Source organism: Manis javanica, chromosome 8, assembly GCF_040802235.1.
Source record: "Manis javanica isolate MJ-LG chromosome 8, MJ_LKY, whole genome shotgun sequence".
Classification (NCBI taxonomy): Eukaryota; Metazoa; Chordata; class Mammalia; order Pholidota; family Manidae; genus Manis; species Manis javanica.
The window spans coordinates 48,014,861-48,258,653 of record NC_133163.1 but is presented as its reverse complement, the minus strand read 5'-3'; the positions used below and the strand labels follow the sequence as shown (position 1 = coordinate 48,258,653).

The 243,793-nt window shown below is 38.6% G+C and overlaps 2 protein-coding genes, 1 long non-coding RNA gene, 1 other non-coding gene and 1 pseudogene across 13 annotated transcripts; 3 read left to right on the top strand and 2 right to left on the bottom strand.

Moving 5' to 3' along the window:
• Positions 1 to 1,799: 1,799 nt before the first annotated feature.
• Positions 1,800 to 118,343, bottom strand: TRIM9 (tripartite motif containing 9). 9 transcript variants are annotated; one of them, XM_017668975.3, is made up of 13 exons: positions 117,325 to 118,343; positions 56,682 to 56,777; positions 54,328 to 54,450; positions 34,898 to 35,008; positions 33,606 to 33,759; positions 25,916 to 26,061; positions 23,816 to 23,954; positions 11,998 to 12,186; positions 9,418 to 9,459; positions 8,973 to 8,996; positions 7,828 to 8,131; positions 5,895 to 6,057; positions 1,800 to 3,838 (listed from the first exon to the last, which is right to left on the bottom strand). In XM_017668975.3, exons 1-13 carry the CDS (start codon positions 118,144 to 118,146, stop codon positions 3,776 to 3,778), a joined length of 2,376 nt encoding a protein of 791 aa, XP_017524464.2. In that variant the 5' UTR covers positions 118,147 to 118,343; the 3' UTR covers positions 1,800 to 3,775. The 9 variants fall into 9 exon arrangements, with proteins under 9 accessions (XP_017524464.2, XP_017524472.2, XP_017524458.2 ...); XM_017668983.3 differs by having other exon boundaries at positions 7,882 to 8,131; positions 25,916 to 26,073; positions 117,325 to 118,341; XM_017668969.3 differs by having other exon boundaries at positions 25,916 to 26,073; positions 117,325 to 118,339.
• LOC108389205 (ribosome production factor 2 homolog) lies at positions 64,325 to 65,454 on the top strand (annotated as a pseudogene).
• Positions 118,344 to 194,906: 76,563 nt separating the features above from the next.
• LOC108395102 (uncharacterized) lies at positions 194,907 to 210,849 on the bottom strand. The gene is made up of 3 exons (XR_001852597.3): positions 210,611 to 210,849; positions 203,844 to 203,930; positions 194,907 to 199,118 (listed from the first exon to the last, which is right to left on the bottom strand). It is a non-coding gene; the product is annotated as an uncharacterized lncRNA (long non-coding RNA).
• A 53-nt stretch (positions 210,850 to 210,902) lies between these two features.
• TMX1 (thioredoxin related transmembrane protein 1) lies at positions 210,903 to 225,413 on the top strand. Of its 2 annotated transcripts, none has more exons than XM_017657101.3 (8): positions 210,903 to 211,150; positions 215,188 to 215,303; positions 216,609 to 216,654; positions 218,556 to 218,684; positions 220,653 to 220,698; positions 220,795 to 220,896; positions 221,010 to 221,076; positions 223,735 to 225,413. In XM_017657101.3, exons 1-8 carry the CDS (start codon positions 210,999 to 211,001, stop codon positions 223,770 to 223,772), a joined length of 696 nt encoding a protein of 231 aa, XP_017512590.1. In that variant the 5' UTR covers positions 210,903 to 210,998; the 3' UTR covers positions 223,773 to 225,413. The 2 variants fall into 2 exon arrangements, with proteins under 2 accessions (XP_017512590.1, XP_017512589.1); XM_017657100.3 differs by having other exon boundaries at positions 223,709 to 225,413.
• Positions 215,426 to 215,553, top strand: LOC118972085 (small nucleolar RNA SNORA70). Its single transcript, XR_005060894.1, has one exon. It is a non-coding gene; the product is annotated as a small nucleolar RNA SNORA70 (small nucleolar RNA).
• Positions 225,414 to 243,793: the final 18,380 nt, after the last annotated feature.

Sequence of the window (243,793 nt, the reverse complement as noted above, 5' to 3'; positions counted from 1 at the left end):
AATTTATTATCTTCATTAATTATTACAGAATTTTAGAAAAAATATTAGGAAAAAAAGGCAAGAACACCAACCAAAATATTAACCCTTTTAGATTTCATCATGAATATTCATTTCTACCTGGTGGGAGAAGAGAAAAAGGTATGAACAAGATTCATAACCACTGGGGGTATGAAAGAGCTGATCTGAATTGTTTCCTCAGTGGTGGTCGGGTCTTCTACTCTCTCTACGGCTATGGCCCTCGGGAAGGGGGCTGGTTAAAGTCCATGTCAGGAAGACTGAGTATAAAATGTAGAGGCAATCTTCACCAGAACGGAAGAGGAAGTAAATCGAAGCCTTTCCATTGACTAAAGGAATACAGGAAGGGAAAGGAAAGGTAGGGTCCTTGGAAGTCAGCTCCTAGGTCCTTGACCCCTCTCCCTCTGCCTTGGGCTTTATCTCGAGGACAGGGCAGGGGAGACAGGAACTGACTGTTTGGTGAAGGGGAGGCTGTAGGAGAGTCCTGGTCATATCCAACATGGCCCCTCACCCTTTTAACGTGTACATTTCAGTAATTTTTAGCATATTCACAAGGTTATGCAACCATCACCCCTATCTAATTCTGTATCTGCAGCTTTTCTTAGCACAGCCATGGCAGAAAAGAGCAGATAATAAATCCAAAGGACCGGATCGATGTTTCTGTGTATTTAATTAGGTGCTTCCAGTGTTCACTTGTATTCAGTATCCCAAATTCTGTGTGCATCCCAAAAGCTGGTTCTTCCGAAGAAGGCAAGGTTTAGATAGCCTCAGTTACGTATGATGTATTATGTTAGATCTAAGGTTCCTAATGTGCCAGGCTTGATGGAAATGGCTGCAACATAACATTTGAAGAATAGATGCAGGTGTTATAAGGTAGTGTGATCTGCGAATGTTTTTGTTTAGTTACTACAGTTCCCTTGATTCATAATCAGGAATTCTGATTCAATAGGAAGCCCTCTTTTCTTATCAGAGAGTCGAATAGATGGGCAAAAGATTAATGCACATATTAGAGGCAAAGAAAAAGGATCTCATTTCCAGAAAATAAGATGATTTCTTGCAAATTCCTTCATCACCCCTATGAAGAAATGCCAGGAATCAGAAGTTCCATTAACCTTAGTACCATGAGAAGAGTAAAAAATGGCTAGAGTGTTCCATTAAGTAGCAAACACAAGAGAAAGAAGTGAAAAGTGAGAAGAGAGAAGGGACCAGTGGAGGAAGAAGACAAACGTATGAGATAAGGGGTGAGGAAAGCAACACACGGAAACTGCTCCCAAATGGCTGAAGTTCTACCCTGAGATTAGGACCCACATCATATACTTTTAGGTGATGTTTTAATAAAAAAACAATGTTGATTTGAAAAGGCTTATGGCAATTAAGGGATATAGATATTGTAATTATTTAAACAATTATTTTAAAACAATTGTATTGTTTAGCCAATCAAAGAAATGCTGAAGGAACCAAGTTTGAAAAAGGGGCACCTCAGTCTACAGTGCAAGTTTGTGGCTTTGTTAGGAAGAGGTTTGTGAAAGTGAGTCTCCAGTGTTTGAAGGCAGACCCCAACAACATCTAAACTATAAGTTTTTCATACTAAGACTCAGGAGTTAAGTTCCAACAGGAGAGAGTGTCACTGCTCCCAAGGAAGTGAGGTGACGAGCAGGTGCTTTCTGGAGCTCTGGGGGGACTTTGCGATTACACTTTGTTGAAGGAGTATTGTCTGACAAAGGTGAACTCTCATCCCAAATAGGCAAAAACTAAGAATTCTGAGGAGACAGATGGTGTTCTCTCATAAAAATCATTTATTGGCAGATCAGAAATATCAATTTTTTTCTAGTACAGTAGCCATATGCATCTAGAATTTCAATTCCTGTAAACTACATGTTACACATCACTAGAACTCTAATCAGCAGGATGAATTTAATAAAGAACAAAAGTAACTATGAGTCTACAGCGGCCCAGCCATCGAGTCTCATTGGAGAGTAAATCAACTATCAAACTAGTGTTGCCCTGCAACAGTTTTTCTATAGCCAGGAAAAACCAGGAGGGACATTAACAGAATAGCACCCATTCATTAAATTAGGTATAGTTAACTAGAAAAGCACTGTAACTGATAGAAATAAATCTAAATAAAGTAAGCACAAAAGTAAATAATTAGCTATTTACATATATTTCTTTTTGCCAAAACTGTAATTTGTTAGTTTTCCCATCCTACCTTTTCCCTTTTATTGGTTATTCTTGTTTTTTTTCATGGTGATTTTCTTGATTCCCTGGTGAATAATTAGACAACGAATCAGAACTTCTTTTCAGGTCCTACACTTTCCAAAATGTCATGTCAGGCTAAGAATCTGAAGAGAAACTTGTATTGGTCTATTTTTCTATTGAAGTAATAAGCATCAGTCATAGCAGTTACATATGACTGCATTTCCTCCCAGACATTATTGGAACTACTCTAAACAGTTAGGTTTGAATGGCAGCAGAGTGGATGGATTTTTCATTTGTAACAGGCACAGACAGCGAACATGGAAAGAGGCCTGTTTATCCTGAGAACGTGAATGCCATGGACTGATTAAGTTCCCCATCACTGAGACTGGGCTCTCCTTCCTCTGGTCACTATTATTTCCACATTAATTTTTAAGGCTTAGCATTATTGCAGCATTAATAAATAAGCATGTGGACATCCTTTCTACCAAAGAAGAGCTCTGTGATGAATGGCAGCAGGTACCATTATTAGAATGGCATGCTTGGAAGGCGTTGAGTCGGTATGCCTCTGGTGCTATGAGCTAGAATGTGTGGGTTTTTAGCATCATTTTAGAGGATCTGAAAGGTCTTTCCACTGAACCTCTTTGTCCCATGTTTATTTCCTCTCTAGTACTTATAACAACTTGTAATTGTTTTATTTTTGGCTTGTTCTCCTGCAGGAATATAAGCTCCAGGAGGGCAGAGACCACACCTGTACATTCACTACTGTGTCTCCAGTGTCGAGAACAGTGCCTGATCCATAGTAGATTCTCAGTTAAAAACTTGTATTAAGTAAATGAGCCAAATCACTAAGTCCCCTGGTCTTCCTATGTCTACAGACTTTCCAGTTTCATTCTGTGATCGGGTTCCGTGCCTGTCCTAATGACCCAGGTAACCTAATGATCCTACCCTGTTATGAACTTTTGCACAGCCATGTAGCTGATGGATAGTAAAACTTCTCAGTGCTGTATTTACTCTGCCCATCTCCCAAAGTTTGGCTATGCAGAGCTAATGCTGCCCAAGGGGTAATAGGGCAAGAGTAAATTCTAGGAGGTAAATTTTCATCTCCAAATTCCACTGATTCTTCCCTACATCTCCCTACAACCTCTTTGACAGAAAGCTCAAGAAAAAAATTATCAGGACAATTTTGTTTTGACAGTGCCAGGTCAGTAAGTCACCAATACCATGATCAGAAAAGAAAAAAAATGTAACTCATCTACATAAAAAATTAAGTTAAATAAAATCAAAATCTGGGTGTGGAAACAAAGGGACATGGTGGGCTATGTAGGTCCTTGGTTGGTTACAGTTGCTGAAATGGAAGCGAACGCAGACATTATAGCAGTAGAGGTGGAAGGGATGGGGTGGGGCCGTGGGTGTGAAGAGTGGAGGACCAGCTTTTGTCTCCTTCTTCTTCCTGTCCTTCCAGCCCTCTGGCATCCCGCCGCGTGCTGGTTGGGCTCCTTGCTGTCGCTCTCTCAGGCAGAGGTAAGAACAGGCAGCTGGTGCCTCCATAGCACATCCTTTATTAGGCTACTGATGCCCTGCTGGAGTAGAAGTCAGGGACTGGGAGCCCGGTGTGAAGCGTGACCTGCGGGGCAAGACTGTGAGTCCTGGAAGTACTGCAGGAACCCCCCTGCCCCTCCTCCCTAGGACACAGTGGGTTTGTTCCTAATTTAAAAGGGGATCTGTTTACTTTTCATTATTATCTAGTCTAGAAGACATTAAACTGAACTGTAGTAGAATTCTGCCTCAGCCACCATGGTGGGCTCCCAAATCCTGAAGACACTTGACAATATGGTTCTCATCTACCTGCCTCTTTTAAGGATTCTGGGGAGATTGGGTCCTTTATGACTTAAGACACAGGCATTGATCTGCAGGTAGCAAGCCTGCTGGCCACAGTGGTCACTGCCAAATCCATGGGTAGAGAACAGTTGAGCAGACACCCTTTCCCTTATTAGTTGCCCACTAGGTATTCCAATTAGGATAAACCTTTCACTTTGGGGATGCACAGATGACCACGAGGCATGAAGAGACATGGGCACATGTTATTTCGCTGATTTCTGTTCAGACTTAACCTCAATGCACAGTTACACAGACAAGGCTAGACCATTTCACCCAGTACTGTTATCTCCCTCCTGCCTGTCCCTTTCTTCCCCAGTCCAAGGGTCTTTAACTGAAGACACTTAGAACATACTGGAAAACCCTGAAGAACATCCAGTACAATATTTTTGGGAAGGAAAACAGCTGAAAATATGGAAAACTTTGAGGTTTTTCTGACTCACTTCTAGGGCAATTTATGGTTTTCCTTCTTCCAGTGTAGAGGCTGAGTTCTGACGGATTAGATTTCAGCCTCCCAGAAAACCCCATCCAGTTGCAGGAAGAGAGAAGGGCAGAGGCCACACTGGGTTGCAGTCGCATTTTACTGTCCATATGGATAAACAACAATGGATTCTTTTTTATTGCTCCCACGGTGGTAGTTCTGAATAGAGCAGACCCACCTGCAGTGTTCAGTTTCTCAAGCCCTGTGTATCCGTAGGCAGCTATTTGCTGAATGAGCTTCACAGCAGATAATCTGAGCTCCAGATCAAGAGGGAAGTGGGAACTCAAGTCCTGCAGAGGCTGGCAGGACGCCCCCCTCCCTGCGTGGCTCGGATCCTCCCTGACATTCCCTCTCCGTCACTTGCCCCAGCCCATGGCCTCTTGACCCTTCCTTGCCCACGTGAGGCCCCACGCCTCAGCACCTTTGCCCTGCCTGTTCCCTCTGTGTGGAAAGCTCCACACAGCTCCTCCCCTTGTCCCCTTCAAGGCTCAGCTTACCCGTGACTGCAGGAAGGCCTACCTGCACTGACCCCGTTTAAGACAGCAACTGCCCTGCCAAACACTCTTGACCGCCTTCGACCCTTGATCTTTCCTCCGTTGCACTTACTGTCCCCTAACAGCCTATATAATTAACATAATAATTGTGCTTATAATTTATTCTCTGTCTCCTATAACGGGAATGTGAGCGCCATTGAGGGCAAGAGTTTTACGTGTTTCGTTTTCACAGATAAACAGCAATACTTAAAATGGTGCTTTTCATATTATAGACACTCAATAGATACTTGCTAAATGAATGAATTAGAAGAACCTGTTGTTTCCTACTTACAATAAATCATAAGCAACTAAGAGGAAGGCAGGGAGCGTGTTTGCGGTGCCCACAGCTCCTCACAGCCAAGTCAGAGCGCAGAGAGGGTGCGCCAGCCTTCTGGGAAGGCGCTAATGCTTTCGTCTGCCCCCTCACTGGGTGGGGCTCTGCACAGTCATTTCATTTGTTTCCAGCCAGCTGGTTCAAGAGTTTCATTTTCACTGGAGATGAAACTAGGGCTCAGAGGGACAATCAGTAACAAACCATGAGCAGAATTCCAGTTTCCCGCTTGCAGTTAACCGGATTGTATCCAAGTACAGGGAAGGGGCTGATGCTAATTTGGAATCAGAATCATCTCAGTTGCCAACTTGAACCCCTTTCCCTTCTCTTTCCTCTGTGTATAGGACTGGGCCTTAGGCTGTTGGTTTCCCTCCCTCAGGCACCGATATAAACGTCCACGGCAGCTTTTGAGGCAGAGCCGCAGAAGCCACCGCTTCCCAGACCCCCGGGCCGCGCTTACCTGCACATTCCTGTTGAGGCTGACTGCCGGGAAAAACAGGCCCTCCACGTTCTCAAACGCAATGGGACCCTGCTGCTCATCGTTGATAAAAAATGTCAAGGTCTTTCTATTTAGGTCCAGGAGGACCCCGATCGTAGCCCCCTTTGTGATTCCTCCCTCAGTTCTGTGGGAGAAGAAAACAACTGGGTTTCACTTGCCTGTCATCATTCTAGAAGCTGCCCTTTTTTTGTATGGTTAAAGCAGTATTTCTCAACCCGTTGAAAAGTGTGATGCCCCCCCTGTAATTTTTCCCCTTAATTGTCCCATCTCATATAAAAATTTAATACCACAGATATACTGTATTTCTGTTCATTTACTGTATGTACATCTGTGCTTTGTATGTAAAAAGAGTAAGACTTTTTGTTTGCCCCCCAAACCAACTTTCACTCCCTTGGGTTGGAGGTGGTATTGGCCCTGTTGAGAATATATGGGTGCGGCCAGCTGCGTGCTGTTGCTGTGAGTGAATTCATACAGGGTCTCTACCACTGAGCCACAGTGCTAAAAAACAACACATTAAAGATGAAGAAAAAAGTTAGCCTTTGAGCTATCAGAGCCCTGCCTAGAGCTATGTTACATGCCTTGCACGGTGTGAATTAAACATCCGTAAATCCTAGATTATTTAATTTGAAAGTCAAAATGAAGATGCACTTCAGCTGAATCTGAAACATGTGTGAAAAATTGGATTTGGGGCTGTATGCTACTCATTAAATAGAAAAACCCATTCCAGAAAGATGGTAATTTTTGGTATATTGAGTTTGAATTAAGAAGTTGGAGGCTCTCTATAAAGTAACAACACTGAAGAAGAGGATTCTATCCTGTAAAGTGAAGTAATTATACTGTAGGAGATGGAGTGATTTTAAAGAACCTGCACTCAAATTGTGTGTTGTGCTTCAAAAGTCACTAAGCATTGATGATCAGATTGTCATTTCCTCCTTCTTTGAAGTTCCAGCAATGCTGAGCTTCATCATCTCAGCAGAGCACAGAAACTTAAGCGTGTTGTTCTTTTCCCCTGGCATGCAGAATACAGACTGTACAATCATTAAAAGAAAGGTTTATAAATTGAGTATTATTAATTCACAGCTTCAACAATGATAGCACAAGTGACATGCAGTTTGCATGCAAGCAGGCATGTTCAGCTTTAAGAATGTGTTTCTCTGCATAGTGTGACAGTTCTGTTATTATTCACTCCTTCACTCCAAAATAAAGAAGCTATAAGGGAAAAGTTAGCATGGAAAGTTATATTTTGGTGGTAGAGGAAAACCTGAGGAGATTACTGTGTTCTTTTCCCCTGCAAACTGGGTGCTCTGTGTCCATACAATAAATAATAAGAAAGTTCTTCAAATACAAAGCTATCTAAACTGGCATCCAGAAAATTTAGTTTAATGAATGGCTTCTATTCTGAGCAGTGATATTGATAATAATTATAGTCATAAGAAGAACAATGATTTCTGTTTTCAGGTGCCTCTCATGTGAGGCATTTCTGCATATCTCACTTAATCTTGAGAATACTCCTTCATGGAAAAATATTATCCTAATTTGGTGGATTTGGAAACAGAGGTTCATAAAAACTAAATAACTTGTCCAAAACTGCTTTTCTGGTGAGAGTCCTGGAATGTTTTCCTATAGTGGACAGTTTCCTATCATGGATAGTTTCCAGCCATGTGAAGAATACAGCAGTCAAAGGCCTAGGAAAGTGCTCAATGACATTTAATAATAAAGTAAGCAAATCGCCATGATGCACTCAGCTAAGAGGAGTAGAACTCCTGTGCTACTTAATGAAGGCTGTCTGCCTGCCCTCCTCAGTGTTGTCCACTGAATGGGTCTTTGGATTTGGGCTCTCATTCCTGACCAGTAGCCAACGTGAAGAAGGCTCGGTTTGGAGGTTGCAGGGTACCTGTTGGTGTGCGAGTTGTTGTGCATGAACCAGCTCCGGTTATTGTCCACATACATTGCCCACGCTTTGTCGTCCTTCCCTAACATTATGTCCTTCATCACGTCCATGTGAGCCACGCCGAAGGCAGGGTCGGGGTGGTTGTCGTAGCGGTCCACAGTCAGCTCCCAGTAGTGGACGCCCTTGGAAAAGCCGGTTTTCCCCAGCACCACCCGGTCATCATAGCTGCTGCAGGTCACAGTCAGGTTGTCATTGGAGAAGATGATGTCAGAGTGCGCTGAGCCAGGGTCGAAAGCAAACCAGGCCACTGGGAACGACAGAGAGGGATGGAGTTACTAAACAGGATGGGGTGAGCTCTGCACCGTCACACACTCCTGGGCGGGAGAAGAGCATAGTGTCCCATTTTCATGCTGCCATGCAGGAAGGAAAGGGGGTGTCCAGGGCCAGAAGGGGCTGTGAGTGAGCAGAGAGGGGGCGCGTCCTGGGAGGTGGTACTCTCTATGTCCGGAAGCAGATGGAGGACACACGACCGGTTCAGCCGGGGTTACCTGACTTGGACTGCACTCCCAACCACGTGATCCAGGAGTGAAGTGGCATCAATTTTGGAAGGTGTAAGTCCCCTCACCCAGTGACTGACAGAACAGTATGCCAGAGACATAAAGGGAGAGGGATGCACTAAGATGCCAGTGTAACCCTGAGGTAGGGAGGCTAGGATCTAGAGCCCTAGATGGAGGAGGGATAAAACACTGAGTGAAATGAGGAAATATCCCCTCTGCAGAAGTGCTAAGATCTAGTTGTTTTGAAAATGTCTTCAGTGCTAGTGAGTTTGAAAGCTGGGAAGCTACCAGCAACATAGACTAGTTTCCATGAGTGATTGTGACTTGGATGTAAGACAGGTCCTTAAAAATACAGTTTGCCTGTTACTCTTAACACTAACATGTAAAATATTTTGCTGGAGTGGTAGGCATTTTGGACATTAAGCACAGATAGAATGACATCTTTGCATACATTGGAATGCCACGAGTTCTAAATGCCACCTCCCAATAACATGCTCCAGAGAGATGCCATTGCTGAATTAGTGAGCCTCTGAGCCACCTCACATGCACTTTGGCCTTTGCTATTTGTAATAGAATAAGGTTATTCCATACCTGCCAACAGCTTTTTAATGTCAACTGTTGTCATTCCAAGTGAAAGGCATGGGAGAGAGAAATAGGAAGCAAAATTGATATTGATAAAAAAAACATGTATACTTTGATAGACTAATACCAAAAAAGGGCTCAATTTAAAATAGTAAGAACACTATGGGAGTTGGTCTAATTTGTACCTTTACCCACATTTAGTGCTCATAAAGAGTGCTTTGCACTAATGTATAAGAAAAAACAGGGCCAATGTAATTTTCTTTGAGGTATAGAATTTTAAAATACAGGTATCTTTTCCATTTTTCTGAGTATTTGAGAAACTGTTATAATGGAATTTGAATGACAATTAGACAATTTTATTGACATAAAATAAGCTGCTGCTGTTTATTTGGTGAAGAAATTGAGCATGTAAGTCACATAAGTAAAAGGTAACAATTACAATAGGTATACTTGCCTAATTGAGAGTAAGGTGCAGACTGTGTCTCAAAATTGCATCCTATAAAGAGATACTACACATCAAAGCTATGAAACAACAACCAAGCTGACAGAAATTCTTTGTATACACTTAAAAAGCACCAGCTGAAAAGACTCACCAGAGGCCTGATTCATGAAAAACCAAAGCCCTTTCCATCTTAATTTTCTTATCTGGGTAAAAATAGCTCCTCTGCTCTTTCAAAATGTAAAGAACATCTTTTTTTTCAGCTAATAAATCCTCCTCCAATTGATCCTAAACTATACAGTTTATATCTTCATCATCGTCTAAATTCGGTCTCTTCCACTAAAGTTTTCATATTAAGAAGGGTTCCTATTTAAAAATGAGAAAGAAAATCACCCCAGTGGCATGGAGAAATTGGGTCTTGATAAAACCCCATTCTGTATCACTATTCCATGTACTTCTACAATTATACCAAAAAACCTTTGCTATGACTTGGGCCCAAGTTAAATGATAACTGAACATGTAACATAATCTAGTTATTAAATACACCAGATAGTTTTTAATAATGACATGAATTAAATGTAGTAAAAACAAAAATGACCTCATTTTCTTGGATTGTTGCACTACACCAATTCTTATTACCTAAGGGAGGGGAGGAGTATGGCAGGAACAGAAGCACTCTCCAAGAGATATCAGAATCACCTGTGGGGCTTTTGCAGCCACCCCCACTTCCTTAAGCTTTGGGTATCCCCACCTGCCCCTTGGGAAGCCACAGCTGGGCTGGAGGAAGCAGTCTGGTCTTAAAATGTTCAAAGGTGTGTGAACTAAAGTCAAGCATTGTCAGGGACTGATGTGGAAAATTTGCTTTGGCTGGGTGCTAGGGTATCCTCTACAAAGGGTCATTTAATTGTTTTTCCAACTCAGTAAGGCCTTGATATGCTAATTTCTAGAACAATGGAAGGGTAATACACTGGATTAAAAGAATTTGTAGAAGAATTAAGAAGCAATTTACTATAAAGAAAGGGCTAATGATTGAGTTAAAAGCAAAATTGAGAGATTATGACCTTACTTGGCCTACTTTGTTTTACTCTAGGATGAATTCACACACTAAGAATCATTTTCTCCCAACTGATTTTTATGTTTAGTTTCTATCACATCTCTTATCATTTCAATTCCTACTGACAATTTAGAGCTTTAGTACAGAACACAATGAGGTTTAAAGCTGAATCCCATATCCAGCTTTGAAAGTAGATTTGTAGAATGTGAATAGGGCTTTTAAAATTTTTACATGCATTATGCCTTGTGCAAGTCTTTTCCAAAACAAGTTTTCTGAAATCTTGTTATACTACTTTAAACATACTATCATACATTTAAGAGTCAACATACAACTAGGATGGTGCTATTAAACACAGCCATCAAATACCCACAGACCCACATCATTTTATTCGAGACAATATACATTACAAAGACCATAACAGTATTTCAGTACATTAGACAGAAGTGAAAAGAGTTTCATAACAAAGCATGTTTGAAAGCCAGTAGTGCACAGAAACACAATAAAAAACATAAAAGCACAAAGAAAAATATCATTTTAAAGACAGCTTGAAGTCCCTGCATCCTTTTTGCACTGTCATGCTGGGGCCTTCTTCATTCCGGAATGTGGGATGAGCAAAAGGAATAAAAGAAAAAACAAAGGAAACCGTTGGAGATGTGAAATGTGCATCACGTGTGCCCATGATTACATATAGTTCTGAAGAGATCAAATGGGTCTGCATCTTAGATACGTTAAGATTCTTTGCTAGACACAGTACACTGCTCAGTAACGCATGTCTAGCTTCCCTGAAATCAGCCTAAAGCCTTGTCACAATCTGCTTGGCTGCGGGAAACTTCGGGGATGCAGTTTTTCCAAGACTCGGCTCTTTGGGCCTTAGGCCAGTTAAGGGTTTCTAATACAGGTAGTTATGGTCCTTCCACCCCTGTGCTAGAAAAAGAATTAGCTGTGGGCCCAACTGTCCTACCAGTGAGCACAGGCTTTTGCAGAAAATTCTTTCACTTTCTGTTCTCTGCTTCACCTGCTTTATGATGCGTTCTGCTGTTGGCATGTTTTTACTTTTATTTAATTTTTTCAGTAAAGATCTCTTGAGTCTATGTTTAATCAGATCACTCCAGGCTGGATGCACCAATCCAGTCTCCCAGACACAGCTGGTTTTCTGGATACAGCAGGGTGGCAACCCTCCAAATTAAGGCCACAGGCACCCCCTCAGCCAGCACCCACGTCGTGCTATGCCGCGGCATGTGATGACAGGGCAGGTTATTATCCACAGTGGTATCAGCTTGTGCAAAAAGAACAACTTCACTTATCGCTTTCCAGTGCCATCACACACTGCCCACAGCAGGTGGTTGGTCCTCCCACCGCACAAACAAGGACACCACAAAGCTCCATCATCCAGACGCTCCTCATACCAGAAGCAGGCCACAGACGTAGAGACTAGCTCATCACCCTCTCCATGCACATGAATGGCAAGAACAAAACAAGTATTTCAGAGATGCCATCAAGGCACAGAGATCAAGGGGAAAGGTCAGACTTGCTCAGCTCACCGGGTGCATGGAGAGACTGTAAAGAGGAATGCAAGCTCAGCTGGTGGGGTGAGGATCGAAAATCAAAGTAGGATCTCCCGGGAAAGCTGGGTTGTAGATTAAGGGTGGAGGAGAAAGGACTCATTCTACGGAGCGGCAATCTTTCCGAAGGCACTGGAAAAGGGAGTGTCTGTTCTTCTGAATCTGTGTCTAAATGTAAGATCAATGCAAACTAGAGATCAGAAATCTGCTACCTGCCGGTGCACGGTTACTAATGCATTTGCACAAAGCGTCACCCATCCTATAGGTGTCACAAGGCTCAAAGTGGCTTGGGAGGGAATTCTCAGCAGGTCGGGACCCAAGACTAGAGGACATCTCCAATATCACAATTATTTTTATTTCCCCCAATGTTTTGTGGAAGAAAAAGAAAGTGTTTTGGAAGCTTTCCTTTTAATTAAATATTTTTAGAGTTGAATTAAGAAATTGTAGAGGTAGATTTTATCCACTCATGACTGAGAGGTGATTAATCCTTTACCCCCTTCAGCTACCTCAGAAATTACTACCTATACAATGGCCTCTTAAAGGGTTTTTATTTAGGAGAATATGATTTTTACCAACTCTTCACTGTTCCATATTTTTCTTTTTCTCTCTTAATATAGTTTTTCCATTTCTAAATGGACAAGATGATTTTTCTTATCCAGCACACAAGGTTTGCTCTTTGAATAGGAGAGGAAGGTAGGGCTGAACAAGAAATCAGGGAAGGAGCCTTACCTTTGTTTCTGAATTAAGACCAGACCCTAGGAATGCCACTTGAACATATCTGGTTCTCTACTAATAAACAGACTGTGGGCAGTGTTGAGGTGCATTGGTGCCAAAATATCTTTATTTTCAGATAGTCAGGTCTGGCATGAAGATCACTATTAGACCAGAGTTAAGGATTTACTAATTACTCGATTCTGATTTTAGAAGGGCATGTGAGGTAGTTTCTCTAAATTACTAAAATCACCCTTTTTTCTTTTGTTAAACAATAGCTGGTTCTATGCAGTAGGGTGGCCTGGTCAAAGATGGATGTTTTACCACTTGAGACCTTCTAAGAGCTCAGTTTGGCTTTAATAATTTAGGAAACACAGATGGTATGATGGTAATATCTTGCATCCAAATCCACCAAGGAACTTTCTTCTCATTGAAAAAAACCCAATTTTGTTTTGGGGGCCAGAGGGTGTTTCTGGGACTATTTTTATGGTTTGAGTCTGTTAGCATGCTTCTCTGTGTTAGAATAAGATCCTATCAAATCTTACTGTGGGCATGTTTCAATAAAAATAATGAATGTGCAGAACATGATCCTATTTGAAGAGCTCAGAACAAGGGCATCGGTGGGTTTTAATTTAGTACTGCCAAGAGTCAGCCTCATTTTCATTTATGAACTTATAATACTGAGGTTAGTTTTTCAGGCTTTAGACTTATCCTTGGGAGGAATTTTATTCTGAAGAAAAATATAAACCAGATCTTACAGAAAAGGAATTGCTATTTATGGAGTTTATTTAAGGAGTTGCATGAATATATAGTCCAATAATAATCATTCCAATTTTCTTCTACCAGAACTTTATATGGTTTGGATGACTTGACATATGTGGTCATTTCTTTGTTTAGAAATGGTAAATCAGAAATGATTCCTATTATAATTGTCTCAAGGGGGAATGAGTCTTTTAATTTAATGGAAAAATTTGAAATACAACACAGTATGACAAACTGGCATGGGTTTCTTTTAGGAACAGAAAGCTATATTTATGTCAGAAAATATTTTTTATTAACAAAAATTTGGTTGGAAATGTGTTTTTTACCAGTGTAAAATTTTTTACAATATAATAATCAATTTATTATATTGAAAATACTTGTTTCTTTAAAAATAAGGGAAAGAACACATATAGTAAAATGACTTCAAGAATATATTGAATCCCCTAGTAATCATTTGAATACCAATGAAGAGATGTGTACTGAATCCACACCTCGGGGAGCATATCCACACCCATCACCAATCATACTCACCTTTTCTAGTCTCAGTACCAGGAAGAAGAACTTAGGGTTTGGTGATGGCACCACTCTGTGATCAGGGGGCTAAGAGCTATGGTTATTCATGGGATTCATAACTTGACTCTAAAATAGGTATTTTTTTCTATCCTTTTATGTGGATCCCATGTTTATTGTGACTCATTTTTTCTTGGCTGCTCTCAGTCTTGAACAATGCCCTCTATTCAGATAAACTTACTTACTATCCATTATACAATGATTCCATCTCTGAGCTTTTCCCCATTATGGCCTCCTGTACCTTACCAGCTGGGCTCTTATCCCATTTTCTCTAAGCTGCTCCTAAAAATTATTTCCTACCTCATCAAGAAAACTTTTCAAATGAATTACGAGAGAAAGCACTTTGCACCAGCCCGTGGCCAGATCAAGTAAGCAGCGCCCCTTTATGCCCGTCCCCAGGGGCACGTGATGCAAACATTTGGCCAGTTGCCTGCAGGTCATTTTTGCTACTTGGTATTACCTTAGATTACTGGAGCCTTACAGGGGAGACACTTATCAGGATAGCATCTGAGGAGCAATCATCAAGCTGCCCCTTGAAATCCTCTGGATTGAGGAACACTTTGCCTCTTGTCAGCCCCCTCCTGTTTGTAGTATGCATTTACTGTAGTTATTATTTACCATAATAAGACAATATGGGAACCCTAGGATGAGGTTATTGAGTTTTTTTCAGAACACATGATACAAAGCTATGTTTCTGGTCATAGCTAATATCCAGGGTGATAATTATTAATTTTAATGTATAGCTCACTGGAGAAAGACAAGAAACTCCTTAAAGATTTTTAATTTTTTGTTATATTTCATCACATGCAGTGATCCTGTCTGCTGAAGAGCTTTGCTGAGTAAAAGCAGTTTTGCAGGAAAGAGCCTGGGAAAGGGCACCGGAATTCTGGTGTGGGGACTCTAGGCATATCTGTAACTCTGGAATGGGACTGTTTCATAAGAGGAATGTGTAGACATCCTTTCCATCAACTCTGTCAATAACCGCCGTTTTCCTCTTGCTCTTGCCTGGATTACTTTCCCTTCCCACCTGGGATTGGCTGGATTCCAGAGCTGGTGGGGGGTGCTGCTTGAAGGATGCAATCAAAAATTTTCAAAGCAAAGACCAGCTAGAGAACCACAATTATTATTATTTATTGACTTTTGGGTTTGAGGCAAAAAAAGAGTATCTAGGTGGGGGTACTCCTAGGCTTGCTGCACATACTTGTTTTATTTGTTTATATTTGCTAACATTCATCAAACCTACCATGTGCCAGACATTGTATTAGAACTGAGCATCTGGGAAACATGAAGTTGGCCGGAGAGCTGACCATAAGAAAAATAATAATTTAGAGAAAATATGTCTTGTATTGTTGACAGACTTTTACACTTCTGGAGATAGAATTTCTTGACTGATTCCAATGAACACGTACAGAGTACTAATGATTTCTATGGATGTTGCAGAATATTTTGGAAATGTAAAGTACAGTCTTTGAGGTGTTATTTTTAGAATTCAAAGAGGAAAAGCTAAGTGACAGGCTCCTTATGATAGTGTATGCTAGCCCAGCTTCCTTTGTGCCCTGGTAGAATTCTCAGTTATCTCCCAGTCTGGCAGTGAACAGCTTCATAACTCAAGCAGCCCTTGCATGCTGGTCCAACAAGATGGTTATATTTCAGAGCACAGGAAAGTAAGATATGTCAGTAAGAATTGCACAAGCAGTATTAAAGATGAGTTTTGACTCAATCATAAACCAGTTGAAAAATAACTTGCTTTTGATGGGAAGATTTTAAAAGAGACAAAGGAATGAAGGAGGCTGAGTTTCATTAGATGACCTAATAAGCATCCAAAGTCACAATTAGGTCCAACTGGTACATAATTTACAATGAAGGGTGGTAGTTTAAGCTCTCTGCAGTGTGACGTTAATTGTAGCTGAGAAGTAAGAAACAAAATCTGTTTTGAACACCTCTTTTTAAAAGAAGAAATGGAACAGTCTCTTCCACCTCTGGAAGAGTTGCACACTTTTTGTCACCAAGTCCTTCACTCCACTTGAGAATACTATGGCATTATTTATAAGAATTGGTCATCAGGAGAACCAAAAATTCCTACATTTCAAATAGATACAAAAGATTCTAAAGACTAAACTGCTCCCCAGAGGGTTAACTGCAAAGCACTTTTCCCCAGAACCAAAAATAGGGTCTTGTATCCAATTCAGTCCTATGGAAAAGTTCAGGAAATTCTGTGGGTTATCATCCATGTTGTGAAGATTAAAAAGAACAGAGTATCTCTCTTCTGGGCTCTGAAACCTATCACTATGCCTTTCACCTTGGATTTTATTAAATCTACCCAAATTTGTTCAGGTATGATTTACCTACATTGAGGGTTTTGTCCTGGAAATGCACATTCTTCTAACTAAATAATCTCTGGGGTTGGTGAGGGTCTGATGCTCTGAGTCAGGAAAAGTAAAGGAAAGGCACAGGAAAAAAATATCTCCAGTGGACCATATACTTTTCCTTCTATGGTCCTTCCTCAACTATTTCCTACTAGTGTAGAATTTTCAGTACACAGGCAGACCTTTAAGATCTATTAAGACCCTTGGAGGAGGTAGGAGGTGTCTATGCCTTTTCATAGCAGTTCCTGAAATAGTGAACAGCTTTCAGCAGAGACAGGCCAGAGAAGAGAACCAGGGGGTACAAATAGTAAAGAACTTAGAGGTCATCTGCTTTAAGCCTACAGTTTTAGAACCCAAAAACAAACCAACAAACAAACCTCAAGTCCAGAGGAGTTAAGGGACGCATCCAAATCACAATTCTAGCTGTGGTGGGACATGATAGGGCTCAATTCCTGGTGGATAAAATTTTGGGAGTTATAAGGCCATGGCTTCTCTTTCGTGCCTTGGAAGTGTATAAAAGGTACAGTTTATGCCACAGGCCACGGGGCACATGCCAGTCAGTGCTCTCAGGGGTGGCCAAGGTTTGTGTGGATGAAAGTATCATTCTCCAACCGTACCCTGTATTGAGGATGAATCTTTCTTCCCATATGCATCATCCTCCCCTTTGAGGTTCTGGCCACAGAGTGTGGTTGAGCTAAGCTCCCTGTTTTTCTTCTGACAGCAGATGAGTTTCTTTTCCCACCGACAAAGTTACAACTTTTCAGGAGTCTTAGTACATCAGAAAGTAAGAGTGTAGACTTATGTTAGTCCAAATTCACTGTGAAATATCTGTAAAGAGATTTTGGACAGATGCATCTGGGGCCATCTGGGACCATCTTCCACTGGCACTACCGAATATTCTCTGGGTTATTTCATTCAACATGTGGGAGAAGGAGCTGTCACTTTGGAAGGGCAGTGTAATGCTGACAGTCTCATGGGGGAAAAGGCATTCCAGTATTATGGTAACATCTTCTACACCCCCTTTCAGAAAACAATTTCCAAGCATATTTTCAAGAATCCTGACCCCTTTATGGTTGATGGATACAGCAATCCTGCAAAGTGTTGTGATGGCTCCTGTGTACATTCAATGAAGAGGATGCTTGGGAGCAAATATTTGCTGGGAGTGCTGGGACTTACAGCCTTATCTAAAGCCTGATTCTCTGATTAACCCTGATCACCTTCTCCCCACTTTTCCTCACAGTGAAGATCTAGAGGGCTGGGAGCTTGTGTGAATAAGCAGCTGTGTGGTATCAACACAAGTAGGGCTCTGAGTCCCCAACCTTATTTGGTAGGGCCTTTCGAGGACCCTGAAGATGTGGTTCTGACATTCCTTTTCCTTCCCAGGCAGCTACCCGTCGCTGCCAGCCAAAAGCACCCACCTCTGCCAACTGGAAGTCCTCTCTAGGTGAGCACTCAGCTGGGAGGGCGGGGGGTGGGGAGCCAGAGCACACACAGAGACGTGAAAGAAGCACAGGACCTGAGGAGCTTGGATATGATGCTGGAAATGACAGCCACTCACACTTCTTCCTTAAAACAGGAATGCTATTCTTTCTAATAAAAGTCTAACAAGATTCTTCAAAAATGTTAAAAGTCTTACTTCTGGCTGGGGTTTCTGGGTGATCATTGGGGGCAGCTACACAATGCTACTTGTTTTAATACCTAACAAACAAACATAGGATAGATTTCCCTCTCTTTCCATCCTCTTCATTGAATGCAGATAGCACTTTTAATATCAGCTTCAAAGGGCACTCCACTGGGTGTTCTGGAGGCTGAGAGGCCCAGGTCTCACATATTACTTAACCTCTCAAAGGCTCAAATTTTCCATATGTAGAGTGGGATAATAATAATGGTCACAATTCTTTCCTCCCAGAGTGTGGTAGGCAGAATAATGGCCTGCTAAAAAATGTCCACATCATAATCTCTGGAATCTGTGAATATGTTACCTTACATGGATGACAAAAGGAATTTTGCTGATGTGACTACATTAAGGATCTCAGGTTGGGGAGATTATCTAGTTGGTAATTAAAAGTGTCCTTATAAAGGGCAAATAGGAGGCTCAGAGTCAGAAAGAGATTGGAAGATGCTACACTGCTGGCTTTGAAGATGGAGGAAGGAGCCATGAGCCAAGGATTACAGATGGCTTCCATAAACTGGAAAAGGGGAGAGAGCAGCATGTTCCTTAGACTGTCTGCAGGAATGCAGCCCTGCTGATGCCTACTCACTGCTAGCCTAGTGAAGCCCACTTAGGATTCTGACCTCCCAGACTGTGAGGTAATATTTTGTGTTGTCTTAAGCTACTAAATTTGTGGTATTTTGTTAGAGCAGCAATAGCAAACTGATATCTTGGGTAAATCTGGAGTGTTGCAGCAACATGACAGGAGAGGGGCATACACATTAGCAATGGGTGCGGAGGTGCAGCCTAAAGTCTGTATGTCTGTCTTAGGATAGACAGAAAAGAATTCCCACTTTTCCTTAGGATCTTATAGCAAAATACAGAATGGACAGTTTTTATACAATTCCTCCACTGGATTTCAGTACCCTAAAATATTTGCAGGTCTCATGTTGCTGTCATTTTTCGTGGAAACATTCAATGGACAGTGAAGAAAGTTCTCAGAATCTTGACACAAATGAAGTCGAGTTTATCATCGTAGCTTCTTTGGTTTATTTTATATTGTGATTCCATAAAGCTTTCTGAGGTATACCTAGTACCCTATTACCAAGGGTTCCAGATGATATACTGACTTTCAAGTGTATTAGATGGAAATCTTTCTGAAATTCATTATATACTAATTTTCTTAATCAGAACATAAGCCACAAACTGCTCTCTTTTGATTTTTTTGGTCTGTTCTCATTTTTCCAGTTGCTGTCCCTGCTCACCAATTCTTCTTCTCTCTCTTCTCTCTTCTAATGTGAAGTGTCTAGTCCACTGTAGTGTTCCCACATGGGTCAATGAGCCCAGTGGAATTGTGCATAAAGTGAGAACTGAGGGAGACTAAGGGCTCTGCTGTGTGGCCAGCCCAGGAGCTTCTCTACCAGAACTTTGTGTTTTTGTTTTGTTTTGTTTTGGTCAATCAGAGGTCATTATCACTTACTTCTTGATTGTACGATTACTATCTAGATTTCAAGGTGGATATCTTAGTTCGAGAGAGGTGAGGTGGTACCAGTTTTTAGGTATCCTGAGTCACGTGCCATGGAGTTCAAGAAGGAGGAGGAGTAAGGCCCATGAGCTCCAGGGTAGGGCCATATTTATGCATCTTTGTAAACAGGGGGACCAGCCGAGTGCCTGAGAAAATCAAGGTGCTCAATTGAAGTGTTTGAATGAAGGCATTTTCCTTTTCAGAGTCAGCTCAATGCAGGTTTCGAAGTTTTTGCCTTGCACACAGGTTTTGCCTTGTGTACAGTTATTGCCTCTGTATGGATTTCTCTCTCTCTCTCTCTCTCCTCTGTCAAGTATTCCCTCCCCTTTAGATCAAGTTCATTTCCCTGAAATATATTATAACTTATTTCATGTAGCTATTAGATGTACAACAATCAGTATATTATACCTATGAAAATATAAATTTAACAAATCCTGTTTCAGAAACATTTCTTTTTAGAAGAGGTTGCTTGTTTGTTGAAATTAAACTCTAAATAATAGAGTTAAGGTGATTAAAAATGGAATGGCTCAGATTTTTCTGGTATAAAATCCATCTGGAAAGTAATTTGGAAATGCAAATCGAGAGCCTTAAAAATGTTTATACTCCTTGGCCCAATTATTCCACTCCTAAGAATTTGTCCAAGGAAAGAATCTTCTAACACAAAGAGATTGATGTTAAAGAGCATTTGTTGTGTAGAGGGTGCCTGTCTTTATGTTCTAACTCCCCTGAACGATTGGTGAGGTGAGCTCTACCTCTGCTGGGGAGGCAGCATGAAGCAATTCCCTGGCTCTGAGAGCTGAGAGGAGTCAGAGAGAGACCGTCTCTTTCCAGACAGCTAATAGTCACAATGAGTTATTTGAGCCCCAGGAATGTTACTTTGGTCTATTTCATTTTCTTTCCAGATTCATGAAAAAGAAAAAGGTAGAGTCTGTTTAGATATGCAGAGGGAAAACAGGGAAAAGCAAAGGGAAACATTTCCTCTTCTGTTCTCAGCCTTGTCTAACTTTTTTTTTCAGTAGTAGAGTCTCCCAGACACAGAATAAGCCCCAGAGCTATGTATGCAGAAGCCCTGTTACATATGTTTTTTTACTGACACACCTTTGCAGATAGTTCAAAGACTGTGACGTAGCCATGATGGCTAGTAAGTGAGTTACCTTGAAGATACATACAATGAGGGTTGTGCACCTTATTTTAAAATTTCATCAAAATTCTTAATGGCTTAGAGTCATATTTCTTGTTTAAGTCAGGGTAATTTGGTTTAGATCCCCAGTTGGCCTTTTTCACATGATTGCCTTAAGTATATCTCTGAAGACTTCGCTTATGTAAAACTAACCAAACTTGAACTCATATAATAATGTGTTCTTTTCCTTTTTTCTTTTAATAGCACATTCTTTAAATTTCCATGAATTAAATTATTTTTTGATGTTTTCCTGACCAATTTCCCAATACAAAATATCTCTTCCTCCTGGTCCCATCTCCTTCTTTCATTGTGTTTATCATAATTTGTGAGTATATAACTATGTGGGTCTATTTTTTTAAGGCCTGTCTCTTTTCCTGGACTATCAGTTCCTGGCAGCAGGGGTGATGTCTGTTCCACATTTTATACCCACAGCACGGCACACAGCAGGCACTTACCAGGCACTGCCCAATAAAGATGAAGAAGTAAACAAATTTGCCTTTGAAAAAAATGATCAGAATTCATAATAAGGTGGAAGACATTTCATGTCCCCTACATAATATTACCTTTAGGGCAGCAGAGGTTTTTCTCATAATTTCAATAGGATAAGTGATTTAAATGTCAGACCAAACACATGTAAATACTATCATATGCTATCACATATGAAATCAGACCTTTCTGTGAAATAGACCTTCTGTTCTGAACTCTGGAAAGTGATTAACTCCTGCTAAGAACCAAAAGATTTTGTTATAGCAGGAAGTCAAAATGAACCATATCACCCCCAGCAGCAGCACGGAAAAACATTTCCAAAGCAAACCTTTCCAGAAGCTGTAGGAAATAAGATTAATAGAACATAAGTTCAGTTAATGTATCAAAACTGTTGATGCCATTTCTTTCACTGATTTCTAAAAAAACAAAAAAAAAGACATAACTCTTTAATTCTATAGTCTTTCTCTATTGTTACATTTGATCAGGTCTTAAAAAGTTGCCTATTCATTGTATTTTTTTCTTGCATTCTAAATCTTGTCTCACTGTTGGAATGAATTAGAATGAGGGAGACACAAAGAGAACAAGCCAAAATTATGGAGAAAGTATGGGTGTGAACTTTATTTCATCATGAGAGTCACTTCTGTGCAGTAACAGAGATACTGGTATCTACATGGTGATAAGGTACTCTTTGTATTTAGATACATACCTTATATTTGTACACAATATATAAAATTCATGGAGGAAATTAATTTCTACAGTACAGTTTCTTTGTTGGAAGAGGACTTGTTCCATTAGTTTCTTTTAGAAAATGACCCCCAGTTCTGTGGCTGCGGTACCAAGGATAGCAGTTAACAATCCTGTAATTTATTGGACACCATAATCTTATGAACATTAAGAGAAACTGAGAAACTACATCCTCCTGCAGGATGAAAAGAGAGACATAAGTGTTTAGCTGCTATGCTAATAACTGATTTTAGCAGAATATGATTTCCATGATGGATTATGAACAGAAATATTTTTCCCGTAGGTCTGATGACACATATTAGCAACATTGCTGCAAATTGTCTCCCTGCTCTGATGGCATGCACTTCACTCCTCAATCAAACCGGCTTGTACACGCATGGGAATGAGGCCATTACCATGGAGAGCCTGCTGCATTGCGTCTAGGAAACTAGGGAAGGGCTTTGCCTTTAGGATGGTACTTTGGGAAAAGAGGCAATTGCTCTCAAGCTGATAGGTCATCCCAGACAGAAGTTGCTAAAATGATCATTCTGGGGGAGGCTCTAGATGCCACACCCGCTTTAACCCAAATGTAACAGGTCATGTGGGTGTTTTCCCTTCAACTTTGATTAGTATCATTCAGAGCCTTACAATTGCTCTGCAAGCATGGTGCTCACAACCAGGGGTCTCTCAGCTTTGCTGTGGGATTTGAAGTTGTGCTTGTTTTTAACCATGTGAACCATTTTAGGGGTAGCTGGCACGTGCCCAGATTTGTGGGAAGTGGGAAAAAACACCACCACAGTTCTTTAAGCTAACATATTGAATCTGAACAAAATCAACACAATTAGTGCTGCAGAGGGAAGTTATGGAGATTGCCAGTGGGGTAGGCGTGACTTAGATGATTAAAATGACACCCAGGTCTGAAAATGCTCTGGCAATGACCACAAACACCTCTTCAGAGGTTTAATTTCCTGTGTTTGCAGTTACTTTTAAAATGAAGATGTTAAAAGTCTCAGAGGTTATACCCAGCCATCAAACTCAAGCCCCTCCTCTGAGACAGATGGCTTGTTTTTGATGACTGGCCGAGTTACAGGATAGCCAGGATGTGACAGCTCTCTAGAGAGTGACCTTGCGCCGTGGCCTCAGGTGGCCTAACCCAGCCTAGTGGGACTGGCAAAGGTGAACATGGTGAGGGAAATGCGGCGTTGTTGGTTATTTCCTGCGTGGTGCCAACAGGAAGCCTCAGTCCTGGTGCCGCCAGCCTCAGCTGTGGGTGTGAAATGGAAGCGGTCCACGCTGGGTAAGCCAGGAGTGGCCCACAGGCCCTCTCTGAACAGCTCTAGCTCCCCACACCCACGGCAAACACGCTCAGTCAGACAAATCCACAGCTGAAAAGCACCTCAGCTCCACCCTCAGAAGCAAGCACTACAAAGCAATTTAGAATCATCTGGGCAAAGCTGGCAAAGGATGTGTATCATGGAGAATGGGAGCCTGCCCTAGAGCCCAGATATGTTTGTCTCACACACCGGGGGGACATTCAGGCCTTCATCTTTCAGCTTCTTCAACCGCAGCTTATTTAGAGGGTTATCAAAGGAAGCCGATGGCCCAAGCCATTTGAATTGCTGCTGTGGACTCTTTGGTTTGATCACATCCACAAACAACGGGCTCTCTAATGGCAGGAGAGGCACCGTGGCTCTGTGCCGGAATGCAGAGCAAGTCATGGAAACACTTCAGAATGTGGGCAGTGGTGGGGTTACCTCCGGGCTTGCCGGCCATTTAGATGCCTCGCAGTTCTCGCTCTGAGGGATACTGCTGAAGGGCCTTACCCTCAGACGTTTGGAGGACCAGCGTCTTGCTGTACTGGCTGACTCCTGTTTTGTTGAAGGCCTTGATGCGAGCGTTGTATGTGCTGTTGAAGTGAAGGCCATCCACAGTGCACATTGTCTCCTTTCCAACATATACTTCCTGAGGGTCAACAGATAAGAGGCCACCATTTAATGTGAATCCTTGTGAGTGGTAAGGGAGGCACTGTTTCCTAGTGGTTAGGGGCAAGTGCTTTTGCATCAGCCTGATCCAGGTTTGAATCCCGTGAGTACCATTTAATAGGCCTCTTTTAGCCTCAGTTTCCTTATCTGTAAAATGTGGACAATAATACCCTCCTTATGAGGTATGAGGATTATTTGAAGTCATATGTGTAAACTGATTAGCAGAGCATCTTGTATTTAGCGTGGGCCTGGTGACTTGACAAACTGTAGGTAGCAGCTAGGACTTAAAAAATTAAAACAGGGGGCTTATCATTAGCATTATGGTTATTATTAACTTGGCATTTATATACTACATTACAAATATTGAGCTCTTTATCCATCAGGATGATTTGTAAAAAACAGGTTTGAGAATATGAGGGTGATCTCTATGTCATGTTTATAACTCTATTGAAAGCCATAGGAGTTTAGGTTTTCATCACCATACAGAGGGAAGGGGGAGGAAACAGGGAAGAGAGGAAGAATGACATTTCAAAGGCTTAAAATAAATCCCAGCATAATGCATCTTTAGCATGGGTGAGGCATTTGCCTCCCTCTTTAGCCATATACTTTGTAACATTATGCTGATGTAATGAGTGAAAATAATTTTTATTCAAAGCACAACCTTAAAATGACACTCTCTGGTGGGATACACTGCAGCATGCTGAGAATTTTATATGTATCATCTAACTGATGTCTAACAACAATGCATAAGGTACATGTTATTATTATCATCCCCACCTTTTTTTTGTTGTTGGACAGCAGAGAATTTTATGTTAGTTTACAATACTAGCATGATCCTGAGACAAAAAGAGACATCACCCAAACAAGCAAGCAAAAAAACTGTAGACTAATTCAATGAATGAATGTGGGTACAAGAGTACTAGGTATTAAATCTAAATAAAATCTAAGAGTATATTTAAAGAATAAGTGCTGTGTTCAGGTCAGGTTTATTCCAGGAATGATGATATAGTCTACTAAAGAGGTCTGTTCGTATATATTATTTATTTCATAACATCCACAGGGTCAAGAAAGCAAAAATTTCATAGTTCAAATATAATCAAGTTGTGCTCATGTGTAAAACACAACCAGGGCATCCTATTGCTCTTTTTTTAAAATTTATTTATTTGTTTTTATTTTTATTTTTTTAAAAGTTAGCACATATACATATATATTTCAGATAGTTCTGTATAGCTTTTAGAAGTGGGGGATCTACAGCTTTTTTCAAATGTTCCAACTTGAAAAAAATTCATTGAAAGGTTTTTAAATTACCTGCTCCACCTTTAGCAATTTTAAAGTATAGTGTCATTTATGAAATCTGCTCTTTCCACCTCTCTTAGGAAAATAATTTTTTTTGGTATCATTAATCTACAATTACATGAGCAACATTATGTTTACTAGACTCCCCCCATCATCAAGTCCCCCCTACATACCCATTACAGTGACTGTCCATCAGCATAGTAAGATGCTGTAGAATTACTACTTGTAGTGCCCCTCCTACATTAGGTCTGCTAATAGTAATGCCCCTTTTAAAATTTATTTTTTATTGACGTATCATTGATACATAATCTTATCATCCCCATCTTACAAATGAAGACCTGAAGGTTCAGAGAGGCAAGAAATGGGCACAGTCAGGCAAGTGGCAGAGTCTAGATGCAGGCGTCTGGTGCCAGAGCTCGCGGTGCTGCACACACTTTCTCTTGAGGGTAGGGCAGTTCCTCTTCAGAACCTCCTTGTCCATTTTTGATGGTACAAGGAGAAAGCAAGGCTCAGCAGAAGGGCAGGTAGGCCTGGCAAGGAAGATGTGTCCTCAGGAGAGGTGGGAAAGCCAGGCCTGAGACTCCATGGCGGGCCCTCTGAGGTAGTTACTGGTTTTGGTTAACAAGTAGTAGGATCTCTACTTACCCGGAACTGACCACCACTGCCATCGTCCAGCTCCAGAATGTATCCTTCGGCGGGCACCACGGACAGAGGCGGTTGCTTCCAGGACAGCGTAGCACTGTTGTTGTGGGTGCAACACTCCTCCAGCTGTAGGATGGGGGTTGCTGGGACTGGAGAGGAAGCTAAACAGAAATTAGTGTAACCCTGGCTTCTGTTGAATTGCAAACATTTCAGCATCTTGGAATGATAAGCATCCTCCTGATAAACACATGGCTAGACTGAGTGGTTAGCCCAGGGTGCATGGGGGACCTGAATAGGGTCCTTCTTAGAGCCTCCAGGAGTGGGACTGGTTCCTGAGCTACTGTCCTGACTTTTTTCCAAGTCCATGGGGACATGGGGGCACTTCCTACCTTAGCTGGAAGTGAGACAACTGCTCTGTCCTCCCCCCCCTTGAGCACTGAAGACATCATTCCTAAGGGAAGTGTTTTACATGGGGGATGGATTTCCAGTCTAGCCCACTAAAGTCTGCTTAACCTATGTAACAGGGCTGATAAATTTACTGTAAAATTTATTCTGAGCCTTAAGCCCCAGTTTATAAACTTGGAACTGCCTGTTCTGAGTAATATCATTTTTAAAAAACCAGTGAAATCTACTCAAAGTCTTGTGCACATAAGTTGCCCTAACAGTGGAGTTTTGAAAAATTGGTACCAAGTGACACAGTGATTTCTCAGTTTTGATACTTCTGAGGAACTTGACCTCATTCATTCAAGGTAGTTATACCTTCAAAATAGCACTAGTTCAAGTTAACTTTCAGCAGGCCTCAACCACTCAACTGTGAGCTTGGAAGGTATGTGGGAGCAAATGGGCACAGCCCAGGAGGGTCAAGGTGTTTTCATGATTTGTGAGACTCTCATGGTGTTACTAGTCACCATGTCTGCCCCACTTTAGGCTGAGAGTCTTCTGTACTACTTAAAACTGCAGATTAGTTGGACCTTCAGACACACAAACATATTAATGTTAGGTAACAAATAATCCCAGTTCCTAATGTATGAACTCAATATATGTATCTGGGAACAAAGTTTTTATTAACTGCTTAAATTTTCTTTTTAGCACCAAAGCATTAATTTCTTTTTGTGATATTTAACAATAGGAGAGAACAGTTTGGACCACATCCAGGGACATTTAGATGAACAAATGTTAATTGTGGAACACCTGGTATGCTGTAGCAATATTGGACTCTTGTGTGTCATGCATTGAATTAATTCTGTTCCTTGCTGGTCACCCCAGTTAAACAGCAGTTTAGGAAACAGGGTCTATGGTGGATAACCTAGAAAACAAAGCTAGAGACTATAACATAAGAGATGTGAAGGTGAAGCAGGTCAATTATCTTATCCTTAAGAAAAGACTATGTACAAGAAAACCATGCCTGAGTTACTAGATAAAACATAATTAAATAAAAATAATGACCAGTTAATTGGAGGTTATCAGTAGAGGAAAGGAAATCATGTTTCAGATTTCAATGGCATAGAGTTCAGGTGGAATCTTTTCAGAAAACAATGGCTTCTGTAGCTTCAGAGGCCCCAGAACATCTGAATTTGGAGGGAAGGAAATAAATTCATTGCTTTGTTCAACAGATGGCAGGGCAGGATGGAAAAAAGAGGAGACAGAAGACTTAACTCCTAATGATTCTAATGATCATCTACACATAAGCTGTCCTCATCTAGAAGTTGTGATTGTAGAGTTAATTTACTTGTGATTTAGAATGTTTTCCTTATAAAAGAATACATTTTAACATATTAATTGTGGAATGGAATGTGACAAGCTTAAGCAAGCCATTCTTCAAAGGGCTTCTAGAGACATGGAATGATTCTCCCTGGGATATTTGCTCTTTGTTCTAACTTAGTTGGATGCTACCATAAAAGAACAATTACTTGGACTCTTATTTCATTAGCTCCTCTATCAGTCTTCATTTTCCCTTTTTTCATGTTTCAGGAAAAATCTACATTTCACCTTTAAAATCAAAGAATAAGATCACAAAATGGTTTCAACTTGAATCATACAAATGCTTGCAATATGTCTCTGGCAAGAAACTAAAATTTCCTTGTATAGACATAGGAGTAATTAAAAGATTAATTGAAGTACATGTATCATGTGTAATTAAAATGTGTGAATTTCATTTATAAGTTCTCAGTGGATACACTTTAAAAGAACAAAAGGATAGAAAAATGTCTAACCACTCACTAATCTTCAGATCTTAATACTGTCCCAGATTTAAACAAATATGCAAACAAAAAAGCAAAGTGGGGTTGGGGAATGAAAATGAAGGAAGGTCTAGAGATATTTGCATGTCTAAATCTATTTCTCAGTGTGTTCAGAATTATTTTTTCTTTTTACTTATTTATCCCAAAGTGATATTGTTTATAAAAAGCAAATGTGATGAAGTTATAGCCTCATTAGTAAAGACTAAAGCTGACATTTTAGAAAAACAGATTTTATGATGGGTATTAGGTCACCCTATTTTACTTTATTAAGTTTAAAGTAAATGGGCTACAAGAATCCAAAGTATTTTCAAATTAGTTTATCATTTGTGTTTTGGAAATGGAAGCATCACAGTTCCTGGGCCAAACTCTAAGAGAGAACATTTTATTTTATTGAACCTCCTGCCATTGGGGCTCCCATAGCTATCTTAATCTTGACACTTTCATGAACATTCTTGGATATCTTTGTTTTTCCTAAAGAACTAGTTTCTCCTGACCTGATCAGAATTCTACTACTTAGCACACTGTTAGCCTGTAAAATCAAGCTTCAGGCTAAGATTTCTCCTCTTAGATTCAAGGGGGGGAATTGTTCTTACTGACTTTCTTGTAGGGGGTTTGGTGGAGCCTCAGCTCAAAAGTAAATTCTGCAACAATGTGTTCTTATACCAAAATTTTCAAGTGTCTTACCTTTTTAAGGCTAATCTAGGTCACATTATATCTCACATTTTTCATATTTGTTTGATCTTTTTTCTCTACTCCTTCAGTCTGTGAACACTTAAAACAATTCAGAATTCTTCTGTGAAAGGTAACAGCCCTGTGGTGAGGGCATGTGAGAAAAAGAAGTTGGCCTCATGGTGGTATTTCTGAGCACTTACTGAATGCCTGACAGTGTGGTGAGAAGTTTTACATTTATTCCGTTGTTTAATTTTCACAACAACCCCACAATAACAGGTACTATTATTATCTCTATTTTGTAGATGAGGAAACTGAAACACAGAAAGGTTCCATGGCTACTAAGTGGCAGAACTCGGATATGAAGCCAAGGAGGCTGGCTCCAGTGGCTGCGTGCTTACATTACCTTATACTGCCTCTCCAGTTTGTTGTTTAGTAATAGTGTACTGGAGGGAAGACCCCATGCTTAATTCCAAAAGGCATGTTTCTCTTTGGTTCCTATAGTGTGGATGATGAAGCTTCCCAAGGATTGCTGGTATAGATGAATGAAGTATGTTGCCATAAGAGCTATGGTGGTTGGGAATTCAGTTCTACTGATCAACTTCTCAGAAGGTTCCTTTATGGACTGTCATTCCTTTTTTATGGTTGCTGAACCATACAAGGAGAATCTGAGGGAAGTTTAGACTTTAGAGGAACAAGCCATGTCTGGAAAATGATCAGTAGTACACTGTTAAAGATAAACACGAACACAGGTTTTGAGGCATGCATTTCAAGACCCCAAACCATGAATGGATTACTTGCCAGTCAGCGTGTGTTCACCCTCATCACTGCCAAGCCTCTGGGCGCTCTTTCTCCATGACATATAGAGGCTCAGTTTGGATCACACTGCCCTTGCCTGTGACCTTGGTACATACTCAGGGCTCTTACATTTAACATGAGTTAACTGTTTGATCCTGGTTCAGAATGAATACACTAGTGTTTTATTCAGGCACTGACTCATGAATCTTGGGACATATTATGTATTTAGGCAATTTCGGGGTAATATTTTTCTGGGAGGAGGTGGGTAGGTATCTGAAATCTATTCTAAGCAAAACAGCACAGTCCTTGATGGACTAGAAAAAGAATCTTAAAATTTCCTTCCCATGACTTGGGAAGAAGTTGACTCCCAAATTAGAATAAAGAGAAAAACATTTTAATTAGTCTCTAATAAAAATAGAAAACAAAGCTTAGTTTGTTGTTTTCTATAAAAGAAAAATCCAAGAAATCAAACATCATGCTCTAGCATCTGGGAAAAGGGTAAGATGATTTTCTAATCAAAACGCAACCAGAAAGCATATCATTACAATTTAGGGATATTTGGCCAAAGCTTAGATCACAATTGTTTGACGATGATGTAGAATCAGAAAGAGCAGATCAGTTAAATCCTTAGCTAATAAAAGAATATTTTAGAGCAGTATAGTCTTTCTGGATAGTAGCTGGGCTAAGTGGAAACATTTAAAAAACACAACAGACCAATCTTCTTTGATATCAAGGGAAAAAAAGGCATCTGAGATAAAATTTCAAAATCAAAGAGATGCTAAAATCTTGAGTCAAGAAGTAAACAGATTATTTTAGTTGTCAGTTTGAGTCAAAAATTTACATGCATATTTTAAGTAATTTTGAGAATATTTGTAATCGATTTAGCATAATTATAAAACATTGAACTACATGTATTGTTAGTTTCAGAGGTCAGATAGTTACTTTAACATCATTCTGAATGCTACTCAAATTTTGGCCATTTGTATATGGATTTTGGGGTGTAGTTTCTTGAACTATTTTTACTGACAGGCTGTGAAAACAGATTATTAAACTAAGAATATCCTAAAAAACCAGTCTCAGTGACTGCAATGGGGCATGGAGGGACTCGATAATATGGGTGAATGTAGTAACCACATTGCTTTTCATGTGAAACCTTTATAAGAGTGCATATCAATGATACCTTAAAAAAACCCTAAAAAACAACAGTCTAACATTACACCAGGCACAGTTGTGTGTGTTAACAGATATCAAAGGGGCCAGTAGGAGAAGTCTTAACTATAGCCAGTCAAGTTCTATTGCATCATGACCTTTTATCTTTTTCTTTCTATCAAAAGTATCTGACAGACAAAAATTATTCAGATTCTAAAGAGGACAGGACTCTCACTGAATTAATTAAATTTAATGAACACAAAGCAAGGCATATTAATTAACTGCATAGGGACACTAATCAGCAGTAAATTAAATTAAGATAGCGTTAAAAAGAAAAGGAAAATGGAATACTCCAGTCTCATACAAAATGACCTATTAAAATTAACTTCATAAATTACTGCTCTGGATAATTTTGTCTTCCAGGTGAATTTTTGCTGTGAGAACGTTCTGCATTTTGACCTTCAGTGTGGTTGGCATCCTCTGCTCGGTGTACAGACTTTAATGGCTTGTGCACACAGCCGTGTCCATGCTTATTTCTGCAGGCAGCCCTAAATGGCTTAGTGTCAATGCTTGAGGGATTCAGTCTGTGGTGCACAGCACATGTGAACTTGCAGTTCCCACACCAGAGGAGGTGCCTCTTCACTCCAACACAATTGTTACCATTCTGCCAACTGCCCTGGATGCCACAATGGGCAGATGAACATGACTCGGGAGGAGAGTGATATGCCAGCTGCTGAAAGGATTTCAAAGCCCTGAGGCTTTTTCTCCTCTACCTGCCTCTCCTCCTACCCCAACACCAAGACTAATTGGGTTGGCTCTTCTTTTTTCTCCTCCACTAAAAGCCCTTACATTGCCCTTGTATGACATATTTTGTCCTCTGAGCTAGTTGTGACATAACCTTTTATTGATTCTACCTCATTGAAAGAATTGGGTACAGAGAGAGGCTGACCAAGGAGGATTTACCTGGGTTCTATATACTTGGATGGCTCTATTTCACAGGTCACTATGTAGGTGTTAAAGAAACACTTTTAAATGGCAAGAGAGAATTGCTGCAACAAAAAAAGAAATTTCTTAAGTTTAAGGGAAGAATTCAGTTATTCCTTGAAGAAACCGCTTAAAGGCACTAACTTCGTAGCACAAACTGGAAGTTGCAGGTGTTGGTTCTGGACCCCCTTCTCCCTGGTTGGAAGCCCAGCCCTGTCATTCACTAGCTGCGTGAACTCAGGCAGCTGTGCCTCAGATTCCTCAATTGCTTACTAGGTGAGAATAAAATGAGTCAATCTATGCAAAGCACTCAGGAGAGTGTCTGGTTTGGTAAGCAGTCAATAAATAATAAACATTTTTGTTACTGCAGAAAAGCATTTTTATATACGATCTATATACTGCTTACTTCAAAAATTAATTAAGGCATTACCCCAAAGCAATACATACTAAACAAAACAAGAAAAATAAGAAAACTGAAAATAAAAGAGAGCAAAAATCCACTAAAAGGATGAGAGAAGTACATGTACCAGGTACAGGGATGAGTTTAACTGGGTGATGTAAGCCATAAGGATGTAGCCCTAAAACTTCCTGGGTTATAGTGTTCTGTCTGGTAAAAGGAAGCATGTGGATGTTTCTTAAGAAACAAAAAATTTAAAGCACTGAATACTGTGTCATTTATTACATGGATGCTTATACTGGGAGAAGCAAAGAGCAAATCAATTTCTTCAGTTTTAGAAAATATCAGAAAATGACAAAATTATAGAGATGAAGAACAGATTAGCAGTTGGTAGGGATTGGCAATGGTAGAGGGGTGAGGTGTGGGTGTGACTATAAAGGGGTAGCACAAGGGAGACCTTTGTGGTGATGTAATGGTTCTGTATCGTGATTGCAGTGGGGGCTCTATAAATGCACACAAGGGACAAAATGGCATAGAACTACACCCATACGCTATACTGATGTTGGCTTCCTCGTTTTGATATTATATGATAGTTATGCAAGCTGTAACCATTGATGAAAACTGGATGAAGGTACAAGGGATTTCTTCTTACTATTTTGCAACTTCCTTTGAATATATAATTACTTCAAAATAAAAAGTTTAAAAATCAGTAATACTTTTTAAATAGGTAATACTTATGCTGCCATAAAAATATCATTGCATGGTTGGCTTGAATTTTTATTTTTCTTTGAAAGAGTTATTTTCCTCCAGATAATATTAAATACTTGCCTTTGCTTAAGTCACCTAAAAATCTCAATGAAATCTTGCCATATCCCTTAGTCACATAAACCAAAACATTTAAAAATTTACAAGTTAAAGTTTATTTCCAATTTTCATTTTCCTTCTGTATCCAGGCTCAAATTTTCCTGACCAGTATTGGCAAGTCAACTCTGATCCTCTCAAACTCCCACTAATTCATACTCAACTATTTGCTCACTATTGAGGTGGAAGCAGTCAACTCCCTTAATTTATATCAATATTCCCAGATTACTTTCTGAATCAATAATTTATTTACATGCAGCGATGCTCTCTTCCCCTATCTCCTTTTATTTCAGCTATTCCCCAATGCTGGGTTTGTGAAATCTCTAATACTCTCAAACAGGCAAGCATTGAGTTTATCTGACTTTCTAAGATGTCGGTCACATGGCTACAAGGGTACTTTTCCATTATATGGTAAGAGCCACTCTAAACTCCAGATTTTTGTAACCTTATCCAGAAGTGTATTTACTTTTCCACATTTATCAACCTGGCAGCTGTCTTTTGTTTGCTGCAATGTGGCGTGCAGTCTCGATCTTGCTTCAAGCACCAGCGTCCACTTGGGATGTTGCTATATGACTGGGTGGACACAGGCACGTACCTTTCATCTGCACGAAGTCGAGCTGGTGAATGGATTGCAGCAGAGGGCTGTTGTCCAGACTCAAGTCGAAGTCTGTGGTCATCCTGGGAGTGAGTGTGCCTTTTCCCCACTGATCCTCAGTCAGGTGCACTCTCCTTATGAGGGCGTCAGAGATCTAATCATATCAAAGACCACAGCCTAAGAAATGCAACACTACACTGGACACAGAATACTATTCCTTGACTCACCTGGAGTGTTATCACCAATGGCTTTGGAACTCACACCCTTCCCTATCTCCATGTGAGGAGCTGGTTATGTCCAGGGTGACCGATAATTTTTATTGCAAATCTGGATGCTTTTATGAGTTAGAGAGGGGCATTAAAAATAACTAGCAGCTGTTAGTTGCTCTAATAGGCAAACCTGGATATACGACCATGCTATTTATGACTGATTAAAAGCCCCCAATTTAATATGTTGGAGATTGGGGTTAATCCTACTGGAACCAACAACCCTAAGTTCCTAATATAAGGTGTGGTGTCCTATCAACACTGGGGAATGACTTTTGCAAAATAGTTTAGAGAGGCTGCATATGGTAATCTGTAAAATAGAATTTTGTACACTTTAAGCACATTATCTTCATATTATCCCTTTATTCTTCAGTAGAAAACTCTTTCATTTCTTATATTTAGTCTCCCTCTTTCACTCAGCCAGTCTGGTAGAATGTGAGTTGGAAAGGATCAATATATTTCTTAATAAAACGTCCCTTAATCATGGGGATCAAAACTTAACTAAAATTCAGCTGACACCAGAGCATCTCACTAAAACAACACTGAAGAAATCATGAGACATCCAAGGAATGAAAAAATTTCACTTTGTTTAGGAAAGCACTGACTTATTGGCCATTTAGGAAATCACTGACTTACTGGCTACTTGGAGGTGTCAAGAAGGTAGAAACCTTGCATACTTAGACATTTCTAGCTGGCAAAACTGTCCAAGATATTAGTGGAAAAGGACGGAACTTAAGGCAAGCAATAACTTTGCTTTGCAGAAACTTATAGGAAATTATGTTTTCATGATTAAACATGAACAAAAGCAAATAAAAATAAGCCCATGTACTTCTCAATCTTGTAGCACATAGTGGCAGACTTCTGGGATGTCATTGGGGTTTTGAAGGCACCCATGTATACATCACAGTGTGGAAGTGGGTTTCATCATGGAGGGACCCAGCCGTGGCTGTTGGGAGTTGCCTTGGTGTCAGAGATTCAGTATCATGGGACATTGAGGGTCTGAAACAGAAGCTAGAGGACACCTACCTGCAAAAAGCCACTAGGATCATTTTCCTTAATCACCTCCAGGCAGTACTCCATGAGACCTGTGGTCTGCCGCAATTTCACTGTGCAGTGAGAGATCTGATCTCGAACCACCTAGAATTGATGAGAGAACAGGATGGTCCAAAGTGCCAGAGGGTAGAAAAGAAGAAAACTGGGACTTTGGAAAGCTTCTTCAAGCCACAAACCAAGACCACCATGGACTAAATTTATGAGAATATCTGTGGTAATGTCTGCTGTGGACATTGGCTCTGGAAGACAGATTGGATAAGGGCTCTTACAGGACTTGCAGCAGTAGGACCCATCAGAAAGGCAGGCAGATGTTAGAACCCTGGGAACTTGGTTTCCTGGGTGCCTTAAGGCGCATCTTTGACAGGTCCCCCTTGCTCCCCTTCTCTGGGAAGCTGACTACGGTGAGCTGCTATATATGGGAAGTTGTGGTGTGTTTGTAAAGGAGCTGAGAAACCTGAGGTGTGGCTACAGTTTCTGCTCTTTAACACAGTGGCCCACCTTCTCTTGCCCTCTGCCTGTCCTTTCTGAAGAGCAGATGTCACCATCTGAACCCAGTTCCTTCTTGCTCTATTTCTCTTTCTCTGTGGGGGTGCTGAGGTGGGGCTTAGAGGGGAAACTTGCTGGAAAACAATGAGCTAATGACAACAAGTAAGCCTGAGAAAGATGGATGAAGAATTAGTTTTAACAGTAATCCACTTAGAATCAATCACAGCCTCATTTTGGAAAGCACTTTTAAAGGCTCTACTTGCCAAGCTGTAAGTCTGCTTTAACCTAGATAAGGATCTCTCTGAACATGCAGTTTCTGCCTCTGGGAAGTTGCCTTTGCCCAGTGTCAAATACATGACAGTACTTGAAAAGTTTCTTTATTTGGAGATGTTCATCTTTTGTGTCTTCTGTTCAGTGCCAAATCTCGAAATGGCTTTTGAAGCATTGAGTTGAACAGGGTTTTCTATCTAGGAACCTCAATTACTCCCAACCTAGATATGTATACCACTTTGCAAAAACCTCAAAAATATCCAGCATTCCAGATTTCTCTGATAATAAATAAAAGGGGTTTTAATAATGATTATTTAAAAACTTTTATTTGTTTCATCTTTTTGGTTTGATTATAAATTTATTTCCCATTAAAGATTATTATATCCACTTTCAAAAATAATTGGAAAATAGACCAAATAAAAGCAGATCATCTCACCCTTCAATTCAAAATTTTAAAGCATTTTGATATTCCTTTTTAGATTTTCCCTTAAGCTAGATTTACTTATAGCTGCAGTCATCATATGTGACAGCTTTATCCCCTTCCCACTTAACACTGTATCATATTCCATGTTGCCACCATCAGTAAATGTTACTGGATACATAAATATCCTACTGAGTGGGTTATATAATTAAAAAAACCATTCCTGTTCCCCTATTTTTGGCCATTTGAGTTCTTCCTAATTTTGACATTTCATCCATTCATTATTGCTAATCTTCAATTCTAATTTTTTTTATTGTGGTAAAATGTGCCCAACATAAAATTTACCATTTTAACTATTTTTAGTTGGACAATTCTATGACATTAAATATATTCATATTGTTGTGCAACCTTAACCACCATCTATCTCCAGAACTTTTTCATCTTCCTAAATTAAACTTTGTACCCTTTAAACATTAACCCCTCCCTTCCAGCCCCTGGGAACCTTTCTGTCTCTATGGATTTGACTACTCTAGGACCCTTATATAAGGGGAATCATATATATTACTCCTTTTGTGACTGGCTTATTTCACTTAGCATAATGTCTTCAAGGTTTATCCATATTCTAGCTTGTGCCAAAATTTTCCTCTTTTTTAAAAAAATTTTGTTATCATTAATCTACAATTCATGAAGAACATTATGTTTACTAGGCTCCCCACTTCAACAAGTCCCCCCTACAAACCCCATTACAGTCACTGTCCATCAGCGTAGTAAGATGCTATAAAATCACTACTTGTCTTCTCTGTGTTGTACAGCCCTCCCTATGCCCCCCCCACCACATTATACATGCTAATCGTAAGGACCCCTTTCTTTTTCCCCGCCCTTATCCCTCCCTTCCCACCCATCCTCCCCAGTCCCTTTCCCTTTGGTAACTGTTAGTCCATTCTTGGGTTCTCTGATTCTGCTGCTGTTTTGTTCCTTCAGTTTTTCTTTGTTCTTATACTCCACAGATGAGTGAAATCATTTGGTACTTGTCTTTCTCCGCCTGGCTTATTTCACTGAGCATAATACCCTCTAGCTCCATCCATGTTGTTGCAAATGGGAGGATTTGTTTTCTTCTTATGGCTGAATAATATTCCATTGTGTATATGTACCACATCTTCTTTATGCATTCATCTACTGATGGACACTTAGGTTGCTTCCATTTCTTGGCTATTGTAAATAGTGCTGCAATAAACATAGGGGTGCATCTGTCTTTTTCAAACTGGGCTTCTGCACTCTTAGGGTAAATTCTTAGAAGTGGAATTCCTGGGTCAAATGGTACTTCTATTTTGAGCTTTTTGAGGAACCTCCATATTGCTTTCCATAATGGTTGAGTTAATTTACATTCCCACCAGCAGTGTAGGAGGGTTCCCCTTTCTCCACAACCTTGCTAACATTTGTTGTTGTTTGTCTTTTGGATGGTGGTGATCCTTACTGGTGTGAGGAGATATCTCATTGTGGTTTTAATTTGCATTTCTCTGATGACTAGCGATGTGGAGCATCTTTTCATGTGTCTGTTGGCCATCTGAATCTCTTCTTTGGAGAAGTGTCTGTTCAGCTCCTCTGCCCATTTTTTAAGTGGATTATTTGCTTTTTGTTTGTTGAGGTATGTGAGCTCTTTATATATTTTGGATGTCAACCCTTTATCGGATCTTTCATTTATGAATATATTCTCCCATACTGTAGTGTACCTTTTGTTCTATTGATGGTGTCCTTTGCTGTACAGAAACTTTTCAGCTTGATATAGTCCCACTTGTTCATTTTTGCTTTTGTTTCCCTTGTCCGGGGAGATATGCTCATTAAGAAGTCACTCATGCTTATGTCCAAGAGATTTCTGCCTATGTTTTTTTCTAAGAGTTTTACGGTTTCATGACTTACATTCAGGTCTTTGATCCATTTTGAATTTACTTTTTTGTATGTGGTTAGACAGTGATCCAGTTTCATTCGCCTACATGTAGCTGTCCCGTTTTGCCAGCACCATCTGGTGAAGAGACTGTCATTTCCCCATTGTATGTTCATGGCTCCTTTATCATGTATTAATTGACCATATATGTTTGGGTTAATGTCTGGAGTCTCTATTCTGTTCCACTGGTCTGTGGCTCTGCTCTTGTGCCAGTACCAAATTGTCTTGATTACTGTGGCTTTGTAGTAGAGCTTGAAGTTGGGGAGCGAGATCCCCCACCCACCCCACTTTATTCTTCTTAGGATTGTTTTAGCTATTCGGGGTCTTTGGTGTTTCCATATGAATTTTTGAACTATTTGTTCCAGTTTGTTGAAGAATGATGTTGGAAATTTGATAGGGATTGCATCAAATCTGTATATTGCTTTGGGCAGGATGGCCATTTTGATGATGTTAATTCTTCCTAGCCATGAGCATGGGATGAGTTTCCATTTGTTAGTGTCCTCTTTAATTTCTCTTAAGAGTGTCTTATAGTTTTCAGGGTATAGGTCTTTCACTTCCTTGGTTAGGTTTATTCCTAGGTATTTTATTCTTTTTGATTCTATTCTGAATGGAATTATTTTCCGGATTTCTCTTTCTATTGGCTCATTGTTAGTGTATAGGAAAGCCACAGATTTCTGTGTGTTAATTTTGTATCCTGTAACTTTGCTGAATTCCAATATCAGTTCTAGTAGTTTTGGAGTGAAGTCTTTAGGGTTTTTGATGTACAATATCATGTCATCTGCAAATAGTGACAGTTTGACTTCTTCTTTACCAATCTGGACTCCTTGTATTTCTTTGTTTTGTCTAATTGCCGTGGCTAGGACCTCCAGTACTATGTTATATAACCACGGGGAGAGTGGGCATCCCTGTCTTGTTCCTGATCTCAGAGGAAAAGCTTTCAGCTTCTCGCTGTTCAGTATGATGTTGGCTGTGGGTTTATCATATATGGCCTTTATTATGTTGAGGTACTTGCCCTCTATACCATTTTGTTGAGAGTTTTTATCATGAATGGATGTTGAATTTTGTCAAATGCTTTTTCAGCATCTATGGAGATGATCATGTGGTTTTTGTCCTTCTATTCATTTATGTGGTGGATGATGTTGATGGATTTTTGAATGTTGTACCATCCTTGCATCCCTGGGATGAACCCCACTTGGTCATGGTGTATGATCCTTTTGATATATTTTTGAATTCAGTTTGCTAATATTTCGTTGAGTATTTTTGCATCTACGTTGATCAGGGATGTTGGTCTGAAATTTTCTTTTTTGGTGGGGTCTTTGCTTGGTTTTGGTATTAGGGTGATGTGGGCTTCATAGAATGAGTTTGGCAGTATTCCCTCCTCTTCTATCTTTAGGAAAACTTTAAGGAGAATGGGTATCATATCTTCTCTGTATGTCTGATAAAATTCCGAGGTAAATCCATCTGGACTGGGGGTTTTGTTCTTGGGTAGTTTTTTGATTACCGATTCAATTTCTTTGCTGATAATTGGATGGTTTCTTCCTTGGTCAGTCTTGGAAGGTTGTATTTTTCTAAGAAGTTGTCCATTTCTTCTAGGTTTTCCAGCTTGTTAGCATATAGGTTTTCATAGTATTCTCTAATAATTCTTTGTATTTCTGTGGGGTCTGTCATGATTTTTCCTTTCTCATTTCTGATTCTGTTGATGTGTGTTGACTCTCTTGTTCTCTTAATAAGTCTGGCTAGAGGTTTACCTATTTTGTTTATTTTCTCAAAGAACCAGCTCTTGGTTTCATTGATTTTTTCTATTGTTTCATTCTTCTCAATTTTATTTATTTCTTCTCTGATCTTTAATATGTCCCTCCTTCTGCTGACTTTAGGCCTCATTTGTTCTTCTTTTTCCAATTTCAATAATTGTGATATTAGACTATTCATTTGGGATTGTTCTTCCTTCTTTAAATATGCCTGGATTGCTTTCCTCTTATGACTGCTTTTGCTGCGTCCCACAGAAATTGGGTCTTTGTGTTGTCATTTGTTTCCATATATTGCTGGATCTCTATTTTAATTTGGTTGTTGATCCATTGATTATTTAGGAGCATGTTGTTAAGTCTACATGTGTTTGTGAGCCTTTTTCTTTCTTTGTACAATTTATTTCTAGTTTTAAACCTTTGTGGTCTGAAAAGTTGGTTGGTAGAATTTCAATCTTTTTGAAATTACTGAGGCTTTTTTTGTGGCCTAGTATATGGTCTATTCTAGAGAATGTTCCATGTGCACATGAAAAGAATGTATATCCTGTTGCTTTTGGATGTAGAGGTCTATAGATGTCTATTAGGTCCATCTGTTCTAGTGTGTTATTCAGTGCCTCTGTGTCCTTACTTATTTTCTGTCTGGTGGATCTATCCTTTGGAGTGAGTGGTGTGTTGAAGTCTCCTAAAATGAATGCATTGCATTCTATTTCCTCCTTTAATTCTGTTAGTATTTGTTTCACATATGCTGGTGCTCCTGTGTTGGATGCATATATATTTGTAATGGTTATATCCTCTTGTTGGACTGACCACTTTATCATTATGTAATGTCCTTCTTTATCTCTTGTAAATTTTCCTCTTTTTAAGACTGAGTAATATTCCATTGTAAGTACAGTTGACCTTTTAACAACATGGTGTTGAACTGCAGGGGACCACGGATATGTGCATTTTTTTTCAATAAATATATTGCAATAATTTTTGTGATTTGTGCAATTTGAAGAAACATCTTCTTTTCTCTAGCTTACTTTATTGTAAGAATAGAGTATATAATACATATAACATACAATATATGTGCTAATTGACTGTCATTGGTAAGGCTTCAGTCAACAGTAGGATATGAATAGTTAGGTTTTTGGGGAATCAAGTGTTTACACGTGGATTTTCAACTGCCCGGGGGGTCAACATGCCTAACCTCTGTGTTGTTCAAGAGTCAACTGTATATACCACATTTTGTTTATCCATTCATCCATTGATGGACATTTGCTTCCACCTTTAGGCTATTGTGAATAAAGCTGCTATGATCATTGGTATACAAATATCTGTGTGAGTCCCTGCTTTGCTTCTTTGGGGTATATACCTGGAAGTGGAATTGCTGAATCATATCGCAAGTCTATTCTAATTTTTTACTGTTTTACATAGCAGCTGGACCATTTTAAATTCCTGACAGCAATGTGCAAGGATTCTAATTTCTCCACACTCTCACTGACACTTACTGTCTATTTTTAAAAAAATAATGGCCCTTCTAATAGGTGTGAAGTGTTATCTCACTGTGGTTTGATTTACATTTCCCTGATGACTAGTGATGTTGAGTATCTTTTCATGTTCTTATTGGCTATTTGTCTATTTTCTGAGAAGAAATGTCTGTCCAAGTCCTTTGCCCATGTTTTTTTAATTGGGCTGTTTGTTTTGTTGTCTTTTGATGTACAGAATTTATAAATTTTCCTGAAGTTCAATTGTCTACTTCTTTTGCTGCCTATGCCTTTGTTGTCATATCCAAGACATCACCACCAAATCCAGTGCCTGAAGCATTGGACAATGTTTTCATCTAAGAGTTTTACAGTTTTTGTTGTTACATTTAACTCTTTGATCCATTTTGAGTTAATTTGTGTATACAGTGTTAGGCAGTAGTCCAACTTCACTCTTTTGCATGTGGATAGTCATTTTTCCCAGCTTTATTTGTTGAAAAACTGCTCTTTTCCTAATGAATGGTCTTAGCACCCTTTTCAGAAATCATTGGACCACATATGCGAGAGTTTATCAGTGGTGTGTGTCTGTCTTTATGCCAGTACCAACTTTTTTTGATTATTGTAGCTTTGTAGTAAGTTTTGTAATCAGTAAGTGTAAGAATTCCAACTTCATCGTTTTTCAAGATGTTTTGGCTATTTGGAGTTTCCTAATTTTTTGACATGATTTGGCCTTGCTTTTTAATGTAAGTAAAACATTAAATAAAATGTAGGATTTAAAATCTCCTTATTGGAATTGGTATAAGAAGCTAACTTTGATGAGGATGATTTGTGATTTTGGTGGCATGGTAGTAGGGGGATCATATTTAAAATTCACTGGCAAATTAATTTTCTTCTAATATTGTGTACATTTCTACCAAACTACCACCACTGTCTGTCAGTCTGACTCAAGGAATGCAAAGTATTTTATTTTTTAATCAGGAAGTAAACAGGAAGGTTAAGTTACTGCTTCCAGGGAAAAAACACCCATAAGTAAAACATTTAAAAATGTAAGACAAGGGGACCTACAGTTAATATGTTGCTCTTTTCTGTTACATGAGGCTTACCTAATTGCTCTGAGAAAATACTTTTATATTTTGGTAGCTTGGTAGAAGAAAACACAACAGTCACCATTAGCTATCCAAATAGCATTTGCCCTAAGGACTATACGTAACTGACCGGTTCTCAAAGTCTTAATAACAAGCACAGACCAGATCTGAGCACTGTAACCCAGAAAGTGTTAGCTTTAAGGCAAAATAGACATAATTATTGTGCTTACTTTTCAAAGCGTTGAGCTCAGTGATAATTTTATTATCTAAATGTGCTGAAATAAATGTTTCTCAGGCCTTATAAAATTCTTTGTCTGCTTCTATAAATTCCTCTCTCAAGCAAGACTTATTTGGTGCCAAAGAAGCTTTCTGAGTGTTGAAGCTTCCTGGCAACTCTTAAGAAGCTTCAGGGTTACACTGCCAAAGAGCTGGTGAGTTTCAGTGGGGGGTTGCCATTGGCTCCCATATTCCATGGTTCAAACTTCTTGGAAGGACTCAATACTCCTGAGTTCCTGGCTCTCAGCTCCTGCTGTTGCTACAGTGGATTCTGGTTCATCTTTTTACATTTTAATTGACCATTTACGATGGTCACAGTAGCCTTTGATAAAAATCACTACTAAAAATTAAACTATGGGGTTCCCAGAAGCAGCGTTTTTAGCTGTGTTTTAATTAGTTTCTGAATTAATTTAGCAAGATTTCCCATCTTATGGATGTCAGCTGGATAATCAGATCTTTTAAAAGTATAAATATTTTTTTTTCTAAATGAGTATCTTTATCAGTTCTCTTACACTACTTTCTTCACTGTGCTATTTCTACCACTTCTTATAATTATTTATTTCTATATTATATTTTTTGTGGAAAACAATTCCTAGGAAGCCAGGTTATATTACTTTTCCTTTGAGTTCCACATTTCTGTGCAGTTACTCTACTGCTCCTGAGAAACCCTTGGCACCATGTTTGTAGCTGGCTGTACTTTAAGAGTTCCTTTTCTCAAGAAGGAAATGTGCAAGTTGCAGGAATGGCACATAGGGACTGGGAAACAATCTTCCTGCTTTCATCTGCATCAAAGCCTAAAAACAGCTCTCATGGGACAATGAATTAATCTGTAGTCCGTAGTTTCAGAGAAGGCTTTCACAACTTTTTCAGCAGTCACCCTCTGCTCTGGATGGCAGGTGCAATAGATCATTTGAACAGTTTTATTTTGTTAAGTGGTATATTTGTAAAGGTGATTTCTTGGGTCAGGGGATGACACTGACACTGATTTGGAAAAGGAGAAGTTGAGAATAGACTATTGTGTCCCGTTAAATGCTCAGACTTTTTCAGTAGCATAGAGCAATCCTTTATAGCTTAGATAACACAAATGAAAATTTTGTTTGGCCTTCCACAACTACATTTTCCCATTCCATCTTCTACCTCTATTCAGGCTCATGTAATACAACCAGCAGCAAGAACTGAGTTTAATTAAAGGAAATTTAAATATCTTAAACAATTTTGATCTTCACACCCTTCCTTCTCCTCTATCACCTCTCTCCATCTTACATGTGGCTCTTCAAAATTTTTTATTTCTTTATTTTAATAAATACTTTTTCCCATACTATTCTCTCTCATCATGGGTTCTGGAGGGAATATCACTAATGGATTTCTAGTTTAAGTAAATATTGACACATTTCTTTCCTACTTCAAGAAATTCTTTTTTTTAATTGTCATCTATATTGTCCCATTATAGTTAAAAATAATTTCTCCTAATTATAAGTAATAATTTCTTTTTTCTATTTAAGGTACATTCTTTAAAGATGCAAACTTGAAGAATTTATTCTTCAAAAGTATTGGATGGTGGGGGAGTTTCTATGTGTCTCATCATGTCTTGAAGCAGAATGACCAATTGATGCTTATTTGTGAGTAAAGTGAAATACTTTGGCCTTAGATTCACCCAGTAATTTTTTTCCTAGAGTAGAATATTATCTCCTGTATATCATTATATTCACTGAAACTTAGAGGCATTTAAATTAAGGAAGAGAATTTTAAATTTCTCACATACCACCATTCCTCTAACATTATTTTAGGCAACTATTTCCTCCATTCTCTTGATACCATACTTTGTACTAGTATTATTAATTTACCCACATTGGCAAGTGTGGGTAAGTATTTCATCCTTTGAGTTTTTAATCAAGAAATGGATCATTTAGGCCTATTAAATAAATAAAACATGCACCTGTTTTGAGGAAGGCTTGAGGTGTTGACAGCAAAACTATGAACAGAAGTGTGAATTTATTTATTAGTTCAAATAGTTTTTTGTGGAGTCTTGAGGGTTTTCTCTATATAGTATCATTCCACCTGCAAGTAGTGACAGATTTACTTCTTTCTTATTAATTTGGATGCCTTATTTCTTTTTATTTTCTGATTGCTGTGGCTAGGACTTCCAGTACTATGTTGAATAAAAGTGGTGAGAGTGGACATCCTTGTCTTGTTCCTGATCTTAGAGGAAAAGATTTTGGCTTTTCAGTGTATAAGTATGATGGTAGCTGTGGGTTTTTCATATATGGCCTTTATTATGTTGAGGTATATTCCTCTATAACCATTTTGTTGAGAATTTTGATCATGAATGGATGTTGAATTTTGTGAAATATTTTTATTGCATCTATTGAGATGATTATATGATTTTTATCCTTTATTTTGTTAATGTGGTATATCATGGTGATTGATTTGCAGATATTGAACCAACCTTTCATCCCTGGATTAAATCCCACTTGATAATGACCTTTTAATGTATTTTTGAATTTGTCTTGCTTAATATTTTGTTGATGATTTTTGCATCTATGTTCATCAGGGATATCAGTCTATAATTTTTCCTTTTTGTAGTATCTTTGTCTAGTTTTGGTATCACAGTAATGTTGGCCTTGTAGAATGAACTTGGAAGTATTCATTCCTCTTCAATTTTCTAGAATAGTTTGAGAAAGATAGGTATTGACTCTTTAAATGTTTAGTAGAATTTTTCTCTGAAGCCATCTGGTTCTGTCTTTTTGTTTGTTGGTAGTTTTTTGACTAGTGGTTCAATTTCATTACTAGTAATCAGTCTGTTCAGATTTTCTATTTCTTCCTGATTCAGTCTTAGAGGATTATTTCTAGGAATTTATCCATTTTTTTCTGTTGTCCAATTTGTTGGCATGTAATTGTTTATAGTAATCTCCTATAATCCTTCGTATTTCTATATTATCAGTCATAACTTCTTTCATTTCTGATTTTATTTATTTATTTGAGTCCTCTCTCTTTTTCTAGATGAGTCTGGCTAAAGGTTTACTGATTTTGTTTATCTTTTCAAAGAACCAGCTCTTATTGTCACTGAACGCTTTTACTTTTTGTCCCTTTCATTTATTTCTGCTCTGATATTTTCATCTTTTTATTTTGTGTATCCCTTAACTAATTATTGTAGATATAGTTGATTTTTACAAATTTTGTTTTTTAACTTTCACATTAGCTCTATATATGATTGATCTACTACCATGTTTACTTTAAGCAGTGAAATTTTTTCTTACATCTGTTATGCCATTTCCTTTTCCACTTAACGAATTCCCTTTGAAGTTTCTCGTAAATCTGGTCTAGTTGTGATGAATTTCTATAAGTTTTGTTTCTCTGGAAAACTCTTAATTCTGAATGAACCTTTCTGGATAGAGCATTTTAGGTTTTAGGTTTTTCCCTTAGAACTTTGCATATATTATGCCACTCCCTCTGGCCTGCAAAGTTTCTGCTGATAAATGAGCTGATAGTATTATGGGTGTTTTCTTGCATGGAATTAGTTCCTGTTTTCCTGCTGCTTTCAAGGTTCTCTCTGTGGCTTTAATTTTTGACATTTTAATTATTATGTGTCTTAGTGTGGATCTCTCAGTTTATCTTGATTGGGGCTCTCTGTGCTTCCTGGACCTGGATTCCTGTTTCCTTCCCCGGGTTAGGGAGGTTTTCAGCTATTATTTCTTCAGACAGGTTTTCTGCCCCTTTCTCTCTTTCTTCTTCTTCTGGGACCCCTATAATGCTAATGTTAGTAGGCTTGATGTTGTCCTAGAGGTCCCTTAACCTATCTTGTTTTCTGTTTTTTTTATTCTTCTTGCTCTTTAGCTTGGATGATTTCCACTACCGTGCTTTTGAGATAGTTGATTTGTTCTTCTGCATCTTGTAATATGCTGTTGAGTCCCTCTAATGTTATTTTCATTCCAGTTATTGTATTCTTAAGTTCTGACAAGTTCTTTTTATTTTTTCTATCTCTTTGTTGAAGTTCTCTCTGAATTCCTCCACTCTTCTCCTGAGTTTGATGACTATCTTTATGACCATTACTTTGAGTTCTTTATCTGGTGGATTACAGGATGCAGACCTATCCCATCTTGAAGGTAGTGGCCTTATGCAGAAGGTGTTCTGTGGGGCCCAGATGTGCAATCCCCTCTGGTCACCAGAACCAGGTATTCCAGGGGTATTCCCTGTGTAGGTTGCATGTGCCCTCCTGTGACTGGGTTGCAAGTGCTGAAGGCATGCTGGTGGGTAAAGTTAGCCATCAGTGTGTTTGGCTTGAGGTCTGGTCACAACTATTGTTGTGGACCTGCTGGTGTGTGGGGCTGTCCCTTCCCTCCCTGGGAGGGGCACTGTTTCTTATTGAGGCTGCCTACTGGTGTGGCAGGGCAGGAACCACTTTGGAGGCATGCTTGCCAGAGTGGGCAAGTTGGACAGGGAAGGTCCACAGGGGAATGCCAGGGTGGTACAAGTGCTTCCAGCAGGGTAGATGGAGAGTGTCAGACCTGGCATCCATGAGTATCAGGGCTGCTAGGTGAAGGAGGGTTAAAAAAAAAAAAGTGCCCACCAGTGCTTTCATTCCCAGAAAAAGTTCCTTCAGATCCATGCTCCTCTAGCATGTGTGTTAAAATTAGTCAGTATATCTTCATGTATGGTTCAGACACTCTTCAAACTGTTATCTCTGGGCTGGATTTCGCACTGGTTCTTTAAGAGCAGAGTCTCAAATACTGATGGCTAACAGGTACATGAAAAGATGCTCCACATTACTAATCATCAGGGAAATGCAAATCAAAACCACAGTGAGATATCACCTCATACCAGTCAGAATGGCCACTATCCAAAAAACAAGAAATAACAAGTGTTGGTAGCATGTAGAGTAAAGGAAACCCTCCTACAGTGTTGGTGGGAATGTAAACTGGTGCAGCCACATGGAAAACAGTATGGAGTTTCCTCAAAAGATGAAAAATAGAAATACCGTATGACCCAGTAACTCCACTTCTAGGAATTTACCCAAAGAAAACAAAATCTCTGACTCAAAAAGATATATGTGCCCCTATGCTTATTGCCACATTATTCACAATAGCCAAGATATGAAAGCAACCAAAATAGATGAATGGATAAAGAAGATGTGGTACATATACACAATGGAGTATTATTCAGCCATTAAAAAAAAGAAATCCTGCCATTTGTGACAACATGGATGGACCTAGAGGGTATTATGCTAAGTGAAATAAACCAGGTGGAGATAGATAAATACCATATGATTTCACTTACTTATGGAGTATAAAAATAAAACAAAACAAAATGAACAAAACAGCAGTAGACTCATAGACACTGAGAAGCGACTGGTGGTTACCATGGAAGGGTTGGGGTCAGTGGGTGAAATAGGTGAAGGGGAGAAAGAGGCACTTAATCTCAATCATAATATAAATTAGTCATGGGGATGCAAGTATAACATAGAGAATATAGTTAATGGTTCTGTAACATCTTTCTATGTTGACAGATAGTAACTGCACTAGTTAGGGTGAGGATTTAATAATGTGTGGACCTATTAAATCACTGTGTTGTACACTTGAAACCAATATAATATTGTATATCAACTATACTTCAATAAAGAAAAAAAAAAGAGCAAAGTCTCAGCTCCTGTAGCCCTCTGGTTCTCTTGGAATTAAGCCCCACTGTTTTTCAAAGTCAGATGTTATGGGGGCTCATCTTTCCAGTGCAGATCCCAAAGGCCGTGGGTACCCAATGTGAGGCTTGAACCCCTTGCTCCTCAGGGAGGACCTCCACACCTGTGATATATCTTCTGCTTGGGGTGCTGGGGATGGGGGTGGGGGGGTTGGTTCCTAACCTCATCTCTGCCCCTCCTCCCTTCTTGATGTGGCTTTTTCTTTATATCTTTAGCAGAGGAAGAGCTGTTCTGCTAGTCTTCGTCATTCTCAGTGAGAGTTGTTCTATATTCAGTTGCAGTCTGGGTGTATCCATGGGAAGAGGTGAGGTCAGGATCTTCCTCCTCCACCTCTTCCATCTTTTCCTCACTTTTCTGCCTGCCTTCCTTCCCTTCTTCCTTCCCTTTCCCTTCCCGCCCTCCTTCTCTCTCTCTACATCAAAGGACTACTTGCCTATTAGGAAGAAATGGCAAACAGCTTAAGTAAGCAATTTGACAAGCCAATAATATTCTTAGTGTAAATGTGTATTCTTAATGATAAAGCCACGTAATTAATTATTTGCAAATACAATGGGAACTAACAGGCAACACATGGTAAATAATAACAAAGATAATAATGCTAAGGAAACACAATAGTACAGTTGGATGCAAAATCAAGCCTTCTAAAGATAACTACAATTGGGAATGGAGGCCCTCTATAAAAATGAAAAGTTCTATAAAACAGGAAGTATTATCATTATCTTTCAGCATTCTTGATGAGTAATTTTGTTGGTGTGTTAATTTACCAATCACCCATGGAAATTGTAGAGTTTTTCAGAATATTCCTTTGGGCTTACCAAAGAATAAAATAATAACATTTGTAAAATTCTTGAGAAAAGTGTAGATCACTAAGAACACGTTTTAATTTAAGTGCTCTCACAGGTTGCCTGTGAGGATTACAGACAGTGAGGGTATTTTAAGGTCTAACTCAGCTAAGGAGGCCCTGGGAAGGATGTTAACAAAACATAGTTTGGACAAGAAACCTGGGGATCTGTTTTATTCTGCTGATTGTAGGGATATTGTCCAAGTAGCCCCAAATATGAGTTAATAATATTTCTTGAAAGCTCAAAAGCATTTTTCTCTCTAGCAGCTTTCTGATGTTTGATTAGTTAACTACATTCTGATAATAGATATTTAGCTCCCAGTGTTTTTTATACCACAGAATAGTACTAATTACAATTTACATTTCAGTGTTCCTAAAATATGGCCACATCTGCATGTGTCTCAAAGCCTTTGTTTTTAGCTTTTAAAAAAAGCTTGCCAAACTTTGTGAACTATTTTAGAGGATCATCAATTATGAACTCAAGTTGCTATAGAATTTCGTAGGTTCAGAGACAATCAGACCTATGTATAGGCTAACACTATACCATGAACTCTGGTATTATGGAACGTCCCTAGGAGCACTTCTTCAGTGTGCTGAATGAAACCTTATTTCCAGTCATTCCTTCTCTATGATAGACAATAATAATAGCTAATATTTATTAAGTACTATGTTAAGTGCTTTACAATGCTTTATGAGGTGAAAACTACTTCTAGCCTTATTTTCCACACACGTGAAATAAACTGAGCCTAGTCTTGCCCACAGTTAGAAACTATGTCAGTGATAAAGTGTGTCCTCACATCCTGTTCTCTGTGATACAGAATCTGGGCTCTTCACCACTCAGCCCCATCTTACTTCAGAACCAGAACTATTCAATCTGCTCAAGCAATCAGTGCTTTCAGAGAGGAGCATGAGTAAATTATAAAAACTGTCTTTATACACACTTGCTTTTCAGCATCCTTAGCCTTCTGGATTGCTCAAAAAAAAAGAAAGTTGCCAGAAAAACACACACACAACTCTCCTCTTTGTCAGCAAAAAGCAGGCCCCCAGAGACCTCTGCCAAAGGGGAGTGGAAGACCATGAGGTTATTCCCACTGGACTGGGAGTGATGGGTGAGCCAGCAGACACAGAAAGAAGTACTGTGCTTGGCAAGTGATGTCTATAAAGGGCCAGTCTTTTCTCACAAATATGAGTAGCTACAGAAGTAACAAGAAAGGAAAAAGGTGGGGGGAAAGCAGAGGGAGGGAGATGTGGAGGCTTTTATCAGTTAAGGTTTTGGCACTGCTGGCTGTTTTTAGAAGCAGTAACAGAAACAATCAGCTAAAAACATCAGAGAAACAAATTTCTTGAGACAGAAGACAGAACAGCTTTGCTGCCATAGGGGACGATGGGCCACCTGTCTCTTATTTCCATAGTTCTTTGGGATGTGGGGCAGGGAACTCCATCCTGGGCAGGGTGGAATGAGAGCAGGCAGCCGCATCTGCTCAGTGCTGCTACTGCCTGGGCAGGCCATCAGTCCAGTGGACCATCACCAGACATGGAGTCCCAATGACACGGTAAGGTTGTACCCACAACACAGCCCACAACTGATGCTCATACAGTCCCATCCTGCAGAGGCAACACTAAGGAGGGAGGCTTGGGGGCTTTCATGCCTCTCTGCCACTTTTTGACATGGTTAAGTGATGTTTTCTCAAGCTTTGACTCCTTCTTTCATGCAGATAGCTGCTCCTAGGTTTCTCCCATATAGGAAACCTACAGAGTTGCCACTGTAGCCACCCTATGCCTTTTAAGAAACTGTTCAGTGTATTCTGTTTAAAGATGCCAAGAAATGTTATAAAAAAGATTTTCATTGATAAAAAGTTAAAATTTTATGGCTATACACTAACAAGGATGATCCACTACTCAAAGGGAAACCCAGCTGTCCAGCTCTTTTACCAAAGACAACTGTGTTTTATTTTAAATAGCTCTGTGATTGAAATGGTATTTTGATTTCCTATATATATATAACTTAAAAGTTCTGGATTTCTGAAGGGTGCTAACATGAAGGGCTATAGTGACAATCTTTTAGTCATGTAATAGCAGGCAGTGGAGATAGAAAACATCCACAGGTCCTAATGACTGGATGCAGCAAGACCAGGGTGCACTGTACTGATCACCACCTTCTTCCCTCACAGCTTTGCTGATTCCTGCAGGCAAGACTGTCAGCTGCCCTCCACACACACCTCCCAAAGTTTGGGCTTACTCCAGTGCCAGCTCTTCCATGAGGTGAAAGGCGACCTTTCAGCTAGAAGTAATTTTTTCCTCCTCACAACTTTTATGGCATGGACTGCCTTCTCCTGGAAGCTCATTTCCTACCTGGGCTGGAGCCATTTGTGGGTATGACTTATCCACTGAACTAAAGCTCCATGATGGAGGACTACTCTTGAGTCACATTTGTGTCCCTCTGTTCCCCTGTACCCCAGCCCTCGGCTCCTAGCAGGTGTGCCTCAGGTGCTGATTGGCTGGTGGAAGGATGGGGATGGGGACATGCCTTCTCTCTGCTTTGTACTCTTACAGCCAGAGGCAGGACAGTGCGCGTTCCAGGTTCTGGGCTGTGAAGCCAGATTAGGAGGACTGGAAGTCTGGGTTCTTGGACTAGTTCTTAGTATCATGATGCCCTGCTTCCCTGACCTCTAGAATGGGGGCAATAGTAAGAATGATCCTGTAGAGCTGTTGGGAGGAATAAATGTGTTGATCCCTGCAAAACAATTTGTATAGTGTTCTTAAAGAACGTATCCCCACATGTTAGCTATTATGATGAAAGCCAGAGCTTGATCGCTAAGGGTACTTTGCTGCCTGGGCAACCTCAGAACCGCACCTCACAGCATTTCTAGATTTTAATTCAGATAAGAATGGTGACTCTGGAAGAATTTTTCAGACTTGATCTAACTATCTTGAATGAAAACGCTTAAGGAGTAGAACACCATTTCCCAGATTGTTGCAGCTAAATGTGTAAGATTGATACCCATGTGGTAAAACCTTCAGGGAAGTTTTTGGGTAAAAAACAGTATCTTCAATCCTGCCTCTACTTTCCTCCCTTGTATTCTAGGAATTGTTACATGTTACCATGAACACAGTCCAATGGTAAGTTAGGGAATTCAAAAGCAAATAACAGACATTAAGTGATGGAAGTCTGGAAATTGCTAAGCTAGAGAAAGCCACCTATGTAAATCTCACTGTCATCAACACTTCGTGAACTATGCATGACACTGGCCACAGCAGTGCCTCCCTAGGAAAGCCCAGTGCCTTCCTCATGACCTTTGGTTCTAGTGCAAAGGCTCCATGGAGCTGGGGTCATCGTGGTTCCCCTCAGGGGCTTGGGTTTATTCTAAGATGAACTGAGAGGGTCTTTTATTTAGACCCAGACACTGGGAAACAGAGATGGCATTGCTGGAAGGAGCGTTGCCATTGCCAGCATTGGTTTGCTGTCCCAACCAACAGGCTGAGCTCTCTGAACATTAGAGCCCTGGTACTTTTCTTCCAAATGCCTGGTTCAGAGTCAACTTCAAAACATGCAATTTTCTTTATTAAGAAATCTGCTGTGCCTCTTCTTGATAAAACTGTGCTGTTTCTGTGTCATCAGGAACAGTCAATGAGACTGGGCACCAATACGGCACCGGAGCTGGTCAGGCCAGTGCACTTCGCCATGGGGTGCAGCCCTCAAGAGCCCTTTCTGTCTTGAACCCTGTTGTTACAGCTCAGCCTCTTGCCTGCCTCAATTCCAAAGTCCCCTCAGAGTGACAGTTGGGTAAGTCACAAAGGCAGGGGAGGAAGGTTTATATTCCAACCACATTATTGCCCTGACTTTGGGGAAGGAAGAACCAGGTCTGTGGCTCTTAATGTGTATTTGAGGAGCAGCAGATGGGTAGTGGGGCTCTGGGCCCTGGTGTGTGTGGGTGGTACCCACAATAAGGATTGGCAGCTCTGCTGCTCAGGGCTCAGCACTGCCAGTCTTGCTGCAGGTCTTGCTCAGGTCTCATGCCCCAGTTAGCAACTGGTTTCTTGTCTTGCTTCCAGTAACCACCAATTGCTTACTGGCCCTGCTAGAGGCTTCCCTACCAGCAAGCTTTAGTCCCAAGTCTTATAACCTGTGTTCTCTTATTTCTTCATTTTGAAACTCTTCCTTGGTTCTCCTATTGGAATCCCCTTCTTTTAGAAATGGGGTTTTCTCTCGTTCTCGGGGACTAGAGCCTGTTTCAGACCTCCTGGAGACATGCGGCACTTAATGGGCCATTCCCCAGCCACCAGCTCCTTTGAGGTTAGGTCCCCTCACTGCTGCTGACTATTGAAGCTCCATGATGTCGACTGCCTGACCCCAACAGAGAACCTATGGTCAGACCTCACTGCTCCCTCCACCCCAATCCCAGGCCAGTGCTGCACACTACCCTCCCTCCACCCACTGGTAGCCACCCTGAGGCTTACTGGCCACATATGTGGACCCCTGCTGACTGCCTAATTCTAATCTCCCTTCTGCTGGGTCTTCTCATCTCTCCAGCCTGCTCTCAGATCTCATTGCCCTGCTCTAATGGGGCAATGAATGGGGCATCAGATCTCTCCTGGAGGACCAGTCCTTCTGCCAGTAGGGCCTCAGACTAATAATCAATTGATTCCGTTTTGTGATGGCAAAAGTCTGTATAACTGTCCAATTGCACAGCTTACTTCAGAAGTTAAGACAAATTTTGTTTGTTTTCTAGAAAGCATAGATTCCATTCCTGTTTCAAAAATACCTTTTGCTTGTGCATGGTCACTCTGGCCACCTTGTCTAAAGTATCAGTCCCCATTGCTAGCACTCCCTAGGCCCTTTTCCTATTTTTTTTTCTTAGCACTTTTTACTAAGTACTGCATAGTTTACTTACTTATCTTGCTTATTGTTTATCCCTTCTGGTAGTGTATAAACCCCATGTGGACAGGGATTCCAATTTATTTTATTATATCTGCACCCAGAGCAATTCTGGACTCAAGAGATGTCACTCAGTGAATACTGGTGACATAAATGGAGGAGTGAGTGATGAACAAAGGAATGCCTGTTCCTTGCTGGCCAGGCCACTGGCCACCCAAGGCTGTGGGCATCCTGCCCAGCTGGCTAGCCTGCACATCACGGCCCTGGGAGCCGAGTTCTTGGCTTTCTGCTCTCCCACAGTGCAGTGCTCACCTTCAGCTTGTGCTCATGCTCCTTGTTGACCCGTGCAAGCAGCTGGGCTTTTCTTCTGTTGAGGGCGTCAATGAGGGCATCACACTGGGCCACCAGGCAGGCCTCAAACTCCACACTGTTCTCCTGTATGAGAGAGCACATCCCTTAGCAACAAAGCCCTGGGCACTTGGGGCTGCCAGAAAAAATATTTGGGGAGTGGGACTCCCTACTGAAGGGAATGAAAAAGAACTCTGTCCACAATGCACATTAGGTATTTAAAAAATAATTGGGTAAATTTAGTTCTACAGTGGTAGTGTTCATTTTAAATTTAGATTGAAAAGGATAAATATTATGTAATAATTTTTTTTTATCAAAAGGAAATCATCTCCACAGTGTTAGTTTGTAAAGTTGAACATGACTCTTTTTGAAGGCTGGCATATGTCCAATTATGCATGGTAGAAAGTGGCATTCAGAAAGGCTGGTTGCCTCAACAAATGGTGTATTCTTGAGGCATGAGAGATAAAGAATCATTAAACTCAAGGGAAGAAAGAAGAAAGAGGATGGCAATGGTCTTCAATAAGCAACAATCCAATGACAGCAAGCTTATAAGAACAATCATGGGTAAAGGTAGTTACTCATTTCACTTAGAAAGCCAGTCATGAACGCACAGGCAGTTAAGAACAATTGGTGTGTGTAACAGGCAGCACCCTTGTAAAAGTCAGATATGAACCAACAGTTTGTGGGGGAAAGGCAACCATGTCCTAAATGAATTACACTTTCCCTTTGATTTTTAAGCTGAATGCTGGCTCTGAATTTCTTAAATTTGATTTAAATCTGTACATACCATAGACATTTCTTTTAAGTATTCTCTCATTAAATTATAAGCATTCATTAAAGGTAATTCTTTCCATAAGTTATACATAATTTTGATTCTCAAACCATAATCTGAGTAACAATTATAATTTATAGCAAATGAAAGCTGAATACTCACATATACACTAATAGCACTGAAAAAAACAGCACCCAACTAAGTAAACTATAAACATTTAGAGGTAGTCAAGGAAGGAAGAGCTTAGCTTATCAAATTTTAATTTGTTCTTAAAGTCATTAAGAACTATGTTTCTTAATATGAGGATCTACTGATAGGTTTTTGGTAACTTTTAAAATGTAAGGTCTTCTTCATATAAAGTGTGCACTAGGTAAGTGCTTGAGTAATGACTTCTTCAAATGTTAAGTTTTGACTTCCATGGCAATTGCTTTTGAGTTCTCAGAGAAATCCCCTGGAAAACAGCATTAAAGAGCTCGCATGTCCCATGATGGGTACTACAGGGAGGGAGGTGAACAGCCTTCTCCTGGTAGACTCCAGTTTAGAGCAGAAAGAAAGCATTGCTCTGATGAAGAGGTGAGGTGCAGAGGCAAGTGGGGCTGCCCACTTTATGCCAGCAAAAGTAAAGATGGCAATGATTGGTAAACTCTGTTGCTTTAGAAAACAGGAGGAAGGGTACAACCTTTAGGTTATTAGGGAATCAAAAGTGTTAACATGGGCATGTCTGCCAAAAACGCAAAGAAATCAGTGTGCAGTTTCTTGAAAGTCTGGCTTACATTTTAAAAGACATTTCTGTCTTGACATCAATTAAATATTGACTCAGAAAACCAATTTTCTGGAGGCCAAAACTAAGGTTATTTCTATGAGGCACATCTTAAAACATAAGAACAATAAGCAGTACAGATGGTCATTATTTCAGTACCTCATGCAGTTTATGGCTTCTCCCTTTTAGCTATAGTGGAGAACTCAGGCTTTCAAAGGCTGGCTGATTTTTGGGTCATTGTGCTCAAATAAAGCAACTTGAAATTACAGTCACTAGGGAATCATAGTTGAAAAATACTTAAGTATCTCAGTAGAAGAGAAGTGTTACTACGGGAAAGGAAGGAAGGAAAGAAAGAGGGAAGGAAGAAAGGAGGAAATGGAAAAATGTGACTTGCTGGTTGCCTCTAGATAAGATATAATCATTGCAAGGTGCTTTGGGAACCTATAGAGTTTAAAAAACTCAGCAATAATGACTTTGAATACAAAGTGGCCTCTTTCTACACACATGTTAGTAGAGAATTAGGACCTCGGTGTGGAAGTCAAGAGGCATTTGGAAAACCAGATTGTGCTGCAGGCTTCTTGGCAAAACCTAACTACTTCAAGAGGGGGTATGTTTGAACCTGGTCTGTTCTTTTGCTTGTATGTAGTAGAAGAGACAGAGAAGAAAAAAAAATTGGAGTTTCCCCACAACACATAAAAATAAAAGAGAAGAAACAGACAAACTCCCCCACTACACAGTTACATCTTAACCCACTGGTTGGTTTTCTACCTCAGGCGCTGCCAGTACCTGAATCTGCTGGACCATATTGCGCAGCTGCACCAGAAACTCCTTGGCCTCTTTGGCCCTGTCCGATAGCCCGTTCAGTGCCTGCGAGAGCTGGCTCTGCAAAGACAAAGCAGGAAACCACAGAGCTGTAATCACACAAAGTAGCAAAAAGGCCACACAGGGTTGTTTTGATCCAAGATACAAGAGTCCTCAGCCTCCTCAGGTTCCTCTTATCCAAGCCTGGGCTGCATAGCCAACATCTGTATATGAGGATTCTGGTAATAATGGCATCCAGATGCCTCCCACAGGCTTCTGAGTAGTTTCTCCTTGGAAGCAATGGAAACTTTTGGCCATTGCAGTCAAAGGCCCTCACCAGCTGATATCTGCCTGGAATTTCCTCAAGTCATTCATTGCTTAATTAATTCAGCAATAATTTATTTAATTTAAAGTTAAAAAAAAACTCCACAACAAACAGTGAGTCAGATGATCTGATAATTATCAACATTATTTAGCCCAAGTGCTATTGGTCTGGATTGGAGCAGAAAGAACAAAGAGAGTCAAGAATAGGATGATGAGGGAGGTGTTGGAGCACTGGTGTGATGCTCCGGGGCCACTGAAATGTAATGACAGATACAAAGGGCATGGTGACAGTCCTCCTCCTCAAGGTCATCTTCCTTCTCCCAAGTACTGTCCTGTTGCCCTAACTCCTCTCCACATTCACCTCCTAGCCAAGGTATTCTCTCTCCTGATTTCCCACACTGCCCCATCCATTTGGGGATGCAGTTCTGCTGGAGGGATCATGTGTCCAGGTAAGTACCTGCTTTCCCAGTCTCCCTGTCTGCTGGGATGGCCATGGACACATTGCTGGTCAATGAGACCTAAGTGAAAACTGGCTGGAGCCGGAGGGGTCTGAGAAAGCTCTTGCTTTTCTGCTTGCATGGGACCAGTGCAGCTGGTGCAGCCTCCTCCCTTTTGTTTGACTTCATGGAAGATATTTTGTGACTCTCAAGAAGAGCAGGCCGACATAAGAAAGGTAAGGGAGCAGGCCGACATAAGAGAGGTAAGGTAGAAGGAGAAAGAGCCTGGGTTCCACAGGCATCTTTGAACAGCTGAACTAATACTTGAAGTCTCCTACTGCTAGGTTTCTTGTCATGTGAGAAAAATTAACTCTAGTAAAGTCCCTGTACTGGAGTTCTCCATTACTTGCAGCCATTACTATTGTATTGGATACAAAATGTGTTCTCCTAGCAGCCTGGGCATATCCTTCCACCCCTCCTGTAAATTACAGAGACAAACTCCTTTTCTACAATGTCTTCTTTGAAACCTAAAGTCCATTCTCCTTCCAATGCCTCATCTACTCTTTCTTTGCAATAAAAGGACAGAATCTTAGAAATTTATTTCTTAGGCCTATGATTGTTTTTCTCATACATTTGTCCTATTAAACACAAAGGTGGGCAATGAATCTCTCTAAAAATATGCACACCAAATTCTTGGTAGAAGCAATGTACGGTGGCAGAAATAACATAGCCTTAGGAAGGCTTCAAATTCTAGCTCTGTCTCTTATTATGACTGGGAAAGTTACTTCTGCCTGAGTTGCTCCAGTGGAAAATATGGGAATAATAATAATACTTTGTATGTGGGTTGCTGTGAGGGTTTAATGCATTGATCAATGTGAAATCTCCTGGTAATTAAGGGTAGTGGTTAAGGGAACTATTCTGAATTCATAAATGCTGCCAGTTACTGGTTGTTCAAACTTGCACACATAGTTTGATTTCATCCATAAAATGATAAGGATACTACTTTTGGGAGTTATGGGCATTGCATGAGATGCTATATCTAAAGCCCAGAACCCTGCTGGTGCATGGTGCATGCTTAATATATGTTGGCTGTTGTTAACACTCATTCACCTTCATTCTTCCTGTTCATAAACACCTGCTGACAGACTGGAGGGATTTGCAGGGCAGATTCTGGAGGAGGATCTGTTGGAGAATATTCTCCATCACTTGTACTTTAATCTAGGTACTCAGATTCTGGGAGGCTAGACCAACACAGCTGAGTAAAAAAAAGTACAAAGTGAGTCTATAGTTGCTGAAAGGGCCACTTACTTATTTATGCTGCACCTAGAATTTGTGATAAACATTTTCTCTCCAAGAACTTGTTCCAAGAGTCCAGTGGGTGAAGGAGGGAAAGAAGTTCTCATTTGGAAGAGCAGGCAATAAAATGAGAGACACATTCTAGGGAAGATTTTTTTTTATTGTTATTTTAGAACACATATCCCTTCTTTTTCTGAGTGAGCAATAATTTTCTGGGCTATCACAGTTTTCTTGCCCTTTTTATTATAACCTATGTCTTAGTAACCACATTTGGAGGTCAGGGTACAGAAGCCAAATTCATTCAGCTACACAGAACCTGAAGCTACCTGATTTCTTATATTGCAGTCTTGTAATTACTTGACTGTGTAATTTAACTCAGACCTGACACCCATTAAGAATTATTGACAAGGCGCTGCTATGCACTTAAAAAAATTATTCTCTAGTAGACAAAGAGTGCTGGCCTCATCCATTCCCAGGATTTTATATGGCAAAGCTATATGCAGATTTCCTCTTTGTGTCTACGTTCAGTCCCAAGAATGCCTCCTACCTTCTAATGACTGTTCTGGTTTTGACAAATAACTGCATTATAAGATTAAGATCTAGAAATATTTCTCTTAAGTTATGTTAATGTGTAGAAATTGACCAAGAGACAATGAAAACTCCTGGACACTATTTATCACAGCATATGCTCTTACTATGAGGGTTTATGTGTGTGTTGCTTTTATAGGATAGTCTTTTTGATCACATTAATACACTACATCTGATGTAGAAGAACATTATTATTGATTGGTTTTGTTTTCCAGAAGCATCTAAATTCCTGCTCTGTACTAAGAGCGATGTTCTGTATTCAGGACCACAGTGAAGCCCTGTAAATTTATACCGGATCTACGATGATGCAAATATTTAGTGTGTGTTTTTGTTACAGCATCTTTGGCTGCACATGTAGCCATTAGAAGCTGTTTAAAATGCCCAAGAAATGGCATTCTGGTTTCTTGGATATTTGTTTTCCAGTTTACTGAAAATGTGTCATGATCAAAAAGTGAATGAGGGTGGGAAAATAATGTAGGCCAAGAAGCCCTGGCAAATTTCCAGGCAAGGGCCCAGAGCATGCTCTCAGTAACCAAGATCTCCCAGAAGGATGGCAAGTTGTTCAGAGCTTGAAGGAGAGAAACAAAGAACTCCATTCCCCCTTCCCTCCTCTCCTGCCTTACTCCTCCAACTTCCACCCAGACTCCAGTTCCCCTTACCTCTCAAGGGAGTGAGTGGTACCTGGGATCAGGAGCTTGGTTGGGAGAGCCCGAGGAGGATATTTCAGAACCCACTATTGTTTGCACTCAGCAAATGGGTAACAGACTTCAGTCCACCCTGAGTCAGGACCAACTCTGACGTGTCCACTGCGCCTGGCAGCCACCGAGCATGCACAGACAGAAGGCAGTGTCTCCTCTCCTTCCTGTCCCTGAACGTTATTCATGTGTCATTCCTCCCTCTATGTACTATAAATATTGGACAGAGACAAATCAGGAAAAATGAAAGGAAGCTTCCTGGCTGTCTAGAATCTGAAGTGACAGTCCCAGGATGGATGAAAAAGGGAGAACCAAAGAACTGGCACAAGATAGATGAGGCGACAGCCAAGAAATGGTACCTTGATGGCCCCCAGAGCAGCCTTACTGCCTTCTAGGCACTTGGGACTGCAGCCCATGCCCCCTCCTTCCCAGGTACCAAGGTTACCACAAATCACAGGAGCAAAGTTATGATTAATGTAATGTGATTCTGAAGGAAGGCCCCCCCCCAGGGGAATAACAATTTTTTCTTAAATACTGATGTTTGAGTTTTACCAGATTACTGACATTATGCAATTAAAAAGTAAAAGCAAGGAATTCTAATCGTTATATCAGCCATTTCTAATAGGGCAGGAACTCTGATGGGTGTTTCTAATGTGTACCTTATTTAATCCCAATAGCACCCTGATATTTTGCAGAGGCTCAGAGAAGATACACCTGAGCTAAGGTTTTACTAATCACATACTGGAAGAGCTGGAACACAAACCTTAGTGTGATTCCAAAATTGTGCTTTTTTTTTCAGCTTCCCAAAGAAGAGAATTCTTCTCTTAACCACACAGGAAGGATCAAAATCAACCCATGGTAGGAGCACATAAAACCAAAGAAAGTGAGTTGGCGAGGGGATTATGATTAATAATGAGGAATCTGATTATGTTTAACAATCAGATTATACGTATACTATAGCACGGCTAGTTAGGCTATGACATGTTCGACTTCTTTTTACCTGCATAAAGTTTTTTGGTGAATTTGAAAAAAATCCCTGTCAAACAGGGTTCTCATGGGAGAAGTTGGAAGCTTTGGATTGGGGTCCAGTGCTGGCTTTATCACCTAAGGACCTGAGACTTTGGACAGGGGCTGGGTTGAGTGTGGATTGAGGGAAAGGAATGAGAATTCACCAAGTGACCAGTAAGTGGGAAACGTTCAAGTGGAGCCTCCCAAGGGGCTTGTTGCTCCTTCTCACAAAAACTTCTATTCTGCCTGCCTGTACTTTTCCTGCCCCTGTGATGGGATCTCTCCTGGTTTCTCTGGTGGTGAAAAGTCCTGGTTCTTCCCCAACATCTTCTCACTGTCCTTGACTCAGTAGGAAGCCTCAGAGGCTGGCCTGCTGGGGATGCCACCCTGTTTCTAGGCCCAACAGCAGGGCTGGGGCAGTGCACAGGCTCTGATCTACAAACTGAGAGGCTGGGTCTGGGAGCTCAAACACACAGTCTAGGGAAAAGTGTGTGAGTGTGTGTATGTATGTGAGTGTGCATGTGGGTAGAGTGCATGAGAGTATGTGAATGTGTGTATATGAGGTACTCATCAGTGGAGTATGGGGAGACTCTTGGCTTTGGATAAGGCTGGTATCAGAGGTGCCTTATGGGTAGGGACTTGGCCCACTAAACCACTCTTTATTGCTAACTGGTTGTGACAAAGATTCTCTCCATGGCCAAATTCTAGCCAGGCTCTTCTCAACAAAGCCTCACCTTGGCTCTACAAAGACTTGAGCAAACACTGACCTAGTTTCTAACAGCTCAAGGCTGCATCCTGGGATGACCCTAGCCTCCCCTTAAAGTGTCTGTCTGAGAAAACTCAAGGCAGCCAGAAGCATTTGCTGTTTGTGCCAGCCATCACTCACAGAGAGGGCCTCTGCCAGTAGGTAGGAGCTTCATCTCCATAAATGCCAGTTAGTAAACTCAGACAAGTTTCACATGGGGTAATCCCTCCTTCCTTCCCACTTTTCATAATTTTTCACCACCTGGCTCTACTGAGCCCTGCTCACCCCCACCCTACTCCACCCTCCCTTTGAAATGCCTAGTCACATACGCACAAATTGAAGTTGAGTTCAGTTCACATTGGACTCTTTTTCCTATTGCAATAGTATATTACTGATTAAAACCTGTCCTTACATCTTTAACTAGTGTCCATCTCTGTTTATCTCTGACAGTGGCTGAAAGGAAAGGAGCGACACATAGCAGCAATTCACCGGAGAGTTCCGCTTTATTAGGGAAAGGTGCTGGGTTATATAGGAAGGGGCATGAATTGATTGAGGTGTCACTTCTACGGGGCTGGTGGCTGTTGGCTAGGTGCTGGGATTGGGAGGGGGGCGAGAGATGATTGGGCTTCAGGTGGTGCCGGCAGGAACTGAGGACCCCGAAGAGAAGCCAGAAGTTTGCCATCTTACTGGTGGGGACCCTTCAGTGGCCAATCCTAGCTCTGAGCTAGGGAGGTCTGGGGTAATCCCTGGGCAGTGAGCTGACCCTTCAACAGGCCCAGGTTAACTTTAAGGATAGGTAAGGAAGCACACCACTGGCAGTTCCATGTTCCCTGCCTCAGCTGGCACATGTCTCATACATTAAAACAAATCTCACCATTTTTCTTGTGAACCTGACCCTATAAACTGTGTGAAGGACAAAAAAGGGAAAACATGATGCAGTGTAATCTAGCATGACAGAGGGTTTTAATGAATTATGTACTTAGATTTTAACATAAATCTTATGCATACTTTAATACAAATCTAATATTTACTACTTATTAAGTGCTTATAATATTCCAGGCACTGTGTAGAACAACTTTATGTATGTGATTTCATATAATCCTCACCACAGTCTTGTGATGCAGGTACTGTTATTATTTTCATGTTACAGATAAGCCCCTTTCCCACTCTGCGGTGCTTGATGGGATTCACAAGCACACAAAAGTCCACCTGAAAGCTAACGCATCCTGCAACTTACCTCTGTTTTATAACAATTCAGATGCAAATATTTTGTTTCAATCACTCTTCAAACCATAAATATGTACCAGAAATGTGATTATTTAATCAAATAATAACAATTAAATGAGACAGAGTAGTGGGGACCAATATGGCATTGGGGTTAAGGGGTCAGACTAAAGTCAGATGGACTTGAGTTTAAATCCTAGCCTTTTACTATTTATGTGACCTGGACATACCTAACCATAGCAGATACTGTGGTCTGCCCAGATTCCCTTTTAAAGGCATCCCCAGCTGCTGAGAGTGTCACTGTTAATGATTAACTAGGAATTGCTCTTGCTAACAAAGAACCGCATTGCCCAAGGCTATGACCCCTTCCTGGGTATCCTCTGACTGACTGACTGGCTGGGGCTCCCTTGACTCAATTTGAGAACCCTGAGGGGCCAGTCCAGCTCCAGAACTCCCTGCAGGATTGGCTGAGGCCACTGCAGGTGAGCGTCTCCGTCTGCTCAATCCCAGCCTCCTCACTTCCTTACAGATGTATCTGCTGGGTGCACTCAACAACTACCATCCCTATGGAACTCTCTGAGTCTGTGTCCAGGGAACCCAACTTAAAACAGTAAACTTTCTAGGCTTCAGTTTCCTTATCTGCAACATGAAAATAATAACAGTACCTGCTTCACAGGACCGTGGTGAGGATTATATGAAATCACATACATAAAGTTGTTTTACACAGTGCCTGGAAAATTATAAGCACTTAATAAGTAGTAAATATTAGATTTGTATTAAAGTATGCATAAGATTTATGTTAAAATCTAAGTACATAATTCATTAAAACCCTCTGTCATGCTAGATTACGGTACATCATGTTTTCCTTTTTTTGTCCTCCACACAGTTTGTAGGGTCAGGTTCACAAGAAAAATGGTGAGATCTGTTTTAATGTATGAGAACTCAGAAAGAAGACATGAAGAACAGAACTTCAGATAACTTCCTATGAGATAATATGAGCAATAAGTAAACCTTAGTTTTATAAGCACCTGAGGTTTAGGAGTTGTTTATTACTGCAGCAAAACTGACTGATACAGAAAACAATTACAATATTCCCCTTTGTGATTTAAAAATTTACTTAATATTCATGGAATTTTACTATGGACCAGCAGAGTGATTCATGCTAGGAAAACAATGATAAAGGAAGTAAACACAGTCCCTTCTCTCAAGGAACCATCCTTGCTCTGAAACTACCACCATTCTGAGCTTAATAATGTCCATTTAAAAGTTCTCTCCCAGAGTCTAGCCGGCAGGCCTGCACGCAGCTGGATGCTCTGGAGCGAGTTGTAAAACCCAAAACGAAAAGAGCTAAGAGATATCTTGAGAAGAGAGAACCAAAACTCAGTGAAAGTATTAAAAATGCTATGCTGATTAAAGGAGGAAATGCAAATTCAACAGTAATGCAAGTACTTAGAGATGTGTATGCACTGAAAAAACCATATGGGGTTCTGTATAAAAAGAAAAATATTACAAGACCATTTGAGGATCAGACATCATTGGAATTCTTTTCAAAGAAGTCAGATTGTTCTTTATTCATGTTTGGCTCCCATAATAAGTGGCCAAATAATCTAGTAATAGGTCTTATGTATGACTACCATGTGCTGGATATGATTGAATTAGGTATGAAGAAGTTTGTCTCTCTAAAAGATATTAAGAATAGTTAGTGTCCTGAGGGAACAAAACCCATGTTAATATTTGCCTGTGATGATTTCACTGTAATGGAGGACAACTTTATTCATGTTTGGCTCCCATAATAAGTGGCCAAATAATCTAGTAATAGGTCTTATGTATGACTACCATGTGCTGGATATGATTGAATTAGGTATGAAGAAGTTTGTCTCTCTAAAAGATATTAAGAATAGTTAGTGTCCTGAGGGAACAAAACCCATGTTAATATTTGCCTGTGATGATTTCACTGTAATGGAGGACAACAGAAGGCTGCAGAGTCTCTTCACTGATTTCTTCCGAGGCCCCACAGTATCAAACATCCGCCTGACTGGTTTAGAGAGTGTCCTGCACTTCACTGCACTGAATGGGAAGATTTACTTTTGATGCTATAAGCTGCTACTGAAGAAGTCAGGCTGCAGAACACCATGGATTGAACTGGAAGAGATGTGGCCCTCACTGGATCTGGTCCTGACAATGACGCGTCTGGCTTCCGACGACCTTTATAGCTTGTCTATAAAGATGCCAAAAGCCCTCAAGCCAAAGAAGAAGAAAAATATCTCCCATGATAGTTTTAGTATAACTTACAGATGGATTCATATGCAGAAACAAGACCTAAGCAAACTACAAACCAGGAAAATGAAGGGGTTGAAGAAGCGACCTGCAGAAAGGAGAACAGAAGACCAGGAGAAAAAATCAAAGAGAATTAAAAGAAATTGATGAAACTCAGCCAATTAAAAAAATTTATTTTTCTCTCCCATAGACTTCTAATGAAGCAGAAGAAGAATAGAATATTCTATTAGCCAACAACAGAAATGTACCTTCTCCACCTCTTGGGGACAATAGGAAGTATCTGCTTTCCTAGCAAGACATAGCCAGTGTGGGCAGAGTTTGAATTGGAGTTACTCTGCTTGGCTTTTTATCTGTCAAACTTAGGATAGTTCTCTGCCTCAAAAGGAATCTCTTAGATTGGAGATGCAAGTCAGCATGGTAGGTTTTTTCAGCAATGAAACCGAAGAGCCACTTTTCACCTCAGGGCATGGCAAACAAACTGTTCTTACTCAGTGTATATAGCTTCTTGGGGAAAAATTGATTTGCCACGTCTCTATGGCTTTTGCTTGAGAGGGCTGGAAGCTGTAAAAGAATTTATGCAACAATTGTTGTGATTGAAAGCATGAAATTTTAATAAAGGCTTGTAAGGTCAACACCACTCTGCCCAAGGTTCTGTCAGACAGCATGCCTTTCTATGGATACTCAGAACCATGACATGTGTGTTGTTAGGCAGTTACTAAGTATTTACACCCTAGGATCAAAAATATGCCTTCCTTAGGCTAAGCCTTTATGTAAATATTGGATTTTACGTCTTAGAGATGGACTACAGGGTAGCTCTCCTTTGTGTGTATGCTGCCTTTTCTCTTTGGTGAATTCTAGGGCCCCACGCACAAGGCTCTGAGTCCTTTTCCAGAGAGCTGTTTTCTCTATGGATTCCTCTGGCTGCTTTCTGTCCACACCAGTCTGCCATGTTCTTCCAGGAGGTATAGCATTCCAATTTGTCTGCTACAACCAGCGAACAGTTTTACAATAAATGAAACAGATTTGAGATCTATAAATTTTCAGTTCTCTATAGTATTTTAGTGTTTCAGAAACTCTCTTTCTACAAATAAAGGCTTCCACTAAATCATTAAAATACATGTGATAAAGTAAAAAAATCACTGAACTATTTTTCTTACAGAAATGCTTTTTACTGTGTTCTTTCAGAGACTCAAGTGTTAAGTACTAAAGCAAAAATGACTACTATTCATCCCCTCAAGCTTCCAGTGATAAGAACTAAATAACTAGTGGGAGCAAGACTTTTTATTTGTTTTAAGAAATATCCCCCGGCACCCCATTTCAAAAGCAGAATGTGCTCAGAAAAAATCAGAAAATAAAAAGATTTAAAAGAAAAAAATAAAGCCTTCAATCTCATGAGAGACGCACTACTAATAGCCTTGATAATGAACCCTTGATGTTTATCCTTTAATCCATCATGACTAAATACACTGCCTCCCACTTTTTAATATAACATTATATAGCATTTACTATTGTGGCAAGCACTGCTTGCAATGCTTTATACACATTAACTCACCTTCCCCGCCTCACCCGCATGAAACAACCCAGCAAAGGTGGGGTTGCTTTTTTGTAGGTGATAGAATTAAGACAAGGGCGGTTAAATGGTCCAAAGTCATAAAACTGTTAAGAAGCAGTGCAGGGATTCAAACCAAGGAAGTCTGTTGCCAGAATTTATGCAAGTAACTGCCAAAAGATAGGGTAACCTACTGCGTAGGTGTTGCTGTACAGTGAGGTCTGGAGAGGCCTGCACACCAGGTGAAACCTCAACCTGGACGGGGGAGGGCTCTTGACTGAACAAGAAACAATTCTCAAGCAGATTGGACCAGTGTAGCTAAGGAAGGAATTCATTAAAGTGAGAGTAGCAGGGAATGGTAACTGCTTTGCAGGCAGCAAGAGAGTAAGGAAGTTGAAGTAGGACACAGAGAGAAGACTTGTGCTTAAGTCTAGAAAACTGAATGAAATAATGAAGTAACAAAGACGCTTACCACTGGAAGAGCACATAAACAAAACACAGTAAGTTGAGCAGTGAGAAAGCTTTACTTACAAGTCCTCACTTAGAGAAAGGAGAGTACAGGCGACCTCAGAGAGAAGGTGGGCTGGAAGGCTGGGGATTCTGTCTTTTAAGGATTTTCAGGAATGTGACAAAGGTCAGGGGGTATAGACTTGTAAAGCAGTCTCAAGATGCTTATCTCTGGTCAGAGACATTATGTCTCTTCTCCCCTATTATCAGTCCTCCAGGTAATTCTGCAAAATTAACACAAGAAATTGCTCAGTTCCTCTCCAGGATAGTGGCTTCCCTCTGGGAACGTATCAGTCCAAGACTCCTCACCCGGTCCCCAAGGTAGGTTGAGTTGTTGTCTGTTTATGAAAGACTATGTTAGGAATTTTATCTTCAAACTGCCTGGTTTTTAAAATAGAATCTTAGCCTTAAGATGGAATCCCTCCTGCTCTTACTATACTGCTTGTATCTCAGCTTTTTCATCATAGGCAGGAAAAGTAACCATGATGCTTGTCCCATGTCCCTGCTCTACATCACAGGTGCATCATAATTTATTTAATCTCCTATTTTAGGACATATAGTTTGTTTCCAGCTTTTACAAAGAGATGAAATGAATTTCATGTAGTAAATATTCCAACACATTCTTGATTATTTCCATTTCCAGAAGTGAAATTGCTTAACAAACTTTCATATTTAGAGGGTTTTAAAATTGTTATCAAAATGTCCCTGCAAATGGTCATTCCAATTTATATATATATATCCAAGGTGATGAGAGTAATACTTGCTTATATAACTCAGTCCAAATATTATTATTATTTGTATTTGTAACAGGACAGGCAAAGAACGGGATCTTATTTTTCAAATTTTTGTTTTAAAACTATGGGGTGGGGGCAGGTGAATTTCTTTCAAAAGATTCTTTCTGATCTTTTCCTAATTAAGATGTAAGTTCTCACTGGTATTATTTGTAAAGCATTTAGAAATCCTAGCCCATAGAATGCTACCTAAGTGTTTGTTAAGGAAATTAGTTTGCTCCTATTGTTGGGGACTATCTGCCGACAAGCCAGGACTCATCACACTTGTTTGCTTACCAAGAAAGCCTTAGAAGCTAAAACTGGAAGGCAATCTGGAAGATAAAGGTGGCCTGTTGGAGAGGAAGTGAAAAGCCATGGATGAATGGCAGATTATGGTCAGAATGTCTGGTTTAGAAAATCTCTACTCTTCAGAATTTATAATCATTATTTTGTGGACAGATGCATGTACGCAATAGTTCCTAGTAAACATTAAATGGTGTAAGAGAAGAATATATTCTCTTATAGGAGAAAATATATATAAATTATTTCCAGAATCTCTCTTCTGGCCTTAGTGTATCTCTGTATCAGTAGGTGTTTCCAAGGGGTGGAGAGAAATAGTTCATCTTTATATCAATAGGTAATTACAAGGGCAAGTGAGGGCATACCTGGACCAGAGAGGTTGGGTGGGGCCTCTTCTTCTGTAGCTGGGTCATGAGAGACATGGGAGAGCAGAAATGGATGACTGCTTGTAAGAAATAAATGGGTTTCTCCCACTTTATTTCTCCCTTTGACTGATTTTGGTTTCAAAGGTAATTTACTCTGGGATTACCCCCCCCCCCCACCTCTGCCCATAGTTATAAATACAAAGATATTATGAATAATATAAACCTTCACAATACATTAATAAACTTAATTAAGCTTGCTAACTGGGCTGTTCAGATACCCTGTATTCTTATGATTTGTTTACTTAAAATATCTTAAAATAAATAGGTGATTAAATTTTTCACAAAGATTGTGCTTTAATGGTATTGTCCTTTATTTCTAGGAGTTTTTGCCTTGGTAATCTGTAGCTTTGCTGATTTTTATATCTTCTTTGTGCGTTCACTATACCTTTTAACATTAATCACATCTTATTATGTTTCACTTAGTTCTTTAGGCCTTGAACTCCATTTCATCTGATCCTATTATATATACCATCCTCTCTTTCTTGCCTTTCTCTTTGACATAACTTTGGTCATCTTTTGTAAAACTACATCTGTTTTTAACTCAATCCTATGTTTTTTCCCTTATCATAGGAAAATTTGGGCTATTTACATTTATTAACTGATATAGTTGACCTTATTCAATTTTTATTGCTTATATTTTTATTTGTTACAGTCCATTTTCCTTTTTAAAAATGTTTATGACTTTATCACATTTCTTTTAATATCTTAGTCCCATTCACTAATTAATTTTGATGCTTTGCTATGTTTGTCCATTTTGCAAGCTACCTTCCCATCTTTTATCACATGTAAGCCTACATTTGTCCATTGCCAAGTCAAAATTAACTAATAACTTTGATCCTCCTATTCCACTACATTCTCCAAAATGCTTCACTTAATGTTTATATCTCTCAGAAATTAAGAAATACCATTGCAAATAGCCCCTGGATCAAATAGGAAATTAAAAGTGAATTTATAAATTTTCTATATATTAATGGGGAGAACCAGTTTATGAAACTATATTGCTTTTTTAAATATGATTTTTGGGTTAGCTAAGAAACTCAAGTACTCTTTATAACATTATTTCTACTAGAAATACTGTTCTTAGATGAAACTTGGAAAATCAGGAACATTTTTTTCCCTTCTCCTTAGACACAGAATAGAATTATTCCCTCCTCTCATATTCTTTCAAAGCTAAATCACAGAGGTGGCCAGGTCATAAAAGAAAGAGGTAGTTTTTTTTGCACTTATGTGCTTATATCCAGAATGGCTCTGGCAGACTGTTTTTAAGTTCTGATCATTCAATAATTTCAGTGTCTTCTTTCTAGTATTTAGATATGAGTAACATGGCAAAACACATGACTGTATCTGATAGATACTGATAGCTAAGGAAATCCCTGTATCCGATATTGAAGTTACGTTTCCTTTAAACTTTACTGAGAAACAAATACAACTGGGGTGTTACCATTCATTCCTCAGCCTTCAAAAACAGCTTGGAAGGGACAAAAGCGACACTTGTGACACCTACAACATTAAGCAGCATTAAGGAATGTTCACTTAAGGGAGTGCCTGTGCTTTAGCAGCATTACTGAGAGCAGGGGACACTCAGTGTCAGAATTAGGATAACCAGGGTCAGTCTCTGGGTATCAATTTTGTTTCTTGATGTGGTAGACAGAATAATGTTCCCCAAAGATGTCCTAATCTTTAGAATCTGTGAATATGTTGCCTTACATGGCAAAAGGGACTTTGTAGATGTGATAAGTTTATTTATGGATCTTGAGACTGGGAGATTTTCCTGGATTACTTGGATGAGTCATTCTAATCACATGAGTTGAGTCCTTAAAAATCTAAGACCTTCTAGGCTATAATTAACAAGAGACAGATGTGATTACTGAAGCAGTATCAGAGGGAAGCCACATTGCCGGCTCTGAAAATGGAGAAGGACACCATGAGCGAGGTAATGCAAGCAGCCTCTAGAAAATGGAAAAGGCAAGGAAACAGATTGTCCCCCAGAGCATACAGCATTGTGTACAGGATTTCTGACCTCCAGAAGTATAAGATACGAAATCTGTGTTGTTTTAAATTTTGTGTTCTGTATGGCAACAATAGAAACTTGAAAGGCAGTCAGTTAAGAGCTGGATTCTTACAGCCTTTGGCAATGACTAGATTACCTTGTTTGGTAAATCTACTTAAAATATGCATTTTCTGCTTTTGCTTTGAAGTTGGAGGAGTTTTAGATGGAAAGCAAAATGGCCACAAAGAAGAAAAATAATCTGGCCCATTGAAATCAGTGGACACATTTCAAGGTTGAGTTAAAGAACAAGAATTGGTTATTCAGCTTCTTTTCATACACATGTGAAGTAACTGAGGCATATGACCTTCTGATAATCTAGAAATTCTGTGAGATTGAGCTGGCTCAACAGCCTTGTGGCTAATCACCAAAAATGAACCTTCTGCATCAGGCTGGTTGGTGTCAGCTCTTGAATGTCAATGACTTTTAAAAAATAGGGACAAAGAGTAGATTTTTGGCCTTTTTAGAGCAAGTTGCTACTGCTCTATTAAGAAGTCTAAATCAATGTGTGTTTTGGATACCAAGGTATTCCGTTACAACTTAAACTGTTAGAGTCATCAGTTTATGACTATCCTGTAATCTCAGTGTAGTTGAACTTTTACTTAATTAAGAAAGGCTACATTATTCAAAGGCATGGGATCATTAGGAGGCTGTTAATCACAACAGCTGCTAACTATAATATTTTTAATTCTGACCTCAGAACACCACTACACAATTGATGCAGACATTAATATCTTCTTATAAAATGAAGGGTACATAAGGAGAGACCACTACACACCCACTAGACACTAGTGCTGGTGAGGATAGGGAGTCTCACACATTGACAGTCATAGGTTAAATGATAAAACCACTTGGGAAAATCAGCACTTTCTAGTAAAGTTAAATATACATCTATGCATTGTGACAGAATATATCCACAAAAGTCTTAGATAAAATGTTCATAGCACCTTTACTTATAAAGTAAACAAGCTGGAAACAGCCCGAACATCTACCAACAGTAACATGGATAAATCAATTGTGAATATCCATACAATGGAATACTACTTAGCAATAAAAAGTTCAAGCTAATGATATATATAAAATGTAAAGAAATTTTAAAAACCTTATGTTGAGCAAAAGAAGCCAGACACAAAAAAGTACATGGTGCATTTATGTAAAGTTCAAGGACATATTTATGATGATAGAAGTCAGGAAAATGGGGAGATTGACTGGAAAATGTGAAGACATTCTCTGAGGTAAGGATATGTTCTATATCTTGGTTTTGGTAATAGTTTTATATATACATATATATATGTATACACACACATGCACATATATACATACAAACATAGATATATATGTTAAAGTTTATTGAAATGTAAACTTAAGATTTTTTGTATTTTACTATAGGTAATTTACACTTTTAAACAATAGACATTGTTGATATCAAATAACCAAAGCAGTCTTGAGAAAGAAGAAAAAAAGTTGGAGACATCATGCTCCCCAATTTCAAACTATATGAAAAGCTATAGTAATCAAAATGGTATGATATGGGCATAAAAGCAGACACTTAGATCAATGGAACAGAACAGAAAGCCCAGAAATAAGCTCATGAATATATGGTCAATTTATTTACAACAAAGGATCCAAGACTATACAATGCTGAAAATACAGTCTCTTTAATAAATGGTGCTGGGAAAATTGGACAGCTAGATGCAAAAGAATAAAACTCAATCATTATCTTACACTGTGCACAAATATCAACTCCAAATGTATTATCATAAAAATCCTAGAAACATAGGCAGTAAGCTCCTTGACATTGGTCTTGATTTTTTTTGGATCTGATACCAAAAGCAAAGTCAGCAAAAGCAAAAATAAGCAAGTAAGATTACATCAAACTTAAAAGCTTCTGCACAGCAAAGGAAACCATCAACAAAATGAAAAGACAACATACAGAACAGAATATTTGGAAACCATGTACCTGATAAGAGGTTAATATCTAAAATATGTAAAGACCTCATACAACTCAGTGCCAAAAACAATCTAATTTAAAAATGGGCAGGGGATCTGAATAGATATTTTTCTGAGGAAGATATACAGAAGGCCAACAGGTACATGAAAATATACTCAACAACAGTAATTATCAGGGAAATACAAATCAAAACCACGATGAGAAATCACTTCACATCTGTTAGAATGGCTACTATCAAAAAGACAAGAAAAAACAAGTGTTGGCAAGGAGATGGAGAAAAGAGAATGCGTGTGCATTATTGGTAGGAATATAAAACGGTGCAGCCACTATGAAAAACAGTATGGAGGTTCCTCAAAAAATTAAAAATAGAACTACCATATGATCCAGCAATTTCACCTTTGGGCATTTATCCAAAGAAAATGAAAACACTAACTCAAAAAGATACATGCACTCCCATGATCATTGCAGCATTGTATGTAATAGCCAAGATATAGAAACAATCTAAGTGTCCACTGGAGGATGAATGGGTAAAGAAGATGTGGCATACACACATACACATACATGCACACAAATTGGAATACTATTAATCCATAAAAAATAATCTTGCTGTTTATGACAACATGGATGGACCTTGAGGGCATTATGCTAAGTGAAATGTCAGGCAGAGAAAGACAAGTTCTGTATGATTTCACTTATATGTGAAATATAAAAAACAAACAAAAATCAAGCTCATAGATACAAAGAAGAGTGGTTGCCAGAGGCAGGGGCTGGGGGTGGGCAAAACAGGTAAAGGGAGTCAAAAGATATAAACTCCCAGTTATAAAATAAATAAGTCATGGGGATGTAATATACACAATGGTAACTGTGGTTAATAGTTCTGTATTGCATATTTGAAAGTTGTTAAGAGAGTAAACTTTTAAAGTTCTTGTAACAAGAATGTTAACTAGATTTATTGTGGTAATCACATCACCACATTGCATTGTACACCTGAAGCTAATATAATGTTGTATGTCTATCATACCTCAATTTAAAATAAATAAATAGGTTAAAAAAATGGGCATTTTTTTCCAAGGATAAATACTTAAGTCTAATTAATCTCTGTTTACTAAGACCCTACACTGTGTAGGAAAAAAAAGCATTTTTTTCATTTGTTCTTGTTTTTTCAATTTAATCTCTGAATTTAATTAGAGAAACACAAAACCCTCAAGCATCCAATAATAGGCTAAAATAAAGATTTTGTTCATTTTCTTTAATACTTGATATTAAGAGCTCTCCACTCAAAGGCTGTTGCTGCCTTGGGTGAAGACTATCCATGCCCTCTCCCTGGTCACACTGTCACTCTTCTACTGTTGCAGATACCCAGCAGTGCTGAAATCTAGTCACGTGGCAACTGTTAACTCTGGTCTCTGTGCCTTCTCACAATGACATAATTTTAAAGACATGTCTGGGTGAAGCTTCCTTAGGAGGAAGTTTAAGCCTAATATGAAAAGTGGCAATTCCTCACAGGGAGCAGGAATGATTGGGGCCATTAAGAAACAGGATCACACACCACCTGTGGGGGTCCCTTTGCCCACTCTTAGAATTGTTCTGTCCTTTAGGAAGTCACAAATATCATAAGGCTCATAATACACATGTGCCCTTTCTGGTCAACTCATGATGCCAGTAAGTTTGTGGGAAGAATTTGTGTATAAATGTGCTCAGTTCCTTTACTTTGACTGTGAGTTTGAAAGGCATGTGATCCTTTCATATTAATGATAAATCCACACATTCCTTCTTTGATAGTCCTCACATTTAATTTATAAAACCTAAATGTAAGGACATTATCCCTAACATAATTCTCTTTTTCACTTCCATTGCATCAATTACTTGAGAACAAACTAAAACACAATTTTATTCTAATAAATGATATTCTTCATTGGCAAATGAGAAATTCTTTGGGATATCTTAAGTAGTTTCTAAAACATATTTAGTCTTTTTTTCTCCCATTATTGAAAGGTTTGTTAGGATCCAGTAATAAAGGTCAAATTCCATCCAAAGTAAAATTAACAGTGATCATCAATATTCTTCAGGAAAATGGATTTAAACTATGTCTGATTTTTTTCACCCTTTCCTTTTGCATCTTTGTCAGTCCATCTCTATGCAAGTGAATTGCAGCTCCAGCCCTAGTGAAATGGGAATGGTTTCTATGACAACAGATTTGCACTCTGCTAGGTAGAATCTAAGATTTGACTCCCTAGAAATAAATTTCACCATGGGAATTGGATATTTTGTAAATGAGTAAATAAGTGTGAAATCATTTCCAAAGATAATGCTGTTAAGAGCTTGCACAAGCAAGGGTAGGTTATGTGAGGTGACTGCTGAATCTGCCACTAAGGTCACCTAGACAAAGCAACGTGCAAGAGAAATGCCTGTGTTGAGATGCAGCTTGCTCTGTTCTGCACCCACCAAGTGTGGGCTGCAAAGCCTGGCCCTCCTGTGAATTTCAATGATGTTCCAGGGCTAGGAGGAGGAAATAGATTTTAGAGCGCCTCACAGCAAATGACATGTGTTTACCTCTGAATGAATGTCTTTCCTCTTATTTCCAGAAACTATTAGCTCCTTGAAAAGATGAAATTCCCAGAGCTGTTATTAAGGCATCCAGTATGAATTTAATTGCTTATTATCTATTTCTCTGTTAAAATTAGGTGCTACTATTGTACAAGAATTCTCTTTTCTCTTTATCAGTACTCTTTTTAGTACTGTCTTATTTTATTAATTTTCAAATATATAGAACCATTTCCATATTTAGAATTTTTATTTTAAAACCTAACATGATGTTGTATTCAATGAATGTCTTATAAACATATTTTCCTAATAATGTTTATAAAAATCATAATGGTTAATTCTGATTTGTGAGAAAATAATTTCTGCCAATCTAGTGGCATATAATTAAGAATTCCACTAATTCCATTTCTGAATCCATTAAGCAAGGTTTCTTTCTGAACACTGGGACTGGCTGCTGGAGAAGGAATTTCTGTTGGAGTGAGGTGGTGTCCTCAGCAGAGATATGAGGAGGGAATGAATGTACAGCTTTGTGTAGGGATGCAAATATTCAAGACTGTGATGAGGACCCTTTGCAAAGTGCAAAATTAGTAGCTAAAGCCCACCCCAGCATGTTAATACTTTATGCTAAATGAGGTGTTTTTCAAAAGTCAGTACAAATATGCAACAGAAATCCCTCATTACCCAATGGCCAAATGTGGCAAAGTCTGCATCTCTTTGTACGCACCTTCCTTGTTCCCTTCACCTGTTCCCTGATGTCAACTCTCCTTCCTTCAAAGCTTAGGAAGGCCCTGATACTAGTCACTTAAGAATGATCAGCCAGATACCCCATTAACGTTTCACTGATTCATAAACATTAAAGTTTTATCTAAACCAAAGATTTCCCTTTTAAGCCTTTCATTTCTAATTGTCAAATGAAAGACTTTGTAGTTAAGGGAATTTTTGGTAATGTTGAGAAAGATCAGTAAAATTTTGCTGAGGAAAGGGGACCTTGAAAATACATAAAATTTATCTTGCCAGTCACAGAGGCAAACCTGCTATTATCTTTTTGGGATGCTGAGTTTTCTCTTCTTCCATCCTTCCTGTTGGGCATTTTCCTCCTTAGGTAAGAGCATCCCTCTGAGGTCACTGGAAGTCTGGCCATTCTTGGAGGGTGAGGGTGGAGCACCTGGTCTTTCCATTGTGAGTTTTCCCCAGGAGCCAGGCCTAACCTGCTGTGGTAGAGACCTGCCAACAGTTCCTCTTCTTGCAGGCCTGTCCTCAGCCTTCTCAGGTGAACACAGGTCTGGCCTCCTCTCTATATATCCTGGCATAATACACCATCTAAGCTAATAGTTAACAGTGGTAACAGCATAACTTCCTTATATGAGCTTCTAAAATGCATAAATTATATTTCTTATTATTCTTCTATCTCTGAATTTCTGACAATAATGTTACTGGAGTAATTTTATGGCAATTATCTTCCTGAGTGTCTTATATGTAGAATATCACCTTCTGCCCATTTCTAGTAATACATTTAAAATGACAGAACTCAGATACTGTAATGGCTAATTGATTAGAGTGAAGTGTGGGGAAAGGAGAGGTCCTGGGGAAGGAAGAAACCAGAGGTTGCAGAATATACAGTCTCATGAGCAGAGTATAGCTGAGAGATCCAGCTGTAGAGAGGACAACCAAAGGGAGAAGAAAGGGAATGGCAGGAATGATAGAGAGACAAGAAAAGTAAAAAGGTATAGAGAGAAGTTGGGAAACAAGTTAGAATCAAATATTAGACTGCGTAGTACTGAAATGCCTATTGACCTCCATAAGCGCTCTTGACCAATTCCTTTGATGGCCCAGAAACCTAGGTGGTATAGTCTAAACTAGGGCTGACCCTGGGACTACAGGGCTTATATGAACCTTAGGAAACTGAGTATGAGGACTGATAATTTAGAGATCTTTAATCTGTTGACATGTTCAAACTTAATTGAACTAGGGAGCTAACAAATTACATTAATGCTTTTCAGTTTTCTGGTTGTAGAATGAAACTGAGAAGAGGTGGTAGCTTTGAAATGTGCCAAGGTAGGCAGATCTATATTCCCCAGAATTCCCTTTCCTGTATGTACAGTTACGGTGGGCCACAAAAGAGATTCTTATGGGAGATTTGGAGGGAGAAGTGAATTATCAGTCATTTTGTAGCTCACATACATTGTCACTCATCTGCTGGCTCAACAAGTTGGCATGAGGCAGCAGCTCAGCCAGCAACTGCTCTGCCTTTCCAAGATCCTCTTTCAGCTTCTCCAATTCTTGGGCCAGGTGCACATGTGCACATGTATTTAGTTCTATGACAAAGGCTCCACATTGTGCAGCACATCTGCATCATGTCCACAAGGCCAGAAGAAGAAGAACCAACTTGAGTTTCAGCCCAACCTCATGGGCTTCAGCCTGTGCTTGGGCACATCAGCCTTGTCTAGCTCTGACCTGTGGATCTCAAGCTCCAGGATCAGATATGAAGACAACAGCCTTACCGAGACTGTTTAACCAGCTCCTGCAGTAATTGTGGAAACTAATCCTTATAACAAATCCATCCAACCATCCATCCATCTAACTAACTAACTAACTAACTAACTAACTAACTAACTAACTAACTAACTGTATCTCCTAGTAGATCTGCTTCTTTAATTGAACCCTGACTGATACAGACAAGAAAGCTAGGTAACCAGAGTATGGAAGACATTTAATTCTAGAATAAGCAAATTAAGTCTTTTTTAATGACCAAGAATGCTGTGCATATAAAAATCAAATCAAAGCACAAATAGAAACCCATTGATTCACACCCACTAGGATGAGTATAATAAAAAAGGGACAGTAACAAGTGTTGGAGGATGTGGAGAAATTGGAACCTCATACATTGCTGGTGGGCATGTAAAATGGTGCAGCTGCCTTGGAAAATGGCAGTTCCTCAAAAAGGGATGGGGATGGGGATGCGGATGGGATTGGTGCTGGTGGTTGGAGCAGGTAGAGGGCACAAGGGAGAAGGTGTGGGTTTAAAAGGGCAACACAGAGTATCCTTGTGGGTTTGGACCTACAGATCATCTTGACAGTGGTGGTGTCTATCTAAGTGTGAACAAATGAGTAAAAGTGAAGTTGGAAAATATGAATAAAATCAGTGGACTGTACCAATGTCAATATCTTGTGATATTGTGATGTAGTGGAGTTTTGCAAAATATTACCACTGGTAGAAACTGAGAAAAGTGTGGAAGGGATTTCTCTATATTATTTCTTATAATTGCATATGAATCAAATGTAAAAAACCTGGAAAATATTGTTGGTCTCCTGTTCTATGATAGAAAATCAAAAAATTTTTCACTCTCACAGAAAAAACAAGATGATGCTCATTAAGAAAACTACTTTTAAAGCCAAGGGAAAAAAACCTCAGGCTTTGGAACCAGACTGACTGGGACTAAATTTTGGCTCTCCCACTTATTATTTGTGAAACCTTGGGCAAATTAGAACCTCTGTGCCTTACTTTCTTTCTTAGTAAAATGGGATAGCCATAGTACCCACATCACTGAAATGTTGTTAGGATTAAGTAGCTTGATATAAGTACAATATTCACAGCAGTGTTGGGCATGTCTTAAGTGCCCAGAAAAGTATGGGTTCTTATTACATGAACACCAAGATACCACTGATATAAAGTGTGAAAATAGGTGGTTCTAGAATAGGGATCCACATGTGTACAGTTAAGACTATGAAGAAATGCATGAAGGTGATAAATACACACTCAGGACAGAATCACCTATGATAGTGGGGAAGGGGATGTTCCTGGGGAGGGAAACAGAAAGAGCAACATCTGTCCACTTAGTGTGTCATTTCTAAAGTCCTGTAGTTCAAACATCACCTCCTCCAAGCTGTTGCCTTTGAGCACCCTGCCCCAGGTAAGACCATCAGTCATCACTCAGGCAGCACCTTCGCCTGCCTCTGCTGCAGCGCTCATCCTGCCACGAGCTCCCTGATGGCAAGGACAGGTGCACTGTGCAATGGCTGACTACTGAGGAGTGAACATAGTGCTTAGAAAACCATTCTGTAGGTTGATGAAATCATGGGACTGATTTGTTACCTGAGGTGTTACAAAGTTAAGAAGCGAAAGAGGACAATCAACATTCTTCAGCATGTTATTTGATTGATAATTAAAATATGTGTGAGGCACCAAACATGTGCAAGGCACTGGCCTAGGCCCTGCCATGCAAAGTCAAACAGGATAAGGGCACATACACAAGGGACATACGGTCTAATATAGGAAAGACCTGCACATAGGATCTGTCTCTGGTAAGAAAAATGGCCAAACAAGGGTACCAACCAAATGTTATGGGTGAGTCTCAGATTCTTTTTTTTTTTTCCAAGTGAGAATAGTGCAACACATCTTAGAGAACAAGAACACTTTCAATTGAAATATATGGTTTTTAACAATATTTCTATTAAAAATTTTTTTAATATTAGCAAAAAATATGGAAATGCATAGCCTTAAAGAAAAATTTATATTTCATTAATTTTTAAAAAACACCAAAAGGAACAATCTAATTGAGTAGGTATATTCTTATACAGTTTATTCTTTTAAAAAATCCCCTTAGCACATCTTATAACCTATACAGTACATGTTCTTCAGGCACCAAAAGGTAACATTTTCCTTCCTGATTGCTCCAAGATGCCATTTCCTAAATTTTATTTGCACAAGAGTCTGTTGTTAATGTCAGAACGATGAATATCCAGCTTTACCAAATTAAATTTCCCTACTGTTGTATGGTGCAGAGGTTTTCAGGGTTAAAATGGTGATCTAGCAGCATAGGGAAGAATCAGTGCATGGTCAGTCTCTGCAGTGTGGATGCCTAACTGTATGTAAGGTAGAAGCTGTGTGGAATGCCATGCAGCTCTGTCCCTGAAGGCTAGTCCTGAGAATCCCCATCTCATAGACTTTAAATACAGGAGCCACATTCAGTGTGAGAATCTAGGAAGAGAGTCACCAAACCTTTTCCCCAATGACTACGACATCAGGATGCTGAGTAAGTCTCCCCTCATACTTCCAAGGGCCCTTCTTAGTAGGGCATTGTTAAGAAGGTTCACCCATTTGTCTGTCTGCCTGTACACACATCAAATCCTCCCTCTGAGTGTGTCTTAGGTAAAAATCACTGACTTCTTAGTGGGGCTATGAAGACCAATATGACCCAGTCCCTGCCCTTGAGAAACTGGTGATCCAGGAGAGGGCAGGCACGCAAACTATTAAACAAACACAAAAAAACTGTTACAGTTCTGTGATAGGTATGTGTACCAGGCACCATGGAATCAACAGAAGCACCCAATTCTATCCTGAGGTGGATGTGGGTTAAGAGAGGCTTCAGAGAGGAGGTAATCCCAGGAGTTGTAGCATTCCCAGAATAGGGAACACAGCCAGCAAAGGCATGGAGGTGTCAGGTGGCTTGGCTGATTGGGAACTGTGAACAGCCCAGCATGGCTGCAGCAGGGCAGTGAGAAGACATGGTTCAGTGATGTCCTGATGCTTTCTCTGTTCCCAGTAGTAAGTATAGCCATCACTGATCAAGTTGTTGCTAAAGTTCTTAAATTAGAAAGCATATGCATTATCTTGGTTTTTTTCTGCTGGCTTTCTCTGAGCTATCATCTCATTAGCAGTACAATTTACTTTGTACCCAGTGATATGCAAGGCAAGCCTGCCTTTAAAAATCCATTATAGAATCTATTTACCCTGGGGTTTCAATCTGTTTATTATATCATCAAGATAGTGCTCCACTATTGAAAAAAAAACCTCAAAGATGATTGATTTTGGCATGAAGGATCAAGAAATTCAAAAGCAACTGCCTGGTTAGACTCTGAATTTAAAAGTCATACCTTCTCAGTCTTACCATTTACATTAACATAGTTTAGTGTAAGCACCATTGTGGGCTTTCTTACTCACTCACTAAGACTGAAAAAGTTATATTAGGTCTCACTGAGACTTGTAGTAATGTGAATGCTTCCTAGCAGCTACACTCTGTCCATGCAGTGGAGTCCTGCCCTCCCTACCCTCCCAGACACATTCATTATAGTGCTGCTACCACTGGTCACAGCAACTTGGGAATGGCTTCAGAGAGAATTACTGTCAGTTTGTTTTTTCACTTATTCAATGCACACACACACACACACTCACAAACACACACAGAGCAACCTTCTGGGGTTGACACTATCCCATGCACTAGAGATAGAGTGGTGAAGAAAATGAGTTCCTTTCCTTGGTGGTAAGTGCCTTGGATTAAAACAAGGTAAGAGGAAAGAGATGGAGAGAAATTGAGCATGTACATGAGTATGTTAGGTAATGTAGGGCCATAGTGAAGGCCTTTCTCAGCAGGTACCTCTTAAACACAGACCTAAAGGAAGCAATGAAGCAAATCAACTCATGTGAATATCCAGGAGAGGGAATGAGAATGGTATGTGTGAGAAGTGGCAAAAAGATGAGTCTGGCTGGAGGGGTGTGGGTAGGTGAAAAATAGTAGGAAAGGGGTTCAGACTGAAAGCCTTGGACATGTAAGACTTTGTAAGTAGGAATTTTGGAAGTAATTGATAGGAAGACATTGGACAAATTGATATGATCTGTTTACCAGTTACATTAAAAGAGTTATAACCATTTAACCATAGGATGCCCACGGAAGGCTGTATTTTCCAAGATAGCCTTATCTATTACATGTACATAGTACATATGTATAATGTAACATATATATACATATATATATATATATATATATATATGTATATATATTTCTACAATGTGATTCACTGAGAGAAGGGGTCTATGTTTCCTGTCTTTGAATCTGGAGAGAGGGGGAGAGGCTTGGATTGTTCCAATCAATGGATTATGACAAAAGTTATCTTATGTGCTTCCCAAGGCTAGGTCATAAAAAGGATAAAGCTTCTGCCTGGCTTCCAATCTTTCCCTCTCTCTGTTTCTCCCTCCCTCTTTCTTTCCATGGATACTCACCAGTGGAACCCAGCTTCTTCTTCAAAGAGGACGAGACCACCTGGAGAGGCCTCTATAGAGAGGAACTAAGGTTTTCTGCAAACAGCCAGCACGAACTTGCGAGCCATGTAAGTTAGCCTCCTTGGAAATGGATTCTCCAACCCTACTCAAGCCTACAGATAACTGTGGCAACAGCCAACATCTGACTGCAGTCTCATAAGAGACCCTGGGTCAGAATCACCAAGCCAAGCCACTTTCGATTCCTGAGATTCACATCCCACAGAGACTGTGAGAGGTAATGAATTGCTTTTAGTCACTAAGTGATGTCTAAGAACTAGATCATGTAAGGCTTTATAGGTTATGGTAAAGATCTTGGATTACCTCTAAGTATGATGGAAAGTCACTGGAGAATTTTTGGTAAGGAATTAATATGCTCTGATTTACCAGTAAAAAAAAAAAATCATCATAACCAGGTAACACAGACCTTCTTTGTCCATGAAAATGTGTAATATTTTTCCTCCTTTCTCCTATCTCTTTATCTCATCTCCCATCCTTACTCTCTTTTTAATGTCTCTCTCGAGCTCTTTCCCTCCCCCACTCTTTATTTCTCCCTTCCTTTCTCTCAGTTATTCTCATTCCCTTCTTCCTTGGCCTGCACAAGGCCACTCAGAGGAGTTTTGATTCTCTTAGCCAAATAACCACTGTGGAGAAAAGACTGAAGAGGAATTTGGAGTAGGGTAGAGGCAGGCAGGTCTTACCCAGCAGGCCTCTGCTGCACACTGAATTTAGGAGATTAGAGATTTTTACACAAAGCACACAGGAAGAAATGCAGTCACATAACTTGCTAGTGTGGGTGCAGTTAGCAGGAGAGTATAATGCAAACAGCTAAATCAGCCCAAGCTTAATTGTTAGTGAGTTGTAAACATGGGCTCCTGAAGAAAAAGACGGAGCAAACAATCCATACTTATGGTCTTTTATAGGACACGAAAAATGATCCAGTTACAGAATTCTATTAATATCATTGGCATTAAATTAACTCTCTCAACATATATTTTTACAAAATCATTAATGTGGTGGAAAAAAACCTATAAATGTTATAAGGCAAACTACCAACTCCCTAATACTTGAGGGAATATATAGAAATAGCGAAACAGCCAAGATCTGTGAACAATACTAGGAATTATTTTTCAGTTAATAACGACTATTCAAAACCTTTTTATCCCTATTATGTGTCTGCTGGAGTGCCTTTTCTCCTGGGAATTAAATTTGATCACCAACAGCTTCATCCCTTAGTATTCTGGTTACTATTTATTAGCAACACTTAATTTATGTTCAATTCAGTCCCTAGGAATTGGATTTTGAATGGGAAGGAGACAGTGATTCTGATTGGCCAAAGTGACACAGTGTATCTACCATTATTCTACAATCATATGAGTCCTCGATTTCAAAGTAGGAGTTTTTATGTAGGCACAGAGGTTGCCAAGATTCTCTAACATTCAGTTTAGCTGCTGCCACTATGCACTCAGACTCTATTAGTTTAATGGATTCCTCTTCAGCCCTCACTTTTGACTACAGTCACAGATATCGTTGCCTGTAAATCTCTCAGTATTGAGGGTCAGGGCTCAAAAGGTCACATCACTTTATTGGTGCACCATATAAGCATATACTTTATTCCTGACACTGATGGAGAGAACTTGTCATTATCATAAACTCAGAATTGAAAATAACCTTGAAAAATGCCTTGCACAAAGCACTTTCACTTCATATTTATGAAATGTTTTATTAATGATAGTATTTACTATACTTATTATTGAGGATATTATTTTAGGTACTCTCTTAGTATTTATCAGATTCTTAAGAGTCCCAAGATGAGTCAACTTTTTAAATGGCCATTTGTTCCAAAGGTCCTGATGAAAATCCTCTGCTTCTCCCTAGCACACTTTTTTTTTTTTTTTTTTTTTGGTGAGGGCATCTCTCCTATTTGTTGATCAAATGGTTGTTAACAACAATAAAATTCTGTATAGGGGAGTCAATGCCCAATGCACAATCATTAATCCACCCCAAGCCTAATTTTCATCAGTCTCCAATCTTCTGAAGCATAACAAACAAGTTCTCACATGGAGAACAAGTTCTTACATAGTGAATAAGTTACATGGTGAACAGTACAAGGGCAGTCATCACAGAAACTTTCGGTTTTGATCATGCATTATAAACTATAAACAATCAGTCCAAATATGAATATTCGTTTGATTTTTATACTTGATTTATATGTGGATACCACATTTCTCTCTTTATTATTATTATATTTTTAATAAAATGCTGAAGTGGTAGGTAGATGCAAGATAAAGGTAGAAAACATAGTTTAGTGTTGTAAGAGAGCAAATGTAGATGATCAGGTGTGTGCCTGTAGACTATGTGTTAATCCAAGCTAGACAAGGGCAATAAAACATCCATGGATGCAGCAGATTTCTCTCAGAACAGGGGAGGAGAGGTTCTAAGCCTCACCTCTGTTGATCCCGAATTTCTCACCTGATGGCCCCCCTGCGACTGTGCCTGTCTTAGGTTGTTCCTCCCTTGAGGAATCTTACCCGTCTCTGGCTAACCAGTCATCTTCCGGGGCCATACAGGGAAATGTAAAGTTGGTAAGTGAAAGAGAAGCCTTATTGTTTGAAAAGGTTATTTTCAATTGTTTGAAATATGCAACTTCTTTGCATATTTATGCCCTGTGGCTTCTATGCCCAGCATTTGTCTTGAGGTATCTTTACCACTTGGAAGAATTGTGATACGGTAAATTTGAGATGAGGCACGAATTCTATTTAAGGGTTGTAATTAGGAAGGAAGAAGAAAAGCTATAGAAGTAGCAGGTGGAAGAAAACATGGGAAGATTGATTATTTCTTTGACATATCTTCTTGTAGAGTAACATAAGCATGTATAGGTTTTAAACTACTAATTAAATTGCGCACACACATTAACATAATAGGAGTACAGTTACATAACCAAAGCATACCTATAATTACCAACCATCTCCAGTGAAACCAAGAAAACCAGTTAGGCACCTTAGGCATTTGTGAGAACTTATCTATGATATGGTGGATATTGTCTAACTGAACTTGAACAGTCTGAGAGAAATCAGACAAATTAAAACAGCCCATTCCTGGGGACTGTTCACATCCCATATGTTCTTTTAACAGTAAATAGTCTGTAGTTGTGAGATTTTGGAGCGCTACAATTTGCACTTCTCCTAATTCTTGGTTGAGTTCCAACAGTATAGATCCAGTCAAGTTTGTTGTTTTACTGTATGCACAGGCCAGCTTAGATATCTCCTTCTTCATTCCCATGGCAAGTCCAGGAACCGGTGGGATGAGTGCATCTACACCTGTAGCAGCGCTGGATCTTTGCTGTGGTTTTTTGATGATCATCTTCTGGCATGAGTCTTCCAGAGAGTGCTGATGTTGGAAGTTCTTTTTCATATAGTATCTTAGTTCATTTTCGGGGTAGCCAACTTAGGCTTTGATCCTCTGTATAACCAGGTCCCCCCTATAAACCCCTTTACAGTCACTGTCCATCAGCATAGCAAAATGTTGTAGAGTCACTACTTGTTCTCTCTGTGTTGTACAGCACTCCCCTTTCTCCCACACCCCCCATTCATGCTAATCTTAATACACCCCTTATTCTTCCCCTCCCCTTATCCTTCCCTACCCACCCATCCTCCTCAGTCCCTTTCCCTTTGGTACCTGTTAGTCCATTCTTGAGTTCTGTGATTCTGCTGCTGTTTTGTTCCTTCAGTTTTTCCTTTGTTCTTATACTCCACAGATGAGTGAAATCATTTGGTATTTCTCTTTCTCCGCTTGGCTTATTTCACTGAGCATAATACCCTCCAGCTCCATCCATGTTGCTGCAAATGGTAGGATTTGCCCTTTTCTTATGGCGGAGTAGTATTCCATTGTGTATATGTACCACATCTTCTTTATCCATTCATCTATCGATGGACATTTAGGTTGCTTCCAATTCTTGGCTATTGTAAATAGTGCTGCGATAAACATAGGGGTGCATCTGTCTTTCTCAAACTTGATTGCTGTGTTCTTAGGGTAAATTCCTAGGAGAGTGGAATTCCTGGGTCAAATGGTAAGTCTGTTTTGAGCATTTTGATGTACCTCCATACTGCTTTCCACAATGGTTGAACTAAATTACATTCCTACCAGCAGTGTAGGAGCGTTCCCCTTTCTCCACAGCCTCGCCAACATTTGTTGTTGTTTGTCTTTTGGATGGCAGCCACCCTTACTGGTGTGAGGTGATACCTCACTGTAGTTTTAATTTGCATTTCTCTGATAATTAGCAATGTGGAGCATCTTTTCATGTGTCTGTTGGCCATCTGTATTTCTTTTTTAGAGAACTGTCTGTTCAGTTCCTCTGCCCATTTTTTAATTGGGTTATTTGCTTTTTGTTTGTTGAGGCGTGTGAGCTCTTTATATATTCTGGACGTCAAGCCTTTATCGGATCTGTCATTTTCAAATATATTCTCCCATACTGTAGGGTTCCTTTTTGTTGTATTGATGGTGTCTTTTGTTGTACAGAAGCTTTTCAGCTTAATATAGTCCCACTTGTTCATTTTTTCTGTTGTTTTCCTTGCCCGGGGAGATATGTTCAAGAAGAGGTCACTCATGTTTATGTCTAAGAGGTTTTTGCCTATGTTTTTTTCCAAGAGTTTAATGGTTTCATGACTTACATTCAGGTCTTTGATCCATTTTGAGTTTACTTTTGTATATGGGGTTAGACAATGGTCCAGTTTCATTCTCCTACATGTAGCTGTCCAGTTTTGCCAGCACCATCTGTTGAAGAGACTGTCATTTCACCATTGTATGTCCATGGCTCCTTTATCAAATATTAATTGACCATATATGTCTGGGTTAATGTCTGGATTCTCTAGTCTGTTCCATTGGTCTGTGGCTCTGTTCTTGTGCTAGTACCAAATTGTCTTGATTACTATGGCTTTATAGTAGAGCTTGAAGTTGGGGAGTGAGATCCCCCCTACTTTATTCTTCTTTCTCAGGATTGCTTTGGCTATTTGGGGTCTTTGGTGTTTCCATATGAATTTTTGAATTATTTGTTCCAGTTCATTGAAGAATGTTGCTGGTAGTTTCATAGGGATTGCATCAAATCTGTATATTGCTTTGGGCAGGATGGCCATTTTGACAATATTGATTCTTCCCAGCCATGAGCATGGGATGAGTTTACATCTGTTAGTGTCCCCTTTAATTTCTCTTAAGAGTGACTTGTAGTTTTCAGAGTGTAAGTCTTTCACTTCTTTGGTTAGGTTTATTCCTAGGTATTTTATTTTTTTTGATGCAATTGTAAATGGAGTTGTTTTCCTGATTTCTCTTTCTGTTGGTTCATTGTAGGTGTATAGGAAAGCCGCAGATTTCTGTGTGTTGATTTTGTATCCTGCAACTTTGCTGTATTCCGATATCAGTTCTAATAGTTTTGGAGTGGAGTCTTTAGGATTTTTTATGTATAGTATCATGTCATCTGCAAATAGTGACAGTTTAACTTCTTCTTTACCAATCTGGATTCTTTGTATTTCTTTGTTTTGTCTAATTGCCATGGCTAGGACCTCCAGTACTATGTTAAATAACAGTGGGGAGAGTGGGCATCCCTGTCTAGTTCCTGATCTCAGAGGAAAAGCTTTCAGCTTCTCGCTGTTCAATATAATGTTGGCTGTGGGTTTATCATAGATGGCCTTTATTATGTTGAGGTACTTGCCCTCTATTCCCATTTTGCTGAGAGTTTTTATCATGAATGGATGTTGAACTTTGTCAAATGCTTTTTCAGTATCTATGGAGATGATCATGTGGTTTTTGTCTGTCTTTTTGTCTATGTGGTGGATGATGTTGATGGACTTTCCAATGTTGTACCATCCTTGCATCCCTGGGATGAATCCCACTTGGTCATGGTGTACGATCCTTTTGATGTATTTTTGAATTCGGTTTGCTAATATTTTGTTGAGTATTTTTGCATCTACGTTCATCAGGGATATTGGTCTGTAGTTTTCTTTTTTGGTGGGGTCTTTGCCTGGTTTTGGTATTAGGGTGATGTTAGCTTCATAGAATGAGTTTGGGAGTATCCCCTCCTCTTCTATTTTTTGGTAAACTTTAAGGAGAATGGGTATTATGTCTTCCCTGTATGTCTGATAAAATTCCGAGGTGAATCCATCTGGTCCGGGCGTTTTGTTCTTTGGTAGTTTTTTGATTACCTCTTCAATTTTGTTGCTGGTAATTGTTTAGATTTTCTGTTTCTTTCTGGGTCAGTCTTGGAAGGTTGTATTTTTCTAGGAAGTTGTCCATTTCTCCTAGGTTTCCCAGCTTGTTAGCATATAGGTTTTCATAGTACTCTCTAATAATTCTTTGTATTTCTGTGGGGTCCGTTGTAATTTTTTCTTTCTCGTTTCTGATACTGTTGATTTGTGTTGACTCTCTTTTCCTCTTAATAAGTCTGGCTAGAGGCTTATCTATTTTATTTATTTTCTCGAAGAACCAGCTCTTGGTTTCATTGATTTTTGCTATCGTTTTATTCTTCTCAATTTTATTTATTTCTTCTCTGATCTTTATTATGTCCCTCCTTCTGCTGACCTTAGGCCTCATTTGTTCTTCTTTTTCCAATTTTGATAATTGTGTCTTTAGACTCTTCATTTGGGATTGTTCTTCCTTCTTTAAATATGCCTGGATTGCTATATACTTTCCTCTTAAGACTGCTTTTGCTGTGTCCCACAGTCGTTGGGGCTTAGTGTTGTTGTTGTTTGTTTCCATATATTGCTGGATCTCCATTTTGATTTGGTCATTGATCCATTGATTATTTAGGAGCCTGTTGTTAAGCCTCCATGTGTTAGTGAGCCTTCTTGCTTTCTTTGTACAGCTTATTTCTAGTTTTATGCCTTTGTGGTCTGAAAAGTTGGTTGGTAGAATTTCAATCTTTTGGAATTTACTGAGACTCTTTTTGTGGCCTAGTATGTGGTCTACTCTGGAGAATGTTCCATGTGCCCTTGAGAAGAATGTGTATCCTGTTGCTTTTGGATGTAGAGTTCTGTAGATGTCTATTAGGTCCATCTGTTCTAGTGTGTTGTTCAGTGCCTCTGTGTCCTTACTTATTTTCTGTCTGGGGGATCTGTCCTTTGGAGTGAGTGTTGTGTTGAAGTCTCCTAGAATGAATGCATTGCATTCTATTTCCTCCTTTAGTTCTGTTAGTATTTGTTTCAGGTATGTTGGTGCTCCTGTATTGGGTGCATATATATTTATAATGGTTATATCCTCTTGTTGGACTGAGCCCTTTATCATTATGTAATGTCCTTCTTTGTCTTTTGTTACTTTCTTTATTTTGAAGTCTGTTTTGTCTGATACTAGAATTGTAACACCTGCTTTCTTCTCTCTGTTGTTTGCATGAAATAGCTTTTTCCATCCCTTGACTTTAAGTCTGTGCATGTCTTTGGGTTTGAGGTGAGTCTCTTGTAAGCAGCATATGGATGGATCTTGCTTTTTTATCCATTCTATTACTCTGTGTCTTTTGATTGGTGCATTCAGTCCATTTACATTTAGCGTGATTATTGAGAGGTATGAACTTATTGCAATTGCAGGCTTTAAGTTTGTGGTTACCAAAGGTTCAGGGTTAGCTTCTTTACTATCTTACTGTCTAACTTAACTCTCTTGTTGAGCTATTATAAACGCGGTCTGATGATTCTTTATTTCTCTCCCTTCTTATTCCTCCTCCTCCCTTCTTCATATGTTGGGTGTTTTGTTCTGTGCTCTTTTTAGGAGCCTAGCACACTTTCTTTTAAGGAGTTCAGTCTTTGAAGAGGAGTGTGTGTATGTGTGTGTGTGTGTGTGTGATGGGGAATTGATACACAGAGCACACTGACAGTAGGGGATGCTTCAATTTGAATGCAGAAAAGTACATCCAACACAGTTTGTAGTGCACACTTCACACCCTTTGGGATGTCTCAGGCATACAAGCTCCACTGTAAAATTGATCCCAACAGGTATTCTTATGGGTAGAAGGGGTTACCAATTGTCATCCAAAGATAAAGCCTATAACATGTAAAGGTAATATTTACGGGTAAGGGTGAATCTACAAAGGTCTGCTGGATTAGAATCTTTCATAAAGAAAGTTGCCAATTTAATCAGCTACCATCTCTAAAGATAGATGAGTGGTCAGCCTGAGTTTTAAAAATTCATTATCTTAAAATTAAGTAGTTAAAGTCCAAAGACTGTCACAGAATTTACTAATTTACTAATCTTTCTCTAGAAGTCATTTTGACATCATTTTGAGGGTATGATTTATGACTCAAGCAGAAGAGAAAAGATTGGATTTTATTTATATTGATTTGGTTTATTTCTTTAAAGTTGTAATAAGCTATGTTATTAAGTCTAAATGTCATCACTTGTAAGAAGAACTATTATTTTATGTTCCAAGAAGAAAGAAAAGCATTGCCAATTAAACTAAGAAACACTTTTTTCTTATCACATTGATTGTAAGGTATATCCTGACTGCAGAGATGAGAAAATGTGAAAAATGTGTGTGATAGGCAGAAAAATGTCCACATCCTGAGCCCTGGAACCATGAATATGTTAGGCTACATGACAAAAGGGAATTAAAGTTGCAGATGGAATTAATGTTCCTAATCATCATAATCAAGGGAGATTACCCTGAATTATAATCACAGTGTAATCACAAGGGCCCTTAAAGAGAAAGTCAGAGGCGAAAGAGTCAGAGAGAGATGTGATTACAGAAGAAAAGTCAGAAAGAAGCAATGTTGCTGAAAAGAGCTGGATTTGGAGGAAGGGATTCTGAATCAAGAAATGTGGGAGGCCTCTAGAAACTAAAAAAAGCAAAGAAATAGGTTCTCTTCTAGAGCCTCCAGAAAGGAATGCAACCCTGCTGACATACTGATTTTAGCCCAGGGAGACTTAACCTATAGAATTGTAAAAGATAATAAATTTTGTTGGTTTAAGTCCCTAAATTTGTATAATTTGTTATGGCAGGGATAGGAAGCTAATATCATGTACATCTTAGAAACCATGAATCCAATTAACCTGTACAAGTTTAAAATTATAATATTTATGTTTTACTAGATATATAAATTCATGAGAATTAGTCAACTTTTATTGATAAGTAAACAGCTTTAGACAATCCTGAAAAGAATAATTACGTACTCCTCTCCCACAGGGGACACAACCTTCCATTAGGATATATGAATTCATGTAAGTATCCATTAGGATATATGAATTCATGTAAGTATGCCAAAAATCAACCTCACTACTCACAACTCCACACGTCTCTGATATTTCCTTCGTTCTACTTGGAAAGGTAAACCTTTACAGTGGGATAAAAATTATACCTATGAGTTCACAATCCTTGATGCAGTTTAAAAGTTATAATATTCCAGACATATTAAAACCTCTCTAACTAGACCAGAAATTATAGCTAGTGAATCTTTGTCAAGCAATGGAATGAAAAACATTAATCAGTATTTATTTGGTTTAAATAATTTTTAAACATCTAGTTCTTTGTATTAGTCCTCAATCCAGTACAGAATAAATTAACTCTATACAAATGCATAGTTTGCAACTGTATTATCTAAATCCAAAGCTGAATTTTTAAGAACAAAACAAACTCATCATGAAATAATCAGCAACATCAGATATGCTACACTCCAGGTCCCAGATCTCATAATCTCACGTGTAAACCTTGACATTAAACAAATGAGTCCAACATTTTTCAGGCAGTTTGGAAATGTCACCTCATGTGCCTGGCAAGCTATCCATCAGGGGGCACAGCACTCTGAATACAAAATAGATGGCCCAGGCGGTTGGTTTGGATCAAAAGCTCAGTAAACCATCAAAGAAGACTATGATTTTGTTACTTTTATGCCATTATCCTTCCTTCTAGTTGCACAATTCCAGGACCTTAATTGCAACTGGTCCAAGATCTTGATTTTTCTGGCAGGTTTTTCTTTTTATTTGCTCCTGTATCATTGCTGTCTTCTCATTCAAAATACAATTTGCCCAAGCTCTTCTTTACCTCCTTCAAATCAAAGGTCAGTGTTTACAGCTTCTGGGATCAACAAGCAAATATTTGATGAATATTGGTGAAAGAGATATTTAGGGCAATATCTTATACCTGCTACAATTCATCTGGCTTGGCTTAGCTTCTTACCTATCAGATAAAAAAAATGAATAAATGCATCCCTCTGCCATTCATCAACGGAATCATTTGGAACCTTTTACTTTCTGAAGCATTTGGGTAACCAGCATAGAGCCCCAGACATGTTCTATCATCACAGTCACTGATGCCACACTCTTAAGTCTTGCAGTTCTCATTTCATTACTTCAAATCTACCACCCTTTGATAGAAGTCACTGCTCACACTTTCAGTGGAAAGCAAATTTCTTGGGAGGTCATGACAGCAAATGAATTACCCTATTATTGCTATTAGCCTGATTATTAGGATCTCTGCTCTCTTTACAGAATTAAAATGTTTTGTCTTCCAAAATAACCCAATGAAATTTGTAGATGTTCTTTTAGTTGTCTTCAAGAAAGTTATAAAGGAAGTCATATTATTTCCTCTTACAGATGAAGGGATTTGTCTGGAAATCATCATAATTCACATTATTAAAACTTGTGTTTTCTTTTAGTAATACTCTATCTGCTAAAATAAAATACACTAAATTAAAAATACTGCTTTGTCATATTTGAAAACTTTTATTAGATATTTTTCAACTTTAAAATCTGCTTGTCAACTTTTCATTTGTGACCCACTCAAAGCATGACATACCTGGGCAGAGTAGCACTGCACATGAGCAGTTTTCAGAAGGCATGAAAATCGTGGGGGCTTTTTTTAGCTATGAAATCAAAGTCATGGTCTTTTAATCTGAATTTATTCATTTTTCTTTCTAGTAATGTACTCTATTGACTAGAAAAATAGGCCAAAATTATAAAATCCATAAATTTAAAAAATTCTTTTTCAGACTTAAAACATTTGTACAGGGCTAAACCATCTTTCGGGAACTGAAGAAAGAAAGAACAGGTAAGTGGAAAAGATGTCTGCAGAACTAAGTCGATACACAAGTTTATATACTAAAGATCAGTTTTAAGGTAATTTACTCAAAGGAGAGAACTTCAGGCTCTGATCTACAGTCAATTTACTATGATTTTAAATGAAGTTCTAACAATCTTGATTATTTATTTTCCAAGTCAACTCATCGAAAATAACACTTCTATGAACAGACGACAGAAGAGGCAATGACTAACAGCCCATCAGTAAAGGGACTGAAAAACAAGTGAAAATGAAAAGCCTCCTGGTAATCGAGGGGCCGGACTGGTACAATTCAACCGCCCACAGTAGGACTGTTACAGTCTAACACAGTCTGGCACCGGAACTCGGAGCCAAATCTGGAGTCCAGTTCAGACAAAACCACTACCTGAGTGCTCTTGAGTCAATACTCAGGGGCTGTGAGCCTCCAATTCACTGAATGTGGAGAGTTATTTGCGCCTTTCCTACTCCCGCAACGTTACTGGTTGGGAGTCCAAATGTGATCATGTGTGTTCTAGGTAGGCTATTGACTCAACTGCACGTGAACTCCCTCCACTAGACGAAAAGCGGCTTGTTTAGCCTCCGTTGCAGGTGAGTGTGGCCCTAGAACTAGCCCTGGCCACTGGGATGTGAGGACACGGCATATGTGTCTCCTTCAGGACACGCCCTCCCTCGGCTTCGTCCCCTTGTGGTGGTGAGAATACCCTGTGAGTCATCTCGGGCCACGAGGATCACGGCAACAATACCACAGCTGCCACTGCCCCACTGATCGCTTTAGCAGAACAGAAACACTCGGCCCGGTAAGCGTGATGGAATTCTTTTTGAATGAAAGACCCATAGAACCCTTCGAACTGGGATAAAATACTTCCTTTAAAAAATGTATTCCATATTTTTTACGTGGAATACACGTGAGAGAAATAAATTTCTATCTTGTTTAAGCCCCTTCAATTCAGCTGCGTGTGTTGGGTCTCTGTCACACCAATTCAGAATGACAAATGTCTGAAGATTCTGGATGGGATTTATTGTGAGGTGTTTGAAGAATAAGAAAAATATTGCTGATTTGTAAGCTTAAATAAGTTACATTCTTAGTTTTTCACATACAGGTAAGAACTCTCATGTTATGGTTTGCATTTTCCTTCAGAAAATGTAGTAAGAAACAAGGATTTGGAAACCCTCAGGTTGATTACACAGTTCTCCAAGTTCTCTAGGTCAGAATATGTTTGTACAGGAAAAACTGATAAAATGGGGGCTTAGTCTACCAGATTTAGGGCCAGCTCAATCTTAGCACTCCCCTTGGCAGCACAATGATCCATGGGAAATCAACTCTCTCCTTTAAGGAAGGAAACTGGCACACAGAAAATAGGAGAGCAGATGAAAGGCAGAGATTTTTCTTTTCCCCTAAACATCACTTCTACAGCTTTGCCTCATGTTATCATGGTTACCACATGACTTGAATTAATTTCTACAGGAACAGAAACTGTGGAAGCCAATAAGCATAGCATTTACCCAGGTACCTTCATTAATAACAGGAAATACAGGCCATCTATTAAAAATACACATGATCAGGTGGTTTTTTTTCTTTTAACATTTCCTTTTACTTTTTCACCAATATTAAAATTGAAGGCATAGCATTGGGGGCACAGTGAAAGAATGGGGAAAAAATACAGTCTATTCCTCTACCATAGTTTTGGACATCTGATTTTCAGTATAGATTCTTTAGAATAATGGTTACTAGCCAGGCCATAAAACCAGGTGCTAAATAGCACATTAAGTGGAAAATATGGAATACATTTTTTAAAGGAAGTATTTTATCCCAGTTTGAAGGGTTCTATGGGTCTTTCATTCAAAAAGAATTCCATCAGACTGGAACACACAGACAGATCATTTCCCCTGGAACACATCAGAACTTGCAATGGGCTTTCTAGCTTTGTGTTTCTTCCTTCTATAAGTGAAATTGCACTTGGCTGTCAAGATAATATTTCAGAAAAAATTTTTTTTCATGTTATTTACCTGTGAAGAATCTAAATATTATAATTTTGTTTGGTCAGTTCTCTCTCCCTTCAAAGTCCTGTATCAGTCCATTTTCTGTTACCATCTAGCCGACTATTCAGCCCTTCACTACTTCTTAGGTCAACATCATCACATTCCCTACAGGTATCATACTTTTCTTATTTTTATATAATTATACAGTATGTATTCTTTGGTGTCAGCTGCTTTTACTCCACATAAAATTTGGGGGATTTATTCATACTGTTCCACATACCATGCATTTATTCCTTTGTATTCCTGAGTAGTATGCCATTCTGTGGATGTTCTACAAATCACTTTATTCACGCTCCTATCTGTAGACATTTCGGTTGTTTCCAGTTTTAGGCTTTTATGATTAGGACTACTATGAATATCCTTGCACAATCTTTGGGGGACATATGTTTTCACTTCTCTTGGGAAAATACCTGAGTGCTATTATTTCATAGTGAGATAAATGTTTAATTTTATAAGAAATTGCCAGTTTTCCAAAAATCATCTTATTCCCACACCAGCAATGGATGATAGTTCTAGTTGTTTTGTATCCCTGCTAATATTTGGTATTGTCAATCTTTTTAAGTATGAAAAAATTATATAAAGTATAATTATAATGTATTATATAAAACAGTATCCTATTGTGGTTTTAATTCAAATTTACTTGATGATTAATGGTGTTGAGCACATTATGTGCTTAATGGCCACTCCTGTATTTTCCTTTGTAAAATGTCTGCTCTTGTTATTTTATAATTAGATTGTTTGCTTTCTACTGCAGAGTTAAGTTCTTTGATACATGTTTTGTTTCTTCTTAGTCTGCATCTTGGTGCCTTTTGATTTGTAGAAAATTAAAAAATTTTGATGAATTTGTATTTTTTTTCCTTTATGGGTACCACTTTCTGTGCCCTAAGAAATTTTTGCTCTTTCCAAAGAGACTACACATTCTCCTATGTCTTTTTCTAGAAGCTTTATGGGTCTACTGTATACTTTTAGATCTATTATCCAATTGAAACTATTGTTTGTACATATATTCCTGTAAGACTTGTGGCTTGTCTTTTGTTTTTATTTTTATTTTATATTTATCTATCTATTTATCTATCTATTTTTGCATAGAGTAGCCAGTTGTTCTAGCATCGTTTATCCTACTTAGGGTTTCTGTTAGCTTTTTAGATCCATAGGCATCATTGCTTCAAGTATTTCTTCTGTCCCATTCCCCTTATTCACTACTCTGGAACTCAAGTTATATATATGTTAGGCCATATAACATCTCACATATTTCAAACTCTGTTCTGTTTTTGTTTTTATTTGTTTATTTGTTTTTAGTGTTTTTTCCTCTTGGTGTTTCAGTTTAGATGATTTTTTCTTCAGGTTCACTGATTCTTTCCTCTGCTATGTACAGTTTGTTACTGAGCCCAATTAACAAATTCTTCACTTATAATACAGCACTTTTTGTTCCCAGTATTTACACTGGTTCTTTTTCATGGTTTCCCTCCTCCCTGCTGAAATCACTTTTCTGTTTATGCATGTCATCCAGCTCTTCTACTAAATCCTGTAATATGCTTATACTTATTTTGAAATCCTTGTCTGATAATACCAATTATCTGCACATCTTTGGGTCTACTATGTTGACTGTTCCTGCCTTGACCATGGGCCATGTTTTCTTGATTCTTCATAGGTCTTACAACTATTTATTGTATGCCAGATAGTGCATTGAAAAGAACAATAAAATTTCTAGTTTTGTTAATGGTGGAGTAGCTTTTTTCGGATAACCCTTGTACAAGTATCAATTACAAACCCTGGGCAAAATATATATTTAAAAAGTATTTGAAGGTATTGGAGAGCAAACAAAGCAGGCATCAACTTTTCCCTAGTCACCACTCCTTCCAATCACTCTCCATCGCATTCTACTATTTTATTTTATTCATAGCCCTTACCTGGAAATATATCACTTATTTGATTTTGTATTATGTCTGTTGCTTCTAACAGAATGTAAACCTCATAGCAGCAGAGGCTTCTTGTTTATTGCTGTAACCCAAATTTTTAAAAGTTACAAACACATGGTAGCTAGTCAACACTTGCTGAATGAATGAATTAAACTTTGAGTGGTTCCCAAACTTTAGCGTGCATCAAAATTACCTGGAGGGCTTTTTAAAACACAGATTGAGGGACACCACCCCCAGAATTTTTGATTCATAGGTCTGGAGTGGTGCCCAAGAATTAGCATTTTAACAAGCTCTGAGTTCATCTTGTAGGCTGCAGAACTAGTATTTCCTGAGTGTCAACTATCTTTTTAGCACTATACTAGGACCATGAGGATTAAAAAGAAGTAAAAACAGGGCTCTGCATCCTAATAAGTGCACATTTAGGTAGAAAAAAAGAGAGTTTATGTGTATGTTAGGTAGAAAAAAAGAGAGTTTATGTGTATGTGCATGTGCACACATGTGCATAGAAAAATGTCAATGTAAGTGAGATGCCAAAGAGGCAGCAGCATAGATGATAAAGTCTGTAAGATCTCATAAGAGGAAGGTACAATGAGAATAAATATCATGTGACATTTATTAAGAGCTAACTGTGTGCCTATAATGTGCCTAGTATTTTACATGGAAAATGATCAGTTAAGTCTCATAACAACCTTTTGTGTATTATTTTCTATCCACATTTTACAGATGACAAAAATGAGGCTCAAGAAAGTTAAGGAACTTCTTAGGAATTTAACCTTAGTTTGCATATCTCAGAACCCAAGCACTAGTCAGTCACTGCTCTGCCATCACGGGTGGCTTCTAAGTTGAGAAGGATAGAAGGATGGGAAGTTGGGTAGAATTAGAAGAGGAGATATGGTGAAGCTAGCCTGTGTTGCTGAGTCAAGGTGTAATCCAGGTTCCTGGCATTCTAGAGCACCTGTTGTTCTACTACCACCCTGCCTCTTCTGATAAGCTCTTAAAGGAGTTTTTGATTGCTTAGCCATGAATTCTGTTAAAGGAAGCATTGTTAACATTTTGGGGTGAGGGTTAGGGTGGTATGAGGTTAGTGACATGATGCAAAAATAATCTTGGAATATCAACTTGGTGATATTCCATCAGTGATGGTATGATAGAATATAGAAAGAGGAGACTAGCATGTGGTTCCCAGTTTTGAAACTATGTCAATAGTCTAGGTAAAAGGATGTAGGAGACTGAGGTAAGGGTTTTACTAAGAATAAAGAAGAGTTGAATGTGAGAACTGACAGGCCTGGAAACAGAGTAGATATGAGAAAGGAAACATGCAAGCCTCTGGAAAATTAGGGCTTGCACAATCCAGACAGTGCCAGTCCCAGGAACAGGGAAGTGTAAGTCAAATGGTGCCCTTGTTTGGTCCATCTGTTTCAATTTGGTTCAGTGATTCTCAAATGGGGGTGATGTTGCCCTTCAGGGGACATTAACTGGAGGCATTTTGCGTGGTAAAGCTTGGGGATGGGTGGTGGGGTGGAGGGATAGATACACTACTGGCATCTAGCAGGCGGAGGCCAGGTAGGGATGCTGTCAACACCCTACAATGACTAGGACAGCCCCCCACAGCAAATAATTACCCAGTCCAAAACATCAATAGTGCTAAGACTGAGAAACCCTGCCCTAGACTATACAGAGAAATTGTAAATACAAGGCCCTCAGGGCAAGTCAGACATGGTCAGGAGATGTGTTTAATTTGTTTTATGATATTGTTTTTGAACTTAACATCTAAAACCAGGACAATTCACATTAAAATGATCCAGATGTCAGGCTTCCCTCAGAATATCTGCCAACCTTGGCTCTAAATTTCTCCAAGACACTACCTTACCATAGTTGACCATGTCACCCCAGGTCTGCCAGGGTCACAACTCCTGTTTTCTCTCCTGTTGCTGAGACCAAGCTTGGTTGCCATTTATCTTTGTGCTTGGTTGCCATTTATCTTTGTGCTTGCATTATTATTTTTTTCATGGTGAAAAAATACAGTTTTCATCCTTATTATTTGAAGATTCTATACTGGTAAATTTTCTTACTTGCTAAAATTTTCTTGTAACTCCCAAATCAATATTCACAGAACTTTTGTGGCCATTCATGGACAGAGCAGTGAAACACCTGACTTGTCCAAAGCACACAGCTCAGCAGAAGTCAAACAAGGTGCTACTCTGCTTTGTGTCAGCTCTCATACTGTACACATCTGTTCTCTTCATGTGTATTTAGTGCCATGTTTTTTTGCATTTCTGTAGTTTTTCTTGGTGATTTTGCTGTGTAAGATGACCCTCAAGCCTAGTGCTTAAATGCTGTCTGGTGTTCATAAGTGCAAGAAGGCTGTGATATGCCTTGCAGAGAAAATGCATGTGTTAGATAAGCTTCATTCAGGCCTGCCTGAATTATAATGCTGTTGGCCATGAATTCAATGACAATTAACTCAATATTAAAAAATTATAATTTAATATATATTTAAAAAGGAATCTATAAACATAAAACAGTGGACAAAAATGTGACCAGAACTTTTAAGAACCTAACCCTGTATTTCCCCTGGGAACAATGCTTCAGTATTCACTAATTCAGTGGTGACTTCATAGAACATAACTACCTCAAATAATGAGAATTAACCATATGCCTTTCTCAAAAGTGGATAAACCAAAAATAGCCACATGTTATCTGAAAAATGGGACAGTGTATTTCTTTCTGAAGGTGAAAACTATTGCTGTTGTTCCTTGGACTAAATATGCAAAATTTGCTTGTATCATCTGGTCCCTATAGACATTTGACTCACAGTCCTAGTCTTTTTTTTTTTTTTCTCTGGTGGAGATGGGAGGTATCCAGACCCAGGACACAAAATGATCAGTCAGAGATTCAGACAACAAGGACTGTCATATAAAATAATGTAAATAATCTTGGGAAAAAGTAATACATTTACACTTTGGGGCTGGTGGGGAAGATGGAGTTAGAGTCATATGGCCTATAAAAGTGGTGGCAAGTAGATACCATCTTAAATGACAAATGTGATAGATTGGTAGTGATCTCTCAGTGTGCTGTGTTAGGAATTCTGAGCTGTATTTGGGTTATACCTGGACTCACTGAGGAAAGTGCCTTGCCTGACGACAGTGGTGGCTATGAGCCCAGGACAGAGGGATGGCCAGGTGCTATTTATTTGCCAGTTCTGGTCTCAGCAATGTGAGGGAGCACCATGAAGGGTCAGCATAGTGAGAAGGCAAGCAGAATGCATGGAAGGGCAACTTTCCCAGTTTTTCTCTAGGCTTCTCATGTTACATGCAGTGAAAAGACATGCGTGGCAGAAATGCACGTACCTGGGCTTCTGGGTATATATACCTGGGCTTTTTCTGGAAATATTGTCAATTCTTTCTGCAACATTTCAGAAAATTTCCTTCCTCTTTGTCATGGAGAGACTTAACTTTCTCTCCTAAAATAGCAGCCTTAATACTTTAACCTATTTTGTCATGTGAGGTAGGGTAATTAGGTTTTTATGAAAATCCTGTTTGGTATGTTTGACCCACATCCACTCATCCAAGGAAAGTTACCTTAATCTCTGAAATAGTGAACTATTCTTTAACATTTTCTATATTCTTGCCATAGAATTAGTTATGGATTTATACATTTCACTCTCATATCTAAATAAGGATTTTAAAAAGTAAGACAGTTCACACAATACATGGGAGGAATTCAATTTTCAGTGGACAAGGTTTTTCAAAAAAAGACTTGTAGATAACGAACAAGGTTTTTATACTGAGAAAATAGAAAGGAAAAAGAAGGCTTACCTCTGAAAACTTTAAAATGAATATTTGATATGAACTCAGAATTACTTTTTTTGAGGTAATTGAGGTTTTAATTCATTTTTTTCTTACAGACTATTAGAATAGCTCTTACTTTCATTTAAGAAATAATTGTTCTCTTTTGAAAATGTATTTGCATTTGCACTGTTTGCTCTTAAAAACCCCTTCTCCCTAAATTCCTTTATAATATTTCTAAGTGAAGCTATGAAATATGCATGAAATCTAATAAAGGCTTGAAAGAGAGCATGTACAATGTAGGAGAGGCTCTACATTGAAAGAAAATTATAAGAGAGACCAGAGGTGGCAAATCTTTTCTAATTAGTCCTTCTGGCTCCCAAGGAAAAGCAGCTTTCAGAATTAGGCTTTAGTATTTGTGGGTGGAAATGAGAGACTTAAAAGACAAGTGAGTAAGAAAATGCAGACAAATTAATTGAAAAGTGGGCAAATTACTTAGCAGACTCCACACAAAAGAGGATATTCAAATGACCAGAAAACATATGAAAGTGTGCTCAGGTTATCACAACACTGTGATACTGCTATATTCCTACCAGGAGAGCTAAAATGAAAACACAGTTAATAACAAGTGTGGTGAGAATGAGGAGTACTGCTGGTGGGTATGTATTAGGCCATCATCATGTGGTAACTAATTGGCAGAATGTACTAATGCTGAGCTATGTACACCCTGTGCCCCACAGTTCCTCTCTGAGGTATATAACCCGCAGAAGAGCTCACATGGGTGTCCCAAAAGACATAAACCATATGGTTAGAGCTTCACTGCTTGTAATAGCTCAACCCTGGAGCTGCCCAAATGACCACCAATGATAGAATGGATAAAATGTGGAATATCCCTAAAATGGAATACTTTAAAACAATGAGAATGGATGATTTCAAACTACATGCAACAATATGAATGAATCCAACAAACATACAGATTAGCAAAAGAGACCATGCTGGAGTGTGCACTGTCTGACCACGTTCATGTGAAACACAAAACCAGGCAAAATTAGTACACTGTCAGAAGGCAGGATACCGGTTCCCCTTGGGAGGGGTGGTAGGGCTGTTGACTGGAAGGGAGCATGAACAGAGCTTCTGGGGACTGATAATATTCTGTTTCTTGCTTTAGTGCTAATTACATAGGTGTGATCAGTTTGTGAAAATTTGTTGAGCTGTACACTGATGATTTCTACGCTAAAAATTTCTATAACATACCCTTTTTTTTTTGCAGATGCAGGCTTAAATAATTTTAGAAATTATTTTAGAAAAATTGCAGTTTGGCACTTCCTCCTATCTGACATAAAGCAAAATAACTAACAATAAGAGCGTAATGGGTGGCGCTGGCTGGTTCGGACTCTCCTCCCAACTCTAAGGTCTGTGCCCTCATGTCAAGGTAGCTGGAAGTCAGCTCCAACAAATGCTGCATGCAAAGTAGGGATTTACATATTTATCAGCACACCACTGAATCCCAGCAACGACAACAGCAAAAAAACCAAACACCTATTTCTTCTGTATAAATAATAATCACTTGAAATTAAAGGAATTTGGCATCTCAGATGAGCTTACATCACTCCCCTTAGAAGTTTATCACCAAACTGACTTGCCCTGACATAAGGAATTCCAGGCCAGGTTCATATTAAGACTCAGTCTTCAAAATCCACATGGTGGGGCATGAGAAGTCGTAAGAATATTTATCAACTTGTTTTCATCTTTTATCTCTCTCAATCAAATCTTACTCTTCATTCTAGAAAGTAGTCAAAAACAACTTTATTATTCCTTCTTGATTCCCACCTTGTACTCCACCCTTTGCTTTTTCTGCACAGAAATGAGTGTCAGCTGTGGACAAGGGTCATTATGGACCTGCCAGTGGGTTGTTCCACTGGGATGGGGAAGCAGACTGCCTAGTGGCCTTTATGCCCTCTCCACCCTGTGCTGTCAGCCTCCCTCCCACGGGGCTCTGGAGCCCCTGGGGCACTTCCAAGGCCAGGGTAAATAGAAGTGAATGGAAGATGCTGAGACTACCTGGTCTGTATTCCTTTGATCCTCAAATGTTGAAGCCTCAAATGAGAAGTCTGAAACAGGAGGGAGATTAAAGTATCTCTTCACAAAGGCACAAGCAGCAGATAAGCAGACAGTTTTACCTGAGAAACTCTTGTCAGGAACTGAGCCAGAAAAACATCAGTAAATCTAGATCCCAATTAAATCTGCCACTGATGGGGACCTTAGCTCTCAGCTAATGCTTATTCTATACATGAGAAGCTGGAGGTCCAGGGGAGGCAAGTGGGTTGTCCAAGAGGCAATCATAGGATCAGAACTGGGTCCTCTAACTCTGCATCTCTTGCTTTTCCTGTTCTACTTGGCCACCACCCTTCCTCATTCTTTGATGGACTCCCTCCTCCCTCCCCAACTCTTAGTCCATGTTAATGTTTCTGAAATTGGGATAACCTTGCAATTCTTTTAAAAATTCTTTTTCTTGTTTTTTATTTTCTAGAAAAGAAAATTTTGAACCTGTTATTAATGTGTCAGTGTCTGGAAATCTAGACAATGTGAGTTTACAGCAGACATTAACGTTTGAAAAATATAAACCAAAGATTTCTTTTTATTAAAAATGTCTCTAGTACATTTAACATATAATTTAGTTTGCACAAAGTTTTGAGGAACACATACCTACATGGGGCTACGCTTTGGAAGCTCTCCTTAGCATCTTGTTGCCTGTCAATCTTTTTCCCATTTTTGCTGCTTTCCTTTAAGCAAGGGTCCTAATTCCTTGCAAACACCCAGAGGTGAGTGAGAGTCAGGAAGTCTTCGAGCAGGCCCCAAGGGAGGAGAAATGGCAATATGGATGGCTGAGTTGCCTTAACTCTCAAGACTTTGTGGGGAGGGGCATGAACTATCTGAATTTTTAATTTACCTTGGCCAACCCAATGTGATGGCTAATTTTATGTGTCAACTTGGCTAGATCACAGGGTGCCCAGATATTTAGCTGTACATTATCTGTGGGTATATGTCTGTGTGGATGTTTCCAGATGAGATTAACATTTGAATTGGTAGTTTGAGTAAAGCAGATTGCACTTCTCAGTGTGAGCAGCCATGACCCAATCCACTGAGGGACTGAAAAGAACAGAAGGGTAGATGAAGAGAGAATTTTCGATGACTGATTGCTGAACTGTGACACCAGTCTTCTCCTGCCCTTGGATTAGGAATTACACCCTCAGCTCCCCTGGTTCTCAGACCTTCAGACTCAGACTGAATGATACCACCAGCTTGCCTGTGCCTCCTAGCTTGCAGATGACACATCATGGTACTTCTCAGCCTCCAACTGTGTGAGCTAATTCCTTATAAATCATATTTATATGTATGGCAGAGAGGTATCAAGTAACTTACCCAAGTTCACAGAGCTAAGCAGTGGAAAAACCAGGGGTTAAACCCACACAGTCTGCATCAAAGCCCATGTTCTTAACCCCTCCGTTGTGTTGCTTGAATAAGTGGATCCAGGAATAGAACCTAGCATTCCTGACTTTATACCATTAAGCTGTATAATCCCAGGTAGGCAGTCCCCACTACAGCTTTGTCACGAAAGGCCTCTTCAGCTGGGCTCTAGTCCTTTGGCCCTAACTCTCATTTTAGTATTTGCAATGAAAAGGCTTAATCAGAGACTAGATTTGGTATTTTTGCCATGATCATTCTATTTCCTGTTTCTCCGATCTTACTGTTTGTTACCTGAATTCCTGCTGTACACCTCAGATTCTCCTAGCCTGTGTCAAAATGTGTCATCATTTGCTCTCAGCCAGCAAGGAGTTGACATGGCAACTTCACAATAGTATGTGGGAAGGAAAGAGTCTCATGTTTCCTGGAGGAGGTATGGTGGCCTCAATAGTGCACTTTAAGGCTTGAGGTAAGATGATTATAAGCTATCCAGCTAAAGACTTGGCCCTCCATCTCAGCTTCAGTATGCACAAAGCACTCCTAACCAAATTCTAATGGTCCTTACCGTTAAATCAAAAAAATGATTCATGGTGGAAAACACATTGATATTAAATCACATCACATAGTGCAGTTCACACAGAAATTGCTGTTTTACCAATAGCTGTTCCATGATGTTGGTTTAATACATTATGAGAACCAGTTCTCAGGGGGTGCTTGGGAATTAAAATGGTCACACAACATTATCTGTATAACCTTTATCCAGTCTTTTTTCTGGACACATAAAAGTGCTTTATTTATGTGATCAAATGGGGAATCTCCTTCATTGTATGAATTCCCTAGTTGAGCAGCTAAATAAATCTGGAGCTCAAGTGCCTGCTAAACAGCCAGTGGTCTCACACTACACAGGCAGTATCCTGGACATGAACCAACAACAGTCAGGGCCTCACTCAGTCCACACTGGACCTTGAGGTAGTAACAGTGAAGCTGGAGCTGAGAATACAGGTCATCTAAATTCCTTAACGTGGCTGGGAAGATGAACAGACAGTAGGACAAGAAGGAATGCAGTGGGTTCAGTATACCACTGATGAATATGATTTCATCCCTGAAGAAAAACCATGAGATATGAACAAATACTAAATGAAATTAATTTTCAAATCTAATATTTATGCAAATGTTATACCAATTCCTTAAGATATACTAATTAAAGAACTTTAAAAACACTGGGTTAATTTTTGATGGCTATATTTCATAATAATAACCTTATAGCAATAGCTGACCATAACCCAAAAGCAGTAATAGAAGGCAAATTAAATAATGTAAATGGTAAATTGATGACTTTGATCTCATATAAGTAAATAGAAGACCTCCAAGAGTTAAACTATAATATAATTGAACTATTTCACTCCACTTAGAAGAGAATTATTGACCAGTCTTTGGCTAGCCTTCAAATTGGATAATAATCTTCTACTTACTAACTCATTCCTTTCCTGTTTTGCAGATGAAATTTATAAATTATTCTTTACTTCCTGCCTTCAATGTTAGCAGAACTTTCAGGTTCTACAAAATATGTCATATTTCATTTCAGTGGTGGCTATATGTCAGTGGGTTCTGTGTTTTATTTAGCTAAATCACTTTAAGGCATGTTTAAAAAGGAAAGAATTATGTGAGTATACATTTATACAACCCAGATGTACATGTTGTAATCTTATTTTAACATATAGGTGATCAGCCAACATTACAGTAATCTATTGTTGGGATCAGTGCCAGCCCTGAATTTGCTACCCATGAGGTATGATTTGAGGAACTGTCAGCACTGGGACCTTCACTGGGAAGGAAGCCAGGGCTGAGAAAGCCAACGTCAGGCTGGAGGCAGAGTATGCACAAGCCAGATGGGCTAGGCAGAGAGATCCCCCAGAAGTTGCTGATTAAGTGTCTGGAGCTGGATTAGCAGACTGGACATATGCTGGTCAGATCAAGGCATGGAGATGACCAGGGAGGAAGGTACATATATCAGAACCAAATCTAGTCTTGCAGATAGGTAGGCAGAAACCAGAAGAATCATAGGAGACCACAGGAGGAGGGGTGGGGAGGAGTTGTACAGCTGGTCATCAGTAAAGTGTCAAACAAAGCTGGCAAGCAGTGCACTAGAATAGGGACAGGAGCAACAAGAGACCCTCTTTCACTTCATCCCACAAACTCCTTTTGTGCTTTTGGCTAGGGCAGGAGCCAGTCACCAGCCAGTCCCAGGGGACAGCTGTGCTGAGTTCTCCCTGTGTGATGGACAGTGCAAAGCCTACTGTCTACACATTCTTCCCTTTCCAGCCTTTACGCTGAAATGTCTACATTAGATTGGTCCTTTGAACAAAGGCACTATCTATTGATGGCCAATGTTAAAAAAAGAATATCTTATTTATAATGAGGAAACATTAATTCAGTAGTATAGATACATAAATTTTTCTTGAAGAGAGAACAACAAGGTTAAAGAGTACAGGGAAAAAATGTGACTATAGTTGTCTGTGGGCATTAGAGAGTCTCTAAAAGAAAGAACAGGTGTTTCAGTGGAGCTTCACTGAACACACTGTGGTCCTCCACAGTAGTCCCAATAGGCGAGAAAAGCTATGCAAGCTGTAGAGGCCCTAAGTCAGCCAGGACAACTCATGCTGTTGCTGGGAAGATGCCATACAGCGATTCTTGCCTGTGTCAGTGATTGCTGCAGCCCCTCACCCATGGCCAAGAAAAGAAACAGCTATGAATGTTCAAAGAAGACAAAACTGAATGGGAGCCTGATTCTCATGCCCTTGAGAGAATTCTTTAGACGAATGAGTAACAATCCTAAACCTTGCTTCCCCTCACACATAGATAGCATCAGAATTTTCAGTCTTCTTTTAGAACATGAACCAAATGTATCCTTGACACCTTGCTCTGATGTACTGCTTAATATATATCCCCTGTTGTACAAAAACCATTCTTATGTAAGAGGTCAGCAGAACCGTCTGATTACACTCTTTCTCTGATTGTTCAGGTCATGGCCCTCCCTAAGACTCTGAGTAAACTATCTTAACACAGTGTCAATCAACAGCACACACACAGAGAAGCAACTGAAAATGGGTCCTTCAATGCTCAGAATTCTTAATATAAGTTCTAAGCAATAAAAAGTTTCTTTTAGTAATACATCCTGTGTGATTTTGGTAATTTACTGGGATTAATTTCTCTGATATTGGAGGGGGTTGGACAAATGATCTCAAATATCCAATGTCCCATTCTTTCAATTTATAACTCTGAAATATAGGGGAAGAACCCACCACTTTGACACCCTCCAGTGACTTTTTTGAGTACCACAATGGCAACCAATAAGTAACGGAAACCATAGCACTACATTATAATATTGTACTGACACAAACTCCATCACCAAAGTCATGAGAGGTGGGACTTGAAGTAAGGAGGAGGCATAGCCATCATATCCAGGGACGCTGATAACTAAATTATTTTCTCCTCATGCTTTTGGACTTTTCCATGTTTCCTATTTGTCAGGAGCCAATCCTGGTAGAGCCTGTCTGAGCTCTGCCTTAGAACTGGCTAACAGAGGTTATTGGGCAAGGAATTAGCAGTAGGTCCTGGTGAGTCGAAATCTTGACAAGATTTCCTTGCACTAAGCTTTGTGTCTGCTTTTTAACCTGTGTATCTGAGAGATGAAAAGTCACATCTCTGTCCTTTCCATTTTAAATAAGTGAATAAGTGTCTAGCATATATAAAAGAACACTTACAACTCAATAAAAGAGAAGTAACCCAATTAAAAAAGGACAAAGAATTTGAGCAGACATTTCTCTAAGAAAGATAAAAAATAGACAATAAGCACATAAAAAGATGTTTAATATCACTAGTCATTAGGGAATTGCAAATCAAAACCACAATGAAACACCTCTTCACATATACTAGGATGATTATAGTAAAAAGCCAGACAACAACAAATGTTGGGGAGGATATGAAGAACTGGAACCCTCATACATTGCCGGTAAGAATGTAAGATGGTGCAGTCTCTTTGGAAAACAAGAATGACAAGGATATTCTCCATGCTAGAAGCATTACTTTTCTCTTTGGCTTGATAGCTTTGTTATTTAATATAAATTATTTATGTGTTGATTTGCCAATTCATGTCAGTACTTATCTACATTACAATGTATCTATATTATAATACCAACTGTATCTACATAGCAGGTCCTTACTATGAATTCACTTTTCCACAAAAGTCTTATATTTAGTGACCAGAGCAATCATAAATTCATGTCCTAGTCTACGTCTAATGGTCTCAGTTTCAAACTTTAAGGGAATGCTAGTTACACTCTTTGCTTATCATACTTGTTCAAGCCAACTTGGAAATTCAGTGCTGATATAAGTTTCCACATTCCATATTTCTGGTTTCTCAAAGTAGAAAGTAGAGAAAATTTTATTTAATACTGAATAATATTTTAGTTTCAGCAATGACAGATTCACTTGCATAATAATAGAAGGTAACCAGATAACACAAGTTGAATGTAAACATCAAGCTTCTTCATACTGCAATGACTATGCTGACAGCTGATTATCATAATTCCTTGCTAAGTCTTGGCCAGATGATTGATGATCAATTAAATAAAAAACAACTGCTTGTTAAAAGCATTACAGATTTATCTGTACCATGTAAGATTTATTAGAGTGGGTGGAAGTCCAGTTTTATATTGATTTTATGTAATTAATGCATTTGGTATAACATTTCACAGATGCAGGAGGAAAGATGGCATAGCATAAGCCATACCATTTTATCAAGTGCATGACTTGGTATGTCTAAATGGCATAAATATCAGTAGCATTATGTAATGGACCACACACATCTGTAGTAAAATCAGATGTTAAGTTATTTGCAATGATGAACAGAAATTAGAGATGATCAAAAATGGTAGACTATGTAACAGAGTCATTTCCCTTGACCTTGGGTGAGCTGTAATTACAGTAGTACTTGTGTACACTCAACCTTCCAAGAATTTGCTCCCTACAAAATAAAAAAGCCTGTTATGAAGATCCCCTCAGGTAGAAACTGTTTAATCCAACCATATTCACATTTCTTTCCCTCTGCAACCTGCTTTGTTCAGAGACTAGAGAATGTCTTACTTAGACTGAGGTACAACACAGGCCAAGGCAGTGTCACCCTCTCACAGCCCTTCCCTGGAGCAGCACAGGCAGTGATGTATACTGGGCATCGACCAGGTTTGTTAATAATGCAAAAGCTGCAAGCAAAGTGAGAGTAAAAGGACGAACAACAATCTTAACAAAGGCTATCTGGCTGGAAGGTCAGCTTCACATGAATAAATCAGCCCTAGATGAGAATTAACCATCCATGTGTACTGGCTAATGACAGAATGTGGTTATTCCCATACCACTTCTTCTAAGCTCATTCCTTAAGGGAAAGTTTCTTCTTTGATCAGAGCTATTAGTAGAAAATGTCCAGCTCTGGTTCTATACAAGGCTTATGATAAACAATTTTGTTTGGCAGTGCTTAAGTCCATGCTTAAACAATATGCTCTTCTAGTTCACATAGCCCTTTTTGTATTGTGGTAAAATGTGGATCAGGCATATATTCCTGAACAGGAATACATGTATTTTCCAGCTGCAACAAGCCCAGAGGAAAGTGAGGTTCCTCTGTCCTAGAAAAGGCCTCTAATTGGACTGGTTTGGATCACATGCTTATCCTTTGAATTAATCATGCTGGTCAGAGGGATAGGATGCAATGATTGGCTAGGCCTATGTCACATGCCTTCCCACTTGGCCAGGTAAGGCAAGGCATTGGATTGGCAGCCCCACCAGAATCACATGGACTGGGCAGAGGCAAGAATGCCGTGGTGAGAGAAGTGTTTACTACAATAAGAAGACTATTGCCTTTATGAGACCAAAACACAGGAAACACTGGGCTCCCTAGTTATTAAAGCTCTTCTGTCCTTCTAACAAATAGATGCAATATTAAAATGAAACTAGATGGTTTGATTTTCCTCCCACTCCCAGCCCAACTTACATACTTTAAAAGGTACCCAAAGTTAGTACAAAATCATGTCTTGAAACCTTTTGTCCTCCTTCCTCCACTCATACACAAGCAAAGTGAGGAACCACTTTCCTCATACATGGTCACACTCACCATAGTATATAAGAGTAATAAGAGTTTGCAACAAACTACTTGGTGGCAGAGCATTGCTGGGGAGAGGAAGCACTGCAGCTCTCTGTGTTGCATATACTTCTCTGTCTTCTTTTTCATCATCATCAACTCTACTGCTTCACTTTCAAAGCAGCTCAAGGAATTAAGTGCTGTAGCAAAAATGCAGAAGATCCAGGTAGAGCAAAAGGGCTTTATTCTGCACCCAGAATGGCCTCCTCTTAGACTGTAAAGAGGTGTGAGTCAGTGCCTCCCAGCCTCACCACTCTCAAAGCAGTGGGCGTTCTTCCTGCTGAACTGTGAAACTAGGAGGCAAGTTTGTATCTAGTGATTCTAGACAAGGGAAGGGATTATAGTGAAGGGAGTGAGGCCCTATCCTTGAGGGTAGAATTTAAGGGTGTGCCAAAAACCTCAGTAATCAACATCAATAATATTTTAATGCAGTATTTTTAAAAAATGAAAATTAACAAAAAAATTCCATGATGAACAAAATCAAAATTTTAAACAAAGACAGGATCAATATTACTGATTTTTCCTGTGGACCAAGTCTCCAAAAAAGGCTCACCATGGCATTATTTAGTTCTTGTCTTTATTTAAAATGTTGATATTTTGTTCACCATGTAGTTTTTGCATTCATTTTTAAGACACTGCATTACAATATGTTTTATCTTCACTACTGAGTTTATTTGACCCCTTGAGTCTTGCACTTGGGATGAGTGCCTCACTTGCCTCACCTGGTCTTCTGCATCCACCTCACTAGAGGCATGGGGTCATGGCCCTGAGAGTCTTCAGAAAACACCTGGCTCAAGCTGAGTCAATCATTCCTTTCCGTAAACTTGAAAATGTGAACTAAGAGACACAGAGACATTAGTTAAAATGTGAACCAAGAGACTCAGAGAACTGAAATGTCAGGCTGAGTCGGGGCTGGAGGAGGCATGGGCCCTGTGCAGGCCAGGAAGGTCCAGCCTGAGAGAGAAAAGCAAAGATGAGAGAGTTAAACATGTGGTAGATTGTATTATTCTATATATTCTCTGTCCTCCTCTATAGGGCCCTTCTCTGGTGCCTCCCTCTGTTGGAAGAGTGTATCAGCTACAGCACAGACATCAGGCTTGGCCACACGACGGTTTCAGCTATTGGAATGTATGCAGAAGTGACATGCCACATCTGGGCTTTAAGTGCCATTGAGTGGTTCTGCTTTGCTTTCTTCCCTCTGCCATAAGGTTAGCATGTTCCAAATATGCTCTTTCCACCTAAATTCAAGAATAAGGAGGATGTGATATAAAATAAATAGGACACAGGGAGGTAAAGTACAGCACAGGGAACATAGTCAATAATAATGTAACAACTTTGTGTGGTGCCAGATAGTAACTACACTTACTGAGGTGGCCACTTCATAAGGTATATAAATATCAAATCTTTATGTTGTATACCTGGAACTAATACAATATTGTATGTCAATTATTCTTCATAAAAATAAAAAAAGAAATAAGGAGGATGTGGAGAAGGGCCACAGCTGACTCTCAGTGAGCACTAATGTGAATAAGAAATCATATGCTGCCGTTGTAATTCACTGAGATTTGGAAGTTGTTACTGCATCATAACTTAGTCCAAGCTGACTGATACAGACAGTGAACTTAGCTTCTAGCTTTCTGGTTATATTCTCCTCAAGAGCTGATTTTTGTTTCATTTCCCATGAAATCCTCTAAGATTACCTAAGTGGGTTTCTTCTCCTTACAATCAACAATCCCTGATAAAACTAAAAAAACACAATATTATTTGAACTACTTTGTTCTTAAAATATTGATCATGTAATGGGTTCTATTCTCCTGCATGCCAAGGTTAAATTTATGCATATGTACACTTTAAAAAATTACTATTAAAGTATCACTGATATACTTTTGAAAGTTTCACATGAACAACACTGTGGTTTCAACATTCACTCATATTATCAAGTCTTCACACCCCACACCCCATTGCAGTCCCTGTCTATCAGCATAGTAAGGTGCTATAGAGTCATTACTTGTCTTCTCTGAGCTGTACTGCCTTCCCCATGACCTACCCAGCATATACATAATTTGAAAAGTGTTTAGATAAGAGAAGTGCAATTTATTGTACTGATGGTAAGGATACTTTTTGCCTTTGCATTATTCTTATTACTCAATAACAGATGGCTGTGATATTTTCTTTATGCAAACTGTTATTTGACCTGAAATTCCAATAGCATCTTTTCAGGGTATATACAGGAAAAACAATTTCTGCTACTTGAAAATGAAAACAGTATCTTCTTCAGAGAATTGGAAAAAAAACTGAGTCATACTTGTTGTCATTTTAGCTTTGTTACTGAAAAATAAAATACCTTTGTTTCATATATAAACTAATCTTTCTGTAGTGTCCTTATTCCTTGAGCTTAATTAAACAGAGTATTCTCTCTGGACCCATGAAGATGTGGCTCTTTCTTTAAGGCCACCTGCAAGGGTAGCCTTTGTACCGTACCCTGTGCTCTGTGCTCTGAAAGGAGCAAGCTAAGTATTCCAAGTTGGGGGATGAGATTTTTACATAGTAATTGTTGGCTAATGAGACAATAACTTCTATTTTACACAAAAACTCTCTTGTGCCAAACTGAAATTAGTGTTATAAATATTTAAATTATTTTTTCAAAATACTTTCATGAATATAGTTTAGCTTCTTTATATCCTGGGGATGGAAAGCACAGATAGATAATGAGACTTTCTTAAAGTTACTGGTGAGTAAGTGGTAGGAATTCCATCAGGCTGGAATCTGGATCTCCTCTCATCTAGCTCTTTCTTCAGTACAAAAAGGAACAATTCAATTCTCTGTAAGATTCTCCTTAATACCCGTAGGAATGTTTACATTGCACACAGAATGTTGTGATTGTACTAGAAGTAAATTTTTACAAATTAAAAAAATGAACATATGCTACCTGTTACATTCACCACAGAAACATCTAGATTATACTGTGTTTACTGCTGATACATGGTTAACTACATGCCATTTTAGTTTCATTGAATATCACATCTTGCTACACAAATATTTGATGAGATGCAACCGTACTACAAAGTAGATCTATTTTTCAGAATACTTTGAAATGAAACATAACGACTGATGGTGTCTTGAATTTTGTTTAAATTGCAGACATTCATTTTAAAAAAAGAAGGTAGGAATGGACATTTGAGAGAAGATTCAGAATGAATAGTCAGTCTTCAGGACAGAAAGGAAAAGAAAGTCCTTGCTCAACAAAGCAAACACGAAAGAATGGTTACAAATATATTACTGATTTGATAATTGATAAAACACACCAGGAATTCAAGGATAATATTAGATTTAGGAATGTGAAGTGCTAAAACTAAACTAAAAAGTAACAATAATAGTTCCAACTGTCTATTTGGAAATGTTTACAAAATAATTTTTTGTGTAGCAACTCTTCATACCAACCTAAATTGTGTAAAGAAATATAGCAAATGCTGATACTAAATAGACTGCTACCAGATATTTGTCTTATAAGGCCACTTCATGCATTATTATTTTTCATGGATTTTGAAGGCCATTTACATCTGAAAAGTATTTTAATTTGGTTAATGAATAACTACTTAATTTCAACCAGTTGTTTTTAAAATCACTTAAAAAAAATTTCAGCCATTTTTTCTTGGATGTGTTAGATGATAACTTAGTGCTCCAGGAAATACTTATTCACAGGATTTCCTTTATTACTAGAAATAACTAATTAATATGGTAGAATAATAATGAAAACTTTCAGGTCTGCTAATAACCTGCACTGATAACTAACTGCTCAACTTTGGGAGAGTTACTTACTCTAATTCTTTGCTCTCCTGTGTTTTAAAGGGCATAGAAATTCTGGCCGATGAGCTTTTTGTGGGGATAAAACATAAACAGACTATATGAGAAAATCTAATATTAACACATTAACTATCTTATTAAGGAGATAAAGCCGGGGAATAATGTTTGTTGTTCATCTAACAGATAAGTGAATGTTAAAAATGTGTTGTCCTTCTGCCTTATTTTTTTGAAAGTTTAATAATCCTAATATTGACTGAATAAAAATTATACCTATTTACTATTTTGGAAAAAGTATAACAAAAGATCAGAGAAAAGATGGTCTTTTTTTAAAATGAACTAACATTCCCTTCCTAATCTACTTACGTCTGAAGGGCTTTAACATTCTTCTTTTTTAGCAGACATTCAAATTTCAATGCAGTGTGCACCACAGTGTCTACTCACAACTTCCATTAGTAATAAAAGAAATGGCTTAACATTTCAAATCTACGTGGGGCTTGACAGAGATTTTAAGGTTGCTTTTTGGTCTTAATGAAAAAATATAGGCACTTTTTTACAGAAAATAATGCTGGGTTTGGCCACCCTAATTAGGATGTGCCTCTAAGTTCTTTTTCCCGACAGGGTAATTAATTTCTCAGTTGCAAGGGTAGTTTACCTAGGGCAATTTAACATAGGCTATAGTTAGCATTTAAAGAATGAAATCATAATAAGAAAAAATTAGCTGTGAACTAAAGTTTTGAAGACTTTGAAATTAACATTTAAAAAAGTTAAACTGAAGTGTTTTAAAATTAGTGGCACATGCCTGCCTAGCAGGGCTCAAATTTGTGCTGAATTAAATCTCCATCAGTATGATTTATGGCTTAATAGGATACATGTGAGAACACAAATGACTATAAACGCGGATCACATTCAATTAACAGAGTTGAGAAAACCTCCCTGATTGCTGAAAATGGTGATTATTTATTTATTTATTTTGCTGTAAATAAATTATCAGTGTTGCACCCTTAACTCTGAGCATGTCTCAAAGCAAGCCTTTCTAGTCTCCAAGGAATGCTGGGAAACCCTGAGTTGGGCGTAAGTGAGGCATGCACATCATATTTTTACCGTCTTGCCTTGTCTTTGGGCTTGCAATTCAATGTTGTGAAGAAAACCACTCTACAATAATCCTGAACCCCTGCCCTGTGCTTTCCACCCCAAACTAAGTGGATTATTTAAAAAGTTAAAGTCAAATTTACACACATATCCTCGAGTGGTTCCCTTCCTTCTAAAGAGTGTGAGCATACCATTATAGAGATCTCTTTCTTCACGAAGCTTCTTTTCCAGTGTGCCCGTTGTTTGGGGGAGGGCACATTAACTAGCATGCTAATTAGTGATAAGGACTACTGAGAAAAACAAAGCAGGGAGGAAAGTAAGGGGTGTCTGAGGTGAGTGGCAGCAACTGTGGTCAAAAAGGTCTCACTGCAAAGGTGACATATGACCAACGGATCTGAAGGAAGCAAGAGGGAGTCATTCAGATATAGGCATTAGGTAAGACTGCTCCAGGCTGAAGAACATCAAATTCAAAGGCCTTGGGGACAGAATTTGCCTGGCACTGATTGCGGAACAGCAGGAGAGACAGTGTGGCTGGGCAGAGAGAATGCGTGGGAGGAAATCAGGGCGATGAGGCCAAAGGCGAACAGGTCATGTAGGCCTGGTGGACCATTCTAAGGATCGTCTAAGGAACATGGCGGAGGACTGGAGGATGTTGAGCAGAGGAGTGGCAAGACAGAACACGTTGTTAAAAGGCATTCTTCTTGAAGCTAGCTTTGGAGGAGACGACATCAAAAGATATCAGAAAGATAAATCTGGTAACAGGTGTCTCAAAGCTTGCACAGAAAACTACTGACAGAGGAAAAGGGCTGACTCCTGCACAAAAGGTCGCGTGGCTGGTTGGGAGGAGCAGGTTACCCTTAGAGACGCACCTGTCTAGCTTTCAGGCTGCGTCCTCGTAGAAACCTCGGGTCTGCTACTCTAGCTCCAGCCGGTCTCCTGGGACAGGGCCTCGGCCTTCAAGCCGTGTTGCCACGGTAACCATTGGTTTTTTCCTTGTCTCTTTTTCCACCCGAATCCCGACTTCTCCGCCTCCAGAGTGTAAAGCAGTAGGACCCTCACCCGCTCCAACGTGGACGTGAGGGCTGAGCCCTCGCGGCCTCATCAGAATTCCACTCGCGGCGTTTCCCCGGCTTCGCCGTGACTCAAGACACCACCTGTCCAGGAACTCCAGCCCTCTCTAGGTACCACGGCCGGAGCCCCCGCAACCATCTCCGCCCCCGAGCTTCTCTGCCCTGGGCACTGGCGCAGCTCTGCCCGGTTACGCAGCGCTTTTCCGTACGCTGGCGGCAGTCGCCAGTCGCAAGTCAGCTAGGGAACCAGGGCGTCCCTCGCCTGGCTGGCAGGCAGTGCGCCGCAGGAAAGCAGCTCTCAGGTATCCCCGAAACAACTCTCCGGGCACATTCAACTCCCCCAGTGCGCCTTTAAGGTCCCTGCGCTTCCTGCAATGCACCAGACGGGGGAAGCAGATATTAGAGTACCTGCATTGCGCCCCCGCCGAGATGCACCGTACGCAAAAGAGGGGAAGTCTGCTGCAAAATTAGAGGCTCGGAGGCTCGGGGAGTAGGGATGGGTTTTCTTAGGACTCACCTTGTGCAGTTTCCACATGGCCCCCAGAGCCTTGACTTCATGGCTAGAGTGTTTGCCCTCCTCCAAGCACTGGTAGCACACGGGCATCTTGCACTGCACGCAGTACATGCTGTGGTTCTCCAGCTCGTGGTCTGTGCAGGTGGAGACCTTGCGTGGGCTCAGTCGCCGGCTCACGCGGCCCTGCGCTGGGGGCACCAGGCGGTGTTTGGCGAGGGGCCCCCGGGGCGGGTGGCAGCGCAGGCGGCACGGATCGCAGTAGAAGACATCGCACTGTTCGCACATGACGGTGGCCTCCTTGGGCGCCTTCTCGCAGAGCTGGCACTTGAGGGCCGCAGCTTTGCTCTGCTGGTAGCGGTCAATTACCCCTTCCAGTACGCGGTTCTTGGGGAAGCCGCGGAGTCCCCGGTCGTCCAGGATGAGACTGCGGTGGCACTGGGGGCAGGTGATACAGGAGTTGCGGGGCACCGGGGCCAAGGCCGGTGACAGGTGCGTGGCCGGTGGCGGCATAGCTGGGGGAAACACGCGCACGCCGTTGGGGGACTTCTGGCACGGGGTGGTGGGGGCGCTGGCGAAACCCCCGTAGGAGCCATACCCGCTGTCCGCCTCGCTGTACAGGCTCATCTTGTCCAGGTCGAGATAGTCATAGTCGGAGACCCCAGAGCCGGAGGCCCGACGACTCTGAGGTGACTCAGAATCAGGGGTCTGCACCAGGATATTGCGGGCGCACGCCTGACATAAATTGTGAGAGCAGGGCAGGATGATGGGCTCCCGATAGAAGGAGCCGCACACCGGGCATTTTAACTCTTCTTCCATCTCTTCCATGGGGACCCGGCTGTTTGCGAGGCAGCGGTAGCTGCAGTGGGTGGCTGAGCTGGCGAGGTGGCCCACCGGCCGGTCGTGTCCAGCACCTTGGCCAGCGGCGGCGGCGCCTTCCCGCGGCGCTGAGGCGCGGACTCCCTGTGAGGCGCTCTCTTTGCGAGGCCCTCTCAGCGAGCCAAGGCGGGGAGCCCAGCGTCAACCCGGGACCAACCCCTACCCTCTAGCCCCGCCCCTGTCTGTAAACAGAACCCTATTGGATAGCGGGAGAGAGAGCCAGGCTCTCATTGGCCACAAGCCCCGTCCTTCTCCTCTCCGCCGCAGGCCACAACGGGTTTAGCAGAGGATCCTGAAGCTGACGGGAGTCTTCGCTCCCGGCTGCATGATTTCGGGAGGGGGCCTGCGTGCGGAGGCGAGGGGACCGGGAAGGAGGAATTAGGCGGATGACTCATCCCTCTTCCCGCTTCCTTCCGACCTCCGGTGCAGTCACCCAGGAGCCGGAGGCGTGAGAAACCCCTCCCCGAAGCGAGTAGGCTGGCGGAGGGGGCTGGTGCTTCTCGCCGACTGCCTGCGTTTGGCTGCCAGCTCTGGTCTCCGCGCCGCCCTGCCCCCGGAGAGTGCTGCGCGGTTCCGGGGACCCCCCTTCTCCTTCCGCTGCTGGCAGCCTTGGCAGGCACCTCACCCAGGCCCAGGTTTCCGTACGGCAGCTGGGCTTTTGTCCCCCTCCACGAGCCCGCCCAGGCCGGCCCTGGCGCTCCTCCACCCCGGGAGTCTGAAGGCGCCGAGCGTGAGCGCTGGCAAGACTCTCTTCGCTTCTTTCACCCTCAGGCCCTGGTGTCCAGACGGGGATTAATAATACCGGCTTCCTAGTGTCGCCGTGAGACTTAAACTAGATAACCGATGTAAAGGCTTCGTGCGTTAAAATCTGCGTCCCCTCCATTTCCCGCTTTAAATCAGGCCGGGGCCCGAAGCGTTCTAAGTATGGCATGGGGAGAACGTTCCCCTATTCCCCTTCACTCTCCCTGCCTCCCAAAGCTGGTCTCAACAGCTGGCTGATAATTCACAAGGCCAGCAGGACCTTGGGTTCCGCTGAGGCAGGAATGGGTTGCCCATTTCTGAGTACCCAGGGTTTAGTAACTTGCTCCAAATGAATTACTGGGTCACTGTGGAGTCTCAATGGTTGAATCTAAACGGCATACTTCAATGTCACGTGGCCGGAGCATTTACCACAGCTTCAGAATGGTGGGTTCTTTGTGTTTCCTCCGGTGAAGTGCGTGGGGGTGATGTGATGGTGGGGGCGGAGGGATCGGGGAAGACCAGTGTTAGTCCTCCTATGCTAGGTATCTTAATTCTCGCTCGCCGCAAACACTGCTAGAGAAGGAGACTCCATCCGGTCCTGCCCTTTGCTTGCAGAACTGTTGATACGATGATGAAGGTGCAAAAAGAAAGGAAGGAAGGGAGAAAGGAAAGAAAAATCTTGAAGTGATGTAGTGACATTCTGAAGTAACAACTTATTTGAGATAGTACATGGCAACCTTTTACTGAGTGATTCATTAAATAAATGACAAAACTCTAAGAAATCTTCCAATTTTACATCTTCAAAAAATATAACGATTATATGCAGGTACATTTATAATTTAAAACCACTTTACTGCTCAGAAAAAAAAAAGAGCTTTCTATAATAGTGTCCTTGGAGAAGTAATCCAATAAACTAGGTTATTTTTCCAACACCTTTTCTGTTGCGATGAAAACAACACGATCACAAGTGTTGGAAAAGAGTTCTCATTGTCATTTAAAGTGATGCTAATCACAAATGCTAAGTGATTTTTATTTAATCTGGCTTTTAACTAGCTGAGAACAGAGCATCCGAAAGCATATTATCTGTTTACAAAGAATTACTTCATGTGGGTTTGGAACATTATCTGTATCTGCAAGGAACATCTAATTTATGCGTCCCAAGAGATTCTGCTAATAAGAAGTAGTCACTTATTAAGAAACTGAGAAAGGAGTGTCAGTGCCACTCATAATTTACAATATTTTCTATGACTATTGTATGAATTTTGCTGAAAGTCACAGTAGTCTTGGGCCAGGGCTTTGGACATTTCAAGATAAGCAGCTGTTAGACTTTCTATAAGTTTGAATTTTGCTTATTACAGTATACCATCTGCTATAGGTTGAATGTTTGTGTCTCCTCAAAATTTGTGTCTTGAAATCCTAATCCCCAAAGTGGTGATATTAGGAGGTGAGGGCTTTGGGCAGTGATTAAGTCATGAGGGCAGAGCCTTTGAGAATGGGATTAGTGCCCTTATAAAAGTGGCCCAAGAAAGCAGCCTTGTCCCTTCCACAATGTGAGGTTACCATGAGAACACCACTGTCTCTGACCCTTCCCAGATACCAAATCTGCTGGTACCTTGATCTTACACTTCCCACCCTCCAGAGCTGTAAGAAATAAATTTCCATTGTTTATGAGCTACAGAGCCTATTTTGTTTTAGTAGCCTGAACCGACAAAGATACCATCTAAGTGGTCTGTTTATTAGCAGAAAACACGTTTAGTTCAAAATAAAGGATCGTCTTACAGAATGTGTTATAATACAGTTTGCTTCACAGAGACTCAACAGAATACAGATTTATAATATAGCCAATATACCAAGAATTAATCTGTTATCAAATATGTTGAGATGATTTAATTGTTTGATCTATTTGGTCAGAAATTAGGTAAATCAACCGCAGGAGAGCTTGTAAAATAAATTCCATTTGTTGAGTGTGCTAGGCGCGATGGGTTTATTTATTTACATGCATTACCTAGTTCAATCTTTGCAATAATAAAATGTGGGTACAATCATCCCCAATTTAAAGATGAGTAACTTGAGGATAAGCAAAGTACTCAAGGTCAAATATTGAACCCAGGACGTGTAAGTTGTTTGTTTCTCTGTTCATTCATTCATTCTACAAACGCTGAGTTCTACTCTCTGTCAGGCTGTGTGTGTGACAAATACCAAAAATAATCTTTGTTAGCTTCTGTGCTATCCTGCTTACTTTCCCTGAGAGTTTATTGTTTTTGTTGAATTTGTTTTTCTAAAATATGTTTGTAAACCTTTGAAGATTTCTCCCTTGTGTTGCACTGTTTGGCCATAATGTACTTTAAAGTCCCCCAGTGAGTTGTATTAAAGGGAGATAAAAATATGAATGTAATTGATGTTATAGAACAACTATAGAGCATATCTTTTCTCTTCCAGCTGGTGTCAGCCATGCCCTGAAGCACAAGGATTGATAGCTTTGCCATTTCATCATTCCTGAATTGAATGCAGATGTTCTCATTTGTGGACAGTGGCTGATTATCCCCTGAAACTTACTGTTCATCCAAATGATGTTCTTTAGCAATGAAATGAGCAAATTTAAAATATACTAGTAGTTTTTCCATTTTTTAAAAAGATGAAAGTTTTCCAATGAAAAATTTAGGTGTTTTCCATTTACTTCTGACTTCATTGTTTAATTATTAACACATAATCTCTTTGATTCTAAGGAATGAAGTCAGAAGAAAGAGTACCCTTCCCACATTCTCTCTTAGATCCATCAATCCTTAGTTGTAAGGGGGAAAATCAGTGAAAAGAGCTGATTATAGGCTCAGTAATTTTAAGATTCTCTGACACATAGATAAAACTAGTCTGTATTTACTTTGTGATTAAAGATACTGCTGAATGTGGTTTGTAAAAATTGCATTATTTGAAAACTGTTGGGGGTAATTCTCTATTTCAGAAGAAAATCTGAGGGAGCTTCTTTTTATGTGGTAATTTAGCTCCTTAATATTTAATTTTACACTTGAAATGTTTTTGCCACTCTTTAATAACTTCTGTATTTATTTACTGTTGATAATCTTTTGTCTTTTTAATTGTACAATTATTATAGTAAATTAAGAGTGTTTTGCCCACTTAGTACTACTGGAAGTATTCAAGTACTGCAGTATTCCTAACTATAAATAATATATTACTAATGCTTTGGGAAGGGCAGACAGGAGAATCTGGGAAGCTGGAGGTTTAATAACTCTTGCATAAGGTAAGAGAGTTGGAGGATAAATCCAAGAGACCTAGCTTGTGAATAATAGGAACTCCCAAAGGCTGAAAAGGCATAGGTGAAGGAAAAATTGTAATTCAAAAAATAATTTTGCTGAGTCTAAGAAAAATATGAGTTTACAGATGGAAAGGATTTTAGAATTATAGATGACATTGATGAGAAAAGACTTAGGCATATAGAGATATAATTCTTGAACTCCAGCAAAAAAAGAACATATTGTAAGCCTCAGACAGAAAGAACAACTTAATGCTAAAGAAAAACAATCAGGTTAGCATTGGAGTTCTTTCTTGAAGGCATGACAAATATGAAATAAGTAAAAAAAAAAAGGCATCCTAAGTATTTTATAGCCAGCCAAGAGATCACTTGATTGTCAGGTTAAAGAAAGATACTTGTAAGAATTTGGGGAACATAGCACTTACATATTCCATCTGAGACAAATACTTGAGATTTATTTAATAAATTGAGGATTTTTTTAATAAACAAATAATTTTTTATAATTTTAATTTTTTTATATATATAAAATTTTATATATAAATTTTTATAATTTTATAATTTTAATAAACAAATAATAAATAAATTTATTTAATAAACTTGAGGATTAATTTAATAAATTAATCCTCACAGAGTCTTCAAGATGGTCAAGGAGCTAGAAGGAAAGTACAAATGTATCCTGAGGCCCTGATATTATGGGGCAGAGAGAAGAAATGCAAAACAAAAGGTGAGAAACAGAATATTCTGGTTGGAGGAATTACTTAACATCTTTTCTTTTTCACATAATACTCAACAGAACTCACAATTAACAAATACTGGGAGAATACTATAAAATTCTATGACAACAAATCTTAAAGGAAATGGATACTTCCATGGCAAAATGTATGTCAACCAAATTAATACCTCAAATCCAGCATCAATCTGGCATCAGCTTTCTTTTCTGGCATTTGACTAAGTATTCTCAAAACTGGATATCTCTGGTATTTTTATGAAAACTTAATTTTTGGCTTTCTGTCAATATGTCAAGGTGGGCTTTTTTTCTTATATTAAATTGAGTTCTTGAATTAATGGGTCTTATGTAAGTTTAAGTCATAATTTGGTCCTTGTAAAGAGCACTAGGTAGGCCTTTTACTAATAATACTCCAATGGTTAAGGAAGCAAAGGGATTTAGAAAGAACATTTTTTTTACCAGTCAGTTCATTTACCATGTAAAATTGCTGTAAACGATAATGTGTATAGTTTTCTGTTCAAATATTTAATTGTAAACTTCTTAATACTGTTATGTGTCTATTGCTTTTGCATGGAATGACATTGCAAAAAGAAAAAGAAAAGAACCTTTAAAAAATGCTTAATGGTACTCAAAGTAGAAAGCTTGAAAAGACTAATTTCCAAAAAAAAGATTGAAAAGGTGATTTCAGATTTATCATTAAAAAGGACAGGATAGTGGCAGAGATGAGTTCCAGTTAACTTTTTAAGAACAAGTAATTCAGGTTTTCAAAATAACCTAAATTAAACAAAAATATAGAATGTCCCCCAGTCCACTTTATAAAACTATCATAACTTTAATAACAAAATATGATAATATAGTTAACAAACTATGCAATAAAAAAACCCCATAGGACAAAAGCACCTACGTAATAGATGCTCAAGGGCTAAAAGGATATTAGCAAATAGATTTCAGACTTGTATCAAAAGATTAATGAACTATGACCATGTAGGGAGTCTAAGTATGGCTGAGTGTCAGGAAAATTATCAACACAATTTATTACATGAAAAATTAAACGAGCAGAATTCCCTCTTCTGGTCGTATGGGAATAATCCTCCTTCCATAAATGACTAAAAAAGCAGGGTTAACCATAGGAAACAACTATTGTCAGACACTGGAATACAGGAGTGTGGGATGGTAATTCCTGAGAGAAGAAGAGATGAGCCCTGCCTCAAGCCAGATGGTAATTTCTAGACTTTGGCACAGAGAGGAGGAACCCAAACAAAGCCCACCGATCTCCTTGTGTTGAGGAGACAGACTGAATTTTGGGATGGTCAAGGAAGCTAGAATTTGCAGAGGAAAGAGCTAGGCAGAGAAAAGAGTTTCAGTTATCTGCATGGAGACTTGCTTGAGTCTTTGAGTGAACACAGCATGTACACGTGTATGGTGAACCTCCACCAGATTCACAACAGCAACTTCTGAGGAAAGAGCAATTACTGGAATTGTAATACAAACAATTCTCAAAGCACACACAGGACCAGAAATTATTCATATTCCCTTTACAAAACTATCCCAAATTAGGAGGACTCATTCGAATATACAAAAATCAATTGTATCTCTACACACTAGTAATGCACAATTAGCAACTGATATTAAAAACTATACTATTTACAACAGCATCAAAAAACATGAAATTGGATTAACAAAATATGTGCAAGATCTATACACTGACAACCATAAAACAATCCAGAGAGAAATTAAAGGTGACTTTAATAAATGGTGAGATATGCTATGTTCATAGATTGGGAGACCCTATATTGTTAATACAGCAATTTCCCCCAAATTGATCTATAGATTCAATGCAATTCCAATCAAAATTTTCAGAAGGCTTTTTTTGGAGGGAGGGTAGAAATTTACAAGCTGATTTTAAAATCTACTTGAAGATACAGAGAAACTAGAACAGCCAAGTGTTTTGGAAAAGATCCTACTTGAAAGATTTATACTAATAAAATAAAATGTTCTTTCTAAATCCCTTTGCTTCCTTAACTATTGGAGTATTATTAGTAAAAGGCCTACCTAGTGCTCTTTACAAGGACCAAATTATGACTTAAACTTGCATAAGACCCATTAATTTAAGAACTCAATTTAATATCTTTGACCATTCAGTGTTCTGTATAAGAAAAAAAGCCCACCTTGACATATTGACAGAAGGCCAAAAATTAAGTTTTCATAAAAATACCAGAGGTATCCAGTTCTGAGAATACTTAGTCAAATGCCAGAAAAGAAAACTGATGCCAGATTGATGCTGGATTTGAGGTATTAATTTGGTTGACATACATTTTGCCATGGAACTATCCATTTCCTTTAAGATTTGTTGTCATAGAATTTTACATAGTATTCTCCCAATATTTGTTAATTGTGAGTTCTGTTGAGGATTATGTGAAAAAGAAAAGATGTTAAGTAATTCCTCCAACCAGAATATTCTGTTTCTCACCTTTCCTTTCCCATTTCTTCTCTCTGCCCTATAATATCAGGGCCTCGGGATATATTTTTACTTTCCCACTAGCTCCTTGATTTAAGACTTGCTATAAAGCCACAGTAAATAACATGTTGTGTGTGTGGCTTAAAAATAGACATACAAAACAATGAAGCAGAAAGAATCTAGAAATAGTCTCACATATCTATGGTGAATTAATTGTAGGTAAAGATTAAGTAAGCTGCATGGAAACATCTATTAAAATCAAACACAAATATTTAATAAAGTTAAGAAGTTCAACTCACCATTTCCATTACTAGGAAACAATGTTATGAAAGCATCAATATATAAGAATACTCGGAGAAAGATGTTCAAATTGTCCCCAAAGTAGAAAAAACCCCAAAACATTCACTGACAGTGTAATGGGTAAATAAATTATCTTGTATCCATAGTGTAGAATATGATGAAGCCATTACAAAAGAATGAATTGGTAGCATTTGATTTGGAGGGAGTTCCATCAAGTATTGCTGATTTAGAAAAGGAAAACATATGGAGATGTACACAAGATGAGCTCGTTTTTAGTAGGTTGACGATGATCCCTCCTCAAAACACCTCTACGTAAATATGATTCCTTATGATTATATGAACATTTAGAAACTTGTTAAAACATTTATGCCAAGTTGTAAACCATGGTTACCTGGGGATGTCATGGAATGGATTAAAGGTGAAGATGAAGGGAGAATGTGCAAGTCATTACAAATATACCAATTACACTTCCCAGCATATAGGATAACCCACTTATGTAATTATACCTTTATACTATGTTATTTTACTTTTTATAACAAGCATGTGTTATAAATGTATTATAATTTGAAAAACATCTATTAAATAATTTTTAGAGGAACTCTGAACTAATTTTTGAAGAAGTATGGGCACTTCTACTTGGGATTCAGTTTGTCCTAATCTTCATCATCATATTCCAGAGTTTGGAAGCATCTCTTATGCTTCTGATCTTATATTTTGAAATTCTACTTTACATATGTTAGTGCAGTGTTAACCTATATTTATTGCAACACTATTTACAATAGCCAAGATATGGAAGCAACCTAAGTGTCCATCAACAGATGAATGGATAAAGAAGAGGTGGTACATATACCCAATGGAATACTATTCAGCCATAAGAAGAAACCAAATCCTATCATTTACAACAACATGGTCAGAGCTAGAGGATACTATGCTCAGTGAAATAAGCCAGGAGGAGAAAGACAAGTACCAAATGATTTCCTTCATCTGTGGAGTATAACAACAAAGCAAAACTGCAAGGACAATACAGCAGCAGACTCACAGACACCAAGAAAGGACTAGCAGGTACCAAAGGGGAGGGGTGGGGGACAGTGGGTGGGGAGGGAGGGAGAAGGGGATTGAGGGGTATTATGTTTGGTACACATCGTGTGTGGGGTGCTCATGGGGAAGACAGTGTAGCACAGAGAAGACAAGTAGTGACTCTTTGGCATCTTACTACACTGATGGACAGTGACTTCAATGGGGTATGCAGGGGACTTGATAATATGGGTGAATGTAGTAACCACAATGTTTTTCATGTGAAACTTTCAGAAGACATACAATCAATGACACCGTATCAATGACACCTTAATAAAAATAAATTTAAAAAAATATTCTCTGGAGCTATCTTGCTGGTAAATTTCTCTGTATTCTGAGTTTTCAAATGTTTTTTCTCTTCCTTTAAGAAGAAGATAGTTTACTAGAAAATTAATTTACTGGTAGAATCCTTTTTCTTTAGGGGTTCAGTAAACATTGACCCAGGCTCTTCTCTAATGTTTAGGTTTCAAAGTAAGAAGTCATGCACACCACAGTTTATTTTATATTTAGCTGTTAGTACTTTTGGTAATGCTAGAAGATAATGAATATAAGAATTCTATTAGGATTTTGAAACTGGAAAACTGAAAGACTTCAGGACATTACTTGGGGGAATAAGCAGAAAGGGCATGAAGTGTACTAGAAGGCCAAATTAGCCAATATGCTTATATGGGAACTAATTTCAAGGAACATATCTGAGTGGTAGATATTACCAGTGCTTAACAATATCTAGGTATCTTTTCCTTCACGGGCATATGGGAGACTATGCATCTTAACCCTTTTTGTTAGTTGGGACTTTGTGACAAATTCAGCTAAGGAAATGTCTGCACAATTGACATGTTTTACTTCCAGGCTGAATCAGTTAAAATCTCTGGCACACTGTTACGGAAAACATGCTGAGACTTTTTTGACCTGTAAGATCAAAGCTGTCTGGATCACTGAATCAACCCTTGGGAAATAGCTGTCAGAATTGTTGATACACTATTTGAAGAACAACTGAGAAGAAATATGTTAAGTTAAATCAGGGATTTGAGGATTTGCTTGTTACTGTAACGTAGCATGGCCTAATACAGTAGTAAGGAGTGACTGAATGGAACAAACACACAGGGATAAGTCATGAGTTGGCTCCTGAGACAAAGTAGCTAGGTAGCTTCTTAATGGCTGACTCATTAGAGTGCCCATTAAGCCTGGCATTATTTTAGTTCATAGGCCCAAGAATATATTGGTATCTTTACAATAAACTTAACTTTTCTTGGTTAGTTTAAGTGTGCCTTTTTTCCTTGCACTCAAAACACTAAATTAAAATTATTCAGTCAGTCACACTGTAATCACATATTCAGACTTCCATTGTAGCAGATTATATTGGTGCTCTGTCCATTTTTCATTGGCGTGTACCTCTTCATTCTGAGAGCTGCTTAGCGCAAAAACCTGTGAGATTTTGAGGAATTTTTCTAGCGGAGGGAGCATGCTTTGCCAAGACACAGGGCCAAAAAGAAGTGCTGGAACCGCTGTGGAAAGCAGTGTGGAGGTTCCTCAAAAAACTAAAAACAAATACCATTTGACCCAGTAATTCCACTCCTAGGAATTTACCCAAAAAAAACAAGATTCCAGATTCAAAAAGATATATGCATCCCTATGTTTATCACCACACTGTTTGCAATAGCCAACATAAGGAAGCAACCTAAGTGTCCATCAATAGATGAATGGATAAAGAAAATATGTATACACAATGGGATATTATTCAGCCATAAAAAGAAAAGAAATCCTGCCATTTGCAACAACATGGGTGGATCTTAGAGCATATTATGCTCAGTGAAACAAGCCAGGTGGAGAAAGACAAATACTGTATGATTTTACTTATTTGTGGGATATAAAAACAAAGCAAAAGAGAAGGAACAAAACAGCATTAGACTCATAGACACTGAAAAGTGATTAGTGGTTACCAAGGGGGAGGGAAGTGTTGAACAACTGCGATGTACATTTGATAGAGTCTTTTTTTTTGAATTCCTGGAGAGTTGATGCTCCTGAAAGCAGCCCCAACAAATAATGCTTGGTAGCTGAACATTTTGGTGGATAAATACCCAAGTTCCTAACATCTCTTGGTTAATTTTGAGGCATCTTCCTCATCATCTCCCAGAATTGCCCAGTGGGATCAGTTCAAGTTGCCCAAAGTGGTTTGATAACTCACCCTTTATTGGTTATCTTCTTGTCTTTTCTTTACTTCCTTAAATGTTTCCTAGGATCATCCCTCCAAATAAAATACTTAAACATTTTTTTTGAAAGTTTTGTCTCTTACTTAATGATAAGATTGAACTGGTAAGAAAACTTTTTTTTTTAATATTTTGGAATGGATATTTATTCCAATTATTTAGAATTCAACTTTGCATAAAGTGTGAAACACTTCCTATTTTTCTATTTGATTTGTACTTCTTTAAAAATTAAGGTATCATTGATATCAGATTTCTCGTGAACAACACTGTAGTTTCAACATTCATCCATATTACCAAATCCTCACCCTCAACCCCATTGCAGTCACTATCTATCAGCATAGTAAAATGCTATAGAGTCATTACTTGTCTTCTCCATGCTGTACTGTCTTCCTTGTGACCTACTTATATTGTGATTGCTAATTATGGTGTCCCTTAATCCCCTTCTCCCTCCCTTTTCACTCACCCTCCCTAACCCTTTCTTTTGGTAACCACTAGTTTTTTCTTGGAGTCTGAGTTGCAGCTGTTTTGTTTCTTCAGTTTTGCTTCTTTGTTATACTCCATAAATGAGGGGAATGATTTGGAACTTGTCTTTCTCTGCCTGGTTTATTTCACTGACCATAGTACCATCTAGCTCCATCCATGTTGTTGCAAAGGGTAAGATTTCTTTTGATGACTGAATAATATTCCATTGTGCATATGTACAGTACATCTTTTTTATCCATTCATCTATTGATGGACACTTAGGTTGCTTCCATATCTTAGCTATTGTAAATACTGCTGCAATAAACATAGGGGTGTATATGTCTTTTTGAATCTGGTATCTTCTTTTCTTTGGGTAAATTCCTAGGAGTGGAATTCCTGGGTCAAATGGTATTTCTATTTTTAGTTTTTTGAGGAACCTCCATATTGCTTTCCACAATGGTTGAACTAGCTTACATTCCCACCAGCAGTGTAGGAGGCTTTCCTTTTCTCTGCATCCTTGCCAGCTTACTGCTGCTGGGAAGGAATGGCTAGGTGTCAACTGTGTACACTGGGGCCAAGCTCAGAAGGAAGATTATGTTGGCTTTATATTTTGGCATTATGTACCTGTTGGGTTCAACTGCAGCTTTACTTCCATTTATTGATAAAAGCTTGGGGAGAGCCTTAAAATATGCAGTGGATGCTAATGTGCTCACTTCTAAAAAATCCCAGAACCCAGAGGTCCAAAGTGGGTCTGTCCCTGCATCCTGTTGGTATGCAGGGCAATATGACATACTTATATAGACTGTGTAGAATGCCTCATGGGTAAATAGGTTTGAGTTATCGATTTAATAAAACTTTTTGTAAAACTGTAGGGTAGGAGAAATGGTATTAGTTTTAGTGATATCTTCCCTCCCCATGTTAGATGTGCTGATTGGTAGAGAAATCATTTATACTAAAAATAACTTAAAATGTGTCAAAATTCAGAATGTTTATTTGAAATTTAATGTGCCTGACATGAAAACATAATTATCAGATATCTGTTCTACAAAACAAGACATTTACCTGAGAACCTACATATAAGAGACTTTCTCAGAAAATTAACTAGAAACAAGCTGCTTCTTTGTAGTAATGGTTTTGTAAGCTATTTGTTTAATCATAATCACTCATAATTCTATACATTAATTTCATTTGTTGGTGCAGACTCTTCTTTCCTCTTTTATTGCTGGATGGACTTTGCTTATATTTTCCCACAATTCTTGTCTACATTTTGGAGGCCAAGGCTACACCTGTATCTTCTGATTCCACCTATATGGTGGAAGGGAGTGAAGCCACTGGTGCAGTGTGATCTAGTATTGAGTATTTTTTGAGTATCTACTATGTAAAGACAAGTGATGGTACAGAAGTACATCCAATCAGAATTCCAGTGTAGTAGGGGTACTCCTACTTTACAAAGTGCTAAGTGCCAGGGACCATGCAGGCACTGTGCTAATTATGTATGCATCCCATTTAATCTTCACAACCCTGGGAGGTAGACATTATCTCCATTTATGGTTGAGAAAACTGCATTTGAGAGTTATCTGTCTGAGGTTTCACAATTACTAAATGGAAGAGTTGAGATGCTAACATAAGTTTGACTGACCTCAAAACTTCTTGTTATCAGTCTTCCAGGGCTGCCATAATAAATACCACAGACTGGGTGACTTTAACCTCAGAAATTCCTCACACTTATGGATGCTGAAGGTCAAGATCAAAGTGTCAGTAGGTTTGGCTTCTTCTAAGGCCTCTGTCCTTGGTTTACAGATGCTGTCTTCTCCCTTTATCCTCACATGACCTTCCCTTTGTGACAGTCTGTGTCTTAGTCTCTTCTTCTTATAAAAATATCAGTCATACTGGTTAAGGCCGACTCCAAAGACATCATTTAACTATAATTATTTTTTTAGAGATCATAGCTCCAAATATAGTCACATTCTGAGTTACTGGAGGTTAGGACTTCATCATATGAATTTTGGGGGGATAAAACTCAGCCCACAAGTATTTTTTTTTAGATTTTATTTTTAACTTTTTATTGAGGTGCATACACAATAAAATGAATACATCTTGAGTGTACAGCTTGATGAATTATGACATGGGCATATATTCAAGTGACCATCACCCAGATCAAGATATCAAACTTTCTCACTAATTTTTTCTCCTTCATCTATTCCACCCATCCCCCTCACCATGGCAACCACCAGTCTGTTCTCTGAGTCTATTTCTATTTTGTTTGTTCTTTTGTTTGAATCCACATGTAAGTGAAATCATATGGTATTTGTCTTTCTCTCTCTTACTTCACTTGGCATAATACCTTCTAGGTCTACCCATATTGACACAAATGGCAAAAATTTGTTTATTTTTTAGCATCCCATAAGTCTTTAAGCCAGAAAATTCTGTGTATTGCCTGCAAGAGGAAATATTAAACACTAGATATTTCTACTCTGGTAGGAATTAACTTTTCCCCAACCAATTTCCTGCAAGAAGATTTTGATGATGAAACTGATGGAAAAAGCTGGGGTGCTGGGATGTTTATGAAACAAAGAAAAGCCATGAAAAATAGGAATAAGAGAGGAAGTTTGGGAATGCTAGAAAGCTGGCATCTCCTAATTTTCTACTTAGGGGAGGATCTGACTTACAGAAGTAAATTAAATACATGACTCATTTTCCATTTTTACTTCTATAGTTCATCTTTCTAGCTTTGACACATTTTTGAAAGTGTCATTGCTATCCATTCGAGCTGGCAGGCTGTTCAGCTTTTAGAAAGGCTCTTTAGTAATCTCATTATCACTTCTAAAATAGTACAAAAAATATCTGCTAATTAAAAAAATAAGTTATTAGAATTATAGCACTCTGTTGATATTGACTAGAATCCAGAAATTGTTAGGTGTTTGGAATATTTAATAGGAATTTAAAGGAAGCCAGTCATGAGGGATGACTTTTTCTGGCTAACTCCAGTTTCCTTTTGATCAGTTTTATGTAATAGAATATATTGGAGAGTCAATTAGAGCACCACTCACACACTGCCTTCCAATAGTCCTGATTTCTACAACCACTTGGGAGCCAAACCTGATGGGAGAAGCCAGGACCTTCCGCTCTACCCTCATCTCTGAAAAGCAGGTTCTCGCATTACTTACTCTTCTCCCACACTAGTGAGTTTGTCTACGGATGTATACTGCTGGGTTCACCACTTGTCCAGAGGCAAAATTAACTGCCAATTTACTTTTGGACACCAAGTTCAATGTTAATAATCCTGCTTGGCAGCCTGTTAAGAGCTTCCTGGATCAGGAAGGCCTAATAGGTTTCAGTTTGCATACCAACTCCAAGTGATTGATTGGTAGTGGTGACTGGCAAGGAGAGGGTGGTGTTCTTTGAAGGTTGTGAGGCCATTTCTTTTTTAAAGAAAGAGTGGTATAATCAACTAGTGGGGTCTACCATGGGAAAGGGATTAGTGGCACAAGTGTAAATTATTTTTCTTCATTAATAAATCCAGAGTTACAATTTGTTGAGAGCTTACCTTGTGCCAGGCACTAAGCTCAGCCCGGTATGTTGATTATTTCAGTGAATCTGACAACTCTGCAGGATGGGTGCTACATATCTTCTTTGTAAGGATAAAGAAACTTAGGCACAGTGGGACTAAATAAGTAGCCCAAGATCACCCAGCTACGAAGAGCCAGAGCAGGAATTTGAACCCTGGCAGTCATGACATAGACTCCTTGAAACAATACACCAAGTGTGTGGATTAGGATTTGGGCTGAGGCAGTCATAGACAGAGCTACCATGCTCCAATAACCATGAGATTTCAGGGCACCACAAAGGACCAGGGAGCCCCACTTCCTCAGAGGTAGCCTCAAGGCAGCCTTTCTGGCATGCAGATAGCAGGTGAAAGTGGAGGTGGGGTTTGAGGGAAGGGGAACCTGTCATCCTATAGTTAAGTCCATGCATATCTAACAAGCACCTGTGTTGTGAAGAGCATTTGGGGGTGCAGCAGAGTTCCCTGCCCTCAAACAGCTTATGGCCAAGTTGAGAGAGATAGGAAATAAACATAAACAAATAAGATATCTTCAAGCCCATATCAGTGCTGTGGAGATGCTTAACCAGGGTTACTAGCTGGGACTGAGCAGGAGGCTACGGTAGCCAGGAATGAAAGCATCTTGGGGAAGGATCTGAAATATGGAAGAGAGGCAATGATGGGAAATTTAGGGAGAAGCCCCCCCAGACAAATAGAGCAGCAATACAAAGACTCTGACATATAAGGAACTTGTCATGCTTAAAGGACAAAGGCCCAGTTATTTGCCATTACCTTTTCAAGACTGAAGACATGGCCATATTACACTGATTTTCTGGGGTTCTCCACACAAAACCACTTGGTGAGGGAGATAGAGGCAAGTGAGTTGCTCTCTTTTCTCCCTTCCACCCTTTAAAATGTGTTATGTCAATAAATCAGTGAGGGGTCACACATGCCAAAACATTTAGCTTTGGGAAGAACTGAATTAATTTCCTTGGGGAAGAATGAATTACAGCATGTCTTGTAGAAAGTGTATTATTGATAATATAATGGCCACACATTGATCAAACTAGTAGTAGAGAGAATACTTTTATTAACACAATTTATTGAGTTTATCTTTGTGGAGAATAAATTAGAAAATTCAAGAAAAGGGGGTTATTTTCACTAGTTCTGTTACACTAATTACATATTTCCTACAAAGCGGGCTCACCTTGTTCTAACCACATAATCCTTGGAACTGCTGTAGTGGGATGGACACCTCCGGTTAAGGGATTTGGTGAAATAACAGGGCTTTTTTTTTTTAGTCTTTTCCCATATTGACTTGAGGTTGATTTACATTAGTTAATGTGTTGTTTTAAAGTAAAAGAATGTACATATATTTCATAATAGGATAGCTATTGGCTAAGAGCCTGAAATTACTTCTGCAAAACAGCTTAACCAAGCTCCTCTTGAGACGAAACCTCTAGGAATGCTATCCTACATTGTAGGATTATCCTATATTGTAGCATTGCCATCCTACATCCTTATGGTTTTTTAAGAAGTATTTATCAGACCCTAACTATGTACCTAGCTATATACTCCAATTCTATGCCAAATTCTATGGAAGATAAATTGCAAGCAGGGAAATTGTTTCTATCCTTGAGCAACTTGCATTTAGTTGGGGAACAGTTAGTGAAATATTTGAAGAGCAAGGATGAAAGCTAGAGCAATTCAGAAAACATGACAGTAACTAAGACTGGTACATGTTAGTTCATAGATCATCTTTACATACTTTTGTTTCACCCTCCTTTTGGTCTTTGGAGATAGTTATTGATATTATGCCCATTTGACAGATGAGGAAACTGAAGCTTAGAAAGGTTAAATACTCAAGACAAGTAGTAAAGGACAGAGGCAGGACACTAGCAGTTAAGATCATGGGTGCTGGGGTCAGACAGATTGAGTTTTTAATTTCAGCTACAACTCTTAATTAGTTTACTCCATCTAAGCCACAGTTTCCCTGTTTATAAGGATAATGATGGTATTCACTTCCTACAGGTGTTGTTTTAGCGAAAGGCATTGAAGATGCTTAGGGCTGGAACCACAGTATGCACTTGATGAATGTAGCCTTTGCTATGAGGATGTAGAAGAACCAGGATTGAATCCCAGCATCTCTAGCTTCTCAATAGAAGGCCCTACATGTAGTATGGAATCCAGTGTTTTTCTGCTTACATTCAAAACATGGCCCAGCCAACTACTTACACGGGTGACCATGGGCAAGTTACTTAATTTCTCTGTGTCTCTGTTTCCTTACTGGTAAAATGGGGAAAATATGGTGGCTACCTCATAGGATGATGTGAAGATAAAATGATTTATTATACATACAGCATTTAGAACAGTGCTTGGCACACAGTTAGCTCCCTAAAGGAATTCCCCATAAAGGTTGAAAGATGGAAGAGGGGTGAGTTTATCTAGGAAAGCTTCTTCATACAGCACTTGGTGCTTTCATCCTGATGGAATAAGTTTCAGCAAGAACAGAAGGGCACATCCTGCTGATCATTCACCTCCTACATTTGAGAGAAGCCTGGTGATTAGACCGCAAACCTACCACCACCATCTCTTGCGCATCTGTCAAAACTGCAGGGGCTCCTGAGCAACACATGAAAAGTCTGATTTGCAATAAGTCTTTTTCCCCAAATACATCTGTCTGCACTTGAAGGTGGCAACACACATTTGAGAATGTGCAATCCTGCAGAGAGGGTATGACCTTGTCAGCTCGTTATGTCACCAGGCTTGATGTCTGCACATTGTTGTCATCACAGAGCTGCCTGTAAGTGCCAAGCTTCATTTTTTCCCTCTCAAGTGAATTGGAAAGTTCTTTAATAGGAAAGGGAAGCTTTACTAAGCTCCAGATATAATTAAAAGCCACAGCCCTTGACTTTGTAAACTGGAAGGTTTGGTCTCTGCACTGTAAGCTATGTTTGGCTCCATGGCCCTAAGGCCTTTCCCTTTGGACTAATCTTCTCCCCTCACTTTTCATTCCCTTTGTCCCCTTAAAAGGCCCATCTAATGGGGATGGGAGTAACATCAGCTTTATTTGCCACTCTGAAAGTATTTGTCAAATTCAGTTACTGTTTGTCATATATCTATTGGGTGCTTACACACATGACCTTGTTTAGTCCTCAAACAATCCCCTGAGGATTTGAACAAATGCCTCTACAATAACAGAGCCAGGACTTTAAACCACGATGCTGGCAAACAGCTTGCCTCCTTTGCCTGGAAGTCATGAAAGTTTTGGGTTTTGTGCTAGGAAATTGTAGTTTAATTGTATTACTTACATTTTGGGGATCTAAATAAGGGTCAAATTTAAGCAAGTTATAGATTAAATTAAAAAGCTGAAGAAATAATCCTAGTTTCAAAAATTAAATTAGATGAATGTTGATGACTCCTATAAATGTCACTCAAGTAAATTTTATTAAAATCTGACTGGGTAAGAAGAAAAAAAAAACAGGTGGATCACTGGCCTTGGAGCCTGAACCATGTGGGAGCAAATTCTGAAGCTATATGTGGCATTAGGCAAGTTATCTCATTTATTAAAAAGCCTTACTTTCCTCATCTCTGAAGCAGAGATGATAATACCTAAATTAAAGAGTGATTATGTGGACCACATAGGCTAACATATGTAAAGTACTGGACTTATGGTTACTTCTAAATTAATTTGTATTTCCCTCTCTTTGAATCACACTTCTCTTTAGTGGTTATAGGAGGAGACCTTTTTCAACAACTCGAAGACCCACAACATAAATATGATTTTATTATAAAAGAAATAACAGTCTTTTGCAATGACCTACCCAGACAGGTAAGAAAAAGCTACTTTAAAAAAATGAAAACAAATGAGATTAGTGAGGCAAAAAATACATATAGTTTCTTAATCATAGCATTCTGCCATTGAGTAGGAGTGATTTTTGGCTACCATTTTAGCCTTTTCAATTAATATTTTTTGGAAAACATTGCTAAATAGCAAAAAGATTAAATTCAATTAATAGAATTTTCAGCTTCTTAGAGGAATACCCATTGATAAAAAGGTTAATTACTAGAAGAAGTGAGTACATTTTATGCAATTACCTTAGAATATGCAGGTTGGACTTAGAGAAAGCAATTTGAACTTAGGTCATTTATACCAGAGGGTTCCAGTTTCCTGTGTATCTGGTGGTACTCAGGGCTAAGGTGGACTATCTTATAAAACAAATGATGCAGATATAGGCATCTTGTGTTGTTTTATTAGATATAAAAAGGGCATATGCATAAGCCATTCACTGGCAACCTACATATCATAAAAAGTCACTTAGCAATGTAGGCTGTCTTTGGGAATATTTTGAAAATAGCTCTCTTAAAGCTGTTTAATTGTAGGCAAAAATATAAGTGAAAATGTCTACTTCTAGTGGAAACAATCAAACTTTGAAACAAAAATATGTTTAATGAGGATTCAAGAACTATTTTTTCTTTCTTTAGAGTTACTATTACCACTGCCTATGGCAATGTCAGTTTTAGTAATAATATATGGAGCATCATCTAGTTCCATCCATAGGTAAACATAATTTATCTTTTAGTTTTTTAAATCAAATGGCTTGGTAGTTTTCACAAAAGGAGACGTTTTGCTTGTGATAAGTGAGTAATGGTAAAATTGGTTTTCTGTTACCAAAAAGGGAGAGTAATTGACTTGAGAGCCAATTTGGAAAGGATTTTTGAAGAGGCATTTTATCTTTAGGGGGAATGGGGCTCTGAAGCATGAATGAGGTCCCAATCAATCCTCCTTTATTTTGGAAAATTGAAGACTGTTTTAAAAAGGAAAAAAATGGAATGCAAGGAAAGGACAGAGATTTTAGAAAAGGTGCTGAGCAGAAAGATAAACTGATGGATTCAGAATTTAGGAATTTAAATATTAATATTGGCATCTCCTCCTTTTGTAGTGTCTATTTTCCATAGGCTTTTAAAACGATAAAGTGAGAATGGTGGGTTAAATCAATTTGTGTTATATAGCGCTGTAAAAAGTGCTTGAAAATTTTTCAAGATCAAAATAAGGGTACATTCATCTTTATCTGAAAGGCTCTTGCTTTTTTGACTGTGGGTATACCTCTTCCTACTGTATTTCAAACCAGTTCTGTGTCATCTACTGATGAAGCTGAGACTGGATGGGAGAAAAAAAGAAACCCCTAAACTGGTGAGGTGAGGAAATCCTCTCCAAAAGTTCTTCTTTTTCCTTTGCTCATAATCACTATCCTCCTGATTTCCACACTATTGAAAATAACAGCTTGATTTCAAAAAGATCAATGGAGGTTGATTTAAGAAGACCAAACAATTAAATTCTAAAAAGAACATAATAATCTAGGCTTATAGAAGATGTAATAGTTAAACTGCCATAAGGATAATAGAGTACTCTAAAGTTAATGGTAGATTGTATTTTTAAAATATTTTTAAGATAGTGAATGCTAATTAATGAGTATAAATATCTTGGAAGTATCTACATATTTTTGAAAAACGTGAACTGACAGGTATATCATTTAGCTATTGCTGTAACAAACAACTCCAAAATATAGTGGTTTAAAACAACAACCATTTATTACTTCTCCTGAGTCTGCATGTTGATTGGGTAGTTCCATTGATCTTCACTCATTTGGCTGGTGCTTTGATTTTAGCTGGGACTTACCCACTGGCCTGACAATTAATGGGTGGTTTGCTGATCTATGGTGCCTTCAACTAAGATGACTGGACTCCACTCCACATATTTTATCCTCAGCAGGCAAGCTGAGGCATGTTTTTTGGCAATCACAGGGGTCAACAAGAAATGTGCAAACTCTTCTTTCAAGCTTGTGTGTGTGTGTGTGTGTGTGTGTGTGTGTGTGTGAAGTTTGCTAATTTCCTCTTGACCTAAACAGGTCACATAGCCAAGTCCAGATTTAAATTGTGCCTGAACTACAGAATTATAAGGCAGAGGGCACACATACAAAGAGGCCCCTGACTGTGTCCACTAATGCAGTCAATCTACCACTTGAAGGTAGTTAAAGTGAGTGGAAATTGAATTGGTGGGTAATACTCCACCAGCTACTAAAAAAAATCACCTAAAAAAAGCCTAACTTCCGTACTTCTTTGTTTTGACTTTTAATTAAGATATGGAACAACCTTGGAAGGCCTCCTAGAGGAGGAGACTGAAGGGAAGCCTGTTTCAGGTGGGAGAACGCTACACTGCGGGAATAAATCATATCTAATAGAAACACCATTTCTGTTACCAATTCCCAGTTGATGGACATGTTAGGTTGTTGTAACTTTTCTCTATTTCAATCAATTTCTATGACTCTATGTCTCTATCTTGCATATGAAGATAAATAGTGGATTTATACACATACACACCATGTAAATATATTTATAAGATAACATTCTTAGAAATAGAATTATTAATTCAAGTAGCTTTATAAATTTTTACAGATATTGTCAAACTGCCATCTAAATAGGTCATAAGAATTTATACTCCTACCAACAGTGTATGAGACTGTCTACCTCATGTTTACATAGAGTATTAACAAACTTTAAAGTCTTTGCTAATCTAATTAGTGAGAAATAGTATTTTGTGATTTTTATTAAATTTTTCTTGTTATAAGATAGTTTAAGCCATAATATTTTCACATACATAGGCTATCTTTATTTTTTGTAAATTGTCTCTTCAGCCATATTTTTTTAAAATTAAGCCTAACTTTTGTACTTCTTTGTTTCAACTTTTAAGTTAACTTTCAATGTGGTTTCTTTTAATTTTTGGCCTTTATTTACTTTTATACTTAGCACTCTTCATGTTAATATTCTTCCTCTTTACTCCTAAGTAAGCACTTGCTTTTTTTTGTATATTTCCTTATTTTATTCCTTTTAATTTGTAATTCTCTTATTTTGTAATTAACTTTTTGGTTTTGGTATCTCCTTAACCTCCCACTGAACTTTCACTCTCTGAGTCACAGCAGAACAGACCCACGTGGCTCCCTCTGAAGCTGCTCTGTTGAACCTCTTGCCTGCTAAAGAATCTCTACCCATTTCTCCTTCACCTTGGGCTCCTCACAAAACTAAGCAGCTCACCTTGCCCAGGAAAACTGTTTTTCTTGGGCACATGGTGCTCTTGTTTTACTAAAATGGTGAGAGTCTTGATAACTTGCACTATCCAGAAACTATTTAAGAAGATTGCTTCTGGGGCGTAGTATTGGGGTTTATGAATGGGAGAATCTGTCCTTTGTACTTATCTGTATTGTTTGGAATGTCCCCATAATCATGTAGTACTTTCATAAAACATACAAACTGAAAACCAACAAATCTTGCATTCTCCTACATTTAAAAGCAATGGCTGTGGGACAAACCATGTCACTAGCACATGAAAGGTGACATGGGAAGTCAGTACTCTGCTCTGATGGTGGTGAGAAACCTCTTGGTAGATACCCTTGGGATGTGGCACTACAGAATATCTATCCCCATGTGGTGGACAGTGGTGGGAAGACCTTAAAGAGATTTCCAGTGATCCCAGTTTTCTGGATTTCACACTCTATGTAATCCTTCATTTTGAGTATGATCGAGACCTGGGAACTACTAATAACTGATAGAATATGGCAAAGGTGATGGGATGTCACTTCCATGATTATGTTACATTACATTAGATAAGACTCCTTGCTGTTAACTTTTGCTCTTACTCTCTCGCTTGCTTAACAGAAGCAGGTAAACTTTGCTTCATCCTTTACCATCCATCTTGCATCCCTGTCCCTGAACCACCATAGTCTACAATTTCAGGTCACTACTATGGTTTCCAGTGACCTCTTCTCTGGCATGGGAGATGTCCCTGTTTTGTGTATGTGTTAATTTGGCTTTTATAAGAATTTCTATTGTATTTTATAAACCTTTTATAGGAGTTGCAATGGGAGAATTTTCAGGTTTCTTAGTCTATCATATTGTTGAAATTGGATCAATTAGAAGTGGGTTTTCGTAAAGTTCTAAGTGGGGTCATGTTTCCTATCTCCAGGTGCCTTAAAATTTTGTTTGGTAACAATCACTTCAATGCCTCAAGGGTCAGCTGTCATGCTGCAATCACCTTTCTAACTCAACATACCTAGGCTCCTACATTCGACTGCAAGCACAAGACTTGATACCACCTGACGAAGTCCCACTGCTTTGTACCCTCAGATACAAGTCCATATATGAACACATACCTATGCATACACATCTTCCTCCCCTACCCACAGAGTTTCTAAGGGGACATCAGGAGGCCAGAAACCAGGCAGAAAGCTATAACCAAAATGTACTATACTTCATTCCCTGAGAACACCATATTCTCTTGGATGTTTGAATTTACTAAATCCTGCCTGTGCTATTCTCCTTCCTCCCACCTGGAAAACTCTGTTCATCATTCAAAACCCATCTCAGTCCCCCTTCTGCAAAGTTTTCCCTGTCTTCTTATTGCCTTGTACATGCTTCTTATTGGATTAATCCACTACACTATGTGCATTTAAATGTCTATCTTCCTCACCAAGCTATGTGCTCTTTGTATCTCTAATGCTTGGCACATTGCCTAGCTCATAGTAGGCATTCAATAAATGTTTACCAACTTTAACTTATCAGTATTTCAGTGTGACATCAGGGGACCCAGATACATTCATGTAACATGTATCGACATTGGCTCACAGAGGTGGCTCTACTGGAACCTTGGAATATGGGAAAGTAACTGAGAGGTTTTATCTTTTCAAAGGCATTAAAAGGGAAAACTTGGTGGGAGTTTAAAATGGTACAGCCACTGTGGGGAATGGTTTGGTTGTTCCTCAGAAAGTTAAATATAGAATTACCAGAGGATCCAGTATTTCCTCTTATGGGTATGTGCCCCAAAATACTGAAGTCAAGGACTCAAACAGGTATTTAAACACCAAGGTTCATAGCAGCATTATTCACAAGAGCCAAAGGTAGAAACAATTCCATCAACAGAGGAATGGATAAACAAGATATATCTACATTGGAATTTTATTTAGCCTTAAAAAGGAAGGAAAGTCTGATAAATGAAACAATATGGATGAACCTTGAAAACTATGCTAAGTGAAAGAAGCCAGACATAAAGGGGCAAACGTTGTATGATTTCAATTATATAAGGTACATTAGAATAGGTAAATTCATTGAGACAGAAAGTAAAATAGTGGTTTCCAGGGACTGAGGAGAGAGAGTAATGGAAAGTTTTTGTTTAATGGGTACAGAGTTTCTGTTTGGGAGGCTGAAAAGGTTCTAGAAGTATAAAGTGGTGATACTAACATAACATTTTGAGTGTATCTAATGCCACTGACTTATGCATTTAAAAATGGTTAAAATGGTACATCTAAAGTTATGTATATTTTACCACAATAAAAAAAGTAACTTGCTCTGCTACAACATGGATGGATCTAGAAGATATTATGCTAAGTAAAATAAGTCAGACAGAGAAAGACAAATATCATGTGATTTCATTTATATGTGGATTCTAGAAAACAAAACAAATGAACACGCAAAATAGGAGTAGACTCATAAATACAGAAAACAGTCTAGTGGTTGCCTTGAGGGAGGGAGGTAGGAGGGCAGGTGAAATAAGACATAAAAAAAATTAGTGAGATCATGGGGAAGACAGTGTAGCACAGAGAAGACAAGTAGTGACTCTGTGGCATCTTACTACACTGATGAATAGTGACTTCAATGGTGTATCAGGGGGACTCGATAATATGGGTAAATGTAGTAACCACATTGTTTTTCATGTGAAACCATAAGAGTGTATATCAATGATACCTTAATAAAAAAAATTAGTGAGAATGTTTGACAACTGATGGTTACATAAATATATACACAGTGAAAATTCATCGAAAAGCTATATACTAAGATTTGTGCATTTTATTATATGTACCTCAATATAAAAATTATAAAAAACATGACAACAGATCCCAGTCTAACAGGAGGGAAGCAATAACAAATAGCCAGATTTATAAATAAGCTAAAATTATATACCCACAAAAAAAAGTAACTTGGTCTCCCCTGGGGTTGCGGAAGGGTAAAATTTATTTAGAGTATGTACTCACATGTGAGGGTCTGACCTTTTGCCCCAGGGAAATATGGGAATCTGAGTCTAATTCTGCATTTAGAGCCTAATTTTACTCTGCAAATTACTTAGGAATAAAAAGAAAAAGAAATATCCCTTTCTTGCTTTATCTGAAATGAATTCAGATTCAAAGAACATTCCCTGCACCATCTGGATTAGCTCTCAATATTTCAAATTAATAGCTAGTGATCAAATCAGTTTTGTTATTAGATCAGTCTGCAGTTAGAGACTAGTAAATGTTACAGTTTAACTGGAAATTACAGCCAACCAGACTAAAGCTATGTCAGAGATTGGCTTCAGCTGCATTTTTTGCACAAGCTGGGAAGAAAGGCCTGAGCTTTCTTTGTTGCAGACTAACTGGGAGACCTGGGTCAGAGAACTTATCACATTTGTCTCCCCAGAATTTCGCCAGATAATCTTAATGCAAAATGACTGAAGCAGTCGAAAAACAGACTGTACCTGGCTTCATCCAGCATGTTTTAAACAGACAGCATGTGATTTGCATTATACACTAGAGACAGACCTGCTTCTGGAAACCTTTCTTATTTGTGCTGCTGCCACGGCCACTGCTGGAGCTTCTGGTTCTGTGCTGGCCCTTCCTCCAACTCTTGACCGCTGGAGTGTGGCTTCTGTTTGGTGCTCCAGGAAAACCCAGTTTCACAGACTGTGCTACAGTCTCTGAATATCATACATGGAACTGTATCTTCTTTTTGCGGCTCAGAGCAAAGTTGCTATATGGGGTCTGAAGCCCTTTCTCTATGGATGCTGCTCAAAGGATCCAAGTTGCTCGCTTTGAGCTGGGAGCTGTGTAACTAGGGTGATGGGGCCTGCTCCACTGTTGAGGGACTCCTGCAGAGGAGACATGACAGAGGAGACAAGATCATGGTCTTGGTGGTAAGTGGGAATGACGTGCAACTTATCGCTGCTCTGTGGTCATATGATTGACAGGCTTGTTTTGGGAGCAGGATCTCAAGGGGTGGTGTCATTATTAATGCTTCAGGATAGAAGCAATAGTCAACACTGAGAAATAATTAAGCAACAGTTTAGAAAATGTTGCTTTCAATTTCCAATTACCTTACCATGATTTTCTAGATTAGTGAATTAAATGCAATAGACAATTCAATGAACTTATTCTTAAAAATTTTTTTAGACTTTAATACAAGACATTCATTGACAGGTCACTGTGGCATGTGTCTGAAAATTTTCAGTGCTGGAGAATTACTGTTCACTAACTTTTTTTTTATAAAGAGAAATGATTTTGTGAGAAATTAGGAATAAAACTTTACATTTAAAGGGACTTTCTTCAAGTTTTAGTTATTTACATAATTAGAAGTCATAGAAGTATGTTAAGGCACTGGGTCTAGGGATGGTCAGATCTTAATATATAAGGAGAAATTAGTTATCTACATCATAAAGGTTTAGGAATTTGTAATTCATGACCTTTATCACTTTGCTGTGCTTCATATTTTTGCATTGCTTATCACAGTGTTAACAAGTTAAATCCCTATGAGCAAAATCCAGTGAGTTGAAAGATGATATCACTGTCTTACCTTCTTTGTCAGAGGAGAGAAGTGAAGATGAATTGAGTTTATTCTTTCCTTCCTAATGGAATTTGGCTAGAATAATAGTTTGTTTGTCTGAAATGGGCTGGAAAACATGGGAGGGAGGTGAAAAAGAGGCTGGAAGGGAAGAATAAAGCATCTATTTTGAAAAAGTTTACTTATGGTCCAACACATTGGAGATTTGAAGGCATGACTTGTGGCTTCATCTTGGCTTTAGATCATGTGGCTTCCTTTGGTGACTATGTAAATGGATTCATGATTCTCAACACAGTCCACCTCATGTGCCCCTTCTGTTTCCTTCGTGCCACCATGCATATCTGCTTTTTGTGTCTTTCAGTCTTTCTGAGGCATTCTCTCAGATGGCATAACACCCATAAATCTTTTCATCAGAATGGTGGAAGGTTTGGCCTGGTAAGTGGAGGTATCCAGCCTCAGGAAGAATCCCAGAGTACCTGTTCCCAGCTAACGGGCGTGTCATCTGCTACACAATGGACCTTCCATCACCTGTGCCATTATGTCCCATCAGTTTGTCAAACCCTCTAAAGTCACCATCTCTCTTCCTGGTTGGCTTCCTCTCTAGATTCAACTTTTTGTTGTTGCTTTTGTTCTGTAAGCCTTTACTAAAGACTTGGTCACATTCTGTATTTGAGTAGAATAGCTCTGTTTTAAAACTGAAGTTCAATTTTACATTCTTCTTACCACAATACACAGAGGATATGTGCAGATGCGTATGTATATGTAGCAGGAAGGAAAATTGCAATTTTGAGGATTTGCAGAGAAATTAAAGGAGTGCAGGAAAAGAAATGAGAGAGAGGTATTTTTAGAGAGAGTGGAGAGAAGGAAGTTAGGCATGTCAGAGGTGAAAGGTGACTTTAAAAACAGTGATGTATGATATGTATTTATGTATATAAATATAAAATATAAACATTTATATATATATATTTTAAGTTTATATATATTTCAAAAATTCACATGGTTCAAAAATTAAAAATTGAAATCTCCCTCCCACCCCATCCCCAGTTCATCCCAACTACTTCTCTTACTTTCTCTGCCTTATTAACAACTGTTATTATTTTTTCAGGAAGCTTCCAGAGATTTTCTGTGCATATGCAAGCAAATATGAATCAATCTATGTATTTGTTCATTCAACAAATTATCAAGTATTCCAGGCAAGAAACCCCCAAACATTTCTTGTCAGAAAGGTTACATTCTGGCTGGAATAGACAATAAGCAATAGATGTAATAAATTTGAAAACAATTTTTCATTAGACTAGTGAGGTTAAGGAAGAAGAAAATGTTATGGAAGGAGAATCAATATGGGAAGGTGGGTTTCTAATTTCAACTTGGTGCCAGAAGAGGCCTCATTGAAAAAGTGATATTTAAGCAATGACTTGAATTGAGAAATACCTGTGGGGAGAAGCTCAATCCCATTCATAATTAGAAAAATGTTTTTTTCCCCTGTGTTTCCTATGTGCACACGTGACATTCTCAATTACACTGGGATGGCAGGCAAACTCTGCCACCCAGAACTGAATACACGTATTCCCCTTCAGTCAACCCTCCTCAGGAAAACCATCTTTCTTGGCATCTCACCTTGGCAGCTCATTCACACACTTTATGTTGCTAATATATGTTTCTTCCTCTAGGAAGAAACCAGAAGAAACTGCTGCATTTCAGCTGTGGTGACCACATCTAGGAGGTAAAAGCAGAGCTGGCACAGCCCTGTTCCCTGGCTTCCACCAATAGGTGATAGTGCCTCGGGAGAGTCATACAAACTCCTCGCATTTACTGAGCACTTACTATCCATCAGGCACACTGCTAAGCACATTATTTCATTGGACCCTTACAATAGCCTTATGTTGTCAGATAGGTATTTCTATTCTATTTTTATAGACTACATGTATTCATTTTATAGATAAAATGACTCAGGTTATGTCAACTGGCCAAGGTCACACAGACCCTAAGTAGCTAATTCTGAAGTCTGAGGTTCTGGAGTGGAATACAGATTCACTGCAGTCCTTGCTTTGCAAACTAAATACCAGACAGAACTGTCATCTGCTTTCAGTCATCTAGGTTTAGGGCAGCTCGGTAGTGGTTTTGAGTAATACAGGGAAATGTGTTTTCTATATCCTGGCAGTTCACTCTGTGGTTACTTAGAGAATGCACAGTACTTGGCATTCAGCTTGATATTTATTTCCTTCTATTATAAAATTCTATATCAAACCCATCCCTGTGAAGCCATCAAATGCCCTCATCAGCTGTCAGATCTTTAAGCCTACCTGTAAATTGCTAAAGCAGTTTTTAAAAAATTTTGGTATCATTAATCTATAATTACATGAGCAATATTATGTTTACTAGACTCCCCCCACATACCCCATTACAGTCACTGTCCATCAGCACAGTAAGATGCTATAGAGTCACTACTTGTCTTCTCTGTGTTGTACAGCCCTCCCTGTGCCTACCCCCTACATTATGTCTGCAAATCACAATGCCCCCCCGTTTTTTCCCTTGTCCCTCCCTTCTCACACATCCTCCCCAGTTCCTTTCCCTGTGGTAACTGTTAATCCTTCCTTGGGTTTTGTGAGTCTGCTGATGTTTTGTTCCTTCAGTTTTGCTCTGTTGTTATACTACACACATGAGTGAAATCATTTGTACTTGTCTTTCTCTGTCTGGCTTATTTCACTGAGCATAATACCCTCTAGCTCCATCTGTGTTGTTGCAAATGGTAGGATTTGTTTTCTTATGGCTGAATAATATTCCATTGTATATGTACCACATCTTCTTTATCCATTCATCTACTGATGGACACTTAGGTTGCTTCCATTTCTTGGCTATTGTAAATAGTGCTTCAATAAACATAGGGGTGCATCTGTCTTTTTCAAACTGGAGTGCTGCATTCTTAGGGTAAATTCCTAGGAGTGGAATTCCTGGGTCAAATGGTATTTCTGTCTTTAGTTTTTTAAGGAACCTCCATACAGCTTTCCACATAGGTTGAACTAATTTACATTCCCACCAGCAGTGTAGGAGGGTTCCCCTTTCTCCATATCCTCACCAACATTTGTTGTTTGTCTTTTGGATGGTGGTCATCTTTACTGGTGTGAGGTGATATCTTATTGTGGTTTTAATTTGCCTTTCTGATGATTAGTGATGTGGAGCATCTTTTCATGTGCCTGTTGACCATCTGAATTTCTTCTTTGGAGAAGTGTCTGTTCAGATCCTCTGCCCATTTTGTAATTGGATTATTTGCTTTTTGTTTGTTAAGGTGTGTGAGCTCTTTATATATTTTGGATGTCAAGCCTTTATTGGATATGTCATTTAGGAATATATTCTCCCATACTGTAGGATGCCTTTTTGTTCTATTGATGGTATCCTTTGCTGTACCAAAGCTTTTCAGCTTGATATAGTTACACTTGTTCATTTTTACTTTTATTTCCCTTGCCCGGGAAGATATGTTCATGAAGAAGTTGCTCATGTTTATATCCAAGAGATTTTTGCCTATGTTTTTTTCCTAAGAGTTTTACAGTTAAAGCAGTTTTAAAATAATTACAGGGTTCCCACTTAGTCATAGAGTCGTTGTTTTGTTACTATGATCAAATAGTTCAGTTGTCACTTAAACATTAACAGTTTTAAGAACACATCACCTTACATAGCTTCAAGAACACTATTGGTCAGGTTACTAAATTCCTTGGTTTGTTGCTAATGAAGTTTAAGGAGAAGGAAGAAGATTTTAGTCATGTAGATTTATTTTAGGAAAAAATAGATCCTACTTACAATAATGTTTACATTAAAATTATATCTCTGCTGTTCCTCTCTCTTCTGAATTCTAAGTACTCATTAAAAGTAAGAAACATAACATCTTTACGGGTTAAGCCCTACTTCAAGGCTGATGTTAAGGTGCTGCATTTGAGTTGCTGAAGCTGGACTGTCAACTCTGTAACTAGAACATTGGTATTTAGTCCTTAAAAATGTGTTCATTGTTCTATCATTCTCTTTGATTCTTAAAAAGCAGATCTAAAATAGAGCTTGTAGGTTTGATAAATAACTGACTTAAGCCTTTTTTTCTGTCATTGGAGACATATTTTAGTTATTGAAATCTCACTGGAAGTATTCTATTTTGTAGAAATGGAAGGTCTGAGAAGTTGCTCAGTTAGGGTCCTGTGTGCGACTGACTTACTAATTAAATGCATATGTGATTTCAACATAATTTTAAGAGATCTATTTATTTATTATTTCTCAATATGCATGCATTCACTTTTCATTGTAGGAGACTTCAACCACTTTTGATGCTTAATAGAGGAATGATATAGTGAAGGACAGAAACAGAAAATAGTTTCTGACATTCTGGTGTATTTTAAAAATTATTTGGAAGCAATATTGGAAATATTTTCTAAGTAGTTGCCAGCTCTCACCTGCATTTTGTAGTAAATTCCAATCTGATATCCAAAGGACACCTCCTAAGAGGAAGAAAACACACATCATAAGTATAGATCTACATGACACTTTCTGGGAATTCTTGCAAGCTGCCAAACAGTTCTATCCTACAGTGCAGAAAACAAACAAACAAACAAAAACACTGAAATCACTTATGTGGTTGCAAAGGCAAAAATGTCCCTAACTGTTTTATTTTTGTCATCAGCATCCTTACAATCACTGACAGGTTTTAGGGAAGTTGCTTTCTCCTGGCTTTAGGGGTATCTTTGGTTACCTGCACATAATAGATGCTTGATAACCATTTCTTGAGTGAATGAATGAAATGTCCATGTATATGGCTTAAATGTGGAAAGAGTTGGAGGATCTTGAATATTTCAGAGTTGTTACATGAGTCAGCATTGCAACACTCATGCCTAAAAGAATCTTTCAGAGTTCACCTTTCCCCGAGTTAAGTCCTCCCAGATACAGTGGGACTCCCAAATGCCAGTGATGTAAAGCCTTTGCGAGATGTGAATGTGTAGGAAGTGTTTGTAAGACTTCTTTCCCAATCCTCTTGCTTTTTGGCAGATGACACATTTGAGGTACAATATGTAGGTGGACATTTCTAAATTATAAAATAAAGGAGGCTAGTGGGTGAGTGCAGAGGCAGTGACATGAACAAAGTAGAGAAGATAAGGTTCGAGAGTTAGAAAAGGTCTTTTGCAATTAATAAAGAGTCCTGAAATGTGACACTAATAGAAAGGATAAAACAACCAAAAACATATATCCAAAACTCAGCAAGAAGAGATAGAAAGGCAAAGATTATGTTATTTTTGAATCAAAACTTTCATTTTGTATGCACTTCCACTCACCTGTTCTATTTTCCCATTTCACACACACACACACACACACACACACACACACACACGACTACACAGAAAAGAATCATTTACACAAATGCAATTTAAAAAACAGAACTAAAGCATGAAATACCTTCTAAATATAAAATAAAATTGGAAAATATCCTCTTTGTGGAGGACTGCATATAGTGACGTTAGGAAGTTTAGTCCCAAATCATTGCACCAGGTCACATGGCACTGTGAGTTGAGAAGAAATGGGGTTTTGATTCTCAGTCTTGAAGCCCAACCCTTGGATTTTTGTTACATCAGGAGTAGATCCATCTCTTCAGGGCCAACTTACCAGAGAAGTTATTTTGATATATAAAATATATATATATATATGTATGTATATAAGTAGGGCATTTTGATTTTATATATTTGATTTTATAAAATCAAAATGCCCTACTTACTATACCATGAAACATAAGACTGTCATGGAGGCAGGAGTCCTCACACTGACACAACCTGCTCATTTCCTCCCTATAGAAGATCAACAAAGAAGTCAAGCTGGAACCAGATTGTATGAGGATCATGGACTCAGAACCCAGGAAATGAGACTGCCTGATAAGCTAACAGTATTCATCTGGCAGTGGCCAATGACGGGCCAGGCAGGTAAGAATGCTGAGTGAAGGTGTCTAGTGGGGCTGTGGACAGCTGGAGAACTGTCTGCCAGGGACAGTTACTCAGTTCCAGCTGATTGCTGCCATGTGCAAATGTGGGCTTTTTATGAAAGTAATAAATGAAGAAATCTTACATAAAGTCTTTTCACTTAAAATATGTTAATTTAAATATTAAAATTTAATATTTTTATTTAAAAATAAAGTAGTTTAATTTAAAAGTTAATTTAAATATTTAAAAAAACATACAGGAACCACACAAATCCATCTGTGGGCCAGGTTAGATGTCCAGCACTCCAGTTTTTAACCTCTGCCTTGAGTATCCTTAGCCTGATATATCTGGCTTAGGGAGGGGTGGTCTTTCTGTGAGACTCAGAGCCATTGGTTAAGGTTCCCTGTCCCCTGAACAATGTTTAGACATGCACAGTCAACACTTGCCTTAATGACTCCCTTTCCTGTATTTCTAAGATGGATGAACATTCACCCCTCCCACATACCTTTGGGTGAACACGTTCTTTAGACATCATAATATATTCATTCTTTCATAGCCTAGTCTTGCTGACCTGACAGCTGCTTAGTCTCTAACCAGATTTGCACTCTCAGGTCTTATCATTATATCTTGATTGCATGGTTTAATGCTCAAGCCCATCTTTATTTCCCTTACTGTCAAGTTCCAGGGGGATAAATCACTGTATCTTCATGAACTGACAACACTGTCTTGTAAAACATACATCATTTTGTCAAAATCATAATTTGTTTTTAGTTCTGCCTGCTTGACCTGAGATAAATTATTTTTCCTCCTTTTTGATAAAAACAATGATCTTCCTGGTGGCTTGTTTAAAACAGAACCCATCAAATGGGCCATCTGTATGGTATCTGTATTATAGTTTTGGAAAGATAGAATAATATTTGAGAACTGTTTAGGGTGAAATAAACTGCAGAAATGATTATTAATGTTTTTTTTGTCTGATTACAGCTGTCTCATTAGATATGTTATTTTTAAAATCAGGAGCAGAGTCATAGAAACATTTTCTTCTTAATTTGCAACACCAGCAACCATATGGTGCTGATGCCAGCATGACAAGATTGAGGCAATGAGAACTTAAAAACAACCTGTATTATTATGTTTTACTTTGGGTGCTAACTTGAGATTGAGCAGCTGCTCAACAAGTGTGGGAGGCAAGTCAGAGACAGATTTTAGGTCTGGACCTGAAACTTTGTAGAATATGGAATGGAAGGTTCTGTCCTATAAGGTACACCAATCTGGGCATCAGCTCTTAGGCAGTAACCTTGCTCCAGTTTAGCCTGTGCTTCATGGTCTCCAGCCCTCCTGAGAGGAGTTAAACATGATTTATCTTGCCAGTCTGAAAGAAGCAGGTGTCATCTGACAAATGACACCTGATGCTATAGAACTGTCCCATTTAAGGGGAATTTTCAGAGCAGTTAATTGGAGAGGAAGCTGCTTATACAGTCCACATACAGAATTTATGGGTCAGTATTTCTTTTGCTCATGAACTGCTCATTCAAATCATATCAATAAGAATTTTTTTTATTACATTTTCAAACATGCAGAAAAGTAGAGGGAATAATATAATGAAGCCCCATGTACTCTGCAACCAATTATCAGTACTAGCCATTTTGTTGCATTTCTACCCCCAATGGATTATTTTACAGTAAATCTCAGACATTTTCTAAAATATTTCAATGTGTATCTTTAAATTATAAGGGCTTTTTCTAAAACACACAGTAGCATTACTACATCTAAAATTAAACAATAATTCCTAAGTAGCTTCAAAGTTCTAGCCAATTTTTAATTTTCCTGATTATCTCATAAATATTTTATAGTTGGTTTGTTCAAATCAGGATCCAAACAAGGTCCATATATTATATTTGGTTGTTGTGTCTCCTAGGTATCTTACTCTCTTTCAAACCAAATTTTTTTACTGGAATGGAAAATAAGATACAGAAAACTACACAAATGTATGACAATGAATTTTTGTAAAAGAGAACACCTTTTTAAGTACAGCCAAGGTCAAAAAATAAAACTGCCTTGTATTTCAGAAGCCCTTTCCATGAGATTCAATCCAATAGAATACATTTTCTTCCCCAATTACATTTATAGTAATTGCTGCTTTGCAAATACTTTTATCCAATAGTTTATCACCTAACTGTGATAAAATGTCCCTGGTCATTAAAATTCAATTTTGCTTATTCAAAAAAAAATTCTGTCTTTTAAGTTTTAACCTTATCATCCCTTTTTTCTCCTTAACATTTTATGTGAGTCCCTTTGACCAGTAGAGTTCCCACAGTCTGGATTTTGCAGACTGTCTACTCATGGGATAATTCAACATGTTCCTGTCCTCTGTATTTCCTGCAAATTGGCAGGTGGATCCAAGACTGGATCAGTCTCATGTTTGATCCTTTTTTCAAGGTTATAGAAGGTACTGGGAAATTCTGCAGGAGGTGTTTCTGGTTGTCTCCTTTGGGGTGATATTACATATTAATGATTATTGCCTGTATCTAGAAGTTCACTTGGTTTATGAAATGGAGATAGTCCAATTTTAATAATTTCTATTTCATTTGTTAGTGGAAATACTATTAAAAGGCAATGCCCCTAATCTATTACTTGGTTATCCAATGGTATGGTTCATACAGGAATGCAGGACAGATCCTTGATTCTTTGTTTTTATTTAAACCATTTTTCAAGATAATGAATTCATTCCCTATTGCATTAAGGTAATCAATGCATATCATTCTGATCTATCTGTATTATGAGCTCATAGATTGAAACAACTTGATTTGTTTCAATCCATCAAAATTACTATGATCATGATTGAATTTTCAATTGTTGCATCTTTGGCAGTGAAAGCTTCTTCAAATTGGCCCCTAAACATTTTTGAGATGTAGTCTTTGATAACTTCCTTGGTATTTGGTAGACAAGATATTCCAGTTTCATCTTGTCATTTTCTGTCACAGACCTGAAATTGACTATTTTTCTCTGGAAACTCTGTTTTCTTTTTGTGAGAAAGATTATTTCAAGATCACTGGGTCCTAGGGATGCTCATTACTACTAGGTTGGTCATTGCTTCTGTGCTCTGTCTCTGTCTTTGTTTCTCTCTCTATGTAATTACTTGTATTTATATATGTTTACAACTTTATATGCTACATATAATATATAAAAATATTTTTTAATCATTTAAAAGTTGGAAACATATATATCTTTTTAATCATTTAAAAATAAGTTGCAAGCATGACAATCCACATTAAAAGTGACACTCTCAATGACATTCCACCCATTATTATTCACAAGAAATTTAACATTGACTTGATAAGCTCATCCAATATTCAAGTCCATATTCAAGTCTCTACTTATACCCAAAATGTTATTTACATATATTTTTGAAATCTAAGATGAAATCCAGAAATATGTATTATATTTGATTGTTATGTCTCTTTAGTCATCTTTAATATAGAACAGTTCCTTCTGCCTTTTCTTTTTCCTTTCTTGACATTCATATTTTGAAGAGTCTGAGCTGTTTTGCGGAGTGGACCACACAATTCTGGATGGGTTTTAATGATTATATTTAAGTAATACATTTTGGCAAGAATACTACATAAATGATAGTTGATATTTCCCCTTGTAACTCATGAGAAAGAGGCACAGAATATCAATTTGTTCTGTCATTACTAAGAAACAAAGTTGATCACTTAGCTAAGGTGTGTCTGCTAGATATCTTCATTGTAAACATCTTTTTAATTAAAATAATCTGTGGGGTGATAATTTGAATAATGTAAACTATCTTATTTTCCAATAAACCATCACCCAATGGTTTTACCATTCTTTATTAATCCTTATCTGAATCAATTATTATGTAAGGGTTGCAAAATGGTCATTTCCAATGAAATAATTTCCTCTATATTTATTATTTTCTCCTATATATATTAATTTTTCTATAAGGAACATTTTTTTCTATTTTTCTGTATCTCTGAGTTTCACTATGGGAATCATGGATTCTGAAATTTATATTATTCAGTGTGGCCAGTGGCAGCACCTTTGAGCTGGCTCCTTCAAAAAATGTTTTGTCCACTTAAACTTTCTTATCATAATCAGAAAAACATTATAAAATATATGGAAATACATAATGAAAGGTCACATCATATAGCAGTTTTTAGCACAGTGACCAGTATCCTGTTGAAATGAACTAAACTTGTATGCTTCTGAACCATGTCCCTTCTTAGTAAGAGTGAAGCCAATGAAGAGCATTGCCAGTGGTCATTTAATGAAAGAGAGAGGGTGGTATGGGGGTTTGGGAGTCAGGCACAACTTGGACTAAAGTCTGCTCCTATCTCATTAATAGCTTTAAAGTCTCAGGAAGTGATTCAATCTCTGTAAGCCTCATTTTATTAAATTTTAAGGAAAGAGAGAGAACAATAGGACTTATCCAATAGGAGTGTGAGGTTTATAGAATGCCCAGTTCACAGCAGGCAATCAGTAAATGATAATAATTACAAAGCAACCAGAGTCTGAAAAGACTGAACGGCATGAAAACCCACTTTAATGCTCCTTTTTTTCACTTTCTGTGCCAGATGAAAAGATTCATCAGGGAGGGAGACTGTTGACAACTGCAACCTTGGGTGACATCCACCTTGTTTTTTATTCCATCAAAGACTGAAAGAAGAGGGTCCTGCTTTGTGAGTGAGATTTTTTTCTGTCCATAAAATAAGTTATTGTCTCCTTTCTGGGTCCCTTCTTCCCTCCTCCCTCCCTCCCTGAATAAGTTTCCATAGTATGCACAAACATTTAGTTTATCCAGTCATCTCTCAATAGACATTTGGGTTGCTTTCCATCTTTTGGCTATTGTGAATAATGTGGCTATGAACATGGGTGTACAGGTGTCTGTTTCTGGGTTCTTTCTGGATGAAATCCTGTGTCTCTCTGTTTGTTCATTCATTCATCACATATGTACTACATGCCAGGCATAGTTCTAGACATTGGAATATTTCAGTGCACAAATCAGACAACAGCCCTTGCCCTCATAGAGCTTAAACTCCAATAAGGGAATACATCAATGCAAAAATAAATATGATAAATAAATAAGTAGTGTATTCTGTGAGATTCTGATACATGTCTATGGGAAAAAACAGGGCAGAGTTAAGAGTGATTGAAAGAGATGGATGGGTTGCAATTTTAATTGGGATGCTCACAAGAAGTGATATCTGAGCAGAAACTAGACAGAGCTATGGGAGGAAAGACTAGAAAATAAATCCTATTCAGCCATCAGGGAGAAATGATAAGAGCATCAGTTTAATTTCCTAATCAAAATTAGAAATGTATAAAGAATTTAATTATTAGGATTGTAGTCAGTGGTGATCTTCTCTCTGGTGGACATTACCTAGTGCAACGTACACAGAAAATAGCCTGTGGCAGAGACAGTGTTCTGTGTTCACCTAGCTCTTGCATTTTCCTCCTGGGCTCACAGGAAGACTACTTTTCCAAGCCCTCGGTGTCTAGGTGGGATCATGTGACTAGTTTTGGGTAGAAGAACACAGATAGAAATAATCTCCTAACCTCTCTGGTGGTCCTCTGCACTCCCTCATTCCCTCTCTCTCTCTTTCCAACTTGGCTGGATGGAGACAAAAGATCCAGTAGAACACTCCAGGGCTCTAGGGGACAGAGAAGCCACAATATAGAAGAAGCCTGGGCCCCCGAGTCCCTGCGGACTTGACTGGATTATGACATGAGCAAGAATTAAACCTTTTGTGTATATGTAAACCATTGCAATTTTGGGTTGTGTGTTATAGCATTTAGCCTATCCTAATACTTATCCTAACATATAGCTGAAACCAGATGGAAGCTGTTTCTTTTCAAGTTAGGTGTAAAGCAAACATCTCTGCATTGAGTCCTAGGTAGACAGCTCCCTGGGCCCGTGCCACTGTTGCTTTTCTTGAACTTCCTGCTGCTGCCACCTGAGGTTTGCCAAGAGGCTCAGAGAACAAGGCCTTTTCTACTATAAATAAAGACTCTAGATTCATAGGCTTTAGATGCTATTGAATGCTTTACCTGTCTGAGCAGGACCTCTCTATCCCATGCACAGTACCACAAAAGGCACTTCTGTTAATAATGGCAGGGCTTTCTGGGTATACCCTGAAATAATGTTAAATACACATACTCCTAGCTTCCCAAATCCGTTGGTGGATACCAGATTTAAAGTATTAACTGGTATCTTCCAGTCACTCCCTATTATTTCTCATGCCACTCAGAACAATCACTGACCTTTCTTCCTAGTTTATTCTAAAACATCTGAGTTATGTCTTTCAGTTTTATTTGGTTTCTGGGGAAGTAGAATACTTTTCTCCACAGGTCTCAGCTTTAAGTCACTTGCATTCCTCAGGGTTTGCCTAAAGAAATTATTTTAATGAATTTTATATCTATTTTAATTTTATGGTTTTGGGGAGCAGGTTGATTAACCAAGGTTTTAAAATATCTATCCATTTTCCTGAGTTCCCACTGGTTCATTAACCTCTTGTAGTAAGTGGCTGGAGGGCCTTGACCACACTCTCAGCCCACCTGGTTTCGGTACAGTCAGGGTGAACAAGGCCAGGCACATGGACAATATCCTACCTCAAATGTGCACATGATATCTCTCTGCTTTTCTATCTTAATGTTTCCTCAGAAGTTGTGGAAGTTTGCTCAATCAGTACATGAGTATAGGGAACATAAGCTAATATAGTTGGAAAAGGCAGTGGCCTTAGAAACAGCAGACCCTCAGGATGGGAAGCTTGAATTGGTAAGATGACCATAAGGATCTCACTGCTAGTGGTGTGTGGGATGCAAAGAAACTCTGGTAAACTGCATCATCATAATTGCTAAGACTCTCACTGGTGGAGGATTGGCATGAGGTTTAGGTAGAAGCGGGAAGCACTGACTTCCATAGTAGCTCTAGTACTTATGAAAGTAAGTGTGAGGATTGTGGAGTTGGCTGACATTTTTGTTCTAGAAAATGTGAAGAAAGAGAACAGTCTAACTATCAATTCAGGGCATGTTATAAAAACACAGAAAGTGTACATGGCAGCATTAAAGAGATGCTTATCTTTTTCTTTTTTGAGAGGGCATCTCTCATATTTATTGATCAAATGGTTGTTAACAACAATAAAATTCTGTATAGGGGACTCAATGCACAATCATTAATCCACCCCAAGCCTAATTCTCGTCAGTCTCCAATCTTCTGAAGCATAACAAACAAGTTCTTACATGGTGAACAAATTCTTACATAGTGAGTAAGTTCTTACATGGTGAACAGTACAAGGGCAGTCATCACAGAAACTTCCAGTTTTGATCACGCATTATGAACTATAAACAATCAGGTCAAATATGAATATTCGTTGGATTTTTATACTTGATTTATATGTGAATCCCACATTTCTCCCTTATTATTATTATTACTATTATTTTAAATAAAATGCTGAAGTGGTAGGTAGATGCAAGATAAAGGTAGAAAACATAGTTTAGTGCTGTAAGAGAGCAAATGTAGATGATCAGGTGTGTGCCTGTAGACTAAGTGTTAATCCAAGCTAGACAAGGGTAATAAAACATACACGGATGTAGAAGATTTCTCTCAAAACAGGGGGGTTGAGGTTCTAAGCCTCACCTCTGTTGATCCCCAATTTCTCACCTGATGGCCCCCCTGCGACTGTGCCTGTCTTAGGTTGTTCCTCCCTTGAGGAATCTTACCCATCTCTGGCTAACCAGTCATCTTCCGGGGCCATACAGGGAAACGTAAAGTTGGTAAGTGAGAGAGAGGGGCAATATTGTTGGAAAAGGTTAGCTTTTTACTTCTTTGAAGATTTATGCCCTGTGGCTTTTATGCCCAGCATTTGTCTTGAGGTATCTTTATCACTTGGAAGAATTATGATACTCAGTAAATTCGATATGAGGCACGAATTCTATTTAAGGATTGTAATTAGGAAGGAAGAAGAAAAGCTATAGGAGTAGCAGACGGAAGAAAACATGGGAGGATTGATTATTTCTTTGACATATCTTCTTGTAGGGTAACTTAAGCATGTATAGGTTTTAAACTACTAATTAAATTGCATACACACATTCACATAATAGGAATACAGTTACATAACCAAAGCAGACCTATAATTACCAGCCAACTCCAGTGAAACCAAGAAAACCAGTTAGGCACCCTAGGCATTTGTGAAAACTTATCTATGATATGGTGGATATTGTCCAATTGAACAGTCTGAGACAAATCAGACAAATCAAAACAACCCATTCTTGGGGACTGTTCACATCGCATATGTTCTTTTAACAGAAGATAGTCTGTAGTCGTAAGATTTTGGAGCGCTACAACTTGCACTTCTCCTAATTCTTGGTTGAGTTCCAACAGTATAGATCCAGTCAAATTTGTTGTTTTACTGTATGCACAGGCCAGCTTAGATATCTTCTTCATTCCAATGGCAAGTCCAGGAGCCGGTGGGATGAATGCAGCTACAACTGCAGCATCGCCTGGATCTTTGTTGAGGTTTTTGGTGATCATCTTCTGGTATGACTCTTCCAGAGAGTGCTGATGTGGGAAGTTCTTCTTCATATCGGATCTTAGTTCATTTTCTGGGTAGCCAAATTAGGCTTTGAACCTCTGTATAAACACAAACAGACCCTTTGCCCACCCTTTGATATGCCCTTTATAACATTGTGTAGAACTTGTTGGAGGTCACCACACAGGAACTGCTTTTTTTTTTTTTGTTATCATTAATCTACAATTACATGAAGAATATTATGTTTACTAGGCTCTCCCCTATACCAGGACCCCCTATAAACCCATTTACAGTCACTGTCCATCAGCATAGCAAAATGCTGTAGAATCACTACTTGTCTTCTCTGTGTTGTACAGCCCTCCCCGTTCTCCCACCCCACCCATTATGTATGTTAATCTTAATACCCCCCTTCATCTTCCCCCCACCCCTTATCCTTCCCTACTCACCCATCCTCCCCAGTCCCTTTTCCTTTGGTACCTGTTAGTCCATTCTTGGGTTCTATGATTCTGCTGCTGTTTTGTTCCTTCAGTTTTTCCTTTGTTCTTATACTCCACAGATGAGTGAAATCATTTGGTATTTCTATTTCTCTGCCTGGCTTATTTCACTGGGCATAATACCCTCTAGCTCCATCCATCTTGTTGCAAATGGGAGGATTTGTTTTCTTCTTATGGCTGAATAATATTCCATTGTGTATATGTACCACATCTTCTTTATGCAATCATCTACTGATGGACACTTAGGTTGCTTACAATTCTTGGATATTGTAAATAGTGCTGCGATAAACATAGGGGTGCATCTGTCTTTTTCAAACTTGAGTGCTGCGTTCTTAGAGTAAATTTCTAGGAGTGGAATTCCTGGGTCAAATGGTAAGTCTGTTTTGAGCATTTTGATGTACCTCCATACTGCTTTTCACAATGGCTGAACAAATTTACATTCCCACCAGCAGTGTAGGAGGGTTCCCCTTTCTCCACAGCCTCGCCAACATTTGTTGTTGTTTGTCTCTTGGATGGCAGCCATCCTTACTGGTGTGAGGTGATACCTCATTGTAGTTTTAATTTGAATTTCTCTCATAATTAGCAATGTGGAGCATCTTTTCATATGTCTGTTGGCCATCTGTATTTCTTTTTTGGAGAACTGTCTGTTCAGTTCCTCTGCCCATTTTTTAATTGGGTTATTTATTTTTTGTTTATTGAGGTGTGTGAGCTCTTTATATATTCTGGACCTGTCATTTTCAAATATATTCTCCCATACTGTAGGGTTCCTTTTTGTTCTATTGATGGTGTCTTTTGCTGTACAGAAGCTTTTCAGCTTAATATAGTCCCACTTGTTCATTTTTGCTGTTGTTTTCCTGCCCAGGGAGATATGTTCAAGAAGAGGTCACTCATGTTTATGTCTAAGAGGTTTTTGCCTATGTTTTCTTCTAAGAGTTTTATGGTTTCATGACTTACATTTAGGTCTTTGATCCATTTTGAATTTACTTTTGTATATGGGGTTAGACAATGGTCCAGTTTCATTCTCCTACATGTAGCTGTCCAGTTTTGCCAGCACCATCTGTTGAAGAGACTGTCATTTCACCATTGTATGTCCATGGCTCCTTTATCAAATATTAATTGACCATATATGTTTGGGTTCATGTCTGGAGTCTCTAATCTGTTCCACTGGTCTTTGGATCTGTTCTTGTGCCAGTACCAAATTGTCTTGATTACTATGGCTTTTTAGTAGAGCCTGAAGTTGGGGAGTGAGATCCCCCCCACTTTATTCTTCTTTCTCAGGATTGCTTTGTCTACTTGGGGTCTTTGGTGTTTCCATATGAATTTTTGAATAGTTGTTCCAGTTCATTGAAGAATGTTGCTGGTAGTTTCATAGGGATTGCATCAAATCTGTATATTGCTTTGGGCAGGATGGCCATTTTGACGATATTAATTCTTCCTAGCCATGAGCATGGGATGAGTTTCCATTTGTTAGTGTCCCCTTTAATTTCTCTCAAGAGTGACTTGTAGTTTTCAGGGTATAGATCTTTCACTTCTTTGGTTAGGTTTATTCCTAGGTATTTTATTCTTTTGGATGCAATTGTGAATGGAATTGTTTTCCTGATTTCTCTTTCTATTGGTTCATTGTTAGTGTATAGGAAAGCTACAGATTTCTGTGTGTTAATTTTGTATCCTGCAACTTTGCTGTATTCCTATATCAGTTCTAGTAGTTTTGAGTGGAGTCTTTAGGGTTTTTTATGTACAATATCATGTCATCTTCAAATAGTGACTGTTTACTTCTTCTTTGCCAATCTGGATTCCTTGTATTTCTTTGTTTTGTCTGATTGCCATGGCTAGGACCTCCAGTACTATGTTGAATAACAGTGGGGAGAGTGGGCATCCCTGTCTAGTTCCTGATCTCACAGGAAAAGCTTTCAGCTTCTTGCTTTTCAGTATAATGTTGGCTGTGGGTTTATCATATATGGTCTTTATTATGTTGAGGTACTTGTCCTCTATGCCCATTTTGTTGAGAGTTTTTATCATGAATGGATGTTGAATTTTGTCAAATGCTTTTTCAGCATCTATGGAGATGATCCATGTGGTTTTTGTCCTTCTTTTTGTTGATGTGGTGGATGATGTTGATGGATTTTCGAATGTTGTAGCATCCTTGCATCCCTGGGATGAATCCCACTTGGTCATGGTGTATGATCCTTTTGATATACTTCTGAATTCGGTTTGCTAATATTTTACTGAGTATTTTTGCATCTACATTCATCAGGGATATTGGTCTGTAATTTTCTTTTTTGGTGGGGTCTTTGCCTGGTTTTGGTATTAGAGTGATGTTGGCTTCATAGAATGAGTTTGAGTATTCCCTCCTCTTCTATTTTTTGGAAAAGTTTAAGGAAAATGGGTATTATGTCTTCTCTGTGTGTCTGATAAAATTCCGAGGTAAATCCATCCAGCCCGGGGGTTTTGTTCTTGGGTAGTTTTTTGATTACCATTTCAATTTCTTTGCTCGTAATTGGTTTAAGTTTTGTGTTTCTTCCTTGGTCAGTCTTGGGAGGCTGTATTTTTCTAGGAAGTTGTCCATTTCTTCTAGGTTTTCCAGCTTTTTGGCATATAGGTTTTCATAGTAGTCTTTAATAATTCTTTATATTTCTGTGGAGTCTGTCGTGATTTTTCCATTCTCATTTCTGATTCTGTTGATTTGTGTTGATTCTCTTTTTCTCTTAATAAGTTTGTGTAGAGGCTTATCTATTTTGTTTATTTTCTCAAAGAACCAGCTCTTGGTTTCATTGATTTTTGCTATTGTTTTATTCTTCTCAATTTTGTTTATTTCTTCTCTGATCTTTATTATGTCCCTCCTTCTGCTGACTTTAGGCCTCATTTGTTCTTCTTTTTCCAGTTTCTATAATTGTGATGTTAGACTATTCATTTGGGATTGTTCTTCTTTCTTCAAGTGTGCCTGGATCACTATATACTTTCCCCTTAAGACTGCTTTCACTGCATCCCACAGAAGTTGGGGCTTTGTGTTGTTGTTGTTGTTATTGTTTCCATATATTCCTTGATCTCTATTTTAATTTGTTCATTGATCCATTGATTAATTAGGAGCATGTTGTTCAAGGTTAGCTTCTTTAGTATCTTACTGCCTAAGGTAGCTTGCTTATTGAGCTGTTATATACATTGTCTGGAGATTCTTTTCTTCTCTCCCTTCTTATTCCTCCTCCTCCATTCTTCATATGTTGGGTGTTTTTTTCTGTGCTCTTTCTAGGAGTGCTCCCATCTAGAGCAGTCCCTGTAAGATGCCCTGTAGAGGTGGTTTGTGGGAAGCAAATTCCCTCAGCTTTTGCTCATCTGGGAATTGTTTAATCCCGCCATCATATTTAAATGATAGTCGTGCTGGATACAGTATCCTTGGTTCAAGGCCCTTCTGTTTCACTGCATTAAATATATCATGCCATTCTCTTCTGGCCTGTAGGGTTTCTGTTCAGAAGTCTGACGATAGCCTGATGGGTTTTCCTTTATAGGTGACCTTTTTCTCTCTAGCTGCCTTTAAAACTCTTTCCTTGTCCTTGATCCTTGCCATTTTAGTTATTATGTGTCTTGGTGTTGTCTTCCTTGGATCCTTTCTGTTGGGGATTCTGTGTATTTCCATGGTCTGTTCGATTATTTCCTCCCCACAGTTTGGGGAAGTTTTCAGCGATTATTTCTTCAAAGACACTTTCTATCCCTTTTTCTCTCTCTTCTTCTTCTGGTACCCTTATAATACGGATATTGTTCCTTTTGGATTGATCACACAGTTGTCTTAATATTGTTTTGTTCCTGGAGATCCTTTTATCTCTCTCTCTATGTCAGCTTCTATGCGTTCCTGTTCTCTGGTTTCTATTCCTTCAATGGCCTCTTGCATCTTATCCATTCTGCTTACCAATCCTTCCAGAGTTTGTTTCACTTCTGTAATCTCCTTCCTGGCATCTTTGATCTCCCTCTGGAGTTCATCCCATTGCTCTTGCATTTTTCTCTGCATCTCCGTCAGCATGTTTATGATTTTTATTTTGAATTCTTTTTCAGGAAGACTGCTTAGGTCTGTCTCCTCTGGTGTTGCCTCTGTGATCTTGGTTTGCCTGTAATTTTGCCTTTTCATGGTGATAGAAATAGTTTGCAGAGCTGGAACGAGTGACGGCTGGAAGAACTTCCCTTCTTGTTGGTTTGTGGCCTTCCTCTCCTGGGAGAACAGCGACCTCTAGTGGCTTGTGCTGGGCAGCTGCATGCAGACAGGGTTTCTGCTTCTTGCCCGGCTGCTATGGAATTTATCTCCGTGTGTTGCTGTGGGTGTGGCCTGTCTCGGGCTGCTGCTCCAAAATGGTGGAGCCCCGTTGGAGGGGGAGTGGCCGGGAGGCTATTTATCTCCATAAGGCGCCTCTGTGCTCCCTGCTGCCCAGGGGCGTTAGAGTGCCCAGAGATCCCAGATTCCCTACCTCTGGACTAAGTGTCCCGCCCTGCCCCTTCAAGACTTCCAAAAAGCACTCGCCAAAACAAAACAACAACAACAAAAAACCGCTCACTTTTCTTTGTCCTCAGGCACCTGCTCACCGGTCTTGCTGCCCTGTTTCCCTAGTATTGGGGTCCCTGTCCCTTTAAGACTTCCAAAAAGCACTCACCAAAAAAAGAGAAAGAAAGAGAGAAAAAAAAATGGCTGCTCGTGTTTCTTTGTTCTCCCACACCAGCCTCAGGCACCCACTCGCCAGTCTTGCCGCCCTGTTTCCCTAGTATTGGGGTCCCTGTCCCTTTAAGACTTCCAAAAAGCACTCACCAAAGAAAAGAAAAAGAAAATGGCCACTCACATTTCTTTGTTCTCCATCAGTGGCTTCAGGCACCCACTTGCCGGTCTTGCTGCCCTGTTTCCCTAGTATCCAGGACCCCACGCATGCACTGTGTCTGAGCTCTGGTCCGGATGGTTGGGGCTGGGTGTTCAGCAGTCCTGGTTTCCTTCTCCCTCCCCGCTCCGACTCCTCTAGCCGGGAGCTGGGGGCTGGGGCACTCGGGTCCTGCAGGGCTGGGGCTTGTATCTTACCCCCTTCACAAGGTGCTGGGTTCTCGCAGGTGTGGATGTGGTCTGGATGTTGTCCTCTGTCCTCTGGTCTCTATTCTAGAAAGAGTTGTCTTTGTTATATTTTCATAGATATATGTGGTTTTGGGAGGAGATTTTTGCTGCTCTACTCACGCCGCCATCTTGGCTCCTCCTCTCCTAATCTTTTGTTTTTAAAATTTTATTTTATTGTGGTAAGAACACTTAACATGAGACCTACCCTCTTAACCAGTTTTTAAGTGTACAATACATTATTGTTCACTGTAGGTATAGTGTTGCACAACAGATCTCTAGAGCTCATTCATCTTGTTTAACTGAAATTTTGTGCCCTTTGTTAAGTAATTCCCCATTTCTCCTTCTCCTCAGTTCCTGGCCACCATTGTACTTTTTGATTTATGAATCTATTTTAGATAACTAATATCAGTGAAATCATTCAGCACTTATCTGCTGTGATTGGCTTATTTCACTTAGTAACATAGAGAACTAGGTTCATCCGTGTGGCTGCATATTGTAGAATTTCCATATTTTTCAGGGCCAAATAACATTGCAGTGAATGAACATTTATACCACATTTTCTTTATCTTTTCACCTGTCTATGGACATTTAGGTTGTTCCCACATTTTGGTGATTGTGTACAGTGCTGCAGTGAACATGGAAGTGCTGTATCTTTGAGATCCTGTCTTCAATCATTTTGGATAAATACTCAGAGGTGGGATTGCTGGATATGGTTAGTTGTATTTTTTAATTTTTGAAGATTTTTCTATAGTGGCTATACCATTTTGCACTCTCATCAACAGTGTGCAAGTGTTCAAATTTCTCCACATTCTAGTCAGCACTTGTCTTTTTTTTTGTTTTTTAATAACAGCCATCCTGACTGATATGAGGCGATACCTCACTGTGGTTTCATCAGGCAGAAAACAGACATGAGCAGGTGGAAAGGAAAATAGGTCAGTAAAGCCCACTAACAGGGGACTCAAAGAGTCAACCAGATAAAACTAGAGAGCCAGAAAAGACTCAAGAGAGTTAATGAGTTAATCAGCTGAAGCTCGAAAGGCCAGGAGCAATTTCGAATGTCCCGGTATTCCCCAAATAAAGAAAAGTATCCAAGCACAGCCCATGTCTTCATTGTATCAATTAAATCATGCCATTTTAAGATATACTTTAGCCTGCTAAAAGGCCCAGCTTATTCTTTAATTTAACCTATATTGCTGTTTTTTCCCTCTTCCTCTAGCCCCTAATCAAGTAATTTTGTAACCAGGGCAGGACAGGGCAGGAGAGGAAGTGTAAATAAACTTATATGGACAAAGAATGCTGAAGTCCTAAATCAACAGTCACCAAAATAAGCCTATTCTTAGGACAAAACTCCAAAGGAATTACAAATCATGTGTATACATCATGCCTTATGCTGACTCTTACCCAAAAAACCCCGATAAAACTCCAGACCCTGCACCCTTAAGCACGCCTCCTCTCTGAGATTGCCTGTACTAGCCTTTCTTTGAGTATGTCACTCTCTCTGTCCTACTTCAGATAAGTAGGGAGGGGCTGATGAGAGCTCGGATTTGGGCTTGCAAGTTGCCTCACCTGGGTGACCCACACAGGACTGCAGCTGTACCATCATGCTACTTAGAAGCCTGCCTGGAAAATCTATTTTCTTTGCCTTATGCTCAGCAGCATTTCAATGAGATTCCCTTTCCTCTATTTTTTCCTTCCTCTCTGCTTTATTCAAGTACATCTGCCTTTGTCTATGGTGACTCTGGCCCACCCTTCCCTTGGAATATATTTAAATAAAACTTTTATTCTGCTTCTCTACTGTGTCTTTGCCCTTCAATTCTTTGTTGTGGCTGGGACAAGAACCAAGGAAAATAAACTCAACCCCCCTAACAGTTTTGATTTGCAGTTCCGTGTGTTTAATGACATTGAGCATTTTTCATATATTCAGTGGTCATTCCTGTATCTTCTTTGGAGAAATGTCTACTCAAGTCCTTAGCCCATTTTCAAATTGGGTTATTAGGTTTTTTTTGCTATTAAGTTGTAGGAGTTCATTATATATATTGGAGATTAACCCCTTATCAGATATACGGTTTGCAAATATTTTCTCCCTTTCCATACATTGCCTTTTTACTTTGTTGTTCCTTTGCTGTGCCGAAGCATTTCAATTTGATATAGTCCCAGTTTATTTTTATTTTTATTGCCTGTATTTTTGATGTCTATCCATGAAATTATCACGTAAATGATGTCATAAAGTTTTCCTTTAAGTTTTCTTCTAGGAGTTTTATAGTCTCAGATCTTACATTTATGCTTTATTCTATTTTGAGTTGATTTTTGTATAGTGTAAGATGAGGTTCTAATTTCTTTCTTTTGCATATGGATATCTAGTTTGCCCAACACCATTTGTTGAAGAAACTGTCCTTTCCCCATTGTGTATTCTTGACACTCTTGTTGAAGATCAACTGACCATGTATGTGTGTATTTATTTCTGGGCTCTCTGTTCTGTTCTATTGGTCTATATGTCCATTTTTAGGCCTGTACCATATTTTTTTTGATTATGGTAGCTTTGTAATATATTTTGAAATCAGGAAATGTGATGCCTCTGGTTTTGTTGCTTCTCAAGATTGAGTTGCTCATTCATGGTTTCTTGTGATGCCATAAGAATCGTAAAAAAATTTTTTTTTCTACTTCTGTAAAAAATCCAATGTGATTTTGATGGGGACTGCATTGAATCTGTAGATCCCTTTGGATAGCATGGACACTTTAACAATATTAAGTCTACTAATCCATGAATATGGGATGTTTTTTCATTTACATCTTATTTCGTTTCTTTCATCAATATTCTGTAATTTCAGTTTACAAGTATTTCACCTCCTTGGATAAATTTTCTTCTTAAGTATTTTAATCTTTATTTATTTTTATTATTTTTATTTTGGTATCATTAATCTACAATTACATGAAGAACATTATGTTTACGTGGCTCCTCCCTTCACCAAATCCCCCCCACATACCCCTTCACAGTTACTGTCAAATCTGCATAGTAAGATGCTGTAAAATCACTACTTGTCTACTCTGTGTTGCACAGCCCTCCCTGTGCCCCCCACACACTATACATGCTAATCATAATGCCCTCTTTCTTTTTTCCTGCCCTTACCCTCCCTTCCCACCCATCCTCCCCAGTCCTTTCCCTTTGGTAACTGTTAGTCCATTCTTGGGTTCTGTGAGTCTGCTGCTGTTTTGTTCCTTCAGTTTTTGCTTTGCTCTTATGCTCCACAGATGAGTGAAATCATTTGATACTTGTCTTTCTCCATCTGGCTTATTTCACTGAGCATAATACCCTCTAGCTCCATCCATGTTGTTGTGAATGGTAGGATCTGTTTTTTTCTTATGGCTGAGTAATATTCCATTGTGTATATGTACCACATCTTCTTTATCCATTCATCTACTGATGGACATTTAGGTTGCTTCCATATCTTGGCTATTGTAAAAAGTGCAGCGATAAACATAGGGGTGCATCTGTCTTTTTCAAACTGGAGTGCTGCATTCTTAGGGTAAATTCCTAGAAGTGGAATTCCTGGGTCAAATGGTATTTCTATTTAGAGCATTCTGAGGAACCTCCATACAGCTTTCCACAATGGTTGAACTAATATACATTCCCACCAACAGTGTAGGAGGGTTCCCCTTTCTCCACAACCTTGCCAACATTTGTTGTTGTTTATCTTTTCAATGGTGGCGATCCTTACTGGTGTGAGGTGATATCTCATTGTGGTTTTAATTTGCATTTCTCTGATGATTAGCGATGTGGAGCATCTTTTCATGTGTCTGTTGGCCATCTGGATTTCTTCTTTAGAGAACTGTCTGTTGGGCTCCTCTGCCCATTTTTTAATTGGATTATTTGCTTTTCGTTTGTTGAGGTATGTGAGCTCTTTATATATTTTGGATGTCAATCCTTTATCAGATCTGTCATTTATGAATATATTCTCCCATACTGTAGGATACCTTTTTGTTCTATTGATTGTGTCCTTTGCTGTACAGAAGCTTTTTAGCTTGATATAGTCCCACTTGTTCATTTTTGCCTTTGTTTCCCTTACCTGGGGAGATATGTTCATGAAGAAGTCACTCATGTTTATGTCTATGAGATTTTTGCCTATGTTTTCTTCTAAGAGTTTTATGGTGTCATGACTTACATTCAGGTCTTTGATCCATTTCGAATTTACTTTTTTGTTTGGGGTTAGACAGTGATCCAGTTTCATTCTCTTATATGTAGCTGTCCAGTTTTGTTAGCACCATCTGTTGAAGAGACTGTCATTTCCCCATTGTATATCCATGGCGCCTTTATCATATATTAATACACCATATATGTTGGGGTTAATGTCTGGACTCTCTATTCTGTTCCATTGGTCTATGGCTCTGTTCTTGTGCCAATACCAAATTGTCTTGATTACTATGGCTTTGTAGTAGAGCTTGAAGTTGGGGAGTGAGATCCCCACCACTTTATTCTTCCTTCTCAGGATTGCTTTGGCTATTCAGGGTCTTTGGCAGTTCCATAAGAATTTTTGAACTATTTGTTCCAGTTCATTGAAGAATGCTGTTGGTAATTTGATAGGGATTGCATCGAATCTCTAGATTGATTTGGGCAGGATGGCCATTTTGACGATATTAATTCTTCCTAGCCATGAGCATGGGATGAGTTTCCATTTGTTAGTGTCCTCTTTAATTTCTCTTAAGAGTGTCTTATAGTTTTCAGGGTATAGGTCTTTCACTTCCTTGGTTAGGTTTATTCCTAGGTATTTTATTTATTTTTTATGCAATTGTGAATGGAATTGTTTTCCTGATTTCTCTTTCTATTGGTTCATTGTTAGTGTATAGGAAAGCTACAGATTTCTGTGTGTTAATTTTGTATCCTGCAACTTTGCTATATTCCTATATCAGTTCTAGTAGTTTTGGAGTGGAGTCTTTAGGGTTTTTTATGTACAATATCATGTCATTTGCAAATAGTAACAGTTTGACTTCTTCTTTACCAATCTGGATTCCTTATATTTCTTTGTTTTGTCTGAATGCCGTGGCTAGGACCTACAGTACTATGTTGAATAACAGTGGGGAGAGTGGGCATCCCTGTCTTGTTCCCGATCTCAGAGGAAAAGCTTTCAGCCTCTCGCTGTTCAGTATGATGTTAGCTGTGGGTTTATCATATATGGCCTTTATTATGTTGAGGTACTTGTCCTCTATGCCCATTTTGTTGAGAGTTTTTATCATGAATGGATGTTGAATTTTGTAAAATGCTTTTTCAGCATCTATGGAGATGATCATGTGGTTTTTGTCCTTCTTTTTGTTGATGTGGTGGATGATGTTGATGGATTTCTGAATGTTGTACCATCTTTGCATCCCTGGGATGAATCTCACTTGGTTATGGTATATGATCCTCTTGATGTATTTTTGAATTCGGTTTGCTAATATTTTGTTGAGTATTTTTGCATCTACATTCATCAGGGATATTGGTCTGTAGTTTTCTTTTTTGGTGGGGTCTTTGCCTGGTTTTGGTATTAGGGTGATGTTGGCTTCATAGAATGAGTTTGGGAGTATTCCCTCCTCTTCTATTTTTTGGAAAACTTTAAGGAGAATAGGTATTATGTCTTCTCTGTATGTCTGATAAAATTCTGAGGTAAATCCATCTGGCCTGGGGGTTTTATTCTTGGGTAGTTTTTTGATTACTGACTCAATTTCTTTGCTGGTAATTGATTTGTTTAGATTTTCTGTTTCTCTCTGGGTCAGTCTTGGAAGGTTGTATTTTTCTAGGAAGTTGTCCATTTCTCCTAGGTTTTCCAGCTTGTTAGCATATAGGTTTTCATAGTATTCTCTAATAATTCTTTGTATTTCTGTGGGGTCTGTCATGATTTTTCCTTTCTTGTTTCTGATTCTGTTGATGTGTGTTGACTCTCTTTTCCTCTTAATAAGTCTGGCTAGAGGCTTATCTATTTTGTTTATTTTCTCGAAGAACCAGCTCTTGGTTTCATTTATTTTTTCTATTGTTTTATTCTTCTCAATTTTATTTATTTCTTCTCTGATCTTTATTATGTCCCTCTGTCTGCTGACTTTAGGCCTCATTTGTTCTTCTCTTCCCAATTTCAGTAATTGTGACATTAGACTCTTCATTTGGGATTGTTCTTCCTTCTTTAAATATGCCTGGATTGCTATATATTTTCCTCTTAAGACTGCTTTTACTGTGTCCCACAGAAGTTGGGGTTTTGTGTTGTTATAGTCATTTGTTTCCATATATTGCTGGATCTCCATTTTAATTTGGTCGTTGATCCATTGATTATTTAGGAGCATGTTGTTAAGCCTCCATGTGTTTGTGAGCCTTTTTGCTTTCTCTGTACAATTTATTTCTAGTTTTATACCTCTGTGGTCTGAAAAATTGGTTGGTAGGATTTCAATCTTTTGAAATTTACTGAGGCTCTTTTTGTGGCCTAGTATGTGGTCTATTCTGGAGAATGTTCCATGTGCCCTTGAGAAGAATGTGTATCCTGTTGCTTTTGGATGTAGAGTTCTGTAGATGTCTATTAGGTCCATCTGTTCTAGTGTGTTGTTCAGTGCCTCTGTGTCCTTACTTATTTTCTGTCTGGTGGATCTGTCCTTTGGGGTGAGTGGTGTGTTGAAGTCTCCTAAAATAAATGCATTGCATTCTATTTCCTCTTTGAATTCTGTTAGTACTTGTTTCACATATGTAGATGCTCCTGTCTTGGGTGCATATATGTTTGTAATGGTTATATCCTCTTGTTGGACTGACCCCTTTATGATTATATAATGTCCTTCTTCATCTCTTGTTACTTTCTTTGTTTTGAAGCCTATTTTGTCTGATACTAGTACTGCAACACCTGCTTTTTTCTCCTTGTTGTTTATGAGAAATATCTTTCTCCATCCCTTGACTTTTAATCTGTGCATGTCTTTGGGTTTGAGGTGAGTCTCTTGTAAGCAGCATATAGATGGGTCTTGCTTTTTTATCCATTCTATTACTCTGTGTCTTTTGATTGGTGCATTCAGTCCATTTACATTTAGGGTGGTTATTGAAAGATATGTACTTATTGCCATTGCAGGCTTTGAATTCATGGTTACCAAAGCTTCAAGGTCAGCTTCTTTATTACATTACTTTCTAACTTAACTTGCTTATTGAGCTATTATAAACACAGTCTGTTGATTATTTCCTTCCCTTCTCATTCCTCCTCTTCCATTCTTCATATGCTGTGTGTTTTGTTCTGTGCTCTTTCTAGGAGTGCTCCCATCTAGAGCAGTTCCTCTAAGATCCCTGTAGAGGTAGTTTATGGGAGGCAAATTCCCTCAAGTTTTTCTTGTCTGGGAAATGTTTAATCACTCCTTCATATTTAAATGATAATCATGCTGGATACAGTATCCTTGGTTCAAGGCCCTTCTGTTTCATTGCATTAAATATATCATGCCAATTCTCTTCTGACCTGTAAGGTTTCTGTTGAGAAGTTTGATGATAGCCTGATGGGTTTTCCTTTGTAGGTGCCCTTTTTTCTCTCTCTGGCTGCCTTTAATACTCTGTCCTTTTCCTTGATCTTTGCCATTTTAATTATTATGCTTCTTGGTGTTGTCCTCTTTGGGTCCCATCTCTTGGGAGTTCTGTGTGCCTCCGTAGTCTGAGCAACTATTTCCTCCCTCAGTTTGGGGAAGTTCTCAGCAATTATTTCTTCAAAGACACTTTCTATCCCTTTTTCTCTCTCTTCTTCTTCTGGCATCCCTATAATGCGGATATTGTTCCTTTTGGATTGATCACAGAGTTCTCTTAATATTGTTTCATTCCTGGAGATCCTTTTATCTCTCTGCGTCAGCTTCTATGTGTTCCTGTTCTCTGGTTTCTATTCCATCAATGGCCTCTTGCATCTTATCCATTCTGCTTATAAATCCTTCCAGAGTTTGTTTCACTTCTGTAATCTCCCTCCAGACATCTGTAATCTCCCTCCAGACGTCATCCCTTAGCTCTTGCATATTTCTCTGCAGCTCTGTCAGCATGTTTATGATTTTTATTTTGAATTGTTTTTCAGGGAGACTGGTTAGGTCTGTCTCTGCAGATCCTCTCTCAGGTGTTGTCTGAACTATCTTGGACTAGACTAAATTTTTTTGCCTTTTCATGGTGATAGTGGTGGCTGTAGGCAGGTTGTGGGTGTGTCATCTGGGAGAAGAAAGTCCTTTCCTGCTTGCTGGATGCTTGCCCTTCTCTGCTGCCTGTGTCAGTTACCCGCACTCCTAGAGTAGCCACTGGGTTAATACCCTAAGGTGCTGTGTTCGGGTCTCCATTAGAGCAGCGCGGAGCCCTGTGGGGAGTGGCAGGTATGCCAGATGTGCTCCTCCGTGATAGCGGTGACCCTGCTGGGCAGCTGTGTGCCAGCAATGGCCTTTGAGTCTGGTTCTGGAAGCTGTGCGTTGGGCTGGGATTCTGGTCGGCTGCTGAGAGTGCACCTGCTCCCTCTGGCTCTGCTGCAGGTGTGTGTGTGGCTCTCCCGCGCTGGCCTCTACTGGGCTCCTCTGGCTCCACTGCTGCCGGTGCATGCAAGCTGCACCCGGGCTGTTCGGTCACCACTGCTGCAGGCATGCACAAGCCTCTCCTGGTCCTGTTGGTGCCGTTGGCACACGCGATCCACTCCCGGTCCCTTTCGGTGCCTCTGCCCCTGGTGCTCATTGCCACTCTCCCGCTACTGGGGTGGTGAGTCGGGGTCTGCGCCAGTTGGAGGAATGACTGACAGGCTGCTTAGTGTCGTGAGGGGCTTCAGAGCTGCGCTGCCTCCCCAGGGTTTAGAGCGCCTAAGGTTCCCTGGGATTCCCAGCTGCTGGCTAAGTGTGCTGGGACAACTTCATCCAGCTATGGGGTCCCTGTGTCTTTAAGACTTGCAGGAACCACTCGCTTTTCTTTTGTCTCATAGGTGCCGGTTGTGGGGACCTGCCCACAGGTTTTGCTTTTCCGTTTCTCTAATATCCAGCACCCCGTGCACCTTGGGTCTGCACTCCGGGTGCAGTTTCTAGAGCTGGTTGTTTAGCAGTCCTGGGCTTTCACTCCCTCCCTGTTCCAACTCCTTTCTTCCCGCCAGGTTCTGGGGTGAGGGAGCGTTCGGGTCCCACCTGGCTGCTGCTTGTATCTTACCTCCTTTGTGTGATGTTGAGTCCTCACAGATGTAGATGTATCCTGGCTGTTGTACTGCATCCACTGGTGTCTTTTTTAGGAATAGTTGTATTTATTGTATTTTCATAAATATATATGTTTTGGGGATGAGATTTCCTCTGAACTGCTCATGCCATCTTCCCATCAAGTATTTTAATCTTTCTGTGCTATTGTAAATGGAATTTTTTCTTTAGATTCCTTTTCAGATTGTTTGTTGTAAGTGTATAGAAAAAAATTATTTTTTAATGCTGATTTTGTATCATGAAACTTTACTGAATTAGTTTATTAATTCTAGCAGTTTTCTTTTGGAGTCTTTAGAGTTCTGTACATATGAGATCATGTCATTTGAAAATGGGGCAATTTTACTTCCTTCTTTCTGATTTGGATGTCTTTTATTTCTTTTTGTTGCCTAATTGCTCTGGCTAGGACTTCCAGCATTATGATGAAGAGAAGGAGCAGGAGTGGTCATGCCTGCCTTGTTCATGATCTTTGAGGAAAAGCTTCCAGTTTTTCACTATAGAGTATGATGTTAGTTGTGGGCTTTTCATATTTGGCCTTTATTTCAATGACTATACTTCTTGATTTACTCTAGAAAGAGAAAAGATGGACCAGACCACTTCAGTCTGTGATTCATCCTCAAAGTTGGTCCTGGGAGCTAGCAGTATCAGCATGTACCCAGAAACTTGTTTGAAATGCAGATCCTCAGGCCCATCCCAGATCTACTGAATCTGAAACTTTGGGAGTGGAGCCAACAATTTATGTTCCAACAATCCAGGTCATTCTGATGTATGCATGCTAGGAGGAAGTCTGGCTAACACCATTTGCCATGAAATACTATTCTTCAGAAAAAATGAATGTTGCATAGTAACAACTATTATGCAAGACAGGGGTTCCTTATTTGAAAACATTTGGTAAATTCTGTGTTAAAAAAGTTACATAAAGTTCATGGGCAATGCCCCTTCCCAGAGGTCCCCTACAGGGAATTTCTCTTGATCTGGCACTATATATAGGCATCTATTTATGTCCCACAAATAGCACATCCCATTGTTTCTCCTAAGAGCCTAGCTCCCCACCCCTCTCAGCAATTCAGAGATAGAGTTCTCCTTCCATAATTCTAAAGCCTATTTTATTTTTTCTACCCCCGAGAAACTCAGCATGGTCTGATGTCCCACTCCCTCTTCTGTAAGGCAATCACATATTAACCAAAGTGTAATTTACTTAGTCCTAAATAACTACCATTTGGGGACAGAGTTCAGATACAAATTTAGAAAAAAGGCACTTTTCTGCAAGGAAACAGTTGCTAAAGATACAACCAATTTTCATTTCTAAACTGAATGAAAACATCTCAGTCTGAAGCATCTATATTTGTATTATTTCAGTGGTTCAGTGCTTTCCCAAAATTAATGTGGAGTTAATTTGCTTTACATTTATCTTCAATGCAAAACCTAACAAAGGCTTACCCACAGAATAGATTTGTTTCCATTTTAACACACAGAAATTGGTTATGACTCCCCAGAGAGCAGTGTTTCCACTTTAGCAATTTGACATTCAAACTTAACCTCCAGCAACAGGCAGAAACTTCAGGCAGCTTAAATATATTGATTTGTCCCTGATACAGGGGCTACTCAGTAAGACTTAAATGAGAGAGTTCAAATTATTTTTTCACTTAAATGGAAAAAAAATGATCCACTCCAATATTTAGTTTGTTTTATTGTTGGTTCAATGTCATAGCCAAAGAGCAGGAGGGTAGCATAGAGAGAAAGGGATTATTCCAGCCTTTAAAGAAAACAATACTGCATTTTTTTGTCTGCCTTTGCTTGAGTCAAGATATATCTCCACACAAAGAGCTACAAACGTCTAATGGCCATGTAGGGAAGAAGCCTCCCAAAGCCCAGATCCTAAAGAAGCTGATAAAATCCGGGTGAGATAGAACTTGGAGATTAACTGTAGCATGACTTCAGGTTTAAAACCTCTTAAAGGAAAACAGCAAACTATGCTGAGTTACTTGTGCCCAGAGCTAATTAGAACAATTCAGTTCCAAAGGAGAAAGGGTATTAATTTAAGGGTTGTTGGCAAGGCAAACAATAGATGACGTCTTATCCCTTTATATCCTCTAATAAGTAAGTGCATGTCATCCCAGCCTTTCTTCTAGTTCCTCTGACTCAAACTCATGAATTGTTAAAAACTTGCTAAAATGCGTTGAATCAGAGTATGCAGACAACAAAAATAGAGGCAGTTTTTGATGCCAAGTCAAATAATTTTGGCTTTTCTTGCCAATGTTCATGTAAACAAACTGTCAGACACCCATACATATGAATGGAAAAGTATTCATAAAGGGGGATGATGACTGAGGTTCTCAAAACAGTTACAACACCAAGCAATTAATTCACTGAAATGTTGTCTGTGGAGGGCTGTTCCTTCAGTTAGTGTTATGTCACATTAGCAGATACTTCATTTCATGTGGTCCACCACTAAACACAGAAGTTTTATGTAAATTAAAGCCCAGGTCTTTCTAAGCAAAAATATTAAGCTTTTCCTATGTGCTGTTGCTTCTTTCTCAATGAAAAAAGGAGAGAAAGATGTAGAATAATTATCTAAGATCAGTTTAAAAGTCTGATCTTAGAAAATGAACATCAATAAAGCATCGTCTATATTTAAATAGAGTTGTGGAGCACCACAAATTCACATGGGAGTGAGAAGAACCTGAACCTAGAATGAGGGGCAGCAGTAAAAACATAACTGGATATTAAGCGTGCTAGATAAGTATATGCTAAACATTTTGTTCTGATTGGATGAAGAGTTAGAGAATCTAATTAATCTTTGAAGCAAATCGTATAAATCAATGGTTTAGTTGTAGCAGAGATTGCTGGATGCCCCTCCCCCCATATCTATCCCTCTCTATATCCTATAGTCAGAGTGTTTATAGCTAGGTACATGCCTCCCAGTTTTTCTACATACCCCAGACTCCCTTATAAGCCAGCTATGATCTATGACAAATTTCTGATAAAAGGTATGTAGGCAGAAGTGATATGTGTATCTTCCAGGCTGTCCCTTACAGAGAAGGGGCATGGCCTCCACTGTCCCTTCCCCTTCTCCATAGCTGAAATGTGGATGAGGATTTAGGTACAGGTGAGGGGCAACACCTTGGTGACAAAGGCCAGTAAGATAGAATCCTGGGTCCTGAGGCTGTGGTGTTGTCAGAGAGGCCCTGACTGCTTATATATAATTAGAGAGAGAAAGTATCTTATTTAAGCTATATTGTTTAGATAGAACACGTATGTATTTTTATTAATGCAAGGTATGTTTATTTAAAGTGAAGGATGTAGATGTAGAACTTCTCATTGTCTACAAGAGTTGGTAAATGATGGCCACAGGCCAAATCTGGCCTGCTGCTTGTTTCTGTAAACAAAGTTTTATTGAAACAGAGCCATGTTCATTCATTTATGTGTTGTCTCTAGCTGCTTCCACACGATAACATCAGAACTGAGGAGTTGTGACAGAGACCGTATGGCCTACAGAGCCTAAAATACTTACTATGTGGACCATAACAGAAAAAATGTCCCTGCTACAGAGGGAAGAAAAAGAAAACCCAGTCATCCAGTATAAGTCAGGAAAGAAGGCGAAACAACAGCAACAGGAAATCATGAAAAAGAGAGCTTAAAATAAAAAATCAGGGATATGACCAAATATATTGGCAGTTAAAATAAATGTGAGTGGGCTAAAATCCTCCAGTAAATATGTTAGTATTTGTCAGGTAAGACAATGAGTCAAGCCTGGAGTTGTTAGGAAATTTGGGGCATTTAGATAAAGAATGAGAAAATTTCAGAAGATCAACAACAGAAGGGATTTGATGTGGGTAGAATTTTCCCAGGAAAGGAAGAACTTGACTTTCAAGAAAGTCTGTGTGCAAAATTCCAGTTAGCTCTTAGTAGGCTAAGAGAACCAGTAATCATTTCAGCTGAAAAGAGACTGAGAGACAGCTAGCCTTATTTCTTCAGTGATCCCTAGACCCCTTGCTGAAATATTCTCATAGCATGATGGCCAGAGGAGACGTAGAAGTGACATAAAAGTCAGTTCTACTGAAGAATACATGTCAAGTTCAAGTGATGGGATCAAGTTCTTGGAAACTACCTAATTAGTGTATACTATCTACCCTATGATTCCCTTAAATTTAATAAAAAATTGTATGCTTTAAGTATCTTATGGAGCTCTTACCACCGGAGAAATGCTGAGAAGGAACCATAATTCCAGTGATGGGTAAAAGAGAAACTCTCATCCTCTGGCGCTACCCAAGGGCAGAAACAGCAAGGAAGCCTTCTGTCTTCAGGCTTCTCTGGGCTTATTCTGTTTGGTGCTGCCTGGAGTACACAGGCGTTCTTGTCACTCCTTCCAGTTTTGGCCATGCCTTCTTTCAGGGGGCACTTGACTGGACTTCCTCCTAATGCCAGCACCTGTTATGATGTCATCTCCCCAGCCTCTACCACTTCTACCAGAAAAGATTACACAGATTCCCTAATTATCTACAGAGCCATGTAAGAGGATGCTGACATGAGCGAGCAGCTGCTGGTCAGGTGTGGTGAAGGGGATGGAGATGCACAGATACCTGAGACCCCTCTCATGTCTCCTTAGAACAACAGGTCTCCCAATATTGTGGTAGAGTGACACTCTTTAAATCCAGTGCCAGGGTGAATTTTTCTGGGATGTTAGAGATTATATGTTGAAGAACTGGTCTTGTTATCAGTTCATTCAATAAGTGTGTCCTAAGTGTCACCTGTATGTGAGGTATTTATTGTGTTTGGGACTGAGGATGCCAATATGGATAAAATGTGTAAATTTGATGAATTTATATTTAATGGAGAGAAAAAAAAATCAAGGATAAAACTCCCTCAATTCTCTTCCCACCATTTTCCCTTAATGCACAAATATAGACAAATACAAACAACAGTGCTGTTGGTCATCAAATTTAATATTATAATAGCTGTTCTACAATACAATGGATCTGAGTGCACTCTAGAAATCCAGCTGTCTTTGTCCATTTCTGCACCTAGAATCCAGCTGTCTTTGAAAGCAAGGGGACAGAAAACAAAGTCTCATGCTGCTGTAAGTCAGATCGATTTTTCTGACATTTTAGCATTACCATAATTAAGGGGTAGGGGGAAAATTTAGCCTGACTTAAAAAAAATCAATTATGTTCCCCTTAAAGTCAGTATTTAATCTGTGCTATTTTTTTAAAACCAGTTCTAACATTTTCTGGCATCCAACATTTGAGTAATACGCTAGTAAAAAATCACAACACTGGCAGTATGGAAGTGACTTGATTCACTTTTCAAATGTTTTAGTTTGTTTTCAGATTACTAGTGGTTTTCTAAAACAAACAACCAACCAACCCAAAAACTCTACTTTCAAACTTCCAATGAAAGGAAGAAAGGTCAATCAAAAAGCTCTGGGACAAATTTTCCTGTCTTAGAGGTACAATTTTAGATCAGTTTTTATTTACTACTTTGAGCCATATTTCACTGACAAAAATGTGTTTAATGCATAACAGAACCAAATGAAAGTCATTTGAGTCATGATGGTTGTCCCTTTGCTGGTGACTGGCAAATTTTGTCATCTAAGAGTTGCATGTTCTAGAAATGGTCTTGGGCAAAATTTAGTTTTGGCAGGTATCATTTATCTTTGACTCATCTCACTTTCTCTTTCCAATTGTCCTTTCTTTTCGCTAGTTATCCTTCTCCCCTCTCTAATATGACCAGTTTCCCATGCCTGACTGCCATCCTCAACTCTCCACATCTCCTCTGACCCCATAGGCTAGCTTTCATTGTTATTATTCTTATGAAAATCTATCTTTTTAAGTCACATTCCCTTAGAGCCCCTTCTCCTCCAAATATTCCTGGAGCTAATCTACTTATGCAGATTGAGTTCATATATCTGTACATGTTACATGTTTTAAAGCATTACATGGTGGCTTCACTGAGTTTTATTTTAAGGGTATAACCCCAGATTTTATCAAAAGTCAATGTAGTCAATTGCCATGTGGAAAATGAGTTTGCATCTTTTCCTAAATTACTGTTGAAAAAAGTCCATTCTTCTATTTCTACACACAAGGGTCCCTTTAAGAATTTAGTATCAGAAACATGTCTCTCTTTTAACAAACTAGTGTCATTTCTTTTAACAGGTGATAATCATATAACAAATCATAATAAAAAACTCATTTGGCTACCTTCAAGAAACTTGGAGCTATGCATATAGGTGTATGCATAGTTTAGGTTTGGGGAATATTTATGTATTCCTTTCTGTGGTCTCTATACTAATGGTACTAAGAGAAATGTAGTTTTTATTATGGGCCTCCTCATGTTTTCCTAGAAGTAAGCAGAATATAAAATATAAATTTTATTATAAAATATTATTCCTTCCTGAAGCATATTTGCAATTTCCCAGAATCATATGCAAGTAAATGACTCAACACCAAGCAGTGGTATATGATAATCTGGGAAATGACATGGCCTTGGAGGTGATTATTTTGGACTGGTTGTCTTTTGCTGTCTTGCAATCACACTCTCAGGGCACTGCTTTTCCAGGCCCATGCTTCAGACTGGCCCAGGCAGACTTGGCCTGTTCTGACTGTGTTAGGAAGGGAGAGTGGTGAAAGCCTCCTAGGAGTGTGGTAGTTGGCTTGAAAAAGCTATTCAAGGTGAAAGTGAAAAGCATGTCAATTTATAATCTAGTCTAGTCTGGAAGGTTATGCAGAAAGACCCAATGAGGGGAGGAGAGAAAAGGGAAATCTATCAACAAACTCCTCTTACATAAATATTCAAACCTAGTTCTCATTGGTCTAAAAGCTATTTTTGTATCTAAAATCATGTCTTGAGGGAAAAAAATCAGGGCAACTAGGGCATGCCTGTGAACACCTGGGACTTTATAATTGTTCTAGTTCTAAGTAAAGGTTCTGTTTCTTTTATTCACCCCCCCACCCACCCACAACCTAATTCCTGGCCAGTTCCCACCTAACTTAGAAGAAAACCTTCATTTAAAAAGCACCTTCACTGTGCATCTTCTTTACATGATGCAAAATGGCCTCTTTTAGAATTTAATTCTGCACAGCTGGACAAGCAAGGGGGCGATGCAGGTTGCCACAGAAACTGCTGCTGGTGCTAGGATTCTTTATACTTTGCTCCTAAAAATAAGATGTAAAATGTACTGAGGGTGTGATTAGCACAGCACAGAAGGGAATTTCTAAAAGGAGAGCCAAGCCTCCCACCCCCACACGAACGGGGGTGTTCTTCCTAGCTGGAGGACAGGACAGAAATCCGGGAGCAGATGCTCAACGCAGTTCCTCCCTCAAAAGGTACAGGAAAAGACAAATCGGAAAAGTAGCTTTTGAAGAAGAAAACAGTCTTCAATCAGCATAATTCATATAAATTTCAAGGTTAGGATGTCCTGAAATTACCCAGGAAGGGAACAGAACTTCTTTCCCCAAGCTACAAAAAAGCCATAGAAACATTGGTTATGAGACTAGATTAGATCATTTGAGTCTGGTGTCTAGCCCAACACAGGATGCTGTCCAACACCACCTTTATCAGGTGGTCCTCCCATCGGCTTGGGCACATTTAATCCCTAGAAAACATCTGAACTTCTTGTTCTAAATATTACTGGAAGCTACCTTTATGTAACCCCCACTCATCTGCTTTTATTTACCTTCTGGGGCAAACAAGAAAAGTCAATTGTCATATTATTTTTTTGTCTTAATATGGTACTTCTTCACTCAGTACCAAAATGGAGCAGTTTGCCCACGTCAGCTCACAGCTCGGGAGGCTGACCAAGCTGACCATCACTCAGTTTCGTGCCTTTCTGGCTTCAGTGCACTATGAAATGCCAGTAAACCTGAATCATTTCTGGGTAACATACAGAAAGCTTGTATGTGTTTCCAAGCACATTCAATATTTACTATGTGCCAGGCACGGTGCTAAGTGCATAAATTATTTCATTTATCTAGTTACATGAGGAAAGCACCTTTGCCATACCCCTTTTATAGAGAAGGTTCAGTTCAGTCTGAATGGCAGCCTCCTCATGAGCACATGCACAGAATAGAGTGGCAAGGGCACAGACTTCAGAGTCAGAGGGGGTTGCAACTGAACACCAGTTCTCCTCTTGCTAAATCTGTGATCTTGGATAAGTTATGCAACTTCTATAAACTTCAGGTTTCTCATCTCTAAAACATTGGGAAAATAAAATGTCATGAGTTTAGTAAAGAAAATTATATGCTCAAAATTTCAAATATATAGTGGGTGCTCAGTAAACCCTAGCTCTCCTTCCCCTCCCTTGCAATCCTAGAGGTTCCGCACCATTGCTGCATAGCAGAGCTGTCTAACAAAAGTCACCTTAGATCCATATGCAGTCATGCCTAGAGAAGCTACTGTATAGGTATTAAACAGTCAGTCTGAGCAACTGAGCCGTTAAATGACTTGGAAGTGATTATTTTGGACTGGTTGTCTTTTGCTGTCTTTTGCTGTCTCTCAATCACACTCTCACTTTGCAAACAGAATACAGTGAAATGATATGAGCTGTTAACATAAAAGAAATTACCCTCCCCAAGGAGATGATATGGAGATCTCATTGACTATTAAAATGAAGGGAAAAATAAATAGGTATATCTCATTGAGGCAAGGGCTGAAATAGTCTTTATGCTAGGTCTGACTGCTACTTCTCATCCTTCTGTCTATGCCACTCTTCGCTGTGCCTCACCTGTTCTTTACATCCCTTGAGGGAAAACCAGACCCTGGGCTCAAAGCCCTTTGAGCCTCTTGCCTTCACCTTTTTCCTACCAGCTGGACCCTACAGACAGCCTTCTCAGTGAGGCTTAGATTCCTTCTCTCATGTTCATCTCCCTGGACCCCAATCTAGAGACAATGCCACTGACTTCCTATTCCCCAGATTACTCATTTCAGTGTTATAAGAGGAAAAGGCAGGCCTGGGATAGAAATGATCCCTCCTGACCTTCAAGGGAACCTAATAAATATAAATTCTCAGGAACAATATTATTAATTAGGGCCACACTATTTTTATGTGAAACTTTTAAAAATAACAAAGACACTTGTATTTTGAAATGCATAGATAGGTCTATGGCAAACAAACCTAGGTTTAAATACTAATTCCAACACTCTGAGCACAGTCATGGGCCAATTGCTGAATCTATCTGGGCTTCAGTGTCTTCATATAAAAGAAAAATGAGCCTAGTATTAGCTAAAATGTATACAGTGCTTACTTTAGCCAGGTACTGTTCTAAGCTCTTTATATAATGTGTGTATTTAATCCTTGTAGTAACTACCATATTTAGGGAAAAAGTCAGAGTTGCTGTGACAAACAGCCCCAGTGATGCAGAGGCTAAAGAATATTATGATGGTTAATATTATGTGCCAACTTGATTGGGATAAAGGATGCCCAGATAACTGGTAAAATACTATTTTTGGGTGAGTTTTTCGTTCTCAGATCTTTGGACTCACACCAGTACACACCCTCCCCACACCCAAATCATCCTCAGGCCTTCGGACTGAATTACTGAAAACTAGTTCTCCAGTGTGCAGACAGCATATTGTGGCACAGCCTAGCATCCACAAAGGCACAAGCCAATTGCCATAATAAATCTCCTCTTACATATCTGTAGATGTCCTTTTAGTCTCTTCTCTGGAGAATCCTGACTAATACAGACATTATGATTTCTTTTACAAAAATGCAATGATAGTAGATGGCTTGTTCTGCTCTACAGAATCATCCATGAAACCAGGATAGCAGGTTGGCTCTGCCATCCTCAACATTAAGCTTCACCATCACCATTCATCACCCATTAATCACTATTTTCAAATGGCTGGGAGGGAAGGGAAGAAAGCATATAAGTCCAGGATAAGGAATTTCCTTTTAACAGGTAAAGTCAGGGTTGTACACATTGTACTGATCTAATTCCACTGGCTAACAGTCATGTAGCTGCATCAAGTTACTTCTAAGCAAAGCTGAAAATATAATTTTTAGTTTAGTTGATCAGCCATATGCTTAGGAAGGAAGAATGGATTTGGGAGACAATCTGGACTCTCCACCATAAAATCCTGTAAGACAGGCATATTATTATCCCCATTTTACAGATTAAAAAGCTGAGGCACAAAGAGGTTAACAAAGTTAACAATGGTAAGGCAGAATTTGAACTCTGAGGAATTTTGGCTCTAAGGGATTTGCTCTTACCTACAACACTCTCCTCCCTCTCAGAGTCTACTGTATATTGTGTCCATTTCCTTTTTTTCTCTCTACTGTGCCTCATAAACTTCTTGAAGAAAAGATTCCATTCACTAAAAAGTTTCCTGTACTTGTGGCTTTGCACACAAATAGTGTCAGTTTTTATTTGGAAGGGACAAAGTTGCAAACCCAGGTACTTTAAGCAGAAATGTAGCAAATGCTTTTGATGGCACACAGACTCTTCAGGAGGGCCAGAGAATCAGTTTTGAAGGTATGCAGATTCAGAGGAATGAGCTACATGCAAATCCCACCACCCGAGGTTCTGTGGAATCACCGCATGGAGGCGATACCACAGCTCATTGCTGCTCCCAGAAACAAACCAGCTTGAGCTAAACCTTGGCTCCATCTGCCTTGGAAAGCCCATGTCTTTGCAGTAGGTTTCTCTGGGATGAATTTGAGTAGCACTAGCTGGGGTGGGTCACCAGTGTCTGAACTGAGGTGTTGCCTGAGTGTGTCTGAGTGGGGTAGCCTCTATCACATCTGGTGCTTAGTTGCCTGGGAGGTGGGAGTTTCTGGCTTCTGTCATGGGAAGAACAGGACTCAAAAGATGGAGATTCCCAACATAGAAAAAGTGTTCCAAGGAGTAGGACAGCCAAAAACATCTACTCCATGGGGGCTTATTAAAATGTCTTTTTCCTCCTAACTTTCCTAAATTCTTTCCTGCCTAAGAAGTGGAATGCCTGAAATATTGAGATGACTTTCCTGTGGCTACTTAAGAAATAATTTTGTATTAAAGAAATTGCAGAACTTTCCAATTCTAGAGGTTTTACGCCTTGGTAGTACGACACAGACAAAGGTAATCTAGCCTAGCTACTGCTAAAGAATTAGCAACTTAAATGATGCCAGAGTCTCTAAAGTCACTCTCTTCTGTGTCTGTCTCACCTCAGTTTTTTTCTTACAGCAGTTATGTTTTCCTTCCCGTCATCTTATCTTAAGAGCCTGGTGAGAGCTATCTATTGATAGTAAAGTTTTACTTTTCTTGTTGATATTCTACTAATTTACATACTAATCTAAAATAAAAAATATAAGTGAACACTGAATTAGCCTAATGTATACAAAAGTTCTTTGAAAACATCAAGTGATAGAAAATGCAATTATTTTGTTATACACAATGATAGTATATCGTCAAAGTATAACAAAATGAGATTGACTAAATGCATTCTGACAATCTATCATATTGATCAGAAATGTGGATATATGGCAAACTTCTAGAAATCTGACTGTCTTAGTTTGGGTACCCCAGTAGCAGATGACTCCAAGGGCACTTGAGTAGATTGGGAAGATGAAAAGAGCACCAATGACAGAGTGAAGAAATGAGACAAAGTAGGAAGGCAACTAGTAAAGGATATATTATCAAGCCAGCTATCAATGTGGGAGGCTGAGCCAGCTAGTCAATCACACCTCAGTCAGCCCACCTAAGTGGTGAGGGAGCACTTGTGGACTGCTCCCAGGGAGTGTTAGTTTTCCTGCCTGCTGACTATCACAAAGTAATGATAGGTTTCATCTTGCTGGTTCTAGAGCAAGAGTTCTTATCTTCAGGTAAGAAAATGGAGGTGCTGCAGTTGGAAGTCATGCTAGAGTACCGGGTAAGGATGAGGACTGTGGCAGGACGCTGAGAGTGTGTGCTACCTAATTTCATAACTGATGCAACCTCTAAAAATTTGACTTACATAAGATGTTGACCTAGTAGTTATCCCTCTATCTGTTAAGAGAAATATTTGAGTCAGATGTTTTCTAAAGTTTCTATGAGATTCTTTACTTTCCTCATTTGCTTAAACTCTGCAGCCAGAGTTACATGCTTGCTTGTTGTTACTATTATAATGTAAATGGAATATTTAGAGCTTCTGTTACTTAGGAAAACTAAGTTCTAGGACATAATTAGTGGTATCAAGATACCTGATAACTTGGTAGGATCTTTTGGGATGTTATTATGACTCTATTCTAGTACACTTTATTGCAATAATTTCCTAAGTCATCAGTAAGAAAAGATGTTTGTTATGTATTTAGAGAGGCACATTTTGGAGAAAGTGGACACCAGGAGAAGAGCATTTTTCATAGTAAGAAACTGCTCTGGGCCTATGGCTTGACTATGGGACACAGTTGTAAATGTTTGTCTGGTTATCCCTTTTGGGGGCCTGGGACATTAAGTTTACTAGATTCTTCATCTGACCAGCATCCAATCATGATCGTTGAGATGGGAGGTATCTGCTTTGGAGCTGGAGCTGAATTGGCCACGTGGTTCTCTGCCTTTGTCTCCATCCACTTCTGCTGAGCTGGTGAAAATGGCTGCTTCCTCACCTGCGTGACTCCATCTTCCCTCTCCTAGTAGTTTCTTTCTCTCCTCTTTTGTTCTCTTCCTTTCTTGTTCTTTTTTCTTTTCCTTATATTTCCTTCTTGGTTTTTTGCCTTGTCTTTTTTCTTCTTTTTCTTGTCTCCTTGGTTTTCTCCTCTTCCTCTCCCTCTATTTCTCCTAGGGCTGGGGCACTCCCTACTCTGTTTTTTCCATTTTTATCAGTTAATTTTGGTCCTGGTAACATCTGGAAAAAATCTGGAAAATCTGGAAAAACTGAGTGCCAGTTGTTTTTATCTGGGTTATATTCTTCTTATTGGGTAAAGTGGTAATAGATGAGAACTTTTTTGGATTTTCTTATCTTGGGTTGCCAAATTTAGCAGAAAAAAATAGAGGTCATACAATCAAATTTGAATTTCAGATTAATAGCAAATAATTTTTTAGTGTAAGTATAGACCATGTAACATCTGGGATATACTTGTGCTGAAAGTATTCATTGATTATCTGAATTAAAATTTAACTGGACAGCCTGTATTTTTTTTCAGTGACCTTAACTTTAACCCATTTCAAAATCTTCTCTTGCTTTTATTATGTGACTGGCCTTCCAGCAATAATTGCAGTTCAATTTCCATTTCCAGCTTTTAAAGCCAAGGAGATAACAGCATAATCTCATCATTTATGGTGCAAATGCAATTTTTACAGCAAGAAGTACTTCATTTGAGAGAGTTTTCTCTTGACTTTTTCTTTTGAAACTGAAGTATACCAGGACTATGTGGAATAGTAAAATGAGGAGTACAGGTATTATGGTGTTAAATTGTGGAGTGGAAATTAAAAAGCTGTAACTAAAGGCAATTCTCATCTATTGCATATGGCCTTTGTGATTATCTTGTGTGTGATTTTTTACCTGGAGTATTTTGATAGGTACTCAAGAAGCTCTGTATAATGTTTGTTACAAGAGAATTTAATATGTCTCATATGCTGGCATACAATGATAATTTTATATTTTCCATCTTATCTTTATATCTTTGTCGCTTATTAGGCTTAATTTTAGGAACATAATAGTTGATAGTACTGGACTTCTCAAATTCTTCCCTGGCAGTCATCCTTTCTTCTTGCCCTGTCCTCCTAATGGATGAGTCTAGAGAATCATACACTAAAGGAAAAAAATAACAAATAAAAAACAAGATAATACTGCCTCATTATCTGGGCCTATGTCCCTGTCATTGAGCTGCATAACATGGTTCGGACCATGTAGAATCAGGAACTATGTGAGGCCTCACTCTCACTCTGAGTGGTGCAAAGTATCAATAGAGTGAGGAAGCTATCCATTCTGGAGGGCAGGTCTGGCATGAGGTATCAGAGGCTTAGCAGAATGAGGAGGGCTTCCATTTGGATGGAAGAACTGGGATTGGGTATTGGGGCCCAAGTGAGGTGAGGAGAGTGTCCAAAAAAGGTAGGGGCAGCAATGGCAATATGAGATAGGTTAATGTATAGGGAAATTATAAATTCCATGTAAGTAAATTTATGAAGGATAATGGGAAACAGTGTTCTTACTGTTGGAAAAGGGAATTACAAATATGGAAAGGGAGAAAATTAGAATGAGTGCTAGGATGTTGGACTGGAATTAGAGATACGATGTTAACTTATGGATTTCTAATATATATAAATGAAAATACCCTTGCTCAGCCCGCTGAGAGGGTGTGGGACCAAAAGTGTTCTGTGGGAGACACATGTGAATGGACTGATTAGAGTGAGAACAGAGTGTAAGATCTTCATATTGCACATTAATTCCACCAGACAGTATCCACTATAAATAACATTTAAAACAAAGTAGACAGGATGACTTGCCAGAAGATAACAACCAGCCCCTGTCATCAGCCACCCCACTGCTTAACCAATGGGCTCAAAAGTAGCCACAGACACAGAGATGAAGACTATGCCTGGTTCTAACAGAAGATCAAGCAGCCCCTGTTACTGAATGTTTCACCTTCTAGCAACAGAAACCCAAACTGCCCACCGATACAGTACCCTCCCTTGAGGAGACACACCAGCTACGTGAAGGAATCATCAGGTGCTTTCTACCCTGCAAAGGTCAATGATTCACACTGATCAAGACCGACACATCATTTAGGTATAGGTTATTGTTTGCCACCCACAGTGCCTCAGCCAGCACCTCTATGTAAAGGCTCACAGACTATCTGATACCCTGAAATAGGACCATGAAAAACATTAACCTGGATTAAGTGATCCCTTCATGACAAAGAAGGTGTGGCAAAGCATATGTGGACACGTGACCCACTGGTCCGACCACATACTTCATCACACAGAAGCTGCCACTTGACAGAGTTATGGAGAGGACATCTGAAGACACGCTGACAGGCCAGGTTGGAGGTAGATGCACTGTGAGGTAAGGTTCCTTGTCCTCAAAATGGAAATCAGAAGCCATTTTATAGTACTGTGTTCCAAACAGGCAGACCACATGGGCTGGGGAACCAAGGGATAACAAGAGGAGTGGCACTGGTTTCCATTGTTACCAATGACCTACTTGGAGACTTTGTGCTTCCCATTCTCACAACCTTTGGCCCTGAGGGTCTAGAAGTCCTGGTTCACATAAGGGGGATGTTTCCAACAGGGGACGCATTAAGATAACCACAAAATGTATTGCTATGGCTGCCATGTGGTGATTTAAGATTCCTTGTGTGAGTAGACTAGCAGGCATATACACAATTCCCAAACTGCCAGGCATCAATGACCCTGATCTTTAGGAGGAGATAAGCCTGATACAAAATGGGGATGGGAGGAATATATTTGACACTCAGGTAATCTTCTGAGTTATCCTGTGGTTCTCTGATACCCAGTTTTAAATGGGCAAGTACAGCAACCACAGACTAATGAGAACCCAGTAGAGAGCATAGTAGAGCCCAGCCTAGCCCCTCCAATAATGTGAATCTAGGTCACCCCACCAAGCAAGTCACTTAGACAAGAAGTACTAGCCAAAGATGAGAGGAATCTAGAATAAGTGGTAAAGGAATGTGGTAAGGAGCACTAGTTATAGCCTTGGGATCAACTATCACAGCAGAAATCTACTTTATTTCTCTAGTCTTCCTCTTATAAACATTCCCAGAAATTATGACCAACTTGTACCCAGAAGAAGTTGTATCTAGAAGGAGTGAACTGAATGGGAAGTTAGTGGATTGGAGTGTTGTATGAGTGCCGACTGTAACAGATGCTACTGGTACTCCACCCAGATAACCTATACCAGACCTGTGCACATTATCGACCACCTTCTTCAAGTTGCATGGCTTACATGCTCCCTTCTGCAGACAACGATAGTCTATCATAGGCAGGACAACTCTGCACTGTGGTTTTTACGCTAGAGCACCCCCTCAACACATGCACATCCCAATGGATCTAGCTAAGGCTAGACTACCTGAGACCACATCCTTGCTCAGCTCCTTCCCCTTCCCAAATCCTGCCTCCCTCATCCCTTAAGGATTTTTAACTAAGCAGTACTCCCTCAATAAAACACATTCCCCAGATCCCTACTGCAGGGTCTGCTTCTACACACCCTCACCTGAGACTGTGCTGTTTCCTTCTCTAGGGAGCAGAAATGAGTTTTAAGATGACTTAGACCAACTGGAAGATGAATTCAACAATGGGCAGATTTCAGAAGGGGAAAGAATCCCATAGAATATTTATGGGAAATTTTTTAAAAACCTTCCCCAAATAGAAATTTAAGGTACAGAAGTACTGGTAAAGCCTAACCACTGGAGAAAGAAGAACTGAGTATAGCTGATCTCAAAAGCTAAACATTAACTAGCAATGACAATGCTATTGTTTAATATTGTTAAAAACAGAGATATATTGAAGATATTTATTGTCTCTGCAGCCAAGAGTTAGCTCCCATTATTTTCTGAATTGGTCAGGCTCTTAATACATATATCTTAGTACATATATATATATATCCTATTTGGTAATAGAGAGTGGAGAAACTAGAGACCATGAAGAAGATAGCAACAAAATTGATTAAAGTACAAATAATAGGTTCTGTGTGTGTGGGAAAGATTTTGGGGGAAAGAGGAATATTTCTTCCAGGGAGGAGATTTTTTTATCAGACATTGTTTAGAACTGTCAGTGATTGAATGGTGATGATAATAAAAAGCAGACTGATTTTTAGTCATTTTTATGATTGCTTAAAAATTCTCTCCAGTATCATTTTCTCATAATTCATTTTCATTGTATTTTACAAAACTATTGGTCTGTGACAATAAGGAAATTTTTGAAAACCATCCTTCACTATAGGTACTTTGAGAAACATTGTTCATAAGTCTCCTGTTGAATTATAGGATACCCTGTAAAATGTCTTGTTTAAACAAGATGGTGAATGAATCTATGAAACATACCAAATGGCTGGGATTTGAGGAAAGAACAGACTAGATGTCACCAAAGTTGATTATATTGGAACATAGCATGTTATGTTAGGCCAGTTTTAAACAGATTCAAAATCAAATCAAATTTGATCCTGGAACAAACTTAATATGGTTCTGCCAGTGCAAAGCTTGTTTGTATGGAGATCAAGATGTTAATATTTAGATGGCTGGTTTCATAATTTACTTACCTGAAGGCAACAGTTAGGAACAAGATGATAATTCCTTGGGAACAGTGTTCACCTTGAATACTTTCATAGGACACATAGGTAATTGAAAGAATGCAGGAATAAAATTAGTAATATATGGATGACTGTGTGCAGAAAGGAGTAGGAAGGATTCAGTGTTCAATTCCAGAGCAGTGATAACTGGGATGACTAATGCAGGGTATAAAATTGAAGACATTTCTTACTGAAATAATTAAGAGATGAATGAAAGCATCAATTTCTTAGAGACAGGGAATTCTTTCTACCCCAATTTTAGTTCTGATTCTCCCTTGATTCTTCTGTCATTTGAAATCTTTAAACAGCTTGGCATTTCCTTTTCAAAGATGCCACCAGTCATGAATCAAGTAGCAACTTAGTCCCACAATGTAAACTTTCTCTATGTTAGAACACAGAGCAGAACAAAAGAATATTTCTCTTACAAGGGATTTTTAAAACATGACTTTTATAATTTTTACTATGGGCCTTATAGGGTATAATTATTAGTGACCTTCATTTAGCCATATATTTCATACTTTATGGTGTATTAGGAAATAATCCTTTGGCAAATGGATGGGCTAATGAATAGGAAATAGACTGGAATATATTTAAGTCTGAGGAATGCCTATGGGAAAAGGGGATTTTTCCCCCTTTTTGAATCTATTATATTTGTAAAACAGTCTGAGAAATCCATTTTTCCATTCATCCCAGCAATCTTTTGGGCTAAAAAAATGTAGGTACATCAAAGTCCACATGTCTTTTATGAACACAGGTATGTTTGCTGGCTTTTTGAAAACAGAAATAAATATTTCTTGGGTAGTACCTAATTCATAGGCATTGTAGAAAACATTTTTGATCTGATAGCCCATTTATCCGGTTTGTAGCCTGTAGTCAAACTGTTACTTTGTCATAAAACACACTCATAGTTTAATAGAAGTTATTATTAAAAAGAGACTTTTCTATTAGCTATCTCATGACCTTGTTCGATATCCAGTTCTAGTGTGTAATTAGTCTTGCCTCCATGAAATTCTTTGTGTCTAACTTGAACTTTTCCAGTAATCATCAAACCCCTCTTTACAAAACTTCTTTCAAAAATTACTCTGGTAAAACATAGTGGCAGACAATGTATGGGACCCACATTTATGACTATTTGAGAGTTTTCTACTTGTACTTGAAATTTGCTGGACTTTCTTACCCAACCATATTCCACAGGAGGCAAAGCAGGATTCTCCTGACAGAAGCAAAGCAGAACTGGTTGGAAGAGACAGAATAAAATAAAGATGGCAGAGGTGGCTGTGTCTTCTGGGAGTTTAGTCCCCATGGAAGCCTTTAAATCTCCAAGGTTTCTTATCTGTAATCCAGTACTCCCCCATGGCTAATAATTTCTGACTGTTTTCCATGCATTATTTCCAGAGGGAACATTGTTTTAACAATAAATGCAACACTATATCAAAAGCAAAACCCAGTAAAAATGGCAAGTGGGTGAATGTAGGACTTACTAGTTTACCCATTAATTATCCATGGTGAGGTGAAGGGTGGGTGAGCTTAATAAAGCTTCTCAAAACTACATTTCACATGGCTGATAGCTCACCAGACTTTTAATGTATTATTTTCATTGATCATAACTTACATAGTTTTAAGAAAGTTTTACAAGGTATGCAGCATAATCTATTGAACATAAAATACAGGATCCTTTCTTCCCATTAACTAAGTTAGACTCTTTCATGTATTTAACTTTAAGAAAGTATTCTAATTTGGTGGCCTTAAATGGCACAATAAATTATTATATAATTTTCCTTCTCCCAAAGGCATACTAATACTGTGATAACTGTAAACAGTTAACTGCTGTTTGAGGCTCTATAAATAAAATTAAGGTGGGATTTCCCCCTATATACTTCAAGAAAAAATATATAGGTTCAAACATTAGTGTAGTAGCTTGACTTTGGTTTTGTGACCAGAGGCTCTAGAGTTCCTGAACAATCTCACTCCATTTTTATATGTAAAGTCTTATTTAATCTTTTTTTTTGTTTTATTCTTTTTGATTACTTTTATTATTGAAAATTAAACCTTTAAGAGAGTCCAGGTTTCTCCCCATAGACTTATCTCATTAAAGGATGATTACCATACTTGTATTTCTCTTAACTGCTGACTGTCACTGTTGTTATTCTATAGCACTTAAGTGTAAAGATAAATTGTTGCATATTATTTTTATCACACTTATTATACAGAAAATGGTACCATTTGCATTAGGAACTTTTGCATGCTTATTATTTTATACTGCATAAATATGAAGTATAGAATTTTGCTGCTGCATAAAAATTCCAAACAGAAAGAAGTGTCAATGAAAAACTAAGTTTCAGCTTTGTCATTGAAGAAAAATTAATGATTGGGCCAGTTCATGCATTTACCTCATTGAAGTCTAGCACTATTTTTTATCCAAAATGAAAACAAAATACTTATTTTTCTTGGTTAAACAATTTTGCACATAGCACTCTTTTTCTTTTTGTTAACTCAGAAATGCTGGACTGCCAGGTATGGAAGCATATTGGTGGTCAGCTGACAATGAGCTATGTATGTGTTCCCTGATTTCAGTAGTACTTGAGCTCAGCTGTTCCCTTTCAATGGAAGTGGGGAAAAGTGGGCACCTCTCAAAGCTATGGTGGGAACAATGTGTATCGCTGCATGGAATGAATATCTCTTACCATCCCACAGAACTTATGAGGGCTGGGAGACCCAGACCCCACCTGCTCCTCTGAGCCATCCAGTTTCCTCCAGAAGCAGCTGTGCCAAAAGCATGTCAAGAGCACGGGCAGACCCTGTGGTGAAGAGCTGCCTGGTTCCCATCCATATCCCCGGCTGGAGCTAGATCCTTCTTAATCTTTGTTGCTCTTAATATCATGTTAACATATGTTACACCAGTGGCTCCAAAGGCTGGCGGGAGCACATGAGAAGGCTGTGACAAGACAAGATGAGGGACCACATGTCTATGTTGCCCAGGGAATGTGTCACTGGGGCCCAACTCAAAACATGGAGATGGGCTCTGCATTTTCTGTTAACTACCTGATGCAATAACGGATAGACATACCACTTATGTCATCCAGGAAGTTAGTGTTTGTGATGGCACCTCCTTGATCTTAAAATCCAACTTCCAAGTTAATAATTATTGCCATATCCTTAAACACCAGATGACTTGATGTTTTTTAAACTTTAAGGTTCTAGATGGCTAAGAGACCTCTTTTTAGTGGGTGATTTTTCTTTGAGATTTTTATCGTCTCTTTTAAATACAATGAATACAAACAAAGACAAAACAACATCAAGTTAAGGTCACTGGCAGCTACAATTTGTATATGTGGGAAAAATAAGAGCAGAGACATATTTAGTTATGGTCATTTGAATACAAAGAGTCTGAGATGAATATCGATCTTAAATTATCTCACCTATTCATCTTATGCTCATGTTTCCATTTATATTGGCCTGGGTACTGAATTTTAAGTCATTCTTTATAGCTGTCTTGTTGACTGTCTCTCATTTGTTTTCCAGAAGGCATGTTTTCTTCAAAAGTACCTCATAAATCACTTTTACCCATTGCCCCATTCAGGCAGGATGTTCTTTGCTAACAATAAATGTTGTGGCACAATTTGTTCTCAATCCAAATGATATAGAATTGGCTGTGAAACACTCTCAAGTTTCTATTTTTATACCTTTCTCTGCTTTTGTAAAAAGATACCTCCTATGAACACAGCTTAGATTTCTGTTCTCTTTAGTAAGGTGCATGCAGCATCTTAAGCTTCTGTTTTGTTTTACAACTATTTTTAATTTATCTAATTTTAATAATCTTTGCATTTAGTCAGGGTGAACCAGAAATTTTGGTAGAATAGTATCACCCAACAAAGAAGCAGCTAACAAATCCTTAAAGTCTTATTTTACTCCTTATTAATGATAATTATCTTGATGGTTTGACTGTCATCATAGGCTGATGCTAGAAGAGACAGCCCACTGATTCAGGCTGATGGAGGAGATTTTTTAGTTTGGGAGTTTGGATTTTAATTCATGTGGGTAGTTGCTAATGTGTCAGCATCCATTTGTGTGTAAATAGGACTTCCCTTCTGCCCTGACTACAAGAACTCCCCTTCCCTCCCATCCAGGGTCAGGATGGGCTCTGCCCCAGGATGGTGACTGCTTGGCCCATATGCTGCCTGCTTCCTTTTCTTTTCTTTTCCTTTCCCTCTCTCCACGTCAACTGCTGTTTCTTGAAGGCCAAGGCCAACTGTGTCTTGAGACTCAGACTTACCACACTTGAGCCCACAAGCATTTGAATAGATGAGCAAAACACCCTTCTCCACTTGCCAGAACCACACAGGGTCTAATGCAATTCCTGTGCCCTTTGAAAGAGGGAGAAGGAAAGCCCCAGACAATGACTTTGAATTCTGAGATAGAATTTGCAATACATTTTCACAAACCAATCATCTTACCAATAACCCTTCAGGTTTCTAGAACTATTAGCACATCATTACATTTCACCTGCACAATTCCTATGAGAACTCGTGAGAGCCAACAAAGGAAAACACAGAAAATATGTTTTTATAGAAGACTTTCTTCAAGAAGAGACTTTCTAATTTCACTGAGGATTACCAATAGCTGTCAATGTATTATGGATCCAGTTGCACTTATTCAGTTTATATTTCTTAACCTAATTTCCTACATCTAAATGGTATTTTCTCTTTGGAAAGCAAGAAAATAAAAATCAACGAGCTATGTGTGTGTTCCCAGATTTCAGTAATACTTGAGCTCAGCTGTTCTAAAGTGTTTTGTTCAGTTTCTGTCAACTGTACTTCAAGATGGAGAGCGCTACTAGTAATTTGCCAGCCTATCTGATAAAGTAGTAGACAGATCACGCAGATAACACATAACATACTTTAAAAAGCTATATAATGGCTGCGAATGGTTCTACACCTACTCCCTTAAAAAATATGGAGAACCTCTATGAGACAAAAATGTCACTCAAAGAAAATCAAGATAAAATAACACATTTTTGGGTATTTCATGAAACAGAACATTGAATTCTGGTAATACTATAAAAAATTATGGGTGAGTATGGAAGAATCTACTAAAAAGATAATCTGATCTCTGAGTGTGGATAAAATGAGAGTTCCTGTGGCCAGGATTCTCACCTGGCTGTGGTTGACTAGCTCACTGCACACTTGTGGGCACTACATTGCTGTTGACTCTATAAAAAGAGCTCTGCCCAGTGCTCTGGGCATGACATGGTGGCAGGGCTGCAAGGCTGCCGGAGAGCAGAGCAGAGGCTGGAGTGGTGGCAGCGCTGAGGACAGAGGCCCAGAGGACTGCTGTGCAGGCAGAGAGGCCCAAAGGATGGCTGTGTGGGACGGCTGTGAAGAGAAGCCTAAAAGACAGCTGTGCAGAGGGGCCCAGAGGCAGAGACTGGCTTGCTGCATACAGACTCACTCTGGGTGAATGGATTCTAGTTACTGACCTGCCACCTGGAAATAAAGTTGGGTATAACCCTTTCACCCCAAAGAGCATTCAGCTGTCAATTTTCTTTGGTCACACTGAATCCATAGAGAACTTGCCCGGGGCTGAAACCCATTGGCAAGACACTGGGAGATATGCTTTTGGGTAGAATATTGTTTGATTGCATTGTATTTAATAGAGGAGGATATTTCACATTTTCAAAGATTAATTTATTGGCTTTTCATGGTATAAAAGGAAAAGTGACAGGCTTTATAGCTATTCTCAGTAATAAGTGAATGAAAAGCTTATTACTTATACTCCCAAATATGACACAGTTTAAATCTCACATTAGGCCACACCAAGCAGAACAAACCACTTATAGATCTATCTTTTAAATTTTAGCTTCACATGACGACTGGGCACCATTTCCTACAATATGGTGTTAACATTTTTCATGTGATGTATTAATTAGTGACACCCTGATGTGTCACACAGCCAGCTGCACCCCGCAGGTTCCCATAGCCTAGCAGATGGCCCAACGTTCAAACACATTACAACACCTATTTTTCAGGGGGATCTTAGCCCTTCTGCCTGAACTCAAAGAATTTTTTTTCAACATTCTGAAAATTATTCTATTATCTTTTATTAGGCAAAGGAATTTATATTTCATATCTCCACTGGGGATTGGGAGGCAGAGAGGGAAGGGAATGTTTTCAAGCCCCTTGTAGAGGGAGAGTGTGTTGTGGTTTGTAAGCAGATGAAACCACAGGGCAGGCCCCCCACAGCTGCCCGCTGCTCACTGCACCATCTGCTTTGCAGCTGGGATAATACCAGGGCTGTGTTATATGATTAGCTCACCCCTGCAGACAGCCACCTTTAGCCCAAAAAGCAACCAGTTTGCCCAGGTGATGGGCTGATGCCAATCCATAGCCTCTTTAAGTTGATTTGGGCAGCAGAATTGAGATGAAAGTATTTGACTTAAAAATTTTTTAAGGGACTAAGTAATTAAAAGAGAGGTCTTATCCTAGAATTTAATTTTTTTATCTATCATTATTTGAAAATAAAAGTTTATATATTTAGATAAATTAGCACCAATGTCATAAATAAAAAAGTTATAGATCTCTGAACTATTTTGATCATAAAGCATACTAGGAAGATCATTAGGGATTGTGGCAAAAGTCATAAATAAAAATCCCTTTTTTTGTTCTCTCTAAATTTTGGAATCTATAAACAACTCTGCTTACTAAAATTATAATTATAGGTAGCTATATCATAGCAAATCGGTATTTTTGTATGCTCAGCTGCAACTCAAGATTCAGGTGTTACTGTTAGTTTGTTTGAATTAGGACAAAATGGTAACCTAAAATTTAAAATAGAGCACAGCCAAGACTTGATAAAACTAAATCTCAAAGTTCTTCATTAAAAAGCAAGCTAATGAACACTGAATTAGGCCATGGGGCAGAGGGATTTCTAATCACAAAATGAATCAAAGCAGGCCATTAAATTGACAAACAGGATGGGCATCTGATTCTCAAAACCAGAGCCAGTTTGACAACAGTCACTACACAGAAAAGCTCTTGATGAGGGATATAAAATAGAGAAGAGCAAAGATGAAGAGCTTCCAGAACTGGGGGCAAATGAAAATCGTAGTAAGTCATTATATTTGCACACTTTTTCACAGAATAGTCAACTACTGTTTACAGCTGCTTAAAGTCATTTAATCAAATATACTCTCAAGAACATTTCCTAAAACCTTTCTAATGGATCTCAGGAGTGGTCTGGGGGGGGCATTACTTTTTGAAAAACAGCAGTTTCTAAAGGAGCTTTGACTTTCTAGAACTAAATGGGTCATAAGAAAGCTAGGATGAGCAGGAGGAGGTCTGCCAGGGTGAGTCCTGCAGAGCTTCTGCAACCCTCTCCCCTGCCTTCCCTCAAGTGGCTCCACAGAGCAGGGATTCCCGAGGGCTGCTACTTGGCGGGCTCGCTGTTTGATGCCTGGGGCCCCAAAGGCTAAATCAGATACATGCAGTCTGATCTGGCGGAGACGGGGGCCAAAGTCAAGTCACTGGAGGCGAGGAGGAAACCGGGAACTGGAATGATTTCCAGTTCTTATTTCCCCATGCCCCACCGCTTGAGGTTTGGACACTGGGGAAGGGAAAGAGTGAAGAGGAAAGAAAACAGAACTGAAGGAGAAAGGGAGGAAAGAATACAGATGCAAAAATGAAATAAATACAACTCTGAAATAGTAACTGCTAACATGTTTTGAGAACTTAGGGCCAAACATGCTATTTTGATTTTATATTTACATATTTGACATACATACATTTTAATACATACTACACATTAAATAACATATAATTCACATTTATTTCAGGATGAGTAATCCTAAAAATACTATGAACAATGATCTACTAGTTTACTGATAAATGTTTAACAACCAGCTCTCCAAAAAAAATGCCTTATTTGTAGTGTTTGCTGATTTCCATGTGTAAATACTCTGCATCATGGCTGATTCCAAGCTACCAACTTGATATCACTGAACAAGGGTATTGGGCGGAAATTCACAGTAGCCATCATTGTATGTGATTTGCCCCAAACAGATACAATAGATGTAAATAACCTGAAAAACATTGATAATGTAGTAAAAGAATTAGAAAGTGATGAGTTTTGGGTATTTATTACTTTTGATTTAATATACCATTTAATAAATTATGTAATTTAATTTTAATAGAGGCTATGTTTAACAATGCCTTGCAAAATTGCTGAAAATTTAGCAATTGTCTTTGTAAACAGAAACAAGCCCTCACACTACTGCTTATGAAATAACTACTATTATTGTCCCCATTTTACATTTAAAGGAAACTGAAGAAGAAAGATGTTCAGTGATTTGCCTAAGGTTCCACGAATAGTGAATGGCTGAGCTGGGGTAACAAACTCAGGCTCCAAAGCTCCTCTGCTTCCCTGGAGGGGAAGTGTAGACTTAAAACAGGCCTCAGGGACCACTAATTACTAGTTCTGGCAAAAACTATTTTGTAGATCTTTAGAGGGGAGTGATTTTAGGGATGGCATTACTCTGGCCTGGATGGGTAGAATGCTGGATAGAGGGAGACCCCAAGAAGCTAAAAAGGGGTGCTTCTCTTCTCCTCTGCACTCCAGCAAGAGGCTGCATCTGAATCAAGCTAATATGCAGAATCTTGCTGAACATTCTTTAGGGAAAATAGCAAGGTAGACTTATTTTTCTTCTTAAATTAATGTGTGCATAAGATGTTATTTCTGGCTGACATGAATGAATTTATGGAGTTATACAGTCATTTGGGGCTAAATTTCTATTTTTCCCAGAATCTTCACAGAGATTTTGAGGGGGTCATGATTCTAAAAGAGAAAGACACAATTTTTTAGGGGGAAAAATGTTGTAATTCAAGCAAAGATTTTTTTTATAAGAATTAAGAAAATATTTCAGGTCATAACCATTAGTAACACTAACAAAAGCATATTACCTTCTGGCATGACTTCAGTGGTTCCTATTTTATGTGTATATTTCATAATAACAATTATTATTCTAAAATTTAGAATGAATTGTATCCAGTAGAATATTAGGTAATTTAGCATAGAATATTATATTAAGCTTGTTATTATGGATAAGATTTTTCATTATAATTGTACATTTTCATGATCTGTAACCAATAAAAGCCACTGATACCAATAAATTGCTTTTTTGCTATGACATTTTGTGATGTACTAATTAATAACTTTAGACTCACAAAATGAATATTTCAGTGAATTAATATTATATTTATAAACTAAGATTCTGGGCTGCATATTTATGAAACTCAGGCAAGTAAAAAAATCCATATTTATTTTTGACAAAAATGTAAATCACTTCAAGAATTATTTGAAATGAATAAATGTATAAAAACATCGATTGTATGGAGGCTAATTCATTTGGGTTATGAATTTATCAAGATTGTGACTCCTGTGGTCTCCAGGGTAGCAACAATAAAACAGGTTAACAGAAGAGGGATTAATCTCCATAAAATCTCCCATCTCTTAATTTCCATAAAAGGGGTTAAGGCCATTTTATGACATTCAAATTTAAACCATAAAATAAAATTTACATTCAGTCAGCTTCAAAGACTGAAAAGGTGATCAATACACTTGAATGTAATTTTCAATAAGCAAACAACTCAATTACCCAATTCAGTGCTAGGCATGGTATCCTTTATAGCATAAGGATTAAAAAAGTTTTAATCTATTTAAAAAATCACTATTCATTAATACATTTGCCTAATGAACCTATAACCTCATTAATTTTCTTGTTCAGTTTTTCAGTTCTCATTCTACTAATGAATATTGGCCACATTGATCATGAGTTCTCTGGCTGCTGGAGATGGAGGCCAGGTCATGCTAAAAGCACTAGAAATGGATTCAGAGGAAAGCTGGAAAGATGGTGACAGAGCTCTTGTTATGGCATTTGGGCAGTGCCCTCAGCGGATTCAGGTAAAATCTGAACTGCTTCAGCTACTGCGTGTCCTTTTTCCTTCTTTCATGCCCACACATAACTGCTATCTGCTCTACAGCTTTCCAGAGCCATACACTTGAGATTTCTCAATAACACATTTCCCTATAGTCTTACTCTAGAGGTTCAAAGATTAGATGTGGTAGCAGGGCAGGGATGCGGCTTGAAAATCCTGCAGTCCCAAGCTTCAAATGCTTCTGCATAAGGAAGATGTGAAAGAGGTGCTGCATGTAACCTGTTGCATAGAACTACTGTCACGGGCTAGGCAAGGACTGCTGCATGTTCAACAAAACCTTTTCCTTTACCCCTTGATCATATGGCTAAATATTTTCCAGCCTCCCTTCTACTTGACAGAGTTACAGCCAGTGGAACAAGGGCAAAACCATATTGGCCATATCCAGGCCTGTCATACAAACTTCGTATGTGATCTTCCATATCTTCTTACTCTCTCTTTGTCAGCTGGATACAGAAGATTCAGCAGAGCTCCCAACAGACAGTGGAGCCATAGTGAGGAAGGAGACAGATTCCCCAAATGACAACACTGAAGGCTGTCCTCCAACCCAGAATATCTTTATTAGACTTTACATGAGAGCAAAAATAAACTTTTTTTGTTAAGCCATTGACATTTTGAGATGTAACTGTCACAGTAGCTAGACTTACTCTAGTACAATGGGAAAGGGAAAGCAATTTTACACAAAATGAAATCTTTTATCATTCATGTCTTTGCCAACGCTGCCCCCTTTCTGTTAAAACTACACTACTATTTTCAATGGAGTGTTGGCTTTTGATGCTTATTCGGTAACTAAAAATACAGATATTTTTAATAGGAAAACAAAGGCTGTTACAGAGGTTCAGAGAAGGGGAGAAAGGTACTGACGAATATATAAAACATTTGACATTTAGAGATCTTATTGTATAACAACATGTATATAAATCATGCATCCAGTAATCTCTTCCTAAACAATTAATGGATAGAATTGAATATTACCCAACATAAGATAATATTTTACAGGACAATTACATTCTCAATGCATGGTAATTCAAGTTGCAAAATTAGAAGAGAGATCTCTTTTGATGTAAGAAGTCTCTCAAAATTGTTAAAGGTAAATATAAATTCTTTGCATAAAAAAAAGAAAAAAGAAGCCAGTAAACAGCTTATGAAAAATCAGTTAATCAATGAAGTAATGGTAAATAGCCTTAATCTGTTAATCCCTAACATACTTGTTTATTTATTTAACTTACGGAAATCAGAATATTGAAAAGTTACTTGTCAGTAAAATTTAGTGTGATAGCAACTTTTTATTCCAAATTCCTAAGAAATTGGGTTCTTGAAAGTTTTACTTATTTTTGTTTTTAGAAAAGTTCTCAATTTTATATATTCATAATTCATCAACACCTTTAAAATGTACAACCATATTAAACATTTAAATTTGACCAACATACTAAAGTTTGAATAATTTAGAAAGAAACCAAATAAAGGAGTATTATTTTTGAATTTTCATTTTGCTGATTGTAGTGTGAAGATCTTCATAATGTAAAATAAAAAACACTATAATCTAGTTTGACTAATAATACAAATAAGTACCACATTTAACACGACAAACCAACATCCAATGAACTACTGATAGCCTTTCTAATCTGTCCACTTCTCTCCCTTCTCTGTTTCAAAGGATAAGCTGATGTTTTTGAAAGCATCTTCTAAACTATAAGACACTCTGTGAATGTAGTGAAAGATGTCATCATTCAATCTAGATGATGTAAGGACAATGTCATAACAAATAATAAAGACAAACGAGATGTGTCTTTCTTCTTTCTTTTAGCCTGTACTCCCACCCTTGCAGCAGGAACATGAAGATTTACACTCTTTCTTTTACTGAAATAAAATCTGTGTTAAGTATGGGATATCACCTTCACTCTCCCCATTCCTCCCCCTCTTCTGCTTTTTTTCCAAAGACGAAAAATAGAAGTGAAATACGAAGATAAAGACACTAAATAAAACTTTACCAATTAGAAGGAGGACCAGCCCTATGAGATTTCCTTTGAGTTAGGTAGCTTTAAGAAATATCTCTATGATCACTGACCATTTCAGATCTACAATAGTCACACATTGCCACAAAGCTTAACATTAACTAATATTGTCTCCATAAGCTCTCACTTTTCCCATTATATCTTTAAGGCTGTTAAGTGTAATTTAGGAAATAAAGGAAAATGCCTCTTTGCTATGCTGGGTGTTTTCTGTCAGCTTGAGCCTTTAGAGTATGGTGTAGTTTCCTGAAGATGAGCACACTGGATTGCAAAAATGAATTTTCTAAGGATTCTGACATTTGATTTCACTTAATTTTCTACATGTGTACATTGACACCATTATAATAATTGCTCTTGTCCATTGCACTGTTGCAAGAACTTAAAAATTTTTGGCTAGAGAAATATCTATAAAACACTGTGGGAAAAATTGGTTTTAATTCATGAATTGACTTTTCCTGGCACAAAGGTATAAAGGAGATTTTGAGAGGATGAATTAAACATGATGAGTAGGAATTGGATTCAGATGGTCACTAAATGGGAGCGGTTGGGCTTACACAACTGTAAAGTCCTTAATAAACTCTTCATTTCATAAGGTCTTTAAGGATTGAACTCACAGTTATTAATATGACATCTAAAATATTAGGAAATATATTAAGTCAATACATGCCTAAACCTAATTATATCATAGAGTGGTTAATCTTTCCAAAAAAATTAAATATTCTCCCAGTTCTGAGGGTCTGTGAAGTTGTTAATCCCTCAGGCTCTGAAATTTGAGCTGGTTTGGATCTGACTTTTGCTACTTACCAATGTCTTGGACACATTATTTCTTCTTTTTCAAGACTCAGCTTCTTCTGCAGAAAGTAGACGAACAATATTAATCACCTCCAACAGCTGTGAAGAATAAAAAGCATAATGTGCAGATACCTCGGTCCACTGCCTGGTATGTGGCCATCATTCAGTAAACATTGGTGGCTCTGATGTTATTGGTGGTGGTGGTGGTGGTACTAAAACACAGCCAATAGGCCCAAATTGTTAAGTGCAGGGCCACGGTATGCTGGTCCAACATGCTAACCTATGAAGTCTACAGTGTGATGCTCTTTATGTTTTATAGAACGTGTTTCCTGCTGAAATTTTTAAAAAATGTTGTCTCACTGTAACCACAAGAAGCATCTTCTGCCACCTAGTGGCTCCTTACCGCCAGTCAAGAAAAATATGAAAAGACCAAAAACAAACAAACAAAACACCCCACCATATTTATTTGAAACGAAGGAATCATGTGACAGATTTTCAATAAAAGCAGTATGTAGTAGGGAAAACTGCTTAAGTTTAAAATATTGAAATACTGTTTTTTTCTCCATAATAGAATGTTAGTGAAATTGCAATTGAATATTTAATTGCTAACAGCGTCCTGCAGAATGAATAGGAGCTCTTTTGGCTTTTAGGTCACAATTAAGTCCCTTGGTTTCACTGCAGAGGTGGTATATAAACATAGGGATTTTATCTTCTATGCTTTTAAAATACAAATATCACAAATGCTGTTTTAAAAAAATCAGTGGGATGCTCAGAGTCCTTCTATTCCTGTTTCGTAACCAGTGGTAAGGATATGTTTATTATTATTCTCTAAACTAAATATGTTTTTTGTAAGAATGATACTTGACTGGGCAAAAGAAGCAAGAAGGGTCACTGCACAGAAGGGGCAGTGGATGCAAAGGCTGGGTATGTGTCATAGAAAGTTCTAGAAACTGCAAATAGTTCCATTTATTTGGGCTGTGAGGTTCATGGTAAAAGGAGTCCATAGAAAGGTAAGTGGGGACAAATTCCAAACGACCTGGAATGTGATGTATCTGGACTTTAACCTGTGGATATTAGGAGCCATCATAGGTCTTTATAAAGGAAATTAGATGATGGTAATAGAAAATATTGATAAAGACAAAGGCTACTATTGACTAATTACCTCCTATGTACCAGACCCCTTTTGTTCTAAATATGATCTCAATCCTTACAATAACCCTTATAACCTTCCCCCTCATTTTAACTATGGGAAAATTGAGGTTCACAGAGTTAAAAAACTTGAGGTCACATAGTCAATAAGAGAGGGAGCCTGAATTCAAAGATGACCTATCTCTAAAGCATGAGTCCATTCTAGTAACCAGAAGGCCTGTACCATGCTTCCTAATAAGGTCACTTTTGTTTTAGGGCAATAAATACCATTTTCTTATTTTGACTGACTTTTTGATGTCATGCTCTGGGGGTGGGGTGGTCTCTTTAAATGCTTTTTTCTACTGCTGCTCACAGTAAGGGTTCAGATGCTTGCTGAATGACTCAATGCAGTCTGCCAGGCTTTGACTCCAGAAAGGGTGGGTGGAAGGCATTAAAAGTGAGGCATTCTTAGATGGAACTGTACTTTCTGCAAGTAATCATAAATGTATGAGGAGGCACTACCTGAACAAGTTTCCTGGGTTTTCAGAGCTACCTTATATTAATAAATAATATGTACTAAATATACTGACTCATTTAAGCTTCAAAATAACCCGACTAATTTACAGAGAGACTGTATACTTGCTTATTAATTGGGAGAGACAGGATTCAAAGCCAGAAGATTAGCTTTAGAACCCTCATTCTTAAGCACTGTGCTATGCAGTCCCCACTGTGCCAGACTGCCTCCCAGTGAAGACTTGTTTACTCACTCTGATTTAGCAGGTAGTCATCTCCTAAGAGCATGACAAAAAAGAGACTTTCCCTGCCTGCCACTGTGTTCTAGGGCCTCCTGCCAAGGGGCAAGTGGGACTCAAAATTCAGGCTGTATTCTGTTGACAAAGCCTAGGCCCTGGCCATCATCCCTTCCAAATCAGATTCCCTGCAGGCTTTTCTGTGTGGGAGCAAAGGCTGCCTTTTCCTTATTTACATGAAAGCACATGCAGGCAAGCCGTTCCACATGGGGATCTGATTTGCTAGGGACAATGGGAGTAGACAGAGGGGAGAGTGAGTGTATGGAAGAAATTACTGACCCTATAAGAGAAACTCTGAAAGTTGAAGAGTCATAAAACGTGATCCTCTGTTTCAGAGTTTGACCTAGAAAGATCCAGGGCACTGTTCAACCACTAAAGACTCTTTTAAGAGTCAAGTTTTAAAAGAATTTAAGATGAGCAATTTATAATTTGTCATCATTTGTCCTGAGGAAAACATGCATGCTTACTTGGTGGGAAAAGACTAATTTTCAGGCAGGGCCATCTAAAAAAAAAGTCAATTACAGGAGACAAATCCTCCCCTTGCACTTCCCAAGTTTATTATTTGTGAACATCCCAACTATAACTACACAATCACAGCTTTGCTTTAAAGGTATTATTTATTCTTTAGAAATGACAAAAGAATTTGAAAAGTATAAAGTACATGTACTATATAAAGTACCATGTGAGATATTAGGGTGGTAAAAGAGGATGGTGGGAAGGATGTTGATGATGATGAAGTGAAAGTCAGCTAAGATTTCTTAAATGCTCATGGGTCAAGCAATGTGCTAAGTAATTTGCAATGCTTTAATTTTTAAACAAATATTTATGGAGCTCCTACTGTAGGCCAGGCACACTTCTAAGCACTAAGAATAAAGTGGTAAATGAGATAAAGTTCTTGTGGAACTGATTGATATACTAATGAAGGACAGCCACAATAATCAAAATAGGCAAACAAAAATACAGTATAATGTCAATCAGTGATAAGTGCTATAAATGAAAAATAAAGAAGGATAAGGGGATGAAATAGACAGGGAAGGTGTCTGAGGAGACAACATTTAGGTGGATACCTACCCTCTACTTTCCCTCTTAAAAGACCTAAAAGACCTCTTCATTACCTAAAGGGCTAACCTTTAGTTAGCCTGGCACAGGGGGCCACCAGCACATTGCTGGAGCATTATGATTTGTATTTGTTCTAATTGGTGATATTCTGAAAAGTGGAGGCTCAAGGGAAAACTGTCCATTGCCAGCTAGCCAAGGGTGGAGGTAACCCCCAGACAGGCTAATCACTAATACGGTATCTCCTCTACTTTCTGGAATTTTTTAGCTTTTTTCTGTGGTCTTACATAAGTTAATTTTAGTAAAAGTTCTCTGGATAACTGGAAAGAAAGTATATTCTGCCATGAAAATTGAGTTTGATATAGGGCTATTGGATGTTTTTCAATTACATTATTAAAATATTAAAGTTTTTACTTTAAAAATGTGACTATTAGAAAATTAAAAATTATATATGTGATTCTCATTATTATTGGGCTGTGTTGCCCTATACTCTTAGGTCTCATCATTTATAAAACATTTCTTAGTATTTTCTATATGCCAGGCTCTGTGTGCCAGTCACTGAGATGCACTACTCAGATCGCCTTCAGAAAAGCCTGCTGTGGGGAGCACTGCTGATGGCTGCTGCCACTGTGAATGCCGAGGCCATGTTCCCTTCCCCACCCCTCTAACCAATGCTTCCAAACCATGACAGAGTGGCAGATATACTAGTGCCAGCCTTTCCTGCCTGATTATTAGTGGGATTCCTCTACTGAGCAATTCTGGCTCAGGATTCCCTGTCTTTTTTAATCTTTCTTAGAGCTGTCCTATGGTCTGAGGCTTTGCCAGCCAGTCCTCCTTCCCCTTGTTCCCTCACAGGTGTCAGCTCAGTATTGCCACTGAAAGCATTCCTGCCTACTCTTGCTCCTCTTCCCCGTCTCCTACACAGCTCTTTCCCCCATAAAATCCCTTGTATATCTAATCCCATTTTAACATCTGTTTCTTGGAGGATTTGATTTAAACACTTTCAATTGTTAATTCACTTAATCCTCATAACAACTCTAGGAAGTAGGACCATCATTATCTCTTTTTAACACAGACACCAAGATACAAAGGTGTAAAGCAGCTTGTCAAACATCATGGAGCACACAAATGGTAAAGGCAGGATTTGAACCCTGTCTGGCTCCAGAATCCACTCCCTTAGACACTATCTTAAGTTGTTTTTTGATTTTTCATGGGGTGACACTAATTTCAGAACACACTCATGATGCATGGTAGAATATATTTCCCTGTTGATACAGGGAAGAAGTGTGGTGTGCTAAATAAAACTCAATGGTTAAGACTATCTGTGGTCTTGTCTGCATACAAGTTTTAACTCCTGAGAGAATAAAGTAGCATTCAGAGCATGACAAAAATGATATTAATAATATCAATAACAATAATATCAATATTAAATATTATCAAATATAAAGAATACCATCTGATATTAAGTCATAACTTTATAATAATTAATTTTAAATAAATGGTTAGTAATTATTAATATAGTAAATTAACACCATAATATTATATAGATATTTTCTTATATTTATTAATATTTATATTTTTAAGCAAATATTTCAGAGACTATGTTAGAATTCTTTTAAATTGATATGCATCTATTAAGTGAAAAAAACTGAGAAGTAGCTGAGGTATGAGCTCATTTGTTTGTGTTTTTTTAAAGAATAGTTCATGTGCTTAGAGAAGCTCTGGAAGCATACAAAATAAATGTTAATAGCAGTTGCCTACGGGGTGCAAATTCTGGCAGGAGACAGGAAAAGATTTTAGGGGATATTTCTTTTCACTTTATAACCTTCTGTACTTTGCACATTTTAATCATAACATGGCATTTCTTTTATAATATAAAACATTCCCCTAAAATGAAATTTTAATAACAAATTATCAAGAATGATTTGCAGTTTAAAAAGAATATTTATGAACATAAATTAATTTTATCCTTTTACCAACCTTGTGAGGTATAAATGGCAAGTATTATCTCCATATTATAAATAAGAATATATTTACAAACTTTTTATTAATGCAGCCCATACAATATAATAAAAGCATGACATATCTATAATTATGATTTTCCTCATTCATTCAACGAATATTTATTGAGAATTTATTATGTGCCAGGTTTTAAAAGTGGCTTGGCATCATACCTGGGAGATTATAGATGAACAAAACAGTTTCTCCTGTCATGAAACTTATATTCTTGAGTAGGGAAAGAAATGAGATAATGAACATGCATGTCAGTTTAACAGTATGCAGAGAATTAGAATGGACTAATGTGATAGACAATATTATTCAACAATATGACTGGGAGCCTTCCTTAGGTGGAGTGGTTAGGAAATGCCCTTTAGAGGTAACATTTAAACTGGGGATCAATGACAAAAAGGAATGATGTGAAGAGCAGTGACAAAGTAGTCCAGGCAGAGAGAAAAGCTAATGACAATTCTCTAGAGTAAGAATGAGTTTGACATCTTCAGGGAACCACTGGAGTGTAGCGTAGTAGGGAGGAGGAGATGGAGTACTACGCGAGGTAGCAGTTAGGCAGGTGTCAGGTCGTACAGGCCTTCTTAACTGGGAAGCAGTGGGAAGCACTTAGGAGGGTTTTAAGGAGAATGGCTTGATCTTATTTAGAGAAGCAAGAGAAGACACAGGGAGATCAGTTAGGAATCTATTACTGTAGTAACAACAAGAGATGATAGAAATTTGGACTAGGGTGTTGGTTGTGGAGATGGAAATTAGTGGTCAGGTTTCAGGACATTTTATGGAGGTAGAGTTTATGGGACTTGCTGATGGAGTACATGGGGAGGGGATGAAGAGAGAGAGAGAGAGAGAGAGCAATACAGAATTAAAACGTACATTTTTTCCTGAGCAACGCAACGGACCGTGGGGCTCTTTCTGAGATGGAAAACTAGGAGGAGAAGAATTTTATTTTTCGGACAAGTTTTGTTTGAGCTGCCTAATAGATATCTAAGAGATGTCCAGCAAAGAGTTGAATATGTATGTGCAAAGTTCCCTGAAGGGCCAGGGCTGGAACTATTGGCATATTATGGCTTTTAAAGGCAGGGTTGAGGTTTTCTGGAGGAGTATGTGTATGAGAAGAGATGGACAGGGCCAGTACAACATCCTGGGGCTAGATACTGTCTAGAAATCAGGTAGAAGAGGACCAGCAAAAAGTTTCATAATGAGCAGCTAGTGAGGAAGGAGAAAAAACAATAGGGTTTCAGAAAGGGTCTTTCCATGAAGTGGGGAAGTCAACTAATTGGAATTAGTTTAGTGTAAGGTGAGGAGGTGTAAAGACAATTATTTTCATTTGACTAATACTTTATAAAGACGGTGCACATTTTTCTTAGTATTTGTATTTACAAGAGCTTGAGAAAAAATATCTCCAATATTTGTTACAAGCCTGTGTCTTGTTCTATTATGAAATTTTGATCTGTAACTACCGAGATGCTAAATTTTTTTAAAAATTTTGAGAAAATAACATACATCCTAAAGTGTATAAAATGCACTAATCTTAACATGTACAGCCATTTTTTTTTTACATTTGTGTACACCCTTGTAACAACTGTTCAAAACAAGAATTGCCATAAAGGGTACCCAATAAGGTTCTCTGGGGCACCTTTCCAGTCTATAATCCCCCAGAAGTAAACCAATATTCTGACTCTATATAAACATCTATTAGTTTTACTACAAAACTTTCAAAGGAAACCAAAGAAAATTCTGAGGGTCATTTAATTGTAAACTTCTTTAGGGTAAACTTACCAGTAGGGTTGAGTACATAGGAACACAAATCATTTGGCGCCCAAATCCTGACGCACACTTTCAAACCGTTGCTCTCCGAAGCCCCGCCCCATTTTTTATTCCGCGCCCAGCGTTTCTTCTCCTCCTCCCTAACAATATGGAGGCACGCCAGGAGGTGGAAAGAGGGCGCTTTTCTGTGGTGCGCACCAGGAATAGGACCGCTTCTCTCTCCCTACTCAACCAGACCGCTAGGACCTGGCCCTGTCATGCGCATTGGGTATCTTTAAGGCGCGCGCGCGCCTCGTCGCGCAGTCCTGCGCATGAGCAGATCCCGCGAGTACGGAAGTGAGGAGCGGACGCAGGGTGGCGGGTGCTGCTGTGCTCCCTGAGGGGTGGGCTAGCGGCCGGCATGGCGCCCTCCGGGAGTCTAGTGATTCTTGGCACAGTGTTGCTGCTGTTGATTTGGGGGGCCCCGTGGGCCCACGGGAGGCGAAGCGATGTGCGCATCATCACGGACGAGAACTGGAGAGAGCTGCTGGAGGGAGAGTGGATGATAGAATTGTGAGTGCGGGGCGGTTGTTTTGGGTTCCCTGGGTGGACCGGAGCCCTCGATCCCGGCCTGGGCCTCCGCTTCCCCCCGACAGCCTCATGCCGGTCCGCAGTTCCCCGGGATTGGCTGCCGTCCCGATCAGCTGCTGGCTTGGCCGCACTCCCTGCTCGTTTCTTTCCAGGGAACGTTGAGTTTCTTCTACAGCGTGCACCTTCATTGCGTTTCAGCTTCGAATTCTCTCAACTTTGGAGGTGGGGGCGATTGGTTTTACTAGTTACTGTATATTTGTTTTAGAGTAATCCTTCACAGACTTTAGACTTACTTTCACCAAACTTTTAAAAGAGGAAATTGAGCAGAACCTCTCCTCCTTTTGTCTAATTATCCTTTAAAAGTGGTTCATTTATAGTTGTTGGAGTTTGAGACTACATTTTATTTCTTTCCCTTTGTAATTTCTCTTCTTGCTCCTTTTCTCCACATCTCATTTTCCCTCTGGGTGTTTTTGCAACATGCTGAATGTCCCAGGTTGTTAGTTTTACCCATCTGAATGGTATTTCATTAAAAAATAAAAAGTAATGTATGAATGTGATTGTAAACTCTTAGGAGCGCAAGGTCATCATTTATTCGAAGAAAATCATGTGTCTGTAGTGACTGCATTATATTGTCCATTCTGCTTTGGTAGAAAGTAAACTGCCTGCCCTTGCCTTAGTCGCTAAATTTGTGATGGGGGCAGTGGCAGTATTATTGATACAAATGATATTGATGATAATAATAACACTATTGTAAATTGTGTACTGCTAAGAACTTCACATGCATTATCATATTTAATTCTCTAAGATAGGTATTATTCCCACATTTCACAGAAGAGAGAGAGACATACCTAAAGGCTTTAATTTCCTTTATTATCTAGATATTGTTATACTTAATTGTCCTGTACGTAAACCTTAATTGTCCAGGTATTGCTATATTGACTTCCCTTACAATCCAGAGCCTAACACAGAGGAGGTACGCAATAATTGTCAGAATACACCTCCCTCCACCCCCAACAAGGTTCAGTTGTTTTCCTCTATCATTAGCTCCCCAGTTAATGGGTGGAGGTGGATATCACCATGGAAGAACCCAAACGGCCAAATGAGTAACTCTTGAGTCATAAAATTAAAAAAGCCATAGAATGTTTATATGGAGGAGAATATAGGGAAGAATGTTTCCATAGTATGCGTAGAATCTGTAACCCACTGAAACGAGTTTCAGGCAGCACTGAAGCTACAGTGGAGAAGACCTATAACCAGGGGACGGCATTTGGTTTTCACTTTTATGAGTAACTTGTTTTTAAATTATGCCTGTAAAATATTAACAGTTTCATAAATAATGTGTTAAGCAATAGCGAATTATGTGCAAAATACAGTCAAGTATTACTTAGATTTTTCTTCTTTTTAAAAGATACTTGATTAAACTATATATACAACCGTCAAAGTTAAGTATTAAGGGAATTTGAGTTTAGAGAGCATCTCTGTGAAGTAAGAGTATATGATAGTACTTTTCTTTTTTTTCTTTAGCCTGCTGATTTTGAGGGTAAGTCTTTAAAAAGCACCTAAGAAACAAAAGGAACTTGGAAAATCTACTAGTCCTAATGATAGTCTGCTCTTACAATTCAGTTATCTACATTAAATCCATCTTGATTAGAAGCTTTGTTACAGGGCTATTTTCATTGACAATTTATTGTTAATGGGCTTTGGCTTTTACGTATGATGTTAGCTTTGTTCCACAATGCCTATTACTTTTAAGAGTTTTATTTTCATAAAATAAGTTAAGAAAATACAGTGAAGTACAGAAATTATACTCTGGTGCCTAACAGGTGTAGGCTTTATTTTTCCTGGTTCCATTAAAAAAAAAAGTGAGGCAAATTATAGTATACAAAAAGTGGAAAAAGTGAAATCCTAGGGAAAAATCAGGGCTTTGAAAGGTGCTGAATACTAGAGGAGTAATTAAAATGTTAATGTGCTTGGCCATAGATTTGTAAACCCAAACCCTGACCAAGGGCTGGCTAAAAGACTTGTTTGGCTTGCCTAGTGCTTGTTTGTGTGGGCTAAGTTTGAGGTAACACTTTTATATAAAAAAATACTGATTCTCAGTTTCTATTAAATAAAATATAGCCTGCCATACCTGATCAGCTATCCTCTATGGCAGTCATGCTGAGTAGTGGTTCCCTCGCTAAGGTGGGACCTCTGTTTCTTTATTCACCACAGCCTTAGGCATGTCCTAGTTTTCTCATACTGGCACCTTGCATTTGTGACTTATGCAATGCCAAATTCTAAAAACTAGTAAACTCCAAATTTGGCTTTGAGCTTTCTGGGGGCCACATTCTGATAAATCCAAAGGTTTTTGTTGTTGTTGTTAATATATTGTTGATACACAATCTTAGAAAGGTTTCACATGAGCAACATTGTGGTTTCAACATTCACCCATATTATCAGGTCCCCCCCACATGCCACTGCATTCACTGTCTGTCAGCGCAGTAAGATGCTGTAGAGTCACTACTCATCTTTTCTGTGCTATACTGTCTTCCCCGTGACACACCTCCCTCCCCACACTATATGTGCCATTTTTGGGTTCTGTGAGTCTGCTGCTGTTTTGTTCCTTCAGTTTTTGCTTTGTTCCTATGCTCCACAGATGAATGAAATCATTTGGCACTTGTCTTTCTCTGCCTGGCTTATTTCACTGAGCATAATACCCTCTAGCTCCATCCATGTTGTTGCAAATGGTAGGATTTGTTTTCTTCTTATGGCTGAATAACATTCCATTGTGTCTATGTACCACCTCTTCTACTGATGGACACCTAGGATGCCTGCATATCTTGACTATTGTAGATAGTGCTGTGATAAACATAGGGATACATATGTCTTTTTGAATCTGGGATTTGTTTTCTTTGGGTAAATTCCTAGGAGTGGAGTTTCTGGGTCAAATGGTATTTCTATTTTTATTTTTTTGAGGAACCTCCATATTGCTTCCCACAATGGTTGAACTAATTTACATTCCCACCAACAGTGTAGGAGGGTTCTCCTTTCTCTGCATCCTCACCAGCATTTGCTGTTGCTTGTCTTTTCGATGTTGTCCATCCTAACTGTTGTGAGGTGATACATCTCATTGTGGTTTTAATTTGCATTTTCCTGTTAATTTGCAATGTGGAGCATCTTTTCATGTGCCTGTTGGCCATCTGAATTTCTTCTTTGGAGTAGTGTCTGATCAGATCCTCCGCCCATTTTTTAATTGGGTTTTTTGCTTTTTGGGTGTTGAGGCATTGTGAGTTCTTTATCTATTTTGGATGTTAACCCCTTGTTGGATATGTCATTTACAAATATATCCTCCCATACTGTAGGATGCCTTTTTGTTCTACCAATGGTGTCCTTTGCTGTACAGAAGCTTTTTAGTTTGATATAGTCCCGTGAGTTCATTTTTGTTTTTGTTTCTCTTGCCTGAGGAGATGTGTTCAGGAAAAAGTTGCTCGTGTTTATATTCAAGAGATTTTTACCTATGTTTTCTTCTAAGAGTTTTATGGTTTTGTAATTTACATTCAGGTCTTTGATCCATATGTAGTTTACTTTGGTGTATGGACTTAGACAATAATCCAGTTTCATTTTCTTACATGTAGCTGTCCAGTTTTGCCAACACCAGTTGTTGAAGAGGCTGTCATTTCCCCATTGTATATCCATGGTTCCTTTATCATATATTAATTGACCATATATGTGTGGGTTTATATATGGGCTCTCTATTCTGTTCATTGATCAATGGGAGAAATCCAAAGGTTTTTAAAGAGCTGTTTTCCATGTAAAGAAGTCTCTGTGTCTTAAGAACTTATTCTCAGAATTTTACATGATAAGCATCATCAATTCATTGTCCTTGATTTCCTTAGTATTAGATCCACACTTAACTTTTTCATCTTTACAAAATTAAACACTTTGCTCTCTTGTTTTTACTAAGTTATACATTTTAGAATTTATGCCAAAATAATCATATTAGAGTGCTTAACTTTTTTAAAAATTGTATTTTTTAGTTATGCACCGTGGTGTCCTGCATGTCAGAATCTTCAGCCAGAATGGGAAAGTTTTGCGGAATGGGGAGAAGATCTTGAAGTTAACATTGCAAAAGTAGATGTCACAGAGCAGCCAGGTACTGTGAGTCTGTTGTTTGGTTAGTTTTGTTTCTTTACAGATTGGTTGACATGTTTATCCTGTTTTCCACATTATGTGGTCTTAACTGTGCTGTTCACTAGCTTTTGAAAACATAACTGTCTGCAGCTAGTTAAGCCAACTCACCTACCTCCCTGATGGCAGTGTGCCACAGTGGCTGCAAGAAGCAGATGACTGGTTGGGTATGCAGCTCATTCCTATGTGTTGCTCTAAGGGCCTTGGAGACACCGCCCTCCTCCTATTCTTCCTCACATAACTGCCTCTGATGTTTTTTCCCTTTGCATCCCAGGTCCCAAACGAGGATGCCTTTTTATCTGAGTGCCCCTTACTAAAGTCGCCTTTGATAAGTCCTGGAACACTTAAGTCCGAGTAGACATTGGCCAAGCCATTGTTTGCATCCATAACAATCTTGAGAACAAGGAGTGTGTGGTTGAAGGTTCCAGATGTTGTATTTGAGGAGATGGGCTCTTAATTACAAAGTCCTCATGATTGGGGGTCCAGTACACTCCTGTGTTGGCTCCTTGACAAGTGGCAGGCCTTGCCCTTAAGGATGCTGCTCCATTCTTGGACCAGCCCCATCCGACTTGTTCTCTTTCACTATAAACCTGGGTTCTTGACTGCCCCCATCCCAAATGGTAGTAAAAGCTAATATTTATTGAGTACTTACCTATTACAGTTGCTGTTCCAAATGTTTTGCATTTATTATGTAATCATTACACAACCTTGTGAGATAGGTAATACTTTCATTTTACAGATAAAACTGGTTTATCCTCAGGTATATTAGTGCTTAACACATGGTTAATAATGTTACTTCTTATTGTTATATTGTTATTATTTATGAAAGATTCATAACATTTTCCATTTTTAACACCTTAACTCTACCTTTGTTTTTTGAATGTCAACTGCAGTTTTGTTAGATTTTAGACTCTCTATGACAGTTGTTAAATTGTGCTGTCCCATGACTTATCACTAGTACTCTTAACACAGTGGTATAATTGATTGTTTATATATATGTATTTTTTCAAGTATCTTTAATATTCAAGCTTTACATACTTTTTGATTGAGATAATGTGTTTTTTTAAGGTTGCTTTAAATATTGTACATAATTGGGATTTTTTTCAATATTTATATTACAAAATTCAACTGTTTTTTTTGTTATAAATTCATATCTTTCCCTATTAGTATTTAAATAATTCAGAGTCAGTTTTTAAGTAGAAAGTGATTAGCCCATATGGAACCGGCTGTATTCTTTCCTATATTTATTTCTCATCTTTACCGTTTGTAGGATTAAGTGGACGATTTATCATAACTGCTCTTCCTACTATTTATCAGTAAGTATTTGAAAATTCTGTAGTTATGGAGAAGGATGCATCAGAATAGTAGGTTTCTGGCCTGGATCATGTTTAAAGTGCATTATGTTCAATAAGTATATTAGAAGCCTTCTTTTACACTTAGTTCTATTCTAGATGCATTTAGACAGATGAATGGTATATCAGACAGTCCTTGATTGGAAATATTTATAATTTTTTGGAAGTTGAGATTCACATGAAATGGTGTGATACCATTCAGCATAGTATATGATTATAAGCCCAGAGTTGTGTTAAGTCGTGTAAGAAGGGAAAAATCACTGGGCTGGAGTGGTTCCTGGAGAATATGGGATTTCATGTAATCTTGAAGGCAGAATTTTCAGGAGTGCAGAGTAAGCATTCCATCCTAAAGCCAATCTCATAAAAGAGTTGTAAATAGGAGCATGGTATATTCAAAAGTTAGCTAAGAAAGTTCTGTAGCTCATCCTTGGGGACAGTAGTGAAATGAGTGTTAAGTCAGAATGAACAAGATTTTGTAGTCTTCAGCATCAGCTCTTCTAGTTTGACTTTATTTTCTCATATGGGATGGGAATTCTGTGTACCTCCCCTATGTTTTCTTCTAAGAGTTTTATGGTTTTGTAACTTACATAAAACTCTTAGAACCCCCATCTACCTGGGGGTTGAATGCCAGGAGGTACTTCTCATTTAAAATTGTGAAAACAAGTTGGCAATTCTTTGTGTGTCTCTATCCCTCTTTGTCATCTTTTTTCATGATGATATTTGTTTCCCTATACCTTCTTACTCACCCCTACTCCCTTTGTGTCTATTTAAATGTCTGTTCTCTGTCTCTGTAAGTGCCACTCTGCCTTTTCACTCCATCCTCTTCTCCACATGCCCCTTAACTGGCTACAATCAGTCTTCCCTTTTCTTTTTCACTTCTCCAACACCTCAATTTATCTGTAATTTCCTGCTCTTTTTTAGTCACATTGTTTATCATGCCCATTCTCCTAATTTCTGTCTGTTGAAATCCTGCTTATCTTTGAGAAATAGCTCAAATACCATTTTCTCCATGAAACATCTTTTGAATGGGGGCTTCCTTGTGGTCTTTGGAGCTTGATAACTTAAGGATCCTGTAACCCTCCTCTAGGTATGGAATTTTTTGCAGTTAAGTGATACAAATAGAAGTGTTAATTAAGTAGGATTAGACTGGCAGTATTATTTAAGGTAGTTTGGAAATAGTGAAGGTGTGGGAGCAGGGAGAGCATTTATGACCCTATGACAGAGCTCCATGTATTGGGAATGGGAAGGAGGAGATGGATGTCAGGAAGAATGCAGAGCAGACTGTAAAATAGAATCACTGAGGTGAGAGGAAGGGAAGCACTGTGCCAGATTCCACCAGGGATTTAAAACTTGGTGGCTGAGATGATGTGATTATAATGGAAAATACTGGAAAAATGCCTTAAATTTTTAACCTGTGGTTTATGAATAGGTAGTGATTTATCAGTGGCAGACACTAGGCTAACAGCTTTTCATGTAGCTGCCCTTCAATATGTGGTATTACAAATAAGGCTCAAAGTGATTTCCTGAGGTAGATCTACTTCCTGTGCTTCCCTTCCCTGCAGTGTTATTGAGATACAGTTAACACATAATTACTTACTGTGTTCCAGTTTTATTATTTAGAAGCATAACACTAAGTCTTAAAGCTTATGATTGTTTAAAAATATAACCTCATTGTTTAATTAGATTTGGAACTAAGATGTCATGAGTGGGTAATTAGTGTAATTTGCGACTTACATACATTGCTAATGATTTTTAACATTGTGATTGATTATAAAGTGAGGTCTACAAATAAAGTGAGTGATGATGAAATAAGCAAAGCAAAAGTTTATATGGTGCAGATTAATATTAATTGTAATCTTTCTTAGTTGTAAAGGTGGTGAATTTAGGCGCTATCAGGGCCCACGGACTAAGAAAGACTTCATAAACTTTGTAAGTGAGAAAGAGTGGAAGAGTATTGAGCCCGTTTCGTCATGGTTTGGTCCAGGTTCTGTTCTGTAAGTATGAGGAATTTTTCTCTTACTCAAAATTAATTGGGACAAATAATTGTATTTCGTGGGAAAAAAAGCATTCATACTCGGTTTTAATTCTTGGACTGTTAAGGTATGTTCAGACTTCCATGTAATATTTTTACTTTGACTTTTATCTTCTAAGTCAAACAGATGCTTTGATCCTTGTTAAGTTAGAAGGAGGAATTCTGTACAATTGAGTTTAAAGTCTTTTCAGGACTATTTAGCTCTGAAGATATGGTCCATTAGTGTCATCAAAATTTAAGTATTCCCTGAATGTGAGCAGTGTAATGGGTAAAGCTATCATTTGAGCTCAATATTTGAATGAGAAACCTCATACACAAACCTGTTCATGCTAGATTTCAGTTCTTGATTTAATGTGACCAAATTATTCCACCTGTCTGATAACTTTTTCTTTTAATAGCATGAATGAACAATAACTAACTGACCACTGAGCTTTTATATAGCTAGAGGGTAGCAGCTTGGAAGATAGCAGCATGTTTCCTGCCAGCTGTTGGGGTGCAAGGCCTCACCGGGCAGCTGAGTTACCTCTGGGAGTACTGAGTTTTGCTTGGATTGCCATGGTCTCAGTCTCAGCCTGGTGGGACTAAGCTCTCTTTTCCTGTCTCTTCACACACTTGCTATGGAGGGTGGGGAGCTGGGACACCAATGAAACACTAGACAAAATGCCCTGGATTCTGGGAGCAGGGGAATGATCAGCCCTAAGCAGTATTTTGAAATGAATTTTCATTTTCAGCACCTTTCCCTTATATCCATATATAAGGGAAATCTCCAAATTGTCCATTGGCTGTCAGAATTCCCTCACTGAACCACCAGGCCCAACCCAAATAAGGCAGCTACTATTCCTGATAGATTCTAATTAGTGCAGGATATAGTGAGGCTACAAAGCGCTTAATGTTTCAGTTCCTTATTCTTACTCCCATTTTGTATTTTAAACAACAGAAGCAACAGGATTAAAGTACCTGTATATGTTAACTTGAAAATGCAACTGATTTGTGTTCTTCGCAATCTCATAAATGAATTTTATCCCATAGTAGAAGAGGCTTGTTTCCAAGCCTGTGTCATACACCCAGGTTAGCAGTTCCTACCTTTTTTTTTTTTTTTTTAATTGATGGGCTGAATAAGGGCACTTCCTGTGTCAGCAGGGTCACCCACCCTGTGGTTGACCATTGGATTGGGTCATCTCGCATACAGGTCCTGTGGCTCATGTGTGAATTGGTTTATGTGTTGGTGGCAAAACTTCTGCTGGAGGGAAAACAGTTGGGAACTCACAAACTCTTACTTTTGGAGCATAACCTTTTTCTGCCCATTTAAACTACCCAAGTTTAGTTATTATTTTTACTTATGCTGAATTAGCATTTATTTGCTAGTAATTACTTTGTATGTCATTAAATTACATCAAACTAATGCTATTATGAAGTTTACTAAATTTTAATATAAAATGGGGGATAATTAATTCTTAGGTGGAAAGATTGGCTCAACCAGGGCCCTTGGTTCTTCCTTCCTGCTCCCTTCTCTGCTCATTCTTGGGAGGATTTTAAGGGTGAATGAGAGTTGCCATTTGCTTATAGTATGCCTAACCTTAACCAGCTGGGGTCACAGGCCTTGTAACTTGTTACTTAGAGTATACTGGAGAAATCATCAGGTGAAAGTTGAAAAGTTAATGTCAAAGCAATAGAGGAAAGGGGACAAAATTATCAAGTGTTTTTTTAATAAGGACATCTCATAGTGACAATTCAGAAACTGTTTATTTTCATTAACAAGCTTCTTATTACAGGCTTGAAATCTGAGCACTAATCTTGGTTAATACTAGCAATAAAATCTGTTGTGTTGGGGAAATTTAGAGTAAAACATGGAAGATACAGGTATACATACATATATTCTTAAAAGCTGTGTATCTGATTCAGTTTTTCAGTAACCTCTTTTTTATTTTAGGATGAGTAGTATGTCAACACTCTTTCAACTTTCTATGTGGATTAGGGTATGGACTAAAATTTCCTATTTTAAACATTTTTGACACTATTGCTTCTTTTTTAAACAACCAAGTTCTCAGTTTATTTTTTTCTTTTGATTTTAGACTTGCCATAACTATTTTATTGAAGACCTTGGATTACCTGTTTGGGGATCATATACAGTTTTTGCTTTAGCAACTCTGCTTTCAGGACTGTTACTAGGACTTGTAAGTATTTCATTTTCAGAGAAGAAAAATATTTTAAAATTTGATAGTTTAATACATTTACACTAGCTTTATCATATGTTACACATTCATATTTCCTATGTTTATTTTTGCAGTGTATGATATTTGTAGCAGATTGTCTTTGTCCTTCAAAAAGGCGCAGACCACAGCCATACCCTTCCAGTAAGTATATTTTTAAATGTTTATTTTTTATTTACTGTAATCCTGTTCATTTCTCTGAATACAATCACACATATGATAGGTTGCCCTTCCAGCTTAGGTTTCTAAATATGGAGTGATGGTTTTATATCAGAAGGGGAAAAGGGATTGTATTTAGGAACATAGATATTTTCTTTGCCTACATGTTGTGGAGAATTTTAACATTGCATATAATTTGTAGATATTTAATAGCATTGATCTGATGTCAGTTTATTTGAAAATTCCATGATATTCATTTGAATATACTTGAGTAAAAAAAAAAGTTGCCTATATTCTACTCTTCAAGTCATTCATTAGTATAGGGACGACATTTGAAAGGTTTTTTTGTATGCTGACCAAGTCTAAGTGTTTCTGGTAGGATATTGGGAAAATAAATTCCTGTAGCAGATTTAGGATTGGCATTGACTCTACTTTATTACAAAATGACTCTGCATAATTAGAAGTATTTACTGTTGTCAGCCTTAATATATATTATCTACCAAACATTTATTTTTAATCTTATAATTATACTGTTAGGGGAGACCTATTTGCCCTTTCTAAAGAACTTTCACCTTGTCATCCCATTTGCTTTTCAACAACTCTCTATAAAGTAGACTCCATAAATAGTATGCTTCCCATTTTATGATTAAGAAAACTAAGGCTCAGAAAGATGAACTATTTTTCCAAGGTTACACGGAAATGACAGAGCTGAGAGTAGGACCTGAATCAGACTCTTGGCCTGACATAATATGCTGCCTCTTATGACTTAGGATTTATTGAGGTCAGACTCCTGAAGTGAAATCAGTACAGATTGTATTTATGTTCTGTTTAGTCTATTGAATAACTGATAGGTTATCTTTTCATTTCTTATATTTTTGCATCAGTGCTAAAAAGGACAGTATAAGGAAGGGAATCATTTTATCCACCAAAGGCCACTGACCTGTAAGAAAAAATGTAAGCACAGATTACTCAAAAGACAATTTAGTAGTTGATTAATGTACACTTTATTTTTATTTCACTTCAAGAACTTCAAATGTAACAACAAATTTGCAGTTAAGTAATCTGTGAAATAACTGATAAATAGTAACCCATACTTTAATGTGATATATCCCCCTTTTATAGCAGACCACATGATTTGAGCTGTTTTCAGTATGTGTGTTTGGCATAGATGTTGAGTTGCTAGGGAAAGAACCAGCTTATTAGCTTTAAGCAGAATAGGAATTTATTGGTTCACTTAGCAAGGAAATCTTAGGGCAGAGTTGACTGGATCCTGAGGCTCAAATGTTAAGATGTTAAATTTCTGAATTACTCAGTTCTCCATGCCTTTGCTTTCACCATTTTTGGTTCTTTGCAGTCCTTAGCATAAAATTATTATAGAAAATCATAGCTCACAATCCCAGAGTAAGAAGGAAATACCCTTCCTCCCTGCACCCACCTCTCTCTCTTGGAAAAATTCCGATGTACTCTCTACTTATGTAAAGGGCTCACTGGAACAGTCTCTGTAAACCCGGGTTTCTCAGTGTCAACACTTTTAACCTTTTGGGCTGGATATTTCTTAATTGTGATGGACTGTTTTGTACATTTTTGTATGTTCAGCAGCATCCTACTTGTTGCCAGTAGCCCTGCCCCTCTCAGTTGTGACACCTAAGATATCTTCAGATATTGCCAGCTGCTTCCTGGAGGGCAAATTCACCCCTGGTGGAGAAACTATTGCTATAAACTGTAGTGCTCAACACATCCGAATGGGATGTGGTATAGGAAAGGGACTTACTAACTCAACAGAAAGGAATGCCAGGCAGACCAAACACAGATTGCCCACTATGTGGTCATTTCTTCCCAAACTCTTCCTGTCAAACATCCTGGTTTTCTCCCCCCACTCCAATTTCTGTTGCTGTGAATTGGGGGCAGTCTCGGATCACTGAACAGAGTAAAGCTTATTGGCTCAATTCTGTGTTCTGTATCTCAGTAACATGGTGTGTTCTAAGTTTAAGCTAACTAGCAACCAGGCCCTATAAAAAAAAAAAAAATAGAAAGAGTATACCTTTCTGTGTATATATTTAAAAATTCATTGAGCTGTACACTTAAAATTTGTAAGTTTTATTGTTTGTAATTATACCTTAATAAGTTATATATGTGGAGAGGAGGAAGCCCATTTATGAAATGACTTGGAAAAAAAAGATGGATAGTAACATAACCTTCAGCTGTAAATGTCTGATTGCTGTTTGCCCAGGAACCAAAACAAGGTTAGTTTTGAGGTTTGTTTCAGTATACTTGCTAGCTAGAAGATTTAACAACAAACTAGTATAAAATAGTTACACTTGATGCAGTATATTTTCTTATAATATCCATATTCATAGCATTAATTATGGTTCATTAATTTCTGTTCATTTTAGAAATAGGTGGGTAATAAGAATTAATTTGGTAAGTAAAAGGGGTCTTCCAATGCAGTTTTTATATTTATGGTATTACTTGTTTTTGAAGATAACTTCTTTTTGGAAATCCAAACATGATTGGTAAATGACAAAGCAGTTTATGGTCATAGGAATTGTGTCTTGATTTTACTCTAATGCAGATCTAATGCATCAACAAAAAAACATTTCTGGTCTTTATCTTTAAGAAAAATTATTACCGGAATCTTCTCAGGCTTTGAAAAAAGTGGAGGAGGAACAAGAGGCAGATGAAGAAGATGTTTCAGAAGAGGAAGCAGAAAGTAAAGCAGAAACAAACAAAGACTTTGTACAGAATGCCATAAGACAACGTTCTGTGGGTCCTTTGTTGGCTGCAGATAAATCCTAGTTTATTTTTATAAATACCTTAATATGATTTTGACAAAAACAGAAGATCATTTCTTTTGGTTGAAGTGAACTGTGACATTGTCCTTCATAGAGTTCAGTCTAGATTGTTATTAGATTGAACAGTCTACTTCCAGAAAATAAAAGTAGCATTGTGTAAAAAAGTTTGAAGTAAGATTTAAGAATGATATGGCGGTTTAAACAATTCTTTACATTTTGAAAAGTCTGGTGCCAAGCAATAAGATTTGTGTATGTTTGTTTAATATAACCTGTTACAAGTCTGTGCTGAAAAATTACATTTCCCAGGTATTACATTATTGAGTTATTTAAAGAGATTAGAGAATCTCTCATTTCTCATTTGATACAAATTTTCTCAGTTTCACTGTGTGAAGAAAAGAACACATTTCCTATAAATGGGAACTTTGCGCATTGTTTCAAGAAATAGGTATTTCAGTGTCAACTCTGTGGTCCTTTAGAGAAATCAGTTCAAATTTTCTTCATATATTTAGATTATGCAACTAACAAAAACTACCTTACTTTAATTATGGTTTTCTATACATGATAATACAGAGTATACTACTGATTTAGGAAGTTTTTATAAGTCCATGGTATTGATTCCTTGGTTCCTATAAAGTTGGTTGCCTTTTTGTTCTCCTCTGTTCATTGTGTGATTTTTATTTTTCTTACCATGGGTTACATGTTTTGTTTTCCAATTGGATAATTTCCTAGAAATGTTTTTTTTTCATATATTAATAGTAAATTTTTGTTTTTTCAAACTGAAGTTTGCTAAGGGATTCTTAAAGAGCTGTCTACTTATAATTTAAAAATTTGCCCACTCATTTAGGGTGTTTTGCATTATTGTTGAACCTGTACTTGAACTTTTTTTGCGGGAGGAATATGAAGGTGAACATTCCTGATTTTTATTTGATGTGGAAAAGCCTTGATATTTTCCATTTTCAGAATTCACAGAAGCTTAGTTCAATACAAAATAAAATTAGCATTCTACTCAGGAAAAAACTTTCTATAGTGTATGTTTTCAATGTATATTTGTCCTTACATACAGGAAGTTCTTAATTGATTTTACAAAGTATATGCTTAATGTTTTAAAATCATAACTTTCTTGTGTTTTTGAAAAGACAGACTCCATATTCTATACTTTGTGTTGTGTGGTATTTCACAGGTGGGAATCAGCAGAATGGGACATTTAATATAGTTTTACTCCTTGAACAATTACAACAATTTTCACCTTATTATAGCAAAGGGGCAGGGGACAGCTTAAGTATTCAGAATGACTCACCTGTCCATTATGTATGTAATAGATAATTTCTGTGATGTCCCCTTTTGTCTAGATTCTTTTGCTATGTAAATCCATTAGGTTTACAGTATCATATCCTACAGTTTTCTTTAAAGACATCTCCTTTAGAATATTAGATAATTTACCATTGTAGAGTTTGGCTGTATAATAATTTTGTGATGCTTTAGGAAAATAACTTTAAGCAGAAAATAAACTTTTCTAAGCACTTCAATAAAGCCGAAGACAAGTGATTTCTAGCTGCATACTTAGAAATGCTTAATTCACTTTGTTCTTGCTTGAACAATTGTGTCACTGTATATGTACTTTAAGTATAATCAAAAGGCTAAAGTCATACACACATCTTTTGTTACTTGGGATGATAGAAGATAATAGTGCTCAATCAAGCATTCTGTTTTTAGTGTACATGACAATACATTTTAAGTTTTTAAGTAATTATAAAATATTATATATATGGAATATTTAAAGTAGACTAAGTAGAGACTAGATAATTTGGAAAATAGTTGACTTTGCAGTTCTTTAAGATTGTCACTGTAGACATCCGAACAACCAATTTTTTTTCAGAGGCTTATAGAAACTATATGGGATTATTTTACCTTTAACAGACTCCTTTTGTTTCATAATTCTTTTAAGGGGGCTGAACATGGCACTTTAGCTAAAACAGTTTACTAGGGTGTAAGGTGCAGTATCTGCATCCTGAAGAACTTTGCCCCCTACCCCAATAATGATTCAGTTCCACAATGGAAATACTGTGCAATCTGATCATTCCAATGAAAAAGGCAGTGTTTTTTTTTACCACATTCTGCCTAAATACTAAAGCAACAAGATTTACAAAAGTGTTAATGAAGATTCCTGTATAATTAACAATAGCTACCATTCACTGAATATATTGGAGTTGTGGTAAGTTATTTTCCTGTAATAATTTAGTCCTAATTATGATCTATGATAGGTAAGTACTGCACATCATTCAGGTGAAACAGGCTCAGAGAATTGGCAGAAGTAGGTACAATTTGAATCCAGTTCTAATTTAAAATGTGCTTTTTTTCAGTTTGAGTACTGAAAAATCAGTTATCTATATATCAAAGCAAATTTAAAATTCTTAAAATTTCAGTCTTACCAGAATATTGCAACACTTACTATTCAGAACTACCAATTCAGTATTTGTGGTCTTCTGATACTGGGTACTGTAAAACAATCAAGTCTATTAAAATAAATGGTGCTTCTGAAAGCAATTTTCTCTCAGGTCAGTTGTGTCCTTATTCAGCCCAATGTATAAAAGGCATAGTTTTGGAGTTAATTTACATTATGATGAGATTAATATTTTGAATGAAACATATTTAACTCAATTTAGGGTTACCTAGGTTATTCTGACCCATCACAATACGGTGGAATTCTTTCAATAAATTAATTTCTTCCCAGCTGTATTAAGGCATGATTGACAAATTACTTTTGATGTGGATCTTTTATTAGTAAAAGAATTGATTTAGGATGAAATTTAAATGAATAGCCCTATTGAGGAATTGTATAATTTTAGAAGTAAATTTAAATACCTATCCTGCAGAATTACTTACGTTGGTATTGCATAGCTAGCAACATTCACATTTGTTTTACAAACATTAAAACTAGAAAAATAAATTTAAATTCAAAGTTTGATAACACATAACTAGTAAGGTCAAACTATATACTTGAACATCTGAAGTAGTTTTTGACTCATTAATTTCAAATGGTGATAGTATCAGTATTGTGGCCATTAATGAAATCAGTTGTCCCTTCAAATCGGTTGACCTCTTTCACTGTGTGTGACATTACTTTTAAGTCTGTTTTCATTGTATCACAGCCCAGATTGATACCTTGAGAATGAAAACCTGAAAATATGAAGTCAGTTGATGAAAAAGATGATTGAAACTTCTTTTAAATTTAAACACAATTAAGAGAGTGATAACTTTCAGGTTGGTGAAAATGTCTTCACTTTAAAGAACAAGTATTTTTAAAAACTTTCCTACCTTAAGTGTTTTTAATAAAGCATGTCATAGAAGTAATGTTACTAGTAGATTGGAATATATCAACTGAAGTACTTAAGGTTGAACATACTGCTACCTGGACATGCCTAAAACTTCTCTAAACTTTAGATGACTCTGCTTCCACAGTTTCATGTACATCCTTGGTTGAAAATTTTAAATGCTCTTAACTATTCATCTCCCCTGCCCAACCCAATTAATATTCCTGAAACTAACGAATCACCTTTTGTTCATGAACATGCCTCACATTCCATCCATCAGTTGAAGAGTCAGCTCAAATCCTCTAAGTCCTTTCTGGATCATAGTTGTTTTTTCTCCATAAATAAACTATAGTGTGGGTTTTTATCATTCTCTGTGAGTTGTTACATTCTGTCTTATAATATTTCTTCTCTTGCATTTATTATGCCAATTGAGCAAATGACAGTATATGTCCAATTACTAATTTACAAGTAAAGTGATTTCTAAAGTTCTCTTCCTTTAACAAGGTTCCCTCTATTCATAGGTTGTCTCTAAAACCTGTTTGTCAACTCATTGAGGCCTGAAAGTCCTTGTTTGAAACAGAGGTTGGTGTTGTGGGGGTACTGGGCAGGGACCTGGCTTTAAGTCTTGTCTCTGCCCCCCGACTAGTAGTGTGACTGCCACCTCTCTGGACATTGATTTTCATATTTTTGAAATGAGGGTAAATTAAGTATTTGTAGAATATTAATGCCATATGGACAAAGCCAAACTGAATTTATGTTGACAGCTGTGTGGGTGTCACCAAGCAGTTAAGTCCTCAGTCTACTGAGATGGGGAGCAGGAAAAAGTCTGGCTATCCTGCCTTTACCGTGGTAGGAAATACAGATGTCCATTTTCTAACATCCACATGATTACAGTAGAACCCAGATTTTAAGTTCATCTCTTTCTCTGCAGCCCTGTGCTTCAGGGGAATCTGACTCATCTTCACCTACTAGGGGTGAGTTTCTATTATGACACTGTAATCCTAACCAGTGATTTACATTGTCAATGAACACGTGGTCCAATTTGGGCCAGTATGGATGTGGGGGTGGTGAGAAACACTGGTCCAAATTCAGTAAGTGGACACAGACAAAGAGAACAGTGGAGCAAGGCTTTAGTGACGTCTTGCAAGAACTGGTGTCTGGTGGGTAGGCACACCTGGGGAGTTTGGCGCCAGTAATTTATCTCCTAGTGTGCGAATCCCTCCCCTGGTTCCTCATTGGCTGAGTACTACAGCGTTCACATTCTTTCCCAGACTGTCACCTAAGCCAGTTAAATCTTTCCCTTACATTTGTCTTAATCTTATTGGTAGGTTTAAAAAACTCTTAACAGGTATAGCTAGGCCCTTATCCATTCCCCCACCCCCAACCCCACTCTCAGCCTGAGCATCTTCCACCACGTGGCCCTTTGTTAATACCTTACTGTTAAAATGTTTAAACATCCTGGTGGGAATAAATCGCATGTAGGTTTTATGCTTTCTTAACGGGGGCTTTTGGTAAGATCTCGTTTCGGAGAATGAGACTTGGTAAGAGCTCGCTCTCTCCTGGAGTTTGCCATCTTCTGGATGTGATACTTAGAATTTTTTGGCCATCTCATGGCCTGAGGATGAAGCAAACAGGAGGGCAGAGCCAAAAGGATCTGAGAAAAGCAGAGCCAGAGCCCTGACAGTATAGCCTACATATGGACATCTTGTTCCTTGAGATAATTTTCCCTATTATCTCACCATTTTGAATAAGGCTTTTCAGTTACTTGAAACTAAAGTATAAGCATGCTGTTACCTTTCTGGATTTTGTGAACAATGGTGTCTTGATTTGCCTTAGCTCAGTTCCATGTCATTATCTGGGTGTGTACTTCAAGCTATGGTACTTTTCTCACTGACTTTCCAAGATGAGGAAGAAAAGTTAATCTTTATATATGTGGTTGAAACTAATTAATGGGCCAAGTCAGGTAATGTACTCTAAAACTCCCCAGTAATAAAAGGTTAAGCAAGCATAGTTTTCCTTTTGGGGAGCTACTTTTTAACTATTGCTCATTATTTTATTACACCAATTTACGATCTGTAAACATTGGAGATAAAATCCTGGAAGCTAAAAATAGAATGTGCTGGGTTCAAGTGTAGTTGTTTAGTGTGAAATCAGGTTTTAAGCCTAAAAAAGCCATTTTTGACTTCTTAATCCTTATTTGGGGTTTGTGTTCAGTGAGGAAATTCCTATGTATCATTTTGACAGTAACTTGAGTCTTGGAGATGAGAATGGGAGCAATATAGGTTTGAAGGTGGTAAGAAGGTAAAATTTTACATTTTGTCTCATTTGGGGAGGAGGAAGTAATGGATGAGGTATGTTTGTCTTCTGGAATGTTTCTTTTGTCTTAGTTTGTTGTCAATATTAAATGAGATAATGTATGTGAAAATGCCTATCATAATTTAACACATACAAGCAGCTCAATGGGGAATGTTTCTTAGTCTAGTGTTTGTGAAAGGGGATTCCAGTTGAATAACCCTACTGTTTAATGGACTAATTCACATTTTAATTTCAACCATTTTTGAAGTGTTATTTTGCAAACGTGTCAAGTATGTTGTTACTTTGATAGGAGTGCCAAGCTCCTTGTCAGTGCATGCCTTGAAATCTCATTGCTGGAGAAGCCGAATTACAGTTGGTCCTTAAACAACACAAGTTTGAACTGTGTGGGTCCACTGACACATAGATTTTTTTCAATAAACATACTGGGAAGAATTTTAGAGAATTGTGACAATTTGAAAAAACATTTTCTCCAGCTTTATTATAAGAATACAGTATATAATACATAGAACACACAAAGTATATGTAACTGACTTTGTTATCAGTAAGGCTTCTGGTTAACAATAAGCTGTTAGTACTTAAATTTTGGGCGAGTCAAAATTACATGTAGAATTTTGGTTACAAGGGGTGGAGGAGGGGGGTGGTCCTAACCTTGGTTGTCCAAAGGTCAATTGTAGTTGGTAACTTTGAATTAAACACTGCAGACAGAAAAACAGGACAATGTGTTGTTTTTCATTAAATTATAAGGGATGTCCTTTACTCTGAGATTATATCTTTCTTTTTCTTATTGTTTTTAAATTTTAAAATGCTACATTTTAAAAAATGACCTTACCTTAGTAAAGTTAACAGTTGACAATCCTAGTGAGTATCTTAAATTTGGAATTTTACTTTTCCATAAAATTTTATACTTACCAAGTCTGAGATGCGTCAACTGAAGTTTCTTCATTAGACAGCTCATGAAAGGCAAATACAAAGTAAGGATTTATGTCTCCACAATCAGTTTCTTACTACTTTGCAAAATTTTCTGAGGGAAATTATCAGAAGCCTTGCTGTGTTATATAATGGTAACTTAAAGGCCTGTTCATGTTAAATGGAACACATTTTTTATCAAAAAGGTCTGTTGGCTTATAGGAGATCTATCAGGTGACATTGTATTACTGTGCCATTTATGTTTGTGGTAATCTCATTTTTCTCTGTGCCTGTGTTGAGAAAAGATGGAATCATTAAGGCAAATGATTATCTTTGAATTTGAATTGCCTCAGTAGCATTTCTGCCTGTTCATATAAGATCAGATTGAATCTGATACTTGGTGCTAAGGACTAGAAAGACCTGGGGTACACTGAAGTTATGTACCTTTTTTTCCTAGGTGAAGCATCATTATAAAATTCATAGTAATAAGGAGAAGTGCCCAAGTTAAATTCATGTGGATCACAATATTTCGTCACTACAGAAGCTTAGTGTTTGCTGGAAGTAGTTATTCAACTATGTTTACCACTGATCTTGAGATAGAACCAAAAGAAATTCTGATTGTGCTAGTTATCTAACTTCACACAACAACCTTTAATAGAATATTCTTCTTTTTAGTTCACTAATGATACTCTGCCCTATGACCCCATGGATTTACCTTTCCTCTAATGTGAGGTATTGTTAAAAACACTTTAGCCAAGGAGGAGCCAAGATGGCAGCATGAGTAGGACTGCAGAAATCTCCTCCCAAAAACATATATATTTTTGAAAATACAGCAAATACAACTATTCCTAAAAGAGAGACCAGAAGATACAGGACAACAGCCAGGCTACATCTACACCTGTGAGAACCCAGTGCCTCGTGAAGGGGGTAAGATACAAGCCACAGCCCGGTGGGACCTGAGCGCCCCTCACCCCAGCTCCTGGCGGGAGGAGAGGAGTTGGAGCAGGGAGGGAGAGGGAGCCTAGGACTGCTAAACACCCACCCCTAGCCATCCACACTGGGAGCGCAGTTATACAGTGCATGGTGTGCTGGATACTAGGGAAATGGGACAGTAAAATCTGAGTGAGTCCCGCAGCCAGCACCCCTGGGACAAAAAAAAGTGAGTGCTCTTTGAAAGTCTTAAAGTGACAGGGCCCTCACAGCTGGATGGAAGTGTCCGGCACACTAAGCCCAGCAGCTGGGAATCCTGGGGAATTCCGGGCGCACTAATCCCCTGGACTGCAGTGCAGCTTGGAGGCCCCTCATGGCAATAAGCAGCCTCCTGCCCATTCCCCCTCCAGCACAGCCCCGCCATAGTGGAGCAGCAGCCTGAAAGCAGCCACTCCCACAGCAACTGGGCGGAGCTCCACAGCAGCCTGGGCAAGAATCAGAGACCCTGTCAGCGCGCAGCTGCCCAACACAGGCCGCTAGGGGATGCTGTTCTCCCAGGAGAGGAATGTGAGGAGCAAGCAGAAAGGGATTTTGTTCTCCCAGCTGACACACATGCCATCTGCCCATTGCCATGGAAAGGCAGAAGAATTTGATTCAGACCAGAATCACACAGACATCCCCTGAGAGGGAACCTGAGGAGATAGACCTAACCAATCTTCCTGAAAAAGAATTCAAAATAAAGGTCATAAGCATGCTGATGGACTTGCAGAGAAATATGCAAGAGCTAAGGAGGGAGAATATAGAAATGAAACAATCTCTGGAAGTACTTAAAAGCAGAATGGATGAGACGCGAGAGGCCATTGATAGAATAGAAACCAGACAAGAGGAATGCAGAGAAGCTGATGCAGAGAGATATAAAAGGATCTCCAGGAATGAAAGAATATAAAGAGAACTGTGTGACCAATTGAAATGAAACAATATCCACATTATAGGGTTACCAGAAGAAGAAGAGAGAGAGAAAGGGATAGAAAGTGTCTTTGAAGAAATAATTGCTGAAAATTTCCCCAAACTGGGGGAGGAAATAGCCTCTCAGACTATAGAAGCACACAGAACTCCCAACAGAAGGGACCCAAGTAGGACAACACCAAGACACATAATAATTAAAATAACAAAGATCAAAGACAAGGACAGAGTATTAAAGGCAGCCAGAGAGAGAAAAAAGATCACCTAGAAAGGAAAACCCATCAGGTTATCATCAGACTTCTCAAGAGAAAGTTTACAGGCTAGAAGAGAATGGCATGATATATTTAATGCAATGAAACAGAAGGACCTTGAACCAAGGATACTGTATCCAGCACGATTATCATTTAAATATGAAGGAGGGATTAAACAATTGCCAGCAAAAGTTGAGGGAATTTGCCTCCCACAAACCACCTCTACAGGGTATTTTAGAGGGACTGCTCTAGATGGAAGCACTCCTAAAGCTAAATAGATGTCACCAGAGAAAATAAAATCACAGCAAAGAAAGCGGAACAATCAAATACTAACTAAAGGCAAAAAATAAAGTCAACTACTGACAAAAACAGTCAAAGGAAACACAAAAGAGCACAACAAACAAAAAAACAAATAAAAAAGCACCTAACATACAAAGAATGGAGGAGGAAGAATAAGAAGGGAGAGAAATAAAGAATCATCAGACTGTTTATAATAGCTCAATAAGCGAGTTAAGTTAATAAGATAGTAAAGAAGCTAACCTTGAACCTTTGGTAACCACGAACCTAAAGCCTGCAATGGCAATAAGTACATATCTTTCAAAAATCACCCTAAATGTAAATGGACTGAATGCACCAATCAAAAGACACAGAGTAATAGAATGGATAAAAAGCAAGACCCATCTATATGCTGCTTACAAGAGACTCACCTCAAACCCAAAGACATGCACAGATTAAAAGTCAAGTGACGGAAAAAGATATTTCACGCAAACAACAAGGAGAAAAAAGCAGGTCTTGCAGTACTAGTATCAGACAAAATAGGCTTCAAAACAAAGAAAGTAACAAGAGATAAAGAAGGACATTACATAATCATAAAGGGGTCAGTCCAGCAAGAGGATATAACCATTGTAAACATATATGCACCCAATATAGGAGCACCAACATACATGAAACAAATACTAACAGAATTCAAAGAGGAAATAGAATGCAATGCATTTATTTTAGGAGACTTCAACACACCACTCACTCCAAAGGACAGATCCACCAGACAGAAAATAAGTAAGGACACAGAGGCACTGAACAACACACTAGAACAGATGGACCTAATAGACATCTATAGAACTCTACATCCAAAAGCAACAGGATACACATTCTTCTCAAGTCCACATGGAACATTCTCCAGAATAGGCCACATACTAGGCCACAAAAAGAGTCTCAGTAAATTCTAAAAGATTGAAATCCTACCAACAAACTTTTCAGACTGCAAAGGTATAAAACTAGAACTAAATTGTACAAAGAAAGCAAAAAGGCTCACAAACACATGGAGGCTTAACAACATGCTCCTGAATAATCAATGGATCAATGACCAAATTAAAATAGGGATCAAGCAATATATGGAAACAAATAACAACACAAAACCCCAACTTCTGTGGGGCACAGTGAAAGCAGTTTTAAGAGGAAAGTATATAGCAATTCAGGCATATTTAAAGAAGGAAGAACAATCTCAAATGAATAGTCTAAAGTCACAATTACTGAAATAGGAAAAAGAAGAACAAATGAGGCCTAAAGTAGCAGAAGGAGGGACATAATAAAGATCAGAGAAGAAATAAAATTGAGAAGAATAAAACAATAGAAAAAATAAATGAAACCAAGAGCTGGTTCTTTGAGAAAATAAAATAGATAAGCCCCTAGCCAGACTTATAAAAAGAAAAAGAGAATCTACACACATCAACAGAATCAGAAATGAGAAAGGAAAAATCACAACGAACCCCACAGAAATACAAAGAATTATTAGAGAATACTACAAAAAACTATATGCTAAGAAGCTGGAAAACCTAGGAGAAATGGACAACTTCCTAGAAAAATACAACCTTCCAAAACTGACCAAGGAAGAAACAAAAAATCTAAACAGACCAATTACCAGCAAAGAAATTGAATCTGTAATCAAAAAACTACCCAAGAGAAAAACTCCTGGGCCAGATGTATTTACCACAGAGTTTTATCAGACATACAGAGAAGACATAATACCCATTCTCCTTAAAGTTTTCCAAAAAATAGCAGAAGAGAGAATACTTCCAGACTCATTCTATGAAGCCAGCATCACCCTAATACCAAAGCAGGCAAAGAACCCACCAAAAAAGAAAATTACAGACCAATATTCCTGATGAACATAGATGTAAAAATACTCAACAAAATATTAGCAAACTGAATTCAAAAATACATCAAGAGGATCATGCACCATGATCAAGTGGGATTAATCTCAGGGATGCAAGGATGGTGCAACATTGGAAAATCCATCAACAACATCTACCACATAAACAAAAAGGACAAAAATCACATGATCATCTCCACAGACGCTGAAAAAGCATTCAACAAAATTCAATATCCATTCATGATAAAAACTCTCAGAAAAATGGGTATAGAGGGCAAGTACCTCAACATAATAAAGGCCATATATGATAAGCCCACAGCTAACATCATACTGAACAGCGAGACGCTGAAAGCTTTTCCTCTGAGATTGGGAACAAAGCAGGGATGCCCACTCTCTCCACTGTTATTCAACATAGTACTGGAGGTCCTAGCCATGGCAATTAGACAAAACAAAGAAATACAACCAATCCAAATTGGTAAAGAAGAAGTTAAACTGTCACTATTTGAAGATGACATGATATCATACATAAAGAACCCTAAAGACTCCACTCCAAAACTACTAGAACTGATATCAGAATACAGCAGAGTTGCAGGATACCAAATTAATACACAGAAATCTGAGGCTTTCCTATACACTAACAATGAACTAATAGAGAAACCAGGAAAACAATTCCATTCACAATTGCATCAAAAAGAATAAAATACCTAGGAATAAATCTAACCAAGGAAGTGAAAGACCTATACCATGAAAACTACAAGATATTCTTAAGAGAAATTAAAGAGGACACTAACAAATGGAAACTCATCCCATGCTCTTGGCTAGGAAGAATTAATATCGTCAAAATGGCCATCCTGCCCAAAGCAATCTACAGATTCGATGCAATCCCTGTCAAATTACCAACAGCATTCTTCAATGAACTGAAACAATTCTAACATTCATATGGAACCACCAAAGACCCCGAATAGCCAAAGCAATCCTGAGAAGGAAGAGTAAAGTGGGAGAGATCTCACTCCCCAACTTCAAGCTCTACTACAAAGCCACAGTAATCAAGACAATTTGGTACTGGCACAACAACAGAGCCACAAACCAGTGGAACAAAATAGAGTCTCCAAACATTAACCCAAACATATATGGTCAATTAATGTCTGATAAAGAAGCCATGGACATACAATGGGGAAGTGACAGCCTATTCAACAGCTGGTGTTGGCAAATCTGGACAGCTACATGTAAGAGAATGAAACTGGATCATTGTCTAACCTCATACACAAAAGTAAATTCAAAATGGATCAAAGACCTGAATGTAAGCCATGAAACCATAAAACTCTTAGAAAAAAACATAGGCAAAAATCTCTTGGACATAAACATGAACGACTTCTTCATGAACGTATCTCCCCAGGCAAGGGAAACAAAAGCAAAAATGAACAAGTGGGACTATATCAAGCTGAAAAGCTTCTGTACAGCAAAGGACACCATCAACAGAATAAAAAGGCATCCTACAGTATGGGAGAATATATTCATAAATGACAGATCCGACAAAGGGTTGACATCCAAAATATATTAAAGAGCTCACGCATCTCAAGAAACAAAAAGTGAACAATCCAATTAAAAAATGGGCAGAGGATCTGAACAGACACTTCTCCAAAGAAGAAATTCAGATGGCCAACAGAGACATGAAAAGATGCTCCACATTGGTAGTTATCAGAGAAATGCAAGTTAAAACCACAATGAGGTATCACCTCACACCAGCAAGGATGGATACCATCCAAAAGACAAACAACAACAAATGTTGGCGAGGTCGTGGAGAAAGGGGAACCCTCCTACACTGCTGGTGGGTATGTAAATTAGTTTAACCATTGTGGAAAGCAGTATGGAGGTTCCTCAAAAAGCTCAAAATAGAAATACCATTTGATGCAGGAATCCTACTTCCAGGAATTTACCCTAAGAATACAGCAGCCCAATTTGAAAAAGACAGATGCACCCCTATGTTTATCGCAGCACTATTTACAATAGCCAAGAAACGGAAGCAACCTAAGTGTCCATCAGTAGATGAATGGGTGAAGAAGATGTGGTACATACACACAATGGAATATTATTAAGCCATAAGAAGAAAAGAAATTCTACCATTTGCAACAACATGGATGGAGCTAGAGGGTATTATGCTCAGTGAAATAAACCAGGCGGAGAAAGACAAGTACCAAATGATTTCACTCATCTGTGGAGAATAAGAACAAAGCAAAAACTGAAGTAACAAAACAGCAGAATCACAGAATCCAAGAAAAGACTAACAGTTATCAAAGGGAAAGGGACTGGGTAGGATGGGTGGGAAGGGAGGGCGAAGTGGGGGGGAAGTAGTAAGGGGGCCTTATGATTAGCATGTATAATGTGGGGATGTGACACAGGGAGGGCTGTGCAACACAGAGAAGACAAGTAGTGATTTTACAGTATCTCACTATGCTGATGGACAGTGATTAATGGGGTATGTGAGGGGACTTGGTGAAGGGGGGAGTCTAGTAAATATAATGTTCCTCATGTAATTGTAGATTAATGATAACAAAAAAAAAGCACTTTACCCATATGTATTGTTTTAGAGTCTTCAAAGGGATGTAACAGCTTTGTCTCATTTAACTCTCACAACAACATTAGGTGGACAGCATAGGCATCATCATTGTCATCATTACCGTTGTTTTACAGGTAAGGAGATTGAAACTCATGGAGGCCAAGAGACCTGCCTCCAGATACACAACTAGTAAGTGGTGGAATTACGACTTGAGCCTAGGATTCACTGACTTTAGTAGAGTTCAGTTTTCTTCAGTGTTCTTCTGTAGAACACTAGTCCCACAAGATGTTTCATGAAGAAGATCATGAAAAACTCGTGGTGAAATGAGTTTGGGAAAGCCTGTTCCTCCTGGGTGTTCATAGTACAGACTAAGACCTAGTATCAAAACCATTTACTTTTGTTTAACCCAATATTTCTCAGATTTATTTAAATATAGAGTCCCCTTTAAAAGTAACACCCTTCAAACATCCCGAAGCATTAGTATTCCTTAAAGTACACTTTGGGGAAATGTTAGTGTAGTAACTTTTCTTGTAGCATGCTACCCAAATCCTGTATGGACATTTTGTAAGGTACCTTACAATTTAGGTTCCTATTCTATTTGCTGTATTCCTGAAAATACTCCAAAATAGTCCTACCAATTAAGCAAAGCTGAGTTTATTGCTTACTATGTGAGCACTAAGTGACTGTCAGGACGGTTACTACACAGAGTCTTAGCATCTTGGGGAGAGGGATAGCAAGGCAGGTTATTTGAGTTCTTTTCAGGTCTGGTTTAAGGTGGGTTTCTTGATTCAAGGGCTTGTCTATGATTGGGCCAATTGGGACTAGCGTTTTAAAATGAATTTTTAAAAGTAAATAGTCATTCAATGCTATCTATTATGAGAAGAGAGTATATACTTTGCTGAAGGTAAGTTGTGTAGTCTAGTGTTCAGACAAATGACTTTGAGGAAGCTCTTGAAATGGACAATAAAGTTACTTGCAACTTCAGCTTCCTGGGCAAGTTTCCTAGAGTATTAATGCCATGTGAATGAAGGCAATTAAATAGTAAATTTATTAATGTTGATAGTAAGCTTTGTGGATGCAAATGGTTTACTGAAACCAGTAAAATCTCAGTATCACCCCTTATTGCCATTCTTAGGCCTGAGCTGAAGGATTCACAACTGGGGATGTGATCTCAGAATCTTTACTGTGGAGCACCACTGCTATTTATGGAATTATGATCATATATCAAGTTTCCCAGATGGTTGTTTCAATATCCGTGTTAGGTTTTTCTGTTCTTTTGGTTGATCATTTGTTGAACCATGTGATGGGACAACAGTTGCATAGCAGCATTTAAAACTTGCAGTCACCCATCTGAGTCCTTGTATAACAGACAAATACCAAGAGAAGGATTATGATCAGAGTTTGTAGAGTTCTTGTAAGCCATGAGCCAGGAGTGGCCAAATAAAGCCAGAAGAACAGATTTCATTTCCAACATGAGTTTGCAGCACCAGATACAGGATTATTAGCCAAATTACCTAATTTTGTGATTTCTTTGTTAGTTTACCAGTAACTTAAAAGTCACTTTTACAGAGAGGTGTGCAGGAACATAGTAAGCACACTATATTCCCTTAAAACAGCACATGCTTCCTTTTAAGACACTGGTATTATATCTTGTGGGCTCTTATTCAGTGCAATTTCCTGAACCTTTTGGATGGGGAGCTCCTTGGTGGAACTTTATAGTAAAGCCTTGGTGGCTCTGTCTGGTGCTCCCACTTTTCTCTAAACCATAGCATCTAAGATTATACCCTACTTCTAGGCCTCTTGTAAAGTGAAGTAGAGTCTAGCAGAGAACAGAAAGCAAACCAGATTTCCCTAGGAGTGGTTGGTGTTTCAGTTCTCAAATCAAGGCCCACTTTTTCTCTGTTCATTAAGTTATCTAATCTCTTTTTCAAAATGGAAAATTGAGTCAAAATGGGCTTGGATGATGTCAGACTATCTTGAAAGCAGGTATCCACCAATATAACAAGCCCATCCAGTTTGCAGGTAGTAGCCAACTGAGTTTTGTGTTACAGATTGTGTTACAAACCCAATTTTGTTTTACAAATCTAGTCTTCCGTGGTGACCCAATCTTCTATTTTTGGTCACAATATCCTTATGGGGTTGTCAAATAGTTTTTTTGTGATTTGAGGCCGCTTATGAAGTGTGCTCTGGCTCCAGGTGATGAAATTTATTGTGTCCAGACCATTAATTAGGCAGACCTGAAGTGAAAGAGAAATAATGTGTTTTACCTGTAAAATTCAGTAAAGTGAGACAGCTTCCAAATATCCACCAAATGTTCCCTAGTTCTCTTCCAATCTCTGTAACTGAAAGTTTGAGTACCAAAGCTAGCTCCCACAAACGGTCCCAAGTATCTCCACCAAGTTTTGGTGGAGACAGGCATATTTTTTCCTATATAAGCTGTGATAGGGGATTTTTAGGTTTCTGGCTATCTACCCTTGTGTTATTTGCCATCTAAAAAGTCACCTAATAAAATGATTGAGTCCAATTACCTGGAAAGTTACCTGATTTCATTTATAAGGAAATGGAATCAAGGGAAGCTGGGTAGCTTCTCTCAGAGAAAATGTGTATAATCTCAACAGTTAGTTTGGTTGTATGCTTCAACCCAGTCATGAGTAATTTGTTTGTTCTGGAAGACCAAGTTTAGTTTTGGAGTTTAGGTTGCATAAAGTTTAGGAGGATTTTCAGGAAAGGCTGCCCGTACCTGTTGATGATAAGATGGTGTATTTCATGATCCCTGCAATATTTGGTCATGTCTGCTTGCTAGTGGTGTGTGTAGTCCAGAATCAGATAGAATATTCTGAGGTGCCTAGACAGGTCTGTTACTCACAAGGCAAGAGTGATGAACCCCAGAGGGATCATTAAAGCCAATGGGAGTATCTTAGGCCATAGAACTTTGATGAGTCTCTGAGAGACTTGCTAAATTGTGTTTCAGAATTTCATTTGTTCTTTCTGCTCTTCCAGGAAATTGGGAGCAATATGAATAGCAGACTTTGTGAGTAAGTGGTAGGGCTTTACAAAGCTTTTTAATAACAGTCCCAGAAAAACTGCTTCTGTCACAAGAGAGATTTAAATTCCTCAAGTTGGGAGCATGAAATCAGGTAATAGTTTTCCTACTGTAGAGCCAGAGGTCTCGGCAAGTGAAGATTTCAGCCTACCATGAGCATAAGCAAACAATGACCAAGGCATATTAAAAACACATAGAAGGGTTTTTGCATGAAATACATTTGCAGATGTTCAAAGAGGACCTGAATTTGGGCAGTTTGTGTATGTTCAACCTTTACAATTTTAGCTGATCATATGAAACATGTGTCAGAGACACTACCAGCAATTTTAGTCAAGTTTCCCAACTGTGATAGTTAATTTTATGTATCAACTTCACTAAGCAAAGGGTTGCCCAGATAGCTGGTAAAGCATTATTTCTGGATGTATCTGTGAGGGTATTGCTGGAAGAGATTAGCGTTCGAGTCAGCAGACAGAGTAAAGAAGATCTGCCCTCACTGATTTGGTTGGATAGCATCAGATCATTCAAAGACCTGAATAGCACAAAAAGGCTGAGAGAGGGTGAATTTTTTCTCTCCTCTTAGCCTTGGACATCAGAAATCCTGGTTCATGAGACTGGCTCTGGATTCAGACTGAATTCTATCACTGCCTTTCTTGTATCTCCAGCTTGCCCACAGGACTCCAGCAGATCACAGGACTTCTGGCCTTCCTAATCATGTGAGCCAATTCCTATAATAAATCTTCCCATATTTATTTATATACTTAGATATATGTATGTATATATATTTTTTTGGTTCTCTTTCTCTGGAGACCCCTAATACATGCACCAATGTTGACTCAGTACAGTGGCCAGTTTTTCCTTAATGTGATGAGTAATTTCATGTAAATTTTTAAAAATTTCATTAAATTTACATCACAGTGGTTCAATAGTCTCCTCCTCCCTCCTCTTCCTCCCCCCTCCCCACCCACACCCTTCCCCCTTGGTAGCCACTAGTCACTTCTCAGTGTCTATGATCTAATGCTGTTATTTTTCCTTCTGTTTTTCTTTGTTTTTATATTCCACAAATAAGTAAAATCATATGGAATTTGTTTTTCTCTGCCTGGCTTATTTCCCTGAGCATAATGCCCTCTAGATCTATCCATGTTGTTGCAAATGGCAGGATTTCTTTTCCTTCTATGGATTAATAATATTCCATTGTGTTCATGTTCCACATCTTTATCCATTCATCTATTGATGGACACTTAGGTTGCTCTATATCTTGGCTATTGCAAACAATGCAGTGATTAACATAGGGGTGCATATGTCTTTTTGAATCAAGGATCTTGTTTTCTTTGGGTAAATTCTTAGGAGTGGTAGTACTGGGGTATTTCTATTTTCAGGTTTTGAGGAACCTCCATACTGCTTTCCACCGTGGTTGCACCAATTTGCAGTTCCACCAACAGTATAGGACGGTTTCATGTACTATTTTTTTTTTCACATCATTTCATTCTGAGAGTGCTAGAAATTATCCTTATGTGATCTGCATCCAAATTTGTCCCAGGACTTTTTTTCTAAATCTAATTACAGGCCATCTGTAATAGCCTCTTTGAACCTTTCCACAGGTTTGGTTTTTTGTGATTTCATGGATGTTAGGATCTTAGCAAGGGATGACTCTCTTGCACAGTGATCAGCCAGGGCATTTTGTTTAATGTGTTATTCCTCTTGAGAATGAGTTCTGACCTTTATAATAATCAGCATCTTAGTAAGTATTAGAGCACTTAAAAGTTCTTTAATTTAACTGATCTTAATTGTATTCTCGCTGATATTAAGAACACTTATGTATCCAAAGCTTTCTAAAATCACGGACTACCCCAAAAGCATATATACTATGCTTACATATCAATTCTCTTATCTCTTAGTAACCAAAAAGTTACGGTGAGTGCAAGGAGTTCTACTATCCAGGCAAATTTTGCCTCCTTTGCAAAGGATCATATTCTAGAGGTGAAGTGAGAACTGTTATAGTGTCTCTCCTGATATTTTTCTATGTAAGTCTTAAGATTCGATCCATCAACAAAGGAAGATTAAGTCTGTATTTTCTAGTGAATAAACGTGGAGTATAGATCTTTCATGCACAGAGGTTAAACAGTCATGAGTTTCCCCTTCTTCAGGTAATATAGAAGAGTAGCAGCATTTAAAATGTTATAACAATGAATGGAAATGTACAAAAGAAAATAATAGGATTTCACTTACTGAGAAATGTGTAATTACAGCAAGCAACAAAGTTTGTACTGGAGACACCATCAAGTTTAAAGGAGACCCTGGAATCAAGTCTGCAGAAGCCCCACTAAGTTAGCTGCTAGAGCCATTGCCCTTAATACCAGGTCAGTAGGTTTTGCCACTAGGTCAAGAGGAAGACTGTAGTAAGCCTTGGCCTCTAGTGATTCCCATGAAATTGAGTCAGAACTTAAAAGCTTGCTTAAATCACTTTTGGACAAATAGGCAGAAAGATTTATGGTAATTAAGAAAACCCAGAGTGAGACATTGTTGAAGAGCTCCACTTTGTGGTAGCACAAAAACAGCCTTGACAATCTGTAAATGAATGAGCATAGTTATGTTCCAATAGCACTTTATTTACTTAATGAGACAGGTGACTGGATGTGGACCTTTTCTTTTACTGAAGAATTTAGTCCCTTAGTTTTTATTGTGGTTACTGATCTATTTGGAGTTCTTCCTACCATCTGATTTTGTGCTTTGTGTGTGTCCTGCTTTTTATCCCTTTCTTTTGGATTGATGGAGACAAAAAAAATTTTTTAATTACATCTTTCTCCCCCCATTGACAAAGGAGCTTTATATTTTATTCTTATTTTTTTTGGTGGTTCTCCTAAAAATTCTAACAAGCATATTTAATGTTGACAAATTAAAAGTTAAATCACTGTTTCCATTCATCTCCCAAATCACATGCTGTTATTTTATGTTTCTCTATATTTAACTGCACAATTTAGGTATTATTGGTGCTGCTCTCAATGTTAATTTAGATTTTCCCTTATGCTTGACATGTATTTTTCTAACCATTGGTTTTTGCATTTATGGACCATCTTTTTTGGGGTCCATTTTACTTCTTCGTGAATTTTAGAAGCCAATTGCTCAACTAATTTCTTTGAGGAAATCTGTCTTTTTCTTCTGGCTGCATTTAAAATCTGCCCTTTGTTCTATAGTATTTAGGTATGAATCTTCCTTATTTAAGCTCTTTAGAATTCATTGGGGTTCTTGAATCTGAAGATTTGAGCCTTTTATTAGTTTTGGAAAATTTTCAGCTATTGTGTGTTTGAATATTGCCTCATCCCTATTTTATCTATTAGCTCCTTCTTAGTCTTGTTAGAGGTAACATTCTCCCTGTGTTCTCAATATCTGTTAAATTCTTTATTTTTTTATCTCTTTATTACTCTTTCCTTCATTCTGAATAATATCTTCAGAACGATCTTCAAAAGTAGTTCTTTCTTCAATCATG

Excerpts from the sequence above, each read along its gene's own strand:
- TRIM9 (XM_017668969.3), bottom strand. The coding sequence starts at position 118,146 with ATGGAAGAGATGGAAGAAGAGTTAAAATGCCCGGTGTGCGGCTCCTTC. Across the intron at positions 56,778-117,324 it reads CCATGTGGAAACTGCACAAG|AGCCAGCTCTCGCAGGCACT; the intron begins GTGAGTCCTAAG and ends TTGTCTTTGCAG. Across the intron at positions 23,955-25,915 it reads GCAGTGGTGGTCAGTTCCGG|GAAGTATATGTTGGAAAGGA; the intron begins GTAAGTAGAGAT and ends GTTGACCCTCAG.
- TMX1 (XM_017657100.3), top strand. The coding sequence starts at position 210,999 with ATGGCGCCCTCCGGGAGTCTAGTGATTCTTGGCACAGTGTTGCTGCTG. Across the intron at positions 211,151-215,187 it reads GGAGAGTGGATGATAGAATT|TTATGCACCGTGGTGTCCTG; the intron begins GTGAGTGCGGGG and ends TGTATTTTTTAG. Across the intron at positions 216,655-218,555 it reads GCTCTTCCTACTATTTATCA|TTGTAAAGGTGGTGAATTTA; the intron begins GTAAGTATTTGA and ends AATCTTTCTTAG.